Source organism: Leopardus geoffroyi, chromosome D3 (assembly GCF_018350155.1).
Source record: "Leopardus geoffroyi isolate Oge1 chromosome D3, O.geoffroyi_Oge1_pat1.0, whole genome shotgun sequence".
NCBI classification, from domain to species: Eukaryota; Metazoa; Chordata; class Mammalia; order Carnivora; family Felidae; genus Leopardus; species Leopardus geoffroyi.
In genome coordinates, this window is record NC_059339.1 from 73,532,878 (window position 1) to 73,821,235 (window position 288,358).

General features: G+C 38.7%; 2 protein-coding genes and 1 long non-coding RNA gene across 9 annotated transcripts; 2 read left to right on the forward strand and 1 right to left on the reverse strand.

Moving 5' to 3' along the window:
* The first annotated feature begins 44,678 nt into the window (after positions 1-44,678).
* On the forward strand, positions 44,679-186,538 carry RAB27B (RAB27B, member RAS oncogene family). 7 transcript variants are annotated; one of them, XM_045456863.1, is made up of 7 exons: positions 44,679-44,788; positions 44,921-44,995; positions 174,519-174,690; positions 176,306-176,391; positions 180,850-180,953; positions 183,714-183,837; positions 184,928-186,538. In XM_045456863.1, the coding sequence occupies exons 3-7, from the start codon at positions 174,538-174,540 to the stop codon at positions 185,115-185,117; spliced, it is 657 nt and encodes a 218-aa protein (XP_045312819.1). In that variant the 5' UTR covers positions 44,679-44,788; positions 44,921-44,995; positions 174,519-174,537; the 3' UTR covers positions 185,118-186,538. The 7 variants fall into 7 exon arrangements, with proteins under 7 accessions (XP_045312819.1, XP_045312823.1, XP_045312816.1 ...); XM_045456860.1 differs by lacking the exons at positions 44,679-44,788; positions 44,921-44,995 and adding exons at positions 134,909-135,243; positions 154,942-155,014; XM_045456864.1 differs by lacking the exons at positions 44,679-44,788; positions 44,921-44,995 and adding exons at positions 134,974-135,243; positions 170,924-171,007.
* A 10,529-nt stretch (positions 186,539-197,067) lies between these two features.
* CCDC68 (coiled-coil domain containing 68) lies at positions 197,068-238,196 on the reverse strand. Its single transcript, XM_045457283.1, has 11 exons — positions 238,095-238,196; positions 234,535-234,665; positions 233,341-233,427; positions 229,479-229,619; positions 228,148-228,273; positions 226,333-226,461; positions 221,202-221,284; positions 213,821-213,926; positions 212,421-212,504; positions 202,401-202,477; positions 197,068-200,093 (listed from the first exon to the last, which is right to left on the reverse strand). The coding sequence occupies exons 2-11, from the start codon at positions 234,649-234,651 to the stop codon at positions 200,036-200,038; spliced, it is 1,008 nt and encodes a 335-aa protein (XP_045313239.1). The 5' UTR covers positions 234,652-234,665; positions 238,095-238,196; the 3' UTR covers positions 197,068-200,035.
* LOC123587469 lies at positions 238,113-249,486 on the forward strand. The gene is made up of 3 exons (XR_006707336.1): positions 238,113-238,193; positions 249,201-249,205; positions 249,383-249,486. It is a non-coding gene; the product is annotated as an uncharacterized LOC123587469 (long non-coding RNA).
* The last annotated feature ends 38,872 nt before the right edge of the window (positions 249,487-288,358 follow it).

The window sequence follows — 288,358 nt, forward strand, 5'->3', positions numbered from 1 at the left end:
AATTTTGTTCACAATTCGTAGAGTGGATAGCAAGAGAGGCAGAGAAAGAAATCAGAACTGTCAGTATATTCTATGAGAAGAGAGCCATGATTGTCCCGTTCACCATTGTGTCCTCCAGGAGTTAACCCGCTGACCAGAGCAAATGACCTGCCAGGAAACCGCATGGCCTTTGTATGTCTACAGCCTTGGTGGCTCAGTTGTAATGGTGAACCGCCGTGCCTGGTACACATGCTGGCACACGGTGGAAGCAGCAGGAATGCCTGGGGGACCCCCTAGGTGCTCAGCCGAGATGGAGTTAACTTAGAAAAGAAATAACAATGTAGAAAAGATCTATAGTTACCAAATACACAACGGACCCCCGGGTCTTCATAAACCCTTGAGGAGGGCACACGTTTCAGGGAGCTAAGGCCCTGCAAGAAATGCTGGGGGCAAAATGCAGTGACTTGAAAGCTATTACCATTAAACTTTATCCCATCTGTGTACAACAAAATGGGGGCAAGGCAGGAAAGTGCACTGCCTTCGAAACCATCTAGTGTTTGACTCTGTGTTTTGTGACTTAGTGTAGACCAACCACCAAACAAGAATGGAATATTTCAATAGGATGACCTATATCTCCTAACTAGCAAGTATCTAGGTCATTCAGATGAGCTTTCATCTGTAATCTTGGCTTTATGTAGATATGATCTCCTATATCTAATTTTATGAACTGAGTTATAACCTCAGTACCTTGGGCAAAGATCGGACTAAATGATAGGATATCCATAACTGAAAATATCTTGATATTCACTTTCTACCTACCAGCCCTTTGTCAAGAGTAATTGTAATGATCAGTTCAATTTATATATAAACTCTTGCTCCTGGAGTTCCTTTCTATTAGTCTTTTGTTACTGTTGTTTAGTAAACTGTATTTCTTTATAAATATGGAGAAAATCCAGGCCTTCACTAGTGAAATCTTTGGTAGAATTCAAATGAGTACACTTTAATCATAAGAATCATTTATATTTTAGTATTTGTGTTGAATTCTTAATATCTAGCTGCTTGCCTCATTTATATCAGGTGACTGTCAGCAGTAATATTTCTTGAGTAAATATCTCCCAATTGTACCTCCATTTGTACTAAACATCACCTTACATGTAATTTAGGGACTTTGAGGCTACGTCCTTCTGAAACAACTGTCCCATCAATTAATAGGATTCTTGGTTTTCTATACGTTGGTTTTAGTATACCTATAATGGCATTATTTAAAAAGAAATTGGCAATTGTTTAGTGCCATCTAGTGGGTAGTTTGTTGTGAAAAAAACTCTAAAAATCTTGTTCAACAAAGAAGTTGTGTTGCATTTTATTATTTTTTATAATGCTATTAAATGTATATAATTTTAATATCAAGTTTTATAAATTAGGACATAACAGAGCCAACAAATTCTAAAATTATTACTATTGCATTAAATAACTAGTTTTTTGAATAGGTAAGAAATACATTAGAGATTGTCCAAATACTTTATAATTTCTCTCTTTTATTGAAAAATGTAATGTTCTCAAAACTAATTTAAAATTCCATAACATGTATCTCTCATTAATAAAAAAATTTAAATTCTGCTCTTCAGAAGAAGTGGTTTGATATTGATGTTAAGTGTAGGAGCGTTAATAACAAGAACATAATTTCTTACAAAATTGCTTAGTTTGGAAAGCATATGACTTACTACAAGTAAAGTATTTTAGGGAAGTAACCTAGTACATTTTAGCATAACATTCATAGCGTTAATTTTATACACTGTTGCTTTCATTAGTTTCAGAAACAAAATATCAGTGTATATTCTACCATTATTAAAAAATACTTTTTAAGTCATCACTATTTATAGCTTAACGTAGAATATATGTGTGCATTGTTGGTCAGCATTATTAACTGAGTATCACTTCAACATCATCTATTGAATAGAATGAATGTGTGGATGGAATGGAATAAATGCGGATGGAAAGGATGCCTTTTTGTCAAGGATGTCCGTGCTCGAGTGCAGCTGACAGTATGGAAGACAAAGAGACCTCATGTGTATTGCCAAAGTGATCTTTTTTCCTTCCCTCACTGACTAAACTTGGTGATGATGAGAACTGCACAGCAATGAAATGCATAGTCTTGTGAGATACAGGTCTTGCACCAGATGTCTATGAATAGCAGCTGGATGGCCATGATGGTGATGATGTTATGATGGTGGTGACTGTATCATGACATAACAAAACTGCCACTGAATGTTCACTGTGGACCAAGAAGGGTTCTCATTGATTTGCATAAATTACATTGATCTTTTTCCACAAACATGTGAATTGGTACTATTAGTTTTCCCATTTTGTGGAACAGAGAAAAAAGGTACATGGGGTTAAGCAACCTGTCGAAGGTCACACAGCTGGTCACACAGGGGTATTGGATGGATGAGAACCCAAGTATGTTGGCTTTTGCTCTTAATTTTGCTCTGTTGCTAATTGCAGCAATTATGAATGGGTTTCAATGTCTTTTACTCCTCTCATTTCATTATAAATGAATTTCTGGTGTGATGTTTGTGGTTCAATTAGAAGGCCCCAGCATACCTTTGAAATTCTAACATTTCTGTGTTTCTGCAAAAGAATTTTTTCTCGCAGACAGAAGGAATATTATGACATTGCATCTCTAAGAAATGAAGGTAAAATTCCCCTTGTGAATAACAATCGGCGTTGTCATTAAAAATTGGCATTGACAATTGACATTGACATTGTCATCATCAGGGTTTCCAGGATACTAAATTCCTTTCTGAATCCTGGGAACCCTCTTTGTGGAGGTCCAGGCCCCATCACCCAAGCAGACCCTGGCCAATGACCAATGGCCAATGCTTGGTCAATCACATATTCTCTCTTGGGATTCTGAGTCATGGACAGATGATAGAAGGAATAAGGGACAACCTCCATTCACAATGGTGGTCATACCTGGAGACATTTGCGGGAGAAGGGGGCTTGTGCAGGCTACTCCTACCAAAAGTTGTTGTCCTTTCTGTTCCTTGGCCTCTTATATTTTACCAGCCTGGTTTGGCAGCCTGTTATGAATAGCGAGCTGCTATTATACTTCTAATGTATCCTATTTCTGCATAAGATCATCAGAGTCTGAGAACCTTGACTGACACCCCTCTTCTAACACCAATACGGTGATGCTGACAGCTACTGGTACTTGTCAACATTAGAGAGATTACTTTGGTGCTGTCTCCACTAAATCATGTTGAAGCATATGAGTATAATTGATTATGATTTTCCAGTGTAATAGAACTTTCATGAGAAATCTGCTGACCTGACAGTTCAGACTAGAGGTTTTATCATAACTATATTATAACTTTTTAATACATCTCAGAAGAAATATTGTAATTTTACTTCACTTAGAGAATGGTTATTGGGGTTTTCAATCTATTGTGGAGTATTGAGACTCAATGACTATACTAGTGAAAGACAAAAATGTCATTTTTCTCCCTGTGATATTAGAGTGTGGACTTAGAAGAATTCTACAGTTGGCATTACTGCATCTTATGGATTTTAATATGAGTGTGACAGATTGTGTAACATGATGGTCCTATAGTACAGATTGGGGGCCCCAGAGACAGTGGGTTTCAGTGACTTTCTGTTCTAATTACCATGTGTGATCTTAGGCAAGCTATTTAACTTCTCTGTGCCTCTTTTCCTCTAGTTATTAAATGGCAATAATCATAGAGATTATTTTAATAATTACAACTAAGTAACTTAAGGAGTCACAATTCTCATTTTCCATCAACACCTGGCATAAAGATAAAATGAATACATATCTTAATGGCATAAGCCTAATACATAGAAATAACATTTGTTTCTGTCAGGAAAGAGGCTCCCAGGGTTCCTGGGTGGCTCAGATGGTTAAGCATCTGACTTTGGCTCAGGTCAGTGGTCTCATGGTTTGTGAGTTCGAGCCCTGATTGGGGTGAGCACAAACCCTGCCTTGGGTGAGTACAGTCTCTGTTTCTCTTTCTCTCTCTTTCTCTGCCTGTTGTGGATTTCAGTCTCCTTCTCTCTGCTCCTCGATCACTTGCACCCTCTCTCTCAAAACAAAAACAAAAAACAAAAGAAAGAGGCAATGTTCACAAAGTCACCCTACATCATATCAGTAGCTTTTGTTTATGTTAATTAACATAAAAGAAACTAAAAGTGTATGAGCAGAAAACCAGGATTTAACATGAATACAATATTCTTTTTTTTTTTTTTAAATTTTTTTTTCAACGTTTATTTATTTATTTTTTGGGGGACAGAGAGAGACAGAGCATGAACGGGGGAGGGGCAGAGAGAGAGGGAGACACAGAATCGGAAACAGGCTCCAGGCTCTGAGCCATCAGCCCAGAGCCTGACGCGGGGCTCGAACTCCCGGACCGCGAGATCGTGACCTGGCTGAAGTCGGACACTTAACCGACTGCGCCACCCAGGCGCCCCATGAATACAATATTCTTAACTGAAGACCTTATTGGAAGTTCACCAGTTTTTCCACCGATGTCTTTTTTTCTGCTCCAAGCTGGGTAAGAGATATTTGGAAACTCACTGTGCTATTTTTGCAACTTTTCTATAAGGCTAAAATTAGTTCTGAATCAAAAGTCATTTTTAAACACAGAATAAGAAACAAAAAGAATGAAAGTTTAGAAGCGTAGAAATAATGTTTTACTTTTCCCTTTAAAGAAACATACCTGAACAAAAGTGATGACTTGGAATAAAATTATGTAAAAGGAGATTTTTACATGTAAAATCGTAGTAGAGAAGCTCTGAAGCTAGCTGCCCGTGAGCCCTGAAGGGCTGACCACGTATTTGACAATACAGCAATAGCTGAATGGTAACAGATAGATCTAGATCCTGTTAGTTGAAGACGAAATTTTAAGCACACTTCAGTTGCCATCATCATCCAGACCCCATCACATGTAGTCTAAATTCTTTTTGTTGTATTCAGTTGTCTTTTATCTCTAGCTCTGATCCTTCTTGTAACACACTTTTCGATTGATCTTAGAGGAGATAGCTTTCTTAGTTTCAATCCCCCTGCTCTAAAATTGCATTTCTCATTCTGTGACCCATGGACAAATCACCTAAAAGGCATGTTAATAATGTTAATTCTTGGTTGAAACCTTAGGCTTAGTCAGAATCTCTGGACATTGGTCTCAGCAATCTGCTTCTCTGAAAATGCCCTAGGTCTAATTTGCAAGACTTCCAGGATGCAGTTTGAATATCTACACTTGACATCTAGGACCCTCTTACCTTCTGCTCTGTATCCTACCACCGAAATGGCCTTAGTGTTTATGGTTATCAATCTGGCTAAGAAGCTGGTCCTGGAATTTTTTTTCCTGTTGATTACAATATACCTTCTCATGCTCAGTGAAGTTATTTTGTTTAAACCACAAATAAGAACTTTCTCACTAATTTCCTTCAGATTTTGACTGCAGAAACAGGAAAAAGTCCAGGAAGGCCAGGAGTGATGTGATTAAATTCCCCAGCAGCCAGGTGCTAAAAGGACTTAGGATAAAATGTTATCATTTTGTTTTATTTTATTTCATGCAAATGAGATAAAACAATGCTATTCTTATGAGTCTGTATTTGCAAAATGATGCCCATGACATGTATGCTGTATGCCATAATATAGAAGGTAATAAGCTTTTAAGCTGAAAATAATAGTATTTGCACTGAGGTCAACTTTGATACCAACATCAGACAGAGAAGCAGCTGGCCCCTCAATTCATAGTTGTCCTACGAGGGCAGGCTGAGGGGACAAACAGAAGTACGGGTGGGAAATCTGTGCTCTAAGAAAAAAGCACAGTAGTAGCATGGGAATCCAAAGCCACATAAGAGATTTAACAAATGGAAGAAGAGACTGAGGCAGGCATTAAGGCAAGTGGGAGGTGGTCACCAACACCTGTCTGTCTTGAATCAGCAAGATGAAGGGCCTCAGGAATGGGAGGGCAGGCAATTAGAGTTTTACCTATTTTTCAACTTGGACCCTTTTAAGGGTCTGTCTTTAGCAAGTCTAACTGAGACATCCATAGGAAGTGACCAGGGGCAGAAACAGGAAAATCAGAGGCCATGGTGCCTGGCTGATACTAAAAATCTATAGCTCACAGAAGGGCAGGAATAGGACTGGAATAAGCAGAAATAGGACTGATATTCTATCAATTGCTTGATAGGACCTACTCTTTACATTACATTGTAAATACTCATTGTATTACATTAAAAAAACAAAAACAAAAAGCCATAACGCACCATGTTTTGTGACACGTAGTTTTCTTGTGACACGTAGTTTTCACAAAAAGCCTTAGCCCGTAACTGGTTAGAGAAATCTTTGTTCCTCTCCTTCCCCTGGAATAGGTAATATAATTCCACGCGTGATAGGGTATCCTGGTTTTATAGCGATTCTTTGTATGGTTCCAGGAGCAGCACTTGCGTTTGCTCACAGTTGCTGGTCTGTCACAGGCATGGTCCATGAAACGTTGGAAGAGATCACAGATTGGCCCCCACCAATGGTTAGTCAAGGATGAAATAGTGTTTGCTCTTCTGTGGAAAATTTCTACTTCCCAGGCTTGCCATTTGGAGGCCTAGGACAAGAACATTTATTTCACAGCAGTGGGCACTTAACTTTGAAGGCTGTGCTCTACTCATGTTGGTTTGTCATTGGCCAGGCCCCCACTAGCACTTGAAATCATTTCTGCAGAAAGGAAAAAATATTACCTTGGCAGAGCACAGACTAATATATTATGGCTTTTGAAGATACATCTCCAGTATCTTTTATATAGAGTCTTCCCTGATCCTTCAGCCAAATGTGGCCACCCCTTCCTGTAAATTTCCCTGCAAATCTATCTGTATTTCTCATGCTGCCTATCTATATTATAGTTATATTATTACTTTGTTATGTAACGTAGTGCTTAAGGCTGACTAAAAATTTGGGCTCTAAATTCATAGACATCTGGGTTTGAATCTTTGTTCAGACATGTATAGTTTGTGTGACTGTGGATGTTTCCTAACTCTATTTATTAACCTGTAAAATGGGGATAAAGACAGCATGCAGCTTTTAGGGTAGCTGTGAGAATTACATAATTAAGCATCTAGCACAGATAATTTCTTGATGAATATTGCCTTTGATTATCATTATCTCTCTAATCTATAAGCTTTTTAAAGAGTAAAACTCATGTTTTATTCAATAGTATACTAGTCTCATAGCCCATAACATAGTGTCTTATGTAAAAATAAGCACTCAAAAATAATTTTTGAACTGATAGGAGAATTATGAGACCTTGAGATTATGAAACATGAAAAAAGAAGGAGAAGCTGGTGGAGACTTGTGAGAATTTGCTTCACATTTGGTTGTAATCTAGGTGTAGTATAGACCTTATTACTTAATTTGATCAAAACAACTCTGAAATAGAGATATTAATTTGCCCATTTCCTCTTAGGAGGACCCTGAGACTTAAGGATTTAAATAACTTGTCTGAAGTCACATAGATAGCAAGAGGTGGAATTGGGCTTTGAGCAAAATCCTTGTTCCATGACCCTCTCTATCCTGGGAGACCTTTGCCATCCGTATTTGTTGACTTGTTTCATTCCAGGAAAGATTGTGTTCCTACTGAACAGCCTCTTTTCTCCTTTCTATGTCCTTAGCATCAGCCTGAGGGATCGCTGTCATATGGGGTCTAACATGGTCAGTCAGATTACTGAAAGTCTAATTTGGATGACTGCACACTTAATCCAATCAATTGTGCGCTAATCAGCCATTAAAATGGCTGACAACACAGACCCCAGAATGCCTTGGGAGAGTCACTGGTTGCACACAAGGGCTGTGTTTGTGTATCACACAAACAAGGCCATCTGAGAAAGTAGGAGAGAATAACATCTTTTACATTCTCTATTTCTACACTTCCCTTGTTTTCTTTTAGTTTTTGCTGATTATCTCTTTGGACATAGTAAGTTCTCCCCCTGCCCAGCTTTATTGAGGTACGATTGACAAATAAAAATTGTAAATATTTAAGGTGTACAATGTGATGATTTGGTGTATGTATACCTTGTGAAATGATTATCAAGGCAATTAATATATCCATCATTTCCCATAGTTACTGTATTGTGTGTGTGTGTGTGTGTGTGAGAGAGAGAGAGAGAGAGAGGGAGAGAACACTTAAGATCTACTCTCCTAGCAAATTTCAAGTATATATTTCAGCGTTATTATAGTCACCATGCTGTGCATTAGACCTCCAAAAAGCTCTCTCTAATATTTATTTATTTTTGAGACAGAGAGAGAGAGAGAGAGAGAGAGAGAGAGAGAGAGAGCATGTGGAGGGGAGGGGCAGAGAGAGAGGGAGACACAGAATCCGAAACAGGCTCCAGGATCTGAGCTGTCAGCACAGAGCCCAATGCGGGGCCCGAACTCGTCAACCGCGAGATCATGACCTGAGCAGAAGTTAGATGCTCAACCGACTGAGCCACCCAGGTGCCCCTCAAAAAGCTCTTTCTATATTCTTTAGGTCTAAGGCTCTGTCCCCCATTAACTCTAGATGAATTTAAGGAAAAAATTAAAGTGAAATTTGCTGAGCAGTTTCTAAGGACTGTAATCACTATGGTGTAAAACTATGCTGACTGTGTTATGTCACCTTTCTTCACTAAAACTTAGAGACAAAATGAAATGTATATTTATATACAGATACTGTATATCCCATATCAAAACTCAGAAGCTATCAAGATAAATATTGGCAAACAGCACTGCACGAAAGTCCTTAAATTTCTACATGGAAAGGGCACAATAAATCAGTCAACAACAAACTGGGAAAAATCTTTTCAGCATATAGGAAAATTTAGAAACTATTCTTTACATATACTGAGTACTTACAAATTAGTAATGTACTTCTAGATTCACAGAAAGAGAGTTGTGTAAAGAACATGAATGTGCTTATCACAGAAGTAAACTAGAAGTAATGCACATAAGCAGAGGCGAAGACACTTGACCTTGCTAATAGTTAAATACATAGAAACTATACAAAAAGTGAGATTTTAAAATTAGGATTAGGCAATTGTTTCTGAAATTGATGTGTTTTTTTTTTTTTTTATAAAAGAGTTACACGTGCTTGATATAAGTAGCCCACAATGAAAGAATCCTGCATTCTTAAAGGAAGATATTTAAAATATATATTAAAAAAGAAAACATTGGAGGACTCTACTACTCTCGTAGATCTGCCCCTTTCCCACCATATTTCCCTTCTTTCCTTCCAGCTTTTCTGGAGACCTGAGCAGCCACCAGCCTTACTGAATATATGGGCAAGGCCCATAGGATTCTGGAAGGAAAATTCAGGTTTGAGGTATTCAGGAAAATCAGAAAGAAACAACTCTCCCTTTGAATTTTTTTTCCAAAGGAGATGAGTATTTAAATCAGTGGAGATGAATATTGAAATCAGGCGATTATGAGACTGGTTCCAGTGACCTTTCTGCTGCTTACTAGCTGAGTCACTCTGGGCCTTATTCCTTCTAGGCTTCATTGTTTCCCGATTTCTTCATACATTCTTTTAATCACGAGATATATACACCATTCCAAGCTTCCAGAGGGCAGGGCTCATGTCTGTTTTGCTGACTCATGTCTATGCAATGTTTGAAATATAGGAGGTACTTACTCTATTTGCTACTAGCTGACTGACTCTGTAAGACAAGGGGGAGACTGGATCATGGCATTATGAGAAGAAAAGAGGATTACTCCTCTACTAACTGGATTAGAGGAAAATTTATAGGAGACCACAGATAACCAGAGAAAAAGGCCCATAGCTGAGCTAGGAGAAATGGGGAAAGACCTTCAACAGGAAAATCAACCCCTTTGATTACCACTGTGGGTCAAAGAATACTGTCCTTTCAAAGGGGATCTTTGGGGAGACTTAATATCTGGATAAATATAGAAATGCACTTTAAAGGGATGCAGTAGATAATATCCTTGTTATAAGGGAAATATATCTGAAACACAATTATTTTAGAAAAGCAGCTGCAAATAGGTGACAGAGTACCATGGTATGTTTTCATATTTACTCCTATGTGTATATGTGCATGTTTGTATATGCATATAAACACCAAAAGAATATACAGCAAGCTTTTGGCAGTGGTTTTCTGTGGGTCACAATGGGTTAATGAGGGGTTTGAAGGTTTACAATGAGCATGCTCTGCTTTCATCATCAGTAAAAACAATAGGAATCCTCTCATAGCTAATGCTTCTGACAATATGATCAATTCCAAAATCCATTTTAATAAACCAAAGGAAATGTGCCTCTTTATTTCTCTTCTGCAAATCGATTATCACTATAGCTCTGTTATATACTAATGGAGGGACATTTTGTTTTTAAAAAATTTTTTTTTCAACGTTTATTTATTTTTGGGACAGAGAGAGACAGAGCATGAACGGGGGAGGGGCAGAGAGAGAGGGAGACACAGAATCGGAAACAGGCTCCAGGCTCTGAGCCATCAGCCCAGAGCCCGACGCGGGGCTCGAACTCCCGGACCGCGAGATCGTGACCTGGCTGAAGTCGGACGCTTAACCGACTGCGCCACCCAGGCGCCCCTGGAGGGACATTTTGTATGAAATCTGTGAGACAGGGCATCCTTTTGTTCCTAGCGTAAACTTATGCCTTTTCCTCATGCAGGAAAGAAGCGGGGACAGCCACAGGGATAAATCATCTCTGTTCATCTGGTTTGAACATCTAGATCTCTTGTGACATAAGGCCCCTGGATCACCTCACATGTTCCAAATTTGTTCTATAATTAAATCAAAATTCAATCAACTATTATACAGCTCAGCTTGTGTCACTGTTCCCCACAATTGTATCTGAGGTAAAATATTCTCTACGGTGAGACCCAAACCAACCAGGCCTCCAAAGATGACCATAAAGTATAAAAGTACAGAACAACAGCTGAAAAATTCTAGAAAAGTAAGGGCACCTGCATGGCTCTGTCAGTTAAGCGTCTGCTTTGGCTCAGGTCATGATCTTGCGGTTCATGGGTTAGAGCCCTGTGTCCGGCTCTGTGCTGACAGCTCAGAGCCTGGAACCTGCTTCCGATTCTGTGTCTCCCTCTCTCTGCCCCTCCTCCACTCATGCTCTGTCTCCTCTGTCTCTCAAAACTGAATAAATGTTAAAAAATTTTTTTTAAAAATTCTAGAAAAGTAAAAGTAGGTTTACAAAATGTTAATGTATCATGAAGCAGGGACATCAAAATCTCTATCCCTTCCTGTTCCAGTGGTCAGTGCCTCCCAGGGCACAGCTTAGCTTTAGATGTGATTCTAAGAAAGGGTCCCAAACAAATATTTCTAATCCCTATCTATTTCCTAATTACTGCCTATGTACTGGGCTACAGGAAATAATCCGTGGAAAGGTTAGAGTGGCATGTACATATTTTTCCAGCTGGGTCGTATTTGTGAATTACCCTGGTGGTGCCCACCCACGGCTGGATTTAATGGTTGGCTCTTTGCCATCTTGGCTGTCAGAGGCCCTATAAAAGCCAGTGGTGTGCATGTGATGGGAAGATTGGACTATGAGCCCATCGTTCCCTCCAGACTTCCAATAATTGTCCCAGGTTATAGGGCAATATAATTTTCAGCATAGCCATACGTATAGTGCTCATATGCAAGGCTGAATGGTCCTGGTTAGTGGCAATTCCTTGTGACACAACATAATCTTAAAAGCCAGACCAGAAGGAAAGAAATCAACCAGTAGATGTCTCTGTGGTGCTTCAGTTCTGTCATGTTCTTGGGTGCTTAGCCACGGATGTCTGTGGGTTCAGAAATGCACTGATCAGATTTGCACCTTTTATTTTGGGCAGGTGGGGGAGGGCCCGACGTGCCCTAGAAATACACGAAAAGTCTCTAACAATAAGTTTTCTGTATGATCTAAAAAATAAACCTTGCCATTAACACCTGCGCTTCTGATCTCATCTTGAATACAGACCATCTTAAAAACGTGTTTTAGGGGCGCCTGGGTGGCACAGTCGGTTAAGCGTCCGACTTCAGCCAGGTCACGATCTCGCGGTCCGGGAGTTCGAGCCCCGCGTCAGGCTCTGGGCTGATGGCTCAGAGCCTGGAGCCTGTTTCCGATTCTGTGTCTCCCTCTTTCTCTGCCCCTCCCTCCGTTCATGCTCTGTCTCTCTCTGTCCCAAAAAAATAAATAAAAGTTGAAAAAAAATTTTTTTTTAAAAAAATGTGTTTTATTCACAACAATGAGCAGTTATGAGATGTTGGACAAATTTTTGCGAAATGGTCACGTTAGTAATTTCAGAAGTATGTATCCAGGGGAAAGATGTTTGGAGGAAAAAAGGTATCATTTCTTAGCAGTTCCAGACCTCGAGTAGCACAAGAAGTGGCACTCTGGAAGGAAACAGGACGTTATGAAAAGGACCCACTGACACTACAGATAACAACTTGGAGAAATTCCAGGGGCTACTGTGAGCTCATTCATGCACCTCATCTGTTTTACCTTTCAAGCATTCTTCTGCTCGAAGTGGGATATAGAAAACATTTTTTTTCTCTTTGTGAATTTACTATAGAAAAATATGTAAGTTTAGTTAAAGAATTCCTGTGACAATTTTCTTGGGAGGTTAAACTCTTTTTGCTTTATTTGGTCAAGGAAATAAGAATTTCCATAATATGTCTTTCCAGTAGGTGTGGATTTTTGAATCAAGCTTTTAAATTATATTTTTTATTGGGGGCCGCCTGGGTGGCTTAGTTGGTTGAACGTCTGACTCTTCGTTTCAGCTCAGGTTGTGATCTTGGGGTTGTGAGATCGAGTCTGGCGTCAGGTGCTGTGCTCAGAGAACAGAGCCTGCTTGGGATTCTCTCTCCCCTCTCTCTCTGCAACACCCCCCCCACCCCCACCCCACGCTCATGTGCATGTGCATTCTCTCAAAATAAATAAATAAGCACTAAAAAACCCCAAAATTTTATCGGGATGATTATAGATTCACATGCAAGTAAGTGCTAAGAGAGACCTGGTATACACCTTGCCCAGTTTTCCCCAATGGACCGTTTTGCAAAACTATAATATCACAAGCAAGATACTGCTGTTGATACAATCTACCAACCTTATTCATATTTCCCCAGTTTTTGTGTCTATTTGTCTGTGTGTGTGTTCAGTTCTGCACAGTTTTACCACACATATAAAACTGTCTAGCACCACACTTGAGATACAGAAAAGAGTCAAAGCCACAGGAAACCTAGTATTTCCCTTTATAATTTGTACCCACCTCCCTCCAGCCCCATTCTCAGTACCCACCCCCAGGGTTACCAAACCCTGGCAGTCATTAATCCATCCTGCATTTCTACAGTTTTTCATTTCTCAGATGTTATCTGCATGGAATCACCCAGTATGTAACTTTTTGGGATTGGCATTTTTATCCTACATAAATCCCCTGATGTTCTTGCAAGTTGTTCACTGTATTAATATTTTGTTTCTTTTTGTTGTTGAGTCGCTTTTTGAGATATGTATGTACTATAGTTTACTCACTCCTTGAAGAACATTCCATCAGATTCTGATATTTCACTATTCCAAATAAAGCTGCCACGGAATTCACATACAGGTTTTTGTATGAACATAAGTTTTCATTTCTCTGGGATTAATGCTCAGCAGTGCGATTGCTTTGTCATATGGTATGTTTGACTTGTATGCAACTTTCCAAACTGTTTTCAAGAGCGTACCATTTTTCGTTCCAACCTACAGTATATGAGAGATCTAGTTTCTCTGCATCTTTGCCAATATTTGGTATTGTCACTTTTTTTTACTTTAGTTATTTTGATAGATATATACTAATATATCATTGTAGTTTTAATTCCATTTCTCTAATAGCTAATGATGGTTGAACACCTTTTTGTTATTTGCCATCCATATAGCCTCTTTTTTTAAATTTTTTTTTTCAACGTTTATTTATTTTTGGGACAGAGAGAGACAGAGCATGAACGGGGAGGGGCAGAGAGAGAGGGAGACACAGAATCGGAAACAGGCTCCAGGCTCTGAGCCATCAGCCCAGAGCCTGACGCAGGGCTCGAACTCACGGACCGCGAGATCGTGACCTGGCTGAAGTCGGACGCTTAACCGACTGCGCCACCCAGGCGCCCCTATATAGCCTCTTTGATGAAATGTCTGTTGGTGTCTTTTGTCCATTTTCTAACCGGATTTTTTTATGGTGAGTTTTTAGAATTCCTTATATTTTATTTTGTTTTATTTATTTATATTTTTGAGAGAGAGAGCGGGCATGTGCACAGGTGTGCACAAGCGGCGGGGGTGGGGTGAGGTGAGGAGAGGGGCAGAGAGAGAATCTTAAGCAGGCTCCTTAACCAGAGTGGAGCCTGAAGCAGGACTTGATCTCACAATCGTAAGATCATGACCTAAGCGGAAATCGAGAGTCAGATGTTTAACCATCTGAGCCACCCAGGCGTCCCCAAGAAGTCCTTATATTTTAGATCCCAGTCCTTAGCTGAGTATGTGGTTTGTAAATATTGCCTCTCAGTTTATAGCTTGTCTTGTTATCCCCTGGTTTTATGTAGCACTTGCTCCCAGCTCACCAGAGCTGGCACAACCTAACAGAATAGTGCCATCCCACGCAAAACCGGAAACACATTCACCGCCTCTTCAAAGTCATGTCTGGATACCAAATCCAGAGGCGACAAATTTCCAGAGGAAATTTGAAGAACAGGGATTTGGCTGGAACTCTCAGAATGGGCTCACAGCCTGAGAATGTGTGTGGCCCCCGAGACTACTCCTAAAAAGTTTCCAATGCAAAAGAGGATCTTAAAAATCAGGCTGGAAGAGTGATCCACTTTATAGACCATGGGCATCCTTCTTTTGCCCCTTCAGGGCTTGCTCGTGGAAGCATGACTACCATGGCAGAGATGGCAGGAGCAAAGGCTCTGTACCACGCCCATTTGGCTTGCCCAAAATATCAATAGTACCATGAGTTAAAACAATGACAGGGTACAATCTGAATTATAGCCAAAAAAATAGAGGATTGCTGAATCCTGGCTTGACTAGAAATGTTACACTAGAGATTCTCAGCCTTTCACCTAATTTTAGGAGCTGAGTCCTTGTCTGTAGACAGGTCTCCGTCCTCTTAAGAATTTTTCTTAGGAGAGCTTGGGTGGCTCAGTGGGTTAAGAGTCTGAGTCCTTGTTTTGGTTCCGGTCATGATCTCATGGTTGGTAAGATAGAGCCTGGCATCAGGCTGCACAGTGTAGAGTCTGCCTGTGCTTCTCTTTCTCCTCTCTCTGTTCCTGCCCTGTTCACACACATACACTCTCTCAAAATAAGTAAATAAAGTTTAAAGAAAAAAAAAAAGAATTTTTCTTATACATTCCAAATTTTGTGCTCATAGATTTACTTCAGTGTAAAAGAATTAGTAACAAATGTGTTTCTTTAATATTTTATTATGAGAACTTCAAATATATTAAAATCAACAGATTATGAACTCTCATATACTACCATACAGGTTTAACAATTATCAGATCATTCCCGCACATATTTGACAATGACTTCAGCAAGTTTTTGTAATGTCTTCCTGAGGTTTTCTCTCTCTCTCTCTTTTTTTCTATCCCTATTTACATTTCCCCATTGAGAGCACATTCAGTATAAACACTGGACGTGGTTCAAAGGCCATTAGGGAAATGAGAGTCAAAGCCATAGTGAGATGCTACTCCATACTCCCTGGGATGATTATAACAAGTTTCTCAAAAACTTAAAATTACCAAAGGGCCCAGTAATTCCACTCTTAGGTATATACACAAAAGAGTTAAAAACACACATATGCAAAAACTTGTACGACGATATTCATAGCATTATTCATAATAGCCAAAAAGTGGAGACAACCTAAATATTGTTTAGGACACAACCTAAATATCAGCAATTGATAACGGTAAACATAAGTGGTATATCCATATAATGGAATGTCATTCAGCTATGAAAGGGAATAAAGTAGTAACACATGCTACAACATGGGTGAACTTTGAAAATGTTACGCAAGGAGAAAGAATCCAGAAAGAAAAGAACACATATTGTATGATTCAATTTCTATGAAATCTCCAGAATAGGAAAATCTATAAAGGCAGAAAGAAGATTAGTGGTCACCAGGGACTGGGAAAGAAGGTAATGGCGCGTGACTGCTAATGGATTTGGAGTTTCTTTGGGGGTGATGAAAATATTCTGGAATTTAATAGTTGGTGATGGTTGAACAACCTTGTGACTATACTGAAAACCACGGAATCAGAAATGGTGAACTTTATAGGTGAATTGTACCTCAATTTTAAAAAGGGCACTGGGCAGCATTTCAGAATCTGGAGATTCAGCATTTCACAGTCTTTGGAGACTCCCAGCTGTCTTCATTCCATTTGCTGGGATCCCAGCCTTTCTGCATCATTCTCTAATCTCCACATGGAAGAACTGCAAGATTGTCCTTTTTCTGAATTAGAGATCATTCTCTAAAATGAAATCTAAACCCACCTTTCAATGTCATGGCCAAGCAGTGACAAACAGAAAGGAATTCTTGTCCTGAGGCACACAGTATTCCTGAGGTTTATTATGCGCTGCATTGAAGAATTTTGAATTTTGAGATTAGACTATATTGTTTTGTCTTATTCCCCCTTCTCTACCCCAGTCCTGACATTCCAATCACCTTGATATTGGTTGGCCTTCTCAGAGCTCCCTGCTGAGCTGATAAATGGTCTTAAATGACTGTAGATCATGTGATTTGCTATTTCTCCACTGTTCACCTAAGGGTACCATTTTCCTTTCCCAGTATAGTCAAACTTTTTCTGTCTTTAGCCCCATTTTGATTCTCTAACCCATCCCAAATATGCCTTAATCTCTCATGCAAATATACTTACAGTGCATATTAAGGTCCTGATTTCTGAATCAATTAAGGTTCTTTTTTAAGCCAGAGAAATGGAGTCTACTGAGTTCGTACCACAATAAGTAAATAAGAGGAAGACTAATAAGTAGCTCACAAGGGAAACTGTAGAAAGAACAAAGAACTAAGTGTTCAAGTCTAGGGAAAGACAGGAACCGGGCACCTGGAGGAATCACAGTAGAAAGAGCTCAGTGGAACTTCTCTTTAGAGACAGGCCATCACAAGACTCTCTCCAATTATTATTCTTCATTGTGTGCTATACCTTTTTTCAAAATTCAAATAATCTGCAAGAGAAACTTCTTGGATCATGTGCACCCCTGAGGAATGGTGAGGGCAGAGGAATAAAAATAGGGAAACCCATTGGGAGGACAAATTTCATAATTACAGCCTTTGTTATCATAACTTTGTGATGAACACCCTTGAACTTAATTCCTTGTCTACATATCAGGTATTTCCTTAGGTTGGATTTCTAGAAGTGAATTTATTGGGTCAAGAAGTTGGAAAGAAAAATGAAGGTATGACTTCAAACTCATGTCATTATAACAATTGTCCCCTGAAAGGCTCTACCAATTTACAATCTTCAAAATACACAAAACAATCACCTCACTGTCTTCTATCAACATTAGTTATTTCCCTTTCAAAAATATTTGACAATTTGGTAGTTTAGAAGTGATATTTCTTTGTTATTTGATTTAGGGCTAGGATATAATAATCCAAAATATAATTTAATATAATCAAAAATTTCTCCTTCAAATATTTTCAGATATCTTTTTAATAATATGGGATTTATTTTCACATATTCAGAAAAGTACCTAGATTTCAAAATAAATTATATTATTACATTTAATTAGGTTTGAATGTTAATTAATTTGGAGGGAGATAAAAACCCTTAGCTTTTAGCATATTCAATTGTTTAATAGTCTCTCAAGTGACCGTACATATTTGGAGCTTGTTTTAGAAATCTTGAGGGAAAAGAACTCACGAATGAAATTTTGTCATTGACATTTTGATTCTAAGCCTAGAAAAATTCAAGAATATTATTTAACATCTAAAAGTCAATAAGTTGTGTGTGATTCTTAAATGTGACTGTTTTAGTGTTTATAATGCAATCAACAGTTAACCAAGTTAAAAAAAAAAAAAAAAAAAAGGACGTTCCACAGTGATAGAGTGTAAATTTGAGAAGTCTTGACTGCTTGACAGTGAAACTATGTCAACGTTTAATGAGAAAGAAGGAAAATCATGAGACAACCAAAAAGAAGGCTTTTTAGAGAAGAAATCAGATACAAATGAAAAGTAAACGATCTCAAGTCTTGTGTGCACGGTGATAGTTTGTCAAAACCCAAGATTAGAACTGTAGTTAGAAGTGTCGGAAGCATAGCTGGAATGGTGGCACAATCCTTCATCTGAGAGAAAGCCACATGCTCAGAAAACCTGCCTCCCAGGACTGGTTGCATAGCAACCGATAGGGATGTGGTAGCTGGAAAAGTCTAAGTTGGGAAGGAAGCAGGTCAGTGACAGTGGAGGGTCAAGGGAATTGCACAGCCACAGAGAAGCAGTGGCATTTCTGAGGGAAATAACTCCATAGGAAGACCCCTGGAGGTTTAAAGGGGAACACAGTCACAGATTTGAAATCAAAAGAGACCTAGCTGCTGAAACTTTTATCTCTACGTTTCCAGGGAAGTTTTATAGTTTAGATGAAAAACAGGTTATGGGATTATTTGGGTAAAAAGATTCTTATTACTCCTAGAATACAAGTATTTTTGAAATACTATAATAAGGCAAATGAAGACCAGAAAGCCCCAGTGAGGGATTTTGGTTCCAATCTTAAATAAACATTTTGTTCCATGTTTTAAAAGCTTCAAGAGAACAAATGATATGAAGGAAGAGAACCATTTGATACTGAAAATAATCCTTTACACACACACACACACACACACTCTTTCACACACATCCTGATTCACATTTTTGGTAATCTACTCAATAAATAATAGTGTCTGTTTTAGCCCATTCAGGCTGCTATAACAGATGCCACAAACTGGGTAGCTTTATTTAATTAATTAATTAATTAATTTGAAGTTTATTGTCAAATTGGTTTCCATACAACACCCAGTGCTCATCCCAAAAGGTGCCCTCCTCAATACCCATAACCCACCCTCCTAGGTAGCTTTATATACAACAGAATTTTCTTAACAGCTCTGGAGGTTGGGAAGTCCAAGATCTAGTTAATTAACACATCCATCACTTCACATATTTATCTTTTGTTTCTTTTTCTTTTTTCTTTTCTTTTCTTTTCTTTTCTTTTCTTTTCTTTTCTTTTCTTTTCTTTCTTTCTTTCATGAGAACATTTAAGTTCTATTCTCTTAGCAAATTTCAATGATAGAAAACAGTGCACCTCTTGAATTTTGTTCCATGTGAAGGTACTACTAATTTAAAAATATATGAAAAAAAACCTAAAAAAGCCAATGAACATAAGTTGCCCAAGATCAAGATGCTGGCAGATTTGGTGTCCGGTCAGGGCCACTTCCTGGTTCCTAGATTGCTGTCTTTTCCATTTACCTTCCCATGTAAGGAGAGAGGGAGCTCTCTGGGGCCTCTTTGACAGGAGCATGAACTCTATTCAGCACGGCTCCGTCCTCGTGACCTAATCACTTCCCAAGGCCTCCCTCACCAAATACCATCTTATTGGGGATTAGGTTTCAACATGTGAATTTGGGGGAGACGTAAATATTCAACCTGGAGCAGTTTCCCACTGTACTCAATTGCAGTGGAAGCCATATAAGGAATTAAAAGTAGTCTCTGCCCTCAAGACAGTTGTAACATAATTGGAGGAATAAGGCCCAAATAGGTGGGAAGTTTGAGTAAATGAGAAAAAGGAGCAGTGAACAAACATTTATCAAGTGTTTCATGTACTATGTATGTTCTATGTATTTGGTGTCTGCTGTGCTCTATGTATCTTAATAACTTCATATATTTTTTTGTTGGTCTTGATAATGATTCTTTAAGTTAATGTTTCTTAACTCTGTTTTGCATCATGGACTCCTTTGAAGATCTGATGACAGATCTGATGACCTCCTATAGAAAAAAAATTTTTTAAAAATTAAAAAAATTATATAACATATTTGCTTGTAATATTCAGGTGATTTTAGGACTTTCTGAATTTCATCCACAGACTTCAAGTAAGAAACTCTGCTATTAGACTTATGGAGTATTTCTCTTCATTTAATTAAGAATGAAACCTACCCATAAAAGTTTATAGGTTTACTCTAACGTCATACAACAATAATGCATTTGGAGATCAAACATCTCATTCATTTCATATAAGAAAGGCCTCTCATTAACCAAACTATAAAAGGAAATATGAAGTACCAAACTTACTTATAAAAATTATATTAAACCTTACAGAAATGTATTAGAAACTTTGCAGAAGGGCTCTAGGAATCTCTAGGATGTTATTGCTGTCTCTGTGACAGATTGCCTCTTTCACTAGAGCTTTCCCTATTAAATATTGATGAAGTCTTTCTGGAAATTTAATTAAAGGTTTCTTGAGGTCAGTGCCTGAATGTTTTTTTCCATTCTCAAGTAAAAAAAAATCACTCCTACTAGCACAAGCAGATAAATATTTTAATAAATTAAAGAGTTAAAAAAAATAAAGATAAAGGGATTGTTCACGGAACATGAGAAAAGGAAGAATGAAAACACCCGGAACAGGAGAGGTAGCAAGGGACCAAGAGTGCTGCTTTCTCCCTCTCCTTCTTGGGATCCCCACCACTTTTCCCTGCTTCTCTGAGCACATGTGAGACAATGGGCAAACTTAGCTCCTATGTTACTTTGCTCTCACTTCCAGCAATTAGAAATACCTGGCAAAAATCTCCCTAATCTCTTTAATTCCCAACTTTACTCCAATATCCTGGAAGAGATCAGTTTTGGTCAGTTTTTAACTCTCATGTAATCAGCTATTGTTGGGGGAAAGGCAGGGATCCACTAGTAAATGATGGTAGGCATTCATCTCATGGGTGCCTAGTATGTGGGGAGCATTGACACTGAACGGTGTCAATAAATGGCCACATAACAAACATTTTGGAGTTTGTGGGCCAGATGGTGTCTGTCACAAATACTGGTCAACCCCTGGTGTGGAACCAAAGCAGTCATACTCAACATATAAACAAATGAGAGCATCTGTGTGCCAATAAAACACTATGGACACTGATGTTGAATTTTATATAATTTCATGTATCAAAATATATTATTCTGCTTTTGCCTCTTTTTCCCCAACCATTTCAAAATGTAAAAAAAAAATTCTTAGCTGGCAAGATATATGAAAGCAGGCTGCAGTCCAGATTTGACCAATGGGTCATAGTGTGTGAACTCTTGGTAGGAGAAGAGCTTACCTTTTCTGAAGGTTTTGGGGGACTCTCTTCCATCCAGTAATTTGGAGATCCACTCTTTCTTCAGCTTGGTATGCCCCATCTAGGAATGTGACTTTTAAGTTGCCATGAAAAGGGGAAAGGACAATGCAAGGAGCCTACATACTCTTAATTGCCTCGACCTAGACATGGCACACAGGAAACGTCACTTTTTACAACCCATTGGCCAGAACAAGTCACATAATCCTAACCTGATTGCATGGAAAGTTGGGGAATATAGGTCAGTAGATGCGGTCTACGGTTAAGTAGCAACAATCTATGCCACAGTATTAAACCAAATAGTGGCCAGTAGCTTATATTTGTGACTATCAATAGTAAATTTAAATTTCTTGTTTCTATTTGTTTATTCTTCATTGTACAGCTGGAGGCACATAACCTCAGGAAACTTTCCCCCAAGTAATATAGACAAAGTATAGTAAATTTAATTAAGGTATAAGAATTCAAGTCATTCTCTTTTCTTAAATTATTTGATAGTACTTCTGTGTTTGTATTACTGCCTTATAAAATGGCAAAGTGTATATTTTATACTGATTGTATCATAGAAACCCCTCATATTTACAGCTAACTAAAATGAATAGAAAATATTTTCCATTCCTCAGGACTAGGTACCACTCAAAATGCCCATCGAAAAATAACGTCCACTTTTGCAATGCCAAAATGCCTACCTTTTCCTATTAGTTTACTTTGACCTCTACCTTTTTCATTAATTAAATACAAATTATTTCATCTGCCTGATAGCTAATCTTCTCCATTAGCTGACCTCATCTCATTTATCATTCTGGTACACAACCTTCGATTCACATGGCTTATCTCTTTACCATTCTTGATTTATTTCTGTATTGTTCTCCTGTGTAAAAACCTGCTTTCTACTATTGTCACTACTTTCTGCCATTCCTTATCTTACATTTCATTCACATCACCTTTTACATTTCCCTACTTTTTGAAGCCTTATCAGATTAGCCTGCCCTCATAGAATCTATTCCTAATCTTGATTACTTCGCACCACGGAGGATCTGAATCATTCCATTATTCACTTAATAATATAGTGGCATACATTTGTATAGAATATCTTTAAATCTTATTTCCCCATTTAGATTGTAGTTTTTCAAATGACTGGGCTAGTCTGTTTCCTTTTCAACACAAAGTAGATTACATGAAATTCTCTTATTTTTTGATATTAATCATTCAGACTGTAAGGGAAAATAGAAAAGACCATAACATATTTTATATTTAACATTTTTCAGAAATAAAAATATTATCAAATGTTATTTACACATATTGCTGAATTTGAGAAGAATTTCTTTTTATGAGTCAGTTACTAAAAAATGCAATCTAGAAGACAGATGGTCAATGCATTATGGGCATGTTCTAAAAGCATTTATAATCATTTAATTTAAAGCTTTCCTCACAAGAATGAGCCCAAGCCTGTACATGCCTCATTTTATGGGGAACATTTTATAGCACTGCACAAATATTAAAGATGTGGCAGATACGCAGTTTTGAAAGTAAAGAGTTCTGAAAATGACTTGACACTTTTGTCCATGGAATCTTCACCTTCTTCGGAAACAAAGTTGTGATCAAAATTATTCATTTTCATATATAGAAAAGACAAGAGTAACAGTGAGGTGTATTCACAGCTTCTGTAAGAAAAGAAATAGCTTCAAAGGGGAAGTATAGATCTGAGTACAAGGAAGGTGAGTTAGTAGCTAAGCAACGTGCTGCAGGATCAGGGGCTATAAATTGTAATTACAACTTCTTCCGCTGGTAGTGCTTTTCCAGCTGGGAGCTCAAAGTATACCCGGGCTAGCAACGTGGCCTCAAACCGAGCCATTCACCCTCAGTTTAGTCATCTGAGAGATGAAGATGGGGTAATGACGTACTGACAATTATACAGATAGCTTCAACATAGAAGAGAGATGAAAGGAAATTCATTCAGGATGTGAGCAAGCCTGGTGACTCAATATTAAAATGAAAGAAACCAGAAGAAATATAGGAGATACCAAAAAAAAAAAAAAAATGCCTCTGATTTAAAACAAAATTCTCCCAAATTGCTTCATACTCTCGTTTCAATGACTTCTAACGATGTAATTTTAGAAGCAGTTAGTTTTTAAATATCTTGGTCCAATAGAAAGTGGTCTCAAGTTTCATAAAGTATTATCCAGAGAATTACTTTTGAAGGTTAAATTATTTCAGGTTTACTTGAAATTGAAGTCCTGCAAAACATTTTATGCTAGAAAAATAAAAGACTGATTTTAAATATAAAAGTAAATACTTCTCATTGTAACACCTTTGTACTACAGCCAAATAAAAAGTACTAAATTTAGAACCAATACCAACTATGAAACTAGCTTAAAACCATGGCATTGATTAGCTCCAACCCTTAGTTTCTGTGCTTATTTTCTTAATCATAAATTGAGCTGAACATCTTTGCATATACTAATTCCTTTCTAATATTAAATTACTGTGAGGATGGTGGGACTATCTCATTTATTCACTCAATAGTTATATATTGATTCATTGGGATTTTAATATCTGTCAAAATCACCTGCTGGACAGAGAGTGCCTTGGTCCTTTTCATCACAATAAGAAGGAAATCTCAAACAACAGGAGACAAATAATATTCAAAATGTGTCACCCTCTTCTTATTTAAGAGTAATGGCCAAAGTACATTTGAGTATTATTATATGGCCTGTACCTGAAGGTAGGAAACTTCATGCATTCGGATCATCTTGGGCTCTAGAACTGACATAGATTTCTCATAAATGGTATTCAGAGGAAGACCAAGAATTTTCCCATTTGCCTAAAACTAAATCTCTACAAGTTAAGACTACCTTTACATCAATCCCAGGAGACCCTCTGATCCAGTGCTGTAACATCCCAGGTCTGTGACGTCCACTCAGGTGAAATTCCACTAGATCTATTACTTTATTTGGAGGTAAAGGAACAAGTCTCTCTTAGAGAAATCTGATAGATACATATTTTAAAGAAATACTTCTGTAGGATTCCTAGTCAACAGAAGATCTTGCTGGGGATTTGCATATGATATTCTCTTTCTGTGGAAATATGCAGATACTTTTAACTGTAGGTCAAAGCTACCTTACCTTGAATACATTCATTTCTCAAATATTGCCTCGGTGGAGAAGTCTTCCCTAATCATCCTTTATAAAATAGCTAATATACCTGCACTATCACTTTTACTTATGCCCTTACTCTGCTTTATTTTTCATAGTGCTTATTATTCTCTCTCTCTCTCTCTCTCTCACACACACACCCACACCCACACACACACACACACCCACACACACACACACACACACACACACACACACACACACACACATTTGTTAACTTACTTTCTCTCCAGAATAGAAATAAACTTCATGAGAGCAGGGAATTTACTTATTTATTGCCTAGATTAATGTTTGGTAATAGAAGTTTCTTAACACATGTTCATTAAATAAATGGATGCCTGAATGTGTGGAAGGATGGATGGACAGACAGTATTTGGTAGTCCTCAATGCATGACTAAACCAACATATTCCACAGAAGTTCTTATTCATGGAGAAGAGTGATTAGTAAAATCTCATAGAAGGCAGGGGACCTGATGTTAACATTGAAAGAGGTAGACAATCAGGAAAAAGAGATAGGAGAATATTAAAAAAAATTCTTTGATTATAGATATAAAGTGGGAATGTGTACTTGTGCATGTAATGTGTGAAGACCAGGCAAGTAGCCATCAAGGTTTGTATAAGGGAATAATATAAATATTGGTTGGGAAGGTAGGTTCAGGCCAGTTGTTAAAAGACCTTTGATGTTCCATTGAGACATTTTGAGTTTTATTCCCTCAATCATGGGGAGGTACTGAAGGATAATGAGCAAAGGGAAACAACAGAAAAAATGGGTAAATTGAGAAGATGAGGTTGAAAATAAATGGAGTAGATTGAAGATATAAGTGACTAAACAGACGAAGAACAGTTGGGAGTTATTTCAGTGACAAATATACAAGTGGGGAGTTTCAGATTTAAGTGGTGAAAAGTGGATTTTTTTTCCAAAAAAAAAGAAGATACATACAAGTGATAACATACATGAGAAATCAAGCAATCAATATCATTTCTTTCTAAGCCCCTAGGAGAATGATGGAGCCCATCTTCTTCACTAAGATGCTAAACATATTTTATATATGTTTAAATAACTTAGAGTAGCAAGAGGAATTATAAAAAAATTGACATTGAATAAAACAATTTTTCTAGTTTATCTCAGTGAGTTTTTTTTCTTTTTTTAACGTTTATTCACTTTTGAGAGACAGAGAGAGACAGAGCGTGAGTGGGGGAGGGGCAGAGAGCGGGAGACACAGAATCCCAAGCAGGCTCCAGGCTCTGAGCTGTCAGCACAAAGCCTGATGTGAGGCTCAAACCCACGAACCGCGAGATCATGACCTAAGCCGAAACTGGAAGCTTAATCGACTGAGCCACCCAGGCTCCCCTCAGTGAGTTTTAAGTATTGTTTATAATAGTCTTTGTATTTTATTTATTCAAAGCAAAAAACAGAATCAGATGATTATGTTCCCTATAGCTGAAGTCTTGGTACACTCTCACATGATCAGGACAGGTTCTCATATGTCTTGGATGTGTTTAAAGAATGGCTAGGATAAGACTGTAAAATCTCTTTGGGCTCTGTAAATCTGTGAAACTCTAAACAAAAACATCACCATTTCAAGAGAAAATAAACTGAAGAACAAGAGAATACCTTGCATTCTTTCATTAAATTCATCTTTAGTCAAATTCCCTTAGTTAATCCAAGAAAATGGGGAAGAGGAAATTTATAAGAAGAAATTTATAAAGAAGGAGTACTTAAGAAAGAGAATGAGTTTATGCTGCTAAACCCAATAACCATTTCCAATTTATCACTGAAGTCACATTGTATTTTTGACTCCTTTTTCGTATTCTATGTGGTGTAGAGTCTGTCTCCCTAGTTGTCAGGACAATGAATATCCATCTGAAAATACCCTAAGGTATTTTTTTTTTTTTTTAGTAAATTCCCCCATGCATTCTACATGTACATATTTGCGGCAGTCAACAGTATTATGGTCAAGTGGCAATGCATTTTGCTTACAACTATTGAAGTGGAATTAAACTTTATGAGGCCAAATGGGACTGATACATTCCCTCCCAGCAAGATCATTGCAATGAAAATATTTTCACTGTGAAATTCTAGTGATAGTTAGTGCTCTAATTTTTACGTGTTATTAGTAAAAAAAAAAAAAAAAAGGAATTTCCTAATATTTTAGATTTTTATTGCTTTTCTTTTTTTTTAATTTTTTTAATTTTTTAAATTTTTTTAATATATGAAATTTATTGTCAAATTGGTTTCCATACGACACCCAGTGCTCATCCCAAAAGGTGCCCTCCTCAATACCCATCACCCACCCTCCCCTCCCTCCCACCCCCCATCAACCCTCAGTTTGTTCTCAGTTTTTAACAGTCTCTTATGCTTTGGCTCTCTCCCACTCTAACCTCTTTTTTTTTTTTTTTCTTTTTTCCTCCCCCTCCCCCATGGGTTCCTGTTAAGTTTCTCAGGATCCACATAAGAGTGAAACCATATGGTATCTGTCTTTCTCTGTATGGCTTATTTCACTTAGCATCACACTCTCCAGTTCCATCCACGTTGCTACAAAAGGCCATATTTCATTTTTTCTCATTGCCACGTAGTATTCCATTGTGTATATAAACCACAATTTCTTTATCCATTCATCAGTTGATGGACATTTAGGCTCTTTCCATAATTTGGCTATTGTTGAGAGTGCTGCTATGAACATTGGGGTACAAGTGCCCCTATGCATCAGTACTCCTCTATCCCTTGGATAAATTCCTAGCAGTGCTATTGCTGGGTCATAGGGTAGGTCTATTTTTAATTTTCTGAGGAACCTCCACACTGCTTTCCAGAGCAGCTGCACCAATTTGCATTCCCACCAACAGTGCAAGAGGGTTCCTGTTTCTCCACATCCTCTCCAGCATCTATAGTCTCCTGATTTGTCCATTTTGGCCACTCTGACTGGCGTGAGGTGATATCTGAGTGTGGTTTTGATTTGTATTTCCCTGATAAGGAGCGACGTTGAACATCTTTTCATGTGCCTGTTGGCCATCCGGATGTCTTCTTTAGAGAAGTGTCTATTCATGTTTTCTGCCCATTTCTTCACTGGGTTATTTGTTTTTCGGGTGTGGAGTTTGGTGAGCTCTTTATAGATTTTGGATACTAGCCCTTTGTCTGATATGTGATTTGCAAATATCTTTTCCCATTCTGTTGGTTGCCTTTTAGTTTTGTTGGTTGTTTCCTTTGCTGTGCAGAAGCTTTTTATCTTCATAAGGTCCCAAGATTTTTATTGCTTTTCAAACATCAGCCCAGTAAGATAAAACATCACAAAACATCTTTGTCACCTGCAGTAGGTAGATTCTTAATTAGAATACTGAAAAAATTAACCTTAAAAGTTAAAAATGATATATTGTGTTATGCTGAAATAAAAAAATATTCTTCAAAAGATATCTTTAAAAAGTTGTAAAGCAACCCAGAGAATGAGAACAGATATTTGCAATATATATTTGCACAATTATAAATAAGAAATAACCCACTAGAAAAATGGGTAGATGAATAGACGTTTCACAAAAGGGTATTTAGGTAGCAATTGATCTATGAAAATGTGCTCAACTTTATTAAAAAAATTTTTTTAAATGTTTTATTTATTTTTGAGACAGAGAGAGACAGAGTGTGAGCAGGGGAGGGGCAGAGAGAGAGAGAGAGAGAGAGAGAGAGAGAGAGAGAGAGTGAGACATAGAATCCAAAGCAGGCTCCAGGCTTTGAGCTGTCAGCACAGAGCGCGACGCGGGGCTCGAACTCACAAACCGCGAGATCATGACCTGAGCTGACATCGGATGCCCAACCGACTGAACCACCCAGGAGCCCCTCAACTTTAATATTTTTGATAAAGTGCAAGTTAAACCATAACTAGATGCTACTAAATAACCACCAGAATGATCAAGTGATAAAAGATTGATACTACCGCGTATTGACAAGGATGTAGAGTAAACTGAACTTGCAGAGAGCATAGATGGGAATGGAAATGGATAAAACCCACTTTTGAAAACTGCTTGGCAACATCCTCTCAAGAATGGCATATGCAAAAGCCTGTAGCCAGCCGTTCTATTTCTGGGTGTACACCTAGTAGAAGTGCGTACGTATGTTCATTCACCAAAAGACATGTCGAAGAATGCTTGGTGTGACACTGTGTTTCTCCTAAACTGAGTCATTACCCAAACATCCATGGTAGGTTGGATGAATACATTCTGGAACGTTACCTGAGTGGACAGTATTGAGAATGAAAAATGTGAAATCATAATGTTGAGCAAAGGAGCCACATACAAAAAATTTACCACTCACGCAATTCCTTTTATATAAAACAAAATAGGTAAAAGTAATACTTGCTGTCAGATGTTAAAATAATGATTACCTTCTGAGGGGAGACATATGTCTCATTTGGAGGGAAACACAAGAAAGCTTCTGAGGTGCAGGGAGCATTCTGTTTCATGATGTGACTGCTATCTCAGCTTGTGGAAATTCATCAAGCTATATATACTTAGGTGTACTTCTCTTTGCACCTGTGTGTGTTTGTGTGTGTGTGTGTGTGTGCGCGCGTGCGCATGTGCGTATGCGTGCAAACCACACACTATGTTCAGTAAAATTCTAGAAATACCTTAGACAAGTAGGATGTGACTAACAGATTCCAGTAAAAGTTTCACAAAATAGAGAAATAAAATAAGGCAGATCATTGGCTCTCTCCTCCCCCCTGCCCACCCATGTTATTCTCTCTCCAGAAGTAATGACATGAATGGTTAGGCATCCTTCCATCCCTAACCATGGCACTTACACACATATACACATACAAGTAATAGTTTGAAAATGTAGTGCAATTATATTTTATGTATTGTTCCTTAATCACATCAACTTGCTCTTTAATACTGTTTAGCAGTATATAATGCCACAAGTGAAGTATGACAGTGAGTGAATTTCCCTACCTCTTGTCATTTATATATGGAATCAATCTTTTTAACTTGTGACAATGTGATGGATGAAACCCATTTCACGTAGAATGTCCAGGATTTGTAATGAGGTTGAAAATGTTTGCATTTATCTTATTTGTATATCTCCTTTGGAAATTTGCTGCTCATATGACTTGGCCAATTTTCTATTAGGTGGCTTATTTTTACCTTCTTTAATTTAATATTCTCCGTTAATAATCTATGTTAACCTTTATTCTGATATTTAGGTTATATTAAGGTTTTATATATTTAACAATTTTATGTATCACTTAATGACTTCTAGGTTTAATGTATTGCTTAGCAAAACTCTTTAGATTATAAAAATATTCCATTGTAGTTTTTTTTAATAAGAATTTTAGTTACTCAATCCATTTGAAATTTTTGTGTGTTTGAAATGATGAAAGTATCTGATTCTCCAAATGGATGGTCAACTGTGTCAATACTCTTTGTGGAATAGTCTGTCATTTCCCTACTGATTTTAAACTTTACCTTTGTCATGAACTACATTTTCATATATACATGTCTCTGTTTCATGCTTAATTTTTCCACTGCGAAGTGTGTAGATTTCTGTACCCATTCTACAATTTTCAAAGTTCCTCTAGTTTTATGGTGTGCTTTGATAGCTAACAGGGCAGAGAAAGCTAATTATTATTTTCCAAATCAGGTTGTTAATTCCTATAAAAATTCTTCTGGTGTAGTCATTAGCATTATATTTATAGATGACTTTAGTGAGACTTCTTCCCTACAATATGAAATTCTTTTAATACAGGTACTTAGGTACCCTCTCTGTCTTGATTAAGTCTTCTTTTATGTTTTTTAGTAAAGATATATCATTTTCTTCATGTAGTTCTGTAATTTTTGTTCATTTCTAGTTGGGTTTATATGTAGGCATTTTATATGGTATTGTTATTATGAATAATCTTTTTTTGTTTTTTCAAATTATCTCCTTTAATTATCAAATAGTAATACTAGAAAAAACATTTTGTAATTCACAATTTTACCACTTTACCAAAACAAGTATTTTTATTACATTGTATTCCCTTTCAGGGGTTTGTCCATATGGCTGAACATTTTTTTCCAATTTTATTGGGAAATTATTGACATACATCTAACTCTAAGGCATACAGCATGATGGCTTGTTTTACATATATTGTGAAATGATTACCATAATAGGTTCAACTAATATTCATCTTCTTCTAGAGGTACAATAAAAAGAAAAAAGAGAAGAATAAAGGAAAAAGAATCTCTCCCTGTGATAAGAGCTCTTAGCATTTGCTCTCTTAACCACCTTCCTGTGTATCATGCGACAGCATTGGCTACAGTCGTAATGTCGTACATCCAGCCCTGGGACTCATTTTACCTTATAACTGGAAGTTTGTACCTTTTGACCACCTTCCTCCATTTTTATTTCATTGGTTGTAGAAGGTTTATAGGCTTACTTGTGTAGCTTCTGAACGCACAGAATGCCCACATTCCTCCCTTTGCTGTTCCATGTGACCTTGACTTCAGGGTCTTCTGCACTTACCACTTACCTGGTGGTAGACACTGTTCAAGCCAACTTCCACCTGAGCTCCACTTCTCCCATACAGCCCTCTTACACCAGCCTGCAGTTCTCTTCCACGTCCACCCGAATCCATGTTGCATTTACATCTGATCCCTTTTGTTTTATACTCAGCCTGATACTAAGTTGCATGATTTTATTTATTTATTTATTTATTTATTTATTTATTTATTTAATTTTTTTAAATGTTTATTTTTGAGAGAGAGAGAGAGAGAGAGACAGACAGAGCATGAGTAGGAGAGGTGCAGAGAGAGAAGAAGCCACAGAATCCAAAGCAGGCTCCAGGCTCTGAGCTCTTGGCACAGAGCCCAATGTGGGGCTCGAACCCAGGAACCATGAGATCATGACCTGAGCCAAAGCTGGATACCCAAGCAACTGAGTCTCCCAGGCACCCCTTAAATATATAAATGAGGAGTAAACAGCTGTAATAAATCTTTTCTTATTATTGTTGCAAGACTATTCTAAACTTTTCTTAGAATAACAGTAAACAGGACCTGAAAAAGAGGGGTCTAACTGAGGAACCATACTGCCTCCCGGTGCACTTAGCATATTGTATCCCTAGGTCACCCATCTTTAGTAACTCCCTTAGTTTGCTACTTGAAAACCATGTTTTTCAAGGCTGTTTTGGTGTCACCAAACATGTACATGTGCCTCTCAGTGGCCAGAGAAGTGTTGCTGGATGAAAGATGTTTTTTGATAGTGTAGTCCGATTCTTTAGGAGACGTGGCTGAAGGTTTGTCAGAGAAGATGCTTCCACTACTTCAGCAATTGTTAAATCACTCTTGGCAGGGTCTGTGCTAAATTAACCTGCAGCTATGATATGATAATTCCAATTCTAACTCTCCCATCAAGTTAGCTGGCATTCAAATTCAAACTTCCACTTTTGAGGAAAAATTTTACGCTATTTTACAAGCAGGAACGTAGTGTAAAATAGATGAATCTATATGATAAAACAGGGACGATGCACAATGAAATTGGGTGATAGTCGTATAATTTTAAATAGATATGTTTTAATTTTCTTTTACTGTGGAATTTTGAATATCTTGAATTAAATAGATAATTGATCTTATTCTTTCTGTGTGGGGTCCTTTCTGACTTTATTTTAGGGAGTCAGACAGTGATTACCTTATTTGTGTGAGTTATTTGGTCATTTCTACCTAAACCATAATGAAATGAATAAATTGTCTAACTCCTGGTGGCTTTTTGGGGGGCTGACAAAGTCAATCAAATACTTATCTCAAAAGTAGAGACTCAGGCTCATGAATTTAAGGCAGGTCCTTCAAAGTAAATGATTGGAATTGGGCAAAGTCTGTGAAATGATTATTTAAGATTGATGGGCACAATCTTGGAAGATCTTGAAAATAATGTTGATGAGGAAACTATTGTTTGATACGCAAGCTCTATGTCCAGATGAGCAAACTACTTTTCTGGATAAATGGGTTTGCAATAATTTTCTAAAGCAAACACTTACTTTTCTTTTCTTTTTTAAAATTGGTTTACATTCTTCTCTATCTGGGCAAGAATTCCCTGGAAAACACAGTCAAGTTGTGTTGACACAGGTGTCCAGCTTCTCAGTACCAATAGTTGTTTAGATGCAGATGATGTTAATGCTCATGAATTAGTTTAGTTGGCAATAAGCTGAAAAAATAAGGTAAATTTAGATTATGGAAATCTTGGAGGACAAACTGAGAAATTTGGCTGTTGTGTGACTATTAAATTTAGTATAAGGATATCAGCTTGTAGTCATGACTTTGCCACTGTGAAGCTATGTGATGATTTTGGACCTACCTTCAGTTTTCTCTTGGGTTTACCTGTCTCCAAAGCACTCAGCCTCTTATTCTGCTTTGACAATTGCAGCAGCAATCAACTCCATTTGGGTTTGTTTCTGTCCCCTGAGGCTTACTGGCACCTCACCCAGAGTCTCTGATTTCTACTGACACTTCAGGCAACATGCAGGCCATGGGATTTGACTTCCCTGAAGGTTCCAAAGTGGCCAAGTAGCACAACCTAGAAGTGTGGAGGAGTTAACTTCCTTCCCATCAGGTAAACTTGGAAGGGTGATAGAGGAACAAGAAGGGTCTGGCAGGTAAATTCTCTTCTTTCTCTGACAGACTATTTTGAGGCGTGGTACAGATTTCTGGAGCTGTCTTGCTAGACTGGCATCTGCAGAGTAATCAGCTTTGTCTCTTTGACCTTGGGAATCAGCATAACAATATATCCTTGTACATTTGCTTTCCACCCTTCTCTACCTTACTCCCCCTTTCCCTGCCTCTTAGCAACCTGGGTTTTCCTCCCAAGAAAGCATTACTATTTAAGTCTCGCTTTGGGTTCTGTTTTCAAGGAAACCCAGGCTAATACAGTGACCTTAAACTATTGTATCTCCAGGGTCTTCAATTTTAATAACTGTAAAAATGAAGGGATTGTGCTAAATTATTTCTATGATCCTTTTTTAAGTTCTGGTATGCCATTATTATTCTAATATAATCACTAATATTTTTGAGCACGGAAGTATGGTGGAGAGCTGACCTTGGTAGCACAGTTGGAATTTTTGGAAGTATAAGGAAAATAAGCTAAAGCAAACTAGAGAGAACAGATATTTGTAAAAAGCGCTGTCCTCATCTGATACCTGCCAAAGAGAGGATGACTCAATCATGTTCTCATAAACGTTGCTGAAGTTGCACTATTGTAAACACAAATGTAAAAAAAAAAAAAGATTAAGCAAAAACTCATGCAAAACATATGACTGTTGCTGATGGAATCATTGAAACAAAGAGAGCTTCATACACCCATCAATTTGTGCCCCTGACCAGGACATTCTCTTTCACTGTGGAAGACCAAAATGCCTAGCCAATTCTAAACAGAAAATGCATATTTTTTATGTAGTGCGAGTTCAGTTTGGGATAAGCAAGGAAATATCCAGAGAGGTCTTATAGCATAGACACTTCCAGTGGCAGTCACACAACACTATGTGGGCTTTTCCATGGCGGGTCCAGTTTGTCTATCTGAGGTGCTGCTCTCACTCTCTGTGCATATGACAGAATCCAGATGCTCAGAAGTGGAAAGGGGCTTTGATATCACCTAGTTGAGCTAGGAAAAAGAAGGAAAAAGAAACCCAGAGAAGTGAAATAATTTTCCCAAGTTTATACAACTTGGAACTGAAGGGACCTAGACACAATTGACTTGCAGGGGCTCCTGGGCGGCTCAGTCGATTGAGCGTCTGACTTTGGCTCAGGTCATGATCTCACGGTTTGTGAGTTCAAGCCCCACATTGGACTCTCCGCTGTCAGCACAGAGCCTGCTTCAGACCCTCTACCTCTCTCTGTCTACCCGCCCCCCCAACTTGCACTCTCTCAAAAATGAATAAAACATTTAAAGAACTGACTTGTAGTACAAATCTTTTTTTTCCTCCATATGTTACGAAAGAATCTAGATAAAGCTAATGTGCAGCAAAAAACGCACAAATGCACTAATACGCTGGATAATTTTTTTTTAACCTCCTGCAATGACAAATGCTTCTTTGTCATCTGATGGACCTACATTCCATGGAAAATATTAATTATGAATAGTATGCTTTTCTTGTCTCTCTCTCATCTGGAATTTTATGAGTAAACAAATCTTTAACAGCAAAGAGAGAAGACAAAACAAAACCCACCACCTAATCTGTGTCTAATGTAATGAACCAGAATAGACGAAGTCCTCACTGCTTCTCTCTCTGGGAAATGTCCTCAAGCTTAAGTACTTCCGCTCCTGTTGCTCACGTTGGTAAGTACCACATCGTGCACCACACAGTCAGTGAAACTGATCAGCAGTAACTGCCCGCATGAGATCTAGTTAGGAAAAAAAAATAGATTCATCCCTGGTTGGCTTGATGTATTAGTACTCTATTGATGCATTATGAGGTGTATGTATCGTGTCTAACAAGTCCTGCTTTTTAGGTGAATAAGTAGAAGTAGCATTGATGTAATAGATTGCGCAATACTCTGAGAAGGCCTGGATCCATAATTCTCTGACTTTTATTCCAGTGCTGGGTGAGTCATACAGTATTGGACTACTTCACGTCTATCCTCTATTAGGTTAGTGATTGGTCCATTCATTCATTCATTCAATGGTAACTTCTCTATCTTGTGGAAGACCCAGTACAATGAGGATTCAAAGAAAAAAGAGACACAAAGCACGCAGCAATTTAGTGCTGCAAAAAACCAATAACTAAAACACTTTCCGAGGTCATTGTGTATAAAGTAAATACTATATGGCGGGTACAGATGAAAACATGGCTACTATGGAGAATTCCTAGGAGGAGCATATATTTTTTGGCTAATGGAATGAAGCAAAAGCTGTGTAAGAGAAATGACATTAAACCTAGGCTTTGGAGAATGGGTATAATTTGACGGGTTGGGCAGAGGGCATTAAGGTAAATGACAAGCAGACATATATATGTGAAACCAAAGATATATGAGGGTTTAAAAGTCCATGATTGGAGAATTGGGAATTGTTCAATTGTTTTAAAGCTCACAGTTTGATACACAAACTAAGAAAAATTAAGGTCTAAAAGGCAAGTTGGGGCCAATTGGAAGAGTATCAATTATCAACGAAAGGAATTTTAACTTTATTCTTTAAGCAATGTAAATTCATCGCAGATTTTTGAGCAGGAAATTAATATAATTAAAACTTTAAAAAGGAAACTTAATCTGGCAGGAATATATATATTTTTAAACAGAGGAAGTTGTAACTCTAAGGAGTAGACTAGTAGACTAGCAAAGAGACTACTTCAGCATTCCAGCATAGAAGCAAAGTATACCAAAATGAAGGTGCTCACCGATGGCAGGATGTTACAGAGCCAGGGTGAGAAAAAGAGGTCAAATGTAAATGCTGAGAGAAAATAGAGCCTAATGAAGGTCAAGGAAGATAGACTGAAAACTAACATTGTGACCAAAAGATCATTAATAGCCATCAAGAGCAAATGATCAAAATTAGGTTGTGAGAATGCATATACAATGGGGATAAATATCGTTTCCAGAAATTTCCTTTATGAGTGGCAGTGAGGTCACATGTACAATCCTATGAAAGAAAAGTTGGCCTTATCTTCAAAAGCCTTATATAGGACATACACTTTTATCAATGATTTAATTTCTAGGATGCCTGTAAAGATTTTTAAGTCAAGGTAATCAGTATAGGAAAAAAATTAAAACTAGTCAACATGTGTACTAATGAGAAATTAGTCAATTTATGATACATCCATAAAATGGAATACTATATGGCCATTAAAAGTGTGTCTTTTACAAAGAGTTGGCACCTTTTCTGCCAAGGGCCAAATAGTTTTATGGTACAGTCTCTGTCACAACTACTCAACTCTGCTGTTGTAGCCACAGACAATATGTAAAGTAATGAACATGACTGTGTTCCAATAAAATTTTATTTATAAAAACAGGTAGCAGGCTGGATTTGGTGTGTAGGTCATAGTTTGTGTACCCTACTATTTGAGTCTTATGTAATTAATTAGAGACAATATGACATTAACAAAGGTAGGAGAAAGGACAGGCTTTAAAATTATATCTACATTTCCAGTTTTGTGAAATATAATGTGTTTGTGTATGTGTACGTGCACCAATCTTTATTTTTTTATTAAAAAATTTTTTTAATGTTTATTTATTTTTGAGAGAGAAAGAGCACGAGCAGGGAAGGGACAGAAAGAGAGGGAGACACAGAATCCCAAGCAGGCTCCAGGCTCTGAGCTGTCAGCACAGAGCCCAACACAGGGCTCGAACTCATGAACTATGAGATCATGACCTGAGCCGAAGTCAGAGGCTTAACAGACTGAGCCACCCAGGCGCTCCTGTGCACCAATCTTTAAACAGTGAATAATCTTGGGTCCTGGCATCATAGTGAGTTTTACTATCTACTTAGTGCTTATCTGTTATTTTCACAGTTTCTACAATAATTATATGTTCCTTCTTTTTGTAACTAAGGGAAAATGGTATTTTTAGATGAACTTTTATAGTGAGAGAAGTGAGGTGAAATAAGAAATTGACATGGTCTACTAAATCATGTTTCCAAACTAAAAATGTAACAGGTCTTCATGAGGGATTGGAAAATTCCACTGATTCATAAATTCTGAATTAATTGTGCATAACCTAAAAGGCCTTGTAAATTATGCCTGTTTGGAAATCTGCAGTAATAAAATGACTAATCAGCACTTGCTAAGACACGGAATGTCAGGATTGAAAAGATCATCTTTTTCTGAGAAGATGTTGGCTGTGATAGGACTGGTACTGGTTCTACATCGATGCCCATGAACCAATGCTTCTCCCCCGCTACCAAACGCATCATGCTTCAGTGGCTGTCCTGTTTCTCATTTGTTCCGTGTTATTTTTCCAACTTGCTGCCCTGATATCTATGCACAGGCTGTTTCCTCTATGTGGAGTAGGATTTTTCTCTCTTTTATTTCTCTTTTAAGAAGATATCTATTATTGCTCCACATCACTCATCATCAGGGAAATACAAATCAAAACCACAATGAGGTACAACCACACCTGTCAGAATGGCTAAAATTAACAACTCAGGAAACAACAGATCTTGGCGATGATGCAGAGAAAAGGGAACACTTTTGCACTACTGATGGGAATGCAAACTGGTGCAGCCACTCTGGAAAAGAGTATGGAGGTACCTCAAAAAATTAAAAATAGGACTACCCTATGACCCAGCAGTTGCACTACTAGGTATTTATCCAAGGGGTACAGAGGCGCTATTTTGAAGGGGCACATGCACCCTAATGTTTATAGCACTGCTGTCAACAATAGCCAAATTATGGAAAGAACCCAAATGTCCACTGACAGATGAATGTATAAAGAAGATGTGGTATGTATGTATGTATGTATGTATGTATGTATGTATGTATATCTACACACACACACACACACACACCACAATATACAATGGACTATTACTCAGCAGTCAAAAAGAATGAAATCTTGCCATTTGCAAAACATGGATGGAATGAGAGGTAATTATGCTAAGCGAAATTAGTCAGAGGACGATAAACATACGATTTCACTCATATGTGGAATTTAAGAAATAAAACAGATGAACAGAGGGGAAGGGAAGGAAAAATAAGATAAAACAGAGAGGGGGGCAAACCATAAGAGACTCTTAAATACAGAGAACAAACTGAGGGTTGCTGAAGGGGAGGTGGGTGAGGGGATGGGCTAAATGGGTGATGGGCATTAAGGAGGGCATTTGTTGGGATGAGCACATAAGTGATGAATCACTAAATTCTATCCCTGAAATCATTATTACACTATATGTTAACTAACTTGGGTTTAAACAAAATTTAAAAATTAAAAAAAAGATATCTATTATTTGCTACATACAAAGGATTAAAGAGGATATATGTTAAGGCAAAGAACGGAATAATATAACAAATGCCCATAAACTCAAGAATTAGGTCATTACCAATAGAATGCATGCCATGCTTCACCAGCCTACCTTAGAAATGGTCACTAGCCTTATTATGAATTCCTTGTTACTTAAAATATATAGTTTTATCACATTTGCATATATGAGTAAACAATATAGTTAATTCTGCTATTTTTTATTTGTATAAAAACTTTGTGTATCATGTTTAGTTTTCTGGGATTTACTTTTTTATTATGTTCTAAAATGTGTGTATAAAGATTATACTTTTTTTTCTGCTGTATTGTATTTGTTGTTTAAATAGAGAACAGCTGGTTTATCTAGTCCCCTTTTCATGACTACTTAAATGTTTCAAGTTTTTATTACTCAAACAGTGCTGCTGTGAGCATTCTTGTGTATGTCTCTTGGGTATCATCCCATGAATAGGACTACTTGATTGTAGGGTGCTTGTTGTTTTAATTTCTTTCATAATGCTAGGATTAATCAGATGGTTAGTTTCTTTCGAATCAGTTTCGGTAAATTAAATTTTTCTAGGAATCCGTCTATTTCCAAGTTTCCAAATCAAATCTATTGGTATAAAGTTGTCCATAGTGTTCTCTTGTTATGTTTCACCTCTGCTTTATCTGCTATTGTATCTTTCTTGCTTTTATAATTTTATTGAGGCATAAGTGTCATATGATTGACTGCACATATTTAAAGTGTCTAATTTGGTGAGAGGGCAGCCATGGCAATGTACTTCTCAGATCTTCCAGGGCTAGGAGAGTAATTGACTAACAGTCCTGACTATTGTGCTCTGAAATCCATCCCTGCATTTTGCCCCCAGGCCACACTTCCCATGGGCCAATCCTATCCAATGACCAAATATGGCAGGGACCTAAGAGAAGCTCATCCCTTCGAGATGTAGGACTCTACTCATGGATGCAGAGGACTGTGTTGGCCTTGCTAAATTTCTTAAAATTACACTTTAGTCCAAGGCCTTCCTGTTTTCCATCTTGATCTCCTTACCCTCATGTCTCCTACACTTGATCAGTCCTGCCCCAGGGTCTGCTGGCTCTCCCGGCCTCCTCTGTCTCCATTTACCCATTTTGCTCACTGGTTTTCTCCCCAGTAGACCTTCTGCAGTCTGATCCTGTCATGGTATCTGCTTCTTGAGGACTCAGCCTAACAGAGTGATTTTGACCTATGTAAACACCGTGAAACTATCACTGCAGGCAGATAATGAGCACACATACCCATCGGCCATCATCCCCAACATTCTCCTCTTGCCCCTTGGTAACCCATCCTTTCTTCTCCCCTGCCTCCACACAACCACTGATCTCATTTCTGAAATTATAAACTAATGTGCATCCTCCAGTAGTTTATATAAATGAAATCATAATATGTACCCTTTCTTGTCTGCTTTTTACAAGATTCAGCATAATGATTCTGAGATTCATATATGTTGTTGCATGTAACAACAGTAAATTCCTTATTATTATGGAGTAGTATCTTGCTGTACAGATACACCACAATTTATTTCACCATTGATCTCTTGACAGACATTTGAGTTGTTTCTATTTTCCATTGGTACAACTAAAGCTCTATGAAAATTCATATGAGACTTTGTACTGTTGTTATCTTTTTTGGACAAATACCTAGGAGTGAAATGGCTGGATTATATGATAGGTGTATGTGTAACTATTTCAAAAACCAAAACACTGTTTTTTTTACATTGTTTCTTTTCTCTCTCTCTCTCTCTCTCTCTCTCTCTCTCTCTTTTTTTTTTTTTTTTTTTTTTTGAGAGAGGGGTGGGGGATAGGGGCAGAGCAAGAGAGAGAATCTTAGGCAGGCTCTATGGCCAGCCTGACACAGGGCTTGATCCTAGGGCCATGAGATCATGACTTGAGTTGAAATCAAGAGTCTGACGCTTAACCAACTGAGCCACCCAGGTGTCCCATTTTTTTGAGGTGTTTCTCAATGAATTTTGTGCCTTCTCTCTTTTATCTTTAACCACTCTAGCCAAATATTTATGTTTCATTAACTTTCTGAAAAGTATCCTTTTGACTTTGTTGATTCTTACTGTTTTCTATATCTCTCTAGTAGATTTGTTTTCTATTTAATTGATTTATTCTATAGTTTTTATTATCTCTTAATTTTCTGTCTTTTCATTTGCTCATATAAGAACTTGAGACTATAGATTTAAGTATGTTTTCATAGCCTCCCATAGGGAGTATTTTAATGATTATATGTTTCTAATTATTTTTAAATTTCTGCATTCATTTTGTCTTTGGCCAATGAATTATTTAATTCATTGTGTTTATTAATTTTTAAGAGAAAGAGAGACAGAGACAGAGTGTGAGGAGGGAAGGAGCAGAGAGAGAGGGAGACACAGAATCCAAAGCAGGCTCCAGGCTCTGAGCTATCAGCATACAGCGTGACGTGGGGCTTGAACTCATGAACTATGAGATCATGACCTGAGCTAAAGTCAGACGCTTAACCGACTGAGCCACTCAGGCGCCCCTAAAAGTGTCGTTTTATTTGTCAACTGTATAGGAATGATTTATTTATCATTCTGTTACTGACATCAGCAATTGCACTCTGGTCAAAGAACATGGTCTGTGTGATACTGATTGGTTAGAAATTTTTGCAATTTGCTTTATGACCTAGTGCATCATCAATTTTGATAAATATTCTATATTTGTATAGGAAGAAGGCACATCCCCTGTTTTCCTTTGTATCCACTAGATCAAGATTGTTTTTCATGTTGTTTGCATCATGTTGGTATATATATATATGGTGATGTGTCTCTCAGCAGCCCTAAGCTTCCCCCCGTCCACCTGTATCGTGGCGCAGGTGACATGTCTGTGTATCTGAGGCCCGGCCATGGACACGGTGCATCGCTCCCCAGGAGGCTCTCTAACATCCATAAAAATCAGTGGCTACAAGGACATCTGTGGTGAAGGGGCACTGCCCCTTTATGCCAGCCAGAGTCCCTCCTTTGCTGTGTCTAGTCCATGCAGCTAGCATACTTACCAGCATCTCGAGAGGGTACTCTGTGGTCAGTCAACTTTCTCTTTTTAAAACAGAATCTCCTTGCAAGCAGGAAAAGACCTCTCTGACCTCAGCCGTAGCAATCTCTTACTCGACACATCCCCAAAGGCAAGGGAATTAAAAGCAAAAGTGAATTACTGGGACCTTATGAAGATAAAAAGCTTCTGCACAGCAAAGGAAACAACCAACAAAACTAAAAGGCAACCAACGGAATGGGAAAAGATATTTGCAAATGACATATCGGACAAAGGGCTAGTATCCAGAATCTATAAAGAGCTCACCAAACTCCACACCCGAAAAACAAATAACCCAGTGAAGAAATGGGCAGAAAACATGAATAGACACTTCTCTAAAGAAGACATCCGGATGGCCAACAGGCACATGAAAAGATGTTCAATGTCGCTCCTTATCAGGGAAATACAAATCAAAACCACACTCAGATATCACCTCACGCCAGTCAGAGTGGCCAAAATGGACAAATCAGGAGACTATAGATGCTGGAGAGGATGTGGAGAAACAGGAACCCTCTTGCACTGTTGGTGGGAATGCAAATTGGTGCAGCCACTCTGGAAAGCAGTGTGGAGGTTCCTCAGAAAATTAAAAATAGACCTACCCTATGACCCAGCAATAGCACTGCTAGGAATTTATCCAAGGGATACAGGAGTACTGATGCATAGGGGCACTTGTACCCCAATGTTCATAGCAGCACTCTCAACAATAGCCAAATTGTGGAAAGAGCCTAAATGTCCATCAATTGATGAATGGATAAAGAAATTGTGGTTTATATACACAATGGAATACTACGTGGCAATGAGAAAAAATGAAATATGGCCTTTTGTAGCAACGTGGATGGAACTGGAGAGTGTGATGCTAAGTGAAATAAGCCATACAGAGAAAGACAGATACCATATGGTTTCACTCTTATGTGGATCCTGAGAAACTTAACAGGAACCCATGAGGGAGGGGGAGGAAAAGAGAAAAAAAAAAAAAAAAGAGGTTAGAGTGGGAGAGAGCCAAAGCATAAGAGACTGTTAAAAACTGAGAACAAACTGAGGGTTGATGGGGGGTGGGAGGGAGGAGAGGGTGGGTGATGGGTATTGAGGAGGGCACCTTTTGGGATGAGCACTGGGTGTTGTATGGAAACCAATTTGACAATAAATTTCATATAATAAAAAAAATAAAATAAAATAAAACAGAATCTCCTTTCAGAAAACATGCTGAACTGAGAAGTGGAAAGAAATGAAACATACAAGTGAATCACAGTTTGTGGACCGAGCAAAGCAATCCTTCTTTCATTGAGACAAAATTACTCTGGCTTAACTTGACTCTCTGGATCCTTGAATCTTAAAAGGCATCGGTGCCCCTCATTGATGTTCTCAGACTACCTGCATCGATTGGACTCCGCTTCTCCTATGAGAAAATCCCACCTTGAATGCTCCATGAGGGCAGTCTTATCTTGATCTTCAATCTTTCTCTCTCTCCCCCTTGATCTTCAATCTTTCTCTCTCTCTCCCCTCGTGGCATCTGAATCTCTGAGCCTCAGCCTTGACAGCGTATCTTCTTACCAGCCATGGTGCCTTTCCCCTGGCTTCCAGAACTCACCAACATGGTCTAATGACACAGATCACTAAGTATGAGCAGTCCCTTGCTCCTCCAGAAGGCATCTTTAGGTGGATGCCGGACCCTGCTGCCGACTCCCTGCCAATGTGAGGCTTTGATCCCAAGCCTGAGAACCTACCTGCCTGCCTTTCTGTTCTTCACCAGTGTTAGCACCCATATTTGCTCTGTTAACAAATCTTACTAGAGTTAACTTTCCAGATTCTGGCACATTTTAACCAACCTGCATAAAACCAACCAAACTATAACTATATACTTGGAGAGGTGGCGGGGAGAAATCTGTTGATTTCTCAGACCCAAACCCCTGGCTCCACACCATACCCATGTCAAAGCACAGACACCCTCAGCAAGTATAGCACATCCAGACTTAATATTGTTCATTCTCTTATGGCAAATAGTGTATGTACACATAATTGTTTGATTGTACACGTATATTAATTTCTTTTCTCTACCTTTATGTTGTAAGTTTCTTAAAGGTTAATGTATACTTAACACAGTCCTTAAATAAAATAGCTGCTCAGAGAGATATGCTAGTTGAATTTAATCAGTTTAGAGATTGACTTCTGTATTTGTGTTCTGTAATGTAATTTCTCAGTTTACTGTCTAGTTTATTGTTTCCACAAATATGTGCTGAGTAATCTCCCTGGCTACTTTTTCAAAGTAAATAGAACAGATTCCTTCATAGATGTTATGTTGCAAGGGGAGAGTTAGAGAAAAACTAAATTAAAAAAGCACGAATTTGTTGGGGAAAGGTGCCACAAAGAAAAAGAAAAGGGGCAAATGAATAGAGGTGGAGGGTAGTATTTATATGGAATGGCATAGCCACACTTTGCCTCTCAGAGAATAAGCTTCTGAAAGCCTTTTTTAAAAAATTTTTGCATGTATTTTAGTTTAAGTGTTTGAATAGAATATGCTATTGAACACGGAGCTTTTGGGCCTTAGACACTTTTTACAAATGCTAAGAAAATATATCAAACTTTAAAAAGTCCCCTGCTTCTTTATTTTTGTTTCCTTTACATTTTAAATGTGCGCAGAGGATGGGCACATGGGTGGCTCCGTTAGATGAGCATGCAACTTCAGCTCAGGTGATGATCTCACAGTTCATGAGTTCGAGCCCCACGGCAGGCTCTGTGCTGACAGCTCAGAGCCTGGAGCCTGCTTGGGATTCTGTGTGGTCCTCTTTCTCTGTCCCTCCCCCGCTTATGTGTGCTTGCTCGCACGCTCTCTCTCTTGCTCTCTCGCTCTCTCTCTCTCAGAAATAAACATTAAAAAAAAATTTTTTTTAATGTGCCAGAAGAACAGAATAAAGAGATGTGGTCAATATAGTATATGTGCACATAGGTGTCTTTTAAAAAGCCCTCTCTGGCTTTAAGATTTTCAAGAGCACTGTTTATTTAACAGACAACATGATCTATAATCCTTTCTGGTTTCAACAGCAGTGTCTGGAAATCTTGGCAGACCCCATTTGCTACTAATCACTTTTCCCAAACCCCACCTCCGCCGCCCTGATGCTTAACAAGCTGATGCCCCCGAAAGCCCTTGGTGAGACCCTCTAGCCAAATCGCAGGAAGCAGGGAAGCTCTTCAGGGTTACCTTGTGTGTAATAACCTGGCGCAGGCACTAGGACCGCCCCGACGCCGATCGGCAGCCGCGCTTCACAGCCTGTCAGAGGGACTGAGCCGCCTTTGCTGTTACACAAGAGAGCCGACAGCAGCAGTAGCTCAACATCCTTCCCCCTTCTGGCCCCTTGGAAGGTATTTACTTGCTGTTTATCATTCAGATTTTGTACACCGTCCGTGTGCCGTTAGTGTTCACTTAACCGGATGCTCTGGAAGGCTGTCCAGCACTCACTGGGTCACTATATTATTTTATGTTAATTTCCACAGCTGACGGAAGCAACAGTGCCATAAAGAAATGGGCTAGATATTTCCAGAGGCTGAAATCTGGAGACGTTTGAAGGTGTAAGTACATTGGCCACAGATCTCTAACGTGCTGGCTGTGCTAGTTGTATCTCTTGACCTCCTTCTTCTTCTTCTTCACGGAAAGAGCTAATGTAAAATGCCATTTGCATATTTCATTCATGAAGGAAAAGCACCAAGACAGTGACAGAAACCACTAATGATGGCCCTGTAGCTCCAGTTTGGAGTGGCTGTGGTTCCCTCTCCCCGCCTGTGGGTTTGCAAGAGGAGAAGCTGGATTTGCAACAGAGTTTTGATGGGGAAGAGATTTTGCTGGGGGGGCTGCAGACTGCTTGCTGGCTTTCTGCTTTCTGTTTTCAAAACTCAAAGGTTGTCCTTTCTGATCATTGCCATGGTGCAGTGTAGGAGTCTTTTCATGCTTTATTTCTGCATTCCGAATACTCCTCCTCAATGTGGGCTACCAGAAAGCTGTTACACCATTCTGCACCTCTCAGTGCAAAGCCATTGAGGAGAAATTGAGTTTGCTTTCTTTTGACCACACTCCACTCGATACTACAATTAGCGGGTTACATGCAGACACGTTTAAAAACTTAATTATCTAAAGTTCCCTTTCCTGTTCAACAATAAATCTGGTTATGTGTGATAAGGGAGTAGTTTGCTACTGGAAAACCCAAATGAAGGTAACCCCACAGAGAAAATTGGACATTCTCTGTAAGTATTACAAATCGACCGCAAATGCTTTCGCTGGGCCTTGATGCCAATTTCATGCATTAAAAGCTCTTTACAAACTTTAAAGCCTTGTCACATTGTTAGGTTAGATTATTACCTTAGAAATCAGATCAGATTTAGGTGTCTTAAACCAATACGAAATACATAAACGTATTTATAAATGAATACAATGTCGAGTCATATTAATGGTTAATTGATGGGAAATTTTAAGATAAACAATGGCATTAAACTTACTTCAGGAAAGAAAATATTAAACTGAGACTCAAAGCAAGGCATCAACATTGAAAATGTGACTTTAATGTAAAGTATTTTTTAAAGAATTTAAATATACTTTTAATAGTTCGAAAATTATTTTTTTAAAGTACTTATCTTTGATATATTGAAATACCATAAATGAGATTTAGAATTGTTTAGGTATTAAGCTTCTGTAAGTATACCTATATTTCTCCTAAAACTATTCGGTCTAAAAAAAGAGGAGCAGAGGATATGAGGGATGGAGGGATTAAGTCTTATTTTACTGTTCTATACTTTTTTATATTTGAACATTCTGATTGAATGTTTACTATATAAATACTACCTATATTTTTAATGTAACAGAAATTATAAATTGTTGTAATAATATGTAATATCCTTAAATGCCAATGAATATAATCATGTAAAAATAACATGCTAATATTGCTCTATAATATTTCTTTTTTTATTTTTTTATAAAATTTTTTAATGTTTATTTATTTTTGAGAGAGAGAGAGAATGAGAGGCAGAGGGGGCAGAGGGGGCAGAGAGAGAAGGAGACACAGAATCCAAAGCAGGCTCTAGGCTCTGAGCTGTCAGCACAGGGCCCAACGTGGGGCTCGAACTCACAGAGTGCAAGATCATCACCTAAGCCAAAGTCAGAGGCTTAACTGACTGAGCTACCCAGGCGCCCCTGCTGTATAATATTTCTTAAACCGGGAATATCTTTTTTGAAAGCAATGCCTCGCTCATGGAGAAAGTTGGGGAAATAAGAATGGGGGCAGTAATAGATTTCCAAAATTTTGTGAAGCAAAAGAAATGTTTTGCATTTATTTTTAGTTGGTATAACAATATACTACATAATTCCATGAGCTTTATGTTAATAAATTTTCTCCCTTTCTCTTTTAAAAAAGTGTTTCTATATTCTCAGTCTGGGAAGATGACTCAATTCTTTCCAATTAAAACAACTTTGAGAATTCTTGCCCAGCATGTGATTTGTAGCCTTAAACTTTAGTTTTATGTCATATTCATCAGACACGCCTTACCATAAATAATCCAATTATATATGGGGTCTAAAGATTGATTGAATTCAATGATGAGAGGGGAAAAAAAGCCCCAAGAACATAGATCTTATTCAGAATTTGATACTCTTTTCAGAACACGAACTTTGTTGCTGAATTTAAGTCCTGAAATTAAGTGTACCAGCTAGACCTAATTGAGTCTAAGACCTAACCTAACTTGGCACAATGTTCGGCCAAAGTCCAGAATTGCCGGCAAACATGTGGGACTTAAGCCGCAGAATCCAGTGCAAAGCTAAAACTAATTTGTTAAAGTGTGAAAGTAGTGATTATCTGGTGATTTTTATCCCTGAGGATAATCTGTTCAGGCCTTGAAAAGTCTGACTACCCAGGAGATCCAGGTGAATATCAACATTATCTGCATTTACTGGATAATGTTAAGGTAGACATTTCTAAAAGATTAATTTTAACATACAAGTTTTTATTTAAAAGAGGTTCAGCAAATAGCAAATCTGGTTACACCGATTTCACCCTCAGTAGTGCGTTTTTTCTCCTAAAGGACATAAAATAATCCAAAATAAGGATTCTCATGTGAATAGGGTACTTAGTAAGACATTTAAGAAAGAGATGAAAAAAAGATAGCTTTTAGATTATTAAACCACCCAGAAGGAGCTAACGTAATGGGAGAAGGGGAGCATCGGCAAAACTTGTGTCATTTCAGTTTACTTTTCTTTTGGTTTTCTGCTTTGAGTAAGAAAAGAAGGTCTCCTAGTAGAAGCCACAGAAAATGCAAAAAATGGTCAACGCTGTGGGAAGCACTGAGTGTTTGTTGAAAGGATAAAGAAGCAGCAGAAAGAAATGACAGAAAGTCCTTGATATGCCCTGAAATGTGATTACAATGCTAACAGGAATGTTTGCAAACCTGTTGGCCACAGTGAATAGGAATTATGTGGAACTTGGGAATTTCCTTGAAATCTAATTACGATCTTTTTCTTATTAAATGAAAGGGTTAAAGTAAATGGAAGGAGAGTATGTTGGAAGCATGCTGTGTCCACATCATATGTGCCTGTATGAACCAGGAGGGACAACACATGTTTCGTTGGAGTTTGGCAAAAGGGAAAAGTTACTATCCATATCGTTTTGGGAATAAGCTTTTCTCAAAAGCAGAGGTTTTGTTTCCAAAACTGGTTTTACTTATAAAGAAATAAGTTTGTAGGTACAGCAGAAAGCTTTTAAATAGGTGAGATTCAGCCTTTGGGTGTAAAAGACCAATTAGCAAAATGAAATGTGAGCCATGGATTACTGATAAGCAGTTTTATCCAAAACATTGTTTCAGTTATCCCTCCTGGTTCACCCACCTATAGCTGATGTGAACAAAAGACACTCATACTCTCTTGCTTCCTTCCACTTGAGCAAAATGAAATGTGAGCCATGGATTACTGATAAGCAGTTTTATCCAAAACATTGTTTCAATTATCCCTCCTGGTTCACCCACCTATAGCTGATGTGAACAAAAGACACTCATACTCTCTTGCTTCCTTCCACTTGCGTCTTTTATTTAATAGGGAGGAAGTTAAAGCCTTCTTCTTAAGGAAACTGTTGATAAATATTAATCATGGGGTGCCTGGGTGGCTCAGTTTTGTTAAGCATCTGACTCTTGGTTTCAGCTCAGGTCACGATCTCAGGGTTTGTGAGTTCAAGCCCTGTGTCAGGCTTTGCGCTGTCCGTGTGGAGCCTGCTTAGGATTCTCTCTCCCCCTCCCCTGCTATCCTTCTCTCTCTCTGTGTCAAAATAAATAAACTTAAAAAAATATATTAATCATGATTCTACGGAATCATGTTTAAGTTGCAAATGAGCTTTGCCATTCATACTCTGGAATTAATATAAGATTTTATGGAACAGCATTTAATTTCTTTGGGTTATCTTTATTTAATAGATATTTGTCAATTCCTCACTGTATGCCAGGTATGAAAGTGAGACCAGTAAATAAGATATGTCCCACCATTCATGGACTTCATCATTTTGTAGAGGGAAGTAGGTAACAAACATTATAAACCAAATACATTTTATTAAAATTCTTTTTAAATTGTTCTAACTTATTACAAATTAAACCAGAATATATCTAATAGGTAGTGATATGGGATGACTTGGTGGCTTTTTCAGATGTGGTTGTTTAGAAGACTCCCCTAAAAAGTGACAGATCATCAGGGGTCTGAGTGAGAGAGGCAGCCAACTAACGAGCAACAGTGTGCTGTTACAGAAAGAGTGCAGACTTCATTAGGCAATTTAAATCCATTCTAGGTCATTCTTAAGTCTTCGAATCTTGTGCATTTTATCCCATTGATAAAACTTTATGGAGTTTTGAGAAAAATGAGGTGACATATGTTGAGCGTCCATGACAATATCTGGGACAAATTTAATTTCCATTCTGACTTACAAGTGTTGTTGCAACTTTATGAACTAACTTCTTTGAATACATAGTCAAATAAACAAGTCTTAGACCATTTATCACCCCTGTGTCTCTCCTGAAAGTCTTGTGGTGATTCTGCATCACACAGTTGTGGGAGGAAAGAGAGCTACTCCCATAGACAGCAGAAAGAGAGAGCATTGTTCCCGAATCCTCTAAAGGCCGAGTTTCAATTAGGAGCTTTTATAGGTGCAGTTGTGGTACATTTTTGATCGTCTCCTCAGAAACACCAACACAGTGGTTGATTAATGGACGTGCTGTTCCTTCCGGGGAATGCTGGAGAGAGAGGACCAGGTCCAAGGAGGTTGACACACAGCCCCTGACAGGACTGTACTTCCTGGCCTTGGCCTTCAAACACAGCTTCTGGAGAAGTTCAGTGAGGTGAACATGGCACTTTACAGTGCACACCACAGGGTGCTTGCTCAAGTTTAAGAAGTGAGCTCATTGATAAAGAAGGTAGTTTAGTAATACTTGGAGTGACTGACTCATGTCTAAGCACCTTGGAGCTTTATCATTTCATCAGTGCACAGCCATAAAATATATACTTGCACTCAAACAGCCACATGTATTCCAAATGTGTGTGTGTGTGTGTGTGTGTGTGTGTATTCCTACACATACATACTGGAACATATATATTTAGTGGAAAATTGTGGTGATTTTTCAGTATTTCCCCTCCATAGATATTGACAATACAACTAGGGATAGTAGCAAAATTGGTCAACAATATGTTCACCTAGTCCTTTCAAAGGAAAACCTTAATCCTGAGTGTTATCAGCTGGATGTAGCTGAAGCGACTTTATCATCAGACAGAATCCAAAATAGAAAACTAAACTAAACTAAATGCATATGCAAGAGGCTCGCAGTGAAAAGAAGGGGAAGAAAGTCCCTGACGTGTCAAGATTTGGTTTGGTTACATTCCTGATCTCATAGAAGGAGATAGAATCCTCTGGATTGGCCGCCACAGACAAATTTGCAAACTCAAGACTAAAATCTCTCCTTGTGCAGGACCAGTAAAAAAAAGCAAACGCCGTTTGCTGAGGGTGAAGAAACAAGTTGAGAGGGTCAGGACAGGAGGTAGAATTCAAGTTCATGAGATCTTGCACTGCTAATATTTAAATTTATCTGTAGCTCTGTCATGCTCCAATTGTGTGTCCTCGAAAATACAACTTTAACTGTTTAGGTCTTAGTTTCTTTACTGCAAATCTATTGAATTTTAGTAATAAATCAATACCACTAAATGAGGGAAGAAGGTAATACATAAATATCTAAAACGCAGATACTACATAAATATCTAACAGGCAGATAATTACTAAATTACATTTTAGAGCAGAAAGCATAATTAAAATTTAAAATGGGGTGCCTGGGTGACTCAGTCGGTTAAACATCTGACTCTTGGTTTTGGCTCAGGTCATGATCTCATGGTTCATGGGTTCAAGCCCCGCATTGGGCTCTGTGCTGACAGTATGGAACCTGCTTGGGATTTTCAATCTTTCTCTGCACATCCCCTGCTCTCTTTCTCAAAATAAATAAATAAACTTAAAAAAAAAAATAAAAGGGTTGTTAACTAATGATTAAATGTACAATTCACCAGTAAGGTATATCTATCCTGAACTTATAAGCACCTAATGACAGAACCTAGAATAATATAAACAAAATATATAAAGCTAGGAGGAATTGATGGGTCCACAATCATAGTAAGATTGTGACAAAATTCTCTCACATGCTGGGCAAAAGTTAATATGAATAGAAAATATCAGCAATACGATGTATAATTTCAATCTAAGAGACATATATGAAAACTGCAACCAATAAAGTTATTCTTTTTAACATGCATAAACATTCTTTTTATACATAAAAATTTAGTATCACAAAATACAAAGCAAGTCTCAACAAATGACAAAGATCAATGTCATGCAGTTAATGTCATTTCATCTCAATTTAAAAAATGTTTTTGCAGCAGAAACTTATACAGTTTAATTTAGCCATATATAATACAACAGATAATATAATTCAGACTTGAAAATGTAGAAAATAATGTCCAGATTTAAAAATAGCTATTAGGGGCGCCTGGGTGGCTCAGTCGGTTAAGCGTCCAACTTCGGCTCAGGTCGATCTCACAGTCCGTGAGTTCGAGCCCCACGTCGGGCTCTGTGCTGACAGCTTGGAGCCTGCTTTGGATTCTGTGTCTCCCTCTCTCTCTGACTCTCCCCCGTTCATGCTCTGTCTCTGTCTCAAAAATAAATAAACATTAAAAAAAAAATAGCTATTAAATCTCATTTGACCTCATTAAAAAATTTCACTTTTATTCACGCATCTCATTGAGATTATTTCTAATTAGGCACATTTAAAAATTTTTACCTTAGGGTACTGTGTAAGGGTTTAGATAAAATAACCAGATTTCTCTGGGCATCTGTGTGGCTTAAGCAGGTTAAGCATCTGACTCTTGATTTCAGCTCAGGTCCTGATCTCATGGTTTGTGAGATCGAGCCCTGCATTGGGCTCTGTGCTTTAGTACAGAGCTTGCATGGGGTTCTTTCTCTGCCAATCTCTCTCTCTCTCTCTCTCTCTCTCTCTCTCTCTCACACACACACACACACACACACACACACACAAGATAAATAACAAATAAATATTTAAAAAAAACAGATTTCTGAACACTCTTAACATTTTCCTGTTCAACCACATCTGCATGATGACCAAATAAATGATTGGTTTAAAATAAATCCATGATGCTGATTCTAAGGCCAAATTTCTCCTGGGCCTACTCTGATAACTATCATGTCCTATAGGTAAATCCTCATTTTCAAGGTTAGAATTAGCTTATAATTGGACTTTAGATGGTCTATATTGCAATAGCCTGTATTTTCTTAGTAGAGAAAATATTCCAACCAAGACCATTAGTGACGAAATCCTAAAATGATTCAGCTGTCCCATGAATATTGCAGGTGTTATATTTTTACCTATGTTGTTTTTTTGTTTTTTTTTTTTAATTTTTTTTTTCAACGTTTATGTATTTTTGGGACAGAGAGAGACAGAGCATGAATGGGGGAGGGGCAGAGAGAGAGGGAGACACAGAATCGGAAACAGGCTCCAGGCTCTGAGCCATCAGCCCAGAGCCCGATGCGGGGCCCAAACTCACGGACCGCGAGATCGTGACCTGGCTGAAGTCGGACGCTTAACCGACTGCGCCACCCAGGCGCCCCTGTTGTTTTAATTATTATCATGCCTTTCCCTTCTTTTACAAACTATTTTTTTAAAAGCCTTAAAATATAGCACTTTTTATGACCCTTAGACGACCATTCCGATGCCCTTTTGGAAAAGTTTCAGTTATTCACAATTTTCTACTTGTCTAAATTCAAATTAAATCAAAATTTCACTTGAGATTTATAGCAACTTCACACTCAGTATGAAAAGGGTGTGGAGACTTACTATCTGAACATTGCATATGCTCTCTGAAAAAGAATGACCCTATTTTATGCCTTGACAAGAAAAAACTCTAGGAAAGATATAAATCTTGTATCATTCTACGTGTATGTCAAAAGTTATCTATCTTAAGAACAAATAGCTCAATTAAAGAGCAATTGCTCCTGGCAAAGGGATCACTTGAATGGTGCTTTTTCATTTTGAATGGATCCCTTTCGTTGTTACTGGAATAAAAAGCCTTAGTGTATTCCAGGTCTCTTTGAGTTCTTTTCAGAATGTTAAAATTTCTTTCTCTCAATAATATTCTGCCTCTATTGATGTATGAAAACTGTCAGTTTTAGAATATTTACAATGAAGTTTGGAAGAATATTTACAATGAAGTTTAGAACATTTACAATGACTTTCGAATTCCTTGTTCAGCCACCTCCCTTGTAGAGATGATGATCCTGAAGTTCCAGTGTTCAGGTCATGTTGTGCCAGAGGTGGAAGGAACATCTTGTCTTATGATTTTCACCCTGGCTTTTTATATCAGCATATAGTTGTTAAAGTGTAATTTCAAAATGCAAAATCATTAACTCCCAGGCAAATATGAAATGAACGTGTGTAAAAAATTTTCTTTAATTCATTAATAGTGAAAGATATCAGTAAGCAGGAATGAACAGTTTGAAAAGCACTTTAAGAAACTATGTATGCATATGTAGGAAATTTTCAAAAGAAGGGTTAGGATATGACTGTGGAATTAATTTTAAAAAGGGTTTATCTTTGGGGTTATCTGTTCTATCAGGCAAAAATTGTTTGCATTTCTGCAGGATGAAAGCCTGCAAGTTAACAAGTAACTTCACTAAATCTGGGACTTTTAATCAATAGTAGACAATGAGATGAACTAAATATCTTCTCTTAGACATCCTTGGATGGTCTTTGTCCCCATGTGTTACTGAAAGTACTTTCTGCCCTGTTTTTGCCTTATTTTTGCAGTCTAGATCAGGGCTTGACCAACTAAGCCTGTGTCTCAAATCCAGCCCATCACCTGTTCTATAAGTGAAGTCTTATGGGAGCACAGGTTTGACCTGATTGTTTCCACAGGTGCATAAATTAATCAGGTAAACTCTCTGGAGTTTGCAAATCTAGGATCTTACAGTATTGATTAACTGCTACAACCACAAAATTTACGTCTGTCTGAAATTTTCATAGTCTCGAGTTGGATGTTTAAATTCTTTTAGTACCTCTCCTATCCTAAGTCTGGGAAACCAAGCCCCAAACACCTTCTCCACTAGATTTCACCTGCTTTACCTATGAATTTAGGTGAAATTTTTCCTTCCCTTCTAGACATTCCTATCGTCCTTTTGGAAGTAACCTTTGTACTACCTGAAAGGCAGGGACTTAGGTACTAGACCAATTTCCTAAAAGGGTTTCGTGGGCATCCACTCCATATATGTTCCTTACTGACGAAATGCCGTACTTTATGAAACCAGAATTTTTCTCAGAAATGACGCTCCAAGCATAGACTTGGTTGCAACACAGATTTGTGCAGTTACATCCTGATAAAAAATGTGGACACACTGGTATTGATCCTATGCAAATAACCTATTGCCATGGAAAGTAAAGAGATGCAGTGAAATATTTGCTTTTGAATTCCTAGTGGGTCAGTGAGACTCAGATATCATGACATTAATTTAAATCTAAGGTTAGGACTAGAGATAGTTTAAGAAGAAAGAGAAAGGGGTTTCTTACACATTTATTAAAAAATAGTTAAAATAATGCCAGCCATATTCCAGACAATAACAATTAAATATTCCTCATGAACTCACTCTGTCCTGATGATAAATACTTGTTGCCCTGGACATAGGGGCCAGCATTCTGCTTTCATGTAATGTGTCTACCCCTGGACTACAGAGAGTTCAGCAAATCCCTGTCTCATTCCGCTGGTCCAGCCTGAAAGTTGTCCAAGCCTTGTTAGTTTTAGAAGCTATCCCCAGGAGTCCGCTCTTTGGAGAGAACTTGGTGTGTCTGTTTGATAAGGCTCTGGGGCTGTACTTTGTTAAAAACACCAATTCTGGCCTACAGTTTACAGCAGAGCTCACAGGCAGCATCAACAGAGAGCTGTTTGATGATAAAACTGGCTGTGGTTAATTTAGAACAATACCCAACGATGTCACAATTGAGGGGAGTGAAGTTTTCTAATAGGTTCTCATAATGGTTTAACCAATGTTTTCCCTGAGGGTAAGAACATATTATGGAAGGCATTGAAGAATCTCCAGGGCCTTCCCCAAAAGCCTCTAATTTCTGAAATATTTATATTAATTACCTTTTACTATGTAAATTAGCCTAAGGAAGTCTGAGCCTCTCTCCTGATTTTATAATTCTTCCCATGTAGCTCCTACAATAGTATTGAACTAATGAGTAACTATGGAGCCACCAAACCTAATTGTTTCTTGCATCTTTTCTCTCTCTGTCTCTCTTTTTTTTAATAAAGTAAAATAGCAAATCTTTGTGATTTCTCAGGCGCTGTCTGAGAAATCTCAAAAATAATTTTATGGGGAGCCTGGGTGGCTCAGTCAGTTAAGGGTCCAGCTTCAGCTTAGGTCATGATCTTATGGCTCGTGAGTTCAAGCTCCGTATCAGGCTCTGTGCTGACAGCTCAGAGCCTGGAGCCTGCTTCGGATTCTGTGTCTCCCTCTCTCTCTGCCCCTCCCCTGCTTGTGCTCTCTTTGTCTCTCTCTCAAAAATAAACATTAAAAATTTTTTTGAAAAATAATTTTATGAGTTAATTTTGAGGGCTATTGGGGGTCGCCTCCAAAAATGCTAAAGTCTGATTTTCAAATCATGACTCTCTGGTGAATATACAGTGCACATATGTAAACAATTTTCCATAACTTATTAATGAATAAGGGAACTAGATGTTATGACTGCTACAGAGAAAATATGAGAAATATGTATATATAGGCAATTTAACAAAGATGTGTTTGGATAAGATCACAGATTTTAAAACTTCCTAATATCCAGCAGACCATAAATATTTAGAGATATTTGTCCCACTGGGCAAAATTTTTTTGCATATTTAATGGAAAAATTCTACAAATTAACAAGTAATTTTACTCAAGCTGGGATTTTTAATTAATAACAAAAAATGAGGCAAACTAAGTAGTATATTTATCTGGACCTGTGCTGTCTGGTAAGGTAGCCACTAGTTATTTAAATGTGGTTATTTAAACTTAAATTAATTAAAATTAAATACAACAAAAACTTTAGTCTCTCAGTCACACTGCCCACTTTATACATGCTCAGTGGCTACACTTGCCCAGTGGCTACCATATTGGGCAACGCTTCCATCTTTGCAGAAAATTCTTCTGAACAGCGTTGTACCTACCTACACAATCCTCAGGTGGCCATTGACCCCGTACGATATTAAAGGTGTATTGCCCACATTTTTGCCTCACTTCCAAGTGGCAGAGAATTATTCTGATAGTTTTAATTGTGATAGAATTTATAACCATCTAAGAGTTAAAATTAGTAAATGCCTACTATTTGAGTAGACTTTACATGTATCATGATCATGCCCAAATGGAAAACTATATGAGTAAAGCAAATGATGCATGATATATTTTGGTATTATTATTTTTAAAAAGGCTTTAGAGCTAAAGTATAACTACCAAAATATATTATGTATCATTTAGTTTACTCAAGTTGATTCAATCAACTCCCTTAAAAAACCATAGACGTTGGGATATAGTGAGTGGTTTTGGTCAAACAGTAGGCTCAAAACAGAAAAGATGTGAGTCAGGGCAACCAGGGTATCTAAGGAAATTTCTATAGCTTTTTGCTTCACATAGAATTTCATTGTTCTGAGCTCAATTATGATAAATTGGAATTGAACATATTAATCTAAAAGTAACTTCCATGTTAAACAGAACCTATGTTTTATAATAACACTCAATAGTGCAGTGAGGAAATAGGACATGTATCAAATAGGATGCTATTTAAAAATTACGAGAATTAATTTTATAGTAGAGAACTACTTTATCTGGGATTTCTCATTAACAAAATGAAAGGATTATTTCCCTGGATTTACTTATTGCTTGTAAATTTCACCATTTATTAAACAAATAGCTCTGAGGTGCCTAGAATACAAACAAGTTAGAAGCAGTGTCTGCCCATATGGAGGGTGCAGACTGGAATGGAAGGCAGAAAATAAACATATAACTAATTCATTACAAGTTTTATGAAAAAGTGCTTATGACAGGAATCCTTTCCTAGTCTGTTGGGATCTAAGCTGGGTGTGTTTAGGGCAGGATAGAGTCAAGAATGACATCTCCAAGAAACTGGCATTTAAATAAGGATCTAGAAGGTATGTAGAGATTTCCTAGGTAAGGGAGGGTCATGGAGGGAGTGGGGTGGGAAAGTTCGGAAAGGAAACAGCATCCATCATCCAGGAAGGAGGTCTTGACAAAGGAAGCAGCACGAACATTTGAGGTTTTGACTACATAATGCTTATACTTGAAAGAATTGTGTTTTAATGTTATCATTTCCTTTTTTTTTTGGCAAAAAGAAAGGGAGCATATTGGCACAGGGTACTTTCTTTTATCAAACAAATTATATAAGTGGACATAATCCTAGTGCCCAAGTTCTCATTCAGAATTGCCAAACATGTTTCTGTGGAAGAAAGTTGCCCATATAGTTACCCTGACTTTCCACCAAGGTCTGAAATGGAAGAGGTCAGTTTCTAATATAATTTCCTAGTTCACCTTTTAATTTTCAGCTTCACCATTACCTCTCTGGGCTGTTAATGCAAACAAAGTTTCTTTCTTGTAAACAAGAGAAAAGACTTGGATGGGTTGACTGACTTCAGGCATAGCTGCAGGTACCTAAGTAATCAGAAAGAGAGGGTTACTCTCCTTGGCTGGGAAAATCACCACAGTTTTAATGCCCAAATGACCCAACCTTTATCTATAGTATCAACTGCAGATCATCTACATTCTGACATTAATGACATTAAATCTGACTGTAAAAATTTAGATTAGCTAATGAATAGAAGGATCAAAATTTTATTTTTGAATGTTATCTGGTACTTTATCTTGGCATCATCTTTCACCCTTTCCACACCTCTCATGATGTATTTATCCTACCATTATAAATTTGTTTTGCTATATTTGATTTTCTTTCTAGAATCTGAACCTATAATAATGTCTTGTCTGCAACACTTAACATAAACTTGGCAAAGGGAAATGTTCCTTATGTGTTCATTGAGAGACTAAGCAAGTGAATACATGAATGATCCTAGATTTATGAATGTATCAAGAGAAAGAAAAGGACCTTAAATTACCTGGCTGAATCTCTTAAATAATTCTTTTTTCGTTTTATATGGAAGTAACTTGATAATATCTAAGTTATTTGACTAAATAATATTGATGAGGCAAGAAATTTTCAAAGATGAGGACATCAATATTATCAACAATATGTTGAACTTTTATTGAATGTTTCATCTAAACAAATCAACCATTAAAAAAAGAACAGATATAATTGTTGCCTTCTAGGAATTTGAGATAAATTTAAAAAACAAGAACGTATACTTAAAAATGCAATGACTAATACAGGAAATGTGTGCTAGGTACCAAATGGGTACAATAAAAAATAACAAATACCAGAATTGGGAAAGTAAAACACAAGGGTATTCTAAAACCCTGGTCATATAATAAACCACAAATGAAGGAAGATTTCCATGTAATACCAGATCCCTTTCATCGTTCTTAGATGACTAAACATTGACTTCTAATTTTGTCCTTCTGTGTATATTTCTCAGATTTTTTTTTTTAGCTGACTGCCTTTGAGGACATTACTTATACTTTTTACATAAGAACAACTGGAAAGAAAATAGTGAAATTAATATTGTTTTCTTTTTCTTTTATTTTGTTTTTTAAATTTTTTAATTTTTAAAAATTTTTTTTTAATTTTATTTTTTATTTTTTAAAATTTACATCCAAATTAGTTAGCATACAGTGCAATACTGATTTCAGGAGTAGATTCCTTAGTGCCCCTTACTCATTTAGCCCATCCCCCCGCCCACAACCCCTCCAGTAACCCTCAGTTTGTTCTCCATATTTATGAGTCTCTTCTGTTTTGTCCCCCTTCCTGTTTTTATATTATTTTTGTTTCCCTTCCCTTATGTTCACCTGTTTTGTCTCTTAAAGTCCTCATATGAGTAAAGTCATATGATTTTTGTCTTTCTCTGACTAATTTCACTTAGCATAATACCCTCCAGTTCCATCCACATAGTGGCAAATGGCAAGATTTCATTCTTTTTGATTGCCGAGGAATACTCCATTGTATGTATGTATGTGTATATATACATACACACACACACACACCACATCTTCTTTATTCACTCATCCATTGATGGACATTTGGGCTCTTTCCATACTTTGGCTATTGTTGATAGTGCTGCTGTAAACATTGGGGTGCATGTGCCCCTTCAAAACAGCACACCTGTATCCCCTGGATAATGCCTAGTAGTGCAATTGCTGGGTCGTAGGGTAGTTCTATTTTTAGTTTTTTGAGGAACCTCCATACTGTTTTCCAGAGTGGCTGCACCAGCTTCCATTCCCACCAACAATGCAAGAGATCCTCTTTCTCCGCATCCTCGCCAACATCTGTTGTTGCCTGAGTTGTTAATGTTAGCCATTCTGACAGGGGTAAGGTGGTATCTCAATGTGGTTTTGATTTGTATTTCCCTGATGATGAGTGATGTTGAGCATTTTTTTTCATGTGTCAGTTGGCCATCTGGTTGTCTTCTTTGGAGAAGTGTCTATTCATGTCTTTTGCCTGTTCACCAGATTATTTGTTTTTTGGGTGTTGAGTTTGGTAAGTTCTTTATAGATTTTTGGATACTAACCCTTTATCTGATATGTCATTTACAAATATCTTCTCCCATTCTGTTGGTTGCCTTTTAGTTTTGCTGATTGTTTCCTTCGCTGTGCAGAAGCTTTTTATTTTGATGAGGTCCCAGTAGTTCATTTTTGCTTTTGTTTCCCTTGCCTCTGGAGACGTGTTGAGTAAGAAGTTGCTGTGGCCAAGATCAAAGAGGTCTTTGCCAGCTTTCTCCTTGAGGATTTTGATGGCTTCCTGTCTTACATTGAGGTCTTTCATCCATTTTGAGTTTATTTTTGTGTATGGCGTAAGAAAGTGGTCCAGGTTCATTCTTCTGCATGTCGCTGTCCAGTTTTCCCAGCACCACTTGCTGAAGACACTGTCTTTATTCCATTGGATATTCTTTCCTGCTTTGTCAAAGATTAGTTGGCCATACGCTTGTGGGTCCATTTTTGGGTTTGTATTCCATTCCATTGATCTAAGTGTCTGTTCTTGTGCCAGTACCATACTGTCTTGATGATCACAGCTTTGTAGTATAGCTTGAAGTCTGGGATTGTGATGCTTCCTGCTTTGGTTTTCTTTTTCAAGATTGCTTTGGCTGTTCGGGGTCTTTTCTGGTTCCATACAAATTTTAGGATTGAAATTAATATTGTTGATCACCTACAATTTTTATTTTTTTAATTTTTTATTGTTTTATTTTAGAGAGAGAGCAAACTAGGGAAAGAGGCAGAGAGAGACAGAGAATCTTAAGCAAGCTCCATGCTCAGTGCAGAGCCTGAAGCAGGACTCGATCACACGACCCTGGGATTATGACCTGAGCTGAAATCAAGAGTCAGACACTCAACCAACTGAGCCACCCAGGCGCCGCATAATGTATATATACCTTAAATACTTTTTTAGAACATGAACACATTCACGAGATTTTTAAAAATTTATATCTGCATCTTATGCTGTTAGAGGGACAAACCTTGATCTGAATCAGAATATTTTTTCATTAAACAACCTTGTTGTGCCATACTCTGCACACAACAAACTGTGTACTCCTATATAATCATGGGTATAATCAAGATAGAGAATATTATCACCTCCAAAAAGTCCCTTGATGTCCCTTTGCAATAAACCCTAGCTTTAGGCTGCCTCCAATATGCTGTCACTGTATATTTATTTGCCTTCTCTGGCATCACATGTAAATGGAATCATACAGTACGTACTATTTTGTGTATGGCTTCTTTCACTCAGTGTAATGTTTCTGATATTCACCCATGACCTTGCATGTATCAGTAGTTCAAGATTTTATTTTAAAAATTTGAGTAGTATTCTATTTCATGGATATACTACAACTTGTTTATCCATTCTCCTACTGATAGGTAGTTTTCCATTTCTTTGGTTACTAAGAATAAAGTTGCTTTGAACCTTGATTTTTCAAGTCTTTGTGTAGAGGTATGTTTTTATTTCTCTTGGTGAATACCTAAGAGTGGAATCGTTGAGCTATGCAAGTGTACATTTAGCTTTGTAAGAAGGTGCCAAATAGTTTTTCAAAGTATTTTCTGCTTAATACTTTCCCCAGAAGAAATACAGGAGAGTTCTAATTTCTCCAGATTCTCACCTGCACCCGATATTGTTAGTGTTTTTAAGTTTGTTTCTTCCAGTGGGTGTGTAGTGGGATCTCATTATGATTTTAATTTTCATTTCTCCCAATAGACTAACGGTTTGAGCATCTTTATGTGGGCTTATTACACATGCGTGTATCTTTTGAGAGGTTTAAATCTTTTGCTCACTTTTGTATTGAGTTACTTCTCATAGAATTGTGAGAGTTCTCTATATATTCTGGATACAAATCCTTGGTAAGATACTTGTATTACAAATATGTTTTCTCATTTGACAACTTGTCTTTTTTCTTAAAGCCTTTATTTTTTTAGAACAGTTTAAAATTGAGAAGAAGGTGCAGAGATTTCCCATATAGCCCATGCCCTGACACATGCACAGCCTCCCCCAGGAGTGTCATCTGCCTCCAAATTAGTACGTTTGTTACAATTGATGCACCTACACTGACACATCATAATCACCCAAAGTCCCTAATTTACCTTAGGGTTTGCTCTCGGCGTGTACATTCTGTGGGCTTGGACAAATGTATAATGACATGTACCCACCACTATGGTTTCATACACAGTATTTGCCCTAAAATTCTCTGTGCTTTATCTATTCATCCCTCCCTCCTCACTCCAACCCCTGATATTTTTACTTTCTGCGTAGTATCGTCTTTTCCAGAATGTCATACAGTTGGAATAAAATAGTCTGTAGACTTTTCAGATTGGCTTCTTTCACTTAGTAAAATGCATTTAAGTTTCCTCCATGTCTTTCCATCACTTGATAGCTCTTTTTTTAAAAAAAATATTTACTTTTGGGAGAGCACAAGTGGGGGAGGGGCAGAGAGAGGGAGACAGAGGATCTGAAGCAGGCTCTGCACTGACAGGTTGATGGCAGTGAGCCTGATGTGGGGCTTGAACTCACGAACCGTGAGATCATGACCTGAGCTGAAGTTGGACGCTCAACCGAATGAGCCACCCAGGTGCCCTGATAGCTCTTTTTTTTTAAAGTGAGTAGTATTGCATTTTCTGGATGTGGCCACAGTTTATTTATCTATTCATCTACTTGAAGGACATCGTGATTGCTTCCAGGTTTTAGCCATTATGAAGAAAGCTCCTATAAACATCCTTGTGCAGTTTTTGTGTGAACATGAAGTTTCAGTTCACAGGCATAAATACCAAGGACTACAATTGCTCAATTGTATAGAGAGAATGTGTTTAGTTTCTTTTTCATTTTTATAAGTTACAGAGAGCAATAGGCTTTGCTTTTGATATAGTCCCATTTACCTTTTGTTAGTTTGTAACCTTGAGAGTTCCCAGGTGAAATCTGAAGCCGGCTCCTGCACACAGAGGGCAAGGTGAGACCGCAGGCGGGCCACTCCAGGTTTCTACAAGCGAGGGAACTTATACATGAGGCTTGTCTTAAAACAAGTAGATGTCCGCACCCACCTGCCAGAATACTAGAAGTTTCCATCGAGGTCTTAACTGTGTTCAGTTATGTCTAGAGAGTTTCAACAACATGTTGCTCTCGCAAGGTGGCCTCCTTGAAACTGGCTTCTAGTGTGAGAATGGCAGATAGAACATACGTTCCCAAGACAGGGGAGGCGGTGAGGAGCCTCCAATTGCCTGGGTTCAGCTCTTGGGTCAACCAGTGGTCACATCCTCTTGATGACCATCTCCAACTTCTCTAACACTTTTTTTTTTGTCTTTTATGGTTTCTGCATGGCCTGGTGACAAGTTCATGTGACTGAAGGAAGCATTCATCCTATGGCTCATATTATTAAAGTTCCATTACTTGATTGATTCTACAGAAGGCACTGTTACTAAGGATCTTTATAAGAGTGATTTTATCTTATGCTTTTTATTAACTAGTCCCCTGAATAATGAAATGATTCATAGACATTGATGTCTAAATAGAAAGAATTATAGAGCCTCAGGGTTGGGAAGGAAATGATAAGACATTCTTTCCATCCATTGGATAAACATTCTAGCAGATCATTTTTCTAATGCACATTTCCAGAACCTATTCTCATTATAGGCAGCAATGTAGCATAACTCATCTGGATGTTAAACAGGAAAGGAAAAAGAAACTTGTTTAATTTTTTATCTATAAGATGCCTGCCTGAATTTTCTCAGCTTAGCAGTCAAACATCTCCGGTCAATGTATTGCTTACTTTTTTTTGTTTGTTTGTTTTTAAAAAATGTTTATTTTGAGAGAGAGAGAGAGAGAGAGACAGAGTGAGTGGGTGGTGGCAGAGAGAGAGGGAGACACAGAATCTGAATCAGGGTCCAGGCTCTGATCTGTCAGCACTGAGCCCAACGTGGGGCTCGAACTCATGAACTGCGAGATCATGGCCTGAGCCGAAGTCAGAACCTTAACTGACTGAGCCACCCAGGTGCCCTGAATCACTTACTTTCCATGCCTTGGGAGTGGCTAAAAAGATGCTATGGACAGAATGAGAGCTTTCTAATCAGGCAGAACTAGGCACATACGCTGATTTAGCAATGTGGGCAAGTCACTTAAATGTCCCTGGCCACATCTTACCTCATCTGTAAAGTGTAAAGGTTAGGACATATACACCAGAACATGTGCCTTTCACTAAATGGTAATTTTAAAAAAATGATTAGTTATAGAGATGATGAAATGCAGAGAGAGAAATATTATTTCTGGTGCAGTTTTATTAATAGAAGAAAGAGAACTGAGAAATTCAGCAAGAAAAAAAGTGATAAGATTAAAACTTGGACTTTATTTTCCATAAATCCTACCTAGGGTTTTGGTCATGATAATTATCTAATTGTGGTCTACTTTCTTAAGAAGCATGTCCTTGGAAGTAATGGATATTGAATAATATCCTTGGCATACAAAACCAAAGAACCAAGTGCTATTATAATTATTTTCAAAGATAAAACAAATATTAAGGGAGGCTCTATCTCCCTATGGCACCTTGTTTTGAATAAGTAATAAATTTTCATGGTTCAAAACTCAAACAATAAAGCTACACCAAGAAGACTCACCTACCTTACCCTCCTCACCTGTCAAATTCCCCATACTTCTGCTCCCTAAAGCTAATTGAGTCTGTTACCTTCTCAGTATTTCTCTGTGCCAATTCAGACAAATATAAATGTAAAGTCTTTTTTCCCTTTTTGTTACACAAAAGTTTATATACTACATGCACTGCTGTCCGTCTGGCGCATATATATATATATATATATATATATATATATATATATATATATATATACACACATATACACACACACACACATATGGCTGGCATTCTGCATAGCAGCTTAGCATGGAGCCTTATGAATTAGCATATCACCTCTACAGAGTGGCCATGCTAACCTTCTATGCAGAATGCCAGCCTTAGTGAATATGCTGAAGCAAGCCCTTTTGCTAAATTAAAAAGTGACCCACCTCTCAGCCTTGATGGCTTGGTCCTCCTCTTGCCTACAGGCAGAAGGTGGCAGTTGGTAAGGACCCAAGGCCTCTATAAATTTTGAAGACATATTCTAGCGTTTTTAACCACTCATGAAAATAAGCTCCGGGTATTCTGACATTCTTCCTTCTGGCAAAATCAGTCTTGAGGGACTGATTTAAGCCTGAAGGTTTGTGATACAAATAAAGGTATGTTGCAACATCAAAGTTCATGCAGCTTTTCATTGAAGAGTGAATGTTTTCACATGTGAAGCTTAAAAGGACAAAGGGATCTAAAGCAGTCTTATTTTCTGAGTAGGGCAAATGACCCAGGAAGAAACCTTTGTAAGGCAATTGCTTATAAAGGTGACTTAATTGTCACCCTGGAGGAAACTATAAACTTGGAACACTACCTCCCAAGAAAGAACAGGAGAGGCCCTTCTCTGAGTCATAATGGTGGGTGGAGCACAGTGTTGGAGTCACTGTCATGAAAGCAGTTTATCTTGTAGCTAAAATTTCTGGATGTAGTTTCATCTTTCTGAGTTTATAAGCATCCCAGCTTGTTTTTTTTTAAACTAAAAGAACATGTATAGAGTTATCTGAATTTATAAGAATGGAAGGCAGGAAGACATTAGGGTCAATCAAATATACAAATATTAAAAAGTATAAAGTCACTTAACTTGTTCATAGTTTATTTGTTAAGAATTCACTTGCTATTTCTGCAAAAGAGGCACCTTCATTTCTGTGTTTTGCTACTGCTAATAATCAAGTGTATTTGCATTTTCTGAGTATAAAGCAAGTAATTAGGAGAACAGGTGTCCTGAAGACAGCTGAGTGGTAGGTGGAAGCCAATCTGGCTTGCCCATTTTCTGTGTTTCTAGACTGTGAGAGAGAACACAGCTAGTCCTGGAGTCAAGCCAAAGGAGGAGACTGACGACTTGAATATCAAGGCCAAAGGCTCCAGTTGTATAACATTCTGGTTTCCTCTGCAGTTGGTGGCCCTATCCCAGGACATCAATGTAAGGTCTCATCTCAAAAATGTGCAAGACCACCCTATAAATTTTGCATCCATGCCAAATCAGATTGTGGGAACAAGATTTCACAGGATGTTCAAACCCTGCACTACTTTTGGAAGCCTGTGAGAACGGGCTATCCTCGAAAGAGCATCTCCCAATATGGGAAGGGATTCTCAGCAATCTAGACAGAAGCAGAGAAACAGAATAATTTTCCTTCCAGGCCCTATATAACATAATTTTAAGTATGCAAAGACATCAAACTTATTTTCGATGCCAGTTATGGCACATCTGAACCTTAGTTCTACATTATTACCACATGGCATATCACTCAAGCATTGTGCTATTTAGCTTTCATATGCTAAGTTTTCAACATTTTATATCCTCAACATAACTGAATTGTAAGCTTTTTGGTTTTTTTAGAAGAGGTATCCCATTATTTATTCAGTAGATATTTATTGAGTGCCTACTATGGACCAGATGCTCTATTAGGGACTGGTGATAGAATCCCTGTTATCCTGGAGTTCTGGATAGAACACCAAAAATATACAAATTCATCAATGGTATGTTGAATGGGGATAATTAAGGAAGACCAAGGGCTGAGACAGCCTGGGCTGATTTAGATCGAGTGGTGAGGGAAGGAAACTCTGACCACATGGACCTTAGGCAGAGACTTGTATTCAATGGTTCAATAAGCCACACAGCTAACAAATGCAGAAAAGAGCATATAAAGCAGAAGAATTGTAACTGTAGATGGTAGGTGCCCTGGCCCTTGCATGGGACTGTGTTTGCCATGTTCAAGAAGAGCAAGGAGGTAACTATAGCTAGAAAAAAGAGAGAAGGGGATAATGGGAGGTGAGATCAGATACACAAGAGAGCCATAGTGGACAGCATGAATAATCTTATGGAACTCTGGTCTTTTTTTTTTTTTAATTTTTTTTTTTTTTCAATGTTTATTTTTTTTGGGACAGAGAGAGACACAGCGTGAACGGGGGAGGGGCAGAGAGAGAGGGAGACACAGAATCGGAAACAGGCTCCAGGCTCTGAGCCATCAGCCCAGAGCCCGACGCGGGGCTCGAACTCACGGACCGCGAGATCGTGACCTGGCTGAAGTCGGACGCTTAACCGACTGCGCCACCCAGGCGCCCCGGAACTCTGGTCTTTATGCCCAGGAAGATGGGAAGTCATTAGGGGAGGTGGTGAGGGCAAGGGATTAAGAGGAGAAGCAGGGACACCAGTTCCAAGGCTGTCAAAATAGTCCAGATGAGAGATTCCAGACAAGAGATTATAGTGGTTAAAATCAGTAGCTGGAGGAGTAACTTCAACCTAATTGATATGGTAAACATCTCTTGAGAGAATTTGTGCCAAGAAGTGTGCCTGAGTCTATGCTTTTAACCGTTGTACTGCCTCTCTTAAAACAGTGAATGTGTGTTATGTTAATGAAATAGATTGATTTCATTCAGTTGAAGGGTTTTGAGCCATGGATACATGTACATCTTTTTGCAGCTCATTTTGGACCCAGACAGGAAGATCAGTAGATAGGGATCTTTAATATTCCTTTTCCTACCTCATTTCAGGGAAAAGTTTTTAGTTATTTTTATTTCAAAATGTGGTAAAGAAATCATCTAAGAGAAGATTTAAAAAAACCCCCTTTTTCCTTTACGATTTGAGCTCTACTGATAATATTAGAGTCATGAGGTGCAGATCCTAGGTGACCCTGTATCTCATCACCCACAATCTAGACTTATTACTTATCTCCTTTTACTGGAAGATGTATAGAATGTCAGGACCCATGTCCTCTGATGAAGCATAATACTTCAAAAGGAGTCATTAGAGCCATTCATTCAGTCGGTTTGCAAATATTTATTGAGACACAGCAGTGAGTTGACCACCATGCTGGTGAAGGCAGCTACAAAGATGGATACTGCCGTCGGCTTGGTGCAATGGCACATACTCTACCACTGTATAGAAGGACGGTGGTGCACGGTCCACAGGATGCGTATGTGCAGAACGCTACGGGAGCATAGCGAGGGGAGGTATCTCACTGTATGTGGGAAACGTGTGTCAGAAGATGTTGATGTATGAAATGAAGCTATAAGGAGATTGTTAGGTGGATGAGGAAGTCCGTTGACTAATTTTTGTCTTGGAGAAGAGCGAAATTAGTAGGGCCCATTCTAAAAAAAAAATATAGTCTCCAACTAGGAGAAAACTTAAAGAAATATTACACCCTGGTTATTAGGTGGCAAGAATAACTTTTATTTAGGTCCCAAGTATTAAGAATTTTTTAATTTTTTTAAATATTTGTTAGAAAGAGAGAGAGCACAAGTGGGGGAGATGGACAGAGAGAGAGAGAGAGAGAGAGAGAGAGAGAGAGAGAAACAGGGAGAGAGAATCCTAAGCAGGCTCCATGCTCAACACAGAGCCTGACCAGGGCTCAATTTCAGGACCGTGGGATCTTTACCTGAGCTGAAATCAAGAGTCAACACTTAACCAACTGAGCCACCCAGGGGCCCCGTATGTAGTTAACACCCTAACATTCTTAGTTTGGGGAGGCATTCTAACTTGCAATGAAGGCAGAGGGGACTGGAGAAATCAGATTTGAGTGTAAACTTTTGTTCTCTCACCGACCTGCTAGCCTTGCTTATATGAATTAGCCTTTCTTTTGACATCTGAACAACTGAGAATAACAATACCATCATCACAGGGTTATAGTGAAAGAGAAGTTAGTATATGTAAAACACTTAGCAAAATGGGTAACATATGTTGTTTACTGCGTAACAGTTACTATTATACTCAATCCCCAATTTGTTTTTTGTACGTCTCTATTTCCATGATGGTTTTGTTCCAGGTAACTTATTCTCAATGTTATAAAATAAACCAACCCTTATCTAAGAATCCTGGCTTGGAGGACAGGAGGAAAATGGCTTCCTAATAGCAAAGGGAAACAGTACAGAGATTCAGTGTTTACCTAGGAGTAAAATAAAATCAGTCTCTCCTTGAGCTGCCCACTTCTCAGGTCCCCATGGAGATGAGAAATGTGTGTCTGCTTCATATTCCCATGTTACATTCTATCAGACCAGTCGAGACAGAATTTTCATGTTTGGCTATGGTGTTCCCAACCTACTTCCTATTTCATAGCACCCACCTCTCCACAATCACAAATCCTTTAAGCCTCAAGCTACGCCTGAGTTGACTCTATTTTTACTTGTAAGAGGGAGACTGCACCCTGTAGGTTTGTTTTTCTAATACCAATGACCAAGGTTTGCTAGCCCAATGTCTCTCAGTCTTCTTATTACCTTATAAACAAATACAAATTAATATAATACAGGTAGTTAATATTCATGAATTCCTCCTTCCAGGTAATATAGTTAAAAGCAGCAAAAAGCCTTTCTAAAAATGTTTATTATTTATTTGGAGAGAGAGAGAGGGGAAGAGGCAGAGAGAGGGGGTGGAGAGAGAATCCTAAGTGCTGAAGGCACAGAGCCCAATGTGGGGCTCGATCCCACAAACTCTAAGATCATGACCTTAGCCAAAATCAAGAGTCAGATGCTTAACCGACTGAGCCACCCAGGTGCTCCCAGCAAAAGCCTTTTAATACATAGATTTCAGTTTTAGTCTTAAATACAGAGTAAAAATAAAATAAAATAAAATCCTTATCAAAATGGATAAGACCAATGCCATGTTGCCATGAATGTGAACTATGTATTGAGAATGATAGCTTGTGGTGCTTTATAGATGACCACAATGGATGACGCAGTCTAAAGAATGTAGGAGGATTTTTAAACAAAACTGAATGACAGTTCTTGGTGTTTCAGTGTGTGTGTGTAGTGTGTATGCATACACCCATGTATGAGTTCATTTAAGTTCTTTTTGCTTCCCACACCCTGCCTACCAAATAATTGTGACATTCCAAAACAATGCATGGATTTCATAGCCAATGCTAGTTATTAGTTGTGAAATTAGAATTTCCAGCTTGACTATTTTATATTCTCTTTATTAAGACTTTGTCAGTTGTTGACCTTATCCTCTGTAAAGTTATAATGTATTACATCCACAAAATCGTCTCCGTTCTCATAAGGATTAACATATTTTCTGTGAGGCTGGCTCTGAGGGTAAGTCTTTTGCATGCTCTCTGGAAACGTCAGAGGAACCGTGTGGGAATCCAATGGATTCTGGGGAATCTGGATTCTCCCAGAACTTCCTGGCAGTTCTCATGCCTGTGTCTCAACACACGTTGAGATTCACTATGTGGAATGTCACAAGTAGTTTCATGTTAGTAAAATGCAAAAGTTCCCAAACGCATTACCTAATGTAAGCAGATTGAAGGCTCTTGCTAAAATAATGTGGTTCTTTTCAGTGGGAGGGAAAGGGGCTGTAGGTACAGACATTTGGTAAGTGATTTGGAACAGATATTTCTAGACTCCAGCATGCCTCTGAATCTTCTGGGAAGATGAGTCAAATTCAGACTCCTGGGCCCTCCTTCCGAATAATCTAATGTCACAGGTCCGGGTTGAGGCACAAATTAGCATCTTTTACAAGCAGTCCAGGTGAATCTGACACTGGTGGGTAGAGATGACATTTTCACAAACAGCAGCTAGACTTCACCAAAGGCAGTCAGTCTCAAACAGATCTCATGACTTTCTTCCAGCCTGAGTGCCTTGTCCTAGCTCACAGTCTAAGACTTGCTGGTATGTTCTCAGTCACCAGAGTTTCCCGCTCACAGACCCTAACTTCCTATGACAGGTGCTGACAGCCGCCAATTCCTAATATGAGTCACCCTCCTCCTCCAATCCACTAACAGAGATTGTAAAGGGCTTCTGTAAAGATAGTTCGCTTCCACCTACAAATAATAGCACAAAAAACTGGAAAACATTTTTTTTCATTTAAAAAAAATTGTTAATAGGTAAAAAGTCACTAAATGGGTGAGATTAGAGAGTCCAAAAAAGCTAAAATTATGAGTGACTTATCTGGATGTGGAGAGAGATGACAGGGAAGGAAGAAAAGAACAAGAGTTTCTAAGTATTTATAGCATTCAACAGCAATGCTACAAACAATAATAGTTTTTTTCCTGCTAGCTATAACAATGTTAGCTAGTATTTTCGTACCAACTAATACTTATTATTAATTATTCTCTTTGCTTTGAGCTTTAAAAAAAGTCGTTTGGGGCACTTGTATGGCTTAGTCAGTTAAGTGTCCAACTTCAGCTCAGGTCATAATCTCATGGTTTGTGGGTTTGTGCCCCACATCTAGCTCTCCACTGTCAGCACAGAGCCTGCTTTGGATTCTCTGTCTCTCTCTTTCTCTGCCTCTCCCATACTCTCTTTCTCTTAATAAATAAACATTTAAAAGTATAAAAAAAAAACTATTCTAAAATACCTACTGACAAGCCTTTTATAAATACCTATTCTTCAATCCCTAATCAGTGAAGATAAATGACTGATGCTGCATTTATATACAATGGAAGTTCCATTTTTTTTCCTTAGCCCTTCTTTCAAGTATGTCTCTGTCCATTCATACATGTCCAGGGAACTATTTCCTTCAATTTTCTATCAATGAAATTGACGATCCCTTTCAGAATCTTATGATGATTTAACTCTGGAATATTATAAGACAAATATTCTATTTATAATCAGATAGGTGAAGATACTATTACTCAAAGCTTCAGGAAGATTTGTTTCATTTGTTTTAGTAGAGAAGTGAAGGATATTATCACACATTTTTCTGAGATTTTTAATGTTAAAAGTTTTCAAATTGTTTTGAATCATTACATGATTCCAAAAGAAGGATTGGACCTTCTTTTCCTTCCTCCTTTCTTTCAGTCATCACTGATTAAGCACCTATTCACATTCAGGCCATACGGTTAACACCAAAGAAATAAAGATGAATACAGAACTGTCCTTGACAACTCTCCTGGAGGTAACAGTCTGGTTGAAAAGGGAGAGGAAGAACAGAATAAATACTATACAAGACAATACAGACTGTGGAAGAGGTATATACTGAGTAACATGGAGGTATTCATAATTCACAATGTTTCTTTGCTAGACTCTGTCGAGCTGCTGATGATAGAGTACAGTCACTGAATTCAAGGAACTTACATTGTACAGAAGGAGCAGGAGGAGGATTAATTTCAGTGACAGAAAATTGTACAGAATATTATGAAAGCAAAGAAGAACCTGGGAGGCAATGCGGACAAGTGCACTTTCCTGGAAGAGCATGTAACATATGTGAGTCTTAGGTGATAGGCAGGAGTTAGCTAAACAAAAGGTAGAGGGCTAAAGGCACAGGTTACAAAGCAAGTTGGAGGGATTTATCATCTCTGGAGAGTTGAGTCCTAGACAGGCCAACAGAAGCGGAGTGGAGGGAGACACAGGTGCCAGTCCACAGAAGGATCCAAGGCCAGTTGAAGACACAGGACTTTATCCTGTCCTGGGGATACACTGTAAGTTAAGAGGTCAATGGAATGGCCAGGTTTCCATGTTTATACTCTGGCTGTTTCATGGTGATGCCTCTGAGAAAGACAATACTAGAAGCTTCAGGCATTGTAGTAGTACTTTTCACAAGAGATAAGAACCCTTACCTGGGGCGGAGGTGGGAGCCTTGAAGAGAATGGCAGGAGAAATACAGAGGAGATGAGATCAGTAGGACTTAGTGACCAATTGATGTAGGAAGTAGTGATACTAGGAAAATCAAGTATGACGCCAAGAGTTCTAGCTTAGTTAACTGGATCAATGGTTATGATGCTAAATGAGAATTTAGGGGGGCAGAAATAGGCATGAAGAGGAAGATGATCAACTTGGTTTTGGACACCTTGATTTTGAGGTGCCTGGATTACTCTTGGAGGAGCCACCACAGGTAATTAGATATTTGAGAGGGATCTAGGCAGGGAATATAGATTTGGGGCTCACCAGACTCTAAGGGCAGTTGAAAAATGCTGAGTTCAGTTTTGGGCACAATGAATTTAAGGACTCACTGGATTGTGGCAATGTAAGTCTAAAACTTCAGAAGTGAGATTGAGTGAGACACATGTTTTGATGTTTTGAAACCAGCAACTTATGTGTGGATTGTATTTCTCTCTGATTACACAAAATATGATTAATGATGTGGTTAAATCTACCCAAGTGCTAAAGGGAAGATGTAAAAGATGAAAGGAAATTAACAAAGCACAGAATAAAGAAGATCCATAAAAACTGAGCATCACATCCATCAGGTTTGTGAGAAGGCAATTGGGGAAGTGGCACAGTAATTAGAGAAAATGCTGAGCTGGGAAAATCATTCCTAAAGTGGACATTTCTCTGGTTGTCACTTTCCTGGGGCTTCCACGTAAGAGCTCAGACTAGTTGGGGGTTTTTAGTCCTCTGTGGTCCCATATGGCTCACATTCTAAAGCTTAAATTGTGAGGTTAAGATGAGAACATGGTTCTAGTCAAAGAAGTTATTATTGCTTACAACCATTCATTCAACACCTCATGACTTGCCATTGTATATTTTTCTGTGCTCAATTCATGTGTAAATGGCAGGGGAACCTAGTGAGTGATGGGCCCGCTTCTGACAATAATTCTTTAAACTTAAACCATGAACCTCTCTTCATTCAGGCTTCATAGCACCTCTGGGCCGTGGCTACCCACTGGAATCATCTGGGCAACTTTAATGACGCCAGATGCATTGACCCACTCCCTCAGACATGACGATTTAATTGTGGTGGGTGGAACCCAAGGATTCGTTTATTTTCAAAGTCCCCCAGGTGATTCTAATGTGCAGACAACATCGAGAATCACTGCCCTCAAGTAGGGAAACACCTGCTTTGCCAAATCAGAGTAGTGGGGAAGGAACCAAATAAGAGACATCATGGATCTGCATGTATAACCACATCGTAAGAGGGTGTTGAGGAACGAACTAGCAGAGTCCTAAGAAAGCAGAATTAAATGGTTGTTTTGTTTGTTTGTTGTTTTTAACCTTAAAAGATCCCTGTGCTAGGGTTGGAAATGGCTCAGGCATAGAGATCTAGACATTTCTATGCTCCTTCTAGCAGCCAGATGTCTGCGAAAGCCCTCTTGCAGACTGGAACAGAGATGCCTGCTGTACCAGACATTTTACTCAGCTCCACCCACATGGATGGAAAAGCTATGCTAGATGTGTATTTATAATCACTTATCTTGTGATTTTTGTACTCTTTTCCTGGTTTTTCCAAGCTATCCACTTGCCTTCCTACTTTGTGTATGTATCTCCAGGCAGCACATTCCAAGACTCATGGTAACCTTGGCTACTTAATAACTACTTGGCTTTGGGTATTTTAATTCCTCTGGCAACTGTTTCTTCTTCTGTGCCCAAGTTGGTTGTGAAAGTTGAATGAGGTAATATATCTGAAGTGCTTAGCATGGTGCTAGACAGATTGTAAGCTCCCGAAAAACTGGGTAAAGCCACACTGCAGTTATTTGTAATAAATTGTATTATTTATTTATCATAGCCTCCCCTAGGTTTTCCCCTAAAACAAAAAGCATTTCGGGGCACCTGGGTGGCGCAGTCGGTTAAGCGTCCGACATCAGCCAGGTCACGATCTCGCGGTCCGGGAGTTCGAGCCCCGCGTCAGGCTCTGGGCTGATGGCTCAGAGCCTGGAGCCTGTTTCCGATTCTGTGTCTCCCTCTCTCTCTGCCCCTCCCCCGTTCATGCTCTGTCTCTCTCTGTCCCAAAAATAAATAAACATTGAAAAAAAAATTAAAAAAAAAAAAAAAGAAAAAAAAACAAAAAGCATTTCTATAGGCTTTCACAGGTGTCTCCATCCTGCTAAGCACTTTGGCATCTACGTTCTTCAGAGCTAAGGAGAGCCCAGATAAAACAGGCCAAGGGTATGGACTGCAATCCCTCACTGAGCCATAGTTTTATTGGGCAAATGCCTGGTCTGACCCCACCTCCCCAACTTTATTAACATTTCGTTTGAGTCCTTGTAGGGAAAGCCAATAATAGCAAATGTCCCTAGTCCAACATAGCCATCAGAGTTCCATACACCAAATGAGTCTGTAAAAAGTAATCTAGATGTCCATGGGTAATGGTTGAAGAGGACACTGAATATTACATGGAAAGCAAATAACAGTGTCACTATAATCTGTTCTTTGTCCAGAGCCCTGCATGAAATCAAAAACAATGAAGTCATGGAGACCTCAGTCCATGAATACAGACTTTGCTTTGGTTGGCCATTTCAAGGCGCATTTGGTAGTATTGCCTATCTGCGGTTTGTCTCTATAGGAAAGTGAAAACATCTGTCATTGAGTAGTAAGAATGACAACTGAGTAGTGTTAATAATCCACTGAAAAAAGTGTGAGATGATAATTGATCTCTTGGCTGAATAATTGTATTTAACATGACGTCTATTGTACAGGATTCAACAAGAAAGATCAAGAAGTTACCAACCTCTAGTAATATGTGTATATATATATATATATATATATATATATATATATATATGTGTGTGTGTGTGTGTGTGTGTGTGTGTGTATATATATTTTAAAAGCAGAAGTATAACATGAAAGCACCATTTTGTATTTCCTTGCAGTCACTGATACTATTTCTGCTTTTTCTTTATGTCTGCTGTCTGTTTTTCTGTCAGCTGAAAGTATTTCCATTGCGCTTGATTAGGTCTCTTACATTATTTTAAGTGACTCTACATCATATGTTCTTTCAGAACACTGAATGCTGGTTCAGTTTTTCCGGACCCTAAAATGTTGCCTTTTTTTTTTTTTTTAAAGCATGGAAATCAGCCACTCTGTTATTCAGATTTACTTGTTCAGTGTGGCAAGTAAGGAGATGTGGTGGGTCTTCACTCCAGAACTGGTGCTCTGCTCCATTGTGGGCTGAATGTATTTACAAGTCTGGACAAAGGCTAGCTTCAGGCCAAACTGTGATGTAAATTTGTCCAGTTGATCTCAGCACTTTGCCAGATGCTCACGTTAGCTTGAATGAATGAGTAATGAAGGTGAAAGAGAAATAAATTACTAAGGTCAGTTTGAGAAACTTCATTTTGCTTAAGAGAGGATCAATTTCTTGTCCTCATTACCTTAATTTTTATAAATTTCTTTATTTCTAACTAATGATTCATACTTTGTATAAGTAAAAAATTACTAGGGTAATCCTCATTGAGACAGTTCAGCCTGGTCTACTTACAAGATATGGCCAGCTCATGGTAAGGGCTTCCAATATGGTGGTTTCTGCAGTAGTCGCTAGGGGTCAGGATAGAGCCAAGAATCAGATGGGCAGAGGGCCATTAGTCTCCATGTGGCCAGCTTTGGGGGGAGCCAATACCCAGCAGTCCCAGTTTCAGAGCAGGGACAGGCAAAATCTCAGGACACATCTACAAATATCAACACATAAAGCAAGAACAGAATAGGAAAGCAGGCCAGTCACAAGTATTAAAAAGGACATCAGAGTTGGAATAAAACAGAGATCCTGGAAACCCATGGATACCCAAACTAGCATCAGGGAAGTTCGGAACCAAAATTTGGAGACAAAATTAGAACTTTGTGGGGATAGGAAAGGGGCTATTGCTCTAGCAACATCTGAGTGAGTTCTAACCACTACAACTTGTCTGTTGGTTATTAATTAAAGGATTATTTCCTTGTAACATTTGTGGTTAGTCATACCTTTTGACCATAAGATTTTTCATCTTAATTTGAAAGACAGTGATGGATAGTATAATAATAAAAAAGGTAGTATGAAATTCAATCCACTTTTTCCTGAGAAAGTTGTGAATTATATAACTTTATCAATTCCAGTATCTTTTGTTGTGCATACAAAAAATCCTGATGGGACACCTGGGTGGCACAGTCAGTTAGGTGTCTGACTCTTGGTCTTGGCTCAGGTCATGATCTCCAGGTTGGTGAGGTCAAGCTCCACATGGAACTCTTCACTGATGGTGTGGAGCCTGCTTGGGATTCTGTCTCTCCTCTCTGCCCCTCCCCAAATTATGCTCTCTCTCTCTCTCTCTCTCAAAAATAAACATAAAAAATAATTTAAAAAAATCCTTATATATGTCCACTAAAAGCTGAATATGAACAAACTGTAAATTGTAGCAGGGACAATGTAACTATTACTGAGGAAGAGTGTTTTGATGGCATAGAGACTGAAAAGGGTTATGTATTTATTTTTCTTTGCAAATATATAAGAACAAGTTAGTTCTAGTTGAAATAATCCTTGTAATAAAAGAAAGTAATAGGTTTTGTGGGTCCTGAAGCTTGTAATTCTGAGGGAGAGCCTCTTTGATTTGATTATAAATTAATTAATGATGAATACAAAATTCAATATGGAAGCAAATAATTATCTGAAAAAAAATCACAAGAAATTACATATTCTTCTAAAATCTGAAAAATACAAGAAACAGAAAACCTGGAAATATTTTTATTAATAAATTGTTTCACATACTTCTAAAATACCTTGTTTTTCTATGAGTTTTTTTGGGCTTCATGTTCTTTACATGATAAAGATTTGTAAGATCTTTTTTTATGAAAAGAATAGAAATATAATTCATCTGTTTTAGCACAATTGGTCAGAATCTATATGTGTGCACACACTGGCATGTATATACACATGCATTTAACTTATTGATTATTCAGAAAAGGTTTTTTTCAGTTTCATACCTTTTTGGTAGCGTGATAGAAATTTACAGAATTGTAGACAAATTTGCAAACCTCTATCAGATTTCTCTTATTTATGAACTAGAGTTTTTAAGACATTTTAGGTTTTCTTGTGCAGTATCTAATCTTAAATGTTGCTTAAATTGATGATACTCACGGGGCACCTGGGTGGCTCAGTCGGTTAAGTGTCTGACTTCAGCTCAGGTCATGATCTCACGGTCCGTGAGTTCAAACCTTGCATCAGGCTCTGTGCTGACAGCTCAGAGCCTGGAGTCTGCTTCAGATTCTGTGTTTCCATCTCTCTGCTTCTCCCCTGCTTGCGCTCTCTCTCTGTCTCTCAAAAATAAATAAAATAAAATAAATAGATTGATGATACTCATTTAGCAGTTGTAATGATATACACTGCATTTTATGTTATACTTATTGTATTGCTTTTGGCAGATAAGTTTTTTCATTTGACATTTTGTTACCATCCTCTTCTTGATTGATTTCATCATGATCATTATCACTTTTGTTTAATTTTCAGTTAATTTTTTTATCTGAATATTATCTCAGATCTTTAACAAATGCTGTGAAGGAGATAAAAGAAGCTGCTTTTCATGTATATGAAATCAGGACTATGCAAATACTCAGACCATGTAAATTGTGGTTAAAATGGCCAATTTTCAACTCAACATTCCCTTATCATGGGCCCAAAATACTCATGGCCACCTATATATGTCTGATAGAGGAGGAAATGTGACAGAGGAAAAGTCATCATGGAAATTGACAGTGTTTTTAACCAATGGCAGCTAAAATATCATATTTTTATATATTTAGCAAAAAAATGATGTTTTGATTACCCCAGGCAAGTAAGGGGGCCTGAAATGTATGCTCCATTGGCTTTGTGGCAAGTCTTCTTTTAGATGACGCTTAATATACACATATACAGTTTGTCTGTGTATGAAATTATGAAGTATGACCCAATTATTTAATAATCTGGATGACACTAAATAATACACACAAAAAATCCTAATTTCCAGTTGAGAAAGACATGGTCTTCTAAAATTTTTTTTGCAAGCAATTATATTTGCATTGGTGCTTATAAATATATTGATATAAGAACTAGGGAAGAAACAGTAAGATACTTGAAGAACAATGAAATAAAAGCTATTTATACCTCACATGCATATACACAGAGTGACACAGAACGGGTTTAAAATACCAATAATGTGACCTGCTTTGGAATATTATGAAGAAATACTAGCCAACCATAATTTGATGTCTCTTAACCCCAGACTTGGCATTTTTCTAAAACTTGCCATGCATGCTTACCATATTATACCTAGGAAGGTCCACTCTAATTTGGAATATGAAGCAAAAAGAGTGAATGATTATCCCTTGGGCTCTATCCCTGGCAAATAGCTATACAGATTATACCTTAAACAGAGCAGAATCTCAATAAACATTGGCTGATTTTTATTGAATTAATACTTATTTTAGGGACTACTATCTATATTTAAGTGCAGCCAGTGTGTCATTGTTTAGCAATCTGACTCTTAGACACTCAATTTGCCCAAATCTTGTGTCCATAAACTTGACCCCTATCACTAAACTCTCAAGTTCTGGTCTTACTGTTTTTCCACACTTCTTTTTTTTTTTTTTTTTCATTTTGTTTTTTAATGTTTATTTTTGACAGAGAGAGAGACAGAGCATGAGTGGGGGAGGGGCAGAAAGAGAGAGGGAAACACAGAATCTGAAGCAGGCTCCAGGCTCTGAGCTGTCAGCACAGAGCCTGACGTGGGGCTCGAACTCACAGACCGTGAGATCATGACCTGAGCCGAAGTCGGCCGCCCAACCGACTGAACCACCCAGGCACCCCTCTTTTCCCACACTTCTAATTGAATTGCTTCCAAGTTATGTGAAATCAGTAAAGGTTATTGATATCATCTAAAGCGAAGAATAAAGCATAAGGCACATCTGAACTGAGGAATGATTCTTTTTTATAATGTTCAGTACGTTAAAAGCTGTTGGACATTTAAATCAAATTATTGTACCTGCCAGAAAGAAATTTAAATTTTGTGTTAACTCAAATTGTTCCCCAAATAAATGCAAAAGCTCACTTGTTTAAATGATTTGATCCAAAACAAAATTTAGTGCATTAAAAGCTCTGGTTATTTTAGTTAATCAAACATGTATGATCCTTTAAAAATATTTTTATACTTTTGATTCATTTCTTTCCCTAACCCGTCAAGTTGATTTTTTTGAATGTTCTCACTTGAGTGTCAGTTTGATTATATACCAAATTCTCTTACTCCCTTCCCTACCCCTCCAAAGAAATAACAATGCCAATTCCTTCAGAAAAGACAGCATGCTTTAGGAAAACCAATACAAATCGAGAATTGCACTTTTCTGTAACTAATCTTGTCATTCCTTTGGAACAGAGAGAAATCCTTCTGTGAAACAAGTTGTGACTCAGTGAGTGTGGAATCTTTCCTTTCTCTGGGGAATGAGAAGGATTTGGGTTAGAACAAAAGAACCATTTTGCAAGAACAGTTGTTAGGTATAAGATTAATGGATATCTTATAACCTAAGTTCTTTTCTTGTGTTTTCTAGACAATTCTTTGGCCTCTATTAGGCCACGTATTCTTAAGTCCAATTTCTAGTTGGAAGCATGACAATTAAGATTGTTATCAATTCCCTGGCCTTTGATTCAGAAACTTCCTTCACTGTAATTTATAATTTATGTGGATAATTTCTCATGAGTTCCATTCAATTTACCAAATACTTAAGAAGATCATTATGTGTATGGTATTGTGTTAATAACTGTGGATGATATGAAAATAGAACAGATAAATGTTTTACTTTCAAGGAACTGACAACTCAATGAAGGAAATTAAATAAACACCCTAATAAATACAATACAAAATTCAACAAGAGAAATAACTAAAATGTGTTATAAACAAATATTAAGAGTCAAGAGGGAAAATATATGTCAGGTTTGGGAAGAATCAGGAAAGACTTCATGAATGAAGGATCATCTGAGCTGGGTCTCAAAGGTTGGGGGTTCGGTAGACCAAAGAACCTCTCTTGAGCTTGCAAATGACCAAAAACAAATTAAAAAACAAAACAAAACAGAGGAAGACAGTATAGCCAAGGGACCCTGTTGTATTCTAACACTAATTTTTGCCATAAGTTCACTCTATGTCACTCAGGACAAACAAATTATTCTCATTTACCTTGTCCCTAAAACAAAGATATTGGACTGATGATTCTAATGTGCTCTGTAGTGTGCTGAAATATGGACAAATATCAAAGCAGCAAACAGGAGTTAGTGAGCGGTCACTAATTAGCTTTGTGACACTTCAACTGCTCAGGCCTTGATGCCTCATTTTGAAGTGAGTCTGAGGGGGTCAGAAGACTTCAAAATTCTGTGTATAGCTCTGGAAGTGTATAATTTAATACAAACTCAGCACCAATTTCTATTATCATATTTTGACCAGAGGAAAGTAAACATTCCATCAATGAGTAATACAGATATTGGCACACTGTAGTTGGTCAATAAGTTCTTTATCAGACAAATTACTTATCATTAAGATTCTTCCCTAAGGTTTTATCTTTGGCTTTCATTTGAAACATATTCCTCTGTTTCCTCCTTTTGCTTAACTCTCTGGGTTTATTTGCCTATGTTATTCAAAATCACTACCTCTCTCAGTCTTGGAGAAGTGGCCTTGTGTAGGAGATGAAGCTTACAGTTCAACCTTGCCCTAGTTCCTGGTTTTCTCTCAAACATTTGTGATTATTGAATCAGCCTGATTTATTCTTGATAGATCACAGCCGTTGAAGGGTATGCCAAGACCTGCCAATATTCCAAAAGGAGGCATCTCAGTCAGCACCTAGTTTTAGGCTGATTGGAAGCCTGATCCTCCAACAGCAGCTTTTAAAGTCTGCAAATATGTACAGTCCTGTGGGACTATAATGGTAAATTCTGCTGACCCTGCTGAACTGTAAACCACCTGCTTTGGAGATGCCCTCTAGGGACAGATATGTGGAGATTTAACAACATGCCAATGGGTCAACAAAAAAATCAAAGGAGAAATAAAAACACCTCGAGACAAACAAAAATTGAAATACAACATATAAAAATGTATAGGATACAGGAGAAGCAGTTCTAATAGGGAAGATGCAGTCCTACACCAAGAAATAAGAAAAATCTCACATAAACGGTTTCACTTTAACCTAAAGGAACTAGAAAAAGAATAACAAATTAAGTTCATATTTAGTAGAAGAAAGGAAAAAAAAGATCAGAATAGAAATAAATGAAATAGAGACTAAATAGACAATAAAAAAAACCAATGAGGGCTGCCCGGGTAGCTCAGTCGTTTAAGTGCTCGACTTCAGCTCAGGTCATGATCTTGTGGTCTGTGAGTTTGAGCCCTGCATCAGGCTCTGTGCTGACAGCTCAGAGCCTGAACATGCTTCAGTTCCCTCTCTCTGCCCCTCCCCTGCTCACACTCTGTCTCTCTCACTCTCAAAAATGAATAAATGTTTAAAAAAAAAAAGACCAATGAAACTAAGTACTGGTTCTTTGTGTGTTTTTGTTTTTGTTTTCCTTTTCAAATTTTTATTTAAATTCTAGTTAGCATGCAGTGCAATATTGGTTTTAGGAGTAGAATTCAGTGATTCCTCATTTATATTCAACACGCAGTAAGAGCTTGTTCTTTGAAAAGATGGACAAAATTGACAAATCTTCAGCTAGACTTACCAAGAAATAAAAAGAGGGCTCAAGTAAGTAAAACTGTAGTTAAAAGAGAAGTTACAACTAATATCACAGAAATAGAAAGGATCATAAGAGACTACTATGAACAATTATACACCAATAAATGGGACAACCTAGAAGAAATGGATAAATTCCTAGAAATATACAATCTTCCAGGACTGAATTATAAACAAATAGAAATCTGATTAGACTGATTGCTAATAAGGATATGAAAACACTAATCAAAAACTTCCCAACAAACAAAAGTCCTGGACTAGATGCTTTCGCTGATCAATTCTGCCAATCATTCAAAAGTTACACTTTTTTTTTTAGAAAGACAGTGCAAGTGGTGGAGGGGCAGAGAGAGAGGGAGACACAGAATCTGAAGCAGGCTCCGGGCTCTGAGCTATCAGCATACAGCCTGACGCATTGCTTGAACTCACAAACTGTGAGGTTGTGACCTGAGCTGAAGTCGGATGCTTAACCAACTGAGTCACCCAGGTGCCCCAAGAAAGATTACACTTCTAAAGTCATTTCACAAAGCCAGTATTACCCTGATACCAAGCCAGACAAGAACAATACAAAAGAAAATTACAGGCCAATATCCCTGATTAAGATAAATGTAAAAATCCTCATCGATATTTTAGCTAGCTGAATTCAATGATACAGTACAGGGATCATACAATATGATCAAGTGGGATTTATTCCAGAGATAAAAGAATGGTTCAACATTTGCAAATTCATCAACATGATGCAGTATATTAACAAAACAAAGGATGAATTTCATATAATCATCTTTATAGATGTGGGAAAAGAATTTGACAAAATTTAACATCCGTTCATGATAAAAACTCTCAACAGAGGGGCATAGAGGGAATGTAACTCAACATAATAAAGGCCAGATATGACAAGCCCACAGCTAACATCACACTCAACATCATACTCATCAAAGCTGAAAGCTCTTCCTTTAAGATCAGGAACACAACCAGAATGACCACTCTTGCCACTTTCATTCAGCAAAGTATTGTAAGTCCTAGTCAGAGGAGTTAGGCCAGAAAAGGAAATAAAAATCATCCAAGTTGGAAAAGAAGAAGTAAAACTGTCACTATTTGCAGACATGATTTTATATGGAGAGAAAGCCCCGAAGACGCTGTGCAAAAATTGTTAGAACTAATAAACAAATTTACTAAGTTGCAGTGTATAAAATCAGTATACAAAATCTATTGTGCTTCTATATGCTAACAATGAACTATCAGAAAGAGAAATTAAGAGAACTATCCCATTTAGAGTTGCATAAAAATAATACCTAGGAATAAAATAAACCATGGAGATGAAAGACCTGTACACTGAAAAGTATAAAGACATTGATGAAAGAAATTGAAGACACAAAAATGGGAAGATATCCCATGGTCATGAATTGGAAGAATTCATAATGTTAAAATGTCCCTCTTACTCAAAGCAATTTACAGATTCAATGCAATCTCTATAAAAATTCCAGTGGCATTATCCCCAGAAATAGATCAAATAATTCTAAAATTTGAAGTCACAAAAGACCTCAAATAGCTAAAGCAACCTTGAGAAAGAATAACAAACGTAAAGGCATCATGCTCCCTGATCACAAACCATATTACAAAGCTAAATAATCAAAACAGTATGGTATTGGCATAAAAACTGATATGTAGATCAATAGGGGTGCCTGTGTGGCTCAGTCGCTTGAGCATTCAACTTCATCTCAGGTCATGATCTCACAGCTCGTGAGTTCAAGCCCCGTGTCAGGCTCTGTGCTGACAGCTTGGAGCCTAGAGCCTGCTTCGGATTCTGTGTCTCCCTCTATCTCTGCCCCTCCCTCGCTCATGCTCTGTCTCTCTCTGTCTCTCAAAAATGAATAAACATTAAAAATTAAAAAAAAAAACAGATATATAGATCAATAGAACAGAACAGAGAGCCCTGAAATAAAGCCATGCATATATGGCCAATTAATTTATGACAAAGTAGGCAAGATTATGCAATGGGGAAAGGCAGTTTCTTCAATAAATTATGTTGAGAAAACTGGAGAGTCACATGCAAAAGAATGAAACTAGACTATTATTTTACACCATACACAAAAATTAAGTCAGAATGGATTAAAAACTTGAATGTAAAAACTGAAACATAAAAAGTTTAGAGGAAAACAGAAAATATTTTGACATGATATTGGTGATGAATTTTTGGGTCTGACTCCAAAAGCAAAGACAACAAAAACAAAGATAAACAAGTAGGACTACATCAAACTAAAAAGCTTCTACACAGCAAAGAAAACCATCGATGAAATGAAAAGGCAATGTACTGAACAGGAGAAAATATTTGCAAATCATATATTCTATAAGGGGTTAATATCAAAAATATATAAATAACTCATACAATTCAATAGCAAAAAACAAAAAAAAGGCAGTCTGATTAAAAATGGGTAGGGGATCTGAATAGATATTTTTCCAGAAAGGACATACAAATGGTCAGTGAGTACATGAAAGGATGTTCAATGTCACTGTCATCAGGGAGTGCAAATGAAAAACCATAATGAAGCATCATGTCATACCTGTTAGAATGGCTATTATCAAAAAGATAACAATAAGTATTGGCAAGGTTATCAAGAAAAGGAACCCTTGTGTACTCTTGGTGGAAATGTAAATTGGTGTAGCCACTATAGAAAACAATATGGAGGTTTCTCACAAAATTAAAAATAGAACTACCATATGATCCAGAAATTCCACTTCTGGGTATTTATCTGAAGAAAAATGAAAACACGAATTCAAAAATATATATACACCCCTATGTTCATTGCACCATTATTTACAATAGCCAAAATATGGGAATAACTCAAATGCCCATTATATATATATTATATAATATATATAATGGAATTCTACTCAGCCATAAAAAAATAACAAAATCTTGCCATTTGCTACAACATGGATCAACCTTGAGGGTATTATGCTAAGTGAAATAAATTATACAGAGAAGACAAATACCATGATTTCACTTACATGTGGAATCTAAAAAACAAGATAAATGAACAAACAGAGTAAAACTCACAGATACCAAGAAGAATGGTGGTTGCAGAGGGGATGTGGTTAGGGGAGCTAGAAAAATGGCTGAATGGGGTCAAGAGGTACAAATTCAAGTTATAAAATTAGTCATGTGGTTGTAATGTACTGCATGGTAACAACAGTTAATAATATTGTAGTGCATATTTGAAAGTTGCCAAGAGAGTATCTTAAATGTTCTCGTTACAAGGAAAAAAAATGTTCTATGTAAGGAAATGGATTGTAACTAGACTTACGGTGATTGCTTCACAACATATGCAAATATTGAGTCATTATGTTATGCACCTGAAATTAATATATTGTTATAATCAATTATACTTCAATTAAAAGAAAAATACTTATAATAAAGATGTTTCCAATTAGCTACTTGCAAGCTGCTTTCAGACCAGTGTTTTTTTTAAGTGAAAGGAAGTGATACCCATACTGTAATGCCTGTAGTGAAGTATTAAGAGGATGCCATGTTTGGAGGGACATTGAATGTCTTTAACTGGAGCCCCCTGAGTTCTCTTTTGAAAAGAGGACAAAGTCTGAAAGTTAGATAAGAGGTCTTTGAATGCCAATCTTAAAAAATGGAAGAATATTCCTTAGATAATAAATAACAAGAGACCATTGTTGAATCAATAGGAAAGGTCCATAGAGAGGCAATTGTTAAATAAGGGACTTGCTTGGTCTTTATTTTGTACTGAATACGGAGAAATTTGCTTGAGGATCTGATACCTCAATGGGGATAATTTATAGTATTTCATTTCCTTCATTCTTCCTGCATATCCTGTCTCCCTGAGGTTATAGCTTGGGAAGTAAATCAAGATTTCAGCTGAAACTGTTACCAAAGCACTTAGAGGTTCATATTGATTCTCATTATTATTTTTCCAGCTAAGCCCAACTCCTAAGGCTCTTTTAGTTACAAGCCTGCTTTCTTAGATGGGTGGGATCAGTTTTCTTCCCTAAAGAGAAATATTTCCATGCAAATAGATGCAGTGAATCAGAATATAGAGTTGTTTTGGTTCTAGGGTTTGCATAAGAAATATAATACATTTATCTATCCCTGCCATGTGACTGTATTTCCTGTCCTTAGAACAATTTAAGGTTAATCTTTGTCAGTTCAAACCCATGTTGTTTGAACTGTGTGCAGTCCACTTGTACATGGATCCTTTTTCGATAAATACAGTACTATAGATGAATCCTTCCTTATGATCTCTTCCTTATGATTCTTTTAATAATATTTTCTTTCCTCTAGCTTGCTTTATTGTAAGAATACAGTATATAATACATATAACATGGAAAATGGTGTTAGTCAATTGTTCATGTAATCAATAAGGATTTCTGGTCAACAGTAGGCTATTAATAATTTTGGGGGGAGTCAAAAGTTATACCTGGATTTTCAACTGGATAGGGATCAGTACCCCTGCTCCCTGTGTTGCTTAAGAGTCAACTGTGTTTATCTTTAAAATTTTGCTTTATTTGAATTGCAACAAAATATATTGTCATAAACATACTTAATAAGAAACACGAAATAAGAAACACTGAATACTAAATCTGGAAAACTTCCTCTGCCTACATACAATTGTTTGTAAACCATAATTTGAGTTTATCCACTATTTACAGCAGACTCAAACAGGCAATAACTACTGGGCTGCCACATAACTCTTTCAATCCAAGCATCAATGTTTCTCTTATTTACAAATCAGTGAAGAAGAAAAACCCAGTAAATCATAATTCTATGTGTCAATAAATCCCATTGGCTGTATTAAAAATATATCTTCTTACCACCTCCATCTCACCAACTCAAGCCACATGATCCTACAAATGGATTATTGACACCTGAATGGCCTCCCACCTGCTCTTGGTACTTCTTGCTTGCTTCCCACGATAGGTTAAATATTGTGTCCACCAATTTATGTCCACCTAGAACCTCAGAAGGTGACCTTTAAGGTCTTCACAGAATTAATTAAGGTAAGGATTGCGATGAGATTCTACTGGATTAGGGTGAATCCTAAATCCAATCCAAAGGAGAAGACAGAAACGCAGAGAAGGAAATGTGAAGATGAATGTAGACATTGGCACCGTGTGTCTACAAGCTAAGGAGTGCCAAGGATTGCCACTGATCACCAGAAGCTAGGAGAGAGCCATGGGATGGTGACATCTTGATTTTGGACTTCTGATAAATCTCTGTTGTTTTAAGCCACCCAGTTTGTGATAATTGGTTATGGCTGCCCTGGGAAACTAATATACTCCCTTACAGTCTATCATTATTCCCTTCTGTTGCTCACTCTGCTTTAGCCTCATTGGTCTCTTTGCTCATCCTTTAACAACCAAAGGGCAGTTCTGTTTTGAGCCTTTACACTTGCTGTTCTGTTTCTTGGGAATAGTCTTCCCTCAGATATGTGCATGGCTTATCCAGTGATTTCCTTAAATACTTGAGTCAAAGATTACTTTATTGTTGAGGTCTTCCTTGATTGTCTTATTTAAAATTGCTCATTTCCCAAGGATCTACTATGAGACCTAAAACCATAAAGATCTAGAAGAGATCACAGGCAATAATTTCTCTAACATTGGCCATAGCAATTTTTTTAAAGATATGTTTCCTGAGGCAAGGGAAACAAAAACAAACATTTTTGAGACTACATCAAAATAAAAAGCTTCTGAACAGCAAAGGAAACAGTCACCAATTAAAAGACAACCTACTGAATGGGAAAAGATATTTGCAAATGACATATCCACCCAATAAAGGATTAGTATCCAAAATATATAAAGAACTTGTACAACTCAGTACCAAAAAAAACACATAATCCAATTAAAAATGGGCAGAAGACATGAATAGACATTTCTCCAAAGAAAACATACAGATAGCCAACAGACACATGCAAAGATACTTAACATCATTCATCAAAAAGGAAGTATCAGTTGTAACCACAATGAGATATCACTCATACCTGTCAGAATGGCTAAAATAAAAAAAAAAAAAACAAACAACAAGTGTTGTCAAGCATGTGGAGAAAAAGGAACACTCATGCACTGTTAGTGCAACCACTCTGCAAACTAGTGCAGCCACTCTGGGAAACAGTATGCAGGTTTCTCAAAAAATTAAAAAGAATTACCATATGATCCAGTAATTCCACTACTGGAAAGAATAAGAAAACACTAATTTGAAAAGATATACCCACCCCTATGTTTATTGCAGTATTTGCAAAATTATGGAAGCAGCCCACATATCCATTGATAGATGAATGGATAAAGAAGAGGTGGCGTGTGTGTGTGTGTGTGTGTGTGTGTGTGTAATGGAATATTAACTGTGAAAGGAATGAAATCTTGCCATTTGCAACAACATGGATACAGCTAGAAAGTATATTGCTAAATGAAATAAATCAGAAAGACAAGTACCTTATGATTTCACTCATATATGGGATTTAAGAAACAAAACAAACAAGCAGAAGAAAAAAAAGAGAGACAAACCAAAAAACAGACTCTTACCTTCGAGAACAAATAGATGGTTACCAGAGAGGAGATGGGTGAAATAGGTAAAAATGGGATTAAGGGTACACTTATGATGAGCACTGAGTAGTGTACAGAATTGTTGAATCACTATATTGTACACCTGAAACTAATATGACTCTTCATGTTAACTGGGATTAAAATTAAAAAAATAAAGACCCAGAGGAGAAAGAAAATCTTAACAAAAATTAAAATTATGCACCTCCCTCTTCCCCCTGTCCACTGCTTATCCTTCCTCCTTCCTTTATTATTCTTCCTAGCACTTATCACTCTTTGGCAAATATTTCACTCCTTTATTTGCATATTTTATGACTCCTTCTTCTAGTCTGTAGGCGGTGTGGGTGGGGATTTTTACTGTTTCTCTCACACCCATGTCCCCAACACCTATAATAGTGTGTCACAGCATGTCCAGGCGTAGAAGAATAAATGCTTAATAATGCTTAATAAATAACTAAAGGTTATCTTACTTCACATTTATTTTTCTGATTAATTAATTAATCAAATATTTATTAAGTCTCAATGCTCAATGCTTTGATGAATATTATGATCCATCAAACTTGGCCCTTGCCATCATGGAACTTAAAACTTAAAAGGGTAAATAATATATACAAAAAAGAATAAATGAGAGTAAGGGAAAAGCTCTGAAGTGAAAGTACCATGGTTCAAATATTTATCTGCCATTATTTGGGGCATTTAAATTGTTTTCATAATTCATATTTTTATCGATGATGTTTTTTTGAAAAGTCACAGTACAGACCTGTGAGTGTCAGTTTTTTTTCTAAACACAAAGAGCTAAGAGCTCAGAAAGGCAGAGATCATTTTAGGCAAAGGTGTTCAGGGAAGGTGTCCTGGGGAAGGTAGTATTTGAACAAAACTATGAAGGTATGCCTGATTTTGGTTGATGGAGATTATCGTAATGCACTAGAATGCACTCCCAAGAGCATATAATACTGTAATACATGGTGTAATGATACACTGATCATTGTGTGATGGTCACAAATGATCACAAATGTGCAGTGTGTCTGGCTTTTGTGGGAGAGAATGCTGGGAGGCAAGTGATAAGCTGGAATACCCTGCATATCATAATATTTTTATTTGATTCCTCTAATTGTGTTTGGCAGAGGGAGAAAAGGGAATAGGAGGAGTCTGTCATTCAAATATATTTGAAACATTTTATGATTCAGTCTTTTGCCCTTAAATCCCTATGCATCATTTGTTTCTTCTCCCTCGGCCCCACCCGTTTTAAGTATTAAAGCCCCTTACTCAATCCAGGACTCCAGGAAGAGTCTGGTCCTAGTAAAAACTGAAAACATGGACGAATAAGAGGTATTAGTTGAGCATGTTTTCCATTCTTGGTTTGCCCAAAGGGAAGAATTATTGAGAAGGGAACATTTTCTGAGTTCTCACTCCCTGGTTGTGGCACTTGTCACCTCTAATTAAACCATCCTCTTTGCCAGTACTGACATCTGAAACATGGTACTTTCTTGTTTGTACCTTCTTCTTTGGTAGCTATGCCCTGTCTTTGCATGTAGTAGGTATCATGAAACAGTAGGTAACTTGGTTTCTACTTAATTTGGCTTGTTTATTGGTTCCTCTCACTTCTTCACCTTTCCTAGATGTATATTCTTGAACCTATGCTTGTCATCTTTCCATTCCCTCATTGAGGTCACAGAGCCATGCATATTCAAGGCACCCAGTTAAAGTTTATCCAATAGAACTCAGTTCTCACAGAGTAAATGCTATTTTGCTATTCCAATGCCCATATCTATGTGAGCAAATTTTAAATCTTTATCTCTGTCTGGACAGTTTCTTTCAATTCTATATCCTGAAATGTAATAGTGTAAAAGAACATGGAACATAAAATCAGGAAATAGGGATTAACGTCTTGGCTATACTCCCTGCTGAGAGTATGTTTTTAGAACAAAATCTGATGTTTCTGCTACTCATTTTTCTCATCTGCAAAATAGGAGTAGTAAGAATCATATCCACACCTCACTGGAAAATGAGCTAAGTTGGATGAGTGTGTTGCAAGCAGTTCTGTTCTCCTATGTCACTGTCATAGTGATGGGACATCTCCTGCTGAACTTTTGCCATAATGCCTCAGCACTTAATTCTTCTACAAGGTCTATTCCTCTTTGGAATTTTCCTTTGTCTATTAATGACACTGTCAATCTCTTAGGTTTAAAGTTGGCTGCTATTTTCTACTGTCTCTGTTCTTTGTTTATTTAGTTGCTCTTCAGGCTTATTGATTCTTCCTTCCAAGTGCATTTCAAATTTGTCCATTCTAGGGTAGAAGTTTGTCCTAAAACTCCTACCTTTGTCCTCTAACCGACATAGACTGTCTGTGGTATCTCACTACCCCCACTTACCCCAAACGTCACCAATCAGATTTATTTTCAAAAGCAGCTGCTTATGTCATCTTACTTTCCAAAGACAGATCCTTCAGGTGTTCTCTGTTGTACTTCTTTCCTTCGTGCACATTCGTCTTTCCTTTTAATGAACCAACATCTTTTAAATGCCTATTTCATGCCCAGGCTGTGCGCAAGATACTAAGGGTGAATAAGGAAAGGCATGCAACTTCAGGAAGACTCTTGAATTCTCATGAGAATAAAGATTTTTCAATTCTGCTGGTATTCTGCCACTCCAGTCTCAATTTCCTTTCTGCTTCAGCACAGTACCCACCTCCGGCCCACTCCAGGCAACGTAGATGCTTCTTCATGACTAACATTTTACATTCCATTTGAATTTAAGGTATTGCTCATGATGCTTCCCAGTCCAGAAAGTCCTTCATTTGTTAAGCAAACATGTATTGATCAATTTAGTGGAAAGCACTCTCCTTTCTGTGTATGTGTGTGTGTACATATATACATATGTATATATCAGGGTCTAATTTAAAATGTATTTTGACCCAGTTGTGTTCCAAGTCTAAAATCCTAACATCTTCATCTGTGCTTTATGGAGATACTGGATGCTGAACTATTCACTGCCTTATGATTTTGCTTATTTGTATGTCTTATGTATACACAATGAGATTATAGACTCAAGAGGTCTAGAGTCATTGTTAGCTTCCTATACCTTCTCCCTGCCTCTCCGTTTACCTACTTCTGCCATATACTGGGCTACCTGAAGGAACATTGTTGATACTTTCCAATAAAATGAAATATCGAAAAATGAAATATAACTCTACACCCCATTGCTCACTGTGATAAGGCAACTTACTAATGTTTGTTCTGTGGAAGAGTAGTTCTGACAGAAACTGGTGTTAGGTACACACATAGAAAGAGCTTCCATATTCAAATATGTTTGATAAATAATGGGTTAAGTAAAGTTAAACTCATTTATTTACAGCAGGACTTCTCAGATCCTTTAACGTACTAGTAATAGACATTGAGTTCTTCTAGTGGGAACTGTACTCTTTGAAATTAATTTACGATAAAACTCAAATGTTTTTGTTGTGGCTCATTTTTAGAATTAGTGTTCAACAATCATACCTCTGGAACTGCCAATTTTAGACCTCAATACATCTAAGAATGACCAGAGTTCAGCTCCAGATTTGTAATAACTGCACAAAGTAACACGTGGCTTTATTCCATTGCACCATTTTATAATCTACATGATGTAATTTCCAGGGAGTATCAAAAGCAGCAAATAATAAAAAGAAATATAAAGCAAAGCAAGCATGGAACATTATAAATGTGGTCATTACTGATGAATAAAAGGGGAGTGATGACTTTATACATTTAGCTTAGAGAGGGTGTTTAATGGGTTGAGTAGAAGCAGGTAGGCATATGCAAAGAGCACCAGATTAGGATTTAGGACACTAGGGTTTCATTCCTGACTTTGCCCTCAACTGCCTTATGATTTCAGTAGGTAATTTAATGTGTTCAGGTCTCATTTCACCCCCATTTGTAAAATGAATTGATTAGATTAAATAAGTGCTAAAATACCTCCCAGGCCTAAATGTCTATGTTGGTGTAATGCATGCTCTTTATATTTCATTTGTGTCTTACCTGTGCATACAAATCCATGAAATATGCCAAAAGGCATCACAAAGTACATGAAGTACTAGAGATCTATGTAAGATAACGTGCAGGTGACTGGCTTATGTTTCACACCCTCGCTGGTAGTTTGTGTGCTGGTTTCCCAGAGATAAAGTAGTCAGTTTGTTGGTTTTGAAATGTCATTCCAGTTATGCATTCTGAAGTAAAGAAGCAATGACCGCCTAGGGAATTTTCAATGTAAATCGTGGAGCTAAATCATCTCTAATGCATCATGATATGACTTTTCTAATGGCTTCTTCAGAAGGTTGTTAGTAGTTCATTTTTGGCTCTTCCTTTAATTGTGCCAAATGACAAGAAAAGAAGCATTCGGCCACAGCTGACACACGTCCAATTCACTTAATTTGTGAATGAATACAAAGTTGGATGCTAGACTCAGAGAAAGTGGGAAAACTTTAGCCTATGACAAGGTGTTCCCCACTGGAAACCAGAGATTTTTTCTTTTATCCTGTACTTTTAACATATTGCTTAAAGGAAATGAAACACTAAACTACTTTCTTCATTTCCTCTCTGAAATGTTTGCTCTAATACTCCCCAGGCAGGTTTTCACATGGGTAAATAGCCTGGAAGAGTAAATAACTCCACACATAACCAAGGTTTACTCAGTGGCTCACACTGATGTGCAGTACGTAGTATTGATTTTTCAGGAGTTGCCCAGCTGTTCCAACAGCTAAATGGTTAGAATTCATAGTATGGTGCCCTGGAAAGATAACAACCATAAGGGCATTTAATTGCAATAGTCATTTAGCTCCTTGTATTTCTGAAAGAATTTCTGAAAGTAGATGGTGACTGACTAATGGTCTTTCTTGAAAACAACATACATCTAAAAATATTTGTATCAAGGAGTCCACAAACACATTTAGGCAATCACTTTGCTTCTATATTTTAGACACTGACCCAGAATACTACAAAGTCCATGAATATTGTTTATCTTCCTGTTTTTGTTTTATTTAATACACATTTATTTCATTTCATGTAGTCAATCCTCAAAACAGCTGAAGTCAGACCTTGGTTCTTTTGCAAATTTGTTTCCCACAGATCACCTAAGAGCACACAAAATAACCACAAGTACCACCCTCTGCATGTAGAATGTTGCTGTTATTGTATGATTGAACTTTACTTATTGTGTGGACACAGCAAGTTCAGCCTTATCTCCAATAGAGTAATCAGTTTGTAAGGGAATGTTTTGCTAGAATCATTTCAGAGAATGCCTATGTTGAGGGAGCTGGTGGGAAGATGAAATGATGATCAGGAATATAATGTTAACTAAGAGATAATCCTTTCTTCTGAGAATCCCCAGGCTGATAGAGATGTAAGGTAAATAGTAATCATCATACTATTGAGTAGTAGCCTGCAGAGTGAAGACAAGGAAGGTATAGAGGGAGTGGATGGACATCCTGGAGAAGGTGACATGAGCTCAAATTGAAGGATAAGTAGAAATTCAATGGGGAATTAAAGAAGAAATCCTTTTAAAAGAAAATCCAAAGAAAAGATAGGGTTAGAGAATGGAGCATATATAGGAATGGAAAAATGTTCCCTATGGAGAGAGCATGAAGGTGTTTGTGAAAATGTAGAGATATGACGCTGGAATAATAGGCAATGGTGAAATAGTGAAGAGCCTTGAATGGCAAACAATTTTTAAATGTTTTTAAAAAAAATTGCCTTGGGGTGCCTGGGTGACTCAGTCGGTTGAGCGTCCAACTCTTGGTTTCTGCTCAGGTCATGTTCTTGCAGCTTTGTGGTTTCCAGCCCCACCTGGGGCTCTGCGCTGGCAGCACAGAGCCTGCTTGGGTTTCTCTTTGTACCCCTCCCCCACTTGTGCTGTCTCTGTCTCTCTCAAAATAAATAAATAAACTTAAAAAAAAAAACTGCCTGAACCAATAAAGAGCCATCGAGAACTTTAAATTCTCTTTCCTACATTCAAAATACACATAATTTTCATCTATGCTGCAAGTGAACACATACAGTCTTTCTGTATTTGATTTTTCCTTTCCTCTTACATACTCATCACCAAACTGTGCACTTGGGACAATCAGCGTCGACAATCTAATCTAACATTTTTGGTTTTTCTCATGGTTCATACAGTCATATACAAATTTGTAAAAACACACAGACGTACATAGATGGGGCTGCCACTGTTTTATAAAAATTTGCTCATATCGTATACATTTTTCTGCATCTTGCTTTTCTTAATGCCTCTTTACAATTCTTTCAAGTAAGCTTACATTTTTATGTCTTCATAAAATGTCAAGGCACCACATTCCCTAGTTATTTAATAGTTTGCCTCTTCATCTATTTGTATGTTTTTCTTTGTTTCTAGGATAGATACTGCCATACACATGCATATATATCCTTACAAACTGGTGTTTCTTTTTCTAGAGTAAAGACCTAGTTTTAATAAAGTGCCAGATTACATTCCCCGAAGATTGTAACAACACACATGTCTGCTGACAGCATATGAGAGTACTTTGCTCCACAACTCTTCCAGCACTGGGCAATAGAGTTCTTTTTTGCTTTGACAATCCATTATGTACCCAACTGCATCACATTACTACATAAGAGCACTAACTCTTATATTCATCTACCTTTTAGGTTTGCCTTTTTGAAAGTAACTTCTTTCTATTCTCTCTCCTTTTTTTTCTATTAATTTTTGAGAGTTCTTTGTCTCTCCTCTGCAATAATAATATTTATTCAAAATCTATTGTTTGTCTAGTGACTTTGTTAGTAGTATGTTTTGCCACACAAAGGATTTAACTTTTATGTGGTATCTTTTAATTTATAGCGTTGGATTTCTAGCTGTGGTTAAGAGGGTCTTTGTTTCTCCTATGTTACATATGCATTCACTGGGACATTCTTGGACGATTTTGTGGTTTTATATATTACAGTTAAGTCTTTAATCCATGTGGTATTTACTTTTGTATACAATGTGTGTTAGTGATCAAATTTCATTTCTTTCTAGTTAATCGCCCATTGGGCCAACACTATGTATTAAATAAATTACTGTTTCCCTCACTGCCTTGAAATAAAATACCTTTATCATATCCTAAGTTATTCTATATTCTGGGATATATTTTTGGATTTTCTGTTTCCTTAATCTATTTTTCTATCCCTATACCAATACCACGTGTTTTCATAGTAGCCACATGGTACTTTCTACTATTTGATTTGGTAAGGCTTATCCTTCCCTTGACACTCTTCTCCAAAGTTTTCTCTAGCATTTATTATTCCATATAAATATTGGCATCATTTGATCCAATTCAAATAATCTTATTGGGGTTCTAATGAGAATTGCATTATAATTTATATGTTAATTTTGGGGCAGACAATATAGTTTTCCTCATTTAAGTTCTGTCCCTTTTCTGTTAAATGGAAGGATCTTCAGCAATGGCTGGACATGATCATATGGATATATATTTTTTAATGTTTATTTTTGAGAGAGAGAGAGAGAGATAGAGAGAGTGAACGAGTGGGGGAGGGGCAGAGAGAGAGGATGAGAGAGAATCCCAAGCAGGCCTTGTGCTACCAGCACAGAGCCCAGTGTGGGGCTCAAACTCACAAACTGTGAGATCATGACCTAAGCCAAAGTCCAAAGTCAGATGCTTAACCGACTGAGCCACCCAGGTGCCCCTCAGATGGATATTTTAAAGGTTTAGTGCAGAATGAAGGACAGTTCAGACTGCAGTTAGACCGGAGAAGGGGACCATTGTGTAGTGGCTGCCACCATCCAGAAAATGCTGAGTCCAGGCTAAGGCAGTGACAGTCTGGTTGGTCAATTGGGTACTGAAAAAAGTTTTCTGCAGGTAAAATTCAACATTATTTTTCAATGGAACTGATTCGGAAATTTAAGGAGACATAGGAGTATTCAATGACTCAGAATCTTGACTGGATTGAGACTAGATTCATGTGTGTACCACTCATAAAGAGAAGTCAGAGTGAGGGAAACATTTCTAACAGTAGAGAGGCGATGAGCTCAATCTTGGACACATTTCATTTTGAAGTGCCTAATAATAGATATTAATTTAGAGCTGAGGTGAGAGATCTGGGTTACAAATAGAAGAGGAGTATGATAGGGGTGAAGCTGATAGTTGAGGAGTGTGTGTGTGTGTGTGTGTGTGTGTGCGTGTGTGTGTGTTTAGGGGTGATATTGCCCAATAAGACCATGCAAAATAAGATAAAAGTTCATTAAAGGAACTCTTCCACTCTCAATTTGAAACATCATATTTGACTTCATGCTTGGCATAGTTACAAAGGATATTTCTTTTTGTACAGGAGCCAGACTGAGGAGAAATCTTCACTCAGTTTTCCCAAAATAGTTAGAAGGAAGCATGAAAACCCAAGCAGTCTTGGACACTGTGATCTGAAGGCTGCTGGCAAGAATAAATATTTGCTTTATTTATGGTGTTGGGGAGGTCTAGTCATGAATTTAGGCAATTAAGAGAAAAATATATCATCTATATTACTTGGTGAAATAAAGGCCCCCATTTGCACTTAACACACATGCAAACCCACACCCTGGTTTATTTAAAAGCTCCTCTTTAATTTCTTCATGTTGTTTTTGCTTTTGATAAGCTGCCATCTTTGTTTCTAATGATGAGTTTCTTTAAGGAATGCGTCTCTTCACCTCCAATGATAATATTATCAGTATAGTCACATAGAGGTCCTGGATGGGGACTGCTTTGTTAAATGACATTTGGCAGCTGGCTGATGAGGTTTAGCCAATTGCCATGCCAGACATTTAGTAGCATAATGTATCATGGGTTGGATGCCAATGGTTCTTGGCCTATTTCCTCTCTGTGCTTACGTGCTCTGGACCCAGGGGGTGACTAACAAAGTGGCACGCTTTATTCATCTGTGAATAACAGCATGTGCAAATGAAGCCTGGGAATAAGGGCTCTCCTTCCTCTGCTGGAGAAAAGAAAATGTTTTGGTGTCTCATCCTTAATTCTGCATTGGCCTCTAGGCTTCTCCGTATTGATTGCTCCCACATTTCCATGCAGCAATTTGAATCAAAATGTGAGATCTTTCATTTTAAAAGTTGTGTGCCTCCAAATTTCAAATAGACACCCAGTGTGAGAATAAGAGATATTTTGCATTGAACTAATTACACTAAAGGACAGTTAAAATCCTTACTCTACACCCAGTCCCTTTCCTAGTTATTGCAAAGCAATACTTAAGATATATTTTATAATGAATTTGTTGCATATTTAACGAGCAATGCTTCTTACTCATTAACCTATTTAACACACTGTTGTTAGAGATATACTATATACGATCACCAGGCTAGATGCTATCCCACTGCATGTGCTTTATTACATTTGCTTCTCACTGCTTTTGTTTGTTTGCTCATTTCTTCATACAACTTTCCCTTTGCTGTCTGGCAGAATACTGGTTTTCTTCATAATTTGATTCCATGCTCTTTTCATGCATTTTGTACTTGATTACTTTTTTATGTGCAACTGCAAATCCAATGTATTTTCAGAATTAAAAAAAAAAATCTGTGGCCCAATTGTCATGCCTGTATCTCCTTCTTTATCTTCACCAACCTTATTTGGTTCACTTGCCAAAGATCATGTCATATTTTGTCCTGGATTTAATTGGATTGAGTAGACATTGGCTTTGAAACTTCATTCTCTAAACCACAAAAGAAAATGAATGTTTTTATGAGTCAAGCAAGCAGAGGGATCAATACTTCCCTGTCCCGAAGGCCATGATTCAGTGTAGCAATGCCCATCCTCAAATGTTCCTGGGTGGACTTTCTAAATTGAAGCTCAGCTCCCATGGCAGGCTGCGCTAGAGAAGTAGCTAAAGAGGCAGGGGAGGTGGGGACCCAAAGGGGGAGATGACTTGGGCCTGATTTTCCCCAAAGGAAACATACCATGGAGGCTCTGAAGAGGAAGGAAAAGGGGGTATGGCCATGATGGTGAGCCCAGGTTCCATTCCATACAAGTGTGGCCTAGTATAATGGCCTCTGTTCTATCACTGTGGCTATTGTTTATGTATTCCTTTCCATCATGCTGCTCAAGACAAATTAACCTTATCTTCCAAGCACTTAACTCTGCCAGGCTCTAACTTAGGTGAATAAGGAAGAATCAATTAGGAAGATTTTCTTACATAAGAATGCACATTCTAGCAGGGGATACAGACACATGATGCAAGATAGATGCTACTTCCTAAGGCCAGAAAGTACCAATTAATTGGACTTCTGAATAGTAGGAAATATATCTATTTTTTTCTAACATATCATTGCCTTCCAATGCTAACCAGAAATGTCTTTAAGAAATTGTGTGTGAATAGCTAAAATACACACATGGTATTTCCACCTATCTGTGCTTTCAACCAAAACTTTACTTTCCCCCCTAAAAAGTGAATGCTACAAGAAAAAACAATCATGTATTACTGTTCAGAAATAATTATAACCTCAGAAGGCTGATTTTCATGCTGGGAAAAACTTCACTGACGAGGTTGCCATATTAATAGATAACTTATACTGAACATCTATCTTATGTGACTGGCTCAGAGCTAAGCACTTTGTATGTGTTGTCTCATTAACTCTTCCAAGGGTTAACAAGAAGGGACTTCTATTATTCCATTTTACAGATGAGACAACAGACCTGGAGAGAGAAAGTAAGTGGCAAAGCCTATATGGATTTTGAGGAATGAAACCAAAATTGAACCAGGAAAGTTGACAGCATTCCAAATTCTAATAGAACTTAATTTCTATAATGGTCTTACCCACCCCATCGTAACATAAGCTACTGATTATTGGCTACTTGCTATATTCCAGAGTCTTTTGTAACTACATTGCATTTAATTCTTGTTACAGCCTAGAGAGATTGAGACTATTCAGTTCTAATTTACAGCAGAGAAATGCTGTTCAATAATTGCTTACGACTCTAAAACGGGATCTTTTGTTGTCATTCTCTATCTCACTAGCCTGCTTTATTATTTTTCTGATTGAACCTACTTCCATCTGACAGTTTTATATTCATTTGTATGTTGTCAGTCTCCCCTCCCTCCATCAGTGGCTCTTTGTGTTTTGTATACTGCATCCCCAGAGCCTAGCGCTGTGCTTAGAGACACTAGGCCCATACCAAATATCTGCCCAGTGGTTGGAGAAATAAATACAAAAGGCACCTATGTGCCTTTCAGGCTGTCAGTTGTTGCTCTTGCATCCTGGGAGGAACTTGGCCTTTGTCCTTCCCGTTGCTTCTTCCAAAGACCTGGCCTTGGAGCAGGTGGTTCAGCTTTTCACCCAGCCTCAACCTGGGAATGTGTCTGTCATTCCCCTTTTATATAGCTCTGGCCTAGAGGAGGCAATGATCACAGTGTCAACAAAAGGCAGCTCTGAAATCATGTAAAACCCAGAAATGACGTCTGGCAAATTTTCAAACTCCCATTAGCTAAATGATGGAACATAGCAGCTGCACTTTAGACCTTTTCCTTGAGTCTGGAATTAATGCCAAATTAACAATATTCCATCCATAACTCTTCCAGAGAACAGGCTAAATTTCTTGGCCTAATGTTTGTCATCCTGGCATCACATTGCCAAGGAAAGAGTATCTAGGGATTTATCTCCAACAAGCTGCTGCCCCAGGCAATGATATGGTCCTTCCAGCATCCAGAAACTCTCCCCATCTCTTTCAACTGCCAAGTTTTGTATCCTGGCCTTTGGGATGCCACTAATATATGTCGGCCACATGGAGTCTGACCCCAGAATAACTGTTCTGGTGAATTGAATCTGACACGGTGTCCCCTGAAGTCTAGCCCTCGTCTATTTCTTTATCTTCATCTCCTGCCACCCCCTGATGTAGCTGCTTTGTGTTAGCCATGCTGCCTCCACTCCGCCTTTGATCATGCTGTCTCTTTCCTGAAGGCCCATACTGCCCCCCTCTTTGTGACCCAGCCAGTTCCCAGTGTTCCCAACCTCCTCCCCCACCCTCATATGAACCCCCATAGGAGCAGTGTCGTCCCTCATCATCACATACTTGGCAGAATGCCAAATACTGAGGAGCATGGTGATATTGTAAGGCAACTGTAGGAAAATGCTATGACCTTCCAGCATTTCCACAGGTGGCTTCTTGTGGAAACAATACTGGAGTTAATATACTGTGATCATAGTGCTTAAGGAAGTTACTCCAAGATTTAGGCGCCCTTTCATCAGAAAATAGGCTGTATGTGGCACAAAGACAGAACAGGTAGTATTTGCAAATCTCTTGGCATAAATCCTGTTTATTTGCAAACTGAAATTACCTGACTGGAGCATTTAAAAAAAAAAAAAAAAAGAAAAGAAAATGGCCCTACAGTGTTTCCAATGAGGAAAGAAATTTGCTCATAATCTCAGCTTTGAGGAAAGAAGGTTAGGACCTGTCTCCATCTTGGAATGGTTTCCTTCTCAGACAAGCCATTCCTGGCTATAGGCAGAGCCCCTCACCCACTACTCTCCACACACCTTGTATTTCACCCCAAAGAGCAAGTGAACTGGCCATTCTCAGTGGCCTGGAACATTCGTAAAATCGTGGCCTGGAACATTCGTAAAATCAGGCCCCTCCTCTTCAGAGAGCAGGGGCAGCCTGGGTCCTATGTGAGAATTACTGGGCCCTGCAATTTTTAAATTTTTTTTTTCAACGTTTATTTATTTTTGGGACAGAGAGAGACAGAGCATGAACGGGGAGGGGAAGAGAGAGAGGGAGGCACCGAATCGGAAACAGGCTCCAGGCTCTGAGCCATCAGCCCAGAGCCTGATGCGGGACTCGAACTCACGGACCGCGAGATCGTGACCTGGCTGAAGTGGGACGCTTAACCGACTGCGCTACCCAGGCGTCCCTGCAATTTTTAGACAATAGGAGTTGATAAAGCTCAAATGGCTGCTTTCCATCCTTAGTTTCCTGAAACCTCCATCTCCTGTGGTTGAGTGAATCACAGGAAGGACAACTCAGAAGAGAGGTGTCATTGTTCCTTTTGGGAGATTGTAAGACCAGCAATGAGCAAAACAGATCACTTCCTTACACTCCTGGAGGAAACATTCCAGTGAGTGTTGCCATGATGCTCTGTGCAGATTTCTGTGTAGACGTCTTCAATATAGGTCTGTAATTGTTGATTTATATGCCTGTCTGGGACTGCAAAAGCTCTGGAGTCTTACTCATTTGTGTCCACAGTGCCTAGAATAACTCCAGCTCCCAATTAGTCACACAAGTCTATTTTTTTTAAGTTTATTTATTTATTTGGGGAGAGAGAGCACAAGAAGGGGAGAGGCAGAGAGGGAGAGAGGGAGAGAAAGAATTCCATGCAGGATCCAAGCTGTCAGCATAGAGAGAGCTCAGTGTGGGGCTTCATCTCACGAATCGTGAGATCATGACCTGAGCTGAAATCGAGTCAGACGCTCAACTAACTGAGCCACCCAGGCGGTCCACATACAAGGCATATTTGATGAATGAATGAAACTGATTACCCTAACATAGATTTACATATACAAATGGGGTATTTAGAAGCATTCTTTATTCAGTTTGGAGGGAGAAGTGTTTTGGGGAGGTCTTTTTTCATACATTTTGGAAGAAGTGAGAGCATTGCTTCCATTCACAGTATTTTTCATACGGTGAAGGAGTCGTTACAGCAATGAGGAATTTGAGCTTTGGTCTGTAGATGTAAAGGAGGCAAGAATGATAGACAGTAAATCAGGAGAAAGAAGAGAAATGGTGTTCAAAATACTTGCCGACCAGCTGGGGATGGGGCTGGGGGCTGGCAGCGAATGAGGAAGTGTTATAGAAATGCATTGCTGTGAAAACTGATTTTTACAAAGTGAGAAATGAGGGCAGTATTTCAGCAACCCAGCATGCCTGCACAGTCTGATTGTGCTTTAGCTACACTTAGAAGTCAGTGGAAAGTCTTCCAATAAAAACTGGAAGGATATAGGAGAAATTTCGTAAGCAGCATGGAGATAGCTTACCTATTGTTTAAGTAATCAGAGAAAAGATATACTGATGTGGTTTGTGTACAAGAAGTATATTATTTGTGTTCTTAGCTCTAGTTCTTTAGGGTGACTACATTCAACATGAAGTATTACCTTTAGTTTGTTTGCTATTTGTCTTAATTTTCCCTTTTGCCTCCTTAAAGATTGATTTAAATTGCAAACTGTATTTCCTTATTTCCTTCATGATATAATAAAAAGAACAAGATTCCTCATAAATGTAATTAAGAATTGACTATTTGGTCTGAATGTACTTCTTTGGCTGTAATAGAGCGATATTTGTTCCCCTTCCTCCCCCGCCCCCTTCTCTATTGCTCCCAGCCTAGCTCTCACTTCTATTATTGAGTCTGGCAAAAATATATAAAATAACAAGACTGTGTCAGACAAGGAAAACTTTTAAAAAGAGTCAGGTTACCACAAAAGTCAGTGTACAGGCGAGGTCCCTCTCCCACCAGTTTGCTATGGCAATTTACAACTTTTCAGCATCATAAACCTGTGTGTAGTTTTTCTCTCAAAAACTTTCTGATCAATGTTGAAAGGTGTGGCAATTTCCCTCTGGCCAATAAGTCATACGCTCTGTCTCTAAATACCTCACAAATGCTATCATTGCCATTGCTTTTTTTCTAGGTGCTTCTAGACTTTGCACGTGGGCATCCTGCCACCACCTAGAACCAAACACCCTGAAAGCCCTATTCATCACCTTTCTCCAAAATGGTTATTTAGCTTGAACCCCAGCTGCCCCTGCTCAAAATCCTCACTGTTTCCCCATTTCCTGATGCATCAGAATTGAACGCTCATTAGTTTCTCTTATTTTTTTTAAAAGTCTTTCAACAACTTTCTTCAACATCCTTTTTAGAAAAATTGTAGACATTAAAACATCTTCACTATAATGAACATAGATCTTTCAGCCCTTATACACACTAACTCAAAAAAAAAGAAAGAAAAAATCCATTTGTGCACTGACATTTTTTCTTCACTCATTTACCATACCGATAGAGCAAATACACATTTAGTCTAAAGGTACAGACTCACAAGCAATGGCGTGTACAGCCTTTCTTCATCCTCCCTGCTAAGAGATATAAGATGCTTTTTGCAACAGCAATTTAGTGTGTTTTAAATGCTCTAAGAAACTTCTCTTCCTACCCTTGTCCTTTCCTTCTTCTCTTATATAAAACAACACTAAGGCATAATGTCATGGCTATTCTGACATATATTTATCATTGATGGTCACATAAGTTCCAATTTAATTTTCAAAATTATTATTAAATCTCCAATGATTCTTTAAATTTGATTGTAAAATATAGACTGTTAATACATGCCCTACTTTCTGAATAGTAGTGATGTTGACTCTTATGCAACTTCAGAAAACCATAGAAACAAATCAGTAAATAATAGCTAGGGAAGCATATTTTTTAAAACTGGAAACATGCCATGCAGTACTTAATGTGGTTCCATTGTTGAGGTAAGTAGAAAGTATCAGAATCCTGTATGAAAACCAGAACTAAATGTGCAGCTGACACAATGATAGGGTCATTGTGGATTTCTTAGGATAACATTGACAAGATTCTTAGGATAACATTTTAGATTGCTTCTGGGAGCACACCAAGCTGATGATTATCATTATCACAATTCCTTCAGAGTTTCAAGAATGTGTTTTATCATCTCCCCTACTGTGATTTTGCAACTCTGATATCCATTTTTAAAAAGTATTTTGAATGGGGTGGCTGAATTAGTAAATATTTTGCTTTCAGCTTTAAAATGTTAATTGTGGAGCTGGTGGAGATATATAAATAGATATTTACATATTTACATATGCATATATACACACAGTGATTATTGTACTTTTAGATCTTTAGTTCTTACACCAGGTTCTTAGATTAAAATTTTTTTTTTAATTTTTTTTAACATTTATTTATTTTTGAGACAGAGAGAGACAGAGTATGAACAGGGGAGGGGCAGAGAGAGAGGGAGACACAGAATCCGAAACAGGCTCCAGGCTCTGAGCTGTCAGCACAGAGCCCGACGTGGGGCTCGAACTCACGGACCGCGAGATCATGACCTGAGCCGAAGTCAGACGCTCAACCGACCAAGCCACCCAGGCGCCCCAGATTAAAATTTTTTATTACATATGGTTGTAACTGACTCTAGCTCACGGTGAGGGAAAGGTAATGTATTGTGACGATACAAGGGTGTCTAATGGAAATCAAGGAAGCTGGACTACAAAAACCTCCTGGAAGCAAGTATGCCTTCTCTCTCCATCTCTCATTGCCTTGCTTCCCTCTGGACCTGGGTTTTCTTCTTCCTTTTCTCTTGAAACCAAATTTTCCCACTTCAAGTCTCCATGATGGAAAATGGATGCCAACAACACCTTCCAAGCCTACACCTGTACTCCTCAAGAGAACAGCCAGACTCTGTTTAAACTCTCTGAATTATACATACTCTTGAGGAGAAGCCCATTGGTCCATCTTGATCTTGTGCCTAGCCCTGAACCAGGCTTTTGTGACCAAAGGCAGAGTCACATTATCTAAATATGCTTACCCATGAAAATACGAGAAAGAAAGAAGGCAGGGGGCCAGTTCCCAGAAACCAGAGTACTGGATCAGTTATCCATAATGGGTATAGCCTATGCCAATTGGACTGACATTTTCCAAAAACACATTCTCTTTCTACATTTGTGTGTGTGTGTGGCTCATCTGCCTCTTCCTTCTCTTCTTTTTTTTTCTTCCTTCTCTTCTTCTTCTACTCTCTTCTCCCTTCATATTTCCCACTTATCTTCCTCCACTTTTCCATCATTTTGTCTTCTGCAAAATAGTTCTTCCTTCCTCAGACGACATGATCTTTTCTCTCTACTTTACAAAAAAAGACAAAATTTCTTTCTTTGAGTCTTTTCAGAATTACTCCAACCAATTCAAAGTTCTTGCAAAAAAAATATTATCAACAGCAACATGCCTTTGACAACATTTCCTCCCTCCCCAAACCTGTTCTCACTTGTCTTTCTTTGTATAAATCTCAGCTTAGTAATAACAGAAGTCTACTGAGAGCAGCCAGGACCCAACCTTCATTTCTGCCTGAATCCCTGGTGATGCTCTAACACATTACTTGGTTTTGTATACAAGTCAGCAATATGATATATTTATCTGAAGAATGTCCCAGAAGAAATACCATTGAAATACCAGGTTATATTAGGGGTGCCTAGGTGGCTCAGTTGGTCGAGCATCCAACTCTTGATTTCAGCTCATGTTGTGATGTCACTGTTCATGGGATTGAGCACCATGTCAAGTTCTGAGGTGACAATGAGGAGCCAGCTTGGAATTCCTTCTCTCTCTGTCCCATCCCGGCTCACATGTTCTCTCTCAAAATGAATAAATAAAAACAAAAAGAAAAGAAAAAGAAATACTAGCTGATATTAGATAATGTCTTTCAAAACTTGGTTAAAAAACACCTAGAAACACATATCGCATCTTTAACATATGCCATGAAAGCGTGTGAGAATAGTCTTTAAGTTATTCTGCAGACCAATGCCATTTGAAATATTAATGTAATAAAAGTTTGAAAGATTTAAAACTGAATATTTCAATTAATTTTTTTAACATTCTTGAAATATATTTATCTAGAAGTGAAGTACAGAAAAACCTTAGATTGTGAGCCCCTTGTTCTGCAAGCGTTCCACAAGGCGAGCAAGCATTTCTAATAATTTTAACTTGATAAACAAACGATGCCTTGCAACATGAGTAGTATGTGATGCCAAATGTCACATGATTACAACTGAGCCAATGGTTCTTGAAATTCGCTTTGATACTCAAATGCTTTGGATTACAAGTATGTTTCTGAACGAATTATGCTTGCAAACCAAGGTTTTACTATATTTGAAGTTTGACAACTACAAGTGGAGGAAGTGTGTTCATAAGTAAATTAAATGAAGTTATTAAACTATGACAAAGTGGTCTTATGATTTATTGCAAGCTGTTTGTATGCTGAATAATAGTATTTAAGCACATCTCTCTGTATGAACACAGATTAGTACAATTCTCTTGTGCTCATATACATTGATTAATTAGAAATTGACTCATTTATTTACTTTGCTTAATTTATCATATCCATGGCAATTAATATTTTAAGATACAATGAATATGTTCAATAGTGAAGCCCAAGAACTTGGTTCCAAAATTGAAGATGGAGTAGGAGGTATGTAAAATAAATTCTTAATAGAAAAAGAGAAGAAAAGAGGTAAAAGTTCTCTAGTCCTGTGTTAGGACACCCCAGAAAAAAATCTTCCCATTAACTTTACAATCTGAAAGTGAAAACAAGAGTTGCCTTCTTTAGATAACATCAAAATATTGCTTTAATAGTCCTGCATTTCTCACAAAAGCAAGAGTTTTGAAAGATTTGGGAACAGAGTGAGTTGCAAAGAGGATGGATTCACCATCTGAAATTGTCATTAGGGCTTACTCAGTCTCTCTCCATATCTGCTCAGTTCTCCTAGGTTGGCTCTATTGATGAGCAGTTTTCTGGCTTGCGGCGGGGGGGAGGGCGGGCAAAGTGGTTGCTAGCTGTTCCAGGTTTGTCACTTACTAACACAAAATTATTCTAGAGCTGTCTCTCATTTCCTATAATCCTTTGGCACTGGATCATGTGCCCATTCTTGATTCTGCGTAAGGTTCTCTTTCCACAAGAGGTGCGTGCTCTAAGACTGGGCAAAGGGTGATTCTCCAAATATAACTGCAGGGTTGTTATTTTCAGAAGGGAAGGGAACTCTGAGTAAACAAAAGCAACAGACATTCACCTTACTACCATATGGGTACTTCTAAGTAACTCCTTGGTGAGAAGAAACGGTGAGGATCACATTGCTTCCTCTTCAGAGAAAAAGCATTATCTCTTGCTTAGCAGACAGAAATTTTGACTTGCACACACACACACACACACACACACACACACACACGTACACACACATACATGCACACACATGGAGACAGAGGTAGGATAAAAAGAAGGCAAAATCTAAGAAATAGCACTAGCAGATTAAACTTAAAGAGATACAATAAAAGGTAGAAAAGTCTATAAAGATCAGTATAAGATTCCAGAAGAAAATATCAATTGGCTAAAAAATTGCTAACAACTTGTCACTCCCTAATGAGTTGATGAAAATCAGGTTCATAACTAAGTAATGGCTTTACCCCTATATCTACATGCCTGAGTGAAGTCTTCTTAACTTGTGCCATATAACCTATCCACATTGATTCTTTAAAAATCTATTTAATTGGTCTAAAGTTCTAGTTGAAAGATTCCATTTAAGCAAGGTTGAACTAAAAAGATATTAATCTAGACGGTCCCCAATTTTCACCCAGAAGTCACTACGCTAGAATTCATAAGAGGCCAACTTTGAGTGCCTAGAACCAGCTGTGCACATCTGTATATTTGGTATATCTCTTCCTGGGTTAAGTGGAAGAAATGCAGATTGAGAGAGACTTTTAAACTCTCCAAATAGTTCTTGTATGCATCATTGCTGATTCTTCACAGTGTTAAAATGTGGTGGTTCAGCTGATTTTTTAAGAGCATTGAGATTATAACCATGGCCCTTCAGAATCTGATAATTTTACCTCAGGCTATCTTTCTTATCCTTAAAACAAAATTACGAAGGAAAAAAACCCCAGAAAACACAACACATTTTTTCCTTCTGGCCTCCTACCCTGACTCTTAGATGTTTCTTACTATTCTGGCAGCTGTCCACAGTTTCTTCTCTTTCCAGCTCTGATCTTTAGCATCCTCACGATTCAAAAAAAAAAAAATCCTATCCCAATTAGTTTTTTTCCCTCTCTTGGAATTAACAGCAAATGGAGACTAAATAAAAGGAATAAACTTCACAAGGAAATTCGCATTCAAGAGTTCAGTCACTCAATGGTATCTCCCAATGGTGTCATCTGGAAAGGAGCTATTTTTCAGTAGTGGCCTCTGTTTTATCCCCTATGTATCAGGGAATAAAACATAGAGTTGATCAGCTTCTTGCCCCTTTGCTTGCCCCTTTGCTTCAGTAGTGGCCTCTGTTTTATCCCCTATGTATCAGGGAATAAAACATAGAGTTGATCAGCTTCTTTGCCCCTTTACTAAGTTCCCAAAGAACTTAGTAACACAGGAAAGGTCCCTGAAAGAGTGTGTCCTAGTTTTTCAGAGTACCTACAAGAGGTCACTGAAACTGCAAAGTATGAAATCTACAACTTTGGTTTAATTCATGTTTCTAAGTAATTGTGACTTTTTTCCTAACATTTTTTATTTTAGATATTGGCCATGATTATCGTGCCAATAGGGAAATTTTAGTCAGTTGACAAAAAAAAATGTTGATTTTAATTCCAACTTTGAGGTTAAAGAAATATAGACCATCTGGACTAGAACTATAAGAAAATTTTCAACTCCTATTTGTGGTGATATCTATAGCATCTTTAAAATAATATTATGGGGGGGGGGCTGGGTGGCTCAGTTGGTTAAGCGTCTGACTGTATTTCAGCTCAGGTCATGATCTCATGGTTAGTGAGTTTGAGCCTGTGCCAACAGCATGGAGCCTGCTTGGGATTCTCTGTGTCCTTCTGCCTTCTCTCTCAAAAATAAATAAACATTTAAAAAATAAATAAAATACTATTATGAACTAGAAGAGCACATCAACTTTGAAACATTTTATGTTTATATTCATATCAATTACTTTATTTCATGTTAATGTATCAATATCATTAATTTGGGCATATTTTGGTATGCTGTCAGTGAAACCCATCAATATTTTTCTATATTGAAAAATATAGCACATATACATATTCTATATTGAAAAATATAGCAATTATTTTTTAAATTATAGGTAAGTAAAATACAGAATGCCATTTAGATATTATTGCCTCAATAATTTATAAATGATGGATATTTGAAAAGTCACAATAATTTCATTGTGCTATGTATAAATATTCATCTGATTATATTATTGCACAGATATAGTTTTCAGATATCCTATCTTGAAACTCTTTTTCTGTTTTCTACTAAGGAATGATGTTTTAGATTTGAACTTAGTAGGATGCTATAGTAAAGTTTTACATTTGAACTTAAAAACAAAACAAAACACTACAAGTGGTTTTTCATATCTTTTGCACGGATTTTTAGATCAAATAGTTTCTGTATTGTAATTAACATATCAGAAGGAGTGGCCATGTTTAAATTCAAATTACCTTCTGCTTGCTTCCTATTTCATTAGCAGAATTGAAATTAAATACAACGATACAATCTGTTACTAGGATTTTTTCATGTTGACATTCCAATCCCACCCCAGTCTATTTTACGTTTACTAAGATTTGGTTTTACATTCAAGCAGTGGACCATTTTGATTAAATTTGAGATCTATTGCTGTAAATTGTTCTTCGACTAAATTGTCTAGTTGTTTTAATTGACCCATCAATTCATTCAAAGTGATGGATTTCATAGCTCTTTTTAGACATAGCTTACCACGAGATCAACTTCTTATTGAAGGAAAAGTAATGAAGTAGAGAAATGAACCATTGACATCTGGTCATTTCATGTTTGTCAGGAAAGGAAAGATAGTATTTAAATATATCTTCACTTTGTTAAAGAAATACACTATTTGTTGGTATTATAACGGCTTATCTCCATAAATGAACTACATTAAACTAAGTATGAAGTATGGCTTATTTAAAAGAAAAAATCAAAAGACAGGTACGTATATAAACCAGAGTGAAACTTGGCTATGGTGTTTAAAGGCAGTCTCTAAGATAAGCATATCTGTGACAAATTATTCCTTCCCAATTACTCGGAATGATCTTCATTGGCCACTGCCATTACTATGTCTGCATTTATTTTGGATGTTGACTATATAAAGACTATCAGTGATTTAATCACACAGGATGCTAGAAGACAAGCACATTAAGATTGTCTTTCATGTTAACATACAGAGGGGGGAAATGAACAGCTAGATTATCACAGAGCCGGGTAATTAGCATATATTCTTACAGGTGTATTTTTCAACAAAGAGAAAAATTCAACTTTTCTTGGAGATGTTTTTGTGTAATGTGCCCACAGCCTTAAAATGCTACCTAGAGATGGCTGTAATATTTCTTATTGCATAATGGCTATTTGTAGTATTTTTTAATCATGTTTTAAGGAGGTATATAAAGAAATTCAGAAGATGGCACACTGGAATAGTCCATGCAGGTAAAGAACAGTTACAGATTCATCCTATATAATGCATCACAGGAATGCACTCCACCTGAGATTTTGCTCTAATTTTCACGGTGCACCACTACACGTGTTTGTTGCTTTTTTGGCTATTCTCTGCAGAGACTATAGGCAATTATTTCAAAATGAGGCCCTTGGCTCCTAATGGCAGCATGGCAGGCTGAGACTGTCACCAGCTTCCCAAATTTCCCATTCTTCTATCAGAGGGGAAGTTGAACTTTAGAGTGATTTTTAATTTTCCACTTCCGGCTAATGTTGCAGAATTTGTGATGCTGGCCATGCTGTCACTTGCTCATTACAGGCCTGAGTCAGTAAAGTTGAAGTACAGCTTCAAGATCCCTTGTTCTGAGACTAATGCTTCCAAATCTGGTCCTAAATTCAAAATTGTTAATTAAATTGTTGCTTTATTACTGTTCATATCATCATCATCATCATCATCATCATCATCATCACCATCCAAATGTGGCCGTACTTCTAAAGGAAAAAATATGGAGATTGATTGATCTATTGATAGATGAAATGTAGTAAGTTTGAGGTCTAATCTTTTTTTCAGTTATTTTAAATAATCAGCGATTAGAACTCTGTGAGAATAAGTTATCTTCATATACTCTTCCAGGTTACACCAACAGTTTAGACAAACTGTACTCATGAAGGAAGTCCTTAGTAGACCTGAGTCCTTCCAGTAGATCTGAAATACAGAATAACCGTGTGGTGGTTGTAATAGCAGCTGCATCACAAAGAAGTTGGCTCTGAGTAGACACAGAGACAGACAATGTTCTAAAACATTAGGGGTTAAGAGGAAACGTGACAGTCTTTGCTCCATGTCAGAAATAAGGAGGTAGAGTTTTATCTATCCTGTTCATTTCTGATGTGTCTAACATTGAACTCTATTGACATCAAGAAAATACATTCCCAACCCTATCCACGTAGTGCACATGAATTGTGTATACAGAAAGGCAATCACGCATTTGAGTGTGTACGTGTGCAGGCCTTTAAGAATTCATAATGAGTTATAGGGATCCACAGCTTTTCAAAAAATGCAAAAACTTTCACTCATTTCTTCTTTATTCAGAATAGTTGAGTCTAAATTATAGCCTTTCTCATTTATGGTGACAGATTAAATAACAACTCTCTGTCCCTATTTCCCAATGACCTAAGTTTCCAATGATATAATAAGGAGCACATATTAAAATATGCTCTGGTGGCTCTCCACTCTGGCTGCCCAACAGACTCATTAAAAGGAGTGATGTGTGGTTTCTTTATAAACCGAGAACAGTTAACATTTTTTAGGTTTGTAGATTTTTAAAAAAATAATTCCATCTGCATAAGGATATTTCTGAATGTATTTATTTCCTCTCTTTCTCAAATGATACTTTTACCATCATCTTGTCTTGTGATTCTCAATTCTGGCTATGCAAAAGAAGTACCAGGAGTTTTATTATTTTAGTTCTTGTTTAAATATCCAGCCTGAAAGATTCTGATTTAATTGATTGCAACGAGGCTGAGTATTTTGTCCAAAACTCTGTAGGTGTCTCTAATGTGAAAATCACTGGCCTATTCTGTAACCTAATTGACTTATCTTCCCATTTCTCTCTTCTGTCTCTTCTCTTTCCCTTTAATGCTTCATACTGAGAGCTCATTTCTCCTCCCTATTGTTCAGCAATTCATCTCCTGGGAAGCCTGACTACCCACCACAGAGCAGGTGAACCTAGGGACACCTCTCCTCAAAGGCTGAGAGGCGTTGAGAGAAAAACCTAAGAAATGCAGGATTAAAGCATATTCCTGGATCTGCTCGTAGAATCATGGAGGGTTAGGGCTTGAGGGACCTTAACTATCATGTTGCAGAGCTGTTCATTTTTCCGACAATGAAACAGAAGCATGAAGATGCTGGGATCAAAGAACTAGTGACAGCAGAGCCTAGATGAGAACTGAGGTCATGGGGCACGTAGGCTCACTCTGTCTCCACTCCATTCTGATGTCATCCCTGTTGTAGGAGAATAATGAGTCCCTCCAGATAAGTGTCACGGAAGAAGAAAGTCACGTTCTAAGTCAACCTACACTTGTGAAGTTCCTCTATGTGTTAGGCCTTCAAAGCAAATAGGAAAAAACATGGCCAAGAGTGGCAACACTTCAAAGCACTACTTGCTTTGAAAAGGATAGACCTGGTAAGTTTTGAAACTTCTAAGTTGCTAACCTTCAGTTATATGTTAGATCATATTCTATGATCCAAACTTATTATCAAAGAGTTACTAGTTGTTTGAATCCTAATTAATATTATTTATGACCATTGTCTTCACTCATGGTATCAGAGAGTAATATAATGTATCTCCAAGTCTTGTAAATTAAAAAAAAAAAGTTAAATTCACCAAGAAGAGTGGAGATGAAAGCAAAGATCAAATTGTACAGTTTTTCAAAGTTTCATGCCATCACTCCAGGATCACTCGCATAGAAAAGATCAAACATAGGCCCTATGTGAGAACCACAGCCTGAGTTTAGGACCTCTAATCTAGACTGTTTAAAACATGTTGAAGATATGGGTTCAGGCAGCAAATGTGCAGGTCACTTTACTCCATCCATACTGAAATGATCCCCCCTTTTACTGAGTGTAGAGAATGGCTGCAGAGAATGGAGAGTCAGCTTGAATTTGGGACCTGCGGGCACAAGGAGATGGAAAGTTAGTAGACTATCCTTCAGAATACATATGCCAAGAGCCGTCCATAATTGGGTGTCCTGGCCCCTCTGTCTTCCCAGTAAGACACTGATCGCTGGATTTCCTCAACAGCGAAGCCTCCATTTCTGTCAGCTGCATGACCATAATGAGTAAAGCCAGGGGTCAGTTATTGAAGGTGAAGGTAAGCCAAGCCCTAGCACTGTTCACAGCAGCCTATCATTGCCTTTTCTAGCCATATCATTGGAAGAGTGTGCTTTCCCTTCGGTAATACTTACTGGTAAGTGGTAGGGAAGATATTCCCAGAGAGGTAGAACACTAAGGTTTTACTCCTGGGCTAAGTTTCTTCCTTTGTTTCTCTGCTTTGGCAGACTGAAGTTAGCTGGTGCTATGGGCATTGTCATTGTTCCCTTAGGCTTTCTGCTGGCCTTTACCCAGGGTCTCAGTGCCTGCTCCTGCATCTGGTATGTGGTAATTCAAGACTTGACTTGAAGGAAACCTCTTCATGTATGTTCCAGGTGTGTCCTTTCTTTTCTTGACTGGTTGTATAAACTGGTCAGCGTGGATCAAATTTTCTCTTGGGCCAAATCCATTATTTTAACAATCTCTTGACATTTTTCAAGTTTCTTATTGAGCTATTTTACCCTTTTCTGTTTATTCTAAGCTGCTATAGATATTTTCTTACTTTTAAATTCTTTAGTTATTTCAATGGAATATGGGGCAAAAGAAGTTTAAATATATAGACTCAATTTGCCAGGAGAAATTCCCTGACTGGAATGGGGGACAGTGGGATGCCTCCTCTGAAGATTATAAAATCTGGTTGGACTAGTACGATTCTGAAAAACTTTCATGAAGATCCTAAACCTAGCAAGAGGAATAGTCCAAGGGCTACACATCATTCAGTGTCATTCCCGTCTAAATTCTATGTTGATTGAGAATTTGCAGATTTGGAAAGGAGTTGTTGGTGGTGAGCAATCATGTGAGAAGTGGTAGCTTTACTAATTCCTCACTGGCTTACATAAACATTTTGATTTAGGGGGGCACTCACTTATTCACTTTTTCATTTATTTATTAAGTTAATATTTATTGAGTGTATATGTTATACTTGACACTGTAGCTGAAATACATCGATAAAAAATACAGTGTTCCTTATTTTATGAACTTATATCTACAAGGGGAAAGAAACACAGAGCAAGCAAGAAAATAATTAAGTAACAACTTTACATAGTGATGATGCTTATGATGAAAATAAAGAAAGTGATAGAGAAATACAGAAACTGGGGAAGGAGGCTACTTCAGATAAGGCAATTGGAGGTCCTCACAATGGATGGCTTTTGAGCAGAGGTCTAATGATGGGAAGTAGCAAGCTATGCAAAGTTCAGGATGAAGCATATCCAAGGTGGAAGGACCATGGAGCTTGGCCATCAGAGAAAAAACAAAGAGCCAGTATGGATGCAAGAGTGGGATGTAAAAAGTCACACAAGTCCTTGTGAACACTGAAAGGAGTGTGGATTTTGTTCCCTTACTGGGATAAGTAGACATTAGAGGTTTTTAAGCAGAGGAACCTGGCTTACATTATTTTGAAAAGATGTCCCTGGTAGCTCTGCGTAGGGTGACAAGAATGCAAGCAGTGAGACCAGTTAGGAAATAACGTTAAGTGGTTCAAAGAAGAGGTGATGCATTGGGAGGAGAAGAGAAATAGAAGTGAATGTTGGAATTAGACTGGGAGCTGAGCAAGACAGAAGAATCAAGGGTGTCTCCTGGGTTTTGGAGTTCAACTATGTGGCTGATAGAGCTATTCACTAAGATGGTGATCAGGAAGGTTTGGGATTCATTCAGGGATGGGGGAAATCAGTAGTTCTGAAAGGTTCTGAAAGGTTGGGATTTCTGGTGTTGAGATAGATGCAGTGGAGCTTGGTTGGTGAGGATGGGCGGGGGGTGGTTCTGACAGCCTCACTTAAACCCAAGAGTGCCTTCCTTCAAATCTCAGCTAGTGGATGGCGAAGCCTTACCAAGTGCACAAGGCACTCTGCGGGCGTCTCACACATTTTGTTCTGAGTGATGTCATGGGCAGAGAAGGGGGAGTCTCATCAAGTCTCTGAGAGGTACCAAGACAAAAAGCTCAGGTAAACCTGGAGGTCACCATGGCCTTCAGTCCTGAAAAGGCTGTGAGAAAACATCATAGAAACATTTGTAACTCTAGGTCCTTTTTTCTTCTGGTTCATTTTTTCCATCAATGAGTGTGTAATGTTCAAAACTTTATACTTGTCTCCTCCTGTACTTGTAGCAATTTATGTCTTTTTATTTAAAATTGTCAGGGTACTATGTTCATTCTGTCTCCAAAGCACAAATACAATTGTCACAACCATAAATGGTAATGATTTGCTCCGTTTACATGGAGAATCCATGAGCTGGTTTGTCTTTATCCCGAGGTTGTTGAAGTCTTCCCCTTTTGAAAAAATGGCAATCCAGTAGTGTTGACTTGAGGATCCCAGCGTAGGCAATTTGTAACTTTAGAGACAGTGTGTTATCATGCCCTGAAAATGAAGGGCAGACAATTCTTAGAAAATATTAATAGAGTTGAAAGCAATCTCAAACCTAACTGAATAATCATGGAGCAGGTATCCTTAAGTTGTTTGAAACTTAAGCTCCTAAATCAAAGATCAGGTTTCAAGAGCCTGGATTTCATGTTGAGTAGTAAGTAGTAATGCTTCAGAAAACTGTTTACTTTTTTCTTTACTAGAAAATATAATAAGGTCCCTAGACCTTATATTACTCATAAGTTGGGACAGACCCATTTCCTAGGAAACCACGCGCTCATTTTCCCCAAATTATTCTGTTATGAACCTCTGATTTCACTGCTTGATTGTGACTCATTGTAATGAAAGTGAATGTTGTATTGATTTCACTTGATTTGCTTCCAGGTTGTGGGGTTTCCTTGAGAAATATGAGACACTTTACTGCTGATTCCTCTTGTTTCTGACGCCTACATTCTGTGCTCTGTGTAGAGTCAGTTTTTGAAATAGGTTGACGGCCATCACAGATAAGCAAGGTACTTAGCCTTAGGTCAATGACTAGAAACTGTGCTGGTATCTGAATCATCTGCTTAACTCAGAACCCACCTCTTAGGGAGATGAAGCTAGGTATAACATGGAGGCTATTGTGTGTTACCCTGTGGGGGGGGCTTATAAGACTTTGATTCTCTTTTTATCTCCTTGCTTTGATATTCACTTTGATATCAAGTGTATACAAGTATAAGTATCCAAAGGATAAATGAAAAACACTTCCCAACACTCCTAGATACCATTTCTTTCCCGTGCCTATTTCCAAAAGCTTAAATGTTTGCCTAACTTAAAAGCTATTATTATAGGAATTATCACAATGAAAATTATCATAATAATGGTTCTTCAGTTTAAGCTCTTTCTTTTTTGTTAGGTTTAAATAATTCAGATGTGAAAAAAGCATACTTTCTTTTCATCAGTCACTTGAAATGTTTCTCACTTCCAATGTGGCCTAAGCATGGAGACAATGTGTTAGAGACAAGGTTGCTTTTATCCGCACAGACCTGAGGAAGTATAAACACATCTCTGAGACTTCTATCAAAGAGGGGAAAGTTATGAGGGACCAAAGCAGTGGCTGATGGGGCATACTTTTATCACTATCTGACAGTCTCTGCTTATTCAATGTATTTTGAAAAATAGTCAAAGTCTGTTTACCTTAACTGTTTCTAAAACTGCTTACTTAATAAAATAGCATAAAGCACCACTGGTTGTTTCTGTTTCTAGAAAACAATTTTTCTGCTGAAATACAAGGCATTAAAATATTTAAGAATCTGTGGTTCCTTAATGGTGGCTTAATGATAAGACTGCTGATTACTAATGCAAAGTACCTGCAGATTGAAAATTCTTAAAATAAGAAATATGTGACTCTCACATAGCCATGTCAACGTACTTCATTTTGAATACCCTTGGCTCTTAGCCACTATGAAGCAACTGTGAATATCCCCGGAGTCTGAGGGAACCATTGACAACTAATACCGACCTGTGACTTTTTCTCAGGTTAGCTAGATCAGCCTCTTGAATCTCATGGGTCTCAAAGGAAATTCCGAGTTCCATTTTGCAGTCATTACCTCAAGAAATGGTATTCATTTAACAACTTTTTTGCTTTCATCTACTCCTCAGTTAGGAACTTGGCATTCTCCTTCCAGTCGCTGACTCTAGGGAAAACAAGAAGTCACCAGGATGGCTCTTGCAATCAATGAACCCACAAACAGTGGTGAAACCAATCTCTGTGAGTTCCCTGAGGCCATGCCAATTATACATACTCTCTATTACAACAACAACAAAACCCAAGCATCTTTATTTTGCAGCTCATCAAGGAGTTGGTTGAATATCTCACTCTACCTGCACACCAATAATCAAGTTTACAAGGGCATACAAGTCCCCTACTCTTCTCCCAGTACCTCTTTGTAGGAATTCCCAAGTTACCTCTGTGAATATCTATATATAACCCTTCTCATGCTAGGACCTTATCTTGCTTTCGAGGACCTTACAATCTGGAAGGTGAGGAAACACGAATAAACCTGAAACAATTCAGGTATTATATGCCCAATAAATTCAATGAGATCAATCCAACATAAGGTATGTTGTTAGATATATTTTTCAGAGAAAACTATTTGAGAAGGCAGGACTTGATCTGAGGTTATAGGAATATGTGAAGGATTTGAATTAGTCAAACAAAGTGACAGGTTTGGTATTTCAGGAGGGGAAAGCAATTTGAACAAAGGCATTGAAGTGGAAAGGAATTTTCTCTAACAGACTTTGAGGAAATTGATTTGATTGGTATGAAGAACTTACATTCGAAATTACTAAATATGAAATGTTAGATTATGGAAGTGAGGCAGAAATGTATATTTAGTGCTATAGGAATTAATAAACCCAATTTTGAGAAAGGGCAGGACATGTTAGAAAACCCTCACTTACTTCTACATTAAGCTATAACTGAAAGAAACTATACTGGAAAGTTTAGACACTGTATGATTCCATTTATTTGCCATTCTTGAAAAGGCAAAACTAGAAAAAAAAACCCTAGAAAAACAGAAAACAGTTCAGTAGTTTCTGGGAGGTTGGACTCAGGGCAGGGGAGGGGGGAAGTGGAGGAATTTTTTGAGATGATGGAACTGTTCTCTAATTTACATTTTTTAAAATGTTTATTCGTTCTTGAGAGACAGACAGAGCATGAGTGGGGAGGGGCAGAGAGAGAGGGAGACACAGAATCTGAAGCAGGCTCCAGGTTCTGAGCTGTCAGCACAGAACCCTGCACGGGGCTTGAACCCATGAGCCATGAGATCATGACCTGAGCCGAAGTCAGATGCTCAACCGACTGAGCCACCCAGGTGCCCCAGGAACTGTTCTCTAATTTGATCATGATACTGATTAATGACTTTATGCATCTACCAAACTTGCAGAATTAGACACTAAAAATGGGAATTTTGCTGTCTCCACATTATTCTTTTAAAATATAGAAAAAAATCTTAAGGGCAAAGATGGGTTAAAAATGGGAACGAATGTTGACAAGAACAAATCAAAGGAAGAATTGTTAAAATGTAATGTCTCAGTATATTAATCAAAAACTTTGAAGTTTCAAACTTATCCAAGGAGATAACATATGGAATCACATGTCTGAGGACTATATAAATGTAATTTTACAGCATCTTTCAGAAGTGTAATGGCCTAGTTAGATTAGCATTCAGGATATTCTGTTAGCTACTGTTAAGCTGGGATGGTTAGTTGGATAGGAAACATGACTCATTAACAGCATGTTTAAACTGTTAACAATCAGCAAAAATAACTTTTGAAAAATTAAAGAATTATATCAATACCAACGTGCTCAATATCAGAAATATTCTAAATCTCTTAAAAGCAAACATGAGTAGGTTTGGGCCAGTTAGATAGATGAGAAGATACTGAGCCCATTCTGAAATGTTGGACCCTTTTATGGGGTTTGGTTAAATTAACTGACATTTACTTTTAGTTTAGCTTTTCTTTTCCTGCTTTGAGATATCACCCATCACGGGCAGTCCCAGTATTTAGAAAAAAAGGCTCTGAATGTTTTTATGGCTACTGAATTTGAGGCTAGGCATTTCCTGAGGGCTAAACTTTTCTTGTAGGAGTTGGCAAGAGGCAGGGCTGTTGGCCAAGTTTTGTAGAAGTCCTCACCTTTTGCCTACGAACATAACCCCCTCAGGAACCTGAAGCTTTATAGGGGTGACCGCAACAACCTGACTTACCCCCTCGAAGCCCCTGACCTTTGACAAGACCAGCTAATTGCTTAACTCAATCAATACACGCATCGTTTGACAGCAGCTATGGAAACAAGCTGTCTCATTGATGGTGAATGTGTGTCAGTAGTGGTATCTTTGCTGGGTTTAAGTACCGCCTGTAATGCTTGTTAGTATGTTTTAATAGTTTTGCTCCTGAACATTCAGTGGGGAACTGACCAAGTGCATGTACACCTGTACTCACAGGTGAGTTCTGAAAATCGGATAGCTCCATGCTGGCAAAAAACCACCCATATCTTACCCAAGGGGAAAGATGTTCAGAAGATAAATGAGACCTTAAAATTTGCTTTATTACTTTCTTATCTCAGGGTGTATCAACTGTCTCTGAATACAGGAATACATGGTACTTGATCTTGGTCTTTGAGATCTTTTTCTTGACCCCAGTCTGTCTGTATCTTTTGTACTAGTTAAGCAGTGCTAAGCAGTGATTAAAAAAAAAATTAGCCAAAAGTCGGAGGAGTTTCCATTATAATTAAGATAGTATCTTATGATAATGAACAAAATTGGTTACATATTATGCCATTTTATATTTAAATTTAATATTTAAATTACAAAAATTTTGTTCACTGTTTATTACATAAGGTACTGTTCATCTTCTGTACACATTTGGATGAGCTCAGTAACGCTATGGCAACAAGAAATCTTATCTAAGTAGCTTATTTCCTGGTCATCTATAGTCTAGGTGACCCTGCAGGGCAGCTGTCGTCTGTGTGGGGGCCTAGGGTTCTAGCCTCCTAAAGTCTCAGACGTGTCCATTTTGACCCATGGTTCCAAGAGCACTGAGGTGAGCATGTACCAGCTCAGAAATGTTTCACTCTGGAAGTGACACACATCACTTATGTTTATATTTCATTTGCCAAAACCAGTCATCTAACCAAAGCAACTTCAGAGGACGAGAAAGTGCAAACTTTCATTGACACAGAAATAGAGACCTGGATATTTGGGAACACGGTGGGTGCCTGGGTGGCTCTGTCAGCTAAGCATCTGACTCTTGATTTTGGCTCAGGTCACGACCTCATGGTTTGTGAGTTTGAACCCCACATCGGGCTCTGTGCTGACAGTGAGGAGCCTGCTCGGCATTCTCTCTCTCCCTCTCTCTCTGCCCTGCCCCTGCTCTCTTTCTCTCAAAACACAAACAAACAAGCAAACAAAACAAATCTCCACCAGTCATCCACAAATAATGCCATATGTCAACCTGTTCAAATACAGCCAATATACTAGTAAATTATGTTTTTAAAATATATTAATTCATGATTAATAATACAGGTCTTTACTGCCCAAACTGAATTGAAGATCAAGTGCCCACAGTGTACCCCATATTGAGTGGTTAGATTTGGAGGGGGAGGAGTTAAATAAGACAACAGGTGCATGTCTTTTTTTTTTTTTTTTATTTTTATTTATTTTTATTTATTTATTTTTTTTAACGTTTTTTTTTTTTAATTTTTGAGACAGAGAGAGACAGAGCATAAACGGGGGAGGGTCAGAGAGAGAGGGAGACACAGAATCGGAAGCAGGCTCCAGGCTCTGAGCCATCAGCCCAGAGCCTGACGCGGGGCTCGAACTCACGGACCGCGAGATCGTGACCTGGCTGAAGTCGGACGCTTAACCGACTGCGCCACCCAGGCGCCCCCAGGTGCATGTCTTTAAAGGATTGATAAATACGTCCAGTGTGATTTTTATGTTCCTTTTTTAGATGGCTTTATTGAATTTTAATTGACATAAAATAAGCCGCACGTAATTAAAGTGCACAGTATGATATGTTTTGACATGTGAATATACTGATGAAACCATCCCCGCAGTTAAGACAGTGACCACATCTATCATCTCGAAGGCTTCCTCCTGCCCAGGTATAATCCCTTCCAGATACCCTGTTCACTTTTGGTAAAGTGAAGCTTTTAGGTTCCATTGTAAAATCTCAGGTCTCTCACTTAGTAGGCTCCCAATAAATTTGGTTAAACAATACTTAATTCTAGGGAATACTGTGCTTTCTTACATATATATTTACCAGAAATATCTATCAAAGGTTTTTTCATGTATGCAACTCTATAAAGTGGTTACTGTTATTATTAGCCTTTTTTTAAAAAAAATTTTTTTTAATGTTTATTTTTGAGACAGAGGGAGACAGAGCGCGAGTGGGGGGTGGGGCAGAGAGAGAGGGAAACACAGAATCCGAAGCAGGCTCCAGGCTCTGAGCTGTCAGCACAGAGCCCAATGTGGGGCTCGAACTCCCAGACAGTGAGATCATGACCTGAGCCAAAGTCAGATGCTTAACTGACTGAGCCACCCAGGCACCCCATAGCCTTTTTATATAAAAGAGGAAATGAGGGATTGGAGAGGTTATGGAATTGGTTCTGAAATTTAAACATAAAACCTCATAAAGTTTGTTAGCGCTCACTCAATACCTCTTCAATGAATGGTTTAAAAATCAGAAAAACCTTGTGAGCCCTTTGACTGTAGTTGTTAATCCCTTAAGACCAGGAATCATGGCTTTCCTTAAATTTTGCTGTTAAGTAATCTTTGTATCCCCAGGGTCTAATCCATTGTTTTTATATAGTCAGCGCTCAATACGTATTAGCTGAAATTAATGCATTTCCTATGAAAAAAAAAATGAATCATCAGAAGAATCTAAATTGTTTTATTACTTTTCCATGAGCCTTTCTGTGCTTCATTACCCACTGAGTCACTTAGAAATAGTTATTTCCTAAAGTTTGGTGGGAGAGGAGCTACTCTACATGGAGAGTTTATTCAATCCTTATATTTCAGCTTCATAGCCACCCCCTACTCTTTTGTAGTACTTCGTGTCTCCAGAGAATGGGTCACTCTTCTCCATGTCCCCATGCATGGTCTTTTCTTTTTTATTTTTTTAAGTTTATTTATTTATTTTGAGAGAAAGAGAGAGCATGAGTGCATGCGCAAGTGGGGGAAGGGCAGAGAGAGAGGGAGAGAGAGAGAATCCCAGGCAGGCTGTGCACAACTCAGCACAGAACCCAATGAGGGGCTCGAACTCCCAAACAATGAGATCGTGACCTGAGCCAAAGTCATAGGCTTAATTAACTCAGGCACCCAGGCACCCCTCCACCCCCACCCATTTCAGGGTCTTAGTGGGTGTTTCCTCCACCCTGCTAAGGCACATTTCCATCTGTTTGTCAATGTCAGAATAACTGCTGTACCTTTGTCTTGCTGTTGTCTTTACGAATTAATGCCATTCTAATTCCTTCATTGCTGTGTTTTTGAGTTTTGGGATGAAGAGGAAGTAAACATGTACTCAACAGGACTTTGGGATCTAGGATAACATTTTGATCAATGGTTGGCAAACAGAAACAAATTGAAGATAGGAGTTGTGGAGTTCACTGTTTTGTCATACTCAATTACATTTCCTCATCTACAGAATGAGTGAATTAAACTAGTTGAAAACTTGCAGATGTTCTGGCAATAATACTTCTAGGAGATGTTCAATAGGAGTTTTATGAGTAAAGAAATTTTATTGCCAAATTACTTTGGATAAGACAGGCTAAATTAGACTGAAGAAGTTGCATTACTACAGAGACTTCAGTATGTTAGCACTCACTTTGTGAACTTTTTTTTTTTTTTTTTAAGTAGGCTCCATACCTAACGTGGGGCTTAAACTCATGACTCTGAGATCAAGAGTTGCATGGTTCACCAGGTAAACCATCCAGGGGCCTCACTCATTGTGAATTTTAAGAGGTGGTATCAGAAGCAACATGTCCCAAAGTAGTCTGACCATGGAACCTTTCTTATGCACACATAGTTAATATCTCTAGGTGTAGTGTTCCTTGGAAGAGAGTTTGGGAAATTCTGACCTAGATGACTGCTTTTAAAATTTGAGTTTCTGTGATTCTGAATTAAGTGACAAAGACATTTTAGGAATTACTTTTGTTATTAACTTTCTTATTTCTAGTGGTTTAAAAATAAAACGAAGAAGAGTTTAACCTTTGGTATAAGGGAAAGGTGCATATACATCTATACAGATATGTATACATATATACATACACACAATAAACTCATATGAAATAATGGCAAATACAACTAAAAAATATGACATATTTATTTACCATCTTCTTGCTGCAAATGATAATTCTAAGTCTCAGCATGGGGAATACAATGAATAAAGAAGTCTAGGTCCTCTGTCATTCTCTGCAATTATGCCTTTAATTGGCGTAATTCGGAGAAGAAACCAGATGTCATGGCATAGGAATATGCTAATACCTCGTTCTCATGTTGCTGTCAGTGGTGGCTCCTTCCTCTAAGCCTCTGTGGCCCTTGTCTGTCTCTGTGATGAGAATGGCCTTGGAAGGCTTTTCTTTACTTCTTTCTATATCCCATCTGCTTGTTATTAAAAGATCTTAGATCCCTACGTGCAAGTTTGGGCAGTGTTATTTTCTGATTGTTACAAATCCGGTTTTGCCACTCATGAGTTGAGGCAAGGCTGAGGGTGCTCCACAATAGACAAGGCATTTCTGTGACTTATTTATCTCGTTTAATAGTAGGAGAGAGAGTTGCCAATATGTTTACCTTGAATTGTGACATAAGGTTATAGTAACTACCGTGAGAGAGTCAAAGTTTCTCATTGTAATTTTCGTTGAGAAAAAATACACACGTGTATAGCATTATGCCTCAAGGAGTTTCCTTAATTTGCTACTGGCAATTTTATCGCAAAGCACATTTACTTTGAGAGTCTGGTATATAGTGCTTTGAGTCATTTTCACAAATATTTTTTCCAACTTTTAACATTTCAATTATGAAAAATCGGATTTGCTGAAGTATACAGCACAGAATGGATAAGAGACTCCTATCCCTTTCATTGAAAAGTTCCTTGCTAAGGATGTCAAGGGAGTGAACAGATTCCTTTATTCGTTGACACATTCAGCAAACATTCATTCTTTGGACACCTATAGTGATATCAGACGTGTGAAATTTTCATATGCAAAAGAAATTATTTTAAAACGCTGTGTATTCAACATGTAAGATCCAACACACCTCCATTACAAATGTCTTTTGGCAGATCTTGAAGTAAAACCTAAGCCTTTTGATTTAGAATTCTTGCTCATCTTACTCTATCCAGAACATGGGGAAAGCCCCACTTGTATAATTTTATACATAGAGACTTCCAAAATGATCCCTCTGCTCAGAAATGCCAAAGTCTCTAAGAGCACCCTATTCTACTCCAGATAAATCTTTTACCATATAAATCCACTGGGCAGACAGGACAAGAAGCAGAACCACTTTGTCTAAAACTGAATCAAATGGGGATCCTTGCAGGCAATTCAGTATGTAAATGACTTAGAGCCACTTGCCAAGTATACCGAGTATATTAGAATCTGTACCCCTTTGATCAGTTGCATTAAGCAAAATGGAGGTCACCATCTGATTAAGCGTATACATGTTCATTGTCATTATTGAAGATCCATTTACCCTCTACATAGGTCAATGTAGAGAATCAGGTGGAAATGCGATACGAATTATCTTCTTTATTTACATCATTCAAATCCATAATAGCCAAGTGACACTAATATCTGCAATTTGTTCCAAGAACAACTATCTCTTTGGATATATTCTCTAGGTTTGTGTTGCGCAGTTTCAGCATCAGGAATTCAGAAATTAACCTTTCATCACATTGACCTTTAATCTAGAGGTTAAGGGAAAATTGGCAAAATAAACACAGGATGGATTTGAGATTCCTATTGAGCCTACTGTGAAGTAGAATGTGATTAAGCCATAAACCTGGACTCTAATCTTTGACATGCACTGACTTTTTGTTTTTCAGTCATTAGTGACACCTCAGAGTCAATGCTCTATTCCAGAAAGGTTCCTATTCCCCAGTGCCAATTATCATGGAAAATAACTACCTGATCTTTTGGGAAAATGTAGGAAAAAACCATTTTTGAACGTATTCGTAATGTTGCAGTTTCCTTCCTAGCGAGCAAGGGTGGTTCTTTGAATTAAGATAGGGCTTACTCTAGGTTTGAATTTCATCAAACTGAGAAAACAATTATAAGCCCTCTCAATCAAATTACTACATTTTATCCTGGGCATTCATATTCATCGATTTATCCTGTTCTAAAATTGTGCTGCTTCTTCTGTGGTGCCATCACCCTTAGAGTCCATTCCTATACATATTTTCTCAATTTTTTGCTTCTATAAATTAGCAAGTTCCCCATTTCTTTTACTTGTAAGATTGCTTTTCTTAGGTTTGATATTTTGTTGCCCACTGTAGGGCAAACTGGTTTAGGACTAGAGTTACCAGCCTAACCACATTCAGTCATGTGATTAGAATGTTACCATTAGAACCACTCTAGGCTATTGCACACAGACCCTATATCCTGTCATGAGTATCTGACCCCTTTGACTTTTTTGGACTCTCACCAAGACATGCGTCGGTTTGAATGCCTTCTATCAAGAAGTTGACTAAATATTTACCACCATTTATAAGTGGAGAAATGCAAGAAAATGAGTTCTTATTAATTTTGTATCTTCATTCTGATTGTGTATTTATTTATTTATTTATTGGTTCCTTTATTTTTTTTTTAATGTTTATTTATTTATTTTTGAGAAAAAAAGGGAGAGTAGGTGAGGGACAGAGAGACAAGGAGAGAGAGAATCTCAAGCAGGCTCTGCACTGCCAGCACATTGCCGGATGCAGGGCTCGAACCCACAAATCGTGAGATCTGACCTGAGCGGAAATCAAGAGTTGTAGACGCTTAACCGACTGAGCCACCCAGGTGCCCCCTATCGGTTCCTTTAAAACATCTTCTCTCTCAAGACATACCAAATACATGACTGTAAAAATAATTGTGTATAGTTTATTTAAGATAGGCTAAATATTTCTAACAAAGCCTATATTTTATATGAAGTATGCACAGAGTTTCTTCCATTCTCTCAATCTGCAGTAGTAATGAAATCCTTAGCTCAAGGGGCACCTGGGTGGCTCAGTCGGTTAAGCGTCTGACTTCAGCTCGGGTCATGATCTCGTGGTCCGTGAGTTCGAGCCCCACATCGGGCTCTGTGCTGGCAGCTCAGAGCTCAGAGCCTGGAGCCTGCTTCGGGTTCTGTATCTCCCTCTCTTTCTCTCTACTCCTCCTCCACTCATGCCCTGTCTCTCTCTCTGTGTCAAAAGTAAATAAACATTAAAAAAAATTAAAAAAAGAAATTCGTAGCTCAAAATTCCACAGAACTGGAACAACTTAGTGTTTATGGCAGTGATGCATATTTCAGGAGGTATTGTATAGCTGTGGTACTTAGCATTTTCAAGTCATTTTGGAAATAGAACATTTAAATATATATTATGAATATAATAAAAATTTGTTATGGTCTTAGAAACTTTACCATATTGATAAAAATAGATCATGTTTCATTTAATTATAATGTAAGATTATTTCTTAAGATAGTCTTGAAAACATACTTTTGAAAAGTAATCACTTAGCAGGGGATTCTTTGCAAAGACCAAATCTTCACTTACTAATTGTTGTTTTTGGGAATTATCTTTTAATATATATGATCAAGCATAAGGGAACATCATTTCCCAAATTATACCTTGGAAAACATATGTTTATCTTACATTGGTGTCATTATAGGTCTCTTTTAATGGAACATTTAGGAAAGTACTTTGCTCAAAAAAGCATTTTAGGAGGAAAAACGCATTTGCCTGAAATTACATCAATCAATGTTAGTCTAGAAGCTTGGGAAAATTACCTGAACATTGGTTAAAAAAGTTTAAGAAATAATTAATTACTCCTGAGTGTATGGGATCACAATGTGAAGTGTTCGCAGGTAAAAAGTAGCAGAAGTTGTGAACAAGAACACTGTTTTTTGGTAACATGTTCTGGGAAAATGAAGAAATAAGCACATCTTTGTTTACACTTACATAGTAGGCACATATAGCATTTTATTTTGTGGCTCATTATAAAGCTAGCATTAAGCAAATATACGTATACACTTTACATGTGCTTGTATAAGACTATACTTACATTTGCACGATTGCACGTGTTGATATATGACTATATTTATGCGCATGGATATGTGTTGTTATATTCTTTCCTATCTGTTTAGTTTTATTAAAATTGATTTATTTGTCCTTAATTTGATAAACGAATTAAACAAATTAAATTAAATTTCGTAATTATGGTCATAATTATACTTACAACATTTTTTTTTTGTTTATAAAGGGGTTCAATACTATTTATATATAGAAACATGGCTTACTCAGCCTACTGTGGCTTCTGTGCAAGTCAGGGCTTGCATAAAGGCTAGATGAAAACATTACACATGAAACCATTTGGTCTTTTCCCATAAAATATTCCTTTAGCATAGAAAGAAAGAATTAGATGGAGTTACAGTAATTTCCACGTAAGGTCCCAGTGTATGTTCATTTCACATTCTAAGAAATTGATGCAAAATGAAGTTAGAAGTCAGAGGTTAAGAGCACACCATAAAGAGGGGCACCTGGGTGGCTCAGTCAGTTGGGAGTCCGACTTCGGCTCAGGTCATGATCTCAGGGCTCGTGGGTTTAAGCCCCACATCAGGCTCTGTGCTGACGTCTCAGAGCCTGGATCCTGCCTCTGATTCTGTGTCTCCTTCTGTCTCTGCCCCTCCCCTGCTCACACTGTCTCTCTGTGTCTCTCAAAAGTAAATAAATGTAAAAAATAAAAATAAAAAAAGAAAACACCATAAAGAGCAGATGCTCTATGTATAATTATGTGAACAAGTCCACTTTGATGCCTAAAATGGGTCTTGACGTGTTACATGTCTAGAGTATTTTGTGAGTAGAAAGTCACTTAAGCATATATATTTCTCGAACTCACATGTTTAAAAGTAGTTGGAAAAACTGGCATGACCTGGGTGTCCAGTCTTGTGACTTTTAGTCATGCTGCGGAATTTCCTCAAACTGGGGAGGGGTTGATTTTTATTTGTGATTAGACAGACTTAAACGAACTAAACATCAGCGGAGGTTGAAGGCAGACCCGTGCATGACTACTTGGCAAAGCCTTCCCTGTCATCCCGGGAGAAGGGTGAGTTAGGAAACCTCTGATCTCATCAGTGTGAGGTTCGAGTTGATAGACAACATGGCAATTTGTAAGAGTGTTTGGAAGGATGGGGAGGCAGTCTGTTGCCCAAAAAGTTAAATCAGTGGTTCATGTCACCAAGGATAAGAGAGATGAAACCACATATGTTTGGTGTTTACAGCTTTAAAATCATTTTCTCATAGAGCACCTTATCTTTTTCTTTTGTGGTCTCCACTTTATCCCCCCTGCCTGGCACAGTACCAGGCATACCTTATGGAATAAATGTTTGCTGAATGAATAAATGAGTGAGCAGACCTCTCACCTCCATTACCAGGCTGCACCCCAAATTCACTCTCTCCACTACTACTGGGTTATTATGCAAAAATATATACAAACACTTCAATAAATTGTAATGTTTTCTGTATTAAAATATTGTTTCCCTCTCTATATTTTAAGACTACTTTAATACTAATTTTATTTTTATTGAGGTAATACATCTCATAGTTTCTAAAAAGTGGTGTTAAAATCCTTATAAACCAGCACAGATCTCCTCCTAAGTCCCGGTCTCAATCCCCATAGTAAAAATTTGACTAATTAATTTTCATTGTACTTATATATTTCTAAATGGTTTGCTTATTCTATTTCTTTCCTTAGCAATTTTGCACATTGTTTATTGACCATTATCATAGTTGAGGATTTAATTGCCTTACACATGTACATAGACCGCCTTTCCTTATCTCCACTCTGTACACATATTTTGGGAGAAAAGACATTATTTACCTGAATTTACATCAATCAATGTTAGTTTGGATGCTTGGAAAATTACCTGATAATTGGTTAAAAGGCAGGCAAAGAAATTCAAGAAAGATTTAACGTTCCTTTTCTAAAGTTTCTATATTTATTTTGAGAGAGAGAGAACAAGTGGGGAAGGGGTGGTGTGGGGGGGTGGGGGAGGGAATCCCAAGCAGGCTCCACACTCAATGCAGAGCCCAATACGGGGCACAAATGAACCATGAGATCATGACCTGAGCTGAAGTCAGATGTTTAACCAACTGAGCCACCCAGGCACCCCAAAATTTAATTGTTAATTATTATTCACATCGTGGTTCATGGTTACTCTCTTGTCACTGTTCCCATGATTCTGATCATATCTACGTTGGAACAAAGTGGTATATTATCATTATGTATCTTTCCTCTCAGAGCCATTTGTCCCCCTGGAGTTAGTTATATTCTTTTTCCAATCTGTTTTGTAAACTTTGTATCTATTTTAAGTTATTCACAAATGATCTTTCAAACAGTAACAGTCAGAATAGTCTAACTGCTGTTGCAAATAAGTCCAAAAATCTCAGTGGCTTTATATGGTGTAAGTGTATTTCTCGCCCCTGTCACGTCCAGTGTGTGTGGTAGCTGGCTGGGGCTTCTGTGCCATCAGGGATGGCACAGTATAGATCATTCAGAGCCATACTTTCCTTTCATCTCAGGGCTCTGTCTTCTAAGGCTGCAGAGTTCTTTACTGAGCGTTGTGTCTGGATACTAATAAGGAAAAAGGGAAGGCATGGAGGGTCTCATAGGCCAATCCTGGGAATGGCCTAGAAGTAGCATACATCACGGCTGCCCGCATACCATTGGCTAGAACTCAATTACATGCCTCTCTCCCTGAAAAGGGCTAGGAAGTGAAATCTAGTTGGGTGCTCAGCAAAAAGAGGACAAGGAATCAGATGAGCACTTCCAGTCTCCACTGCACACACATTTATCAACAATGTTTCAAATACTCTTTCTGGGTACAAGGAACTCTTTTCTGGAACTCTCTGGGATTCCCATTAGTCAGAAAAATTTCCCCTTTCTCCAATTGTTCTATTTCCCTAGGCTTTTTGTTCTGTTTTCCTGAAGATTTTTCAACATAATCTTATAACCTGTCTGTCAAATTCAAAAACTTTTTGAGTGTATTTTCAATTTTGAGAGTTTTTTCCTGTCTTGCATGTAAATTTCTTTTTAATTCATCTTCTATAGGAGCAGAGTGAAAATATGTTCATCTGATCAACCACAAATTACTCTAGTTTACTTTCTCCAGAAAACAAACTTCTCATCTCCTGGAGGCTGGGTTGAACAGATGGAGGAACTTATGGTTGGTCGATTGCACGGCAGTGGGGAAGGAAGCTTTGGGTCCAAGCATTCGGTATACAGACGTCTAAGCAAACCCCTGTGTTCACCCTACCACCTGGCCTCCTTCTATGGTGGTATTTCTGCCTCTTAGGCCTGAGTCGCCCAGGCTAACGCACAGAAAATTGTCTTGTTTCTTATCCATAATCTCTCCTCCGGGCAAGCAGTGTGTAAACTCTTCTCCTCTTCCAGGTCAGTTACGAGTCTGCATCTGATTTAGGTTCTTTCAACCATCTACTGCAGTTTATTTTGTCTTTTGAGGTCTTCTCTCCCTTGTATTTGTCTTTATGACTCCATAACATTTAAAAATCCATTTATTCTCATGTTAGAGGAGTTTGGGGAAGACGGGATGAAACACATGCGATCAATTTGCCATCAAAATTTTTTTATTTTTTATTTTTTATTTTTTAGAGAGCAGGAGAGAGAGCACGAGCGGTAGAGGGAGTGAGATAATCCCAAGCAGGCTCCACGATGTGGAGCTCAATGTGGGGCTCGATCTTACAACTGTAGATCAGGACCTGGATGGAAATCAAGAGTCAGACCCTTAACTGACTAAGCCATCCAGATGCCCTCCGTTTGTAATTAAAAAAAAATTTTTTTTTAGTTTATTTATTTATTTTGAGAGACAGACCGCATGCGAGCAAGCAGGGGGAGGGGCAGAGAGAGAGGGGATTCCAAGCGGGCTCTGCACTGTCAGCACAGAGCCCTATGCAGGGCTTGAATTCATGAGCTGTGACATCATGACCTGAACGGAAATCCAGAGTTGGATGCTTAACCGAATGAGCAACCCAGGCGCCCCTGCCATTTCTAACTAGAAATGTACATGTACATTATGTATCTGTTTGCCTTAGGGCTGTATTTATTGATTGATAAACCTATTGACAATTTATGTCTATTTAATTTGTGGTACATAAACTTAAGGTACAGGAAGGCAATTATTTTTTAAAAATGTTTATTTATTTTTGAGACAGAGGGAGAGATGAAGGGGCAGAGAGAGAGGGAGACCCAGAATCTGAAGCAGGCTCCAGGCTCTGAGCTGACAGCACAGAGCTGGATATGGGGCTCGAGTTCATTAACTGCAAGATCATGACCTGAGCTGAAGTGAGATGCTTAACCGACTGAGCCACCCACCCACCCCGGCAGTTATTTTTGATTATGACACATAATGCTGTCACTTTGTTTTCACTGGTTTTGCAGGGTCTTTTATTCTGCTCTACCTCTAGTCAAAGTGGCCTTCATGAGAGGGCCCAGAATCATTTCTTTTGTTTTCCCACCACTGTCTCCTCCTTGGAAACTGTCTTCCCACAGGGAAGGAAAAGTGGCTCTCAAGTGGCTGAGTAGAATCACTATGTAACACTAATGCCTCTGAGCCTCAGAGCCCAAAGACAGGACTTAAGCGGCAAGCTACTCCAGGAGGGCTGTCCCTGCAAAAGTGGACCCATCAGGCAGCTGGCACGCTTATCTGGGGAAGGGTGACAAGAAAAGCAGATGATACATGTCTATTAGACTTTCTCACAGCAGGAACTTTTTCTAGAAATACTAGGGAGGCAGCACTGTGTGGTGACCACCGTGAACCCTGCCTTTGGGATCAGCAAACCTGAGTTCTTTTTTCTTCTTATTTTTTTAATGTTTATTTATTTTTTGAGAGCGGGGGAGGTGCAGAGAGAGAGGAGGACAGAGGATCCGAAGGAGGCTCTATGCTGTCCGCAGACAGCCTGATGTGGGGCTTGAACTTACGAACCGGGAGATCATGACCTGAACCAAAGTTGGACACTTAAGCGACTAAGCCACCCAGGCGCCCCAGCAAACCTGAGTTCTACCTTTATGGATCTTCATGATTCTGGGCACATTGTTGGGACTTTCTCAGCCCTCATTTTCTTCCTTTTTAGCATGGGAAAAATAAAAATAATACATGTTGTGTTGTGAAAGCAACAAAGCAGTGTTGTGCAAGTCAAATGAGATAATCTCTGGGCAAGGCTTTTATAAACTCCATATGGGAAATAATAGCTATTAGGATTAATGTGAGTGAATACATAAACTGGGTGAAGAATTCATATTTTTCACTGATTAGTACAGAGAATTATTTATTTAGAATCACTTTAAATTAATATGCTGCATACAATGGAATGAATTCAGAGTAAAGTTCTTTCTTTTATCTCTCTCCAGGCCCAGGGACACATACTTGTTATATACTCAGATATTGCTGATGGATGGAAAACAGATTTACCATAAATATTCCCAGCATACGTATTTTGAAAATGTACAACCCAAACCTCCTATACTTCCTCCTAGTAGATCAGAATAATTTTTATTAATCAGGCCTTTGGGAGAATGGAGTAAATGAGTGCTACAAAATAGCACGTACGGACAACATGTATATAAAATTTATCTTGCCAGACACTATTGTATGTGCTTTGCTGATATGATCTCATTTACTCACAATAACACTAGTCAGGCATTTTATTATCCCCATTTTCAGGATAAGAACATTGAGGCACAGGAAATAGGACTTCCACGTTTTCCTAATAGAATAGATAGAATCTTGTGCGACCCTCTAATTTCTCCCATTGTCCTCTCTCTTTTTTTTTTTTTTTCAGTTTATTTATTTTGAGAGCAAGACAGAGACCATATACACATGTGTGCGCAGGAAGGGAAAAGAGAGGATCCCAAGCAGCCTCTGAACTATCAGTGAGCTCAATATGGGGGCTCAATCTTACCAACCAAACTGTGAGGCCATGACCTGAGCCCAGATCAAGAGTCTGACTCTGGGGCGCCTGGGTGGCTCAGTCGGTTAAGTGTCTGACTCTTGATTTCGGCTCAGGTTCTCTGAGTTCGTGCCCTGCATCGGGTTCCGGGCTGACAGCGTGGAGCCTGCTTGGGATTCTCTCTCTCTCCTCCTCTCTCCCTCTCTCTGTCCCTCCCCTGCTTGTGCTCTCTCCAAATAAATAAATATTAAAAAAATAAAAAGAGTCTGGACTTGCATTTGGTTTTGGTTTGGGCTCTTCCTTGACCTCCACCCACAGTACTTCTCAGCAAGATGCTCCCCAGCTGGTAATGGCTGTGCCTCCCACACCGTCCCTTAAAGCACCCTGCCAGAACTGGGTCAAACAATTAAAATTTAAATAGCATCTCATTGTTTACGAACAATGGTTCGGAACTTTGAAATGTTCTTCACAGAGGACTAATTGAGGTGCTATTATATGTATACAACCTTGGTTTCTTCACAGAGGATTAACTGAGCTGCTATGATATGTATACAACCTTGGTTGCTCCCTCTTACCACCAGTGGGTTACCTAGGGATGTCAGAGTCTGTCTCAAATGTGACCTCAGGAGAGCCAGCCAGGAACTTTGTTGTGGACAGAAGGAGCTGGAAGTCTCTAGAGCAGGGTCTGCCACAGAGTAGGTACTTAACCCATATTGGTTCAGTGAATGGGTATGCTCTTGATTTCCTTTGACCTCATAGACATGACCTCTATAATTTACTACCCTCCTGATCTCTGAAGTGACGTTAGGAGGATGGTGCGTACTGATTAATGCCTTCACATGAACAGGTTCTAGCTTTTAAAACACTGATTTCATTAAGTCCCCTTTTATTTCCCGGGGCCCTTCTCTGTTCTCCACCCGCAATTCCGTGCTCTCCCCGCAGCTCATGAGACTTCCCCCGGGAGGAGAAAATGCGATGCGTTGGAAGCAGTTCTCACAGTGCCCTGGGCGCTTTGAATGAGAGATTATCAGAGAAAACACGGGAACGCAGAGGAATAAAAATGAGCTCGCTGCGAGGGCCTCCAGCCTGGCAGTGTGGGGAACGTACCCAGAAGCCCAGAGCCTTTGAGTCACCGGCAAGATCTGCCCTAGGTGAGCTCCCGGCACATCCGCGTTAGGACCGGGAGACACGCCTTCTTCTCGCCCAGACCTTGCAGATCCCCGCGGCTCGGCCGACCCAGGGGTGGTGCTACCAGTCCTGCCACCGGCAGTCCCGACGGGCAGGGGCCGGGGACCCATCCCGAGCCACAGGCTGGAAAGCGGGGAGCCGTCCCCATGAGTGGCGCCCGGTAGAGCGGATCCCGAGCGGCCGCTGGCGTGGACAAGCCCCGGGGCTCACGGGCTTGGGGAAGGGAAAGGAGATTTCTGAAACCCGACACCCGGCCCTCTTCGCGAGGAAACTTCGCCGGCTGGTGAGTTGGGCGAGCCGGGCTGTTCCTGCAGGAATGCGATCCCACCCAGTCCGGGTGTTCTCGGCGGCGGCGGGCCGGGGAAAAGGAAGTGAGACGTGGACGGGAGGCGGCAGGCCCCGAGAGGGGCGAGCCGAGCCTGCAGGGTATGCGCCCTGCGCGCGCCGGGACCGGGCGCCAGCGCGCGGGTCTGCAGCCGCCGCGGGGACCCGGGGTCTCAGGGACACTCGAGGGGGCTGACCCTGGCTGTTCCCGTATCCGACAGCTGGCTAGGAGTGAACAAACAGCATCCCCTCCCCCCAAAAAAACCCCGGGCACAGCAATGCCATTTTCTTTCCATTTGTAGCTCGAACCCAGCCAGCATAATCATAATCGTAATCGTAATCATAACCATAATATGCTTAGAGTTTCACTGAAGGGGAAGTCATTTAGTGAGGCAAGCCAGGTAAGTGATAGGACATTTCCTTGCACTTCCTCAGGTGTAGGTGGCCGCAGAGAAATCAAAAGCAATTTCTGTCTTCCAGGTTTGGGCTCACTTATTTCTAAATCTGATCCAAGCGTGGCAGCTACTAGGGCGTGTGTGCTTGTTCAAGTGGTCACAGGACCTTGGCTTCCAAGAATTTCCCACCCAACACAACATTATTTGATCATTCGAAAGCTGTTGAAGCAGGTGACTAGCGAAAGCTGGAGGCTGCATTCCTGGGGAAAAGCTGTGTTTGGTTAAAGTCACCACACCTGGAACATGTTTACTGGCTTTTTATTTCAAGAGCTAAAATTAAGAGTATAAGGTTCCAGGTGACTTAAATGATACATTATTAAAATGAGCCCAAATTAATAAATGTCGTTCCAAGGTCATTAGCAACAAAATTATTATCTAAGGTAACAGTAGCTATGAATTTTTATTTAGTTCTATTTTGTTAAATGTGTGCCATTCTTAATATTTAGTTACAGTCGTGCATATTCAGTGATATAAATAAATAGATACATGCATGGTTGTATAGTGCTGAATTTGAGAAGTTAACAGAAAAGATGGACTTCAGCATTATAGCCTGGTGAATTCTCAAGTTATTATAAAGTCTACATTGTAGTATGAAGTGAGAGTCATGCTTGGCTTGTGCCGTTCTGCCTAAATAGTTATTTTTCATAGTTTCTCAGCATGATCCTCTACCCGGATGGGATCAGCCCTTATTTACAGCAAGAGGAGATTCTTAAGGATGACCAAAAAAGAGTGATCTTGACAGGTAGTTTAATATTAATAAGACTTTTCTGCTTAAGAACTGACTATGGCCTGCCATAAAATGTTACCATCAGTACTTTCGAAAGGAAGACAAAACATTTCAGATGAAACTGGATGAGCCTGTTCTGATAGTTGCCAAGAAGGGATAAAGGGAATCTGTCAAATGTAAGCAAATGACAACTCTCACCAACCATTTCTGGAATAGGCATATTTGACCTGATAGGGAAGGTAACCCTCGTAAATTGGTCTCAGCTCCTTGGCACACGGGCTTTATTCTAACATGATCTACTGGTTTCTGAATTGCTTTTCATTTATTTAACTGTTTTTTTTTTTTTTTCTGGAAAAGTCGAATTTATGCCAAACTCCAGGTGGTTTAGAACAGAAATCTGCTCTTTTCCCACCCTCCTGACTCTGGGAAGTTTCATGTTAGGTTTTTGGTCTTTCAAATTAGTAGTACAGCATGAAACGTAGACCAACTTTTCACATAAAGCTCAGCTCACAATCAATCCAGTTTCTTGAGTTGATTCATCAGGGTCGGTTAACCAATTATTCAGCTGTTAAGCAAGTAATTGTAATATCGAGATGAAGGAAAACAATTACAGTAGACAGGACAAACCAGGTGTTTCCCATGAAGAGAATGTCACTTTGTAGAGTTTGTGGCTAAAGGAGAATGCTTTTTTTTTTAAAAAAAAATTAATGTTTATTTATTTTTGAGAGAGAGAGAGAGAGAGAGAGAGAGAGAGAGAGAGAGAGAGACAGAACGCAAGCAGGGGAGGGGCAGAGGGAGAGGGAGACACAGAATCTAAAGCAGGCTCCAGGCTCTGAGCTGTGGGCACAGAGCTGGATGCGGGGCTCAAACCCAAAAACCATGAGATCATGTCCTGAGCTGATGTCCGATGCTTACCTGACTGAGCCACTCAGGCGCCCCTAAAGGAGAATGATTTTTTACTCATTATTAGGTGTAGCTAGAGATGAAGTTCATTATATGGTAGTAGGAAGTAGCAACATTACTAAGCATAATAAAAGCCTATTGTAAAACTCATAAATGGAGTTGAGAGTATTACTTAATTTGTTTCACACAATCATTATTCATGTTCTCCAAATATTAACCTTCTCTCATAGAATGAAGGAAACTTGTCTAGGTTACCAATAATGAGATTAAAGCTCTGTTTAACACATAATCAAGCAAATCTTTAGTTGTCTTTTCTAACTAAAAAAACTGCTCAGTGTTTTAAGAAAAGGGATGGAAGTTTCTTATTTATTCAACACATATTTCTTGATGTCTAGCACTAGTCTGGGCTCTGTGTGGACGGGGTTGGACAAAGCAGACAAAAGCATCTTTGGCCCCACAGAGCTTGCCTTTCACTGGGGAAAGAGAGAGTAAACACGATACACACCTGTACTATAAGATATAGTATATTATATCGAATACTATGTTGACTCTATTAGAGATAAGTGCTATTAGAGATAGTGCTAGGAGATAATCTATTAGAGATAAGTGCTAGGAGAAAATATATAAAGCAGAGGAGGCATACAGAAAGTGTCAGTGGCATGGCCCAGTGAGTGTCGAAACTTTAGATCAGATGCCCAGGGACAGCCTTCCTGAGAAGATGATCTTTGAATATTGGCCTGAAGACAGTCAGCAGGTGAGCCATGTGGTTATGAGCAGGAAGAGTTCTCCAGACAGAAAGGATAACTAGCAGGGGTTTGTGTGGCATCTTCCAGGAACCAAAGAAGCCTGTACACCTGGAGGAGGGGGAGGGGGTAGCAAGAGATGGGGGAGCAGCGATCACGGGGCCAGGTCACAGAGGGCTTTGAGAGTCATAAGAGACATGTTGAGTTTTGATTTGTATTCTGGATGAGGTGAGAAGACACCATGATTTAGACATTGTCTATTGAAAATTCATTCAACAGATGCTTAGCATACTCTGAGCCTTAGTATATTCTTCTAAGTCGGTGGATAATAGAGGTTAATATCATGGAAATTACATTCTTGCTTAGAGAGACAGACACGTAAGTCAATATACAAATTATCAATTATACAACTTTCAGTACTGTTTAAAAAAATTTAGTATCAAATAATGAGAATGACCTGGAGGGGTAGGAGAATGCTGTACGATTCAAAGGAAGCACCTCACAGGAGGCCATCTTTCTAAAAGATCGCCCTGGCCTCCTTGAAGAGAAGACACTGTAGGGCCAGCAGAGGAGAAGAGAGACCAGCCAGGAGGCTATTCCAGCAGATGACAGTGGCATAGATCAGAGTTGGAACAGTGGTCCTGGAGAGAAATAGATTCAGGAACTGTTTGAACACAGAGCTAACAGGCCTTGCTGACAAATTGGATAAGGGATGGGATGAAGAAAACGAAGGACCAAAATGATCACCAGACACTGGAGAGATGGTGAGGATGTTTCCTAAGGTGGATAATACTAAGTGAAATAACAAAACCCGAAGGGAAATGCAGAATTCCTTTTTAGCCTTTTGAGGTATGTTTGAGGCACCCATGTGGCAATGTCAGATTGGGTTTTTGGACATAGAATTTGGAGCACGGAGGAAGTCACAGCTGAACATAGACATTTGGCAACAAAGAATCTTTGGATGCTGGTTAGAGCCTTGGTCTTGAGCATATCACCTAAGGGCTGTGCTCTGGCTCATTCTCACACTGAGGGATCTTGAAGGAGCCAGTAAAAAACTCCCTCCTCCCCCAGAAAAGAATATCATCATGGAACCCAAACCAGGAAGTGTTTCCAAAAAAAGGGAATGGTCACTTGTGTCAGATGTTGCTAAAATGCAGAGTGTGATGAGGAGCAGGGAGTGATAATTGCCTGTGGCAATTTGGAATCACTGGTAACTTTGACAAAAGACAGAGTTCTTAAAAATAAGACATTCGTATAAACTAACTTTAACAAATGCTGGAAAGAGCATTTCACTTAATTCCTAGAGACCACTAGGGAAACTTACGAGTCTCTAGCCAAATCAATTTTGAAAACTGGCTCATAGAACAGATGAACAAAGGAACATATAATTAGAAATGCTCACAAAGGTGTTGCATGAGCTGTAAACATAGTAAGAAGAAGAATAAAAACAGAGTGGGCTGAAGCCTGGGAAAATGCTGAGGAGAGCCAAAGATTCTAGCGTAACTTAGAGCAAAGCAGTGAATAAGGAAGTTAGTGGATGTGAGTGAAAGTAGAATTACTCAGTTTCTATTGTGCTTCCCTCTTCTTTCTACATAAAAGAAAATAGTGTTCCAAAATGGGAAGGAATTGACAACACCAAAAGAGAGTTAAAGTCAAAGGGTGTCGAGAAGTTATTGTGATCACAAGTAACTTCTTTAAATGGGAAAGAATAATGCTGGGATTGGTCAAGAAAACTTGTTTGAAGAAATTGTGTTTCAGTTGAAACTGAGGGATGTCTGGATGCCTGTCAGATGGACAGTTAAGAGAGAACAATCCAGATAGAGCAAAAGCACCTGCTGAGTTCTTGACCTGGGTAAGAGTTTGGTGCATTCAGTAAGCTGATAGAGGGTTTAAATGGAAGGCAGGGGGTGGAGAGGGGCACAAGGTGAGGCTGGAGAGACCACTTGGGAAGTCATTGCAGAGACTGGGTAAAACCAAAGAAGACCAGAGAATGTGCCACTTTAAGAATTATTTGTTGCAGAGATGGCCTATACTGGGAAGTTGAGCCAAATGGCATTTATTACCCCTTGTATCTTATCCTTTATTTAATCCCTCTTTCTAGTTTATTTATTATTTTGAGAGAGAGGGAGCCCTACGCACTGCTCAAACCCATGAACCGTGATATCATGACCTGAGATGAAGCTAAGAGTCGGACGCTTAACCAACTGAACCACCCAGGCGCCCCATATCTAATACCCTTTTCTGGGGGATGAGAGCATCCCTAGATAAAAGTGAGGGTGAGATGAAAAATGGAGGATAAGGACCTGTGTGTTGTCCTCTGATGGGGAAAACTATACCAACCCCTGGACTTGGTCTCCTCTCAAGGCTTGGAGAGGGCCTGGTGTGCATCCGTTTCCTGTGCAAACTGGGAGGAATTCTTTGAATTCTGTGTTGTGTTTTTTTCCTGTAAAACAACTATATGATAATAACTGAGTTGGTGCAAAGATGAATTTCCTTGAATCATAATGTTCTCCTTTCTAATTCGCAGCAGTGTTTCTAACCAAGTGTGGTCTTCATGGTTCTGACTCCTTATGGTTTTTCACTCTTTCAAAGTACACTTTGACATTTAAAATAAATGCATGCATGAGGCCCAGGAAACCAGAAGCTAGTTTCCTATCAGTTCTTGGAAAGTGTTGAATTAGGATGATTTTAGTGACTAAAACCTTGAAGTCTGCTGTAATCAGTGTAAAGTTGTATCAACATTTAGGAATGTTGATTCTTAAAATCAGTATAGTAAATATCCACACACAAGGATAGTCTTGGCAGCTTAAGGATGGAGAACTAATACAAAAGAGAAAAGAAACAATTTGAATTCATAAATGTTGACTATATCCTTAAAGCAAGAAGCCATGTTTGCATCATAATATTTTATAACCAGCAGAAGCATTTTTATCTGTCTTATTTTTCAGGAACTATGTTTTTTAAAAGTGTAGAAATTGGAATAGAAGGATTAAAGAAATAGTTGAGAACTCCTTTCTAGTTAGTCTTTTTTTTTAATTTTATTATTATTATTATTATTATTATTATTATTATTATTATTTTAGAGTAAACATGTTATTGTGCATGATAACTTGATCCAGAAGATGGAAATGAGAACACGAAGACTTATTGACATTCTGTACCTGGATAGCATAAACTTTGGAGAAAATGCCATTAGTTAAGTCAAAGTTGACAGTGGTATTTGTTTCAATAAAAGATCTGCTCACCATGTTAAAACTGATAATAACAATTTAATCTCTGGCATAATTTTTATATATCTGAATTTTTTTATTGAAAGAAGTCACAAAATAGCTATTATGCGTCAGCAGCATATTTGGTATTTTGGTTGTAAAAGATAAATAAGATAATTCCTATTCTTGAAGGACTTAGAATCTGGTATGTTAGAGAGATTCATGAATGACAAGTTTAGTGTAGCCAGGTAAGGTTTAAGCTAGTGGTTTCAATGCAATATTGTGATAATAAATAGGAAGGTAAATTTAAGAGGGCTAAAACTGTAGAGAGATCAGTTAGAAGTGGGAAATAAAGAAAGACTGAAGTTAGCTCAGTAATTGTAAGGTTGGAGAAGAGATGTCAGGTTAGAGAAGTAATTAACAAGAGTCGCACTGACCAGACATTGAGAGAGAAATTTTTATAAAGTCTCAATTGCTGGTTTTGAGGTAAGAGAACAATGAATAGTGGCCCCCCAAACTGAAATTAAGTATAAAAAAGATGAAGCAGGTTGGGGGAGAAAGACATACTACACTTGGGGTAGCTGTGGTCGTTCAGTTTGATACGTTCAAGGAAATGGCTTCCAGAATCTGAACCTCCTGGGAGAGGTCAGGCTGCTGACAGCGGCTGGAAAATGTTGCTAATCCACAGGACCAGGTGCCATCCCTCAGGGAGAAGTAGTAGCTGTAACATAGGACTCATGATTTTCTTCTGTTTCCATAAGCACTCATCAGCTTTGACTAATAAAGGTATGTGTGTTCTGAAAAGACTTAAGGGAAATGTAAGATTACATCTAACTATATATATTTATCATCATTTTTATCATTGTTAAACCGGAAGAATATCTTAAATTTGCCTTTAGCTATTAGTTTATGAAGACGGCATCATTATCCCTTTTTGTCAGGCAATCGCTTCAAGTAACACTTCCTTTTTCTGTAATTCCGTTCTGTATTCTCTCCCGGCCCCACCTTGTGAAAAATGACTCCTATCTCGTTAGGAATGTGTTCTAGTAGAGAGAATGGAAGACTTAACAGAACTCTAAAGGGATTGAATCTATTGATTTTGGCTCATTAACATCATGCTGTAATAACTGATAGCCAGCCAATAGCAATTTTAAAACAAATTATTTCCCATTTCTTCATTTTTTAAGGTAGCTTTCTTTTAGCTCGGCTGTGACTGAACTTATGACACATTTAATCTCAAGATCTACCTACCAAAACATAAAATACATCCTGATGTTCTAAAAGAATAATTCTCTAGTTATGATTACTCTTGCAATTTGCAACAGTATGCAAAATATTGTCAAATGTAAATATATGGCAAATGATTGACCAAGTTTTAGGGAGAGTTATTCTTTCTCTCCTACCTCCCCTTTCCCATCCATCTCCAACCCCATGATAATAGGGTTTCCAGTTCACTGTTTGAAAAAGTCTGGGAATATTTTTATTACATTTAAAAACATTCTTTGTACTACCATATGACTGCCTGTCTCCATTTCAAGTATTTCTGAGTATTAAGTAATCAGTATGACAGCATTCTTCATGCTCACTTGTCCAGTTGAGGTGTTATCTCCATACCTTCTGGATTTCAGGTATGTAAAGTGTTCTTTGTTACGGATAAATCATTTCCGACACCAAGTTCTGGAAAAATGTGTTTTTCGTAAAAGCTGTAACTCACAATGGACCTTTGCAGATCACTATCAATTATGACTCTGATACCGTCGTCGAGGGTGAAAATTTGCGTTGATAATGAGTCCTTGATTAAAGACTGACAACAACCACCATCATTTTCAGTTTGAAATATTACCACCTAAGGAATGCCTTCATTGAATGCACCAGTTTTCAAATCTGGGTCACTGTGTAAGAATATCAAAAGCTTGATCATTTTCATTTTAATGGGCACAGTTTTGCAAATTCTACTTTTTTCTTACGACTGCTTTCTGTTTGGGATAATTGTTTTACACATGTCGTGTGAAGATTTCAGGCATTTAGACAGTATAGATGCCAATATATGAAAAAGACAAAAGAAGGTTAAAGTAAACAAACATGTCTCCCATCCTAGCCATAATCTTTATGAGTCTGGTTCCTTTTAACACAATTGCCAAAATTAGCCCAAGGAATGAACGATTTAGAGACAAAATTGAACTCGATGTGGGTGACAGTGAGGTCTCCAAACCACAGGGTGCCATGGAAAAGGGTATTATAAAGGCAGAAGTGAAATTTTTTATCTATTAAGGGTTTTTCTCCTGGCCTGATGTACTCTCTCGTGCTCCCAGATACTAAGAACATATATCAAATCCAGCACTCATGAAGAAAAGTCTACAGAGTAGACTGGCTCTTGAATAATACCTTTTTTCAATTTTAATTTTATTTTTATTCAAATATATTTAATATACAGTGTTCTGTTAGTTTCAGGTGTATCATATAATGACCCCACAGTTCTATACATTACTCAGAGCTCATCAAGGTAAGTATACTCTTTATCCCCTTTATCTATTTCACCCATTCCCCCCACCCGCCTCCCCTCCGGCAACTGTCAGTTTAGTCGGTCTCTGTATTTAAGAATCTGTTTTCTTTGTCTCTTCTTTTTCTTTGTTCATTAGGTTTTTTTTTTTTTTTCTTAAATTCCACATCTGAGTGAAATTATATGGTATTTGTCTTTCTCTGACTGACTTCTTTCTTTTACTTAGTATTGTACCCTCCAGGCCCATCCATGTTGTCTCAAATGGCAAGATTTCATCCTTTTTAATGACTGGGGTAATATTTTGTTATATATACACAGTTCATCTTCTTTAGCCATTCATCTATGATGAACATGGGGTTGCTTCCATATCATTTTTTTTTAAGCGGCAAATATCACTTTATTCCTGTTACTTTAAAATTACCCTGTTTAACTGGATCTGAAATGAATTGGGGCTAGATTTAAAAAGGAGAGTAAATATTTTTATCATAATCATTCCAGTGTTGAGTTGCCAGAAGTACATTTACACTATAGCAAGGTGTCTAAGGTAAATCCATAACGTTCTTAAGAATAGTTGCTTTTGTCCTGAAGCTTTATTAAGAAAGAAATGAAAGATTCTTTTTTGCAGACATTTTAGAGAAATGATATATTCTCAGCTTCTCCTATATAATTGGAAATAAGGAGGCTTTTTATAAAGCCAGGTTTTCCCTATGGCCCCTAAACTCCTATCTGGACAAAAAATTTTATTACAGTCTATTTTGTCATAGAGGTAAAATTGTCTGCTTGAGTCTTTTTTTCTTTGACACTCATTGAAAGTGGAGCAAAGAACTTTCTTTTTAGTACAAGTCAAGGGGAAAATTATTCCTTGTCAGAACTTTATCTCAGAGTCCATCTTTCTCTGTTTTGATAGTTTGTTGCTTCCAAGATGGGAAATTAATGGCTTGTTGACCAGTCTTTCTGATGATTGAATTTTTGTTAATGTAGGTATGACCGAAAACAGCTAATGAATTACTCTGCCCAGTGAGCATATTTACTTTATGTAGCAAAAATCCAAAGGCAAACCTAATGTTAGAAGTTGCAGGCTTAAGAATAGTATTGTAGGGGAATGATTTGGGGCAAAAACGAACTTTATAAATAAAAACTAATGTGGCCCAAGTGGATGGTGATGCTATGGCCTAGAAATCCTGGAGCAGCTACCATTTTTTTAAATGTTTATTTATTTTTAAGAGAGAGAGAAAGAGAGAGAGGCAGAGAGAGAGGGAGACATAGAATCTGAAGCAGGCTCCAGGCTCTGAGCTGTCAGCACAGAGCCTGATGTGGGGCTCGAACTCACGAACCGTGAGATCATGACCTTAGCTGAAGTTGGACACTTAACCAACTGAGCCACCCAGGTGCCCCTAAAATCTTCCATTATTAAGGGCAGACCCTGGGTTAGATAAGTGTTCAGATCGGCAGTTCTGAAAATACAGTCAATGTCCTTTTGTAGAAATGGTCATTGGTGTCCTTCTACAGAGTCTCCTAAGTCAATCCTCAGGAAGGGAATTCTTTTAATAGAGTTTGAGGCCTGCTCACCATTGCTGTCCATAACACTTGAGTGTGTATTCTTTAAACATTTGTTTGTTTATTTATTTTTGAGAGAGAGAGCACAAGTGGGGGAGGACAGAGAGAAGGAGAGACAGAATCCCAATCAGGCTCTGCACCATCATCTCAGAGCCTGATGCAGGGCTTAAACTCACTAACTGTAAGATCACTATCTGAGCTGAGATTATGACCTGAGCCAAGATGCTTAGGAGTCGGATGCTGAACTGACTGCACACTCCGATTGTGTACTCTTGACAGTAAGTTCTTGGTTTCCTGTCTCATGGGTAAACATTACAAATGTATGTAAGTAGACTCAGGTGGTCAGCTGGCAGACACCGTGGTTAGTCTGCAGACTAAAGTCATTGTAATTGATTAACCAGCCTAAGCATTTTTCCATCAGGAATGATAGCATTTTTATGAGCCAAACTTAGCCAGCTGCTAGTGTTAAGAGATAGGCTTGTGAGCGGCTGTACAATCTCTAAACAGGTCCAGGCCCACAACTGCAAACTAAATGGCCAACGTTTTAGATACGTAATACCAAAGATCTCTCGGTTGATTGCATCTTGGTAACTTTAGAGTGACCGTTAAAACCATTACTGCCCCCTGAGTTGTTATCCACAGAAATAGATGCCAGTATACTATTCAGTCCAATTTCTAACCTGTCAGTCTAGAAAAACAGACTTATTACATAAAATAAAATGGTTCAGAATTGAAGATTTAAACAATTCACAGGAACTACAAAGATAACAGTTTGACTTTCCTTAGAGATAAAAATACACCTATTGATTATAGGAAGCAAAACAGCGTCCCTTATTTGCCACATTAACACATTTGGAAATGTGGTCAAGCAACAAGATAGGTCAGATGCCTGGTAGCAAAAGGCAGCTATATAAGAAATAGCCTTAAAGTAAACTAATTAGTTCATCGTGGGAAAATTTGGACCTGGTGTTCTATCTGTACTTGGCTTATCTCCAAATAATAGTTTCAAGTCAGTGAAATTTAGAAAACTGACATGGAAGTTGTTGACCCACTTGTCGTAGAAAGGATTATGCCGGCAGACTTCTATTTATTCCGCCATAAGAAAAACCTAGGTCAGATAACTACAGGAATTTTTAGAAGGATTTTATGGGATTTTTTTTTTTTTTGGCAGAACTACTAGAACACTTTATCAAGTGCACTGAATTCGTTTCCAGTCTCTTCTTAATGACATGAGTTTTTGAACTATTTTTCAGAAAAATAGGCCTATAAAACTTTATGTTTGAATGGAAATTTAGATAGCTACTTTCAACTAATTTTTAGGTATAATGTGATTTATGAGGACAGTCCAAATCCATCTAAGCTTAGATGATAATACCAATAAAGACAAAGAAAATAACCATTCGGAACATAGAAATAGGATAGGTAGAAATTGTTTTTCCTATGGTATGGGTCCAAGCCGAAATCCAACCACTGATCACAGTATAGTTTAAGATTTTTTTTTTTTTTTAGTTTAAGATATTTATCGCTGTTAGGTTTTATCTTTTGCTTTTAAGAGAAAAATGCCTATTTAAAATATATTCTTAGTCTGGGGGGTTTGCTGCAACAATTTTACCTTAGATTTGCTAGTTTCAGGCAAAAATATTTGTTGTTAAGTATCTTCAATTCATGCTTTTGTATTATATTTTAATGAACAGAAACTGTAAACCTCTATAAAGTTAATAATCACTGTCCCTCAGATTTACTTACACCATTTGTCCCTGGGGATTATGTCAGCAAGTAGCTTAATCTGCCCAGAATTTGTGCTACAGGTTTTTCTGATGGTTGAGGTTCAGAAAGGCACTAAAATAAATTAGCACCATGTACAGTGTTTAAATATTTTATATTTTAATATTCCTATTTAGTATTTAATATCTTTATTTAATATACTTAAATATTTGTATTTCATATTTATTAAAGCTTTGTGGTAATAGTATACCTATAATTTTAGTTTTTTAAGGAAATTTGTTTTAGTAGTGCTAAATTACCTTAATTAAAATTTTTTTTAAGTTTACTTATTTATTTTTGAGAGAGAGAGAGAGTGAGCAGAGGAGAGGAAGAGAGAGAGGGAAAGAGAGAGAATATCAAGACACGGGACTTGAACTCAAGGAACCATGAGATCATGACCTGAGTCAAAATTAAGAGTAGGACGCTTAACTGACTGAGCCACCCACGTGCCTCTAAGCTACCTTATATTAAAAATGTGCTTCTGATAAGAGAACTTGCACGTGAAGTAGTTTTAAAAATAGCATCAGGGATGTAGTCATATTCACTCTCTTGTGTCCTCTCCTGGTTCCCCAGGGACTAGGTATAATGCTGAACACATTGAACAGCTAGCATGACACCTGCTGACCAGGGAGAATAATAGGAACATTGAAGCCACAGCGGTGTGCCTGCTGCATATCAGCAGAGCCAGGGGACCAATGTTAAACTACCTTGCAAAAAAGCAGAAAAAAATGGCTTATTTGGAAATCAGACGCATCCTAAGCTTCAGCTCAGTGTACTTGATTCCAACATGTTACAATACCGTACGGTAACGACATGTCTATTATTTCCATTTCTATTATTTCTGTTCTTCTGAAATGTAAATGTTGTAAATGATGAAGTCTTCCTTGAAATGTTTCTTCAAAGTCTATAAACGTTGACCAAACCGAGCTATCCACGTTTCTTCCTTTTCAGGTAATCAAGATTAAAATAGTTTTTAAAACTGTGACTATTAGAGCAACCATCCCTCATATGCTGGGATCTGTATGTAAATTGCCCATCCAAATAGGTTTAGGGCCACAGTCCAAATGAAGGACAGGAAGTGCAAGTGCCACAGAACTAGAAGGAAAGCCGGGCGATGGCTGCAGTGTCATAATAATCAGGGCTGGGTCTGAAATAACAAGGGTGTGACTGCAAGAACCAAGCCAAGTTCGTGAATAAAACCCAGGTACGAATATAGGTTTAATATATATCAATATTTTGCACAAGAAATAACCTTATAGAAAAAGACACTGACCTAGTCATAAACCATGACAGATGGCTGCAGTTGAAATATCTACAGGGCTGGCTGGTGCAAATATTCCCAGTAATTTTTTCAGTGAATGAAAGATCCAAGAGGGTTTATTACTGTTGGTGATAAGCCAAGTAGAGATGGAAAACCAGACTGAATTTTCACTTCGTGAGCTAATTAGTTTTAATTTAGAGATACTTCTAACATAGTTGACCCCTGGAGGGCCTACTGTGTGCAGCATCCTACTTGGACAGACTGATATGCTTTATTGCTAGTCCTACAAAATTCACAAGGAACTTTCCCAACCTGCCTTTCTACCAGTTTTTACCTAGTGTGTGTGTATGTGTGTGTGTGTGTCTTTATACTGGTATCATTGGGGAAGATGGGAGTGGCTGTTCTGAGTTTAATATCAACTAGAAAGAGGAGTCTCCCCCTGAGAACCAGGTATTACAGCTTTAACTAACAATTTGGCCCAAATCAGCACATTATGTATTAGGCCTCTTTACCCTCAGACATATTCACATTACAATACTTGGTCATATGGCCTGACACATTTTTCTAAGTTTGGGGTAGGAATCTATTGGGGGAGAAAAGAAGTCCCCATGACTTCCCCTGGCTAAGCAATTATGGGTATAATAAAAGGGTCACTGCGATAGGAAAAAAAGTACAGTTGTGAAATAGGTTAATGCTATGTTCATTTCAGGCTCACCATACTTCTCCTATCCTTGTCTCAGGGACCTGAGTCCCTCGTGGGGCTCCCTGGCTGCTCCCCTGGGATCTGCTCCTCCTGCCTTTGCTCTAACCTTTCTCTCATTCCCACAAGATAATCAAAGTGTACCTGTCCCTGGTCCCCATACTCTCAGGCCCCTCCTTTCTACTCCATAATCTGATATTCTAATGGTGTCTAATGCGCTAATTGGCCAAAATATAATAGTGTTAATTTGGGGAAGTCATATAACGAATCCTCACAATTTGCCAGTTGTCTATTTGTCCATTTTCCCGCTAGCTGAAATTTATTTTTAACTCCAAGATGTCAATACTCCCGGTGTTTTTTGTAGTCGTTCACAAGCATGCATAGACATGGGGAAAATTTTGAGTCTCCTGATGTGCTTGTTCCCAGGTGAGGTCAAACGAGTGGACACTCTACTTTCTTGTTTCAGTTTCCTACCTTTCAGTTTCTCATACTGTAAACAAGTGTCCTTTTCACAGTTTATTTAGTGCCATATTTTCCCCATTTTTGTGCTTTTAGGTAGTAGTTTTTCTGTTTAAAATGTGCCCCGAGCATATTACTGAAGTGATTAGTGCTCTTAAGTGCAGGGAGGCTGTAATGTGCCTTATGAAGAAAATATATGCATCAGATAAGCTTCACCCAGGCATGAGTTATAGTGCTATTGGTCCTGAGTTCAATGTTTATGAATCAACAGTAATATTAAGTAAGGTGTCCTTAACAGAAATACACATAAAATGAGGTTTAAATTGCTCAGGTGATGAAATATTGGGACCAGAGGCTCACGGGAAGTTTATCCTGTGTTTCCCCTGGGAAAAATGGCTCAGTGTTCACTAAATCAGTATTTGCAGTGACTTTATAGAATAAAACTACCATGAAGTAAGAGAATCAGCTGGGTTTACTTCCTCCCACAGAAGGAGTGCAATAGTTTAGTGCACTAAAGGAACAGTTTACTGCAGTAAAGTTTAGTGCAGTAGCTAAAGGAATAGAAAAGACAAGAACAGAGTTCTGTAGTTGACAAGTAGAGAGAGGTAAGGTAGTTTAAGCAGGGCACCTTTGATCATTTAAACATTAAGGAAAAAAAAAAACTGAATTCTGATCTTCGAGGTAACAGAAACAAACACAAATAATGAGTACCATAGCTTTTCTTATTGGATTAAAGAAAGTGTATCAGTTTATTGGGAGAGACACGTGTCTTTTTCTATCATTGTTCTAATAGTAACTTTACCGCACAAAGCCCATTATGGATAATGTTTTTAATTATAGTTTTGTAAATAATGTAGAAATAGATTTTATATGATTGCTTTTATATTGGCAATAAAAAAGTCTGAGACACTAATCCTATCTCGTTCTCTGAAGGATTTCCCTGGGGATCTAAAGTTCTGTGTGTTACTGGGATGTGGTACTATCACACATGTTTTGCTGACATTTACATTTTTTAAGAAGTTCAGATAAAATTATTGTAATGGCAGAATTACCCAGTTTCCTAGTAAATTGGAGGAAGAGGTATGTTTGAGCAGGATGTTGTTTTTGTGCTTCTAAAATCACTGTAGAAAGAGAACAATATGTATTTATTTACCTGTGGATTAGAGAGTCAACATGGAAATGTTGAAGGCTATGGCCTCCGACCCATCCTAGACTACTCCAGCTAAGAACACGATGTTAATTAGAAATATCACGTTGATTATGAGGTTAGATATACCTGAAATTGGCCTTGTAAGCCTGTCTTTTTTAAATATCGGTGCTCACTTTTACTTACTAATTCATCTTACCACTGGTGCTAAGACTTTTCTGATAAAATTTGGAGAGAGTTATAAAGTATAGGCTCAAATAGTGAGTAAAGAAATGTTAAAATAAAACTTATTTATAAATAAACGTACATGTATTTCCCCAGACTCTAGGTAAGGACACATTTAGGTAACAATAGGCTATTGACTTACAGGGGGGAAAAACAAGAGGTTTGGAAAACTGAAGGAAAACATTTTTTAACCATCATAGTTTATAAATGATGTAAACAATTCAATTACCCTATTTTTAAAATGAAGAAGAGTAAACAAAAAAAAACCCCATTGATTCAATTACATATAACAAATATAATCAAATGGAGAAACAATTTGATTTATTGGAAATAACACGAGTTTTATGCGGATTAAGTACTGGAAGTCCCTTACCAGAATGTAATGCATTCTGGAAAAGATGTACTGAATCAAATATGTATAAATGTAAAAAATAAATAAATTTCACAGTATGGTATGGGATGGTAAGGGTTGAGGAGGTGGAAAGCTGTCTGTTTCCAGGGAACTGAAAGTAATATAAAATCTTCAATTACTCATAGCTATTTAGATAAAATCGTTGATGGTGTAGATCTAGCATTTTGTACACATTCTTTCATTTTGTTCTTTCAAAGAAAGTGCTCCCATTTATAGGGAATAAAGAGGAAAATAGATTGTTAGATGATGGCACAAATACTGCTCTACCGAGATGGCAACCAACATTGACAAATGGAGCTATTGCCTGGCCAACAACATCTCTGGATACGGCTTTGAATGATCATTCCTGAGTTGATTTTTTCTGAATTAAGAATCATAATACTGGGTGCTCAGAAGAGTTGATGTAATATGGAAAGCGCAAAGTTTGAACATGGGGAGGTCAAGTGTTGCCTTAACCTCAGGGCGATGCTCTCGTTGCCCTTGGGCTGGGGGGGACAGTTACCTGCCTTACACCACGCCCATCCCAACCTCTGACAGAAATCCTGGCAAGTCTGTGGCTCTCATCTTAAGAAGGATAGCTTTTGGTCAACTGTTTATGAAATTATTAATTTTAAAGACTCTTGAAATATTAATTTGCCTTTGATCATCAATTCTAACAGATAAACCCTTTCCTCCCCCACTTCCTACACATTGCCATCTAAACAAGGCAGATCATGGGAACGTGTAAGATGTGTACAGAATAGATTCGGGGGAAATTTCGTAAAAACAATTCACAATAGAAAACTAAATAGTCCTCTAGCATATTCCTGTCTCTGATAAGCTATGATAAAAGTACGAGTTTGATAAGTTAAGTGGCGTTCTGCTTCTCCATAATAAATATTTACTCATGCTTTTTTAAAAAAATTTTTAATGTTTTTATTTATTTTTGAGAAAGAGATAGAGTACAAGTGGGGGAGGGGCAGAGAGAGAGAGAGAGAGACACAGAATCCGAATCAGGCTTCCAGGCTCTGAGCCGTCAGCACAGAGCCCGACACAGGGCTTGACCTCGTGAACCGTGAGGTCGTGGCCTGAGCTGAAGTCGGATGCTCAACCAACTGAGCCACCCAGGCGCCCCATACTCATGCTTTCTGAACACTAAATTAGCTAACGGTAGCCTCAAGTTAGAGATTTAATTTAACTGACTAAATCCTTTGTAATTTAGCGAAGTAGCCTCTCCACACGTTAACTGTCAGTCATGTTTTATATTAATATCCCAGCTCTGAAGGACGATTAGCAAACTCTTAGGCTATCCGATTTTGTGCCCTGCCCCAAAACAACGGAATTGAGTTCAGTCATATTTTACACACTTTGTTTAAAAAGCAGACTTCCAGTTTTACTCTAAATACGATTGCATTTGCATAAATCTCATTTATAAACGACCGTCCAGGACCACAAGCATTGCCTGAAGTGAGGTGTAACCGTATATTTACTTAAAAAAGGAAATAGTTCCCAGGGTGTTGTGTTTCATAGCTTGGTGCCTCACGCTGATATATGAAGTGTGCATTCATTGCTCTTCCTTTTTGCATTGATTTTCATGTCCAACTGCAAATTTCCTGACTTTGGGAATCAACATGCTGGAAGACAGTACAGTAATTGTCTTGTGTTTAAAAGCAACAAGCTGTGGATTCTGACCGACCTGGATTCAAACCCCAGGGCTGCCAATCATTCGTTGTGTGATTTGGGCAAATTAATTAACCTTTCTGAGTTTCAGCCTTTTCCTTTGCAAAACCCCCGAGGGTTATTCTGAGGATTAAATTAGCTAAAGTATGTAAAGTGCTTAGCGTAACAGCAACTCAACAGGAGGCTGCCAATATTAATTCCAATTATAATCTGGCAACTCAACAAGTGATTGTTACTATGAATTCTATTTATGCCTACACTGAAAAACCAGAGTCTAATAGAATAAAGTGTTTTGACAGATTCCTATCACTTTTGTTTTCTAAGTGTATCATATGTATTGGTTATGCCTCCCTATATTGATTCTTCGCTCCCCTTAGAAATTATTTTTAATTTTTATAATTCTATTTGTTTTAAAAATATTTTAATACTTTCATATGGTTCAGAATTTAAAAGGCACAAAAAGTGTACGGTGAAAAGTATCCTTCCCTTCCTTGCCTCCTATCTAGTTCCCCCTCCCAGAAGCAAAACTTCAAAATCCATTTTATACATGTCTAATTAAACACTTGGATACATATTTTCTTCTTTCTCCTTTTTTTTTGCACCAAATTTATCATACTGTTCAGTTGCCGGATGAGACACATGACATCCAGTTAAATGTACAGTATTTGTGATGCACTTACACTACTAAAACATTATTTTTTAATTCCAAATTCCAATTTAACTGAGTGTCCTGAATAGTATTTGCTAACTCTGGCATGCTCTTTACTCGTCATGCTGTTTAGCAGCTTATTTGTCTTTTTATTTTTTATTTATTTTTTCTCACATTAGAACCCTCTGAGATGGTTTTAGAAGTCTCTGCCCCCAAATCACACACTCCAGAATAGTTCATCAACATCATTCAGGATTGTACTCAGGCAACAGCACCTTTTTTCCCCCCCAGTGATTGTCTTCGACTGAGGGATAATTTACCCCACAGTGAAAAATGCACCCATTTCAAGTACACAGTTCAATGAGTTTTGATAAATACATACTGCATACCCGTGTCTTTACCTAATATATTTGGGTGATCATTCACAAAGCAGTTCTTAAATGGTAAACTCTTTAGAACATTACATTTTATGCTATATTTTCACTTTTTCATAGGGCCCAAGGCATTCCAGAGTCCTTTACCGCAGTCGCAAAATGAGAAATATTATTAATGTTTGCAATTGCCACAGTAATTACAAAGAAATGCAAAGATTCCAAAGAAATTGTTGCTGATAGTGCTTTATACCGAGATCATTTTCACCTAGTCAGTGTCTCCCCATTGGCTAACCAGGTGCTTTACACATACTGTATGACCCCATTTCCACAGGAGGGATGTGAGAGCCAGGTTAAATAATTATTCAAACTACACAGCTGGTAATTAGAGGAAAGGAATTTGAGCCATGTCTGACCCCAAAGTCTTGTTAGGGTCACATCTCAATCTGACCTAACTTTGAGATTCCACTTTTCTTAACACTATTCAGAAATGCCAATTTTTAATTTGGAAAACAATTCAGAACAGCTGTTTCTGTTTCTCAGCGGACAACTATCTCCGCTAAAATGCCTGCTAGAGAGAACCAGCTGAGAGAAACTGAACAGGTAAAATTCCTTGGGGTTCAAGTTTCTTTCATCTCTATAAATCCTTTACAAGGTAGTTCTGGATTTTGTGCTTGTTGGTTCATCTGCCTTGAGTCACCTGAGCATGAAGGGCTTATGAAAAAGACTTGAACAGACATAATTATGTGACTTAGGGGGAAAGGAAGCAGTGTTTCTTGCTAAGAAATCTTATTCTGCTTGAAGTGTGTGTATATCATACCCATGTCTTCATGTGTAAATGAAAGGACTGAATTAAAACGAGGGGTGGATGTCTACTCCCGCATATCCCAAATATTTTCTTTCTCCCCCTTTGTAGATGTGTTTTATGGAATGCATGATGTAGAGACAGACCACAAAACCATTCTAGTTACTGTCACAGAGGACACAATGTGAGTATCTGTTTCAAGATCTTTTCCTGATAATGATATCTTTTGAGGGACAGATCCGGGGAGGAGAGATGAAACCAAATTCTGTTCCCAGCTTAGCTACTCGTGTGTGTCTCTGTGTTTACAGCACTTAGAAAAGTCTCTTGCATATAGTTGATGTTCAGCAAATGTTTGCTGCGCTGTCCTGACATTCTCTTTTAAAACTGAGCATGGGGGCACCTGGGTGGCACGGTCGGTTAAGTGTCAGACTCTTGATTTCAGTTCAGGTCATGATCTGACAGTTTGTGAGTTTGAGCCCTGCATCCAACTCTGTGCTGATGGAGGCTGATTGGGATTCTGTCTCTCCTTCTCACTGCCCCTCCCCTGCTTGTGTGCGTTCTCTCTCTCTCTCTCAATAAATAAACTTAAAAAATTTAAACCTGAGTGCATGCTGGTGTGCCTGAGTGGCTCTGTCCTTTAAGTGTCAGACACTTGTTGATTTCTGCTCATGATCCCAGGGTTGTGGAATCGAGCCCCACATCAGGCTCCATGCTGAGCATGCATCCTGCTTGGGATTCTCTTTCTCTCTCTTCCCCTCTCCTCCACTAGCACTCTCTGTCTCTCAAAATAAATAAACAAACATCAAAAAAAGAAAACAAAACACCTGAGCATATACTGTGTTCTGGGTAGTTGGGCAGTGCAGGGAAATCAGTGCAGCTGGACCCAAGCACAATTATCATGGACTCCAAGACTACAGAGCTGCACTGAGGTATTAAGTTCTCTGAATTTGGATCATTTCAACTCATCCAGAAGCATCTTTAGAAGACCAACCAACCTTGAAATCTTGACATTTAGCAAAAAGTAGATGAGAGAGAATTCCTTAAGGTTCAGTGAAGTTCAGAGGGCACTTGCTGCCTGACAGTCCGGGGCAAGTGCGAGTGCTTAAAAAAACAGAAGAGAAAGAAGAAGGAGGAGGAGGAGGAGGAGAGGAACAAGAAGAAGAAGAGGAAGAGGAGGAAGAGAAGGAGGAAAAAGGAGACGAAGGAGAAGAAGAAGGAGAAGAAGGAGGAGAAGAAGGAGAAGGAGGAGGAGGAGGAGGAGAAGAAGAAGAAATCCATGAAACCATAATTTGAGTGATTCCAGTAGTTTGGAATTGGGTTTTGGCCCAGCATCCAAAGAATAATGCTGTGACAGCAACAAAGAAATTATAAGTAAAGTTTTCTACAAAGACTATAAAAGAAGGGAAGAAAATAGAAACCAGGTCAACTTTTTAATGTCTTATTAATTCTCTTAGTATTTTGGTAACTTTATGAATTGATCTGAAATATCTTGATTTTGTCTTTTTTAGAAGCATGATGATCATGTGTCCTTTGCTACATAGTGGGTTCCCTTCCTGTGCATTACTGGTAATGCGCCTGCTCTAGGTGGACAGACTAGCCTTTACTTACTTGTTTTTTTAAAAAAAATTTTTTTTAATGTTTATTTTTTTGAGAGAGACAGAGACAGAATGCGAGTGGGTTGGGGAAGAGAGAGGGAGGCACAGAATCTGAAGCAGGCTCCAGGCTCCGAGCTGTCAGCACAGAGCCTGATGTGGGGCTTGAACTCACAAACTGTGAAATCATGACCTGAGCCAAAGTCGGACGCTCAACCAACTGAGCCACACAGGTGCTCCTACTTACTTGTTTTTTTTTTTTAAGTTTATTTATTTATTTTGAGGGAGACAGAGACAGCATGAGTGGGGGGAGGGGTAGAGAGAGGGAGAGAGAGAGAATCCCAAGCAGGCTCCACGCTGTCAGCACAGACCCTAATGCAGGGCTCAAACTCACTAACCATGAGAATGTGAGCTGAGCCGAAACCAAGAGTCTGATGCTTAACTGACTGAGCCACTCAGGCACCCCTGAAGGACTAGCTTTATAACCTCAGAATGACATACAACTCTTGTTGGAGTTTCTACAATTCCCCTTTGTCCAGCCCAGCTCTTTTATTATCTCATTCTAATGTTTTCACCTCCCTTTATCTTTCTTCAGACATTCATTTGAATTTTTTGGTAGCCTTTTGCCTGTTGCTTCTTTTACATCTAGAATCCAGTAACACAAGTGTGTCATTATAAATTCTGGCTGAATAATTTGGAATTTCCCCTTACTCCTCACCATTTTATTGCATCTTGTTTCAATACGTAGCTTCAGACTTAATGTATTAGCAAAAGTACAGATTATCATTGATTCAATTAAATGCCACTGGTAAAGGGCAGAGTGGTTTTCTTAAGTTAATTATTTATAATAGCTTTTAGAATCCGAAGAGCTCAACCGTTACAATACAGATATTTAGAATGGTTTGACATGTTTAGGGCCAGCTGGAAATAAGATTCTGAGGAGAGAGAGGAGCATGGCTTTATACCCCAGCCCTGCCCACTTGCCATCAGCCCATTGACCTTATTTTGCTAAATTTCTTCTCTGTTTTCCCATTCAGGAATTTCATTAATACAAATATGCCTTATTCTGCCTTCACCTCCTTTTCATTAGTCATTCAACACAATATGCTGTGTCTCTTTTTTACCAGGTCCTCTACTAATCAAAACTTGCCTTTGCAGGGGGCGGGGGGAATCATGCCTTGGAAGACTTAGTTTAGGTGACTGTGGGAGGTAGTGAGTTTAGTGAGTCGACCTAATGAATACTAATGAGTGAACTAGTTAATATATTACCTCCTTGGTGATTTCTTGCTCTAATACAGTTGTTAACATCCTTCCACTAGATCCTTTGGAGTATCTGTTTCCTAAGGATTTCATGAGGGCTGGATTTCATGGCTGGGCAGATGTGGGGTTCAGGAAGGCCTTTCAGTACACCTCAAAAACACTGTCTACAGATGCTACTGTTATAGAACAACTGTCACAAAATATATATGGGAAAACATAAGAGGTTTTCTGGAAGTTTGCCTTTGTACCACAGAAGGGAAGATTAACCATAACCTTAAAAAAAAAAAAAATGTAGAGGCAGAAAAATAAAGCCGGTGAATTGAGTAAAAGACTTTGTAATCCTCCTTAAAAATCTTTATAATATAGGTTCTGAGAATTCAACACAGCTGAAATTTGTTCACAGGCAGACCTGCCTCCAGATTCCAGTTTCTTACTGAGCAATTAGTTTATATCCTCTAAGAATCAAGTCCACGGTAAAAACAGTAGCAAACAGTTACTCAGTAGCAAACTTCCTCCTTCAGGTGACATGGAGTGTAAGGTATTTGCATTCTATGGTGATGTTTTCTTCAGGCTTCTTGAAATAGTAGCCATTTTTTTACATTTAAAATATGATTTTTTTCTCTTGAAGTACAGATTTTTTATTGTGTATCATGAACGTGTGAGATCTTAAATAATGTGTTGCATCATTAAGAACTTTACAGATCAGGGGCTCCTGAGTGGTGGCTCAGTGGCTTAACCCCTGACTTTTGATTTGAGCTCAGGTAATGATCTCATGGTCTGTAGGATTGAGCCCTGTGAGTCTGGCTCAGTGCTGGGTGTGGGGCCTGCTTAAGATTTTCTCTCTTCTTCTGCCCCTCTCCCCGTGTGCATGATCTCTTTTTCGCTCTCTCTCTGCCTCTCTCTCAAAACAAGCAAGCAAACAAACAAAAAACCTTTACATTTGAGATTGTAGACATGAGGATCTGAGCCCAAATTTTCTTGCATGAGATTCTGTGATATTGTGATTTGTAAGAAATATATATATCTGATCATTCAGATGACCAAAATATATTTCTCAGATATATTTGGTCTTCCTCTGCAGTTCCTGGCTCACAGCTCCCAAACCCCTTGGACTTTCCTGAGGGATAAGAGCAATGGAGCATCTTTTGGCATAATATTTGGTCTCTACTTCTCAGTTCCTGTCCTAGTTTCAGAGCCATCAAGGTGACATGGGGGTCTTGGTATTCATAACAAACTCCCTTCCATTACAACTGGGTATATGTTAATGAAGTGACTTTTGGAAAGTGTCAAGGGATGAGGGTTTATTGCCAGGGGATCAAACCATGGATAGAAGGTTGGAACTTTCAGTCTCACCTACTGATTTCAGGGTAGGGGAGAAGAGCTGGAGGCTGAATCAATCACCACTGGCCAATGAGTTAATCAATATGCCTAAGTAATGAAGCCTTCATAAAAACCCCAAAAGGAGGGGGTTCAGAGGGTTTCCAGGTTGGGGAGCCAGAACATTTCCACATGCCACCATGTCAGGCCCCAACTCCATGAGGACAGAAGCTTCTTTGCTTGCTGCTGTGCCCTATGTATCTCTTCATCCTACTATTGATGTGTAACCTTCAATAATCTTTGCAATAAATCAGTAATCTAGTGAGTAAACAAGTTTCCCGAGTTGTTTGAGCAAATTAATAAAACTTAAGGAAGGCATTGTGGGTTATAGCCACTTGGCTGGAACTACAGGTAACAATGAGAGCTTGCAATTGGCATCTGTACTGGGGAGGGGGTGGTCATTGGAACCTCCAGTTTGTAGCTGGGCAGTTAGAAGCACAGGTAACCTTGGCTTTCAGTTGGTGTCGGAAGTAGAGGACTATCTAGTGGGGCTGAGCTCTTTACCTGTGGAATCTAGGTATAATGTCAGAATCGAGTTGAATTCTCAGATACCCTACTGGTGTCAGAGAATTGCTTGTTGGTATGGGGAAACCTACACACACACACACACACACACACACACACACACACACACGTTGGACTTGGTCTAGGATCCCAAAAGAGGTTCCCTCTTCAGTAATCTTACCCTGAAGCACTTAAATAAAGCCCTTTCTATCATCTCTTCAAAATCTTATGTATTTTAACTGGACACGGTCTGAAACCAAGGAAGCAGAGGTAGGTATTAAGGCCTTTGCTATCTTAAAAACCACTATTAGTAGAGTTGGAAACTATATACTCACCCACAGGGTTCTTTAATTTTATAGCTTTGTACTTATGAGTTTTAGATTTGTTTCTTCTTTGATTCAACATGTAAGGTAACTCTGATGGTAAAGACACTGTTTCTTATACAGAGTGTTCAGGGTTTTTATTGCACAACCCAAAGTTCTCCAAGACCAGCTGTCTTTATTACAGAACCACACAAATTAGATCAAACAGGGCATTTATTCGTGTCTCCAGCATACATTTGTTGAACACGTATTTTTAGCCAGGCTCCGAAGTGAACAAAGCATGCACAGATTCTCCCCACGCAGAGCTTGCAATCTAGATGGGAAAGTGAGTGATAATAATCAAGAAGACAAATACCAGCTGGGAAGAAGGGCTAGAAAAAAAATTAAAATAGAGCGATGCCACAGAAAGTGAATGGGAGCCTTCTTTAGTTTTGGGGGCCCTACAAGATCCCTCTGAAGAAGCAGCATTTAAACTGAGAACCGCGGGGCGCCTGGGTGGCGCAGTCGGTTAAGCGTCCGACTTCAGCCAGGTCACGATCTCGCGGTCTGTGAGTTCGAGCCCTGCGTCTGGCTCTGGGCTGATGGCTCAGAGCCTGGAGCCTGTTTCTGATTCTGTGTCTCCCTCTCTCTCTGCCCCTCCCCCGTTCATGCTCTGTCTCTCTCTGTCCCAAAAATAAATAAACATTGAAAAAAAAAATTTAAACTGAGAACCGAATGATAGTAAGAAATCGGTTTGTGAGACAGGGGTGGGGAAGGGCATAGGCAGAGGAAACAGCCAGTGCAAAGACCCTAAGACAGGATGAAATGTGGCTCCTTGAAAGAAGAGAGAATAGAGAACAGTCATCCAGGTCATACAGCATTGTAAGGCAGGAAAAAGAACTCTGGGTTTTTTTTCAGTTTGATGAATACCATTGGAAAATGTGAAGCAGGAAAATGATGTTGTCTGACTATAATTTGAGGGAAAAATTGCTTGTTATATGGAGAAGGATGGGGGAAAGGCAAAGCTGGAGGCGTGAAGACAAGTTAGGAGACTCTTATTAGCTGTAGTGACCATGCGGTTGGTTCAAATGGAGACCCTTTCAAGAATGAAGGGGGCCACTGTTAACAGAATAGGAGTGGCAACTGGGCCTATGGTGAGAACATGGGGTGGCTTGATCCGTTATAGCTGTCTTGGTAACATAGCGGAGACTTTATGCCGTTTCATTTAATTTCTGCAATAAACTCTGTGTGCCCAGCACATGATAGGTGCCCAATAAATGTTTGTTGGGCGAGTGAATGCATGAACCTGGGGGAGATGAGTATCCTTGCTTTATAAATGGAGCTGTGCTTCAAATATATGGTGAAGCCAATTTTTTACTATAAAACCCATATTCTTTTCTCAAGTTTTCACCTCATGCCTCAGTGTTGCTTTTTCAGTGTATCTAAATCATCTCATATATTTCCATTTTCTTCCTTTATTTCCTTCTTTCTTCTGGGTTTAGTGTTCTACATACAGAGGTTCTGTAAATGTGTTTGCTGTCCCAGTTTTTATCAAAGGCAGGAATCAGAGAGGCCATTGACATGTCAAGTCCCCAGGCAATTTTTTGATCTTTTCTTTGAAGCGCCCTGGGTCACATTTAATGCCTGGGCTCATGAAGCTCTCACCTGGGGAATCTGTCAGGGTTGATTTAACAAGACTGATGACAGGCTGTGCCTTAATATTCCACTGGCTCCTTGTGCAAAGATCTCCCTCCTCTGTCCTCTTCTGTCCTTCCAGGAAATCAGTACCACCTTACTTCCAGGTGAGGAGACCTAGGAATCCTTTCCAAAGTATTCAGCATGCTCTTTACAGACAGAGGAGATTTTCATTTTGGATAAATTGCACCAAACTCTCAACAAAAAAGATGACTTCACTCTCCAGCTTTGAATTATGGGTATTGAAAAATGCAAATATGTGATTTTATGTAATCTGTATTGTAAATTGTACATATTTCTGGCTTACTCCATAAACATTCAAAGCAGACGTATCTTCTGACAAGATCAGGTTAAATATAAGACTGACTTTTAGGGAGTGGTATGCACAGGCCTCATGATCTTTTCACGCTTGATGAGCTTGTGTGCCTCTGTGTGTGTGTGCGTGTGCGTGCGTGCACAAGCGTGTGCATGTGTGCATGCATACATTTGTGCTCATTATGACCCTGCTGATCCTTTATAATTAATAACGGATGCAACCCAGTCAGTGTTGTTACGCTGGAGAAAAATGTTCCAGCCTGCATTCTTATACTCATTTTCGTATTTTATCCTACTCATTTGTTTTGCTTAAGACAATGTAAACCCACCTGCTATGAGATATAGTATATTTTTGCTAATCTTTGTGATTCTTCAATAAGTAAACCTTACCTATAGTTGGATTTATGAAACTAGTTTCTGTTTTAGACCCTAGGAAAAGTCTACTCTTTCACATGATGTTGAAGGATTTTAAGGTGAATAATATTCTAGTCCCACCGTTGGCTTAATTAGGGGAAAGACAGTGGACTTAATGCTAGTCTGTGTTTGTCATCGTGTAAATATGAGTGAGAAGATTAGCTCTGAGTCACATTATCAGAGAAGAGCAGAGCCAGCTTTATGCTGAAATATAAACCCCCTAATAGTCATATATAGTGGTATATTCACCTTAATGAAGTCAACAGAAATATAGAGATAGAACAAATCTGAAACTTCTCTATTTTGTTATTAAGTGTAACTGGAAGCTTTCTGAAATTTAATATGCAAAGCACTTAGCTTTCATAATTTTTCCTCTTATTGTAATAATAATAATACCTACCCATATTGGCTCAGAGTTCAGCAGGAAAACTTTCACTTTAGCCGTAATAATATAGCTGGCTAAAAGAAACCCTTTGCTTGTTACTGGAACCTCAGGAAACAAGACAGTAAAGAAAGATATTTGGATTTTCCTTTTTAAAATTTGGTAGAAATGTTAGAGGAAGAGCATTCTTTGATGTTATGGAAGTAGATTGATTTCCCCAAATTTCTTTGAGACACACAGACCTTCCATAAACTGGAAAGTGTCAGATATAGCAAATGTATTCTTGGTGACAGATAGCTTACTGTGATTATTTTTCCCACTAAAATGTTAACATTTTCCTTTCCGTATTTTGACTTAATGTAGTGAATTATGATATTTGTCCTTTCATTAAAAAATACCAGAAAGTAAAATGTCAGTCTGTAATGGAAAACGTGATCATGTTTTTCCTTGGGCGGGGGCGGGTGGGGGGGGGGCACCCAGGGTGGTGATTTTGCAGAGACCACATAACCCAATCTGTGTTCCTGCAGCTTGCTGCATGGTTTCCTCTCATCTTAGAACAAATCTGGGAAACTTAGGCAAAGCTAATTTCATAAGAACTGTCTTATAACAATTCTTAGTTTATAAAAAAAAAAAACTCCAACTCATGGCATTTCTTTGCTGAGGTCATGATTCTTTCTCAGTGAGAACAGTCACTATGGATATGAACAGGCAAGAGAGGATATTCCCACATGAAAGTCCCTTTCTCGGTTAAAAAAATGGGCAAACGCAGAATGCAGAATTCTGAGTAGCAATCTTTTTATAAGTATAATTTTGGTAAACCACTCACACTGTTGAATATTTCATGACTTTTTTCAGCCCCAAATTGTTATTATCCAAAAAATGTTCACCAACCCTAAAGTTAAAGAGGATTATCGAATGGAGAACTACTCTGTCCTGCTGGGCTCTGAGCAAGGCACTAAGTTGCCTGTTACTCTGCTCTGACGAGGCCTGAATATTCACCTAAATAGCAGATAGCAGGGACGGAGGGGCGGGGGGGAGGGCATAGCTGTAAACATCTTTGTGCTAATGATGACTTTTCTCACTGGGAGCAGCTGGGGGTGAAAGTTGTCAAAGACAAAATTATAAATGTTTTATATCGGAAAATGCTAGGTGGGTTTAAAACAGTGGTCAATTGATTAGGCTACTGCCAAGAAGTAAACAATAGGCTTATTAAAGCCGTAATTAGTCATTGTTGACATATTGTATTTTTAAACAGAGCTCCAGCAGGGGATAAAGTAGCTGAAATAATCTCGTGCTTTGTCAAGTAGAAGTAAAACCAGTTCTTTAAAATGTAGCTGTGCCTTTTTCTTGAGATTTCTACACCACCTTTGTTCTGAGAAATTTGGGGACTTCATTTTAAGTTACAAAGTAACCTACATGAATTGATGAATTACGTTGTGGTTGTGTTATACTGTGTCATTGGTCAGAGCGCTTTTTTCCTTTTTGTAGTTCTCTAGTTCTTGGCAAGAGTAGAAGGGGAATTTGTGATGACTGACTGTGTTAAGCCAGGTGTTTTTACATACTTAACCAACTGCAGGTACAGACCCTAACAATCCAGGGTTAAGTAATTTGCTCACGGCCACATGGTGGCTAAATGGCTGAAACTGAACTTTTAAACACAGGGCTGTGGCCTCCAACAGCTGTGTCCTACGTCCCATCACGGTCAACACTTGATCTGCGAATCCACCTTGATCAGCCAAGGCCCCCAGAATGCTTCTTCTGCTTCCACCTAAGCCACGTTTGCTGTATTCAGTGGCATGGGGTAAACTTGCTGCCTCCAGGACGTGAGCACCCTGCTTATCCCAGTCTTTGTCTCTTCCCTTCCCACATCAGAGTCCAGCCCACATCTCCTCTCCTCCACGAAGCCCTCCTGGTTATTTCTGTCCCCACTCCTGCATCTCTTTATGAATTTTTCTTTTTTTTTCCTCCAAATTTTTATTTAAATTCCAGTCAGTTAACATAGAGTGTAATATTAGCTTTGGGTGTGGGATTTAGTGGTGCATCACTTACAGCACCCAGTGCTCATCACAACAAATGCCCTCCTTAATCTCCATCACTTATTTCACCCATCCCCCCACCTACCTCCCCTCTAGTAACCCTCATTTGTTCTCTATACTTAAGAGTCTGTTTCTTGATTCGCCTTTTTTTCACCCCCTCTGTTTATTTGCTTTGTTTCTTAAATTCCAGATATGAGTGAAATCGTATGGTATCTGTCTTTCTCTGACTTATTTTGCTTAGCATAATACTCTCGAGCTCCATCCGTGTCTTTGTGTGTGTGTGTGTGTGTGTGTGTGTGTGTGTATATATATACACATTCACACACACACACACGCACACCACATCTTCTTTATCCATTCTTCAGTCGATGGACATTTGGGCTCTTTCCATAACTGGGCTCTCAGAGATAGTGCTGCTATAGGAATCGAGGTGCATGTATCCCTTCGAATTGGTATGTTTGTATCCACTGGGTAAATACCTAGTTATGCAATTTCTGGGTCATAGGGTGGTTCTATTTTTAACTTTTTGAGGAAACTGCATACTGTTTTCCAGAATGGCTGCACCAGTTTTCATTCCCAACAACAGTGTAAGAGGGTTCCTCTTTCTCTGTATCCTTGCCAATGCCTGTTGTTTCCTGTGTTAATTTTAGCCATTCTGACAGGTGTCAGGTGATACCTCATTATAGTTTTCATTTGTATTTCCCTGATGATGACTGCTGATGAGCATCTTTTCATGTGTCTGCTGGACATCTGTATGTCTTTGGAAAAATGTCTATTCATGCCTTCGCCCATTTTTAACTGGATTATTTATTTTGGGGGCTATCTGAGCTTTTCACTCTCCCCTGAATACCTTTTAAATTTAGAGCCATAGATTTTCTGTTGTAGAGCTCATTTCAAATAACTTACCAGATATAAAGACTTAACAGTTATTTGTTTTCTTTCCAACCACATAAGGGTTAAGAACCACATGTAATAGCATTCTGTATTTTCTACTTTATACACATTGAAGCTTTATACACATGGAAGTTTTATACACATTGCAGAAATAAAATTCTCATCTAGAAATTTCAATTAACATAACCAGGTACGTAATACAGAAAGAACGTTTGACATAAATAAGCACTTTCTTTGGACTAATTCCATTCTTTGTAGATATAATCTTTTTCAGCATTTATTAAGCTCATAAAATGCTTCCTGTTAAATATAATTTAAAACAACAACCAGCCAACATTCTTTTCCTAAAGAAGCCTTGGATTTTTTAATCTTTTTTTTGACTTTTGGAACTACATCATTCTGAGTTACGTAGCATTAGGTTTAAGTGAGAAAATTGTGTTAATATGAAGCTCATTCTTTTTTTATAGATATGTAAGCCCACAGATGCTATCTACCTTGGCTTCCTCACATTTCAGAGATGCAGAATTTGTGGGTAGATGTTTTGATTAGTATGCCCTTTCTCAGATAATGAAGCAAAGCAGGACAAGTTTGGCAAGACTTCATCAAATCAGCAGCCAGCTGGAAAATGATCACAATTTTGCAAGATTATTAGGCCAGTGTCTGAAAACTTAGGAAAACATCTTATTAAATGCTCATCTCTTTAGCTTAAACCCATATCTTTTTTCCATGTGGAGACATTAAGAGTTGAAGCTTCAATTTACATATATACACTCAACGTTTTCCATATGTCACATAACTTTACAAAGAAAAAAGATAGATTGACTGCTGTCATAGAGGATGGTGTGCCCTTTTTGTAATAAGGGAAAGCAACTGTCCCGTGGCTGCAGCTGGTGGGTCCACTGAGGCAGGCACCTATGGTGGGAAAGGAACCATCTTCCCAACCAGCCACTGTCTCAGGAGATGATATGTCTTCATGAATGGGGTCCACTCTGCTCTCCTGTTAGCTATAGTGTGAAACTAGAGGTTACACGTGCTGTTCAAATTAGGAATCATTCACTGGCAGTGAGGAGTCTCAGTGCTAACAGATGGTGTGGTGGTTCTCAAACTTGACTGTACATTGGAATCATCTGGAGAGCATTAAAAAAATACTAATGCTTTTGTCTCACCATCAGAAGTCAGATTTACGTGAAATAGGGTGTGGTCATCATGGAGTTTTAAAGGCAGCCAAGTTTGAGAACCATTAAGTTGGGAAAACCCATTTTTGGGTCTCACTGAATGGCTTCAGGGAAGATGTCAACCTCTGTTTGTACACTTCCTAATGTGCTATATTGCGTCAAAGGTTTTTCTCAGTCCTGGAAGAGATATAGGTCAAAGATTCTTTCCATGAAATGTCTTTGCTGAATTTTAAGAAATTTACATTTTTCCCCCTAAAGTCCTGGGTGAAAGGACCCACAAAAGCATTTTTTTTAAAGTAGGACTCTCTAATAAAAAGTAAGCCCTATGGCTCCCTTATGAAGACAAACATAAAACCCTTTCAGGTCAAATACTAAATCTTCCAAAACATTTGTAAAGCTTAATTTACTTAATTCAAACATTTATGCATTGTCTTCAGTGCATGTAGTATGTGTTTTGAGTGAGTAAATAATGTTTTGAGGACTCCTCCTAATTGTCAGGGGAGCAGTTTGTACAGTATGTGAGGGAACAAAATGACATGTAGCTAGAAAAGCATGGTAAGGGCATGTAATAGTGTGTATCAGCAGAAGAAGGAATCCGCTAGCTATGTGCCAAGCTTTACAGATGGCAATCAATAGGAGGAAATTGCTCTCAACCGTAACAAGATCAAATTAGATAAACGGACTCTTTTCTTGACCAATGGGTTTTTCTACTCTAGACTGAGTTGCTGAAAGAGGTTAAGAGTCTCAGACTTCTGGAATAGTTTCCTGTAGGTGTACCTCAAGGTGAAAAAAGAGGGAGAAAAACAGTTTCCAAATCTGGCTGCTCTTCTGTCATACCGAAATGGATTATGTAAATTCTGAGTTCCAGGACCTGCCTACAGAGATTCCGATTGAGCCTTTCTGGAAAGTCCTTAAGAGTTTGTACTTGTAAACACCCCAGGGAATATTGATGCTCAGCCAGCATTGGGACCCACTGGGTTTTCTGCACACCCAACTTCTGTTGCGGTGCTGTTTCACAGGCTCCTGACAACCACTCTGCCCTGCTGTGTCCCAGGGATTCTCGATTACTCATTCCTGATTTGTGAGCACATTTGCTCAGTAGATTGGCTAGCAGGACCCTGTCAAATAAGGAAGATTTTTATAAATAAGAAATTAATGTAAATGTGAGAATTAGGCTCATAGAGTGCATATCAGGCCCTTTCCATTCAGAAGGGTGTTATTATCCAAATACACATGATTCTTACTAGTAAGTGACTTTATTGTAAACAAGGATTAATTAACACCCGGCTAGTGGAGCTCGGCTAAAAAAATTATTTTAAAAATAAATAAGTTTTATGTAAATAAATAAATAGATTTTAAAATTAATTAAATTAATCTTTTTAATTTTTTTTTTAGACAGAGAGCACGCAAGTAGGGTATAGGGGCAGAGGGGGAGAGAGAGAGAGAGAGAGAGAGAGAGAGCGAGCGAGCAGGCTCCACGCTCAGTGCAGAGCCCAGTGCAGGGCTTGATCCCAAGATCCTGGGATCACGACTTGAGCCAAAATCAAGAGTCAGATGCTCAACCAATAGAGCCACCCAGGCACCCCAATTTAAAATAAGATTTGTAAATTAAAATACGACATTCTTTGTTGGGCTTTCAAAACCACTCCACTGAGTATAATTCATATACCATAAAATCTACCCTTTTAACATATACAATTCAGTGGTTTCTAGCACATTCACAAAGATATGCTACCACTATTATCTAAATCCAGAACGTTTTCATTATCCCTTTCCCATCAGCAGTCACTCTCCATCCTTCCTCTCTATCCCCTGGCAAACACTAACTGAAATTCTGTCTCCATGAGTTTGCCTATTCTGGGCATTACATATGTAGTGAATCGCGGATTATGTGACCTTTTACATCTGGCTTCTTCTATCTAGCATATTGTCAAGGTTCATCCATGTCATAGCATGTGTTCATACTTCATCCTTTCTGTGACTGAGTGATATTCCACTGTGTGGCCATGCCACATTTTGTTTATGTAGTCACCCATTAATGGACATTTGGGTTGTTTCCAGTTTGGGACTATTATGAGCATTTGTGTACAAGTTTTTGTGTGGATATCTGTTTGCATTTCTTTTGGGTATAGACCTAAGAATATTGGTAATTTATAAGCTGGCTGATCAATAAATGGGGGTATACTACTATTCCCTCAAATTGTATATATGTTTGAAATTTCTTGTAATAAGAAGTAAAGAAAATAAAAGGAAAAAACCCCCCACACAGTTTCAAAAGTTCCCACAAAATGAAGCTAACAGGCAAAAAATGTGACTTTTGAGAAAAAAAAAAAACATTTAGACAAATAAAATATTCATTGCCTCAGAAGTGGGTTTAATATATGAGAATAATAAAGAATGTGAGAATAATATATCAATAGAGACAAATCAAGTTAAAGCTGACTTTTGTTAGAATTTTTATCCCTTATTTTCAGGGTAAGTAAGCTGAACTTCAGAGTTCAATAGCTTCTTGGTTTATCTCTATTTCACTGAATCCCTTAATAATAAAAATGGATACTTTTATCTTTTAAAATAGATGTGATTGCTCCAAAAAACACATTGTCAGCTTAAGTAAAGGCAGTTTGATCAAGTTGATATTGATTTATATTTATAATTGGGTTTGAATTTTCCATATAGGCTCACATCCATTAATTATAAATAGTCATTAAGAAGAATCAAAATGAAAATTAAAACCTTTCTAAAAGAACAAAATGCTAAAGAATACACTAAAGAAAACTTTCTGTTTGTTTGTTTGTTTTAAATTACCCCTACCTTTCTTTCCTCCAGAAAATGTGTTCTGTTTTACTGATGCACAGATGCTATACATAGGTCCTTGAGTATCGTCTATAATTTAACCTGTAGGACAGGAGTGTGGTTATGGAAAGCAGAATTTCAAGGTCAGTCAATGAGAACCACCCATGGGCTATCACTCACACAATGAAATTTTTGCTATGAGAATTCCAGATCTCAAGATGTTCCTCCTGGAGCCCAATATAAGCCAGTCAAATAAAGATGAATGAGGAAATATTAAACATCTGTCCATTTTATGTTTGACAGCATTATTTTATTTAAAGTACCTACAAAGTGATATCACTGATACTTTGTCTACTATTTTAAGCTTTCCAAAGTGTCTTAAGACTATTAAGTTGGTTTTCATTAGTAAGTTCAAATCACAGGGTCATAGGTTGTCATGGCATTTTTAAGATTGTTACATGGAGAAGTACAGAGAACAGTACACATGCAGAGAACACCAAAGTTTGCATGGGTAAGTCTGTCTGTGTGATAGTCATCCATACATCTCTGTAGCATTTGGTAAACTCCCCTCTAGAGAAAAGAGAGTATATCCTCAGAGCCACATAGACTATCATGCAAAATAAGAGATGCCAATGGGAGTGTGTCGGATGGGTGAATGGATGCATTCACAGAGAAGCCTCGTTCTGAGCTGTGACATCTTCAACTGACAAGTTTAGATGTTCTCTGCCAATACAAATCTCACTTCCAAAAATTACAGTCCCTGTGTATTTTCTGTTTTCCTGGGTTCTTTGAAACTGCTTCTTTGAAGATATAAATATTCTATTTTGGTAAAGTTTTTATATTCTTGTGCAAGTTAAAATAGAAAAATGAGCTCAGGAAGTGAGACCCTGAAGGTACCATAGTTATTATTTAATCTAAATATTCACCTCACAGTTGAGGAGGCAGGGAGAATATGTCCTGAACTTGGAGGGACACCACGTCCACCAACTGCTCAAAGATTAATTACATTAATTATGGCATTTGCATGGCTCTGATACTCAACACATATGTATTGAGCTCCTAATACATGCCGACCATGGTACTGGACCCTGTGGCTCCAGCAGTGGACAAAGAATATTAAGTTCCTGAGCAAATGGAATTTATGTTGAACAAGAATGATGCATATTGGGGGGTGGAGGGGAAGAAACTAGGGGCAGCCTCATTTGAAATAGTCTAAATCTGAAAATCATGTTCCTGTCAATAACCAGAGAAAATTCCCTTCCCCCATAGGATGAAAATATTTCTACTTTCTACCTATATAACTCACTTTTCATTTCAAATTATAACAAAAAACAGTCTTGGGTTTCCTTTTTAGAAACTGTCATCCCACAAATCATCTAACTTCTGTGCATGTGATTTCTCATCTGTAAACTGAGGACTAGACCACAGGATTACTTAGGTAGGTTTCCCTCTTCCTTTGAGACTCTTCATTAAGCAGAGCCTCACAAATGTTTTGAATTCTTTTTCCTACTCTTCCCAGCCCCTTACCATTCCACGAAGGGCTCTGAGGATGATGCCTCAGCTCCTATATCTGAAAAGACCTCCTGGTTCTTGTGGTATAGCTTGGGATGTAGTGATAATGGTAGAGAGTCCACATGTTTCCTGAAGCACAGCAATCTTCTGGCTTTTTCTTTCCTTTTAGATCCATAGAACCAAAAACTGACAAGACCATCAATCATTGTGCAGGAATAAATACTGCTAAACTTGTCAGCTTTTTGATCCTTCCCAGATCATTTTTTTTTAGCTCAGTTCTTGGAAAAGGAAACCTTGCCAAGGCTTTAATTTTTCTTTGTGGTGTCATATTTGCCATGCCAAGGATAGAATATTGAGGTCATATGATTTTAAGACTCAGAAAATCACATGGTAATAAAAGAGGAACCAAACTATATATGAGTAGTGATATAAAAACGAGAAATAAAATTCATTTTCGAAAGAACCTTAAGAGGCAAACTATCTCATGCCGAATTTACTTTGTCAGTTTCTTTAACTGGTCTGCTGGAGACACTAAATAAAGGTTTTCCATAGTGCCAAGCTTTGCACTCATTTTGGGTGGAATTTTTGTTAAATGCCACAAAATATGCACAACCCTTCACTTATAGAAAACAGCCAGTGTAGGCCACAGTGAAATTGATCCATGGTTAGCCAGTTCACTCTGGACTAGAACCTGGCTGAGAGGCAACTCCAGTATTGCCTCAAGTGAGTTTATGTACCAACAACAGAGACAAATTGACTGCATATCAGGAATATGTGGTAGGTCATGTAGCTGGCTACTGATGATAGCCCCATTCTACAGGTGGAAAGGCATCTCCCATGCAGTGCTCCGATATCTTCTTCCTTATATCTAGGTCCTCCCGTTGTTATAAGATTAAATACAAGTTCATCTTCCTCTACAAAATCTTTGTAGACCACTGCAATCCATGAAGATTACCATTTTGTGTGAACTAAAAGCACAACTATTTGACTCATTTATCAATTAAGCATGTTCCCCATCTTGTAAAATTATGTTGTAGTTTCTTCTTTAAGTTTTAAGTATCCACGTGCCTTATCAGAAACTAGATGATAAATTACATTGAAGAAGTTTTCATCTTTGGGCCTGATACTGTATATTGAATATATTTAGATAGATTTGCTCAAGATGAAGCTTGTCCTAACAGTGTCACAGAAAATATTACAAAAAAACATAGCTAACTTTAAGCAAAATTTTAAAGTATGCTGCTAAATCTTCTTGACTCTATTATTTTCATTTCTCCAGGAGCTGCAGTATCCTCCAACTTTATCTTGCATTTAGGCAGCCAGTAGCTTTAACTTGTTCCCCCTGATCAAGACTTGTGCTCAGGGAAGAATTTAGCATTGGTCACTTATATCTCAGAATAAATTTAACCTTTCCCAAGAGAATTAACCATTTCACCCAGTAATACTGGTGAGATTATAGACTTTTTCATCCTTCAGAGGAGTTTCACATGAGCAAGTTTGGGAGAGAAAGAGAGAAGAATGCAGAGAGATGGTGGCGTTGATATTCCCAAATAGGGGGAAATTATACTACTCTGGCAGCAGTCTCCTCTAGCAACCCATTTGGCTCAGACTAGGAACAGCAACATCTTCAACTGTAAAGTCCTGGTAAGATATTCAGGACCATCAAAACTCAGAACTAACCCCTGCTTTATAGACCATCACTGAAAACATTTTCCCATGAAGAATTTCATGTCAATACTTGAGATGCCCGTATCCTTTTATTAAGGAAGGCTGGCTGTTGATGGAAGCTAAGCATTTCTTCCAGAGCCATGATTATACTTTGTATACATACTAAACAAAAGCAACAACAAAAAAGAGAGAACATTTACCATCAGCCAACATTCACCGTGAGAGTCCTATTCAGTGAAGAAAGCATATTATAGAGGAGGAGAGCTTTAGCATAGAAGTAGGTACTGGCAGCTCTCAAAACACTTTAACTCAAAAACAGTTTGTTAATTAAAGAAACATCCATCAATAATAAATTTAGCAGGGTTTTGCAGCAGTAAGGTTCAAATTTTAGAAAATTCTAATGTAAAAAATTTGCCGATCTTCCAAATGATGTAACGATACTGATTTGCTAAGTACCTAATTATCATCTTTATCATTATTTATCCAAAGACATGAAACCTTTTAGTTCTGATGACTAACTAAAGTGACACCATGAAAAAATAAAGTTTTGTTTGAATTGATGAACATGTGCACTATTTTCTTACAGGTAGGAAATGATTAGAGTTATCTAGCAATTTTCAGATATGTCTATGGGGTAACCTGTTGTTGGAAGTTAATTTTAATCACCCCATAACTGAAGAGTATGTTTTCTGGATCTGTAAAGGTGGGAAAATATTCTTCTGTCTCATATAATAGGAGAGATACTTTTCTAGGAATATCTTTATAGGCCTTCCTTTACATGGGCTATAATAAACCCCTTCTGCAACTCATGAATCAGAGTTTTACCAAATGCCAAATCGTTTTGCTGACCTCAGGAGTGGGAATGTCGGTAAGTATGTGGTAGGTGGTAGTGTAATTCAAAGGTATTACCAGCACGGGTGTTCTTGGCATTTACTCATGGCATCACCCATAGCCATTGTAACAGAAGAAATTAAGACTGAGGCAAAGGAGGTTAGGGCAATAGAAAAAAATGGCAAATGACATTCCTTCAGGTAGGTGAGATACTAGCAGAATTACCACAGCTATTCTTCTTCCTAGATTTTCTCCTTTTTCAAAGTCTGGAAAACATTCAGCAGATTTGCCAAATACAACAGATTTGCCATTGGAGAACAGAGGCTTTGGTATTTCAAAACAGAAGATTGTTAGATGCTGCTTTTGAAATGATTTCAAATCAATGTTTTTAAAGGTTGTCATCTCAGTTGTTAAATTTTTTAAATTAAAAAGGAATATTTTGCATGCACATAATAGAAAGCTCATTATGCATGATAAGATGCAAAATGTTCCCCTAGGCTTTTCTCTTCCACTACCCATATATAATTTCAATCTCTTCCTAGCCTACCTGCATCATTTTGCGCAGGCTTTTCTGTTTCCTGCGACCTTCTTCTCTTCCTAGCACCATACTCCTGGTCCCAAAGGGCACTGGCTTTAAAACAAGGGCTGTGGCTCTTTAAGTTGTACTATCACTGGGGCAGTGGCTACTGTGGGTGTCATATAATCATATAGCCTTTTGTTCCATATTAGCTGACATGACGTAAAAAGCTTTGCACTGAGTGAGATAGTAGTAGGTGTGCTTGTCCTCCTGAAGCTGCTCTGTGCAAGCTCATTCAGAATTGGCAGAATGGAAGTAATCAACTATTTTAAGCTTGCAATGTAAATTTATGTTGTGTTTTGAAGAAGGCAAAGGGGAACCAATTTTTCCCGTAACCTACTGTTTTTCCTCTTCTATGCAGGCCTGCCGAGTCCATCACTATGACCGATGGGGACTATGACTATCTGATCAAACTCCTGGCCCTTGGAGATTCGGGGGTGGGGAAGACGACATTTCTTTATCGATACACAGACAATAAATTCAATCCCAAGTTTATCACCACTGTAGGGATAGACTTCCGGGAAAAACGTGTGGTGAGTCTTGACCCATACTGTTATGTTAACCTTGTTGTTGATCCTTCTCAGATTAAATAGAATTAAGGAGCTATGGTTACTGCATTGCAAGGAGTCTGTCTTTTTTTGCAGGAAATTCATAACCTGTCACTTTAATTCAATTTAGAATATTTTTAATTTTGTCAACCATAAATCACATTTTTGCTAAGAAAAATGTTGAGTGACACTATCACTTGTCTCCAAAAGTATATAGGACAAATAAATATTTTATGGGTCTATATGAATTCTATGAATTCTCTTGGAATCTTTCAAAGCCCGAACTATCCAGGTTGCCAAAGCATTCGCTCTTGATCTGAGTTAAGTTTCTCAATAAGAACCAGTGGTGTTCATTTATCCACTCTTAAGAGAGAAGTTAATAAAAGGATGATTGGCAAATAGCTGGAGTATGAGCTTTGTAAGTTCTTGCTGCATTTGTATTTATGTGTAGACTCAGCTATCAATCACTAGCTTATTATGAACAGAATGTGAGACCAGTCCATGCTATTTTACAAGATAAGGGAGTTTAAGTGAGAATTACAACTGCTTTCTGCTCCTATGCTAGACACTAATGACAGGAATAAAGATATTGTGACATGTGAGACATGTAGCATAGACACATAAGCTTAGCCAGATTTACTGCCACCCAAGGTATTTGTGATTGCCAACATGGCTGCGGCTTCCAATTGATGTCACAAGTCTACTCTTTTCTTTGAGAACTGGGGTGGGGGGAAGGAAATAGTGGTTGAGAAGTTAAATTCATGGTTCCTTATAAATCTTGTGCCTGATCTGAAAGTCAATACATTTTAGTGTAGTCTTGGCTTCTAACCTTGCTTCTAACCCCTCCCTTCCTGTGGCTTCACTGCTCCCAAATGCCCCCACTGATCTAGGTAGAAGTCCTTACAAAGTTTTCCCTTTAAACATTTTTACTAACACATACTTAGGAGAGCTGATTAGGTGTTAAAGTTGTTATGCTTTGCTGAAATAAGAAGTCAAAAGTCCATAATTTTGAAAATTTAAACATTAATAAAAAGGGCCTTTGGAAAAATGGCTACTAAAGGAAGACTTGAAATATCTTGTGTAAACTTACTAAGAAATTCTGTGCCTATTTTGTGGGTAGGTCATTTTGAAAGTCCACATCACAGTAAAAGATATTCAGGTATTTGTAAAGCATTTCACTGTTTTAGAAGTGCATTCACATCTGCTATTTAGGTTTGCAGGAACTCTGTAAAGTAGGAAGAGATTGTGGGTCTCAATTTGCTGTAAGACAATAAGATTGAAAGAAGTGAAATGAAGAGTTGATACTTGAACCTAGAACTTGGGTCCTCAATCTAATGTTTGCTGCCTCCATGAGGAAGTGACAGAAGGTGTCTAATTTAAGCTTGCAGTATGCCTAAATTGTGTTGAAAATCATACTTGTACTTGACATTTAAAAGTGAGAGTCTATGTGATACTTCTGGAAAAAAACAGAGCAAATATTTATTCTGCACTCTGAACTTTGATTATAGTAATTGAGAAAAAACATACTGCGTGAACCCAGAGAATTTGAATGTTGACAAAATCCAAAGTAATATCAACTGATGAAAATTGTATCTTTTAGGTTTATAATGCACAGGGACCCAATGGATCATCAGGGAAAGCATTTAAGGTGCATCTTCAGCTGTGGGACACTGCAGGACAAGAACGGTAATAGTAAATTACCTTGTTTCTAGCTACAAAGAGCTTAGAAAACTTACTTTAAAGTGAATCCCATACGTGATCTTGAAAGTCAGATGATCTACAACTCTTCTCCTGGTTTCAAAATAGACATTTATATCACGAAATGAGAATAAATTGTTTATAGTTAATTGGCCATAGCTAGCATTGTGTATTTGGTATGATTTCAAAAATCAGATCTTCAAAAATCTCTGAAGATCCTTGTGTTGTCTTTGTACTTTCTAATAGGAAAAAAAAAATCTTCTTTAACATTTAATTAAATTAAGGTGGGCAATTGACATTATTATAAGTGCAACCTAAAGAGGGAATTAAGGAAAGGGGGGTGAGACCTTTCTCATTTCTTTCCATTCTTCTGCACAGCTCCTCTGTCCTGTACCACTTGACTGGCTTAGTTTTCTAAAATTTGGGTCACACCATTGCTCTCTAGCTAGAATATTTTCCTCCCTTCCCACCTTCCCTGATCCTCTCTTTTCACCAGGCCTGTCTCATGTACCACCTCCTTTGTGGGAGCCTTTCTAAACACTCACTTGAAACAAATCCCCTCTTGTTATGAACTCCTATGACACTGATCCTTTTGTCCATTAAGTTAATTAATTATACACCACCTTGTAGTAAGGTAAATCTTTTATTGATTCACCTGTGGCCTTCTTACCCCGACAAAATTGTCAGCATTACTGGGGCAGAGACCATGCTTGGTTTTCTAGCATCTTCTCTGGTACAATGTCCAAGACAAGAGAAGCTCAGTAGACAGGAGTGTTGTTTAGTTAGAGCTGGAGGTACTGTTCTGTTATTTGATGAAAATATCTTTCTTTGGGACCCAAGGTTTCCACGTGGTAAAGACCACAAGCTAATGAAGCTTTTCAATATCAGATTAAATAAAAAATGGCTGTGGATTGTCAGAGAAGATATTTAGAAGGCACATACCTCCAAATCCGGCATCACATGTCTTAGAATGTTTATGCTTGTAAACACTTTCGTTTTTGAAATGCATCCAAAGTGTTCTCGCTTTCCGTGGGTGTAAACGCCAGGAGAGGTGCTGGGCCCTCTCTGTTAGCTCTTTTGACTGTGAATTCCATTTACACACATTCTTCAACACTGCTAGTTCTTCTGAAGTCGTTCCTCACAAGAATCTCTGTTCATATGTCAGTTTTGTTGTCACAAAGATGTATGTTTTATAGACCAATTTAATTCATTTTTGAAGAAGTAATATGAGAAAATGTGGTTCCCATATGTCCTCACACATGATATGTCAGCCTCGCATGATGGTAGGCTTCTCTCCTCTGCCCCCTTAAGACAGCTGCTCTATGAGGGAAGGGAGGAATACCAGGGATAGTCTTAGTAGCACTGGGGTTTTTCATCCCTTGAATGTTGCATTCTGTATATATATAAGATGTAGCTACACAACAAGATAAACAGTGTCTCACACCTCAACCCTGTGCCTAAAAACATCTGGCAGTATAATACATATAAGATAATGCTTATTGATAAAAGTGGTATCCTGGGAACAAGGGAAAATATCATACCCCTTATGTAAACCTCAAGGATACAGGACACAGCCTTAGTTCCCAGTGAGGGAGAGAGTAATAATGTGACTCTGGGATCGGTTTCTTTTGTTTTTTTATGTGGGTCTAGCTTTCCCCACCCTACTGACTCACTGGACAAAATGAGATTGGTGAGTAAAACTGGAAGTCAATTACCTTTCCCCTGGAGTAACCCTGGGAAGAATGGGGGGGGGGGGGAGGGGAATAACAAGGGTGCTGGGCAGAATGGTCCAGGATATGAGCCTGTGGCGGAATAACAGTGTCCTGTCCATGTTGCTGTGGATGCAGAAATGTTTGTCCCAATGAAATCTGTACAGCAAACATGTTTTAAAATTAACTTTGTCATGTGCTATGGGCAATGAGAGGGGGATATGGCACAGTCTTGTCCTTAAATGAGACACACATACACAACTCTTTCTCTCTCTCTTTCTCTCTCTCAAAGAGAACAGAAAGCAGTTGTCGTAGCCACACTATTGTGGCTGAGTAGGAGACAATTTTATGAATACAGCTAGTCACCAAAGAGAAAGAAAACTTTTATAAAAGCTCTATAATCTGAGCTTCCAGCAACTGGTAGGAGCAATTCCACAAGAAAAAAAATTGAGTAAAATTTTTGGTATTTCATAGTTATCATGATTAATGCCTTACTAAAGAAATCAAATTTGGGAATAAAGTCATTAAAATACCTATTCTCCTTGCTTTGGTATTAAAAGGATTGTTGTCTATTGAAGTCATTGAAATGGTTAATTATTTTATATCCTTTACTATTCTCTTTATTTACTTACTTTTCTCTTAATCTGACAAACATTTCATGAGCAAATACTATGTTCAAGACCATGAAAATGTAATGGATAACAAGTTAGAAATACAACTTCTTTCCTGTTACAAGTCTAGGGTAGCATTTGAATAGATAAGGAGCAATTGCAATATAGCCTTAGGGCAGTGTCAGGAAAACAAAGGGTGATAAGCAGGTGCACCAGGAGAAACCCATTAGCCAGATGTGGGTGTTAGGAAGGCTGCTTGGAAAAGGGGTACGTCTTCTGATATATATATGGATATATAGATATACAGATATAGATATATAGATACATATACATACACACACACACACACACACACACACACACACTCATACATAATGTATGAGTGAGGGAGTCTTAACAGGTTAAAGAGGCGGGAGATCGAGGAAGCATTAAGGCAAGGTTAGCCACAGGAAGAACAGCGTGTGTGGGAGCCCAGGGGAGAGGGTGAACTTTCTAAGGACTAAAAGAAGATTGGTATGCCTGTGGGTAGTCAGGAGATGAAGCAGGGTAGATGAGCGAGGATCAGTTCATGCAGAGCCTGACAGCTTATGAAAGAGTTCAGTCATTATCTTAAAGCATTGCATCATTGTTTAGATGTTTTCAGCAGAGGATTTATATAACCAGGGGGAAGGAATCAATGGAGGGGAGGGTCCCAAACAAAACTGGAGACAGGAAGCCTGTTAAGAAGGCTGTTGAAGTTATTCAGGGGAAAGATAACAGGTTCAAAACTAGGGCAGGTGGACAGAAATGAGAAGGTCAGGAGATGCTTAGTGATTGTATACAGTGGGTGACGGAGAAAGAACAGCTGTGGCATCACCGAGGATCATGATGCATTGACAGAAGAAGAAATCAGGAGGAGAGGCCAGTTTGGGTTTAAACATGGGAAGTTAGAGTTGCCTCAGTTTCCTCCAACTGGAAACATACAACAGGTAATTGGGCATGCAGCATGAAGGGCAGGACAAATCTAGACCTATTCATTTGGGGTCCAACACATAGGTGGTAATTGAGCCAGGGAAATGGATGAGATTACTCAGTGAGTGTATGTAGGGCGGGAAGGGGGTGAGAGTGGAACTCCAGGGAAACTAAAGAATCTACAAATAGGCTAACATAGGAGTCCAAAAATTAGGAGGACATTTAGGATAGGAAGTGGTATTCTGTGTTTCAAAGTTATGTGCCTTTCTAAAACCCTATTTCCAAATTCAATTCTGTATCAATATAGCCCAAACCTTCTCTGCTCTGTCTGTGTGGTCTCTGGTTTTGCCCATTTTTAACATTGAAGCGTATCTCAGCACACCTTCAATTTCACTGAAGGCTTTGGGGTGGAGGAGGTAGGAGCCGAGGAAAAAAGTCTTTATGCTGTACATGACAGAGTATATTCTTCAAAATCCTCTACTAGAGATGAGTGTTCTTGCTTTCTGTCTCCACCTACTATGTCCCTCTGACCTTGCCTTTCTTCCCCTAATCATCTTTCTCTTTTTCCTTTCTTCAGTGGTTTTTCCCTCTTCTTCCTGAGACATGGATGTCAGACTCAAAATCAGCTCTACCCCCAGAATGCTTCTAAAAGAGTTTTCTCACCAACATTGTTTTTTCCCTGCAAAAGAACCTCATCTCCGGCTGCTAACAAGTTGTGGTTTTCTGCATGTAATCATGGGCATTCATTTTTAGGTTACCGAGTGCCAAACCTTCTTCTAGGCGCAGACAAGGGAGATTGAAAAGTTTAAGTTAAAGTCCCCATTTGAGAGTGGCTTCTATTTTACCTGTGGACCATAAGATATCCATGAGCCAACAAGGGGCCCAACAAGTCCAAGGGGCTGTGTAAGTCAGTATGTGATTGAATGTTACAAACTCAGTGTGTATAAGTGTTCTAGACCATAAAGCCAGGATGTGGTCCTAAAAAAATGTCTACAACCAGATGCCTTCCCCTGACCCTTTAGCATTCTTTCTACCCACTTTCTCCTTCTGTAGGAGAATCCATAAGGGATGCCATGGAGATTTCACATTTCAAAGGAAAATAGTGTTGTGTGTATTGTCATCGTAATATGTTTGTGGGCTAACTTCCAGAACTATCCACTGTGTTTTCTTGGCAGATTCCGGAGCCTCACAACTGCATTTTTCAGAGATGCCATGGGTTTCTTATTAATGTTTGACCTCACCAGTCAACAGAGCTTCTTGAATGTCAGAAACTGGATGAGTAAGTGGGATCAACTAACTTGCATTGGCCACTTTGGGCCCCAGCTTCTTTGCTTCACGACATGAAACCAGATTGGGTTCCACGGATTAACTTTGAGAATTCATGAGTTTAGCATTTCCTGTCTCACCTTCAAAGTGATGGCCTTAATGTGGCTCACCTAAGGTGACTTGGAATTGTATCTTAGAAGAAGCCTATGTAGCTCTATCACCACCTATATTCAAGGTCATTATAATTGCAATTGAAAGACTATTAATTCCACTTATCCAATGAGTCTTAAAAGATTTCTTACAACTATGTAAGCTACCACATCTAATCTGGAAAGGAGACAGGGAAAAGCAGCCGTGTTTTCTGAGAGGGTTCACTGACACCTAAAAATGTGTGCCCTTGTGCATGGGTTAACTAATGGATTAATTAACCAATGGATGAATTTGGTGAGAAACTGCTCCAGAGCAGACCAGCCATGTGAAGATAAGATAAAGTGTGTCAATCATCTCACATGAGAATTTTACATTTTTGGAAAAAATGTTCAAATGTAAGGAAGCTTTGAATAGAAAAATAGAAAGTTAGGTATAACATTAAGTTAAAAGTAACCTAATCAGTTATTAAAGACAGATTGATATATGTCAGCCCAGGAAAATAGCATTTGATTTCCTTTTTTAAAAATTGATATAGCACTAAAGAGAATATTTCATTTGCATTTTTATTACAAACATGAATTTTGATCCTAATGTATATATACTATATATATATATATATATATATATATATATATATATATATATATATAAGTTGTCCTATGGGACTAGTGATAGTCTTATCATTTCTAGATTTGTCGGGGCCGTCTATGGCCAGAATGATATTTTTTAAAAAATTGGATCATGTTATTTCCCTGCTCAAAGTTTTTCTGGGACCTCCCAAATCACTTAGAATAAAATCCAGACTCCTTCACTCACCTGCAAGGCCATGGATATCAGGCCTTGGATTCCTGTGTAATTTACTCTCATTCTGCCCCAGCTCATTGGCCTCCAGCCAAAAGTCTCTCTTGGTGACAGGGACAAAAGGCACATCCCTACCTGTGGCTTTTGAACTTTCTGATTTTTTTCTGCCTTGATTTCTCATCTCCTGTTTATGGGGTGTGCTAGCTCTCTCATCACCTTCAAGGTTTTGTTCAAACCTAATTTATCTCTTGGAGGAAGCCTTCCCTGACCACCGTCTACACTAGTACTCCTCCTTACTTTGTATCTCCCCAATGTACATTTTATTTTCTTTTGTCACTTCCACCACCTGGCATTATATTATATATTTCTTTACTTGTCATTTTGACCCTCTTCCACTAGAATGGGAGCTCTATAAAAGTGCTTCGTCTGCTCTGTTCCATTGCAGTAGTCCAAAACCTGGAATAGTGTTTGGCACAGAATAGATGCTCAAAAAATATCTATTTATTATTATTATATATGATTTATAATTAATATATGTAACTGCTTTAAATGCAAATTCAATAATGCACTTGCTACTATGGGGGAAAATACCAACAAATTCTGACTTCGTTAATTGCTTTTCCAGTTGAGTGTTTATCTTAGAATCTGTCTCTGTTTCTGTTTATTATTGTATTTCTTTATCCAAATTTTGGTGGTATTATTAGATTCTGAGGAGATAAACAATAATATTATTAGATTTTTTTCAGAGAATGACTTATTCATCCCTTTTCAAGGCAGATAAAATTCTTCCTTATTTAAAAAAAAATTCCTGAAGGGTACTGTTGGGATTTAAGATAATTAATTGGCATGTCGCGTAACATTTTAATTTTTAACACCCAAATAATTAGTGTTACAGGATAAGCCTTGTCTTCTTCCTTGGCAAAGTTTCATACAGCATCTCTTGAGATAGAAATTAAAGTAATCCCTGTAATTTTAAAAACATAGGTTGATAGATTTCTTATTTCCTTCCTTCTTTCTTCTTTGTTCCCTCCCTTCCTCCCCCAACCCTCCAGTCCATCCTTTTTTCCTTCCCTCCTTCTCTCTTCTCTCTTTTGAACAGAGAAAAGAGAAAAGAGAAAAACCTGTCTTAAAATTATTTCTCCATGAACTTGAACTTGTGGTAGTTCAGAAACATTCTATTCTTACAGATCATCACCTTGGACTTCAGGAGATAGAAATGTAGCAGTCTCTTAAAGGAAAGAGTAAACTTACACATTTAAAAATCCTGTTTACCTGAGTGGTTCAGTCAACTGAGTGTCCAACTCTTCATCTGGGCTCAGGCCATAATCTCACTGTTTGTGAGCGCGAGCCCCATGTCAGGTTCTGCACTGTCAGCATGGAGCCTGCTTGGGATTATCTCTCTCCCTCTCTTTCTGTCCCTCCCCACCACCCCCCTCAAAATAAATAAATAAACTTAAAAAAATCCTGTTCTGTTATCTCAACTTTTACTTGAGGAACAAATAGTATGAAGTGGTACATCCATTTCCCCAGATGGAGAAGAGCACTGATACGTGATCATATAGTTGCTTCATATAAATTATTATTAATGATCACAATCTGCGATTTGTGAGATGCTATCTTCATTCATTTTACCAACGAGGAAGCTGCAGTTGAGAAGCGTTGAGTAACTTGGCTAATATAACCAGTAGGCAGCCAAGCTGGAGGTGAACAATTAGTTTAGGAATTTGAAGTATGAAAAAAAAAAGGAATTTGAAGTATGAGCAGTCATTAGACATCACTTGTTTATAACTAACGTGCTGGGTCCATCTGCTTTCTTCCTAAGGCCAACTGCAAGCAAATGCTTATTGTGAAAATCCAGATATAGTATTAATTGGCAACAAGGCAGACCTGCCAGACCAGAGGGAAGTCAATGAAAGGCAAGCCCGGGACCTGGCTGACAAATACGGGTGAGTCACTAACGTGGAGATGTCATCTAATCTAGCACACTGCTGCTTAGTAATGGAGCAGGGATATGAGGCTGATACTAGGAGGACACCCCTTGAATCAATACTGGCACATGAATGAAAAAGATCTTTCAGGGGAATGTATGGGATCTTTCAAACCAATTAATAGTAATAGCAGCTAACATTTGCTGGGTAATTATTATGTGCTAACAACTGTCCCTAGACTTTAACTCATTTAACCCTTCATAACCATATGTAGGAGATCTGGAGTCATCCCATTTTAGATACAAAGAACTGAGGCATGGAAAGATTAAGTAACCAATGGACGGTCCGGTAGTTGCTAAGTATCAGAGTTTGAATTCAACTCAGGCAGTCTGAGATCAGAGCTCGTGATCTTCAACACTACATTCTACTGCCTTTCAACTAATAGTTGTAAAACTCTAAGAAATAATACCTAACATGGACATAATGTAATCCTCATCGAAGCTGAGCTTAAATGGCAGATTACAAAAATGTAAAATACCCCCCTGTGATTATAAATTGAGTTCCACCACAGACTTCAAATTTAAAACAGTTTCATCTTCTCTGCCAATTTTTTACTGAAGAATTAATTCTCCTTGAGGGCTTTGAAAATATGTCTTCTTGAAACTTTTGATTCCGAATAAATATAGACTTATTTATTTACATGTATATCCTATTCAGTGCCTGCTTAATTTCTAAGTCATATTTCCAGATAATTGATTAAAAGGGAAATGATATTTTAATGGTAATATTTACCACTAGTTTAGGTATTTCTACCCTCTTAATTTTTTTTTTTTGAAACAGTGGTAATGCATTAGCTTCAAATTCCTGAGTACCTCCTGTATCCATTTCCTTGTCCATAAAATTGGTGATACCCATAGGAAAAAGCAGCCCACCAGCTTTTACTCACTGAGAAAAAACAAGGATGCTTTCCAACTCAGCCGGCAAAATCTTGATTATTTCACAGTCTCTCAGCCAGCCATGCTTTTGCATGTGTGACTCATTTGTACATCTTGTTGTGTCTTTTCTGATTTCTTCCTCTCAAAAATATTTGTCATCTCTTCTATTCAAGCATACCATATTTTGAAACAAGTGCAGCAACTGGCCAGAATGTGGAGAAAGCCGTGGAAACCCTTCTGGACTTAATAATGAAGCGAATGGAACAGTGTGTAGAGAAGACACAAGTCCCTGACACCGTCAATGGTGGAAACTCGGGAAAGCTAGATGGGGAGAAACCAGCAGAGAAGAAATGTGGCTGCTAGTCCCTGCATAGGAACTGATCATCAAAAACCCCACCCAAATATTACTTCCCAAAACAGCGGCAAACCACAAAATTGTTGTTGAGTAGACCATGCATACTGGCATATCTTGCTTTTCTGCCTGAAAAAATCTATTTTAAGAAACCAGAATAGTCAACAGTGTTCAAAGGATTGACCAGTTGTCTCTGAGGCCCCTCCAAACAAGATCAGAGATTTCCTAATGTGGTCTCACTGTGATGGATGCTCAATTTGTGTGTGTGTGTGTTTTTATAAAGAAGATGAGTAGATAAGAAAGTATTCAAGATGATTATCTGTGAGTTTTAAATCACAACAAAAATTACCATGTCACATGGGGGAAAGGGATAGGCCAGTAAAGGGAAAATATAGAAAGACAATTTTTTTCTTAAAGATTGCATTTACTTCTCATATAGAATTTGATTTGTCCTTTTAGTTTTGCATTGGAGGGACATATTTAGCTAAAAATGGGTACCCAATAAAGAAATCTAAATCGATCGTTAAGAATGACATGGCTATGTACACCCAATAAGCTGTCCTAGGATGGCTTAATTGCTGATAAGTTGATGAGAATGTGAAAGTCAGACTTCTGCTAAAATATGGGAGATTGTATATTAATGTCCTTTTTATATTCTTAATAAATGGCAAATGGACAAGAACAGGACTGTGAATGACAAAGTACAAAAGAAATGCCCTGGAAGAAAAATGAACGTATGATAACATGGCATTTGGACAAATGAAATTAAATGTGTCTGTTACAGATGTCTGGAAGAGTCATTTAGCCAAATTTCACCCAAGCCAATTAGAAGTTGACATTATCACTTGGGATTAAGAGAATCTCCAGAGGTTTCCCTTTCAAACAAAATTTTGGAAATCAGTTCATTGTTCAGTCTCACGTTTCATTTTTCTTAGCAAATGGTCATGAGGAGAAATTAAAGGTTGCCAAATTTCTTTATTTCTTTAGAAATGCAGTCAAGAAAAACTATTTAGACTTTCTTGTTTTTTTTAGATGAAATATGTCAGCAATATGAAAACAAAAAGTGACTAATAGTTGTGCGTTTCTTTTTAATTTACAAAAACAATGGAAACTTGGAATCACTTTTCTACCCTCCACACCCACCCCTGGCTTTGAATCAATTGTAAAAATACAGGTGTATCACTTTGTAGAGCAACAACGTCAGAATGATGGATGGTTTTATGCTCGCTCTGAATTTTCATGGCATTCATCACATAAAAATTGATGATACCTCATGCCATAAAACAATATATTTAACATTTGTTTTCATTTCGCCTCAGGCAAAATACCCACCTTTGAGGTATATTTGGGGGTAGGGAAAGAGTGGAGCTATATCTTATCTCTAAAAAGTTGGTTAATCATTTTATTTTTTCACATAAAACTGCCTTTTTTTTTTTTAAATTTTTTTAACGTTTATTTATTTTTGAGACAGAGAGAGACAGAGCATGAACAGGGGAGGGGCAGAGAGAGAGGGAGACACAGAATCGGAAACAGGCTCCAGGCTCTGAGCCATCAGCCCAGAGCCCGACGCGGGGCTCGAACTCACGGACCGCGAGATCGTGACCTGGCTGAAGTCGGACGCTTAACCGACTGCGCCACCCAGGCGCCCCAAAACTGCCTTTTTTTTAAAAAAAAATCATCACAAACATATTTTCCATTGTCCTATTCTTAGTATTGTGTCTAAACTGATATTACGTTGTTTTTTTTTTTTATCTTTATGGTAAGCCTAAGGAACTCCTATTAAACGATTATTTAAATACTTGTCAGTTTTACCTATAACAAAGGCATCACGCTTCAAGTTTTCTCTTTTTATCATGAGTATATAATTTTGATAGGATGGTTCCTCTTCCTATAAAATTTGCTAATTAAATTTCATTTTGCCATACTCTGTATATTTTTAAATTACAAACATTAGGAACCCTAAATCCAAGTCCCCCATTCTCCCCTTGAGCCTCTAAGGTCTACATCTGGTATTGACTCAGTTTTAGGAACACAGGTCCAAAGGATTGTCTAAGATGTTCTTGCAAAATTCTCAGTGTTAATTGCTCAGTTCCTCTGACTTCTGCAGCATAAGGCTAGCTTCTAAGATACATCATGCTTGGGTGTTCCTTCCAATGGTGTTTTTCTCTACGATGCTCTTCGTGACCTCAGTGCCTGAGCCATGGGGATAGGAAGCTATTAGCCAAGCTCAAAGATGTTTTAACTGAGAGTAAAGTGAGAAGAAGCAATATAATCATTGCTGTGGCAAAATTTGGCAAACTTCCTATGGTCATTTTATCAACTCTTCTTTGGATTCGAATTGTGATGTCCCCTGCATCTCCGTAATAGGGAATGTTTAGCCTTTATAAAATCCTAAAGGTATTCTATTTTGGATTTGGTTTTTTGTTTTTGTTTTTGTTTGCTGTTTGTTTTTGGTTTCTATTCTTTTTCCAGTTATATGATTGACTTATTTTTGCCAAGATTCTGTCATTGTCAGTTATTTCACAAGAATTTCTTCGGAGTCTATTTTAAGATCATTATTTGATAGATGTAGCATGAAGCAGAGGGCGATGATGCCCATAATTATAGAACTATGCCTATAAAAATAACAATTATTGACTAGCATTCTCAAGAGGAAGGAAATCTAAAGAAGACAAGGAAACTAAAATAGCATCCTACTTATAAATAAGTACTTGATCTAAAAAAATATTTTCTCTGACAAGTTCGACACCTGATCCCAAATTCTATGTCACCATTACTGGAAATTCCTTCACTTAATTATTTCAGAATTAATAATTATGTATAATCCGTTTTATAATTTCAAATTGGTTTGAAATTGCTTGTTAGTATACAGACTGCTTTAAAGAATTGCATACCTCCTTTAACCCAAAACAGCATGTATTTTTATCCCAGATGTATCCTGTTATTGTTATCTCCCAAATGCTTTGGTAAACCCCCATACTGTATTTTGGGGAAATATTTAAAATGTAGATGAAACTTCTTTCTGATATAGAAATCACTTCTGGAGTGCTTACACTAGTTTGATGTTTACATTGCTCTAACACAGTGCCTCGAATACTTCTGTGACCAAATTTGTCTCCAACCACATAGCTCACATTTCCTATGATGTCATAAAAGAAGAGGGCCTCACAGAGACACTAACACAGTGAAAGATATCCTGGTATCTTCAGCAAAGCGTACAGGATGTTACTGGAATCTGGAGATGATTACCACCATCTCTTTCTCCTAAGCTTCTCACGGAAAGAGCATTGCTTGAGATTCAACTGTGAGTAGGTACAAGGTTACCTTCTAATACACAAAAAGAAAAATCCTTTGAAAACTGTGTCAAAAAATAGCTGAGAAAACATGTCGTCTTGGTATGATGGGTGTCACAAGTCATAAATTGGCAGAGAAAATGCGAAGCGCTAGGAATTGAGCTTGTGGGTCTCTACGTAAGTTTTAGAATTCTTGAAACCGCTCTAGTGATTTGCTATCATTTCCATATTATCAGCTATACACTGCAAAAAAATTCAAAACCAGCATTTTCTAAAGCAAAGTAAACATTTCATCTGTTGTTCTTAACCAGATGGGCCAGTCCAGTCCATGTATCAGCGGATGTCTTTGTTATGCTTCTAGCGTAAATTATTCTCTGCCAACCTGCACACATAAAATAAAATGAACTGGGTAAGAGTTTTAATCTGATCTTTCTTGTCTCCACTGTAAGAGGGAGAAGTTTGACCATAGGGAATTACATGACTACATTAAGAATAATTTAACAACAGCCAAAATATCCTATAAAGTGTTAATTGAATCTAGTGGAAATCAATAAGTTTGATGAAGCTCATCTACCTACTCATCAGCCAGAAAGAGAAGCAATATGTGTAATAATGAATAGCTAGGTATAGTAGGAACCTGGAACCTATGTCCATGACACAAAATTATTCACTGCTCTGTATCTCTGCTCACTTTTAAAAAGGTTACATATGCTTTCTTCAGTGTCTATTATACTAAAACACTGAAGGAAAATTCTCATCCATGAAGAATTTTGGGGTTATCATCTCAAACTCAAACTGTAAAGAGGTAATATTGAAATTTCTGGTTTCCTAAGAGAATGAACTCTTTAAAGGAGAGATCTGAGAGCTGGTGTTAGCCAAAGGGATGGAAAAGTTGTCTTTCACCCTGTACCGCCAAGCTTTAAAACATTAAAAGAAGGCTGGTGTCTGTGAATATTTTAGGGAAAGCTTTGTTATCTTTAAAGATGCCAAGATGCTTGAGAAAGTTGTCAGAGAATTCACCAAACACTATATTTTCTTCTTGATCTTCGACCAATATGATATAAACTTGTTTCCGGGGAGAGCGCTGAGCTCTTAGACATGGAAAGCAGAAATAGAGTATTATCTGAGATGAATGTTGTCTCAATGCTTTATAAACCCATGACGATATTTGTCTCAAAGTAGAACTGATAAAATCATTGTTAGAAATCTAAGGAATTTTATAAATTTATTGCCTTAGAATTCTTAGGTGGAGACCCAAACGTGATGACATTATTGGGGAAAAGCTGTAAAGGGAGGTTAGAGTTAAATGTTGTCTGAATAGTGTTCTTAAATATTGCAGAACACACAGAAGGCCATACTTTGAGTTTGATTTTTAGGTAGAAAACAAAAGGAAAATTAGTAACAGGTAGAGTTTTTGTAACTAGATCCATGGCAAATATTTAACCATCATTTTTATCTACCAAGTAGTTTATGCCTTTAGAACTAAGCTAATAAAAACATTCAAACGCCAAATGTTTCATTAGTGGCATCAAAATGTGGGAACTTTGAAACATTTTGTTTGCTCTATCCGAACTTAATTTTCTCATAAGTTGCATTTTGATTAATTTTTCAAGGAATAGAATCAAAAACATGCTTCTCTGCAGATCTCCTTTTACCAACAGTGTATGGTTGAGATATTTTCTAGCTTCATATATAGATAGAACAAAAAACAAGCAAAAAACATTAGTAACAAAATAGTGGGATTATTTTGAAGAAAATACTTTTGAAGAAAAAAACTTACAAAGAAATCATCTTTGAGTCGATCAAACTTGTTTAATGGCTCCTTTTCTTTCCGACAGGTCACGGAAATCATGGCTAATATCCCTCAACTAACTTAGTCTTTAAGAATCATTAGCAAATTTTGTAGAAGTGGGCATGTCTGTCCTTAACCTAATGGATCCCTTATTTAACCAAAGGCTCTTGTCCTTATATCTGTTGGAACATCAAAATAGTGTCCGTCCCTAGTAAACGTATTCTTATAATTTTCTGTTCTCCAGGTTATTTTTGTAAATCCTCTTTGAGAGGAAACCTAGTATTGTAGAAAGGAGACTCGTCAGAAAGAACAATTTGGGGCTCATGAGTGTGCCATTAAATATCTTGGTGGCTTCTCCTCATATGGAACTTATAAACCCTGTGTCCCTCATAGAGTTCATGTCAGTATCAAAGGAAACTACATCTAAGAAATTGGTTTGTAAATTATGTTCCCTTTCGTAAACAGGCACTATTATCATAAGCTAAGAGTAATAAAAATTACAGTAATAATTTAAACCACTTGTGAAAAGAAGTGTCATAGGCAGGGACAAAACACCAATTTTAGTAGTGGGTATTGGAAGGCATAAAATGATAGCAACTTGAAGTCATTGTATTTGATTGGAAATGTTTAATATATCTCAAGTTCTTGAAAAAACTATGAGCTCTATTTCATTTTGTATGTCATCTTGTATTTCTTTCAAGGAGTCCAATTACATTCTAGATAGTATATTACAACTTGGTCAGATCCTCCTTGTACAAATAGGGCTTTTGTGTCCATAGCCTTGCAAAAGGTACTGACTGCATCTGAAATTATCTAAGAGAAATAAGTTATCCTGCTTAATGTATTAAAAATAGATAATGTTCAACATAACACTGAAGTGCTTCACTGTATTCCGACAGTCTACCTTTAAGTGATATTATTCTCATTGTTAGGCTAAGCACTTTTGATTGTTTTGTCTGTCATCTACACAGACCACTGTTTTGTCTAGTGCTATGAATGTAAATGAAAACCTTAAACACGGTGTTTTTATTTTATGCACCCCTGAGTAGACTGTGGTGCCTGACAAACACTGTTAGATCATAATTTTGTTGTATCAAAGTTCTAGTGGCTTCAGAAATCATAGCATCCAATGATTTTGTGGTGTCTGGGTTTGAATACTATGGTGGAGAACTGTATTCAGTGATTGTTTCTGCACATTTTTTCAAATAAAAATGCATTTTTATCAGTAATCTTGTGTACTCAAAGCAAACTTATTTCTGTGTTGCAGCTGAATGTGTGGTGCATGAAGAACATTAAATCAGTATCAACATGGAACTTGTATCATATTTGAAATGGTATCCATTAGGAACTAGGAAAAAAGAAGTGATTTGGATTTAGCCAAGTGATTTTTATCCATCTCTCTAAACTTTTTCATTTATGATTTGTTTAAAGACTGGGCTTTGCAAGGGAAATTTTCTGATAATTTTGAATTATACATGTGTGAAATTAGCAGTTAACGTGTTGAAGTATTCCATGGTACGTAAGCACCTCGATATATTACAACCTTTTTCTTCCCCATAATAAAATGCTGAGGCAGGAGGTAGTGACTTCCTTAGTCCCAGACTGGTGAAAGGACCAATTCAAGACCACAACCAAAGAGCTTCCTTTTAAATGTTCATTTGCAAAGGCTGCCTTGTTCCCAGAGTTGCTCTCATTCCATATGTTACTTAGTCAGTCTTTGCCAAGATAATGATGAGTTTTTAATTTAGAGATAAACAACTCTCCCACTGCAAGCAAAATAAATCCTTGGCACTGTTCTTTCAACTTTACTCCCTGGTAGCAGTAATGCTGTTTCACAAAGGCAGAATCTTTCGCCCCTGGGTTCGTCTTACATAATTCATGACAAGTCATTAGGAACTTGCTTTCCCTAATGGCTTTATAGGATTTTTTAAATAGTTATAGCATGCTCCATATTGGGGGTGGGGTGGGGGAAGACCATCTTGACCTTCAATGTCTTTAATGCGGAAAGGGAAAATCTTTTAGAACCTGTATGTAAGGTGTTTGGATTATTCAGTGCTCTTTATACCAAGAACAATTAGAATTTGATGAAGGCTATATTATAGGGGCACCTGGGTGGCTCAATTGGTTAGATGTCTGACTCTTGGTTTTCTTTCAGGTCACGATCTCACAGTTCGCGAGTTTGAGCCCCGTGCTGGACTCTGCACTGACAGCGTGGAGCCTGCTTGGGCTTTCTCTTTCCCTCCCTCAAAATAAATAAATAAATTTAAAAAATTAAAAAAGCAGCATCAAGGTTAATAGCCAACAACTTCAATCTGTTTGCTTGATTCTCCAGAGAAATTTGTATCGTGACTCATTCACTGATGAAAAATAATGAAACAGAAAGATGATTTGGAGTCATGCTAGTTAGCATATTGGATTGTGAACACGCATCATCTGGCTTCATGGACACTCTTCTCCTCCTCTGACTTCCAAAAGCAGTTTCTCATGAGTTCCTCTAGGCAGAGTGTAAAGTCAAAATAAGACCACTCAACTGAACCTCTCAAGAGCAATTTTCCCTTCACTGCGCCTTCCAGAAAACATGGGTTTTCTCAGTATGTTAGGAAAACACAGACAACCAAGAATTGATACAGATTTCCTAAAAACTGTTAGTTTACCACTGCTCAGAATTCAAAGAACTAGAAAGATAATTTACTTTTCAAATAAAAGGAATGATTTATACAAAGGAAACATGAAACACTATATTGCGTGGAAAATGATTGAGACAATGTTAGGACTCACTCTTGACCTGCCAGTCCAGCTGCACTGATGTCCCAGCTCTTCTGGGACACTCCTGGTCTGCCTGTCCTCTGGAGCTAGTGCACCTGGCTTGCCCCTTCCCGGACGCTTCTTCCACCAAATAATACCTTTTTCGGGTCACTTTCCTAGCCTTCTTCCTATCTTTGCTTACTTAAATGTTATCTTTAAAGAGGGAGGCCTTATTTAAAATTACTATCCTATTTAAATTACCAATCCATGGTTACTACATTTATTTATTTTATTTTTAATTTTTTAAAATGTTTATTTTTGAGAGAGACAGAGACAGAGTGCGAGTGGGTTGGGGCAGAGGGAGAGGGAGACACAGAATCCGAAGCAGGCTCCAGGCTCCGAGCTGTCAGTACAGAGCCCCATGCAGGGCTTGAACTCACAAGCTATAAGATCATGACCTGAGCCACACTCGGAGCCCAACCGACTGAGCCACCCAGGCGCCCCCATGGTTACTACATTTAAATTATCACCCAGTTTAAAAGTGTAACCACAGCCTTTCACCCCTAGTAATTCCTGATCCCTGTGTTATTTTTCTTCACAGTCCATGGGACGTCTCTGACTTTATAACCTGGGTTTTTTGTTTTTTTTTTTTTTTGTCACTAGAATATATTTACATTTTACATTTACATTTTACAGATTTTTTTCCTTTTTCTTTCTTCTCTGACACGTTCACACCCTTCTCTTTCCCCACTGCCATAGCCCTGGCATCTAGAACAGTGCCTGGTAAATAGAAGACATCAATATATATTTGTTGAAAGAAGAAATGAATGACTCCTACACGAGAACCTGATAGAGTAGGTATAGAATAACGTAGCATTAACTTAAAATTTTTTACTACTTTATTGAAATTGATATTTAAATTGTACAATATATTGGTTTTGGGCATGGAAGATATCCATGAAAACATAACCATTATCTACACACTGGACATTTCTACTACCCCCATATATTTCTCTGTATTGCTATTTGCACTTTCCCTCTACTCCCTTCCCCAGGCAAATACTGATTTGCTCTCTTTCACTGTGGAATCACATAGTATGTCCTCTTTTTTTCCTCTAGATTCTTTCACTAAATATAATGATTTGAAGTTTATCCACTGTTGTATATATTTATGCTTTGTTTCTTTTTATTGTCAAGTTCTCTTCCAAAGTATGGATGTACTATGTTTTGTATCACCTGTTAATGGACATTTGTGTTTAGCTCTTGGCTATCACAACCAAAGGTGCCATGAAAATTCAGATACACATTTCTTGTGGACAGAAACTGTTGTTTCTCTTGGGTAAAACAAAAACAAAAAACAAAGAATGGAACAGCTAGGTCATATGGCAGGTGTATATTTAACTTTTAAAGAAACAGCCTGGTTTCCAAAGTGCTGGTACCATTTTTGCATTCTTGCCTTTAGCACATGATTTTGTTTCTCCACATGCTCAGTAAGGCCGGTGTTTGTATTTTAGCTGTTTTAGTGGGTGTTTGGTATTTATTTCTTAGTGGTTTTCACTGGCATTCCCCTGATAGGCAACGGATGAGGCATCTTTTCATATGTGTATTTTTAATTTGTCTATCTTGTTTTAAGAAGTGACTCTCTGAACATTTTCGTCCATATGTTTATTAGTTTGCCTTCTCATTGTTTTAAAAGTTCTTTATATATTCTGAATACAAATCCTATACATGTGAATATTTTCACCCATTCTGTAGGTTGCTTTTTAAAATTTGTTTAGTGGTGTCTTTCAAAGAGCACAATATTTGAATTTTAATGTTCAATCATCAGTTTTTTTTCTTTTATGGTTTGTGTTCTTTGTGTACTAAACACAAAGGTTGCAAAGTGTTGCAAAGAGACTGTGTTTTCTGCTAGAAATTTTAGTTTCGTTTTACATTTAGGTATAGTGTCCATTTCATGTTAATTATACACTGTGAGAGATAAGAATTGATGCTAACTTTTTTTCACATATAAAACTTGCAGTAGGGGTGCCTGGGTGGCTCAGTTAAGAGTCCGACTTTGGCTCAGGTCATGATCTCGCGATTCGTAGGTTCAAGCCCCATGTAGGGCTCTATGCTGATGGCTCAGAGCCTGGAGTCTGCTTCGGATTCTGTGTCTTTTCCTGTCTCTGCCCCTGTCACACTCTGTCTTTCTCTCTCTCAAAAATAAATAAACAACAGCAACAAAAATCCCACAACAACTTGCAGTATTTTCAATGCCGTTTAGAAGACTTTCCTGTCTCCTTTCTACAGCCTTGACAGCTTTGTCAAAAATCAATCACATAAAAAAAAAATCATATAGATGGGTCTATTTATGGATACTCCTTTCCATCCATTTAGATATTTGTGTATGTTTTCACCAATACCAAACTATAAATATGTTTAATTTCAATTTCACTAATTTCAACTTTGTAATCTGACCTTGTTAACTTTACTTACTAGTTCTAGTAGCTGTTTGGTAGATTCATTAAAGTTTTCTACATGAACAATTGTATGAACAATGGACATTTTACTTTTCCTTTCCAATTTGTATGCCTTTTCTTCCTGTTTCTTTTTCTTGACATATTCCAATGGCTAGGACTTAGAGTACAATGTTTAAGAAAAATGGTGAGGGCAAGCATCTCAGTATTAGTCTTTCATCATTAGTTATATGAACTGAAGGCTTTTGTGTAAATGCTGTTTATCAGAAAGATAAAATTTCTTATTCCCAGTTTGCTGAGTTTTTATCATGAATGAGTGTTAAATTTTGTCAGATACTTTTCTTCACTTATTAAAATAATTATATAATTTTTCTTCTTTATTATGTGTATATGGTTACTTACGTTGATTTTTTAAAATATTTTGGGAGAGAGAGACAGAATGAGCAGGGGGAGGGGCAGAGAGCAAGTGGGGCAGAGGATCCGAAGCTGGCTCTGTGCTGACAGCAGTGAGTTCAATGTGGAGCTTGAACTCACAAACTAAGAGATCATGACCTGAGCCAAAATCAGGAGCTCAACCAACTGAGCCACCCAGGTGTCACTCATTGACTTATTTTCAAATGATAAATCAACCTTGCATGCCTAGGAGAAATCCCAATTTTCTGTAATTCTACCTCAATTTTTAAACACTCGTAAGTATATATTTTAATAACACAGCAATTAAATATGATTATCTAAGTCTTTACTGAATCTTAAGATTTCCCACCCCCCAGGGGCGCCTGGGTGGCGCAGTCGGTTAAGCGTCCGACTTCAGCCAGGTCACAATCTCGCGGTCCGTGAGTTCGAGCCCCGCGTCGGGCTCTGTGCTGGCAGCTCAGAGCCTGGAGCCTGCTTCCGATTCTGTGTCTCCCTCTCTCTGACCCTCCCCTGTTCATGCTCTATCTCTCTCTGTCCCAAAAATAAATAAACGTTGAAAAAAAAATTTTTATAAAAAAAAAAGATTTCCCACCCCCCCAAAAAATGGAAGGAAGCAAAAAAGGTGGAAGGGAGGAATTAAAATGATTATGACATTAGTTGAAGGAATTTTCAGTTCTTGATGGAATGGGTCCTCACATCAATATTGATGAGGATTCTATGATTACCTCAGGCTCAGAGGAGAGGTAAAGAAAGTAAAGAAATATGGAAGAATTTGAAAAGTGGGTTCTTAATTTTATAATGCTACTATTTTTTCATATTCAGAATAAAATATTAATAGATTACTTTTTCCCATTAATTTGGATCCAAGAAAAAATTAGCAGAAAAATTCAGGGAGTCATCTGAATACCTGTTCACTAGCAAAACCAATCCATTGGTTATGGATTTTATTGTCATGAACAATCAAATAAAAATGGCTTAATTTACTTATGCATAATTATTTTATTTATTTTTTTTAAATGTTTATTTTTGAGAGACAGGCAGAGCACAAGCAGGAGAGGGGCAGAGAAGGAGGGAGACACAGAATCCAAAGCAGGCTCCAGGCTCTGAGCTGTCAGCACAGAGCCCGATGCGGGGCTCAGACTCAAGAACCATGGGATCATGACCTGAGCGGAAGTCAACACTTAATCGACTGAGCCACCCAGGCACCTCTACTTATACATCATAATTTTAATGTAAAAAGAAAAACAAAAAATAAACAAAATATGATATCAATTTCTTTATTGTAAACAATTATTCAAAAGATAGATGTATTACACCAATTATTTAAACGTTTCTCTTTGTTGTTGCTTGAACATTTCCTAATGGTAATTCGTAATGATATATGTAATCAAAGTGAAACTGTTTCTTTTCATTTCTACCTTCATATAGTCACTTCAAGGTCCACTTCAGGCCTTCTTATCTAATGTATTAATTAGTATAATTATAAGCACAATTATTTAGGCTAAAACTGAACTGGTATTTCTTTTCCTGTATTTCTCGCGTGATACTACTTTCAGATTAATACTTTTTATTCTCCATTGTAATTGTTTGTTTTATGGCTCAGAAATATTTATTCCAAAAACATTCCAAATGATAAAAGCTGAGACAGTAAAGATATAGGAAATAATCTATATATGACAAATAAATGATACTGCTGATGCTATTAAAAAGATATTTTTGTATTTGAAGAGTCCAGATCTTTTTACGCTGCTGAAACTGCTTGATCTTAGTCTCAGGAAATCCAAAGAACATTCCAAGGTGAACATGGAGGGCACATGAGCACCTCCTATCTGTATCACGTCCAGTGGTACTTTCCATGTTCAAAGATGTTATGCTAAGTGAAATAAGTCCTCCAGAGAAAGGCAGATACCATATGTTTTCACTCTTATGTGGATCCTGAGAAACTTAACAGAAGACCATGGGGGAGGGGAAGGGAAAAAAAAAGGTTAGAGAGGGAGAGAGCCAAAACATAAGAGACTCTTAAAACTGAGAACAAACTGAGGGTTGATGGGGGGTGGGAGGGAGGGGAAAGTGGGTGATGGGCATTAAGGAGGACACCTGTTGGGATGAGCACTGGGTGTTGTATGGAAACCAATTTGACAATAAATTTCATATTAAAAAAATAAATAAACAAAAAAACAAAACAAAAATGAGCAGAGTGAGACCTACATTAAATCCAGCAGTGTCTTCCTATTTTTGTCTTTAGAATACATTATTCTAATGGGAATCATTCTGGTTGTTAGGTCTGATCAATGGATCCGTTCCAAAATCTCGCATTTATTAACATCCAGCTTGGTGATTGAGGTGTACGAGGAACCTAAGTGATCACCAGGTGAAAAGTGAATTCACACACTACACTGCAAATGCTTGAAGCAGAATTCATGATCCCAATCACCCACAAATGTGCCTGAAAATACACTGCCCAAAAGTCTTCCATGTGGTATAAGGTCATGATAATGAATGTAAAATTAGAAGATTTTTAGCAAGTTGTTCTGAACTACGTTCTTATGAGGGTAGTCCAAGTAGGTGAAAGGCCAACTTATTGCAGGAAAATATTTACTTTATGAGTAAAAGTTCTTTCTGTCACTCACAGGATGGTGCAGATAGCCAACAAGGAAGCTGTTTCATTAAAGTAGCAAAAAGAAAAAGCATTTCTATAGTGTGGGAGTATCTCAGACCATCAAGCGAGCAGGTAGAAGGAATACTGACAGCCAAATCAAGAGGTCCAAATCCTCGCTCCATAGTAGCAGCAGGGAAAATTACTGGACCTCACAGCATCCACCCCTGTGAGATGGTAATAATAGTATGACTTGCTTTTCAGGTCTTTTGGGTAGATTAAAGCAATTAATACAGGTAAAGTACTTAGAATTGTTCCTGGCATCGGAGCCATGTCATAAATGCTATTAAATAACTACATCTGAAAAACCAGCAAGCAATAAAAACATGATTCACGAAATGCACACATACAGTTACGCAACATTTCAAGGATTACAGTACGTCAATGAAGTTATAAATGCGTCACTTAATCTCATTTGAATGTATTTTTAAATATTTCATAGATAATACTGATATTTCACATTCCACATTTGAAAGGCTTGAAGCAGCTTTCCTGAGAAAATGTTTGCAGTCGTACACCAGAGAGGATAATCAAAAGGCTTACAAGTAATTCACCCTTCAGCAGGGCTAAGTCTGCCCATTATTCATTTAGTTCAAGTGCCTTCTATCCTGTTAGCCCGTTTTCACTTCTACAAATTAGAGTCTGGTTTTCCTCATAGCAAGCACAAACTCACCTGTGATGAATGCCTGTATCAAAATGCAAGCACACTCTCACCAAGGCACTGGACATACGATGGATGGAGAATCTTCCCAGCTATAGACAGTAGCCACTGTTCCTCTTAACCCACAAAGCACGTATTTTTGTGAAGGTGTGAGCTGACGGCATTGTGTTCCTATTCTTTCCCCCAAATATTTTCTTAGCTAATACAATGAATCTTATAAAGAAAATTAGGCACCAGGTCAGAGTCACAAACTGCATTTCTTCATGCTTACGTGTGGGTTATCTTTCGCAACCAATTCTCAATCCCAGCTGAAGAACAATGGCTTCTGAGGTGCGGTAAGATGCCATGATTCTTAGCAATGGAGGGCTGCGTGGATTGGGGAATTAGCTAAAAAGAACCTACTTCTCCTGCCCATAATGCCATAGAGAATAACTCCCCTACTAACGATAGGTCAGGAGATGAATTTATAAATTCATATTAGGATATTTCTTGTTATTCAAAGTTAACTTTAAAATATATCATTTATTCACACACATGCACATACACTCTTCCATTTATACACATAAAACCACTATCAGAAGGTTATAGTCAACAACCTTAAACCACTCCCTTCAGCAAAAATCTGCAAAAAATATTCAGATTCTTTTTGAAGTTTAAAGCAAAATTCATCTTCCATCAAATGCCCCAGGTCTCTTCACCCATTCAGTAAGTTTTGAAGGAAGAGTTCCTTGCCTTGAATATACATTTGTTTGATTTTCTGGAGTGTCCTCTTCCTGCAGAGCCGTTGATGTATAATAAATCCCATTGAATACCGCCAGTGAGCCATTTTAACTTGCACATTTAGTCTGTGTTTCAAGGAATAAATAAGACCCACATAGTGATCTTTCTTATTGAGATCTTCAGCTAGTCAGCTCATTTCTGGAGCCTGATCAACATCAGATAGGGCGTAGTGCCTTCAGTCTTCAATTCACTATAGAAAAGATCAAATAATTATTGATAGAGAGCACATTAAACTTTAGTGATATAATTGGTGTATCACCACCATTTCCATCTCCACCACCGCTATACGACCAAATATGAACTAATTGCTTTAATCTAAGAGATCTGGTGGTTAATTGGTTGACTGACTAATTCCCCATGAGACATGATAGAATCACACTGTGGAAGCATCTAACTTATGTAAATTCAGCTAGTTGTAGAGGGACAAGAGTGAGGAAGAGTGAGGGGAAGTGAGAGAGAATTAGAGACTATACCTGCCATTCCATGCAGTGAAGGCATGCATTGGAGTGACCTGGAGACAGGAAACACGAATCAACCCTCCTGCCAGGATGTTTGAGTCCTGTGGGCTTCTCAAGTCTGAACTTCTCCCCTCACTGTGTGAATCCAGTATTTACAATATATACGTATGTATATATGTATGTACACACACACACACACACACACACGTTTGTATGTGCATTTTGTTGCTGTTTTTGTCTAAGAACATGACCCTGAATCTCCAGCAAACACCCTTTCTGGTGTTAACATCTATATGTTTTAATGCTCAAAGACACCACCTTGCTTTTTAGTATTTACTGAGAGATACAGAGTTATATTTTGTGGGTAATTAAAGAGATTTGCCTGGATTAATTTTTAAATGCATATGATTTTCCCCCTGAACAGCTACTTTTCTACTCCAATCTCTCCCTTGAGTTATAATTCCACTGCATATGGGTGAACCCAGAATTACCACATCATACTACCACTTACGTTCTCAAAGCAGCCAATTGGCCATATTTCATTTTGCAAACATGAGACCTACCAAGTCATAGAAAGAAAAGAAATCTTTAAAACTGAAAGATGTTTAACAATGAATTTACTACAACTAAAGAATTGGCCCTAGAAGTCATTCTTTCCAGCACATTCCCTCTGTACGGGCTAGAGTCTCTGCATTCAATACTGGAGTAGTTACAATAAAGAGACAAGCAGTTGATCTCTCCTTCACTCCACTCTGGCTGCGTTCCCTACGGGGTCAAAACAGCTGATGCCTCACCACCCCAAGGGGACTGGTATTTGGTAAGGGAACAAAAAAATCAATTGTCTTCCTTTTCCTTGGCAAGTCATGCTTGCTCTTCTGTTCTGGACTCTTCATTTCTTCCCCCACTGAAGTGACTACTTCTCTCACTGCTTCTGAAATGTGGGTATTTCACTTCCTCCTGTAATATTTCTGGGGCTTAATTTCTTTTCTTTATTGGAAGTTTCAGGGCTACTGGCCAAAAAGTGGATAACTTCGCATCAGGGGGACTGACAATTTTAGAAGAATCTATTCAGAATGGCTTCATCTCATCTCTCATTACATATATCATTAGCAAAGGGAAGCAAGGCTGCAGGGAGTTCTGCCAAGGGAGATGGACCCACCTGAATTCTTGGACTGATACTCATCACAGCGGGCCTGATTTTCTACCTCAGGCACTGAACAGAAGAGAGTTTCAGAAAACAGGCTTCTGCCCTAGAGGGATTAGACTGGGAAATTCAAAAGCTGCTAGAACAGGAAGTTTTTAATCACTTTTTAAATGATTCATGTAATTACAGACTATGTTTTCTTTTAAGTGATAATTTCATAGAGTATTATGGAAATAAGATTTGAGCCCAGAAGTCTTTTTTTTTTTCTTTTTTTACAACTTGTCACTTCAGATTCTGTCACCATTAGAAAGTGACTTTGATGGTTTCAACTACCGTTTTGATTGCTGTAGTGGGTCATTATCATTGCTTGATTCAGTCATTATTAGGCAGTTATTGAAGACTCTTGCCCTTAGCAATGCAGGAAATAAAGTGAAATACAAGGAACCATTCCTGCCTTCTTGACATTTACAATCTACCTGGTTTGAGATACAGTCATGGACATTTAAATAAATACAATTTATAATTAAAGTGTTCATCAATGCTACAGAAAACAGGAGTAACAGAAAACAAGGACAATAAGGAAGATGATGTGTACTGCTTGTAGAAAGAGTTGAAGCAGATACCTGGCTTGTTTTATGGCACAAAGCAAGAAAAGATATCTAAATTTATTCATTCATTTATTCAGTAAGTATTTATATGTTAGGCTTTGAGGATTCAATGCTGAACAAATAACACAGGTCCAGTTCTCAAGAACTGGGAAACAGACAGTAAACAAGTGATTACATAAGTATTAATAGATTGGAATATTTCTCAAGTGGGATAGATGCCAACATTCATGAATGAATGTTCAACAAAGCTGTGAAGGCAGATGGCAGTGGGGGAAGAAAAAACTTACCTTGTAGAGACACCCTTGGATACTGTTGTTCTAGGAGTTTCAGACCAAAGTGCCACCTTGGTTTTTAGTTCTTTATTCTAAAGTGAAAAAAAAAAAAAAAAAAGATTACATAGGTAGCACGTTGATTAGCCACATGCTTAATACTCTGATCAACCCACCACCTACATCACTCCTTGGCAGTAAGCTTGTTGTTTCAGTCACTCTATTAAAACACAGAATGTAGCCGGTTGAGAGTCACTATTATCTCTGAAATTACAAAAACATCTTGAAGACTGCATACTTTTCCAAGGGGTTAAAATAGAGTATTCTACATTAGCCTCTGAAATTCAACAGCTAAACTATGTTTGATTTTACAGTTTCTTTTATGTAGAAAGAGTTGCAAAGAACTTCACAAAATAACTTTATTAAAGAACCTTGTTAAAGACACCCACAATATTTATTACATGTTTGTCTTTCTTGTGCAATCTCTTGATTATAAACTCCATGAAAATAAGCACCATCTGTTCTTTACCATATAGTTCATGGCATTTTTAGCCTCAATTTTCTCACTGAAGCCTCCGTTTCTTGATCTCTATACTAGTGGTAAATAATACATGTCTTGCCTACCATGTTGAAGTCGTTGGAAGAAAAATCTCATATGATCATAATATTTTAAATCTGGAAACACTCTTATAATTCTGGGAGATAATGCAAAGGCTGATAATAAGGAAGGCAACAGTTTCATTTCTCAGGTACAAATCCTAGCACAGCCACTTGATAGCTTTGTGACCTCACTTAGTTTGCCTAACCTCTCTGAGCCCAATGTCCTCATCTGTAAAGTGGAATCATCGTTTTTTTCTTCGCAGGTTCTGAAATGAGATATTCAGTATGTACTGTGCCCAGTGTCTGGCACAGATTCTTAAGATTTAAGATTTTCGAGTCCAAGTGCCATTTTTATAACTAAAAACTGAGGTCCAAAGAGCTTAAGTGCCCAACGTCTTGTTCATGGCAGAACCAGGGTTCAAAGTCATGTCCTTCTGCTGCAGTGCCACTGTCTCCTCTACAGCATAGTCACACCAAGCACATTCATTCAACAGATCTGGAAAATGAGACTTAAAACAGCGAAGCATCATGCTCACGGTTGTCAGTTGGCTGCACTGGCAAGCCAGAGGTGTTTAAAGGATACACCAGTATAGTAGGGTCTGGGACTGAAGGGTGGCTCGGTGGGAGGTTGACAGGGGGTGCTATAGCGTTAAAAGAACAGGATTACACCAGCTCCAATACCTATTAGGAAACTAAGAAGTTAAAGTGTCATATAATTGAAGTTTAAAAGGTATTTCCTAAAAGTCCACCAGACGGTTTGGAGCAAGCCAACACGAAAATGCATGTTTTGGGGAAACATGTTAGAATTTTCATGGAAGCAAGAGGTTTAACAGTTATGCATGCCTAGCAAATGTCAAGACCTTTTCCAGGTGCTTTCCATATATCTATTCTTTGATAACTTTTATTCTTATGCATATTAAAGAAATAAGGCTGGCAAAACTCAAATTGTTTAGGTAACTTGTTTCTGATAACCCACACATTGTATATGCAGGACTCTGTTCAAATGTGCAAGCTTTATGCAATCCTGTGTGACTCCAAATCCTATGCTCTTTTCCCTGAAAGGTGTTCTTTTTCTGTAACCAGAAGAATTAGCTCAGCCTCCTTATATTACAAATAAGTAAATGGTGAGCCCCAGGAGACACAGAGATTCAATGATTTCTGAAGGGATTTCAGGTCTGATAAACATGACACAGAAGAAAGGAAACCGTCAGGAAATTAATCAAGAATTAATCTGCATCCATCCACCTATCCATCCATCTATCCAATTAGTTTCTGCCATGTCTATGGCACCAACCCATGGGCAGAGGGAATGTGAAGACGCACAAGAAAGCATGGATCTTCCTTTCCAGTATACAGTATACACAGCATGGTGGAAGTGATAAAACAAACATGTAAACATTAAAAAATAAAAAATAAAAAGTTCAGGAGATTCCCGAGGCAGTAGGTAATTAATCACTATGTAAAAGGTATAACAGAAATCAGTGAGCAGAATAATTTATGATATTTTCATACACAAGGAGATTTCAGCTGGACCTTGAAGGCAAAATGAAATGGCCTAGGTGGAAAAGAAGGGAGAAAAAGGTTCTTAAAGTGTGATCTTGGGATATCAGCAATATCAGCGTCACCTGAGAACTTACTAGAACTACCTACCCTCAATCTCCAATAAGACCTACTGAGAAACCCAGGGTAGCCAAGGAATGTGTTTTAAGAAGCTCACTTCTTAAAGTTTTAAGTGTTTATGTGTTTTAAGATGACTCTGATGTCTGTTCAAGTTTGAGAACCACTGGACTAAAGTGCTGGTTTTCAGTGTTGGTTGTATATTGGAATTATCTGGAGAGATTTAAAAACTAATGGATCTAGAGTCTCATCTGAGAGATTCTGTTTAACTTTGTTGCAGTCTGGGTTCAAGACTTTTCAAGACTCCATAGGTAATTCTAATGTGCTGCTAAGATGAAGAAACTAAGATAAAAACATAGAGGGAGGCAAACCATAAGAAACTCTTATACAGAGAACAAACAGAGGGTTGCTGGAGGAGTGGTAGGTGGGGGGATGGGCATTAAGGAGGGCGCTTGTTGCGATGAGCACTGGGTGTTATATGTAAGTGATGAATCACTAAATTCTACTCCTGAAATCATTATTACGCTACATGTTAACTGACTTGGATTTCGATAAAATTTAAAATAACTTTTAAAAAAGACGAAGAACCATTGAAGTAAGGAAAGCTGAGACAAGATGTGGATTTTGCCCCTTCACATCCCTCAGCATCTGTACTGCGTAATAACTAAAAAATGGAACAAAAGTCTTCACACACATTGATCATTCACTGTGACGTTTCAAGAGTCAAGCACTTAACTAAAGTCTCATGTAGGAAATGTACTTCAGATTTAATAAACTGATAATAAAGATGTTCCTTGTATAATGGAGGTAAAGCTAATATACACTCCAAACAAGTGTAGGCACATATCATTGACTAAGTACGTTGCTGAGAAAAACTCCTCTCTATACAATACTCTGCAAGTTAGGAAGCAATTCAAATCACATCATGATGACAACAAACACTAAAATAATCCAGGCTGGACAATTATGTAGAGATTACTGGGATTTTGTCCAAAACGAATTCCTAGTTTCTCAAGTTGCTGAGTACCAAACAGTACAAAAGCATAGGAGCTATCATTTTAGACTGTCTTTATTTTCATTTATCTCAACTTCCATGCTGATTTATTTCATTGGCTAGATTTAGATACTTATTTTTGATTCATGGGCTTTCATAGTTTTTCCTTTAATTAGGACAGCCATATCCACGAGTTTTATTACATCGTTACTTTACAAAACTACAAATCAATGACCAGAATATGTCTGCTTTTTTATGACTCTATCCAAGGATAGTTTATTGACATGATTTTACAAGAGAGCCTAATTTTTTGCATACTTTCTACCAACACATTCTTGTTAAATTAAATGTTAGGGATGATGATGGTTATATAAAATAAGATAATCTTCAATGTTTAGAAAATGGTATAATTTCTGAAGACACATTTCCCTATCAGCAGGTCATTAGTGAGGAAGCTAAAAATGCATGAAATGCATGAAATGCATGAAATGTGAGAGGAATGTCAGAGCTGAAGATTAAGATGATAAAGATATCATACAAAAGTAGAAAGAAACATAATTTTGGTAGAGTTAAGCAGAAATTTTCCAGTGATATTAAAAAATTTTTTTAAACCTTAAAGCTTTTTAATATTTATTTATTTATTTTGAGAGAGAGACAGAGAGAGAGAGCGCAAGCAGAAAGGAGCAGAAAGAGAGAGAGAGGGAGAGAGAGAATCCTATGCAGGCTCTGTCCTTTAAGCACAGAGCCCAATGAGGGGCACAATCCCATGAACCATGAGATCATGACCTGAGCCGAAATCAAGAGTCTGATGCTTAACTTACTGAGCCACTCAGACACCCCAAAGATTGTTTTTTTAAAGAATAGAGTTATATGAGTGTATATATCTCCCTTGCAGAGAGGGGGGGAATACCCTGCTAGAACAGAAAGAATGTCACAGAAAAAAGTATTTGTTACCAAAAAAAGTATTTGTGGGGCGCCTGGGTGGCGCAGTCGGTTAAGCGTCCGACTTCAGCCAGGTCACGATCTCGCGGTCCGTGAGTTCGAGCCCCGCGTCGGGCTCTGGGCTGATGGCTCAGAGCCTGGAGCCTGTTTCCGATTCTGTGTCTCCCTCTCTCTCTGCCCCTCCCCCGTTCATGCTCTGTCTCTCTCTGTCCCAAAAATAAATAAACGTTGAAAAAAAAAAATTAAAAAAAAAAAAAAAGTATTTGTTACCATGACTCAAAAAACTGGAAAATGGAAATCATTTTAATATAAGAAATGTGACCATGACTAAAATAAATGTAAAAGGTATGGCAAATTTAATGACTTCATTTCTAAACACATAATGTATGTACACACATATATTTCACACATTAATATAAGCACATGCACATACATACCCCCTGAGCACACACTTAATTTAATCACTCAGATAAACAGATTTTGTGGTGGTGATGGGGGGAGGGGAGCAGGTGCTTCCAAGGCAAGAAGACTCCAATGCAGCAAAGTGACGTTGAATGAGTTTCTTAACTTCTCTGAATCTCAGTTTAATCAGTTATGAAATGTAGTAATAACTTTCTCCCAGAGTAGTTTTGAGGATTAAATAAAATGAAGCATGTAAGCATGCCTAAAAAGAGATGAATGCTTCTGGTATGGATGAGAAAACTATGCTGTCTGTGCGGTTTAGACTGGTGATGTGCTTACACAGGTTGTTCAAGCTCAGGTGACCACTTTTTATAAATGGAATCAATTCATCCTGTTATATAATGGATTCTAAAATAGGCAGCGGTCTTAAATTTGCAGTGAAAGCCAGCCTACCCCTGCATATATCATCCCAGTTAAGAACTTCATAATAATCACTGACTAGGACCAGACCAGAAATAGGCTAACCATGGCTCAAGCACTCACTAAATTCAAGTATGTGGTCAAATATCACAGGTCCAGAGATGCTTTTCCTGATTCCCATCACTCTCTAACATATTGTCATATTCTACACTTTTCAGAACACTTATTCTCCCCAATTGTTTATTTACTTGTTTGTGTGTTATTATCTGTATTTTTTTTTAACGTTCATTTATTTTTGAGACAGAGAGAGACAGAGCACGAATGGGGGAGGGGCAGAGAAAGAGGGAGACACAGAATCTGAAACAGGCTCCAGCCTCCGAGCTGTCAGCACAGAGCCCGACGCAGGGCTCGAACTCACGGACCGCGAGATCGTGACCTGAGCCGAAGTCGGCCGCTCAAACGACTGAGCCACCCAGGCGCCCCGATTATCTGTATTTTCAAATAAAGTATAAGCTAGATGAGGTCAGGGACAGTCTGTTCTGTGCATTACCCATATACTCAACATTTGAAACATTTCCTGGTACATCATAAAGACACATAACTATTTGATGGATAAATTAAATTCATGTGGTTTGGACTTTATAAAGCTGAAGTGGTTACTGTAAAATTCCTTGCTGTGAAGGAAAAGATTTATCTACAGAAGATAATATTGAGAATATATAAAGACATTCATCCAATAGTGCCATAGTTTGAAGCCTTTTTGTAAAAGAAAACTTTAATATATAGTGGCTTGAATCAAGCTATCTACAGAGAATCTGAGACAGTATTGAGAGGTGCTTTCACATCACTGCAAAGAGTCTGTGGCCTACCAAGAAGTTTCCACGAGGGGAACAAATCTGTTGCTTTCTCATATCATACCAAGTGGCTAATCAGCAATTATTTGCTGAATTTTTGAGAAAATAGAAACATAGTACATGGGAAACAAATACATTGTTCTGGTAGTACCACTGATACCTTGATCCTGTGATGACAGCTGGCACTTCATTACGTCTGACCCAGAACCCAGAACCACAATGCAGTGAAAGCCCAGAGACAGGTAGTCTCTCCAATTAAAATGTATTACCAAAGTGCAGCGAGTAAAGCAAGAGGGCACTGGAGCCAAAACAGGCAGATACACCATTGGAACAGATTTCCAACATGAAAGTTCAGTCTAGGATAAAAGGCATTTCAAATGCATGAAAGAAGCCCAGACTTCTCAGTAAAGTGAGACGACTAAAAAGTTAGATCCCTACCTCACACCAAACTTCATGAATTACATGTAAACTTGGATTTAAATGAGATTCCCAGTCCAAAATGGGAATCTGAGAACATGTGTTTATCATCTCCCCCTTCTTATATTTTATTAAAATAATAAATCGGGGCGCCTGGGTGGTGCAGTCGGTTAAGCGTCCGACTTCAGCCAGGTCACGATCTCGCGGTCCGTGAGTTTGAGCCCCGCGTCAGGCTCTGGGCTGATGGCTCAGAGCCTGGAGCCTGTTTCCGATTCTGTGTCTCCCTCTCTCTCTGCCCCTCCCCCGTTCGTGCTCTGTCTCTCTCTGTCCCAAAAATAAATAAATGTTGAAAAAAAAATTAAAAAAAAAAAAAAGAAAAAAGAAAAAAGAAAAGAAAATAATAACAAATGATTTCTATGTATTAAAATCCCTTAGTAATAGAGAGGGGGGAAAAGACTATCAGCAGATTGGAAATATGAGGACTGAAGGACTGTTGACTGCCAGAGCAGAGGCAGCTGCAGGTGGGCCTGTGGCCACTGAGGGAGATGACTGATCCTGCAGAAACCTAGAAGTCAGAGAACACGTTATCAAAAACCTTAAAAATGGATATACTCTGAGTTACCAATTCCGCTTCTAAAAATTTATCTTAAGGAAGGAAGTAAATATATAAATGATTAGTGATCTTTGTATAAAGATGTTAAATTCAGTGTTGTTTACAAAAGCAATACTGAGGGGTGCCTGGGTGGCTCCATTGGTTAAGCGTTCGACTTCTGCTCAGGTCATGATTTTGCAGTTCATGAGTTCAAGCCCCACATCGGGCTCTGTGCTGACAGTTTGGAACCTGGAGACTGCTTCAGATTCTGTGTCTCCCTCTCTCTCTTCCCCTCCCTGCTCATGCTCTCTCTCTCTCAAAAATAAATAAACATTAAAAAAATTCAAAACCAAACAAAACAACAAAAACCCCACAAATGTTAATACTGAAAAACAATCTAAGGTCCAACAATAAGGACTGAGTTAATTAAATTATTGTAGATCAATATAGTGGCCATTTAAAGATAATACAAATGAAATCTGTTTGGTAAGCATAGACTTCTTGATATGTTGCAATATAGAGAAAAAGACTCCTTGGCATGGTCTCTTCTTACTTTTCCAATGTCATTCCATGCTATTACATACCACTCTCGGATTAGAAGCAATCACAATGGCTCCCTGTCCTTCTGCCTGACCTGCCCTACCACCCAGTTTTCCACTAAGCTCAGATTAAAACTCATTTTCTTAGAGAGCTTGTTCCCACCCACCAATCTAAATCTTCTATCCAGGTGTTTTCTCTCAGAATATCTTGTTCTTTTCTGGCAGAATGCTTCCAAAATATTGCAAGTTACGTGTTCATTTATGTGTCTCCCTCTCTAGGCAGTAAAGTCCAGAGTGTAGGGCTCACTTATGTCTATTTTATTCAATATTGTTTTCCCTACCTTAGCATCTACATCATAGTAGCCACTCAATACGTACTTATAGAATTAACTACAAGATTGATGATGTGAGCAAATGAGTGAAATGAATAAAAGCTTAAAAATACAATGAAATAGGGGCTCCTGGGTGGCTCAGTTGGTTACGTGTACGACTTCAGCTCGGATCATGATCTCACAGTTCATGAGTTGGAGCCCTGTATCAGGCTCTCTGCTGTCAGCACAGAGCCTGCTTCGGATCCTCTGTCCCCATCTCTCCCCACACCTCCCTGTCTACCTCTCTCCCCCTCGAAAATAAATAAACATTTAAAATAAATTAAATAAATTAAATGAATAAAAATACAGTGATATAGACATATTATGCCATAAATAGTCTATATGTTTAATACCTATGCACACATATGTACCAGCCACATAAGAGTCCTATAGAAAAACAAATATACACAACTGTGCTGACTCATGGATGGCAGGTTTGCATAATTTTCTTATTATATTTGGCTATCCATATTTCTTAATTTATATAGAAACGAATGACTATATATTAGTTACATACAAATCATAAAAGAAAAAATATTCTCTCAAGTAACATTTGCCAAATGTTTGCCAAAAGTACACAAAGCTGTGAGGAAATACCCTTAGATACCTTTCTTGGGAGGAAGAGGCTCTAAGGGATATGAATCCCATCCTCTGAGGCCCCTTGAAACTGACCAGCCGTTACTGGGCACTGGAGGGGAAACCAGTTTTGAGCCAATTATTCCAGAAAAATCGTTGCATTTTTCAGCTGCACAGAGATGCAAGTATTTTTATCAACCAGTCACGTGTAACCTAAAGAAGGTGAAAATCTAAGAAAAGCCCAAGGCTTCGAGGCCCCAACCACCAGGACAGAGAGAACAGTGGTCCTCTGGGAAGGTCGACATGGCAAAACACGGCAATGGTTACAAAAGTAAAGATGTAAACATATTTATGGCCTCTTCGCATTATTATGATTTGTTTGGGGAAAGCAGAAAGAACACGGTGGTGCGAGAAACGGTGTGGCAGTGTGGTGGGAGTATGGTGGTGCGGCTCCTCCCTGGGCTACCCTGTGGGGGGAAAAAGCCCCCAGAGAGGAGGAGAAATCTAGTGGAAGTCAGAGCATCTCTGTGTTCCTTGGGACAGGAGTGCATGGCAGGAAGTCGAAACACAGAAGAATGAAGTAGAAAAGCTGACCCGTCCAGGCGGCGAATGATGAGTCTCTGACAGAGAAGGAAGCGGTGGCCCTGAGCACCGGCTGGAGCCCAGGTGGACGCAGCTGTGGCATCTTGGGCACTCCAGCCACCCCTGTGTGGGCTTTGCGGCACTTGCTGGGAGGTGGGGCACAGCCGAGCCTGGGTCTGTAGCCGAAAGTCTATAAAGGGCTTCCCTAGTGAAGCGGAGATGAGCGGGCGGGAAGAAAAGCACGTTTCTGATGGTAAATTATGAAGCGTTATGCTAGGCTTCAGGTTTCAAAACACTGAAAAATAAGAAAATTACAACAGGCTTCTTGAAGTGGGTGAGCCCTGATGCAAAGGGCGGAAGCCGCGATCGATGTGAAAGATAAATGAGGAGGAAAGAGAGGAGCACCTGGGTGGCTCAGTCGGTTAAGCGTCCGACGTTGGCTCAGGTCAAGATCTTGTGGTTTGTGAGTTCGAGCCCCACCTCAGGCTCTGCGCTGACAGCCTGGAGCCCGCTTTGGATTCGCGTCTCCCTCTCTCTACCCATTGCCTGCTCACACTCTGTTTCTCTCTCTCAAAAGTAAGTAAACATTAAAAAAAAATTAAAAAAAGAGGAGAAAAAAGGACATATCAGGGCAGGAAAGAGACAAAGATATAAGACAGCAAAGCCAGCTACCTGGCTGGGTCTGAATTCACACAAGGTGGTCTCGACCAGGCTTCTAATTCACGTCCACATGTTACTTTGTATCTCCCCAATATAGCAAGCATTCTGGAATATTTGGGTGAGCTTTCCACAGTTATTTAATAGTATTTAATGTTATAAAATAATGTTTAATACTTTAATGTTATTAAGAGTACCTCTCCCACAAATCTTTAATTTCTTATGCATAGAAGACACACATCTACCCACACTCACAAAAAGACGCTCATATATACACACAGACACAAGTACACTCACACAGAGATACTCAGGCACAATGACACACACACCCGTGCACACACAGACTCACTGTGTCACAGTGGCACACGAGCACACACGACACATCCACACACAGGCTCATGGAGACACCGAGAACCCACACACACACTCACCCGCAATCAATCATACTGAAATATACATCACATTCCCTCCTTACCTGGGCTTCAAGTATGTTAACTTTTTCTTTCAGATTTTCAATCCTTTTATCTTGTTCTTTCAAATTAGTTTTTAATCCTTCCATCTAAGAATTAGGAAACACAATTGGAAGAATCTCGTCAGACAACAGGGAAGTTACTTAAGTCAGAAATTGCACAGGTTTTTAGGGTCAACTGACGCCCATCAAGTTAAAAAATTAAATCCCAAAGCATTAGCGGGCTCAGCAGGTTGCAGGAAATAGCAGGGCACATTGGCACCTGGGGAGGAGAGCACGTGGGCAGTCCTATTAAACACTGTCATCTTTGGAAAACCTGTTTAAACCGAATCCAGCGGGCACGCATCCTGTGGGAAGCAGCTTTGGCCATCACTGTCTCCACCGCATAACGTTTTCCTACTGAGGGTACAGAGGTGGGTGGCCGTCACACAAGGTGTGTGCCTGGCACGGGGAAGCTCCCTGAGGCAGAGATCTGGTCAGCCTGCGGCATCACGAGCTGAGCCTGCTTTGCTTGGGAAGAAAAGCATCTGCCAAGAAACAATGAGGAACTGGGGAGGTGGGGTATGAAGACCAGAACAGAGCGGGAAGAGAAGAAACCCAGGGGTTCTAAGGCTGATTCCGCCACTGTCATTTCTGTCACTGAACTACTCTGAGCCTCAGTTTTCTCATCTGGAAAATGAGAATCTGGGATACCCTCTAAGTCCCTCCGGGCTCTCAAGTGCCATGACTCAATTCTCTGCGCTTTTGGTGAGATCCTAACCAAATGTTTTATTTGTGTCGGGGTGGTATGAGAGGCATTTGGAAGGATTCCTTTTGGAAACAAATATTAGGTAGTAAAAAATGATGGAAGGTCTAATTTTAAGTCTAAAGCAGAGCCCTCAAACCAGATCAATAGATATCTTGAAATAAACTGGATGCGTACACAATCCACCGTCCATCTGGCTGCTACCGCAATTACCTCTTCTCTTTCACCTGCCAGGACGTTTCCAGAGAAGAATGGCCAGGCTACACCCCTGTCCCCACACACCTACTAAGTAAATTTGCTATTTATGAGGTTATAAAAACAGATCATCGTGTCCTCAGAAAGGGCTGAAGCTTCTAACCTCCAAAATCGTCTAAAAAAACAGTGTACATTCTCCGGCTCAGAACCCCTTTTAAAAAATCATGGAAACAACTAAAGAGCAGTTAAACACAATTTCCCAGATATCTTCATTGAGAACGCTACAGGTGTTGACATAGAGACAAAAGAAGGCATTGAACACAGGGTCATGCTGCCTGGGAATAAAAAGGAAATGTCAGCGGGGAGAAGAATCTCACTGCTTGTAAGGTCCAGACAAGCTGCCTGTATTCGGTCTTCGCACTGTAAACATCCCATCTACCAGAGAAACACACTTGATTAATCTGACCTCCTGGATGACGCTGCGCAGGTTCTGATGTTGGGAATGAATCACAAACTGCAGATGAGAGGTCTGCTCCTGGAGAAGGGCAATCTCCATTTGAAGATCGTGGCAACTGGAAACACAAAAGGAAAAAGAAAGAGATTTGCTGAAGCATGGAGCAGCTCATTTTTACAGCTAAGCTGCCAGGCTGTCCTCACACACGACCCTGTTACTGGGCATCGTGGGGAAAGACGCTGGGGGCCCCATATGCCACACAAGACACTGAAGATAAACAGCCACAAAGCGGTCTCTGATGAGCTCAGACACGAACTTGAATGAGAATATCCATTCATGTCAACAACTCCCTCCTGGCCATCTGTGACTTCCCTCCCTCCAGGAGGTAGTTGAGTCAACCTGTACTGAGCCAGATGAAGCGCTCACATATCTAACCTGTCGTGGCTATGAGCACCCACAGATCTAGAACTCAGTGGGATGCACAGATAATTATGTAAGGATAGCAGGGCTAGAATATGGGGGGCCAGGAATGCAGACTTTATATACAATGAGAAACCAATTTCTAATGATACACAGTTGGTGTGTGTTGTGGATTGACTGTGTTTGTCTTTTATTATTATCATCATCATTACTACTATTATTATTTCGGCTTCCTACTTTGGGTATTCTACCACCTATAAATAGAGCATAAAAAAAGGAAATTAAATTCCAGCTAATATTTTGAGTCCACATCAAGCATTGTGAAAAAAAGATGGATGATGTTTGAATTTAGATTATTCATACTTTTCCAAAACTCCACTGGAAGTGGAACTGATTATACAGCTTTTGACTTGCCAATATTTTCTTCTTGCCAATATTATTTTAGTTTTGAGGCAGCATGCATTGTGGCCAGGTCACCAAGCTTGGAAGCATTGTGACAGTCACATAGCAGACGGAATAATCCCTACTTTCATTACTTTACAGGAATATACTTAAAGAGGTAAGTGAATATGCTTTGGGAAAATAAGCTTTTACACAGTAATATATTAATTTTTGTAGCTATTAAGGTTTTATAGTTAGTAGCCACCACCAGTGAAATTGCAATTCTGATTTTTATAGCCTCTACAAACATTGCAAAGGTCATGGACATTCATGTGACACTACAGAACATATTCTCATTTGAAAAAAAAAAAGAGAGTTTCATTTTGTTTCACATCATGTACTAAAACATTGCTTCTCAAACTTAATATGCATTGGAGGATCTTGTTAAATCATGAGGGAATCTTGTTAAAATGCACATCTGATCCAGCAGGCTGGGGTCGGGCTTGGGATTCTGCTTTTTCAATAGGCTCCAGGTTGTTGCCAATGAGTCTGCCTGCCCATGAACCACTGAGGTTGGCTCGATATCTCCTACTGTATAATATACTCTCTCAAAGCCAAGTAACTTGCAGGCAACTTGTAATACTTAAGACAGTCTTTTAATTGTTCCCCTGTTTTGGTTTTGCATGAGAGAGCTTTAAAAATAGTTTGTTTCACTGCAGAAAAAATTAATTTCTATAAAACTACAGAAGTTCTTGCATAAGTACCAATATTATATAATGTTAGTCGTTACTCTTTACTTATCCTATGGAATTAAATAATATATGCTATAAAAATACCATGCAATTACACAAAATATATGTAAAATGTAGTTCATTATTGTTCACAGCATAAAAATTGGAACGCTAAATGTTCATCAATAGAAGACTAATAAAACAAATTATGCTAGATCCATGCCATTTTTATTTCACATATACATATATGTTACAGAGATAGGCCAATAGACTTGACTTATATCAAAGATGATTCTGCAGAATTTTATAAAAAGGATGGTCTTTTCAACAAATGAAGAGACAACTTCAGTTGTTCTGAGACAACTCTACATTCATATTAAAAAAAAAAAAGAAAATCCCGACCTCACCTCATAAGAAAAATAAATTCCATGTAGATTGTAAATAAGCTGGAGACCCCAAAGACCTTTAGAATATAATATAGAAGAACACCTTCATGAATCTGCAATAGGCAAAGGTTTTTTAAAATAGCACTCAAGACAGTATTAGCCACGAAGTTAATTTTGACTAGACGAAAATGAAAATCTTCTAATCATCAAATGAGAGGGTAGAGGATAGCCTCAGAATATTGAACTGAAATGACTAATAAAGGCACTGTACTCGGGATCTATAAGGACCACATCTACCCATAAACAAGACAGATACCCCAGTAGAAAAATTAGAAAGGGACTTGAAGAGGCACTGCCCAAAAAAGAGGAGTTTAGGACATATGGGGCAGAGAAGGCAGACAAAGGTCTGCCCAACAGCTGGTGCTAAGACTCGAAACTGCTCCGGTGAAGAGGGAAAACAGAGAGAAGAAGAAGGAAGGAGGAGTCACTCAGGACTTCCTGGGAAATAGCGAGAAAGAACTCAGGATTCCTTACAGAGGCAGGCTGGCTTTGAATATCTATAAACTGTCCACAAACCCATAAGAAAATTAAAAAATAAAATATAAACTTGTAAAAATGTTGAAGACCAGTATTCAAAATGGTCTCATTGTGTCCTTCGATGACCCAGAACTCAGACCAAAGGGGAAAAAACGATGGTTTTAGAAGATGGGGCGGGGTGGACCTCATGCTCCTCAAAATATGAAGCTCAGGAAATTTCTCCACCTATTCCACGATGGCGTTACCATAGAAGTCACTGTAGATAAATAAAAGTCTGAAAGAGGTCTCAAGGTGGAAGAAAATATTTCTAGCAGCATTCTTGAAAACACAGGGCTTTCATTTCAGGCTTATCTGTATTAATACATAGAACAGGGACTAATATAAATCAGAGAAATTCTCTCTTAGGATTGTCCAATAAATATGAAACCTAGTCACCCACTTAAGGTCTTTAAGTGTGGGAATATACTGAAATCAGCTGCCATTTGAGCTCCCTTTAATCTCCGCTCTTTATCTTTCAGTGAAAGCCCTCAACCTTAATAAAGAGGTACTAACGCAAAACAGCAGGAAGAAAACATTACAAAGGCCAGGCCTAGAAAAGGATACCAAGCCCTAACAAATATCTGATTCACGCTCTGCCTCCCAGTGTCTCAATATAAATATAAAGTAAAGGCTGAAATTAAAATACCTTTGAAAAACTTACACTGGGAAGATGCAGGTGTATTTTTCCCTACTCTTCCCACTGAGTACAACCAAAAACACAAGACGACTCTGGAAGGTGGAGAAGAAGGCAGATCAGCTCAAGACCTGAGAATCCAAGGAACAACACAATGCTGAGTTCTTTGGGTTTTCTTTTTGCCTCATATATCCCAGACTCGGAGCTGAAAAAATCTGCAGCCTGGAAATGCCAATGGGAGCAGACAAAAAATGCCCCATCTACAAGAGAGGAAAAGCTTGGCCCTATCCTTTTGAGGAAGGGAATTGGGAATCCTCTCTGCATTCAGAGCACCAATCCTATCTTTAACTTGCAGAAATGTAAAAACGAATGGCTTAGCCTTTAGTAATATGGGACCATTATAGCATAAGTACTTGGCGAGAAGCAAACCCTCAATCGCTTTGATTACCAATGTCTGCCAGTCACTTGGCCAAAGGAAATTGAATTAATGGAGAATTGTCTCCAGTGTGTCCATTCATCAGGATACTTTATTTTTTATTTTATTTTATTTTTTCAACGTTTATTTATTTTTGGGACAGAGAGAGACAGAGCATGAACGGGGGAGGGGCAGAGAGAGAGGGAGACACAGAATCGGAAACAAGCTCCAGGCTCTGAGCCATCAGCCCAGAGCCCGACGCGGGGCTCGAACTCACGGACCGCGAGATCGTGACCTGGCTGAAGTCGGACGCTTAACCGACTGCGTCACCCAGGCACCCCTCATCAGGATACTTTAAAACCTATCTTAGGGTTAACTTACACCATCAGAGGGCAACATTATTCAACCGCATTGCCCTCTACTCCAAACTTAAAATGGCTTTGACTGAATTGTTTTCTGACATCATGTTATTCTTTTGTAGAGGATTTTTCTGAGGTACATCTCCTGTGTTTCTCAAAAGGATAACTCTAAAATGGACCTTTGTTATATCACAAGGCAGAGGGACAGGTTGGAAAACTGCCTTCTGCTCATAGACACACAGGGAATTAGGAAACCAGTCCAAGGGAAAGTCTCCAGAGGTCTCCAGAAATGAAAGAAGGTCAAATATCCTCTATAGCAAAACGAGAACAGACTGCTCTAATAATTCTAGAACCCAAGCTCCCTAGAGGCTGTGTAATCGCTTCACCAGTTAGTAACTCTGCTCTCTCCCTAAAAAGCTAAGAATGGATTAAATTAAATAAGGTACCTGGGGTTATTCTATCTGTCAACAGCAAAACATAATACATGTGGTGGTTTATTAGTGATGGTAGTAGAAATATGGACTCAACCTTGTTTTTAATGAGATGCTTCTGCCAAATCTCTTAACTCTCATTAAAAGTAACTGTAAGGGTTAGCATAAGGTATTATAATTATATGTTCATATCCATATACAAAAAAACTGTCACTTTCTCCTGAATTATAAATACCTAAAAGTCATCTTCTTTAGAGATGCTTTTAAAAATTTTTTTTATTAAAAAAAGTTTTTTAACATTTATTCATTTTAGAGAGAGAGAAAGCGAGCATAAGTGGGAAAGGGGCAGAGAGAGAGGGAGACACAGAATCTGAAGAAGGCTCCAGGTTCTGAGCTGTCAGCACATAGCTTGACGCGGGGCTCGAACCCACAAACTGTAAGATCACAACCCGAGCCGAATTGGGACGCTTAACAGACTAAGCTACCCAGGCACCCTGAGATGCTTTTTAATATTAAAAATACCAAGTTAGAACATAATGAATCTTTTCATCAAAATGGCAGAAAGTCATGGCACCCGTCAAACCCATCCTGCCTAAGGAAAATTTAATCACCCATACCCCCCTGCTCAGAGGAGCTACCACAGGCTATTTTGGGGGTAAGGGAGGACCACCCGTAGGCCCGGGAGTTGGTGCCTGCCAAAAGGCCATTGGTTAGGGGCACCTGGGTGGCTCAGTCAGTTGAGCTTCCGACTTCCACTCAGGTCATGATCTCACAGTTCGTGGCTTCAAGCCCTGCATCGGGCTCTGCACTGACCGCTTGCTCAGAGCCTGGAGCCTGATTCGGATTCTGTGTCTCCTTCTCTCTCTGCCCCTCCCCTGCTCATGCTTTGTCTCACTGTTTCTCAAAAATAGATAAATATGAAAAAAAATTTTTTTAAAAAGCCATTGGTTAGATGACAACATAGGGGATGGTTAACATGAGCGATCTGCCCAGCAGGAAGTAGTATTAGGCTGGCAGACTCTTTCCTCTGCAATGTGAAAGGAAACTACAGAGAATACAAGCCAGCTGGAGAAAACCACTGAGAAAAGTTAATAAATCATACAGGAAAAACAAAGAGCGAGGAAGAATGAAACTGTAGAACACCCATGACTGAATAGGAGCAACAAAATAATCTGGTTTTTAAAAACAGAGTTGGTGCTGATGTGTGGTCCTCCTGTCTTCCCAAGAGATGCATCTTCTTTATGGCCATATCTATCCAATCTTCACCTAACAGAAATCCTCTTATTTGTGGTAGCTTAACCAAGTCTCTATTGCTTTAACCAAAAGCATCTGACACCTACTGATTTCACTTTCTTGTCATTTAGCAGAGTGAATACCTCTACACACAGACAAAGTAATAAGGAAGATAAATATTCGTGATGCCTACACTCTATGAAAATTGCATAAGCTTGGATGTTCAAACACCTCTCTAGAAACACAAAACATCCATTTCCCTCAAGATATTTCCCTCAAAACCTCCCTAAGAGCTTTCTGAGAATTCCTTATAACAACTGCTCATATATAATAGAACAGAAAGAATAGCTCCGTTTGGTTTTCAAAATGGTTACACTTTTGGTTCAAAGGCTGACAAAAACCCTATTGTCAATAAAAATCATTTTTAAAGAAAAAATATCAAACTCAGGCTGTCTGAACTCTTAATGGAAAGCACACAGTACCAGCCAGCAGTCCTGCCACACGGAAAAACTCTCGCAGAAAAAAAAAAAAGATACTCCGCAGATTTACTTAGAATTATGAGTATACGTCATTCTGCAGACCTATGGATGTCTTCCACAGTATTTCCTTCATTCTCTACGAGATGCGCAGTGCTGTACTTACTCTCTTAGAAAGTCCCCTGCTGGGGCTCTGTGCCTGTACACAAAGAATATGTGTAAATTAATATCAGCGGTATTCCAGTAGGTTCTGAATACATATGTGCAATTGCCAGGGTCAGCTCAGATCTGGACTTTGGCATATGTGGTCCAATACATGGATATGAGCCAGACAGAAGGCAGAAGTTTATGAAAGATGAGAAGAGAAAGACAGTTAATTGGAAAGGAAAGAGAAAGAGAAAAAAAAAAAAAAAACAAACAAACAAACCAAAGACAGAGAGAAAGAGAGAGATCTTTGAGTATATATTATTGAATAAATGAAATAAAACTTTGTACATTCTGAGGTTCATAAAAATGCCTGATATCCTAAGAAGCAACAGTTCCAGATGGGTGAAATAAGACCTTGAAATAGACTTGACTTTGAACCTTATATTAGAACATATAACGACAGTGGCAGGTTTAGAATTAAAAAGGGAGGGGAGGGGAGGGGAGGGGAGGGAAGGGAACGGAAAGGAAGGGAAAGGAAGGGAAGGGAAGGGAAAGGGAAGGGAAGGAAAAAAGTGTGAGGAAATTTTATAGGTAATCAGTTATCACACACATGATGTTCCAGAGGATTTTTTTAACAGCAGTGAAATAATGCAGCAGCTGGGTGATACCCATGCTCCACGTCACCCCCATACTAAGGGCTGTACCCTGTAACAGCTTGTGAATTATGAGTATTTGTAAGTCAGTCCAAAGAACTGAGAATACCTTCAGAGTAGTTCCTTCATTCTCTACAAAGCTGGGGAGCACCACAAAAGAGTCTTACAATTCCAATTGTAGGCTAGCCTGCTTGATGCTGGCTATAGCAGAGACCCACTGACAAAATCAGAAGCATCAGGGGGAATGAAAGGCTCAACAGCAGCCTCTTTAGCACCCAGGGTAAACAGGGAGGGAACAGGCTCTTTCATTCTTCAGAAGGATTAACCCTGCACCAGTCTCCCTGGACCTCCAGGGAACCCTGCTGCTGATTCCCCGGGGGCGGGGGGTGGGGGGGGTTCACGTGGCTGTTAATATTAAGCAATCTCCCTTCATCCTGCGCTTTCAGTCTTCCTGTCTCCTTAGAAGGTGGGAGCCTTCTGTACACTGGCCAGTGGACCAGCAGAGAGGAAAGGGATCAGGAACTGCTTTAATAGGAGGCAGATCTGCAAACCTTTTAGCATATGTAGCGTTGGATTGGAGTTGTAGCAGCTTGTTTTCCAAAGACAGTTTTTTTTCTAGCAGTGTTCTCTTTTCCTAGGAGAAAATAAGATACAATTTTATTTCTGTGTGTGTGTGTGTGTGTGTTTGCTAAGTCATTCTTGCAAACTGTTCACAAAAGATGCTTCTTATACTATTAGAAATATGTTTTGAGCTACAGAGTCAATTTCAACTGTTACAACCCACCCCAGGGAGACCTGGCCAGACATTTTCCTGTGTGGTTTCCAAGTAGCTCGGTGACAGGTCAAGACAGGTTGTCTTTACTCTCCTCACTTGCCTAGAGACTTTTTGCTCCTCTTCCTGTCCATAACCGAAGTGTACCCAGCTCAGTCAAACTCCTGCCCCCTTCCAGCCCATCCCGAGTGCAAACTGCCAGCTCGTCTCTCTCTTGGCATTGGCTCTCCCTCTGTTCCACCTGCTTCTCCTATGTGAGACTGAGTGGTTGGTATCCAAGGACACTACTGACCTTATCTTCATAGCCCTACCTGCTCACAGGGCATCTGTCAGAAGGTAGAAAAGTAGCAAATGAATTTACAGTGAAGGATCAAGGCCACAAGTGATAAAGTCACTTTCTAGTTAGAATACAAGAGAAATGTTGACATTGAGAAAGAAAAATGTAGAGAAATACCTTAATGCTATTATTAAACCAAACTCTTTCCACTCAAAAGGAATATAACAAGTCCATGAGAAATCAAACTGGGACAGTTGTGTTCTTTTTTATATTGAATGGTGAGAGACTGGTTGACACTTTGCAACCATTCCGGCTGCAATATTTACACGGGTAAAATACAAAGCAATGTTGTAGAGCAAAAATGCAAGTATCTTGTTGGACACAGACTGACCTAGTTACACTGTGACTATGTAATTTTTGCCAAGGCTTTAACCTTTCTGGGCCTGATCTCTAGGAAAAATTAGCCAAAACTTGGAAATCAAAACAATATATGATTTTAATGTCACATTGGGTCATTGTTTAATAACCTGACCCAATTCTCATGGAGAATTTCCCTGCATTTATGACTTCCATCGTTTATGATTCGATTAGAGCCCGGACTCTGTGAAGTCGCATGTTCATTTGTAGATTTCTGCCTGGTAGAAAAGATAAGCCCACAGGTTATGGTTTAATTGCCTCAAAGCATATTAACCAGCCTTGTATCTAACCTAGTAATCAGATTCTATATTCCTTTTTTCAAAATGCCTTTTAATAGCCAGTTTCTCAAAATCCTTTAAAACAGATTTACCATCTTATTGGTTCCTTATTAATGAATAAGTTGAGTAAAACATCTGACATATATTCATTTTATATTTGTTTGAGTCATGTTTCTTTTTTTTTCAGTCATGACTCTTTGAACTTCCCTGAAATTGGGATAATACTACCTATATTGAAATGTTGAGATAATTGGAGATTTATATGTAAAAGGTCCACATGCTCCTCGGACATATATTATGACCTCAGTTTATAATTTGAAGGTGCCAAACACTTAATATCTTATGTGCTATTATTTTTAAAATTTGCATTAACTTTTTTGGATTTTTCCTGTAGCATTCCTGCCACATATGGAAATTTCCCTTGTGTCACCTAGTTGTGTTCAAATTATTTTTGAGGGATCACAAATACGCCTCACAATCTTATTGGGATACTTGGATCATTAAAGAAACACATCACTGATAATATATTTTGATTTTGTAGGGAGGAAAATGGTGTTTAACAAACATCCTAAAGGACTTAACTCTCAATGGATCTTCATAACCAGAGTTCAAGCAGACAAGACAACTGGACAACTAAATGTTCTGCAGTGGCCAATGCTGCAGCATGTAGTTTGGGCTCTTAATGCTTCCTCTCTAACAACAGAAAATCATACCATACTGGCTAGCACTTTTTCTCAGAGTGTCCTCTGGAAAAGGAAAGGAGTTCACAGCGCCACCCAGTGGACAATCCACTCTTCTCAAAAAAACGGTACCTCTTGGGAGCTCAAGAGTTCCCTCGTCCTATTGATCAAAGTGGAGTAGACACCAATTTAAATAATTGCCATATGTTAACATCTAAATGATTTAGGAACCGCGTATATCATTTTTATCTGACGCCAGAGAAGACGGGGGCATAATGGAAAGCATTTTGAACTGGTAACTGGAGGACAGTGGAAATCGTTCCTTGCTCCCACTGTCCTCGTTTATAAAATGGTGATGAGGAACTAGGTGGTCTCAAAAGCACCTTTGAGCTCTAAAATTCTAATAGAGCTAAATCAATGACACTGGAAAACAAATATGATGCAACAGAATTGCACTGCTAGCAAAAGGAACATATGCCATATTAAAATGTTCTTATTGGGCGTTTTTGCTGGCTTATCACTATGTTTATGGAATTCATTCTCACTGCATTCCTGATTAAAGTGGGGCAGATGGTGAAGGTTTTAAGTAATGTGTTCATTACCAGCCCTCATACCACTAATGGCTACTTACTGGAGCAGTGGCTTGTTCAAGTGAGTAGAAAATGAATCCTTCTCCAGGGGCCACCCACTACCAGGGCAATATTTACCAACCTTTGTTGGGGGTGTTCATTTTTAATTTTCATTTCCTTTTTCTTTTCGAACTCATGTCTTTTCCCTATTAACACAAAAGTCTAGAGTTCCGTCTCCTCTCATTCTGATACTCCCCCGCCCCGAGGAACCCTTCATCACAGTCTGTTTTCTCAGTAACCTTAAATCAAGAATATGGTGCCAAGCTTTGTTTCTTATAGTTTTATTTATTCGCTTGTTTGTTTTACAAATATAACATGCCTTGAAACTAAAAATATTTTTTAAAAACTCCTGCACATTGCCCTTCTGCTCCATCCTCAACTATCTCTACCTCTCTGAGATTCCAATAGGCTCCACTCTAGGAAATCACTGAACTAGAATATTCTAGAAGGCTACTGCATGACCATGAACCATGGGCATCCTGTCCACTTACTCTGTCACAGAGCACCTAAAGACAGACCACCATTATGGTTCGATATCAAGATAAATGCTAGACTATCACTTCTCAAAAATGCCTGCCAGTATCTAAGCTAATCAACTTTATTCTGGAGTACATTCCCCTACCTTCAATAGGGGTGTCTGCCTCCCTGGGGACCCCTAGGAGAATGAATGAAGAGAGATGTGGGAAGTTCCTTGAGTCCCACACAACGCAAATGTACTACACTGCAATCTCTACAAAGAGACTATGTCTGGTTCATTCACAAATAGATATCCAGCCTCAAGCTCTGACTGTTACATGTTAAGTCTTCATATGTTTGCTGAAGAAACAGTCAAGTGAATATAACCCAGAATTCTGAGATGAACTCACATCCAGTACAGATTTCACGGGGTTTTCTGGAATTATATTCTGCTGTTCTTTTGTTAATTTTCTGAGACTGACAGCTGGCCACTAAACCTGACCCAGTGTTACTGGGTATGAGGTGATCACAAGTCCAAATTTAAATGAAAGCTGGTTGATCAGCTCTATTTGCATTCCAGAATTGTCTTCCTTTCCTAAGTGCAAACATTCTTTGTGATTAGTTTGCTGAGCTATTTATTACAGGATAAATATTCTAATGCTACAAAATATTCATCCAAATGTTAGTTTGTTCAAAATATCATAACTATAAACTGTCACACTGCCTGCAAACCAGCTGCTTGAGGACATTCTAGCCCAATGTATCTGGCTACGGTAAAACATTCCGTAACCCACCCCACAACACAGATGAGCTACGTATTAGTATTATCAGATTCAGTTAAATTTGGATTTATTCAATTTTTTGTGATTGCCTCACAGGAACTCACAAGTTCAACCAAACTCAGTGTTATAAATTAAATTCTTGGGAAATACGTAGAAAAATTAATCAAATTTCCTTTGGCCAGACACCTGAATATTGAAATGTGATTCTTTTGAAGTGACATTTCAAAAGTGACATCAACTCAAGCAGACATAAAACAGAACAAGGCTGAGAAGAGAAGAGGCAAACCAGGGAATCATTATAATAAATATAAAACTTCATTGGGCGATATTTACCAGAAGTCAAAGTCTATATTCTTTTTTTTTTTCTTTTTTCAGATTTTATTTTTAAGTAATCTCTACACCCAGTGTGGGGCTCGAACATACAACCTCGAGATCAAGAGTTGCATGCCCTACCAACTGAGCCATCCAGGCGCCCCCAAAACCTATATTCTTATCTACCCCAAATTCAGTTTCAGAGAGCACAATTTTCTATTGGTTTGTTTTGCTACTAAAAACCCAGTATTCCTTGGTTTGTATTCTAAATTCTAAGGAATGCATCATTAAGTTTATGTGCTCACCTTTTGTATATATTTAGAGTGCCAGCCACTCACAGGCACACTACATAAAATTTTTAATAATTTTTGTTCTGTCACTACTCTTCCCTAAGTTGTCTTTAGCAAGTTCCAATCTCTGCAGAATGTCTTTTCTTTTCTTTTGAGAGAGAGGGAGCGTGGGAGAGGGGCAGCAGAGAGGGAGACAGAGGATCTGAAGTGGGCTCTGCCCTAACAGCAGAGACCAAGATGTGGAGCTAGAACTCACGGACCGAACCCGCGAGATCACAACCTCAGTGGAAGTCAGATGCTTAACCGGCTGAGCCAGTCAGGAGCCCCAGAATGTCTTTTCTTAATGTGAATTCTATCTGTCCTAATACAGCCATAGAATTTTACAATCCTAAAGTGAACTCAGATGGCCAAAAAATGGATACTTCCCCAAGTCTAATACATAGAATTAGACTATAGCGATCCTCTGTATTATTACTAGGAATAGGCGGACTTTGCGATCATTTCCATTGCTTCCATTCACAGCCTCGCCTGCTTCCCCTGTCTAAGCCATACATACACTCAAGAGAGAAATTAACAGTGATATGAGCAGTATCTGTAGAGGTCAATCCATGACAGTACAGACCATATTAAGTGTGTAAGGGGAAAAACCAACATTATTGGGTACTTTCTAAAGTCTCAGTAGTGGCAAAGCGTACTTTCACCTAATGTCTTACTTATTTTGGTGTTATTTTCTTACATTCTCTCCCCAGCCCTGTCAGGAAGAATCCCTTTAATTCTCCATGGGCTTACCTTTTCCATCCTCTGTACAAGGTTCTCCAACTCTGTGATTTGATTATGTTTTTCTTCAAGCTTTTCAGCAACTTGATTCAGATTTTCAACATGTTGTTTCAATTGTTGTTCCTTTTCAAGTTTGTTAACCTTTGGTCAGAAAAACAACTGTCAAATGATTGTTTTTATTTATACAGATATTATCTCCCTGTATAATTTTGAGTAGCCCCCAAAATTTAATAATTCACACGTGATTCAAATTACTGTTTTGAATTTAGTGTTTTCCTTCCAAATAAACCTGATGGGCTACAACAACACTAAACCAACATAGACTTAATAATATACTAGAATGTTTACATTTGTTACCATAAAGCATGCTACCAGAACTGGTATAAGAAAGAGAGATACTAACGTAAGAAAAGCGAAATTTTTGACTTTTCCTCAATGAAACTTATCTACAGCAAAAATAAATCTTACAGGGGCATCTGGGTGGCTCAGTCAGTTGAGCGTCCGACTCTTGGTTTTTTGGCTCAGGTCATGATCTCCTAGTTCGTGGGTTTGAGCCCTGTGTCGGGCTCTGTGTCGGGCAATGCAGAGCCTGCTTGGAATTCTCTCTCTCTCCCCCCTCTCTGCCTGTCTCCTGCTCGTGCTCTCTCTCAAAATAAATAAGTAAACTTAAAAAAATCATGTATGTTCAAGTAAAAAATGTTTTATTTTTAATCAGAAAGTGTCATAAAAGCAGAACAGTGATTCCCCACTGTGTTGGGGGTTATTCCCCAGGCTGACAGCAGGGGTTATGTTAGAGATCATAGATGTGAAGGCTTCATCTGGCTCACTTGCCAGTGTCTCAGCTGACTCCTACAGACATGCACACACACACACACACACACACACATAAACACACACAGTCACTGTTTGTTCCTTTTCCAGTCCTAGAATACATTCTTCACATAAAGGTTCATTGGTCCTAGAATATATACTTCAGATTTAAAAACAAACAAACATAAAAGTATGCATGTGTGTGTGTGGGGGGGGGGGTCTATGATATATATACACACATATATACACATATACATATGTATGCTTTTAAAATATTTTAATTTATATAAGCTCTATATTAAAATATGAAATATGTAGGGGTGCCTGGGTGGCTCAGTTGGTTAAGCGTCCAACTTCGGTTGAGGTCATGATCTCATGTTTTGTTAGTTCAAGCCCCACATCGGGATCTATGCTGACAGTGTGGAACCTGCTTGAGATCCTCTCTCTGTCCCTCCCCACTCACATGTGCTCTCTCTCTCTGTCAAAATAAACATTAAAATTCTTTAAAAAAATATGAAATATGTACTTTAAAATATAAATGTACACATACATACATTTTTTGTTTGTTTTTTTAATTTGAAGAATGTATTCTAGGGTCAAAACCATTTTGAAACCATTGATCTAGCCCAACTCGTTCATTGTGGAGACAAGGAAACCCAACTGCAGAGAGGGAGAATGACTCTTTCTAGGTCATCTAGTTAGTCAAAAGCAGAACCACGAGAGGAGTCACTGGCCAGTGTCACCTGGCACAGCCCTGATTTCCAGGCAAGGTGGCACAGCCTCCTCCCACCTGTGCTCCGGCAACATAACAGCTCAACAACATGCAGGTACCAGGCTAAGCAGGGGTGCGGGGAGACCAGCACAGAAGATGGGCATCCTGCCCAAGGCTTGCCAAAGTCATGAGGCCATTGCTTACTTCATGTCTAACCCCCCAAAAAGAGAGGCATGAACCCCCCCCCCCCCACACACACACACTGGGGTGTTAATTCTCCAGTGAACCAGCTGCTAACTCAGTACCTTGAGGAAGTGTTTATCATCCTCATGTTTCTTTCTAACTTCTTCCGACTGTGTTTGGTAGACTTCAAATAACCTCTGTGCCACGTTTCTCAGAGCCGCCGCTCCTGCTTCTCTGGAAGCTTCCAGCTAGGAAAAGAGGTCACGGTGTATGTTTTGACATTTACAATAAAAAGGGTTAAAGGCAGAACAGTTTGGCAGGCAATTAAAAACAGAAAGGCTGGGGGCGCCTGGGTGACTCAGTCGGTTAAGCATCCGACTTTTGGTTTTGGTTCAGGTCATGATCTCGGGGTCATGAGATCGAGCCCTGAGTTGGGCTCCACACTGAGCATGAAGCCTGCTTGGATTCTCTCTCCTCTCTCTCTCTGCCCCTCCCATGCTCACACATGCTCTCTCTCTCTCTCAATAAATAAATAAACTTTAAAAAAAAGGTTGTAACTGTACCATTTGCACCCTCCTAGACAGTGGATAGGAGTAAAGACGCTATTATCTGGTAACAGGAAAATGTAAAATGAGAAGCAGCCTATTTAGGGAAACTGTCATGCAGAAGGATTTGCACTGGCCAGGCCAAAGCAAAGCTCCACAGCCCATGTCCCGCATTTAGAGACTGCCGCATTTAGGAACTTCGAAGCGTTCCACAGTGCCTTATCAGCTTATACACTTATTTACAGGCGTTTTATCATCGATGCCCACAACAGTACTAAAATATGCATTTTCCTAAAATAGCAGTGGGACAAGAAGGAAGTATGAAGGGCAATAAAGCTAAAGTGTCATGCATCTCTCAAGGATTTAACTTAAAGAAATAAACAGGGATGGCCACAAAGATTTACCGTCATTGCAAGGGCTGCATACATAATAAACCAAAACAAACAAGCAAGCAAATAAATAAATAAATAAAGCATTCAACAAAGGATTAATCAAGTAGAGAGACCTTTGACTCTGAGTGCTCTAATTAATATTTATTAAACATGAAAGCCTTTAGAAATTTATTTCGTACGAACACTTCACACGAGACCTATTTAAGGGTACGACACCATATTAACTACAAGTACAGTATTATACAGCAGGTCTCTAGAACGGACTCATCTTGCACGGCTGGAACTTTATACCTGTTGGATTTTTGTGAGATCTGATTTTCAATAGTAAAAACAGTCTCCAAAATAAACCCGTGGGATTTAACTTATGAAATGGAAAAGTGTTTCTCTACATTAGGCGAGCATACTTCTGGATCTTCTGGACATAAGGATGTCTGTCCGCTCTCACACATCCATGAAACCTACTGTCTCAAAGGCCTAACACTACAAAAATTTAGAAATTTCTCTCAGCAACCATACCTTGATTTTCAAGACTTCATTCTCTTTGTTCATTTCTAAGAGCTTCAGGTCTTTTCCTTTCATCCTTTCCACGAGCAGATGCAAACTGCAATACGAGGGATCCATTTCAGAACCAGAGCCGCTGTGAATGTTTGGGCAGCGCTGAAATGAAGAAACATGAAAATCAGAAACCTTACCATTTCTTTCCTCTACAAACTTTGACAGCAACAATTGTCGCTCACTATTCCATACGCCAAAAAAAGATCCAGGTTGGCACAAAATAAATCCTTTGACTTTCGAATACCAATGAAGAATTCTAACTGAAGTGGCTGGCCTCTATATTTGCTCAAATTTGATTAGATTCTTAGATTAAAAGGAGGTAGACGTACATGTTTTATACCTTTTATATTTCCTACAGTTTTAAATTCATTTTTGAAAGTTTATTTATTTATTTTGAGAGAGACGGACAGACAGACAGATAGAGGCAAGGAGGGGCAGAATCCCAAGCCTGCACTGTCAGTGCAGAGCCCGATGTGGGGCTTGAACTCACAAACCGTGAGATCAAGAGCCAGACAACTGACTGAGCCACCCAGGCACCCCATTCCTACTGTTTTAAATATACCATTAAGTCATTTTTTAAGAGCTAAATGGTATCTACAAGGCCAGTTGTCTTTTTTTTCTTTTTTAATCTAAATCGTAGACATAAATGCATTTTGCTTATATTGTATTACAAACTAACACAATCAGACTTAAGAGTTACAATACATAATATGCAATGTTCAATGATGCCTACTGCAATCACCACATAGTACATTTCCAGAGATGTCGGAACTGAATGTTACTGCCTGTGTGACTCCAAGTAAACTCTAGCCTACTGAAAATACACTTAGAACATAAAAGAAATCTCATCTGGAATCAAGACATGTGGAAGTGGAAAGGGAATATGAAACCATCTAACTCAAATACGTCAATGTTGCAGATATGAAAAATGAGGTACTGAGCCTAAGTTTACATAGTAAGTAAGTGGGAGAGCCCATGATACAGCCGCTTGAGTATCTATCCTATGCTTTCTGCTGTTCCAAATTATTTCAAGATGCACTAAGGAATTATACAATTCTCCATAGCCTACAATTATATAATTAAAGAATAATAACTTCTATTTTTAGTAAGCATCTATCATGTGCCAGGTAATCTTTTAGATGTTTTGTAAATACCCCTTTGTCTGAATGCTTAAAACGCTCCAAGGCACTATGTCCACTATGTCCAGATGAGAGTTTCACTAAGAAGTCCAAGGTTATACCTAAAATAAATACCAGAACCAGAATGAGAATCCAAGCTTGTTTAACAAAGCCAGTATTCTTTCCAATACAAAATATGGGCTACATTAACAGAAATAAAAAAACAAAAAAGAAGGGGGTGGGTACCTGGGTGGCTCAGTCGGTTGAGTGACTCAGTCGGGTGACTCTTGGGTTCTGCTCAGGTCATGATCCCATGGTTTCATGAGTTCAAGCCCCACATCAGGCTCTCTGCTCTCTGACAGTGAGGAGCCTGCTTGGGATTCTCAGTCTCCCTCTCTTTCTGTTCCCCCCGACCCCACCACTCATGCTATTTCTGTCTCTCTCTAAATAAATAAATCAGGGGCACCTGGGTGGCGCAGTCGGTTAAGCGTCCGACTTCAGCCAGGTCACGATCTCGCGGTCCGTGAGTTCGAGCCCCGCGTCGGGCTCTGGGCTGATGGCTCAGAGCCTGGAGCCTGTTTCCGATTCTGTGTCTCCCTCTCTCTCTGCCCCTCCCCCGTTCATGCTCTGTCTCTCTCTGTCCCAAAAATAAATAAACGTTGAAAAAAAAAATTTAAATAAATAAATCAACAACAACAACAAAAAGAATATAGTGTTTTAAAACACACACACACAAAGATACAAAACGGAAATATGGTCACCATAATTCTGTCATGGTTTTTTTTCTATTCCAGACCCTACTCTATACTCTCACTCTCTCTATATAGAGTAGGAGTTATTTTGGTTTTTACTTTGTTAAAGAATACTTGCTGGGAAGACTCTGGTAGAAGGTAGATTGTGGACAGCAGTAGATTCCTACAAAGGTCATGGATCAGTGCATCTCAAACTTTAATGTGCATATGAATCACCTGGTGAGAGATCTGGTTAAAATGCAGATTCTAATTCAAGAGATCTGGGGTGGAGCTCCAGATGCTGCCTTTCTAAGGAGCTCACCAGGGGCACCTGAGTGGCTCAATCCCTTAAGGTTCCAAGCTCAGGTCATGATCTCATGGTTCGTGAGTTCGAGCCCCATGTCAGGCTCTGTGCTGATAGCTCAGAGTCTGGAGCCTGCTTCAGATTCTGTGTCTCCCTCTCTTTCTGCCTCCTCCCCCCCTTTTTCTCTCTCTCAAAACTAAATAAACATTTAAAAAAATTTCTAAGGAGCTTCCTGATACTGCTGCTGCTGCTGGGACTACAGCCCCCACCTTGAGAGCAACACAGCCCTAGATCATTATGGCTAAATTCCTACAGGGACACTGTTCAGATATTGCAAGGGGTGGTAGGTGGGGGGGTGGCAGGGCAGCAGCTACTTAGATGCTGGTACTTGTCTGCTGACCATCTGAGATTTGAGATGACCAGGGCAGACACACTGGCAACACAATTCATGTCCATTCTTAAGAAACTACTCCTATCAAGGTCACCAACAACCTCCCCATTGTTATATCCAATGGTCAAGGTTCAGGCCTAAATTTACTTAGCTCATAGGCACCATTTGACATAGTGGCCCCTCCCCACTTTCTGAAACCTTTTTTTCACTTGTCTTCAGTGCCTCCACCCTCTCCTGTTTTTTCTTCTAATTCATTAGCTTCTTTTCCCAGCCTGATGTGATGCTTCTCCTTCTTCTTCTCCTTCTTAAGTGTTGGGTATCTCGGAACTCAGTGCTCAAATTTTCTGTTATTCCTATCTACACTCACATACTTGGTGATCTCCTCCAATGTCAGAACTTTAAATGCCATCTTTATTCCCAAAGTCTCTGCCCTATGGCCTAGACCTCCTAGCCCAGACCTCTACCTTGAAACCCAGAATCAGATACTCAGCACCCAATAGAAACCTCCACTTAGAGATCTAATAAGCAACTCAATATAACCAAAATGGAATTTTTTATCTGTCCCATCATTCACAAACATTAACCTTTTTTTCCAATTCTGAGCACTTACTTTAAGAAAACATTTGGGGCTGGTTGTGTTAGTTTGGGAGGTGGAGAATGATGAAGCAAACTATGTTTATGCCTCATATCCTATGTTCTGCTTTCTCTGTGGCCATACTACATAGTGAGCAACACTGACATTGACAAGGTGCACTTGGCTCAGATGAGCTCTAACCTGGCATAATCCAAACAAGGCTAATATAGATTGCTTAATGTTAGGCATATAAAGCCAGCCACAAGAGAGAGGGTGCATTTAAGCTTATCAATTGTCTAATCACTCGACCAAATGGCCTAATAGCTTCAACTTTGTGTCCATTGGTGTGACTGAGGTGAACCTATAAAAGCTTGTACCTCTATCAGTTTTTTTGGAAATGTTGCTGCCATATATCCTGACTGGGCTGACATCTCCTCATATACTTTAGACAAGTAAGCCCCATTTAGAATATTCAAGAAAGGTCCAATCATTGCAATCTGAGGCTACTAATAACATCTGTGGTTAAATATTTCATACAAATGCCTATTAACATCTTCAGATACCGACAAAATATTTAACACTCAACATTCAAAGCTTCAAAGAATAATTTAATAACTATCTTAAAAAGTTATTTAAATTAAGTTTATACTGTTTTATGTTTATTTACTGAAGGGATAAAGTGGTACATGTGAGTAAATTCATTACCTTTGTTTCTAGTCTGTGATTTGTGCTGTTACGTCCTACTTCGTCTTTAAAAATTTGATTTCGGATCTTTTCCAAAGTAGTTCGGATCTAGGAGAAAAAAAAATATTCTATTTTTTTTTCAAAGGCATTTAATGCCAAACACTTTTTTCTTTATACCAGCTACAGTATACCTGATTTATCTAGAAAGTAAGACAAAAATAACTACCACCAACCTGACTTGCATTTAGGCTAATGTTGTTTAGATTGCAGAAAATGAGCATTTGGTCTTTATAATTCTTTCTCAGTCAAACCTAAAATATAGCCTAATTGAATATTATACTATAAAATAATTACTATATAGTAATTAGTATTTAATACTATTTAGTTCTATTTTTCCTATGTAGTAATTTAGTACTAATTTACTGTTTAGTAATTACTAGAAAACAATTACTATTTAGTAATCACTACAAAATAATTACAGCTTAGTAATTATTTTGTAGTAATTACTAGCTAGTAATTACTAGAGAATAATTACTATTTAGTAATTACTACAGAATAATTACTAAGAGAAGATCATACAAATTTATGCATGAAATATAAGTTCCATGTCTTATTGACCTATGGAATTGCAAGACACTCAAAGATGAATTAATTGATCTGAATAAGTTACAAACTGTCTCTTTCCAACTTTTTCCATCTGTTCTAAGAAACGGTTCATAAAAAATATATAGTTTTGTCAGTCATTATCATTGGATTCTCCTAAGATTTCACATTTTTAATGAAGTAACATGCCAACATGTAGTCATTGGGGACAACAACCCTGAGCTGTGAAAAGGAACCAGGTCGGGAGAGACAGAGGCTCAGCAAGACACATAAACATCTACTTGGGAACATAGCATCAGCACTCATGAAACAGCTGAGAAATGATATAAAACAGTAGGAAGTGCAGAGGTGAATAGTGTGGGGCAAATTAAGTGCTGACAGGTATTCTGAACCCTTTTGGCCCATTATTCAATTTTACTCCACATGTGGGAGCAGAGGTTCATATCCTCAAGAGAAGTTTACCAAACGTGTTGAAATTTCAACTATCAAGATTGTCCTTTGCCAAATGCGTCCTCACCTGTTCTATGGAGGGAGAAACAAAGCCCACCAATCCAAATTAGGTTTCATTTAAAAAAAAATCATATGCTGATATGATTTCCAGCACCTGCATACCTTTTTCACATATTCAGTCTCTTCAATAATCTGAGCTGATGTGGACTCATACAAGGCAGAATTATCTTCTACTTTACCCCTTGGGGGGACCTCTGTGGTTACAGTTACTGTTGTCATTGTGAATTCTGGCTCTAGGAAAACACAAATCAGTTAGACAAAACTAACTTCTTTGGTGATATGATATAATATAGTTCATAAACTAAAAGAAGTTCTATATTAGCACTGTCATGAAATATAGTACAAAATATTATAAATTCTTGATATCTGTATATATCCATAAATCTAGGAATTAATATAAAAACAATACCAGCTGAAGCATTCACTGATGAGAAGTGTAAAAATCAAATTATCTGAGAAGGAAAAATGTAAAGTGTTTTTTTTTTTTTTTTAATTCTACATCATATTGGACTGTACGACCTCATGAGTGGGGACCACATCTTATTCATCTTTATATTCTAGCACATTGTAAGTGCTTAATAAATTACTGTAGAACTAAAATCATATATTATAACAAAATCATATGTATATATCACATATATAAGTGATATGTACATGTATAAATATATGTAAGTGATATTTACATATATACACATATATCTATATTAATGATATATACATCTGTATACACATATGTATATAAGTGATATATGTGTATATACATACATACATACATATGCCACTTATATACAAATATATTTATGTATATATCACTTATGTACAATATACATTATACTTTATTTATCTCTCAATAGCTATAAAGGTCATCTATGGGAGAACTATTTATAATAGAAAATTATTGGGAAAAGCCCAAATACCCATGAAAAGAGGACCAGTTGAATAAACTAGCTACTGCAATGGAGTCTTCCGAAGGATGCATTATTCAATAAAAAAGCATGGTTCAGGGGCGCCTGGGTGGCGCAGTCGGTTGAGCGTCCGACTTCAGCCAGGTCACGATCTCGCGGTCCGTGAGTTCGAGCCCCGCGTCGGGCTCTGGGCTGATGGCTCAGAGCCTGGAGCCTGTTTCTGATTCTGTGTCTCCCTCTCTCTCTGCCCCTCCCCCGTTCATGCTGTGTCTCTCTCTGTCCCAAAAATAAATAAACGTTGAAAAAAAAATTAAAAAAAAAAAAAAGCATGGTTCAGAAAAGGAAATATAAAGGGTACATAGCATCATAATTTCTAAAAGAAGGGAGAGGTGGTAGAAAGGGAAAACCTGTGATTTAAGTTTTGACATTGAACAATGTAATTATTTTACCTAATTATAAAATAAAACTAAATTAAAAAGAAGATGAAATCTTTCAAGATAAGAAATAAAACAAATGAATATATCCATGTATCAGGTTGGTGACATATCCACATGAATTATTTGAAGTGACTTTAAAACAAACCCAGGGACTATTTATCCCAGGTGAGCTATGCCCTAAGAATAGAAAGAATTGCAAAACAATTGGGGTGCCTGGGTGGCTCAGTCAGTTAAGCATCTGACTCTTGGTTTCAGCTCAGGTCATGATCTCATGGTTCATGAGTTCAAGCCCTGCATTGGGCTCTGTTCTGGCAGTGTGGAGCCTGCTTGGGATTCTGTCTCTCTCTCTCTCTCTCTCTCTCTCTTTGCCCCTCCCCTCCTTTCTCAATCTCAAAAAGAGAAAATTGCAAAACAATCTTAAACTATACTCACTAATAATATTGTTAGTGGAAATATTGGGGTTGCAATTTTGAAACTAGTATATGTGCATGTGCACATAGATGTATAATGTAGAATAAAGCCACAAAGCCATTGTCTTAACATCATTAGGAACCAAGATTTTGAGCATAAGAGAAAAAACCCTACAATTATAACAAAAAATGTTCTGTAAAAAACTTATAATCCAAACTGAAATTATGTGTATAAAATAATGATTTATCTTCCTTTAAAAATGTATATTCCAGGTTTGGACACTCCAAAATTTAGAAGTACAAGCAATTAATACTCCCAGTGCCCAGACTGTGTTCCCAGTACCATTTTCTACAAAAAGAAACCACAGCTTCTTGAACGATTAAACTTTGGACAAGAAACGTACAAAGTGATTTCGAGATATCTTGCTATACCAGAAGGCAGAAAGTGATCAAATACTACTCAAATAAGACACAAAAATCAAGCTGACAGAGGAATGAATAAAAGATTGGAACATATAAAAAATTTTGAAGGGCCCCTGTGTGGCTCAGTCGGTTAAGCGTCTGACTCTTGGTTTTGGCTCAGGTCATGATCTCACGGTTCATGGGTTCGAGCCCTGTGTTGGGCTCTGAGCTACTGGTGTGGGACCTGCTTGGGATTCTCTCTCTCTCCCTCTCTCTCAAAATAAATAAATAAAAACTTAAAAAAAAAGAATTTCTACTAATAAATCCAAATGGACTGATGGAATTAGAAGACTACATTTTGCAATCTCTTAGGAGGTAATGGATCTAAACAATAGCTATCAACCAGTCCTAAAATCATTAGGTGAGAGGTTGATGAAGAATGCATTAACCTGGGGAACCACACTAATCAATCTTAACATAAGTAGAAAGAGACAACCAGGTACTTTGTCCTCTAGATGTGGTACAATCATAAGTAGAAAGCATCACCCACAAAGTATGCTTAAAAAAAAGTGAACTTGGGGCGCCTGGGTGGCTCAGTCGGTCGAGCGTCCAACTTCAGCTCAGGTCAGGATCTCTCGGTCCGTGAGTTCGAGCCCCGCGTCGGGCTCTGGGCTGATGGCTCAGAGCCTGGAGCCTGCTTCCGATTCTGTGTCTCCCTCTCTCTCTGCCCCTCCCCCATTCATGCTCTGTCTCTCTCTGTCTCAAAAATAAATAAACGTTAAAAAAATTTAAAAAAAAAGTGAACTTGAATCTGATCAAGCCTCTATATCTAAGGACAGTGAGTATCTGAATAAGAGGAAAATGTTCAATGACTCTACAAGGGTGAAGGTTGCGATTGGCCAAATCCCAATTATGTGAAAGTTTACAGGAAAATAACTAGTTCCTTCCACAAATTAACTATATAAAGTTAGATGGGGGAGAAGAGAAGGAAAATTGCCATAAATTAAGGCTCTTAAGAAACATGTGACCAAATGCAATATCTGGATCTTCTTTGGCTCTTGTTTCAAATAAACCAGTTACATAAAGTCATTTTTGAGACAGCTGGGGGGATTTTAACACTGACTGGATAATAGATGATGTTAAAGAATCACTAGTTTTGCTAGGTATGATATTAGAATTATGATAGATCTTTTGAAAGATCTTTTCTGTTAGTCATAGAGACTGAAATATTTGCAGGTAAAATAATATTACATTTGCAATTGCTGTGAAATGCTCTAGTAGAGAAAAAAAATCTGGTGGGGTAAAGATGAAAGAAGTTTGGCAAAATGCAGGGAGTTGTTGAAGCAGGCAAGGGCACACTCCTCTGTCTATTTCTGTTTGAAATTTTCATAATAAATAGTAAAGAACAAAAAAAAATAAAATAAGTAAAGCGAAATGCCCTGTGAGGTAGGATTATTCATATCATCTTGCTGATAAGGAAGCCAAGACTCCCATAGGTGGTAACTTACCCAAGGTCACAGTAAAACTAATAGAGCTGTAACTCAAGCCTTTGTCTTCTGGACACCAAGTTCAAGAGTGTTTCCATCACATTAAGCCTGGCTTCCCTAGTGAGAAAAAAAAAAAAAATTTAAAATTTATCAATGACCTGTGCTGTTAAAGCACACGAAGAATTTTCATATTTTTTGCTAGCATCATTTTAAAACCAGATAGCTTCTGGGATAACTCAAAGTCCTGTGTTTATCCTTTAATCTTCAATGAAATTGACAGAGTATGCCAAGAATTTTCCATTTTATCATAAATCCTCTTAGCCACAATGGCTTCTATTTGTTTTGCCTGAAGTTGATTTGGCAGCTGCAATTCAGCAAGTCTTGTTTGCAGTCTGTGAGTGGAGGTGCCTCTGGTACTCAGTCCTCTGACATCTCTTCTGGGATGAAGTTCTTGGTCCCAAAACAGCATTTAAATGAAACTTGAAATAAAAGCAACATCTACAGAGACAATAAATAGTGTGTCTATAAACTAGAAGGGCATGGTCAGCAAACCACGTGAGCCCAGTCTGGCTTCCCACCTACTTGCAAAGCCTAGGAACTAACAATGGTTCTTACAGCTTTTAATGGTCCAGCACACACACATACACACACACACACGCACACACACACCCCAAAAATCAAAACAAGAACAACATTTTGTGACACATGAAAACTATATCAAGTAAGGATTTCGTGTCCACAAATGAAGATTTACGATAACCACAGCCATTCATTTACATATTGTCTGTGCTTTTGCTTTCGCCCTACAACAGTGGAGTCGAGTGGTTCTGACAGGGAAAATATGTGGCAAGCAATGTCTCAAATATTTACGATCTGGTCCTCTACAGCAAAAGTTTGCTGCCCCCTGGGTTAGGGTGTAGCACAATCTGTGGGAAAATATAGGCAAGCAGAATAATCAGTTGGGTCTGAGTTCTGTTTTGTTCTCCAGTTCAGTCCCCCTTGATCTATGGTCCCATTTGATTGATTTGCATTCTTTTTTTCTTTTTAGTGCATTACACACTGTGTACATTAACAAATGATAAGGGGCATTTCAGAACAGGAATTAACCACTCTTCAGAAAGGGTTCTGATGGATTCTCACAGTCTTTCATAATTTGAAAATCACATTGGGCCTCATGTTATATATCCTAAATACACTCTCTTTCATGCCTTTTATTCTTTTTTTTTTAATTTTTTTTTTACATTTTATTTATTTTTGAGACAGAGAAAGACAAAGCATGAATGGGGGAGGGGCAGAGAGAGAGGGAGACACAGAATCGGAAGCAGGCTCCAGGCTCTGAGCCATCAGCCCAGAGCCCAACGCGGGGCTTGAACTCATGGACCACGAGATCGTGACCTGAACTGAAGTCGGACGCTCAACCGACTGAGCCACCCAGGCACCCCTCATGCCTTTTATTCTTAATATCAAGGAATTATGCTCCTTAATCATTGATATTTCTCAAATTATCGTATCTCCTCCACTCACTGGTTGGGCTATCTTAAACAAGTTACATAAAATTTTAGCCTCGACTTACCTGTATCTGTAAAATAGAGGTAAAACACCTACGTTTGTAATTTTTTTTAATTTTATTTATTTATTTTGAGAGAGTGAGAGCACGAGTGGAGTAGGGGCAGAAAGAGAGGGAGAGAGAATTCCAAGCAGCACAGAGCCTGACACGGGGCTCGAACTCACAAACTATGAGATCATCACCTGAGCAGAGATCAAGAGTCAGTTGCTTAACCAAGTGAGCCACCCAGGCACCTCTCTGAGCATTTTTTTAAAATGTTTTATTTATTTTTGAGAGAGAGAGAGAGAGAGACAGAGTGTGAGCAGGGGAGGGGCAGAGAGAGAAGGACCACAGAACCTGAAGCAGGCTCCAGGCTCTGAGCTGTCAGTACAGAGCCTGACGCGGGTCTGGAACTCCTGAACTGCAAGATCATGAACTGAACTGAAGTCGGTGGCTTAACGACTGAGCTATCCAGGTGTCTCTGAGGGTTTTTTTTTTTTTTTTCAATTTGTTGGTTGCACAAGGCACTAATGGACAGTAATGGTTAATATGGTCACTCCTATTATTTTGTATTATTAATAACCACAGAAGACGTGCAGCCTATAACAGAGGGGTCAGTTCATGCTTATCTGGTTGCAAAGTTTATACCCAACTCTATTCAAATGTTCTCTCTTTGATTCAGGAAATTTTTGTGCCCTTGATTTGTATAAAGAAGTCCAAGGGGAGCTTAATCCAGCAAAGTCCAAATTGCCATATGGCATTACCATCCTGGGGAAAATCCATCTTAGCATTTGATTTCTGCCAAGAGTAGATTAGGCAGATAAAATTTTCAAAATAAAACACAATCAGTTAAGTAAAGCGAGAAAAGAATTTTATTTGTTTTATGCTAGAGTGGATTGAAGAGAGCTTCCAAGTGGCATCGTGCCAAAAGGTGTTAGTTTCTAGATCAGGGCTTTTCGAGCAGGGCTCCCAGGAGGAAGGAGTGGTGCTAAGTGGTGGCTTTGCCACCTCCACGTGAACCAAAGCAGTTCTGCTTTGTTCTGTCACACACTGAGTTGTTCTACGAGGCTTTCTGTCAAGAAAGAACATTCTACAACTGGGCACTCAGCAGCTGTGTGACCTTGGGCAAGTTTCTTAACTTCTTTGCGCCTCAGGTTCCTTAGCAGTAAAATTCAGATAAAATTAATAATGAATAATGATAGAAATATAAACAATATGAGGTTGTTTGTGAATTAACATTTTCCAAGCACTTAAAACAGCACCTAGCACATAATAAATGATTTGTATGTGTTTGTCCAATGAGTAAATAAAATATGTATCCATTATCCACAATGACTGCTGATAAGCAATCTGAGTAGTAGAGAAGAAGAACCAGGTAATATTTCAAACAGTCTGCAGACTGAGCGGGCTGTAAAGGAAAATCTGCTTCTGGGATTTTAAGACTGGCAAATCCACGGTATTGGTTCTTTCTCAATAACACATCAATAATTCATCACCTGATTAAGCTAACATATAATGAATAGTTTACAATGTATAAAGCCATTCATAAGCATTAATTGTAATCTGTGTGATCAACCAACACATCCATGGGCGCCCAGGATAATGTAACTAAACCTACTTCTCTATTTAATGACATAAGAATGGCTTATCCATTATACAATAAACACATCAAAGCCCCTGTTATGGAGCTGGATTTTGCTCCCTCCCCATTCCTATGTTGAAGTCTTGACCCCCAGTATCTGAGAATGTAACCTTATTAGGAAATAGGATTATTACCGATGTAATTAGTTAAACGAAGTCACACTGGAGTAGGCTGGGCCCTTCATCCATCATGACTGCTGTTTTTATAAAAATTTGGACACAGGGGTACACAGGAGAATGCCACATAAAGTTGAAGATAGAGAACAAGGTGATGCTTCTACCTGCCAAAGAATACCTAAAATGGCAAGCAAACCACCAGAAGCTGGAGGAAAAACATGGAACAGACTCTTCCTCACAGCCTCGGAAGACCCTACCCCGACCAACACCTTGACCTTGGACTTCCAGCTTCCACAACAGTGAGACAAGAAATTACTACGTTTACGCCACTTAGCTTGTGGTACTCTGTCAGAGCAGTCCCAGGAAATGAATACGGGAACTGTTTATACTCTAGAGATGCTAACAAAGGTAACCTTTGATGGATTCATTCATATATTAAATATTCATTAGAATACAGCTGTGTCGGGTGCTGTGGCCACAGAAGTGCACCAGACACCCTGCCTTCACGGGACTTTCAGTACGGAGAGGAGACAGACATTGAACAAACCAGTGAATACACAGGGAATGTAGCGAGAGGTGGGTGACAAGAGAGATGGAGAAAAGTAGCGAAGGGCAACAAAATAAAAGGAGGTGCTGTTTTGGGTCAGTGGAGAGGGAAGGCCCGTCTGAAGAGGTGGCGTTCAAGCAGAAGACTTGACTAAAAAGACTGAATTTGTGTGGCCACCTGGGAGAAGAGGATGCCAGGCAAAGCAGGGAGCAAGAGAAAGGCTGGAAGTTGCTTGGAAAAATGTTCTTGGAACAACAAGGTATGCAGTGTAGCCTGCCACTTCTTTTTCTTTTCTTTCAATGTAGCAGGGATTTTTTTTTTTTTTTTAATACTGAAACTTGTTAAGACTTCCAGTTGACTAGAGGAGGTGTCTCCTTAGCTACTTCAAACAGGTCTACTCCTGGCTGGTATGGCTCTCTCAAGGTTGAAGGAAAGGCAGGGTGTAGCAAAGTGCGGGAGAAAGTGTGCCACAAGGCATATGCAAGGGACTCCAGGTCCGTGCACAGAAGAGACAATAAAATTCAGCTGACTGCACAGCGGTATTCTCAACTCACTTCTATGGGCGTTACCTGAAAGGCACCATGGTGGATAAGTGCGTGTTTTGACTGTCCAGCACTTGAATCTCCTCCCCAGATTATGTGGAATCACACCTGTATGAGTCTTTGCAGGAAAGGTCCCTTACTTGTTCTTCCTCACTCCCTGGGTTGGAGAAAGTGAGCCACTTGAGTGCTCCCATCTGGAAACAGCACTCAGGGATTGGCCCTTGGCATGCTGAAGCTGGAGGCAGTGAAAGCCCCATAATTCTCCTGGGAAGGGAAGGAGCCTGGCATAGAGCGGGGCTTTGTGTCCAGATGGCAGCAACACCAGTGGAGGTATCTAGGGACCAGTGGCGATGCCAGGACTCTATCTTACTCTCGTGACAGCTGATCTTTGATCAAGTACCAGCACACTGGATTCTCCCATTTCCAAACCAGTAAGCTCCTTTTCAACTTATCTAGAATCAATTCGCTTAACTGACTGGTTTGCAACCAGGAGCCCCGACTGGTTTTAGCACAGTTTCTGAGTTGTCAGTTTCTCGGTTCTGAGCTAACAATATTGAATATTGTTTCATCATTCTTGGTCACTATTGTTTGGAGCTTAGATATTAGAAACTGAAAAAGTAAGTTGCAACAAAAGTGAACAAGGGTAATTAGGTTATGTGAGGGAAAAAAGCTAACATATCTCCAAGCCCTTGGCGAGACTGACCGTGTGCTGAATATTAAACAGCACACCTGGTCTGCAACTGCATTACACAGCACAATGGTGACATCCAGTGTCAGCTGGCTAAATCTCAGGTGACTGTGCAGTTTACCTGAACATAACAAACAGTATTTCAAAAGCCATGCATGTTAGCACTGAGCTCAAGTAATAATAACACTGTTTTCAAGTAATAATCTAAGATTTTTTAAGCAGAATTAATTTTATTCATTTGTGACACTCATATGTATACAAACATATATCTACATCCTGACCCATGCTATAGAAAGCTCTTAGATATGAAATAAAAGCTATTTCATTTTTTAAAAGGATCAAAACATTGGCACAAATACAATATACAAATAATTGCAATTGACAAACACTGTGCCATTTACTAAAAATCATTTTCCCTATATTGTCAAAATTGATCATTACAATATACTGTGCTATATCTATTATCTGTATATCTGTGGCTATATTTAAATCCACCCATATAGATAGGTATAATGCAACCAAGTCACAGAAAAGTGATATAAATTTCTCAGGGTCATAAACTGACCTCTCCACTTGAGCCCAGGGGAAGTGACCTTAATCCAGGTATCTTTGTAATGAAATAATCTATCTTCATAGTTCGTTGGCATAATTTGAAATTTTGAAAACAGCTGAAGATGTCACCTAGTGCCCAGTATAGCAGCTAAACTACAAAAGGTACAAATCACATGAATCCATTCCAATTTGGGAAGACTAGGGAAAAGAGACCAGAGCCTGCTGAGTGCCTACTATATTCAAGCTAGAGTTTGCTGCCTTTAATAATCCTCATAAACACCCTGAGAGGTTGGTGTCATTATTACCATTTTACAGATGAGGAAATGAGGCTGAACAAGATTAAGCAAAGACAGCTAGTTAATGATGGTCGTGGATCGCAAGCCATAAGTCTCCTAGCTCTTTCCAACTTACTACCTTGCTTTCTGCTGAATTCTGAATGGGTTTCTAAGTCTAATTTCTTAGGCCCAAGTTAGTATAGTAGTCAGGTCACTAAGTAACAGTCAATTTACTCCTGCTGTGAGCTCCCCAGTGTGTCCTTTTGAAACATGAGCAGATGTTTCTGTCTCAGTAGATTTATTCCACGAACCGAAGCAGTATGGCTTCATGGTGTAAAAAACAGTGGGTTCGGACCACAGCTTATTGAGGACATTTGATTACAGGACATCACTTGGAAGTGTCAATGTCTAAGCTCAGCTGTCCCCTCACTATCCACCCTCCACCACCCACCCCCAATCAGTCAACTATTCTTTCTGCTCTGACCTCAGTTAACAACTCAGAAGCCACTTACGACTTATCAGTGAAGAGAAAATGAAAAGCAGCACACATTAATGATATATATCTGAGTCATGGGTAAATTTACAAGGAAGGTGCCCTTTTGGAAAATTTCTGTTGTGGCTTTATAAAATATTTGAAGAGTGGAGGGCTCAGGAATCTACTGCATGTCTTTAGCTTCTGAAACTCATCTTGGAATAGTTTCGCCTCAACATAATTTCCTGCATTGAAAAAATTATCTACTGAGGGGGCAAGACAGAAAATACCAGGTTTGAATGAGGATGTAGAACAACTGGAATTCCTGTCTGTTGCTGACAGGTATGCAAAAGGGGCAGCCATGTTGGAGAGCCCTTAGGCTGTTTCTTATAAAGCTATGCACACACTGTACAACCCAGCAATCCCACTTCTAGGTATCTACCCAAGTTAAATGAAGCTCTATGTTCCATAAAGCACAAATGTTTCTATTTGCCAAACACTGGGGAAAATTCAAATATTCATCCACAGGTTGAATCTCAGTCATCAGTAGGGAAGAATGAACTACTAGGGCAACTGGGTGGCTCAGTTGGTTAAGCGTCCAACTCTTGATTTTGGCTCAGGTCATGATCTCACAGTTCGTAGTATTGAGCCCCACGTCAGGCTCTGTGCTGACAGTGTGGAGCCTGCTTGGGATTCTCTCTCTGCACCTCCCCTGCTTGATTGCTCTCTCTTTCTCTCTCAAAAAAATAAATAAACATTAAAAAGAAAGAATGCGTGCATGTCCCCACCAATTTCAGAGCATATAAAAGTGGGAAGGGTGATGACAGGTTCTTGTAAATGGTATATGACTCTTAGAAGACATTTGGAATGACACTGTCAGTGGAAGTCTAGAAAAATGCACTTCTTCTAGAAGTTTTTGAACCTTACCAAGTTAAAAAAAAAAAAAAAAGACATTACCAGTGGAGACTGATTAATTCATCCAATCACAGATCATCAAAACCACAGTGTTCTCACCCAAGGGATTTCAGCAAGTTGTTCCGGTATTTCAAGCAGAAAGAAGAAGAAGAAGAAGAAAAAAAAAAAAAAACAACCGAGTTCTATTCAGCACATTCAGCTTTGGAAAACTACATTATTTAATCTAAACTATCTTGCTTTCAAATTTTAGAATTTTAAAAATAAAATCCTTTGCATTCCAAGTCATCAATAAAATCAACCTTTAAATTATATTAATGCTCTTTTTTCCCCAGTAGGAAAGTGTAATGTCAGCAGTCACTTCCACGCATGAAGAGACATATTGTCTTCTCTTGAGTTTCACAGAATCTGCCAACTTTGACTAGAAGGGTTTCTACTCAACCGGAGAAATCCTTCTAAGAGGATGTTTAAGCATCAATTGTCAAGTGTAACCTAAGAATGCATTTGCTGTAGTAGTCCGCACAAAGCAGGGTGAGTGGGGGTTCTGACTGAGCTGCTGTTCAAGGTTCCTGATTCCTAAGAAAGGGAAAGCAAAGGTCAGTGCTTTTGCAGTGCTAGAAATTTCTGATATGCTTTACGTTAGGTGTGCCATTAAAATATGTTATTAGGAAGCACTCATATTTTTGAGAGTACTTCAGTTATCACTGTTAAGTAAAACAATCATCAAAATTCGCCCACTCTAAATGCATCATTTGTGAAGAGCAGGTAGCAAAGGAGATGTAGTCTCTTCGCAAATATTAATGTCAAGAGTGAAACATCTTCCGGGCGCCTGCGTGGCTCAAGTTGGTTAAATGTCCGACTTTGCCTCAGGTCATAATCTCACGGTTCATGGGCTGACAGCTTAGAGCCTGGAGCCTGCTTTGGATTCTGTGTCTCCCTCTCTCTCTACCCCTCCCCTGCTCACCCTCTGTCTTTCTCTCTAAAAAAAATAAATAAACATTAAAAAAAAAAAAAAAAAAGAGTGAAACATCTTCCGAGTCCAACCTAGAATACCAAATGACTCATGCTTTCTGTTCCTTGCACAGGGTTGACTATTTACTCTTTTTGTGGGAGCGTCATAGAAAGATCACAGTTATGGCAAACACAGAAACTATTGGTGTATTCCATACCATGAATATATTTTTCATAAGTATAAATAAGAGGTTGGATCCTACAATTATTTCACATTATGCTACCATGGAAGCTGGACCACAGTATCTGTCTTACCACTTAAAGGTAAATGCAGAAATATCTACCCACTGGTGAACAAAATGTGGGCTAGCTACACCACGGAATGAATATTAGTTAGCAATAAAAAGGAACCAACTACTGATACACGCTACACCTCATGTATGACCCTCAAAAACACTGTTCTACATGAAGGAAACTAGATGCTAAAGACTATATATATTTTGTCATCCCATTTGTGTGAAATGTCCAGAAAGTCAAATCAAAAGAGAGAGAAAATAGATCAGTGGTTGTCTGGGAATGGGGTTGAGGATGGTCATAACACATAGGCAGGTGGAGTCTTTCAGGGATAATGAGAATGTTCTAAAATTGGATGGCAGTGATGGATTGGCCTTTGGTCACAATTCCATAAATTTACTAAAAATCATTGGATTACACACTTGGATATATTTTACAGTATGTAAAGTATGCCTCCAAGAAGCTGTTTAAAAAAAAAAAAACAGCAACAACAACAACAACAACAAGCGAAAATACCTTGGGTAAAATAAGTCTTTTCCTCTGGGGTAAAATATAATTGCAGTCATATTTTTCTAATTTATAGGACAAAATAATCTGATAAGATAGAAGCTTCTCAATTTGAAGTTTCTCATTCATTGATTTATATGCTAAATTACTGGCATCCACAGTGAAAGTTTGGTTTTTATTTAACTGGCATGAAATTGATAGTTAGCTATTTCAGGCTTAATATCTCAATTTTTCTTAATATTAAACCCAGAACACGTGATTTCCAAGTTCTTCCCCAACCGAAGCAAAAGAGAAAAACACTGACCTGAATAAAATATAAGTTCCTTTACAATTTTGAGAGTTGACTATTGAAATCCGTACAGAGTGTGTGATTTGAAGATGATCTAGTTTCAGTTACTGCCAAAATTGATGGATGATCATTGATACGGTTCTTATCTATGAGCTTCAGGTGTCCTGGAGGACTCCAGCATTGTGTAAACTCCACGAGGACAGGAATGTGACTTATTTCTTACTTACACAAAGCTGTATCCACCGCCCCCTCCTGACTTGAACTCCGAACACGGTGGCCTACTCAACAGGTGCTCAAGAAATGCGTGAGTGGGCCCACATATGCACCAATTATTGTCTAACACTGAATGTGCTCACACTCTTGCTTTTGTTTTCTACAAACCCATGTAGATGACTGTTTTCACGCTTCTTAAAACGCAAATTCACTTGAACATGTTATTAAATTGATAGTAACATTCTGCCATTATGAACTTTTCTATTGATAAATGGCCTATAATTTTTCTGTAAATATCCCAGTTCAAAAGATTTGAAACCACTCCTTTAAAATACTTTTAGATTCCCTCCAAAACCTTCCGCTCCTTCCTTTTTCAGTCATTATTCCAAACAAATAAATATACACCTAATTTTTCAGCATCAGTCAGGATTTGGATGGCAACTCAAGCTCGCTGTCCAGCACATTGTAAATCGATCAGCTAACAAATAACATGACTGTTATTATTAATTCACCAAATCATAAAGGTGAATGATATAACTGAAGTAGTGTCGGTATTTATTTCAAAAGTCTCTTTTTAGTTAGTGCAAGTTTATCTACCAAATTTACTTAGCAAATCACAAAGACAGGAACCTTATGAAATTTGCCAGAGTCTCAGGACGTGTAAGCTGTTTTCATTCTTTCTCCAAGTAGCTGAGCAGCCACCAGGGTATTCCCTGCCTTAGGCACAAATTCCTCTGTGTCAGGGACCTTCACTCTCAAACTCTCAGTGTTGGGGAGGGGTGGGGCTGTGAGAGAGGGAGAGGGAGACAGGCCAGTAAAGGAAACAACAGCACCAATTGTGTCTGCCAGGGTACCTGAGACTCTGGCTCAGATCATATTTCTGAAAAACCAGGCTTCTGCAGAACTGAAGATTTAATAGCATTAGGCAAAATCAAAAGGACAGATTATCTTTTCCCTATTGCAAATGGAGAAGAATTCCCTTTGATGCTTCATTTGGTCTATGGATACCAAGAAAGTAAAGAGAGTTTTGATTCCTAAAATAACAAGGATAGTATAAGGGTAGTCAGACACAGCCCAGTCACCTTTGGGGCTAAACGCTTCTTCTGATCTTACCTATGTCTATTCCCCCCCTCTTCTGAAGAAGGCTGAAAAGCTTACAGCCATGTCTTCACCCAATCCAAAAACTACTTTTGCACTACGCTGCGCTATTCTTCAGTAAGATAATACTGCTCCTTTGCACAACTACCCAGCGCTCTGTAACTTCCAGCTCCACCATCCCACGAGGGTAGCAAACTGTCAACCAGTGGGCAGTTCTCTTTTTGCTACACCGGCGGCTACAGGAGCCAGCACGAATGAACGAAGGGTAAGACAACCACCTTTATTCATTCATCTGTGCTCTTAAACGTTGTGGGCCCAGGTGACCTGTCAAAGCAACCATGCGGGCGTTCCAAGGCGACAGCAAGTCTTCCGGTCCTCCCAGTCGTGGAGACCTCCTGGCAAAGGAGGTCTAACCTAAAACACTGACCTAAATAAATAACCAGTGTGCACCGGGCTAAGGAGGGTTGTTCCTTCTCCGGGGAGGGGGGGTGAAGGTGGGGGAAGGCAACTCTTTCTCTTCCAGAGCAGAAACTTCTCAGCCAAGGAATCAGAACCCAGGACACAGAGAGGTTTACAGAAAGGAATATCCTCCTCACCAAGACCGGTGTATGCCCGGGGTGCACTGAGCTGCTCCGAGGGCCCCGGGCGCCCACTCACCTGGGCAGGGGTGGCGGGGAGTGGCCTGGCGCGCGCCACAGGGGCGAGATCGCCGACCGCCGGGGCTCGCCTCCCAGGGAGCGCGCTGAGCCAGTGCGGGGTCCCGGCGCTGCTCTCCCGCCTCCGGCCTGGGTCGGCTCCGTGGGGCGCCGGTGGCTCCTCGGCGTCTAGATTGGGCTCCGCCCCGCAGGGCGCGTCCGGGGCAGAGTTCAGCGCCGGGGAGACTCCGGGGAGGAGCCTGGGCTCCCGCCGCGCCCCGGGGCACCCGCCCTGCTCTGCGCACCCGGGTGTGCGCTCCCCGCACCACCCTCCCCTCCCCCCCGCCGCCCCAGGTCCCGAACCCTGCACGCCTCTCGGTAGAGTGATGTGAAGGGGGTATCGCTACTGCTTTTGAGGGAGGTTCTGTTTGCACTCTCAGTTCGTAAACTTTTGTCTTCGTGGTTTATCATAAAACTTTTGATTGTGGAGTAATTTTAGATTTAAGAAAAAGTTGCAGAGCTAGGACAGACTTCCCTAAACCCCTCAGCCCGTGCCCCCTTGATATTCACACCCCACGTGTGTGTATGTTACACGGGTGCAGGGTACATTTGTCAAAACTATGAAATTAACATTGGCCTGTTGCTATGAACTGAACTCCATCTTACACAGATTTTGCAAGGTTTCCTCTCTGTTTCAGGATCCCCCATCCAGGATTGCACCCCGCATTTAGCGTCTTGTCTTGGTGTGTTAACAGTTTCTGCGTCTTGTTTTTCTTGACGGCTTTAAAGGATTCTGCTAAGCTATATTGTGGATAGCTCTCATTTCGTTTTGTGTGGTGTTTTCCTCATGATTAAAGTGTGGTTATGGGTGTGGTGGAGGAAGACCACAGCGGGCAAGTGCCTTTCTCATCACCGCCTTCTGTCAGGATACACCATAGCAAGGTGAGTTAACATTTATCACTTGGCTAAAGTAGTGTCTGAGAGCTCTCTCCACTGCACAGTTACTGTTTTTCTTTTTCCATACTCTTTTCTTTGGATGGGAGTCACTAAGTTCAGCCCATATCAAGAGAGGAGGGTGGGGAAATCAAACTCCACCTAGAGGGTGGGAAAGCGTATCTACATATATTACTGGAATTATTCAGTAAGGAGGATTTATTCCTCCTGTCCCATTTATTAATCTAGTCAACCATATATTTATATCAGCATGGACTCATGTATGTTCACTTTATACTTTGTGCTATAATTAAACACTATATTATTTATTATGTTGATCAAAGTGTTCCTGCTTTGAATACTGGGAGCTCTTTGAGGCTGGCTCCTGTGTCCCTTTGAAAGTTCATAAACATTTAGGGCTGGGGATAAAAACCTCACTAGTTATTGGCTCCACCCCTCTCACATTTAACAAATGTAGAAAACTGAAGCCCCAATCCCCTAATATCGAAGGGCTTTTCTGAATCTTCCTGGGAATCCTATGATTACTGGCTTCCAGCCTGGTAAAAGAAAGGCAAAAGAAATGCTTCTTGGTTTGTTTGTTTGTTTGTTTGTTTGTTTGTTTTCCTAACAGGTGAACTTGTAGATTGGGATCCATCCAGAGAAGTTAAAGTTGAGGTTGCTTTAGGTAAATTTTGGTTAACTAATCCTTGTGTTTCTACTAAATAGATATATCTATATTCACAGACAAACCATGTTCCAAAGTTAGCCATGGGTATTTATAACTGCTTTAAACATTGAAGACATCCAGCTGCCAAAGATCCTTTGTTACATTGCTTTAGATTGCTCATGTTTGCATTTGCAAGCTGGTCCTGTAAACATGACATTTCCTCTTTCTGAACTGGAATCTCCCTCAGCATTTGATGCTGGCCTGCCTTCTGTGACCCTCACCTCTCTTTCCGCCTTTAACCTTTCTTGGAGAGAGGAATCTACCCCATTAGTCCTGGGTTTGCCAGGGAAACACAGGATGGATTGGCCAGTGAGTAATCCAGCTCCACTGAGGGAAGAGATTTTCTAGTTTTTAAGCATTTTTGACAAAGTTACTAAAAAGAATATACTTAGGTATTTGTCCATTTTGGAAAACTAAAGCTTTTCCATATTGTATATAAGTCCTAGCATAGCCCAGAGAAATTGACAAGATTGGTGGTGAAGGTGAGATATCTGTGCACTTTCCTGGAGAGAGAGGATTTTAACTGAAAGTAGTAATTTAAAAAAAATTTTTTTTCAATGTTTATTTATTTTTGAGAGACAGAGAGACAGAGCGTGAGCAGGGGAGGGGCAGAGAGAGAGGTAGACACAGAATGGGAAGCAGGCTCCAGGCTCTGAGCTGTCAGCACAGAGCCTGATGCGGGGCTGGGACTCTTGAACTGCGGGATGGGACTCTTGAACTGCGGGATGGTGACCTGAGCAGAATCGGAAGTCGGACACTTAACCAACTGAGCCACCCAGCCGTCCCTGAAAGTAATAATTCTAATCGGTATGGAGTACTGACTGCATTTCATTGTTCTGCAAATGTACTATTACCTAAATAATTTTAATAACTCTGTGGGGAGGAGAGCGGGGAACCACTCAGGATTAACGAGAATGTGGAACTATAAAATATTAGTAAACTACATAGTGCTGCTCAAGAGAATCCATAAACCGCCCTTAAATTTAAAACTCTAGTGGTATGTCTTACAGGATGGAAATTGAGGGAAGGGGGCTCAATGTTTATGGATTTCTCTTATAGCTATAGCATTTGATTGCTATTTTTATGACAGAATATACATAAATCATTTTAAGTAACCAAATTTTCTGAGTCTGCTTTTCTTCACATTTTACCTACCCTTATCCACATTTAAAAAAACAAAAGTATTGGTATTTTAGTATTATATGTTTTTTGGAAAGGCTTGGATTGGTTTGGCTGGGTACGGACTAAAGCACCTCAAACCACCCTCACTGAATAAATATTAGGACCCTGTGTAGGGCGTTCACCAAAATGGAAGGATTTAGGAGGAGAAAGAAAGTACCAGATGCCGTCTTGCCTCCCAGAGCACACGACACATTGTTGTCTGGGTTAAAAGAGGGTCTGACTGTAAATCAAGAACCCACATTCAGAGCCTGTGCCTCGTGGCATTCAGACTGAGGCTCATATTTGGAACCACTGTTGTTTGTTTCTGTTGGGGGTTATTTGCTAAAAGGAAATTTTATATATAATATATTTTATTTTTTATTAAAATTTTTTTTAAACATTTTTTATTTATTTTTGAGACAGGGAGAGACAGAGCATGAACAGGGGAGGGTCAGAGAGAGGGAAACATAGAATCTGAAACAGGCTCCAGGCTCTGAGCTGTCAGCACAGAGCCTAACGCGGGGCTCGAACTCACGGACCGCGAGATCATGACCTGAGCCGAAGTCGGCCGCCCAACCGACTGAACCACCCAGGCGCCCCTATATAATATATTTTAAAATGCAAGCCCTACCATGTCATTTCAGACCCCCCGCCCTCCCCCCCCCCCCCCCCACACACACAGTACACACACACCACCACCATTCATTAGAAAACTTTGCTGTCCCCTCGTGACCTCGGGCTTAGAGCCTAACCCTCCCCAGGGCAGAGAAGTCCTCACCTCCATCTTTCCTGCTCCCTCTCTTGCCACATTGCCGCACTGTTTGCCAGCGAGGTGCGATGGCTTATGGTGTTCCAAACCCTCTCTTGTTTCTCACTTTATTCCTTTTTGCTCTAGCTCCCCAACCCCCCCCACACACACACCCTCACCCCACAGACTAGAATGCTCTTTCCCCTCCTCTTTGCCTGGAAATTCCTGCTCACTTTATTCCGTATGTATAAGGAAATCTTCCCTTGAGATCCCCCACCGACTTTGAGCACCCCCGTAGATCTTCCCACAAAATGCTCCCTATGTTGCATGTTATTGTATTCATTTCCCATGGCTGTAACAAATGACCACAATCTTGGTTGTGGGCGCCTGGGTGGCTCAGTCGGTTAAGAGTCCGACTTCAACCCAGGTCATGGTCTCCTGGTTCATGAGTTCTTCTGTGTCTCCCTCTCTCTCTCTCTGCCCTTCCCCTGCTTGCGCTCTGGCTCTGTCTTTCTCAAAAATAAAAGTAAACACTAAAAAAAAATTTAAATGCGCATTTATTATCCAACAGTCTGTGGGTCAGAAGTCTGACCTGGTGCTCACTGAGCTAAAATCAATACATCGGCAGGCTGCGCTCCTTTCGGAGGCTTTAGGGGAGGATCTGTTCTCTTGCGTCTTCCATCCTTTCTAGAAGCTGCCTGCGTGTTTTGGTTTCTGGCCCCTTTCTCCAATTTCAAAACCAGCAACATTTCTCTCTCTGACTCTCCCTCTTTCACTTGCAAAAACCCTTGTGATTTCATTGCATTCAGCTGGATAATCCAGGATAATCTCTCCCATTTTAAGATCTTCATGGTAATCATAGCTGCAAAGTCCGTTGTGCTATGGGAGATTACATATGCAGGGATGCACAGGTCCCAGAGGTCAGGACACGGACTTCTCTGAGGGGCCATCATTCTGCCCGCCACGCAGTACTGCTAAATCACTTTTATATTTCAAGTTTTGTTATTAAATATTTTATCTTGTATGGCACAAAATCAAAATGCTGGGCAAAACTATGAAGGAGTCATGCTCCCATTCCTTTTTAGTGATGCCCTGCTTGCCTTTCTCCTCCTTTCTCTCCCCTTCCCATGGCACCCCCACGATGCCACCCTAAGGGGTGAGTACCTGATGGTGGGCGATTTTCCAAATTTTTTTTCTCCCCCATACCTATAGCCTTCTTGAGCTTTCTGGGACTTGTTGAGTGGAGAAGAGAATGTAAATGTAGAAATTAAGGCATTTGGTCCTGACAGAATTGAACTCTGTAGGCCACTGGGCGTCTCGCAGACTCTGCGAGGGACCCAGGGAAAATGCACTGTGCCTAAATGTGTCTCACCAGCTTGGGACAGCAATCCATCTACTCTATGCAAGCTGCTGTCCTAAGTGCTGGGGTCAATTTTTATCATTTTAAAAGTTTTTTTTAATGTTTATTTATTTTTGAGGGGGGTGGGGCAGAGAGAGAGGGGAGCAGAGGATATGAAGGCGGCTCTGTGCTGACAGCAGAGAGCCTGACATAGGGCTCGAACTCAAGAATTGTGAGATCATGACCTGAGCCGAAGCCTGATGCTTAACCAACTGAACCACCCAGGCCCCCCAACTTTTATAATTTTAAATTTCATTGAATTTGTACTTTAAATGGGTAAGTCACATATGCGCATGGAAAATAACTATACATACAATTACATAGAAAATTAAAATATTTCCAAACAACAAACTATCACTGACCAGTAGGAGACCTAACCAGTACTAAAAGACTAAGAGAGAGAGAGTACTGACTTCAGTCAGTGCCCTAGGGAAATCCTCAATAGGAGTAGGATTGGAACTGGGTTGTAAGTATAAGTACCACGTTATATGAGAGAGCATGGGAGCCTTTTGAGCTCAGACACAAGCAGCAGCACAAAGAGAGTACATGATCAGGCAGATTTGTGAGCTACTAAGCAGACCAGTCCAGCTGGAACACAAGAGACTAATAGGAGATAAAACAGAGAGGTGGGAGCAAATCATGTGTAAAACACAAAAGGTTCAGGTAATATATTTTTCTTGTCCATCTCTTCTAAGAAAAGAAGGAAAAAATCACTGTAGGAAATGAAGCTCCGGGTATTGTTATGAGTTCATAAGTAAAACCCTTCACAAATGTTTATGAACAATAAATCAGCATCTGCTTGTATATACAAGTCTGTCTAAACAGGTGAATCTTTTTCTAAGACTCCTTTCTCATAATGGACACAGAAACCATAACATAACCAAGGGTAATGTTCAAAATATGTGCCGATTGAGGAGTGGCACCAGCCAATCAGAAAAGCCTCCAGCCATAATGAACTGGTAACGGATGAGGCAATGGGGTTCAGCCGAAGGACATCATTATTTACAATTATTACTGCTGTCTCAGCGTAACTAGATGTTCTTTCATTTTCTTTTTAAAATTCTCTTTCAAAGCACACAGTTGGGTATGCTCCTTTGGACTTAATAAATTCTGATTGTTACATCTTTTTTTTCTGTGATGAGCTTGGTTCTCTCTGCTTCAGCAGTAGCTGGAGTAAGAAGTGTCATTTCCTGTCATAGACTCTGGGCCTGGAGTTCTCTCTTGTCCAGCAAGAGAGTGGACGCAGGATTGAAATGCTAGAGAGGCTAATGTCCGGGAGGAGACCAGAGACCCAAGTAAGGGTCCTTGCTGTGTTTTGATTAGGATCGGAAGACTTACAAAGGTGATGGACATGCACAAAGAAACAATGAAACCGTGAACATGAACTCATGGGCGTGAGGGAAAGGGGGTTTTGAAGATATGTGGTTTTAGGGGTTTGGGTTAATACAAAACAAAATTCTGGTGCTGGGCAGAAGGTTGTTTACAGCAAACATGAGGCACCACCTCTGTTTACTTGAATTGGTCTAGGAGACAAGAAAGACAGAGCATGCTACCTCAGGGTCAACAAGGCACCTTTCTTTTGCTAATTAGCTCCCCTCTGGGCAACTTCACCCTCTGGTGGTCTATAGCCCTGTTTACCTGTTTACTTATTCTGTTCCTTCCTTCCTGTGAAAACTATTGTACTAAGTTAGGGGGCGTTTCCGCCCTGAATACCTAATCTTGTTTACCTCATTTTGGATGCTTCTGTCCTGAGATTTCCTATTCCTATACCTTTGCCCTATACTGAGGGCCTTTGCCCTGTTTACCTAATCTGTTTTACCTAATCTTGTATGTGTTCATCCTGTGGCTTTCTAATTCTTCATGCCTTGTTAAACCATCCAAGCTCAGGGAATTCCTAAACTGATTCCCCACAATTTCCTTCTGTTTTGTAAGGATGAGAAAACCACCCAGGTTTCTAGGAAAGACAAGCCAAACTTTGGGACATATTTTTAAATCCTGGGATGATCTAGGTCCCTGCTTTAGAGTCTAATACAAGAACAGATGGCCAGACGTTTCTGGTAATCACCCGGGTTGTGGTTGGTGGATGTACCTTTTCCATATTCTTAAATGCTCCCTCAAAGGTTTGAATAGCTGGCCTTGGAACAAAAAAAGCAGGAAATACTAACCTTTCTCCAGCTATAGGCAACATATTCTGGACAGCCTCCTGATCAGCAAAACCATGGCTAAGTTAAAAAAGCTGCATATCCAAGATGAATGCCCTGTGGTCTCACATTGTTTATCCTTGGCCAAAATGGGGGGACTACAAAGAGAAAAGCAGGCCCTGTCAATAAAATGTAGCATGGTAAGATAGCTGGCTATCTCAGCGTAACTAGATGTTATGCCGGCTACTGCCAGGAGATGAGCTGGCACTCAGGCAGGGAAAATGTAACAAGACTACCACAAGCGAGGACAGTGACTGGTCAGGGCCTTTCATGATCATGTATGTAAATCTCTCAAACAAATACATCAAATTGAATCCAGCAAAGCACAAAAAGCATCCCAACCAAGTTGGGCTTCATTCCAGAATTTCAAGATTGGTTGAACTGTTAAAAATTATTCAACATAGGGACACCTGGGTGGCTCAGTCGGTTAAGCGTCTGACTCTTGATTTCGGTTCAGGTCAGGATCTCGTGGCCCGTGAGTTCAAGCCCCACATCGGACTCTTGTGCTGTGTCAGCACGGAGCCTGCTTGGAAGTCTCCCTCTCTCTCTGCCCCTACCCCAAATGCTCTCGCTCCCTCTCAAAATAAATAAATAAACAATTAAAAAATTTTCAACATAAGTCTCAACGTTAAGGAACCAAAGAAGAAAAATAACTGATAATTTTAAAAACAGAGAAAAATAACTTGTTAAAATTCAACACCTGTTCACAATTTTAAAAACAAAACTCTTAGCAACTAAGAAGAAACCCTTCCTTAATTCAATGGAAGAATATCCACAGAACTTTTATAGAAAACATCACACGTAAGGTCGAAAATTGCAAGCTACTTATGTGAGATCAGATGTGAGATAAGGGCACGTCCATCCCAGTTTTTGTACAATATCATACTGGGGATTCCATCCAGGGAAATAAGGCAAGAAAGGGAAATAAAATATATAAAGATGAAAAAGGAAAAATTACGTCCTTACTTATAGGTAGCATGTCTGTGTATATAGAATGTCCACAAGAACTCTTAGAATTAAGAAGTGAATTCATTGTTTTGCTGTACTTATGTGGTCAATACATGAAAAAAATCAATCAGTTCTATTTCCACAGAGGAGCAAATGATAGAAGCTAACCTTTTAGAACGATATCATTTACAATAGCACGAAACACTAGGGATAAATCAAACAAAGAAAAAAATGCACGAAACACTAGGGATAAATCAAACAAAGGAAAAAAAGCAAACGGAAAACACAGACTGAGCCCAACTAAAGCAGGTTTGTAGTATGGGCTATACGATGTGGACTGTGCTATGTTCATATACTCCAGGAAGACTTATTTGCAAAGCTGAGGGTGTATCATAAAGATGTCATTGTCCTCATGGTGATCTCTCTAGATTTCATGAAATCACAACCGAAATCATATTTTAAAATTTAAGTTGACAGGTTACTTATAAAATTTATATGGAAATGTAGAAGTCCAAAAATAGTCAAGGCAAACATGAACTAAAATGAACTATTTTGGAGGACCTGCAAACCAAATATCAATACTTAGTAAAAATCTAATAATAATTACCTTGTAAGTTTCCCAAAGATAGACAATAACATAAACTGAATAGAAGTCCAGAGATGCATGACATACATCCAGTCACATAATTTAGGAAGTGAAAAAAAATTAAAAAACAGGTTCTTTTCTTTTCTTTTTTTTTTCAATATATGAAGTTTATTGTCAGCTTGGTTTCCATGCAACACCCAGTGCTCATCCCAAAACGTGCCCTCCTCAATACCTATCACCCACCCTCCCCTCCCTCCCACCCCCCATTAACCCTCAGTTTGTTCTCAGTTTTTAAGAGTCTCTTATGCTTTGGCTCTCTCCCACTTTAACCTCTTTTTTTTTTCCTTCCCCTCCCCCATGGGTTTCTGTTAAGTTTCTCAGGATCCAACTAAGAGTGAAACCATATGGTATCTGTCTTTCTCTGTATGGCTTATTTCACTTAGCATAACACTCTCCAGTTCCATCCATGTTGCTACAAAGGGCCATGTTTCATTCTTTCTCATTGCCACGTAGTACTCCATTGTGTATATAAACCACAGTTTTTTAATCCATTCATCAGTTGATGGACATTTAGGCTCTTTCCATAATTTGGTTATTGTTGAGAGTGCTGCTATAAACATTGGGGTACAAGTGCCCCTGTGCATCAGCACTCCTGTATCCCTTGGGTCAATTCCTAGCAGTGCTACTGCTGGGTCATAGGGTAGGTCTATTTTTAATTTTTTGAGGAACCTCCACACTATTTTCCAGAGTGGCTGCACCAGTTTGCATTCCCACCAACAGTGCAAGAGGGTTCCCGAAAAACAGGTTCTTTTCAATAACAGTGCCAATAATAAATCTTGTACCCTGATCACATCATATGCATAAAATCAATCCCAGTGAATTATAGATCTAAATTTAAAAGACAAAGTAACAAAGCTTCTAGAAGTTACCATAAGAGAGTACCTTTATAACTTTGGCATAGGCAAACTTTCTTAAACAGGACACCCAATCACACACTGTAAAGAATAAGATTAATAGATGTCACTACTTTAAAGTTAATAAAGTCTTTTCATCAAATTATATCATTAAGAGAATGAAAAGCAAGTCATAGACTGGTATACTGTATGGTGTAAATGCTGTGCAGAAAGGAGAATAAATGAATGAATGAGAATAAATTCCTCCTGTATACAGTAGTCTGGATAAATCTCACAAGCCTTATTTAGAGAAAGAAGTCAATCACAAAAGTGTCCACACCCAATGATTCATTTACATAAAGTTCAAAAACTGGAAAATGACTTGATGTAATCTGAAGTCAACACAGGGCTACCTGGGTTGAATGTCTGACTCTTGATTTCAGCTCAGGTCATGATCCCTGGGTCTTGGGATTGAGCCCTGCATTGATTCTCTCGCTCTCTGCCCCTCTCCCCTGCTCACACACTCTCTGTCTCTAAAATAATAATAATAATAATAATAGGAATAGGAATAATAATAAAAGAAGCCAACACAGCAATTATTCTTGGGTGCATTGTGCGGGGCTGGGGCACAAGGGCATCTCTTGTGATTTGAATGGTGTTTTCTATTTTCTATTTTCTGATTTGAATGGTGTTCACCTTGTGAAAACAGTTCACAGTCTACACTTAGAATATTTGTGCATTCATATGTTTGTTGTACTTCAAATAACACCCATAATAAAAATAAAACAAAAAAAAACCTCTTGATCCCACTTCCTTTGCCAATTATATTCCATTCCTTTGTACCAACATATAGCAAAACTCCTAAAAAGAGTTATTATCTCCAGTTTCTCTTCTTACTCTCTCTTAAACAGGTTCTCAACGCTGAACTTCCTCATCCACTTTTAGTCTTGGTTGGAACACCACCTTCTCAGGGACATTTCCCTGGCTACCTCATGGAATGACGCAAGACTCTTTCCCATGCACCCTGATCTAATTTCCTTTTTTTATTTTTACAAAACACTTATTACCCTCTAACACACTGGTGATTTCTTTAGGTATTTTGTTTGCTGCTTATTTTTTTTTTCATCTCTCTCTTGTGTTCACAGATGAATCTGAGGCAATATCTGGCATATAAGATGTACTCAATAATATTTGTTGAGTAAACTGATTTGTGAAATCGGGATAATGGAAGAAAGAGCAAATTTTTGAGGGAAAAATTGAGTGATTTATTTTTCAAAATTTTATGACTAAAAATGTCTGTTAGATACCCCATGGAGGGAGATGACAATTAGGTAGTTGAAAATATGAGTCTAGAATTCAAAACCGGTTATAAATATAGAAAAATAAATATATATGAATTATTAAAGGCACAGGAAAAATATAGAACTGGCTGAAGTATCAAGGGAGTGAGTCCAGAGAAGAAATACTGAGATGACAGAAACAGGAGGAGATTGTAGCAAAGATTGAGGGAAAAAAACAAAAAACAAAAAACAGCCCAGCTGGGAGAAAAACTGGATTTACATAGCTGTGAAGTGTCAGCTTTCTTTGTAAATTTCATGATGCCATGAAAATGGAAGGGATTCAATCAAAAGTCAACTTCACCTAAGAATCACTATGACTGGTACAAAACCCTTCAAAGCCTATGTACGTATGTTTCCATGATGTGGAACCGTGAAATAAAAAATTAAAATAAGATATTCAGGACAGTTCCAACATGGGAATCAGGATAAATTCCAGAAAAAAAAAATCTAATACGTGTCTTTTTCCTAAAAACAGTGACCAAAGGTCACAGCTTATCTTTACTGGCGAAGAAATATTCCCTCTGGGTGCACACGATTTGTATGTATGGTATCAGGTGGTCACAGATGCCTGGGGAGTGGCATTTCAGCTGGCCTCAGTGACTGAAGCAGACAGGCATCCAGGCCTCAGGTGTCCCCAGCTGACAATGAAATTCTCCCTCCAGTACCTCATCTCCTCCTGTCCTGCATCACTGATTCTTCCTGGGCTTGTAGGTCCATTGGCACGCCCACTCTTGGCTCCTAAGGAGACCCTGCTCCCCTAAGACTTTAAAGAGACTCTCAAGGAGTGATGTTTATTTAAAAACCTAGCTTAACCAAACAACTCTTAAATTACTTTGGCAAGAGATTTTTCTGCAGGCTAAAGTAAAATATAGTTCTTACAGATGTGAAGTTCCAGTGTCATGGGTTTTAGGTGTAGCGGGTTGCTCCGTCAGTCCTGGGATCTGTTTCCTAATCATTGTTTCCCATGGTCCTCTCTGGCCATTTCAGAGCAGAGTCAGGGCCTTTCTGCTTGCTTCCCTCTGTCCTCCTAGGGTCCCTCAGGCTGGCTCCAGCGCTTGGTGTGGAAGAAGGAGAAAGAAGATACTGTTGAGTGTTCCCTGGGCTTCTGGCCTTGTGGTAAGTTCTTGCCTCCTTTCCGGGAATGTCCTAGAACGCCTTTCTCATGGGGCCCACCTCCCATCCTGTCTCATCTCTCTGTGTGTCTCTGGGCAATACAGCTTGGTCAATGCCACATACACCACTGTCCTCCTCAGGGAAGCAAGGCTCGTCTTTTGTTGTTCTGAGCCCAGTCTTTTGATGGTCTGTAAGACCACCATGTAGCTCAGTCTTCATCTTGAGCTTCTTGATGGACACATCTCTCTCTCCAAGCCAGAGGCAGAATCCAAGCCCTTCCAGTTTCCAACCTCTGGGCTCTCTTCAGACCCTCCTAGGAAATTATTTTTCCAGGCTGAAAGAAATTCCTTTTTCTTGGTTTCTTTGAAGAATGGAGATTACTGCTAAGTCATTTGACAAAGGAATGAACTCCTTTCTATGGAGTCCCTAAGACTCTAATATGTAAGGAAATGTTTCTTCAGGCTTTGACAATGGCAAAATGACTTAAATGTGCATTGAGCATGACATTCAGATATTTCCCACTAAAAGCAAAGCAGGAGGAAAGATATTTTTCCACAGTTTTATATTCAGCTTTGTCTTCAACAATGTAGCTTAACATCCTGATGAGTACAATAGTAGAAATATGCTTTTGACATTGAAACAAGAAGAAAAGAATGTATGTATTGATACCTCACATTCTTCCAAAAATAGCTTCAGGTAGAATATCATAAATATTCCCAACTACCTAAACAGTTGGGAGCATATAATATTAACCAGGAACTGAGAATTTAAAGTGAGCTAAATATCTGAGTGAAATTAACTCAGAGAAGGAACTCCAAATATTCAAATATTGATTTTCATTGCAAAGAAATACTGTTTCTTGCCTTACAAAATTAATTAAGCTCTGTGTTAATTAATCACTACGCCTCTATAATGAGAGGCTGCCAATCACCCTGTCAGATTGTTTACAGCTGAAATCTTAGCCGAAAATTCATCTAGTTAATGATTGAAGTTAAATTTAACCCGTGTCTCAGGACCTCAAACATAATTCCAGATCACAGCAGTGATCATGATTTTAGAATCCCCTATGTGCCTCTTTGTTTCTCTATTAATGCAGGCAAGTTTTGGTTCCCACAGAGCCTCAGGCCTACAGTGGAGACTTATTTGGACCTCCTTGGCTATGAAAATAGAAATAATATATAGACAATCTGTACATATTTCTGTCTCATAAAATAAAATGTTTGACAAATACTTTTTTTGACTTTTAAATGTAAAATTAATAAACTCTTTGACACCTTGATAGCTAAAAGAGTTTCAAATATGAGATAAATATGCCACCAACCCATGAAAAAATATAAATGATGGCTTCAATTATGTCCTGTTTATTTTTTACCCAGGAACCTAAGATGTTTGGTCTATTACTTTTTGGTGATTTTTCTTCTCTTTTAATTGAGTTATTTATCTGAAGCCAATTTCCTTGCAAATGAGAGCTATATGATTCAAGCTGTACTAGAAAAATGCTAGTCTCTCTGGCACTTATGATTTTAAAACTAGATTAAACAAGGCCTCAACAGGGCTTCTTGGACTCAGACTTTGGTTAAGCCACCTGTGTGATGGAAAAACCTGTCCAAAGCCAAGGTTCAACGAACTCAGGCAACATTTCAAGCCCTTAACATTACGTTGGATGAGCAACAGGGTCCCTTTAAGCCTAGCTAGTTATTTTTGGCATTGAGATTTCCATTCATGTGGCTTCCCCTTGAGCAAGGGCTCAGGAATAAGGAGGGAAGGGCAAGGCTAGGAATTCAGGAAAAGGCTAAATCACAGGGTGCAACTGGCCTGAGGACTAGCCCAAGCCTGTGGTCAGAGAATAGTGAGGTGTTTGAACCAGGTGATCAGTCTAAAGTTGGGCCGTGTCCTCAAGTTCAGGGTCAGACAAGAACTCTGAGCAGTACTCTTCAACGGGGCAGCCACTAGCCACATGTGCCTACCGAGCATTTGGGATGTGGCCAGCCTGAACTGAAATGTGATACAAGCATAAAGTATACACCAGATTTCAAAGACTTAGTGTGAAAAAAATCATGTAAATGGTCTCACTGATAATTGTTTGTAATGGTTACAGATTAAAATGAGATTTTGGGCTTTATTGAGTTAAATATGTTACTAAAATGAACTCATCTCTTTCTTTAAGTATTTTTACAGAACTCCTAACATTTTAAAACTAATGTCATTGTGTTTCTGTGAGACAGGTTTGGTTTAGAGCCTTATTCTTAGACAGAGATAAGCCAAGCTTCCAACTATTCCTGGAGGAAGGGGTACACATAGGGGCCCTGAAGTACCTGAAGCTGATTATGTCCAGTGAGGAACTTATTTTCTTACCCATGCACTTGACCTGCATATAATCCCCACCTCCATTATAAGGGTTTTGTTTTTTTTTTCATGTTCACTATTGTTGATGAAGATAACCATGGTCTCTACTCAGAAGTTTTCTTCCAGTCACTGATTTGTACACATTTAAGACACACATTCAGACGAGTCTAATGCTAGACCAATGGTTCTCAAATGTGAGTCCCAGAGCAACAGTTTCACCCAGAAATCTTGTCAGAAATACAAATTCTGGTGCCTCATCCTAGCTCCACTAGCTCAGGAATTTTGAGCATTGGGGCCTAGGACTTCGTGTTGATGAATCCCTTCAAGTGACTCTAATGTTTGAAAACCACTCACCGCCCTGGACTAACATTCAAGAGGGGCTTCCAGATAAAATCAAGGATGCTCAGTGAAATTAGAATTTCAGACCAGCAAAGAACTTTTTCACACTTTCAACACACTCATATGAAAAAATTCTTTGCTGTTGGTCTGAAATTCTAATTTCACGGGGTGTTCTGCATTTCTGTTTGCTACATTGGCAATTCTACATCAGAATAGTGGGTCTCAACCCAGACTGTAGATCAATTTGATTCATCTGGTGTGGTACTCAAGCACTGGGGATATATATTTTTAAAGTCCCCAAATTATATTAATGTGACGCTGCATAATACTGCATTAAAGTAATGCTTTTCAAACTTCTTTTTTATGTTTATTTTTGAGAGAGAGAGAGAGAAAGAGAAACAGAGTGTAAGCAGGAGAAGGGCAGAGAGAGAGGGGGACCACAGAATCCAAAGCAGGCTCCAGGCTCTGAGCTGTCACCACAGAGCCCGAGGCAGGGCTTGAATTCACGAACCATGAGATCATGGCCTGAGCTAAAGGCAAAAGCTCAACTCACTGAGTCACCCAGGTGTCCCTGCTTTTCAAACTTCCATATGCATTCAAATCATCTGGAAGTGTTGGTGAAATGAAGATTCTGATTCAGTACTTTGGGGGTGGGGCCAGAGGTTTGGCATTTTTAACAAATTCCCAGGTGATGTCACTGCTTCTGGCCTGGGGACCACATTTTGGGGAATAAAGCATAGAGATCGCAGAGATGAGTGCTTTAACATCTGCCAAAATAGGCTACCCACAAGACAATGGAAAGGCAGAGAAGAAGATATTGCAAATCTTAAGTACCATGAGACAGGTTCAAAGTACTGTGAGAACCTCCAAAAAAGGAGAAACTATCTCCGGTACATGAGGAAGTGTTCATGAAGGAGGGGGCATTTAGGGTCATTCTTTTCAATAGTTGTATTCCATTAAAAAATATGTGAGGGGCACCTGGATGGCTCAGTCGGTTAAGCATCCGACTTCAGCTCAGGTCACGATCTCACGGTTCGTGAGTTCGAGCCCCGCTTCGGGCTCTGTGCTGACAGCTGGGAGCCTGGAGCCTGCTTCAGATTCTGTGTCTCCCTCTCTCTCTCTGCCCCTCCCCCACTCACACTGTCTGTCTCTCCCTCTTAAAAATAAATACACATTAACAAAAACTAAAAAAAAATATGACTGTGATATTTTGCAAGAGACAGAGATTGGTTACACAGGTGTTGCCATAACAAAAAATGAAAACATGTGGCATTGACTTTATGCCCAGACAGCAGGCAGGGGCTAGCAGAGTGGCAAGGTGGCTGTCGGTGGGTTCTGGAAGAACAGTGGGGAAACAGCTGTCGGAAGCTGGCAGGATGCTGCCCAGACCCATGTTTTGTGGCAGTTAAACAGGTGGGCCAACCAGTGCCTGGAAGACAGCTTGGAAGATAAAACACGTGCCTAATGAACTTAGGGCTCTGATGAAGGCGAGGGGAACGATTTCTGTCTCGGTTGTCTGACAAAGTATCCTAACATTTAGTAGGTTAAAATAACAGTGACCGGTTCTCATGATTTGATTCTTTGGGTTGCTCATTAGGCTACAGCTGGAGGCTTGCTGAGGCCTGGGAAAGCTGGCCTCTCTCATGGTCGGCTTTCACCCTCAAAAAGTCTCGACCAGATTTCGTCACATGGTGGCAGCAATGTTCTAAGAGGGCAGGCCCCAGTGTACAAGCAGTTACTCAAGCTTCTGCTTCTGTCATATGTACTAATGTCCCCTTCACCAAAGGAAGTCACAAGATCGAGCCCAGATGCAAGGCGGGAGGGACTCCACAGAGGCATGGATAGCAGGAGGCATGATTCACTGTCAGCCTTTACTATAATGATTTACCCCAGATGATAATTTATTGACAAGAGAGCAGGATGTAAGTAGGGAAACAGTAGGAATTAAAACTGGGGAAGTAGATTGCTGTTATACTTTGGGAGGCCTGAAACTCCATGGTGAGGAAGGTACACTTAATTCGCCAGATTGTAGGTGGCCATTGAATGTTCTGACAGTAAGTCCCCATTGTCTTGAGCCAGGATAGTCCCTTAAGCTGGAGAATCAGTCGGTGCTCTCAGCTGGCACGCAACAGAACTGTGCCCCAAACAGAGCTAATTAATGAGCTGGAAAGAGATCACAGAATCAAAGGAAAAGCTAAACAAGCAGGTCTCAGGAAGAAGAGAAACCCAGAGAGCTCTACTAGGGAACAAGGAGAAAGACCCAGTAGAAGTCCTTCCAAGGCGCTGACATTAGTGAGTCATCTACAGATGTTTTGGTTCTCTCTACTCAAGGTTCAAAGTTCCAAGGGGAAGTTTACTCTACATGATCTTTATGTATCAGTGGCCAGTGTTGAGAAGAGCATCTTGGTCAGCAGTCCAATCAAGAATGGGGGGACAGACAGCCCAGTGATAGGCAGAAGCCTCAAGAAGGTGTCTCAGCTTTGAGACTCAACCCCAATCCCAAGTCACACACCAAGTAGCTCAGAGAAAGCCAACCCTCACACTCTCTTTTGCCATTCAGGGCCTTGTTGTTACTGAGACTATATTCAAACACTCTTCTAATCCTATTTCCCTTTATGATTTTTCCCTTCAATCTCACCCTTTGGTATTCACACATAGCACAATTTTCCTAGCTCCCCCTTGAGAATAGTATTGTTGTAAAAAAAACCCAGAATTTGTTGTTGTTGTTGTCGTTAACTTAGCTGATTTAGTCTACATGATTCATTCAACTTGGCTCTGGAACCCCTCTGTGATCCTATTCCCATCACCCTCCCCCTTGCTCACCACCCCACTTTATTAAACCGACTCCTGCCAAGGCCCCACAGATCTTTAAAGTAGGAATTGAACAACCTGAACAGGACTGTACTTTAGGAAGATTAATCTGGCATCAATGTATATTGCAGACTGGAGGCAGTGGGCTACATGGGGGGCTTCTGCAAAATGGAGGGGCCTGAACTTGGACTAGACACAAAATGGGGAGGAAGTAGGAGGGGGGGAAGAGAAGACGCGCCATGCAAGAGCGCCACTTGCTGTGGGGATTAGGTTGTCAGGGGAACGATTAGAGAACACTGAAGTCTTGATTCAAGGAGTTAAGGAGTAAGAAGGGTAAAGAAATGGAAGCAGAAAATGTATGACTACTCTTTAAAGAATTTTTTTGGTGAACAAAGTTGTAGTGGAGTCTGACAGGTTTGTTAAAGTGGTATCATCATAAAAAAGGATAGGTAGATTCTTGAAACATTTTACTTTAACTTAAAACGTGAAGTGTATATTTTTTCACCATTATTTTGAGTCAAGGCTCAAGTCTTTGGTAAGTGGCTGACCTCTGATGAATCATTTGGGGCACCTTGATTCTAAATAAACACACTCAAATGTACAAGTCTAAAATGTGCAAGTTCGGATCTTTTAAAGAAAAGCAAGGACTTAGGGGTGCCTGGGCGGCTCAGTTGGTTCAGCACCCAACTCTTGATCTCAGCTCAGGTCTTGATCTCAGGGTTGTGAGTTCAGGCCCTGCACTGGGCTCTGTGCTGGGTGTGGAGCCTACTTGCGAAAAAAAAAAAAAAAAAAAAGAAAAAGAAAAAAAGAGAGAGTTAAGAAAACAAGGACTTAAAAACACTTGTGAAACAATCTCAGTGTAGGCTTTTCCTATTGCTGCTAATCCATTAGTTTTCTTACCTATGACTTTTTTGAGAGCAAAAGTTTTCTTACCTACACCTTTTTTTTATTTAGCAACTCACCTGCGTCTTTTCAAAGCATTCAGCTTATTTTTCGTAAAAACAACTACTCATCTTTTTTGCACTACATCAGTGTATAAAAGTATTTAAATAAAACCAACATGTAGAATAGAACTAGCATAAATGAGTTTGGAAAAAATATATAATTGATATTTAATAAGCATGCAAGTCATTGGCAGAAGAAGTGTCTGGAGGTTCTAGACAGTTCCCTCACCAGCTGCCAGTATCCAGAGGTGCTGAGCATTACTCATAGTTTACCAATAGAATGGACGCTAGAGGTTTAATTCCATGAGTCGGTCAAGTGGGGATCAGATCAATAGTCTTTTGTAGATTCTGTGCTAACTTGAAGGATACCAACAAATCGGTAGTGCAACAGATTTAATGATTATTTAAAAGGTCGTTAATCAGGATTAAACAATGTGTGTTTTGTGGGGTTTTTGTTTGTTGGTTGGTTGGCTGGTTGGTTTTTATTTTACTATACAAGTCCTTTATTTAGTAGACTTAAATTCCAGTGTGTACTCTGGGAAAACTTTCTCCTTTTATTTCAGATTTACTAGCCTGCTTTCCCATCAATGCTACATGTATTAATTACACTTGTGTAGTCATTGTCTGTCTTCCTATTAGACTCTACGAGCAATTATGAGGGCAGATATGTCTATTTGGATCACCACTGAATTCCTAGAGCCTGTATAAGGAAGTCAATACTTATTTCCTGATGTCTTGATATTTCATTGTTCATTAAACAATGATATGCTGTGTTCTTGCTAAGGCTAAATTTCCAGCTCTCAGCAATTACAACTTTAAAGAATTCTAAACCATTCATGCATTGCCAGTGTATTCTTTGCCAGGCAAACTGGTAAAACCCTACTCTGCAACACTTGAAAATATTAATATATTACCACAAAGGCCTTTTAGTATAATTGGAGGCTTATGCTGGGTGACTCTTCCTCAATAATATGTATTGTAATCAATATACCTCCTTTTCCACCATGGGCCACGGCACCATCACTAAAAACAGCAAAAGTAATTTTAAAGGGTTGCTTAAAAATATGAGTTTGAGAATGCTAATTTGATAATAGAGCAGAAGTTAATTTCCTTGAGGCTATAGTCAGATAATTAATGACTATTTCAATTAAAAAGAGAAGACGTAGCATAGGTATGGATCAAGAGTATATGACCATTTTATCCAGGCAGTAGGATTTCAGAAGCAATGCCCACAGGCAGCCCTTGCTCAGGAATGCCATTTGTTAATATCAACTATTTTGCATCCATAAAATGCTTTACAGTAAACATAAGTAAGCAATCTAGTGTGCTATGTTACTCTCAAACGATTCTCAGTAATGTATTCAAATATGTATTGTATAAAGTAATATAACATTCCATCGTGCAAATATTTCCTACATTGTCTCCTTATCATGGTTTGGTTGTATAATTTTGTTTCCCATATAAACCTAAGTCCTTCTTCAGCATGGAGTTCTTTAGTGCTAATTCTCATCACTGGGAATGTTTTCTCCCTCATTCACAAACTCTCGTTTTTGTTCACCCCTCCCTCTCTCCTTGATAGCTGCTTCCAAAGCCTCATTTAGGCTTCACCAACTTCTTCCTCCCTCCTTCCTTTCCTGTGCCTCCCCAGCTAAACCCACTATAAAGAAATAGAAGAAGAAAGTAAAATTTGAGCTCATTTTAGAGAGATTATTTTGATATTTGTGGACAATGCCAGCCGGTTTTATCACCCAGTCAATCCCATGTGGTATTCCTGACTTTTTGTGCCTGCATCACTACTTTGATCTAAGAACATAAAATCCACGAGAAGAACAACTTTTTCCCTTTGTCTCCCTGAGTTTTTAATGTCATGGCAGATAAACAGAAGGGCGTGCAAATGAAATTTTTTGAATCATGGAGACATCCAAATTTGTCATTCTTTGTCAGGCAACCAACAAGTTAGAATGCTTAAAACTCAAATAAATAAGCGCCTAAGAATAGGAAATGGGAAAATCCTAGAGTGTAAGAGTTAACATTGTATTGCTCTTATGATACAAGGATAACCAATTCAAACATGAATTAAAAATGGGTTCTTTTTAAAACAAGAAGCCACTGATGGAGCGTTTTTCCTTCAAATAATGACTGTAGCCAGGCCATTTTGGTTTGTGGCAACATAATTCTTAATTATATAAGGTGAATATAATGGTCTCGCAGGATTTCTGTTAGAAATTTATGCAGTGAGGACAGTAAATATGACAACATGTTGCCACCTAGTGGACATTTCATAAAATTTCTAGGCATCCAGCTCCCTGATGTAGCATATGTACTTTGGATCAAAGAATGTAGGACTTGTGGGGACCTTCCACCCTGTCCTATAAGCCCTCTTGTCTGACACTATCAGCTTTGACTCTAGATTCATCAGAATTTGAATTGTAAAATCAAGAATCAAAGTCAGAAGATAGAAATGCGTAACGTTTACTGAGCACCTACTTTGTGCAAAGCTTTACCTGATTATCTCTTATAATTCTCACAACAACCCTATGACAATTATAAACCCCTTTGTATATATTAAGAAATCAGTGCATAAAATGAGTAAGTGACTCACCCGGGGCACTTGGTCTCAAGCTGTGGAGTTGAGGTTTGAAGGCAGAACCCAGTTCTTCCTATGAACAGAGGGAACTCTAAGTTTATCATGTGCAAATGATCTGGACTGGATCTAAGTTTGTAAAGCATAACATGGGGCGGGGGGAGGGGGTGATTTCAAGCTCTTTATTGAATTTATATGATACTTGATGTAGCTTGGCTTTCAAAAAAGAAAGCAAAAGGACCCTAAGCCATGTGTCCCTTGTGCTGGAGCCACACCAGAGTGGGATCTGAGAAGCCCCATCCCTCCCCACTCCCGCCCGATAAAACATTGCCCACTGCCAGAATTCAAATTGGAGTGAATTCAAGTTCACTTTTTAAGGGTTAAAATACTGTTATCTGGAAGGATAACCCAGAAGCTGTGCATATTTGATCTAATTAATCCATTTCTGCCCATTGTTTCTGACCCCAACCAGCACCTCTTGCTGAGTTAGAAGTAAGGAAGTGTTGAATCTAAGAACTAGTAAATCAAGGAATTGTCCGAAACACTGGAGATGGAATCTGCATGGGGAAAAAGGAGAGACAATACTTCCCTCCAGCGCTGCCCAAACAACTTGTTCAGACTAATATTTATAGCATTTGGTTATATTATATTGAATATTACAGTCTATTCGGTAACCCCTTAACCGCCTCCATCACCCCCACCTCTGCCCCATCTGTCTGAGACTCCTAAATGCAAGAAATGGCATTTAAAAAAATCTCTGGACCCTCTGGTACTTTGCACATTGCCAGTCTCACAGTATTTACTCAATAAATGTTTGTTGGATAGATGATATAAATTTCAGTATATCTAAAATTAAGACCCTAAATGTCCAATTTGACAGTGAGCCGTTTTCTTCAACTCTGTTGTTGGTTTGCAGTTGGAATGATAGAGGGGATGCTTTGCAAGATTTTGTGGTACTGGTTGGTAATTTGTGTCATCAAAAAAAATTCATAATTTGGAAATAAATGACAAAATCCATCATGATGAGGAACAATTACACCATATACGCAGAAGTCTGGGTCAGTAAAATGGAGATGTAATTTAAAAGGCTAACAAAAGCAAACAGATGTTGATAGTCACCATCCTTCTAGAACATCAGAAATCTATGGGTTTCTATGTTCGCTTAAGTAATTTGAGAGGAGAATCTAGTTTTTCCGCCGAATCCAGAAAGTCAGATCCTAGTTTTACTTGGTACAGGACATCTCTACTTGAATGGCTAGCAGACGGCTCAGCCCAACATTCCAAAATGGAACTAACTCCTTGTCTTTCCTTTAAATTTTTTTTTTTTTTCAACGTTTATTTATTTTTGGGACAGAGAGAGACAGAGCATGAACGGGGGAGGGGCAGAGAGAGAGGGAGACACAGAATCGGAAACAGGCTCCAGGCTCTGAGCCATCAGCCCAGAGCCCGACGCGGGGCTCGAACTCACGGGCCGCGAGATCGTGACCTGGCTGAAGTCGGACGCTTAACCGACTGCGCCACCCAGGCACCCCTCCTTGTCTTTCCTTTAAATAAACCCTGTTCCTCTCACGGTCTTCCCACCTCAAGTAAAGGAAACCCCGCCCTTGTAGTTTCTCAGGCCTAAAGCCTTGCTGTCATCCTGACTCCTCCTCCTCTAATGCACTACACCCCATCCACCAACAAATCCTTTGGGCCCTACCTTTAAGCCACTCCCTTCTTCCCACGCTGTCTGGAGACACTGTGCCAGGCCGTCACCGGGATTCCTGCGATCGGCTCCTAACTGGTCTCCAGCGCTCCCCGTGGCATCTGGCCTCGCCCGGCTGACAGCTGAGAAGATTATGAACGTCTTCCTGCTTGCGACCCTCCAAGGGCTGCCATTTGCTCCCAAGGACCCAGCAAAGTTCTCCTAGTGGCCTTCGCAGCTTTAATAGTGTGGCCTCCTACTACCTCTCTGACCTCTTCTTAAGGTTCCCCAACGTCCAGCTTGTTCTTCAGCCACACTGGCCTCTTGCTGCTCTTTATGCAAGAGGCAAGAGCCCAGGTCAGGCCTTTGCTGTAGCAGCTGACTCTGCTCGGACTCTCTTCCTTAGCTCTCCTCCCACTTCATCTGTCTCTCACCCTTAAGTCTCGCCTTTTACTGTAACTGCCCCCCAACCCTCCCTGTGGCACTTCCAACGCCCCTTGCCTTACTCTGTTTTTCTCTCTTTTTCCAATGGCACGTATCCCAGTATCCCCTTTCAGCATATCCTATAAGTCACTTATTATGTCTGTTGATTATTGCACCTTCCGCTCCACAAGAACAGAAGCTCAACAAGTACAGGGAGTTTTTATGTTTTGTCCACTGATGTAGTTCCAATATGCGAAATAGTGTCTGACATAAAGTGGTCGCTGAGTAAATATTTGTTGTGTAAGTGATTGGATCAGTCCATCTTTTCAAGATATTTTAATAGATACCAATGTCACCATATCTCAGATAGGAATTATAGTACATTTAGGTGATTTGTTTTTATTTCCCCCAAGTTACCTGAAAGCATAGTATAACTTGTACAGTCTACTTACAAATATACTCATATCTCTTTTGTTTTTTGTTTTTGTTTTTGTTTTTTCTAATTGATGATTTGAGCCCTTAAAAAGACCTTGCTTTTGAGCAGGAAGTACAAGTTCTCTACCTTTGTCCCTCTCAACTTGCCCCCAAAACTCTCTTATTTTTTTTTTTTTTAAATTAATGTTTATTTATTTTTGAGAGAGAGAGAGAGACAGGGCGTTATCAGGGAAGGGGCAGAGAGAGGGAGACACAGAATCAGAAGCAGGCTCCAGGCTCTGAGCTGACAGCTCAGAACCCACGAACCGTGAGATCATGACCTGAGCCGAAGTCAGACGCTTAACCCACTGAGCCACCCAGGCGCCCCAAAACCTCTCTCATTTTATCAGTCTAAAAGAGGCCAGTTCTGCTTCCCAGTAACAGATAGCAAGGACCCACAAGTCTGAGGAATGGAAGCCGGACAGCCCCAGTTCTGGTGTGTCAAGGGGACTACAAAGAACTACAGCTGAACACTAGTCCCTTGGTTGTAGTGAAGTCCTCTGTATTTGTTACCTATCACCACTGTAATGCTGCATAACACACAGCCTCAAACCTTAGTGGCATAAAACAATGAGCATCTGGGGGCTCACGTGTTTGCAGGGTTCGGTTGTCATGGGCTAGGCTCAGCTGATCTTGGCTGAGTTTACAACACACAGTTGGAGTTGTGGGTTTAGTTTGGCTTTGGCTGGGCCGATGGGACAGCTCAGCTCTGTTCCCATATCTCAGAGTTCAGCAAGCTCACCCAGGCATGTTCTCATGGGCACAGCAGAGGAACAAGAGCAGAGTAAGTGGAAATATGCCAAGTCTCCTGAGGCCTAGACTGGGAACTGGCGCACTGTTACCTCTGCTGTGTTTAATTGGCCAAGGCAAGTCACCATGTCAGCCCAATCTTAAGGGGAGGGGAGATAGAGCTCACCTCTTTACTAAAACTACAGAACGGCTGGGCAAAGGGCACAAGTTCAAAAAGGGATGGAAAGTATTTGGGGCCATGAAGACCATCTGCCACACCCTTCCTAGCCCATACTCTGCACAGGACCTAATTGTAAGCCATACTCAAGCTCCAAGGTCAATTCCCTGAGCCATCATGTCCCAAATCTCTATACTATTCAGGGAGGTCTAGATTCAATGGGACCTGCAGCCTTAGCCAATTGCTGCATCAGAATCAACTGTGCTCTGAAATTTGATACTACACTAATTTAATAAGGCAACTAACATTTTGATTATGTAAGGAAAATCAAATTTAAAGGATAAGTAGATGAAGAAACAGAAGTTTATAAAGCATCACTCTATGCCCAGACCCATAATGGAGGCTGGGGGAGAGATGCAGACACAGATACCACTAGACTGTAATTCTCTAATGATCTCAGCATAGGATACACAAATTATGAAGAGGGGAGGAAGGATTTTAAAAGACAGCAAGCAAACGGGGCAGAAGGTGGTAGAGATAAACACAATTAAGATAAAACAAAACAACCAAAAAACCTGGGGTTCATATTTTTCGGCCCATGGCCCCAAAAGTGTGGTATATCTATGCCATAAGAACATCTACCATTGCTGTCCTCTCCTCCCATTTTTCCCTGGGTTTCTCTTCGATAATTTCCTTTCCTCACAAACCTGCCTTTGTCACATACTTTAAGTTGAATTCAATTCTATGAAAAGAGTTTAGAAAGGACTGACTTTGTAAAAGAGTAAATCTAAAGAGTATGATTTGATTTGGTGTTGAACCATAGAATCACTGAGTCTAGACACAGATATGTAGAGTAGAGGCAACTGGGTAACTCAGTTACGCATCTGACTCTTGATTTTGGCTTAGGTCATGATCTCATGGTCGTGGTATGGAGCCCCTCAGCCCCTCATTGGGCTGTGTGCTGAGTGTGGAGCCTGCTTGGGATTCTCTCTCTCTCTCTCTCTCTCTCTCTCTCTGCTCCATCCCCACAGTCTTTAAATACATAAATATTAAAAAAAGAAATGTAGAGTAGAGGCCAAGCTCTCAAAGAACTTACAACATAGTTGGACTAGCATGCATGAGTCCACAGTAAACAGGACAAGATAGACTGGATTTGGAGCTAAATCCAATGGTGTAGACAAGGAGCTCTAGGGAGAAAAAGCACTATTAAGAAGACACAGTTCCTGCCCTGAAAATTAGCCACTTCCCCAATGGACTTTGGAATTAAAATGCTAATAAGTCATGTCTGAGACCCAGATGAAACCACCACTTCTTCAGGAAGCCTTGACTTGTTTCTCCAACCTCAGAAATTACTGTACATCAAATTCTAAGAACACTCAGAATCTGTACCACGTAATTGAACACCTAATTGTATTTTTTTTGAGTAATGCTTGCTGTTTTTTCAGGATGGTTAGTTTTCCCCTCCTCCCAGATTGCAAATCCGCTAAGGTCTGGGAACATATGTGTCTGCATAGAATTGAATGAGACCTTCGAGATCATTCTGTATAATCTTTTCATCTCTACAGCTGGGAAAATGAAGGACTGACAAGTTGTGACTTGCCCAAACTTATTCAGCCAATAGTGTTTAGGAGACTCCTTAAAATTCTATTTGTTTTTATCTCCCCTTGATTGGTAAGGAAAAGATATTGGGTGGATTATTCCAGGAAATTTGTCATACAGTGTATTATTTTGTTTAGGATTTTCTCACCTTGAGAGCTAGGAGTAGTAAAAGGCATAACCCTATACTTTGGGTGTACAAGTAATTCTTGAAATCAGGTGGTGTTAGTTCTCCAAATTTGCTCTTCCTTTTCAAAATTGTTTTAAGTATTCTAGACCCTTTGCATTTCCGTTTTTCAAAATTGACTTACCCGTTCCTCCTAAAAAATGTTGTTGGGATTTTGGTTGACATTGCACTGAATCTTTGGATGAAGTTAGGGTGAGTTGCAATCTTAACATTGTTGCATCTCCCAACCAATGAACATGATATATTTCTCCATTTTTTTTAGGTCTTCTTAAATTGCTCATAAAAAGATATGGTAATGCTATTTTAATTTCAATTTTTGCTTTTTCATTACTAGCATATCAAAATAGAATTAACTCTTATATTGGTTTTGTGCCCTGCCTTCTTACAGAACCTACTTACTAGTTTTAGTGTCTTTTGTTTCATAAATTCCGTAGAATTTTCTACATAGATGCACATGTTATTCTGCATATAAGGTTGTCTTTCAAATCTGGATACTTTTTGTTTTTCTTGTTGTATTGTGCTGGCTAGAACCTTTAAAACAATGTTGAAGTAGTGAAAGTGGACATCCTTGTGTTTTACTTGAAAGAAGGTTCTAGTCTTTCATCTCTAAACACAATATTACCTATAGTGCTGCTATAGATGTGCTTCATCAGTGTGAGGAAGATTATCACTTTGAGCAAGCAAGCTCTTATCCAATGCTCTGTGAATTATAAGATTTCTTTTCTGTCTGGTTGATGGAAACAGGTCCTATTCCTGACCTTGAGTGGGTTCTCAGCACTGTCCTATTAAACTTGTATAGCCTAGGGAGCATGTGAGTGGCTCAGTTGGTGCAGCATGGGACTCTCGATATAGGGGTTGTGAGTTCAAGACCCACATTGGGTGTAGAGATTACTTAAACAACAACAACAACAACAACAACAACAACAACAACAATGGGGGGCCTGGGTGGCTCAGTCGGTTAAGCATCCAACTTCGGCTCAGGTCATGATCTCGCAGTTTGTGAGTTCGAGCCCCGAGTCAGGCTCTGTGCTGACAGCTCAGAGCCTGAAGCCTGCGTCGGATTCTGTGTCTCCCTCCTTCTCTGCCCCTCCCCTGCTTGCTTTCTGCTTGCTCCCTGTCTCTCTCTCTCTCTCTCTCTCAAAATAAACATTAAAAAACAAACAAAAACACATGTAGCCCAATATCAAGTTGAGGAAACACCATTCTATCTCTAGATTGTAGAGTTCTTGTGAGTAAATTTTGTCTAATGCTTTTTTGTAATCTCTTGTTGTGATCATGTGGTTTTTCTTGTTTGGTGTGATAATGGGGTAGATTACATTGATTAATTTTTGATGTATTCTTCTTATGAAAAGAAAGTGGCACGATTGTTAGGAAAAGATCCTGAAACCTTGTTCAGGCTCAGAAGGCAACAAGGGGACAACTGATGAATGAACGTGAACTGGGTACAGGAAATGGACTGGCTGTTCATGTGCCATGAAGTTGCCATTTTGTCCTTCAGTGGTGACGTATTCACTAAGTGGGGATGCTTTCACCAGCTTCCTTGCAGTCAACTTTGCTGGTCCCTTTTGCTTATGAAATTCTTACAAATGATGATCTGAGAGTAGCTTCTGAGCCCCCAGTGCTGTGCAAATTGAATTTCATTACATTTTAAGTTATTAAAAATAATTTACCTTCTCGTCTGTAAAAAAAAAAGAAAAAAAAAGAATCTGAAAGACAAACACCAGGCCGCTAAATATATTGAAGACCAGAGCTCCCATTTCTTCTGGATACATTTATCCTTTTTTTTTTTCTCAGTTTGGACCCCATGGAGTATGATTGATCTGGAGAAATGTGTTTTCTTTTGAAACTGTAGAGTGTTAACAAGATATTGGCATAGGGATCATTCCTGCCTATATCACCCATTCATTTCTAATCCCACATGCCATTCCTTATGTCCCTTGCAGAGAAACCCATGAATGTGGAGAGATGTGTTCTTGGTATCTGTAATGGAATTCAGAATGAATTTCTTATTATCATTGGTGACTAGGTGTCATTAAACTATTGCTTCAAGTGCTTTGTACTGTTGTATTACAGTTTACATTATTTTAAACTTTTCTTGGCATCTCCCTTTTAATGCTACCATTATTTCACTGGGGAGATGTGTGACATACTTCAAGCGATTAATAAAAGGATTTTTAGAATTTAACCCATTTGGAAGTTGGATACAGTCTGAATATGGTCCTAATAATTTATACTAAGACTAATCTATATATGCCCCATGTGCACTGAACAATAAGTGTGAAAGCATTTGAGAAGGCAATGAAAAAAGAAACTTAGTTTTCTTGTGCAACAAAACAAAAATTGTAGGGGAAAAAAATCTGACTGCTACTGAACTCTTTGAGACAGCTCAAGTTGAAATTGATTCTGGCAAGGCCATTACGGGGGTAATCGTCCAAGAGAATGTTTTCTTACACAGGAAATTAGAGACAGGGAAAACATTATTAAAACTAAAAATTTGTAGATTTTTGAGTCTGCCAGAATGTGTAACAGCTATTGTATCCCCTTATGGGATTAACAACTAAATTGAATTTTACGTAGACTCAGCGTTTGAGCTGAGTTCCAAGTTGAAGAACCTTTGAGAAGGAGGGAAAAAAAGGCAGAGAGATTCAAGATGTTTTTTGATACAGTGAAACCCACCCCCACCCCCAATCACATGTTTTACAAAGTTACAAAAAAAGGTAAAATGAGGGGTTTTATTGCTTATATTAAATGAAAGATCAAAATGTTTTGATTGATGCCTTAGAAAAAAATCTGGTCATGATTCTGCACCAAAATTCACCATATGTACATGATTCTACAAGTTAGATATGACAAGATATGAAAAATATCTGTCACTAGATCTTATGATTAAACTGTATAGCAAAATGGAAAATTGATTGACTGATCCAGGAATTGGATGTGTGTTTATGAGCACGTGTATGTGTTTGTTGTGTGTGTTTGTTGTGTATGTGCTGTGTGAGCGTACGCATTTTGAAGGGGAAGGCAGTGGTAAGATGAAAAATGTTACTTAAAAAAAAGTTCTTGAATATCTGAATTACAGTAATTAACCATATTAATTATATAAATTGATATAAAAAGTAATCGGTTTACTTTTTTGGCTGACATACCTGCAGTCCTTTGGATTTTCATTTACAAACGCAGCTTTATTGATACCATAGCTTCTACCTCTCGGCAACAATTTAAAGGAATAGTGATTACATTCTGTCATGTAGATAGACGTTTTTGGACTAGACATGATGTGCATTCATTAACAGCTCATTTATTTACCATTATAAGTTTTTGCATAAGTGAATTTTCCAGAAAACCAAAATTAAACCCACAAAGTTTTAATTTTAACCATTTTAATGGAAAGGTCTCAACTTTCCTCATCCCTTAAATGATGAAGATTCTGAGTGAGTGCCAGATAATTGTGGGAAAGGAATTCTGTTACTTGGTGAGCGTGAATTAGAATATAATGTGCAATTTAAGTGATACTTTTGCGTGACATTTCATGGTATGGAAAATGCTCCCTATATAATGTCAAATGGCAAAAGAGAGACATAAAGTCATATGCTGTATTATCCCAATAATGATCTACAGTTAGAGTGTATACAGAGAAAAGCATATCTTTTGATCCACTTTTTAAATATGATTTACATGTAGAGTAGTCACAGGAAAATATGAAATACCTCAAATTGGCAACACGGTTCTCTTTGAATGGAGAATTAAAGAAGATTAAAAATTTTTTTTTCTTCTTTTCCTTTTTCAGATTTTCTAGAACGAATATTTTTTATAATCAGGTTTTTTTAAAGGTTGTTGACAATTTTTTAATTGTATTATAGATATCCTATTTATTTCCCCTTTAACAGTGATTATTACATATTAATAATGAATACATATTTTTATATAATAGGTGCTCAGAGAACATTAAAATTTTCATTCATTTTGGCATAAAAATATTCCTTCAAAAGTTCAGAGGGAATTTTCATACACAGGCTGCTCTTGAACTATTTAACTCAAGAGAAAGCTTTTTTGTGGTCTTCTTGGATGGACTAAAAATTTTGGTAAATATGTATTCATTTATCACAGGGGCTAAGGGGTTCACTAGAAGATGGAAGATGGGTAATTGATCTTTCATCTACATTCTATGAAGCAAAGTGAGGACATATGCTATTTACAGATTTCAGTCAGAGTAAACCCTTGAGGATGTGCTGCTCCAGCCCCAAATTTCTGCCCAAAGCTAGAAGTTGCCCGATTTGCTGCTGAAGTTAATCATGAGAATAGAAAATTCAGCAATTTATTTCAGTGCACCATATAATATATATGTTCTCTACTAACAGTTAAATCTCCACTTCAATTCTCTGTAGATAATCAAAAGGTAGCAAGAAAGCAAAGGAAGTTGCCTTGGCTAATGATGGATAGTGGTTTCTGAAGTAGTTATGCTTAACCTTGACTATCATAGAAGAATGGGTGATTAACAATGGCACTGTTGTTATTTTTTTGGTTATAGCTAGGTAAAACATATTTGAATGGCCATTTTGACTGTGGTGCCATTCACACCTGGAATCATACGTCCTAGTGTATGGAAGGCAACACAGAGCTGTGGTTATAGGAGTGGGGTTGGAGGTAGAGCACTTGGGTTCCTTTTAATGGGAGATCTTGAGCAAGATTCTTAACCTCTCTGTTCCTCAGTTTCCTCATCTATAAAATGCAACTAGTATTAGGATCAACCTCCTAGGGCCATAGAGCAAATTAAATGAGATCATTCATATACTATGCTTAACACAGTGCCTAAGACATATTAAGTGTTCAAGAAATGTCTTCATCACCATCATCATCATCATTGTGAGCTTTTACTTAGAGCTAGAAATTAACATAACTGGGGCACCTGGGTGGCTCAGTTGGTTAAGTGTGTTACTCTTGATTTCGGCTCAAGTCATGATTTCACCATAATGGGATCGGGGCTGTGAGCATGGAGCTTGCTTAGCATTCTCTCTCTCCCCCTCTCTCTCTCTGCTCCTCACTTGCTCACGCTCTCTCTCGCTCTCCTTCTCTCTCTCTCAAAATAAACCTTTAAAAATTTTTTTTAAAAAATAATTAATGTAACCATGCATGTAAATACTTATAAAATTTTAATGTACCAAAAGTGTTAGGGGATAACAGCGAGATGATAGCCTAGAATGGGGTGTGGTAAACTGTGACCACCCCCAGACTAAATCTGACCTGCTGCCTCCTTTCATAAATAAAACTTTATTGGACCATACCTACACTCATTTGCTTAAATATTGTCCATGGTGCTTTTGTACCGCAGTGGACAAGTTGAGTATTTACTACAGAGATCGCATAGCCAGAAAAGCCTGAAATATACACGATCTGGTCCCATACTGAAGAAGTTTGCCATCCTCTCATCCAGACCATAAAGAGAAGACTGGAGAATCGAGGAAGAATATGTAGGAGCTATCGGACATGCAACACTTCCTGCTACAGGAAGAGACTGTCTCAGAACTACCCGGATTCACTGGTAGCAAGCAAAATAGTAGTAGTAACTGCTGTAGAAGCAAGTGATCACCTAAAGAGAACAACATCAAAGAATGAACTGTAGTTGGCTTATTTGTGGCCAAGAGGAAAGATCCCATTGAAAGGAAAGGGAAAGGGAAGAGCAAATAAACATAAAATTTCATATTATCAACGAAGGTAAGCAAGTAATGCTATCTTCATGCTTTACAGGTCTGTATTCCAAGGCAATAACAAAATACAGAAATTAATCAGGAGAGTTGCGTACTATTATTAAAAAATGTACATGTGTGCACACATCAAAGATGTTGACACTAACTGTAAGACAACTCAGGCAGAGAAAATCGAGCCTAAAGAAGCCAGCAAAATCTAGTCCTCTGATTAGCTGAAAGTAGATGTCAGCCTCTTGGGAATTATATGCAGATACACAATAACACCCAGCCTACCCGGAGATAAACATTGGAAAATGTTCTGCCCTGGGTGGCAAAGCGTTTGGGAAGATGAAGGCCACAGCACCTTCCCAGGACAAAAAGTCCTAGGAAACATCAGGCCAGAACTATTTTCATGAGGAAGAAATTCCTGACTCTGTGGGATAAAGTTGCCAAAGCTACAAAATCTCCTATCATTTCCTCTGCATAGGCTTGGCCACCCATGTATGGAGGCACCAAATGCTAACCTCTGAACAAGCATGCATAATTTGTTGGAGTCTATAATGTGTAAGTCTGTAAACCACATCGGTTATAATTAACATAAAATCTCCTCCATTCTCAAATTTAGAGTAACTTCTCTCATGCCTCAACTGGAGACAACAGAATAAGGATCAGGCTATTGAGTGACTGTCAGAACTCAGTGTCTGAGGTTTCCGGACTCCACATTCACGCAGCCACACAGCACAAACTTAACGTGGGAGCAAAGCACACAGTACACATTCACATGCAAAGGCTGCTCCTGCAGAACCTGAACTTCCCACAGGATGATCGACACTGCCCTTCATTTGGATGACGCGGACTGTTCTCTCATCAATCTCTGGTAAAAGACTAAGTAGTGCAGAGAGCAACTTACACTTTAAATGAAGCTAATGGAATCAAAACAGACATATTAGCGGCTACTATCTCCAGGGAAGAAAATTCTTACCCATGTATTATGTGCTAATTTTGGAACCAATGGATACCCACTGAGACATTCAGTTCATCAGATCTATTCTGCACTGACACTCTGAATTGTGCAATTTCTTCATTGATGCTGCTTTCATGGTTCCGTCATCATTACAATGCACTTGGGAGAGAGACTAGGGAAACGGGATGGAAGCTCTGCTCCAACACACATATGGTTGGATACATCAAAAGCAGGGAGGGATGCAAGGTTGAAATTAACTCAGTTCAGACTAAAACATCATTTCTATTGGAACCGAAGCAAGATGCATGAGCTACAGTTCCTGAAGCATTTTGTTGCTTCTTTTCAATCTGGGAGAAAATAATAACGATATTCTAAATATTTACGGAACTCTGGATAGTGTAACAGTTTGCAAAAATGTTGGTTTAAACCCATAGGTAGGTATGGGGAGAAAAAAAGACTGGAAGGAAGGGAATTCACTAAAATGGTAAGATTTGTTTACTTCGTGTGATGAAAATATTGACTTTTCTCCTCTATTTTTCTTTATTCAAAGTTTTTCTAATATGTTTAGGTATTCTTATGTCGTGAAGAAAATATGTAATAAATTACATGATATTACATGCGCTTATCTAATTTCTTTTGGCATATTTGGGGAAAAAAGAAAGAAAGAGAGCAAATTAGTTTATTTCTTGATGTGACAAATTGATGTCTGGGAACTAGGTTTTTTAAATGGTTTTAATAAATAAGAGTAGGCAAAATAATAACATTTTTCTGGCATTTAAGTTTAATATAAATGAGTAAAAAAGGCACAGTCTTACCTTGATGAAATACATCTGCCAAAAATCATTCATTTTTATTTTTCATATGGATAAATAATGTTGTTCTCCCAACTCCCTCTATTAATTCTACTTCTATTTCCTTCCTGCCATTTTTACCTCCTTTTTTTCTGTCTCCCTATCTCTCCCTTTATTTATTATCATATCAAACAACAAGTGCAATTGTCCAAATACATAAAATAAAGGCATTTGTCTTTTGAGTTAAGAAACCTACCATTTTGTACTTTTATTTTCCATCGTGCTTCCTACTCAGAAATTACATATGTGTGAATTGTTCTATATTGGTCATTAAGATGAGGTAGATATTGTTCTAATTTAAGAAATAGGTAATAACTAGGACATATTTGCAATTAATGAGAATTTTTTTGATATGTCTATATTACAACTCAACATTTAAAAACACATTTCTCAGCACGTATACGCTAAAATGTGTATTTTAGGCTGTGATAAGTACTATAAGTACAAAAATTGCTTGTGCCTAAAACAATTTGTACTTTTGCATTTGCAATCTTCTTGGCCTATTATAAACAAACGCACATTGTGTAGAGCACATTTAAATGCATTATTTCCGTGCTTAAAAATGTACTCTTTAAAAAAGAGCATTAAAAGAAATGTTAATGTCGCCATTTTACTAATTTCACACAGGCGAAGGGTGAACCAGTTGAAGGTCGGGAATTCAAATAAAATATCCTGCGTTGACAAGATATGTGATCCCGTGTTTTCAGTACAGCAGTGAATCAATTAGGCTATGCCTGACACTCCATAAGACAAGTACTATGAGACCAAGAAGACATTCTACTATAGATGGCATTGTACGCTTCCAAGTCTGAGAAATCTGTGTGCAAGTTCTACCATTTATTTCTATGGTCTTGGGGATGTTTTCATTTACTCTGAGACTCAGTTTCCTCATCTGTTAAGTGGGTATCCCCCCAAAATAGTACCAATCTCATAGGGCTTTGGTAAAAGAAACAATTCACATGAAACATTTCACATAATGACTCTCCTATGCAAGTGCTCAACTAAGGGCATCTGGCCGCGGTGTTGACTTTGGCCCAGCCCCACTCATTTATCCCACAAAGCAGAGCCTGGCTGTCTCCAGTCCAGAACCTGTTTAGTGGCTTATCCACAATACCAGTTTTCTTGATTTTCTGAGATGGTTCCAGTCCAGAAGCATGCATCAATATAGCTCTCACTGTATGCACAGTGTCATGACAGGCAGAGCCCCTGAAGGAAAGAAATGGACTGGGGTGAAAAATAAATACAGCAAAGCCTTTAAATTAAGAATGTTGGGGCACCTGTGTGGCTCGGTTGATTAAGCGTCCAACTTCGGCTCAGGTCATGAACTCCTGGTCTGTGAGTTTGAGCCCTGCATTGGGCTCTGTGCTAACAGCTCAGAGCCTGAAGCCTGCTTTAGATTTTGTGTCTCCCTCTCTCTCTGTCCCTCCCCAGCTTGCACTCTGTTTCTCTCTCTCTTTCAAAATATAAATAAACTTAAAAAAAATTTAAACTAATAATCTTAATGCTAAAATTCTTCCAGTACACACTGGGCTTCTAGTTCTTACCCCTCTATTTCTTACCTTGTCTGCAAATTCCCAATTTGGCCTTTTCCATGGGAAATATTTAATCAGCTTACATGAAAGTTCAATTAAAAAAAAAAAAAAACAACAACAACAACACACACAATCTGCCAGACATTGAAAATTAGTAAAATACTATTCAGAATGTTCAATTTTAACTCCCTAAAAATAGCACAACTTGACCACATTATTATTACCTGGATTTGCCCTTAGCCCAACTGGTCTCTTCCTCTCCTGCAGAGGTAGCACCCTAGAGGTATGAAACCAATCCTATATTTAGTAGGGTGTATTTAGTAGGGTGAAGAAAGAGCCAAACCCCAAGACACACGGAGGGGGCTGCCAGCAGACCCTTCTGCATAGCTGTGGGGCTGCCATGCTCTCTGAGAGCCATCTCTGGTGGGAGACGTTTTCCTGCGCCTGGGTGCATGCTTCAGGACCCTGCCCAGTACCCATCCCAAGGCGAGGATCGTGGCTTATTCCTACCAGTGACCCAGGGATGGAGGCCAGTGTTGAGTCCCCTCTGGGCTTACTTTCAAAACTCCCTTACCTTGACACAGAGACTACCCTTCTGGATGTCTCTGTGGCACCTCTTCCCCAATTTCTGGGATGCTGGTACCCACTAGTTGACTTTCCTCGGCTGTCGCCCACTTCTCGCCATTCTACTCTGTGCACACCGAACTGCCCCAAGCATCACCTGAATCTGCGGGTCACCTCAATCACCATATCCCCACCCCCAACAGTGTGTCCCTTCCCTGTGTCTCAGAACCCCTTGGCCTCTTCCCGGTGCCTACTGGCTTCTGGCTCCTTCCCTGACACAGAGGATCCAAGAACGCGCTTGCAGTTACGGTTTTTGAGTCTGGAAGCGTCGCGGTTGGGAAACAGGTAGAAGTCTGATGGCTTTCGTTGTAAAGACTTCAAATTATATGGATTTTTTTCCCCTCCATTAATTTAGTTCTGAATCCGTAAATGCCATCTGGGATTCTTTAAAAGTTTTCTCAATCAGTGTTTGTTGTTTGAAAAATACTTCGACTTGCCTTATTGCTGGCTGTTGAGAGAATTGATGCCCTGCTCTTTGTTCCACTGTGCACCACCTCACAAGCACTTCTCTGCGTATTAATGCACTGAGAGCGGCATTTTTAACAGATGAGACGATTGGGAAAGTAGCCCCGAAACAGACCCAAATCAAACAGAAAAAGGATAATATTAAGGCTGCTAGAGATGGAGGTCCTGAGAAATGTTCGTATTCCTTCAATACGAATTATGTTTGTATATATGACCAGGAAATATATATGTGCACATATCTGCCAGGAATTGTAAGCCAGCCGCCTCTACCTTCCCATAAGAAAGGGAGCTGGAGCCTCAGCAGGGGTAAATGAGCTTCCTGCAGGTTTAAGAAGCTGTTTCCTGATCCAAACCGGGGTGCTTGAACAGTTCCGATAATGAAATGAAATGAATTTTCGACTGCTATAGAAACGCTGTTCAACCAACCCAGGCAAGCATCGCCACTGGTGCTGACACACAAAAAAATGCATTTATCACAGATGCTCCATCTCTTAAAAGTGTTCTTCCGTTTTATTTTAAGCAACTCACTCTCCGACTGGGTCCTTTGCAAAGTTATCCATCAGAACACCAGAAAGAGCGCCTTACCTGCCCGGAACATTTCCTCAAAGTGATCGCAACAAATGTATTTTAAAGCTGTCCACCAGGCTCCCGTCCTTAGAGGACGCAGGAGCCCGGCTGAGCCAGCCCCAGCGAGCTGCCACCTGTATACACAAACAGAGGCACTCCCAGGTCCAAACTATTTTAGGAATGTCCCGATTAGAAAGATTTATTTACTTATGCACTCACATTTGTGGTTCTTTCCAAGGCCCTGAGATTGGAACACATTAAAGGTCTGCCACTAAAAATGACCATAAGAAAGCCAAACATCAAACTGAGAAAAATACTTGCAATAAGTGACAAAGGTTTGTTATTTTTTTTACAGAAATAGACCCCACCAACCCAGTAAGAAACAAATAAAACCTTCCATTCTCCTCCCCACCGAACTACAGAAAGGGCAGGACCAGTTAGTTCGTGAAAGAAAATATATAATTGGCCAATCAGCACATGAAAAAAATTTTAAATCTCCAGTAATCCGAGAAATGTTTTCTAAAAATTAAAGAGGTATCAACTTTTATTTTTTCAATGAAATTAAATGGAATATTTAGTCTTGTAGATTTAAGAATAGTAAATCTTCTTTAACACTGCACACGGAAGTATGAATTTTGTTTTCTTGGTTTAGGAGTCAGTTTATTTAGACTATATGTTGATTGATCCAACTGGTGAAGAACGGTAAATGATATGATAAAATGTTCACTTTATTGTGTTAATTGTTCCAGGCTCTTAAAAACATATAACATATTTGCTCCTAAAATATACAGTGTTAATAAATTTATAAGAGAAAGACTAAAAAAAAATAATAGATCAAAACACTGGTCATGTAAAAATTGTAGACTTTTGGGTCTCTTCATTTTCCCTTTTTGCTTTCCTATATTTCTAACCCTTCTAAAATGGTAATTATTTTTAATATTTCCGAGAAAAAAATTATAAAACATGGTATACATGTGTTTAGAAATATACTTACCTAACAAAGTTTTCTTGCTAAGAAGTTGAATGTCTAGTTCTTTGGACAGTTTACAACCCTTGTGTATTTAAACAGTGCATAGGCAAGAAAGATTTCTGGCAACAGAAAGTTACATCTACGTGTATAAGTTATGGAGAATGAGAGCCACATGTGGCCTATCAGCCTCATTACTCTGTAATTATATGTAACGTTGTAAATCCTAGCTTTCAGTTTTCCCCTGGTTTGTGTTTTGTTTAAAAAAGAAATCACTAACACATCTCAATATACAAGACACTGTCAGTCTACCTTTTTAGAAAATACACTGAATTTAGAAACGTGGCTCTTGTTTTAATTTTGTGGCCCTGGTTGAACTTCCCTGCAGGGCCCAAGTGTAGAACTCCAAGCGGGGGCTTTGCTTGTCCTCGAATTATACAGAAAGCTTCGATCTACAGTGCGCTGTGTAACTCCAGGATTGAGGAGTGCAGCTGGCCCAGGGGAGAGGTCCCAGCATGATGCATCCTAACGAATGCAGAAAACTCCCGTGCGTATGAGGGTGGACTCAGGGAGGGCCTGTAGTGTTTCCAGAAGGTCCGATTTGACCTTCATTTAACCAAACCTTATTACCTACACACGTGACCGCTGCAGCAGCTCTGAGGACCCGCAAACAGTACACTGTCGATCTTGGAGAAAGTAAGTTTTGCCATGCATCTTGACTGCAATGAAGTTCTGTATCACTTTGCAACTAAAATAAAATAACCATAGTGCTCACCCAAGAGACTACCTAACCTAGTTTTGGTATCAATGCAAATCTTTGATTTTCATTATGTTAATATGGTGGCCATTCAGTTTTGTGTACATTTCATGTGTGTGTGTGTGTGTGTACGTGTGTGCGTGCACACGCATATGTATGTGGTTGAATATTTTATGACATTGTTTTTGTTAATTCTTTGAGCAGTCTCTGAATTGATAACTATCCCATTACATTAAAAGAGGAAACTGAGT

Bases quoted from the DNA above. Each gene is read 5' to 3' on its own strand.
- CCDC68 (XM_045457283.1), bottom strand. From the start codon at position 234,651: ATGACAACAGTAACTGTAACCACAGAGGTCCCCCCAAGGGGTAAAGTA. The intron at 221,285-226,332 runs GTAAGCCCATGG...ATTTTCTCCTAG, and splicing joins TTGTACAGAGGATGGAAAAG to GAAAAGAGAACACTGCTAGA. The intron at 202,478-212,420 runs GTAAGGAGGGAA...TTTTCACTTTAG, and splicing joins TTAACATACTTGAAGCCCAG to AATAAAGAACTAAAAACCAA.
- RAB27B (XM_045456860.1), top strand. From the start codon at position 154,956: ATGCATGATGTAGAGACAGACCACAAAACCATTCTAGTTACTGTCACA. The intron at 155,015-174,518 runs GTGAGTATCTGT...TCTTCTATGCAG, and splicing joins ACTGTCACAGAGGACACAAT to GCCTGCCGAGTCCATCACTA. The intron at 176,392-180,849 runs GTAATAGTAAAT...TTTTCTTGGCAG, and splicing joins GACACTGCAGGACAAGAACG to ATTCCGGAGCCTCACAACTG.